The sequence below is a fragment of the Drosophila gunungcola genome, chromosome 3R (assembly GCF_025200985.1).
Source record: "Drosophila gunungcola strain Sukarami chromosome 3R, Dgunungcola_SK_2, whole genome shotgun sequence".
NCBI lineage: Eukaryota > Metazoa > Arthropoda > Insecta > Diptera > Drosophilidae > Drosophila > Drosophila gunungcola.
In genome coordinates this window covers 10,253,860-10,511,573 of record NC_069139.1, presented here as the reverse complement: position 1 = coordinate 10,511,573, position 257,714 = coordinate 10,253,860, and the positions used below count along the sequence as shown (strand labels likewise).

At 39.4% G+C, this 257,714-nt stretch overlaps 30 protein-coding genes and 3 long non-coding RNA genes across 47 annotated transcripts; 16 read left to right on the top strand and 17 right to left on the bottom strand.

The window, feature by feature from the left end:
- Positions 1-9,156: 9,156 nt before the first annotated feature.
- Positions 9,157-43,279, top strand: LOC128252960 (cell adhesion molecule Dscam2). 4 transcript variants are annotated; one of them, XM_052981204.1, is made up of 35 exons: positions 9,157-9,223; positions 10,738-10,881; positions 16,751-17,013; positions 17,680-17,899; positions 21,276-21,418; positions 23,227-23,388; positions 23,638-23,787; positions 24,020-24,140; positions 25,431-25,548; positions 25,960-26,183; positions 27,873-28,000; positions 28,091-28,191; positions 28,587-28,791; positions 30,997-31,128; positions 31,202-31,351; positions 31,450-31,595; positions 31,908-32,043; positions 32,396-32,515; positions 32,747-32,899; positions 32,955-33,477; positions 33,816-34,026; positions 34,578-34,833; positions 34,915-35,058; positions 35,856-36,164; positions 36,242-36,397; positions 36,707-36,886; positions 37,136-37,510; positions 37,829-37,954; positions 38,711-39,026; positions 39,612-39,775; positions 40,043-40,291; positions 40,663-40,890; positions 41,208-41,505; positions 41,818-42,075; positions 42,151-43,279. In XM_052981204.1, the coding sequence occupies exons 3-35, from the start codon at positions 16,974-16,976 to the stop codon at positions 42,170-42,172; spliced, it is 6,264 nt and encodes a 2,087-aa protein (XP_052837164.1). In that variant the 5' UTR covers positions 9,157-9,223; positions 10,738-10,881; positions 16,751-16,973; the 3' UTR covers positions 42,173-43,279. The 4 variants fall into 4 exon arrangements, 3 of the variants coding, with proteins under 3 accessions (XP_052837164.1, XP_052837163.1, XP_052837162.1); XM_052981203.1 differs by having other exon boundaries at positions 9,190-9,223; positions 10,702-10,881; positions 40,699-40,890; positions 42,228-43,279; XM_052981202.1 differs by lacking the exon at positions 9,157-9,223 and having other exon boundaries at positions 10,718-10,881; positions 42,228-43,279.
- Positions 43,280-48,129: 4,850 nt separating this feature from the next.
- LOC128252967 (uncharacterized) lies at positions 48,130-51,069 on the bottom strand. Its single transcript, XR_008267357.1, has 4 exons — positions 50,881-51,069; positions 50,675-50,825; positions 50,272-50,379; positions 48,130-48,377 (listed from the first exon to the last, which is right to left on the bottom strand). It is a non-coding gene; the product is annotated as an uncharacterized LOC128252967 (long non-coding RNA).
- A 9,728-nt stretch (positions 51,070-60,797) lies between these two features.
- LOC128252963 (uncharacterized) lies at positions 60,798-61,788 on the top strand. Its single transcript, XM_052981207.1, has 2 exons — positions 60,798-61,484; positions 61,558-61,788. The coding sequence occupies exon 1, from the start codon at positions 60,979-60,981 to the stop codon at positions 61,285-61,287; it is 309 nt and encodes a 102-aa protein (XP_052837167.1). The 5' UTR covers positions 60,798-60,978; the 3' UTR covers positions 61,288-61,484; positions 61,558-61,788.
- A 7,306-nt stretch (positions 61,789-69,094) lies between these two features.
- LOC128252964 (eclosion hormone) lies at positions 69,095-71,418 on the top strand. 2 transcript variants are annotated; one of them, XM_052981208.1, is made up of 4 exons: positions 69,095-69,163; positions 70,402-70,576; positions 70,652-70,680; positions 70,911-71,417. In XM_052981208.1, the coding sequence occupies exons 2-4, from the start codon at positions 70,468-70,470 to the stop codon at positions 71,064-71,066; spliced, it is 294 nt and encodes a 97-aa protein (XP_052837168.1). In that variant the 5' UTR covers positions 69,095-69,163; positions 70,402-70,467; the 3' UTR covers positions 71,067-71,417. The 2 variants fall into 2 exon arrangements, with proteins under 2 accessions (XP_052837168.1, XP_052837169.1); XM_052981209.1 differs by having other exon boundaries at positions 69,097-69,163; positions 70,406-70,576; positions 70,911-71,418.
- A 258-nt stretch (positions 71,419-71,676) lies between these two features.
- On the bottom strand, positions 71,677-94,561 carry LOC128252961 (peroxidase). Its single transcript, XM_052981205.1, is given in 11 exon segments — positions 71,677-72,093; positions 72,162-72,258; positions 72,330-72,608; positions 72,678-73,608; positions 73,829-74,002; positions 74,187-74,522; positions 74,525-74,574; positions 77,273-77,363; positions 77,723-77,805; positions 83,220-83,378; positions 93,978-94,561. Coding segments are annotated over 11 exon segments (2,259 nt in total). The 5' UTR covers positions 93,989-94,561; the 3' UTR covers positions 71,677-72,045.
- On the top strand, positions 77,816-80,194 carry LOC128252962 (uncharacterized). Its single transcript, XM_052981206.1, has 5 exons — positions 77,816-78,249; positions 78,336-78,527; positions 78,590-78,901; positions 79,455-79,584; positions 79,639-80,194. The coding sequence occupies exons 1-5, from the start codon at positions 78,031-78,033 to the stop codon at positions 79,722-79,724; spliced, it is 939 nt and encodes a 312-aa protein (XP_052837166.1). The 5' UTR covers positions 77,816-78,030; the 3' UTR covers positions 79,725-80,194.
- LOC128252966 (turripeptide Gsg9.2) lies at positions 85,247-85,679 on the top strand. Its single transcript, XM_052981210.1, has 2 exons — positions 85,247-85,483; positions 85,548-85,679. Exons 1-2 carry the CDS (start codon positions 85,276-85,278, stop codon positions 85,619-85,621), a joined length of 282 nt encoding a protein of 93 aa, XP_052837170.1. The 5' UTR covers positions 85,247-85,275; the 3' UTR covers positions 85,622-85,679.
- A 3,530-nt stretch (positions 94,562-98,091) lies between the features above and the next one.
- Positions 98,092-98,646, top strand: LOC128260550 (uncharacterized). The gene has a single exon (XM_052993661.1). The coding sequence runs from the start codon at positions 98,160-98,162 to the stop codon at positions 98,523-98,525; it is 366 nt and encodes a 121-aa protein (XP_052849621.1). The 5' UTR covers positions 98,092-98,159; the 3' UTR covers positions 98,526-98,646.
- Positions 98,647-99,379: 733 nt separating this feature from the next.
- LOC128261778 (uncharacterized) lies at positions 99,380-99,930 on the bottom strand. Its single transcript, XM_052995639.1, has one exon. It carries the CDS (start codon positions 99,841-99,843, stop codon positions 99,469-99,471), a length of 375 nt encoding a protein of 124 aa, XP_052851599.1. The 5' UTR covers positions 99,844-99,930; the 3' UTR covers positions 99,380-99,468.
- Positions 99,931-101,556: 1,626 nt separating this feature from the next.
- On the bottom strand, positions 101,557-102,009 carry LOC128252060 (uncharacterized). Its single transcript, XM_052979451.1, has one exon. It carries the CDS (start codon positions 102,007-102,009, stop codon positions 101,557-101,559), a length of 453 nt encoding a protein of 150 aa, XP_052835411.1.
- A 1,501-nt stretch (positions 102,010-103,510) lies between these two features.
- Positions 103,511-103,957, bottom strand: LOC128261529 (translation initiation factor IF-2-like). Its single transcript, XM_052995268.1, has one exon. The coding sequence runs from the start codon at positions 103,901-103,903 to the stop codon at positions 103,529-103,531; it is 375 nt and encodes a 124-aa protein (XP_052851228.1). The 5' UTR covers positions 103,904-103,957; the 3' UTR covers positions 103,511-103,528.
- Positions 103,958-104,965: 1,008 nt separating this feature from the next.
- LOC128259837 (uncharacterized) lies at positions 104,966-105,546 on the bottom strand. The gene has a single exon (XM_052992446.1). It carries the CDS (start codon positions 105,494-105,496, stop codon positions 105,092-105,094), a length of 405 nt encoding a protein of 134 aa, XP_052848406.1. The 5' UTR covers positions 105,497-105,546; the 3' UTR covers positions 104,966-105,091.
- A 1,224-nt stretch (positions 105,547-106,770) lies between these two features.
- Positions 106,771-107,654, bottom strand: LOC128260584 (histidine-rich glycoprotein). The gene is made up of 2 exons (XM_052993725.1): positions 107,015-107,654; positions 106,771-106,956 (listed from the first exon to the last, which is right to left on the bottom strand). The coding sequence occupies exons 1-2, from the start codon at positions 107,583-107,585 to the stop codon at positions 106,895-106,897; spliced, it is 633 nt and encodes a 210-aa protein (XP_052849685.1). The 5' UTR covers positions 107,586-107,654; the 3' UTR covers positions 106,771-106,894.
- A 976-nt stretch (positions 107,655-108,630) lies between these two features.
- Positions 108,631-109,502, bottom strand: LOC128258192 (uncharacterized). Its single transcript, XM_052989691.1, has 2 exons — positions 109,078-109,502; positions 108,631-109,012 (listed from the first exon to the last, which is right to left on the bottom strand). Exons 1-2 carry the CDS (start codon positions 109,238-109,240, stop codon positions 108,858-108,860), a joined length of 318 nt encoding a protein of 105 aa, XP_052845651.1. The 5' UTR covers positions 109,241-109,502; the 3' UTR covers positions 108,631-108,857.
- Positions 109,503-109,821: 319 nt separating this feature from the next.
- On the bottom strand, positions 109,822-110,482 carry LOC128258181 (U-Kazal-Dg21.2-like). The gene is made up of 3 exons (XM_052989680.1): positions 110,255-110,482; positions 110,042-110,194; positions 109,822-109,978 (listed from the first exon to the last, which is right to left on the bottom strand). The coding sequence occupies exons 1-3, from the start codon at positions 110,427-110,429 to the stop codon at positions 109,968-109,970; spliced, it is 339 nt and encodes a 112-aa protein (XP_052845640.1). The 5' UTR covers positions 110,430-110,482; the 3' UTR covers positions 109,822-109,967.
- A 426-nt stretch (positions 110,483-110,908) lies between these two features.
- Positions 110,909-112,283, bottom strand: LOC128256677 (lysosomal aspartic protease). Its single transcript, XM_052987199.1, has one exon. The coding sequence runs from the start codon at positions 112,281-112,283 to the stop codon at positions 111,099-111,101; it is 1,185 nt and encodes a 394-aa protein (XP_052843159.1). The 3' UTR covers positions 110,909-111,098.
- A 438-nt stretch (positions 112,284-112,721) lies between these two features.
- Positions 112,722-113,910, bottom strand: LOC128262441 (cathepsin D). Its single transcript, XM_052996710.1, has one exon. The coding sequence runs from the start codon at positions 113,907-113,909 to the stop codon at positions 112,776-112,778; it is 1,134 nt and encodes a 377-aa protein (XP_052852670.1). The 5' UTR covers position 113,910; the 3' UTR covers positions 112,722-112,775.
- An 894-nt stretch (positions 113,911-114,804) lies between these two features.
- Positions 114,805-115,521, bottom strand: LOC128266565 (uncharacterized). Its single transcript, XM_053003156.1, is given in 3 exon segments — positions 114,805-114,993; positions 115,059-115,214; positions 115,382-115,521. Coding segments are annotated over 3 exon segments (312 nt in total). The 5' UTR covers positions 115,419-115,521; the 3' UTR covers positions 114,805-114,874.
- An 8-nt stretch (positions 115,522-115,529) lies between these two features.
- LOC128266562 (uncharacterized) lies at positions 115,530-116,278 on the top strand. Its single transcript, XM_053003153.1, has one exon. It carries the CDS (start codon positions 115,679-115,681, stop codon positions 116,174-116,176), a length of 498 nt encoding a protein of 165 aa, XP_052859113.1. The 5' UTR covers positions 115,530-115,678; the 3' UTR covers positions 116,177-116,278.
- A 922-nt stretch (positions 116,279-117,200) lies between these two features.
- On the top strand, positions 117,201-118,253 carry LOC128266564 (salivary glue protein Sgs-5-like). Its single transcript, XM_053003155.1, has 4 exons — positions 117,201-117,317; positions 117,406-117,781; positions 117,848-118,027; positions 118,184-118,253. Exons 2-4 carry the CDS (start codon positions 117,559-117,561, stop codon positions 118,219-118,221), a joined length of 441 nt encoding a protein of 146 aa, XP_052859115.1. The 5' UTR covers positions 117,201-117,317; positions 117,406-117,558; the 3' UTR covers positions 118,222-118,253.
- A 55-nt stretch (positions 118,254-118,308) lies between these two features.
- Positions 118,309-119,143, top strand: LOC128266563 (salivary glue protein Sgs-5). The gene is made up of 3 exons (XM_053003154.1): positions 118,309-118,658; positions 118,721-118,900; positions 119,017-119,143. Exons 1-3 carry the CDS (start codon positions 118,433-118,435, stop codon positions 119,052-119,054), a joined length of 444 nt encoding a protein of 147 aa, XP_052859114.1. The 5' UTR covers positions 118,309-118,432; the 3' UTR covers positions 119,055-119,143.
- A 769-nt stretch (positions 119,144-119,912) lies between these two features.
- LOC128263433 (uncharacterized) lies at positions 119,913-120,360 on the top strand. The gene is made up of 2 exons (XM_052998481.1): positions 119,913-120,131; positions 120,199-120,360. Exons 1-2 carry the CDS (start codon positions 119,942-119,944, stop codon positions 120,255-120,257), a joined length of 249 nt encoding a protein of 82 aa, XP_052854441.1. The 5' UTR covers positions 119,913-119,941; the 3' UTR covers positions 120,258-120,360.
- A 7-nt stretch (positions 120,361-120,367) lies between these two features.
- LOC128263427 (uncharacterized) lies at positions 120,368-121,457 on the top strand. Its single transcript, XM_052998469.1, has 3 exons — positions 120,368-120,522; positions 120,581-120,712; positions 121,168-121,457. The coding sequence occupies exons 1-3, from the start codon at positions 120,426-120,428 to the stop codon at positions 121,236-121,238; spliced, it is 300 nt and encodes a 99-aa protein (XP_052854429.1). The 5' UTR covers positions 120,368-120,425; the 3' UTR covers positions 121,239-121,457.
- A 1,178-nt stretch (positions 121,458-122,635) lies between these two features.
- Positions 122,636-127,613, top strand: LOC128263419 (leucine-rich repeat protein soc-2 homolog). Its single transcript, XM_052998456.1, has 3 exons — positions 122,636-122,794; positions 124,651-125,227; positions 125,782-127,613. The coding sequence occupies exons 2-3, from the start codon at positions 124,753-124,755 to the stop codon at positions 127,224-127,226; spliced, it is 1,920 nt and encodes a 639-aa protein (XP_052854416.1). The 5' UTR covers positions 122,636-122,794; positions 124,651-124,752; the 3' UTR covers positions 127,227-127,613.
- A 2,681-nt stretch (positions 127,614-130,294) lies between these two features.
- On the top strand, positions 130,295-131,946 carry LOC128264530 (protein CREG1). 3 transcript variants are annotated; one of them, XM_053000053.1, is made up of 4 exons: positions 130,295-130,454; positions 130,715-131,165; positions 131,227-131,308; positions 131,533-131,946. In XM_053000053.1, the coding sequence occupies exons 2-4, from the start codon at positions 130,722-130,724 to the stop codon at positions 131,640-131,642; spliced, it is 636 nt and encodes a 211-aa protein (XP_052856013.1). In that variant the 5' UTR covers positions 130,295-130,454; positions 130,715-130,721; the 3' UTR covers positions 131,643-131,946. The 3 variants fall into 3 exon arrangements, with proteins under 3 accessions (XP_052856013.1, XP_052856023.1, XP_052856032.1); XM_053000063.1 differs by lacking the exon at positions 130,295-130,454 and having other exon boundaries at positions 130,588-131,165; XM_053000072.1 differs by lacking the exons at positions 130,295-130,454; positions 131,227-131,308 and having other exon boundaries at positions 130,625-131,165.
- Positions 131,947-132,537: 591 nt separating this feature from the next.
- LOC128264521 (protein phosphatase 1 regulatory subunit 7) lies at positions 132,538-133,849 on the bottom strand. The gene has a single exon (XM_053000043.1). It carries the CDS (start codon positions 133,609-133,611, stop codon positions 132,631-132,633), a length of 981 nt encoding a protein of 326 aa, XP_052856003.1. The 5' UTR covers positions 133,612-133,849; the 3' UTR covers positions 132,538-132,630.
- A 315-nt stretch (positions 133,850-134,164) lies between these two features.
- On the top strand, positions 134,165-153,211 carry LOC128252894 (transcription factor IIIB 90 kDa subunit). The gene is made up of 7 exons (XM_052981072.1): positions 134,165-134,442; positions 134,500-134,868; positions 134,928-135,032; positions 150,011-150,160; positions 150,224-150,450; positions 150,507-151,434; positions 151,498-153,211. Exons 1-7 carry the CDS (start codon positions 134,370-134,372, stop codon positions 151,644-151,646), a joined length of 2,001 nt encoding a protein of 666 aa, XP_052837032.1. The 5' UTR covers positions 134,165-134,369; the 3' UTR covers positions 151,647-153,211.
- Positions 135,671-146,997, bottom strand: LOC128252893 (BTB/POZ domain-containing protein 6-B). 3 transcript variants are annotated; one of them, XM_052981068.1, is made up of 6 exons: positions 146,795-146,997; positions 141,459-141,799; positions 138,515-139,042; positions 138,297-138,450; positions 137,570-138,244; positions 135,671-137,516 (listed from the first exon to the last, which is right to left on the bottom strand). In XM_052981068.1, exons 2-6 carry the CDS (start codon positions 141,751-141,753, stop codon positions 136,967-136,969), a joined length of 2,202 nt encoding a protein of 733 aa, XP_052837028.1. In that variant the 5' UTR covers positions 141,754-141,799; positions 146,795-146,997; the 3' UTR covers positions 135,671-136,966. The 3 variants fall into 3 exon arrangements, with proteins under 3 accessions (XP_052837028.1, XP_052837030.1, XP_052837031.1); XM_052981070.1 differs by having other exon boundaries at positions 141,459-141,795; XM_052981071.1 differs by lacking the exons at positions 141,459-141,799; positions 146,795-146,997 and adding an exon at positions 140,008-140,365.
- Positions 153,212-162,120: 8,909 nt separating the features above from the next.
- LOC128266216 (uncharacterized) lies at positions 162,121-209,168 on the top strand. Of its 4 annotated transcripts, none has more exons than XM_053002566.1 (7): positions 162,121-162,471; positions 181,758-182,470; positions 195,769-195,983; positions 197,928-198,063; positions 201,904-202,037; positions 208,380-208,668; positions 208,761-209,168. In XM_053002566.1, the coding sequence occupies exons 2-7, from the start codon at positions 182,296-182,298 to the stop codon at positions 209,075-209,077; spliced, it is 1,266 nt and encodes a 421-aa protein (XP_052858526.1). In that variant the 5' UTR covers positions 162,121-162,471; positions 181,758-182,295; the 3' UTR covers positions 209,078-209,168. The 4 variants fall into 4 exon arrangements, with proteins under 4 accessions (XP_052858526.1, XP_052858530.1, XP_052858528.1 ...); XM_053002568.1 differs by lacking the exon at positions 162,121-162,471 and adding an exon at positions 181,621-181,643; XM_053002570.1 differs by lacking the exon at positions 208,761-209,168 and having other exon boundaries at positions 201,906-202,037; positions 208,380-208,553.
- A 32,615-nt stretch (positions 209,169-241,783) lies between these two features.
- LOC128264630 (uncharacterized) lies at positions 241,784-243,158 on the bottom strand. 2 transcript variants are annotated; one of them, XR_008268756.1, is made up of 3 exons: positions 242,435-243,158; positions 242,187-242,353; positions 241,784-242,106 (listed from the first exon to the last, which is right to left on the bottom strand). It is a non-coding gene; the product is annotated as an uncharacterized LOC128264630 (long non-coding RNA). The 2 variants fall into 2 exon arrangements; XR_008268755.1 differs by lacking the exon at positions 241,784-242,106 and having other exon boundaries at positions 242,180-242,353.
- A 129-nt stretch (positions 243,159-243,287) lies between these two features.
- LOC128261516 (uncharacterized) lies at positions 243,288-244,271 on the top strand. 3 transcript variants are annotated; one of them, XR_008268264.1, is made up of 2 exons: positions 243,288-243,388; positions 243,779-244,271. It is a non-coding gene; the product is annotated as an uncharacterized LOC128261516 (long non-coding RNA). The 3 variants fall into 3 exon arrangements; XR_008268263.1 differs by having other exon boundaries at positions 243,370-243,419; XR_008268265.1 differs by lacking the exon at positions 243,288-243,388 and adding an exon at positions 243,672-243,720.
- Positions 244,272-244,827: 556 nt separating this feature from the next.
- Positions 244,828-246,383, bottom strand: LOC128260600 (uncharacterized). The gene has a single exon (XM_052993744.1). It carries the CDS (start codon positions 246,367-246,369, stop codon positions 245,587-245,589), a length of 783 nt encoding a protein of 260 aa, XP_052849704.1. The 5' UTR covers positions 246,370-246,383; the 3' UTR covers positions 244,828-245,586.
- A 349-nt stretch (positions 246,384-246,732) lies between these two features.
- On the bottom strand, positions 246,733-247,488 carry LOC128263822 (uncharacterized). The gene has a single exon (XM_052999078.1). The coding sequence runs from the start codon at positions 247,465-247,467 to the stop codon at positions 246,775-246,777; it is 693 nt and encodes a 230-aa protein (XP_052855038.1). The 5' UTR covers positions 247,468-247,488; the 3' UTR covers positions 246,733-246,774.
- Positions 247,489-257,714: the final 10,226 nt, after the last annotated feature.

Here is a 257,714-nt window from a genome sequence, read left to right as displayed (position 1 = left end):
AAAATAGACAGTAATTTTAATGAAACGTTTTTTAGATATCATTGACATTTAATTAGTTTTACTTATTATGTTGTTAAAATATGTATGATTAAATAGATAAAAATCTAAGTTTAAACTTTTATCTTATTATTTTATTAGTTTTTAAATCGCGTTAAAATGACCTTTTCAAAAATCAGAGAACATAAAAATAGGTATTGTCGATTTATGAACAGCAGTTAAACAATAATAAGTAAAATATATTTAATCCAGGGACCGAAAATAATAGTTACTTGAGAATTTTAAATATTCTATTATATTAATTCAAAATAATATTGATTTCGAACCCATAATAAAATAAATATGCGAATTGGTAGATTTTCCCTTGAATTTGGGAACATCGAATTGAAAGCCCTCGGTTTTCCCTTTTGAAAAGTAGTTGCAAATGGAAACCGAGCTGATAGTCTCAGGCTTTTAATGAATCAGCTCCTGTTCAGACGTCTCTGGGTCTCCGTTTATTTCCAACAATTAAACCCATCAATGGCAGCTTCAGCTGATGCGCTTAAGCCAGCCCCGAGACCATTAAGCCCAGTTTGAATGCCGCGCATGGTGTAGGGAAAACCTGGGAAAATCATGGGAAAAACCAGGAGCTGGAGTGCCTCAGCACACATGGCAGTGTACACTTGACATTTCAATTTCCGCATGCACCCCGAGAACTCACAACAAAGCGGAGAAACAGGAGCATCAGCAGCTCGAAACACAAAAAAAAAAAAAAGAAAACTGTAGCCAATTCCATGCGGGCAACGTCGCAAAGTTGCTTTCAATTACCCAGTCAGGACACGCTTGCTGCCTTTTGTTTTTTGCATGCCCGCCACCGCCCACCGCCCACCACCCACTTCTTACGCCCCCTCAACCACGCCCTCCGGCGACAGTTGTACAGTTCTTCAGTCTATTCACATTTTACGCTTTGTTGCTGGCCCGAAACCATCGTTGACTGTCTGCCACTGCTGCTGCACTTTATTAAACCCGCTGAACTTAAGGTGATATCGCAAATGAACACCTTTTCAGAGCAATAAGTCATTTAATAAATCTAAAAAAATGTCATGTAAATCTAAGGAACCGTCTTGGCGATAATCAATTTTGACCTACACCGATGTTAAAGATCATGGCTTATAGGTCTTAGAGGTAACTAATATTACACAATATAATACAATAATCTTTTCACCTGTATTAATATTAAATAAGTTTTTGCAACAACAAGTAATAACAGAAATAAATACAAATTTATTTTACATAATAATTATATAATATTTAAGCTTCCTATTTTTGTTTTAAAGGGTTAATATAGCCCAATCTATTTTGCCTTTCTTGAAACTATTTAGAAATATAATGTTTAAAAATACCTTTTTACGAATTAAACACTTTTGCCATTATTAAGTAAGATATGCAGATGTTCGATGGAAAGACGGCTTTAAAATGGCCAAAATGTCGGCTCTTCTGAGAAGTGTAATGCCACCTTTAACTCGAAAAAGTGCGAGGGTAAAAAATAGAGTATAGAGAATGAGTTGGGGGGGATATGCAGGTGACCTGGCTACTTCAGTTCCTTGAAGTGGACAGGGGGAAAAGCTGTCAAGTGGCATTAATAACAAAAGCCATCTCAGAGATACGGGATAAGCACCTGAAAGTATGCGCTTTCTGTCTGCACGGCTTTTACTTATTTTTTTACTTCGCTACGCTTTCGATTCGATTGGCCGGACGACTTTGAATTATGCTAATTTACTTTTATCGCTTCGCCGGCAAAGTCAATTTAATTGTAATTTTCCGACGCGCAACGCATTTTAGTTTTATTTCCGTCCGCGCTCTTTTCAATTTCTCCCCAGCGCGTCTTGCATTTTCATGAGAAATAATTTAATTTGCCTTTTCCACTTCGACGTCCACTTTTCAAACTTTGCGTTTGCTACTTCCTTTGCCAGCTTAGTTGTCCGCCTTCGCTCTTATATATATATATATTTGTCTGCGGCTTCTCTTCTCAGCCGTGTATCATTTGGAAATTCAAAGCTCGTCCTATTTTTCCTTCATTATTGAAAAGGCGGGAATAGAAAAAGTTGGGGCCAGCGCATAAAAGTGCCATGGAAAGTAGCTGCCAGGCGGGCTCTTTGCAATAATGCGATTGGGGGCGCGAACTGCCACGCTTTGCCGGATTCCGGTCCACTCTTTCCGGACTGGTCGGGTCTGTACCCGAGTCGCATCCGCCCCCACCGCCGCTGTCTAAGTGGAAAAAAGGTTTTGTCACGGCTAAGCACTTTTCAAATTCACAAGGGTCGCCGTCGCCCCCAACGCCAACGGCAGCTGCTGTCCTCTGTACACTGCCCGGTGTCCGTTGTCCGGTGTCCGTTGTCCGGAGTCTGTAGTCCAAAGACTAAGGCCACAGGCCACAAACCGCGAAGCGCCTTTCGTCTCGCCTACTTTTTAATACCTCTTACCCGCAGCATACGGGGGTATATCGTATGTGTAAAAATATATTTTTAGTGTTTGTGATTTTTTAGATACTGTAGGACTTTCAGTTATTAAGAAAAATATTTCAAAAATTGTTCTTTCTCTCGTTAACCCTTAAGAAGATTCACTATTAATTTAAATAAATAACAAAAAGATATTGTTTTAGTTTTTTTTTTTCGTAAAACGGGTTACTTGATTTTGAAAGTCACATGCCAAACTAAAAATTAAAATAATAATCGTCACTTCTTCTAATTAAAAGTAATTTTATGGTAATATGACAACCAAAGTCTTTCCTTTTATTAATTTGTATTTACAAACAGATTCAGGGATATTTTACAGTTCAGTCAGATAAGCGTTTTAATTTATTTCATTTAATTTCAATAGCCTGTACACAATTTTTATGGCTAAGAACGACACTGGCGGCTGAGCAGTAAAGTTTTATCATTATAATTGCAACAAACTGAGGACTCGAAGGCCATTGAAGCATCTTGACCAGATGCTAATAATAAAATATTCTTGTGCGATGAAGGAGATAGTCCTCAGCTCTTAAGTGTTTATGGCTTAACAATGATGTCGAATAGGCCAGGCCAAGGAAAATAGAAAAGAAGCTAACATTGTATAAACTAGTTGAATGCTGAATTTAAATTAAGTTAAAAAGATCCCCTTTAAAAACTTGATGGAAAAATGTGATTAACTCCGAAGCTCATTAATTCAGTGCGTAATGACCTTCCGACATTATTGTTTGACTAAGACGCGGCTCGAAATTTGCCACAAATGCCACTTGATCTGCCAGGGGCCATCATCAGCGTATCCCACGCCACTGTCATCGCCAAGGAGTTCCTGCCCTCCCCCCGTTAACCCCTTCTCGGCCCCGCCCTGGAGCATCCTTATCTGGCTCACAACTCGACAAATGAAAGGGTCGCAATGACAACTCAATGAAAAAGTTAGGCATGCAAACTAAGGGCCGGGATGTGGAAAGCAGTGAAAGCAGGAACATGAAGTTTGATATCATTAAAGGCCACTTATGTGTCAAATGCAACACAGCCGCAATGGCAGTGGCAGTGGCTGCGGCAGGATGCGAAGGAACACGGCACCAAGAAGTCGACGGCACACTTAAATGTCATTGAAATTGAAGCTCACTTGACAAGTAATGCTGGCGCAACACAGGCGGATCTCCAGCCCTCCCCACTTGCCTATATGTGCAGTGCACCCACGCCCCTGGCCAGGGGTTTAACTTAAGTCAACTACACAAAAGCCATGTCAGCAGACGTTGTCAGAGCCGCCCCCAGGCCTGTCTTGCCTTTACAAAACTCGCTTCTGTGTGCGGCAAAATTTGTTCTAGCTTTTTTACCGGCTAAGCCAGAAGAGATTGACATTATCTGTGGGCCTGAGTGATTTGCCGGCAAGTGAAAACGAAGCTTTTAATACCCTGATTAATCTTTGATGAGCTGAGCCAACATCTAATTCCCTGCTTTCAAATAACAGTTTTTATCGACATTGTGCTGCGTGTACGAAAAAGGATGACAAACACATATCCATCATTTACAACCCTTCTTTCATATAATTTTATTTTTATCGGCATATGTAGTACTGCGGATGCAAAATACAATGTCAACTTCATTCGGGCTGTCAAACATTTTAAAAGCACTTCCATTTTTGTATGAGTGCTTAAAATCGTTAGTCATCTTGAAGTTTAGTATGTCGATTTAAAAATAACATAATTTCACATTTACTTAATTGTTGAAAATGTCTTCTTAACTGAGTTTTTCCACTTTATGACAACGTTATTACTCCTCTTTAAAAGCAAAAAAATAGAGAATAGGCAGCGACGCAAAGTTGACTGTCGCATAATTCTCATAATTGCATTGCTACGCATCAACGGAAATTGCGTGGCGCCACCAAGTCGATGTCAATAATTGCCTGCCAGTCAATGTCGTCCTGCTGATTCCCCTGCTCTTCCAATCCCGACCAGCCGCCCTTTATCCTTTATCCATTCAGCATTCACCATCTCCAGCCAGCCAACGTGGCGTATGCGTAACCGCGCTGCATTCATGCTGCGGCCGAGCAATTTAAAAGCCACAAAAATGCATTAAAATCCGAGTGTGCGCATAATTTATTGCAGTTTCATTAACAAACACTTTGAGCAGCGTTCTATGCCCGGTAAATGGGCTTCACTCGCTTCTTGTAATTAATCCCATGCCCGACTACTCATATTAAATGTGGGCTTAACTGATTTATGGTTAAAACAATTTGCCACTTACAAATTCGCCCAGGTAAGTAAAATGACCAGTCACAATATTTTCAGTGCCTCAATAAAAGTCAATGGAGCGTGCCAAATAAAGTCAGACCGCCTCAATTTCATACCTCTTAGTTGTTTCCATAGTTTTTGGCGAATTTACCAGCCGAACGGGTCCAGAAAGTCTGTCGAAAAACGATTAATTACGCCAGCCCGTGGTGGGAGGTAAACTTTCGCCATCTAACCTACGCAGGGAAATTATCACAAACTATACCGCCCATTTGTGAGTTTTAAATCGGTAACCCTTTGAAACTTACACAATTAACACATTTGGCTTTCAAGCGTTGGCGGCAGCAACAAGTGCTGCTCCTTTGGTTTCGACAATGAACTTTACCCGCTGACTCACAGCTCGAATGCACTCAAAGAAATTATAGCTTAAAGTGCTAGTAATTGGTTAATAAAGACATGTTGTCATTAAAGATAATTTTTGCTTTTGATTGAATCTTGATTTTTAGAGTTTTTAAAAATACTTTAATTTTTATATGCAAACTTTATGTATGAAAATATAAAGCAATAGTGAATTATTTTAGTTTGGAATTGAAAAAATGTATTATAAAAAAAACCATAGTTAACTTATAAAATTAACTATTCATGGTTAACAATATACTTTTGGTAGTCTTTTAAATTGCTTAGATCAGGAAAATTCTAAAAATTAAAATGAAATAAATATAGAGTTTTATAGAAATTACCATTCTGTTCTTTGGAAACTAATAGCCTTAATTGCAGTGCAGTTCATAAACTATTAACTATTAGTGAGACTTCTCTGAGTGTGGATGACTTGGCAGGACTGTTGCTGCTGCTGGTGGTTGTTGCTACTGTTGTAATGTAATAAAACGCTTATTAAATTTTGCCGCTGTTATAACAAGCTGAGCAAGCACAGCCCACAAAATTGCTGCCCTGGGTCGCCGCAGCGCCACGCTTCCGAATCGTCCTCCATCTGGCAGTTGGCCCTCGGATACTGGCTGCTGGATCCTGCTCTATTTCTTGGCTTCATGATAATGATGCGGTTTTGTTATGGCTTTTTGTTGGCACGGGCTTGGGTACAGGCACCGGGAAACGGCACTGCCATCACCATCGGCACCACCGCCCCCCAGTTGCGGTCTGCAGCACTCAACAAGGAAAGCAGACTTTCTCACCCACATCCAGCCCACTGCAAAAACTTTTCGTGTACTGGCAAACACTTTTTCCTTACACAACCCCTGAATGCTGTTGTTATTCTTGTTGCATTTGTGGCGGCCAGAAAAAGTTCAGGGCATCCATTGCTGGCGCAATTTGTGGAGGGCCGTGAAAAGTCGTAAGGATAAGCATCCAAGTGGGAGTGGCCTGTATTAGCATTGTGCCAGCCAGCAATATCAACTTAAATAATTTACTTATTTTCGGGGTTTCTTTATTGTTGTGGCATAATTATGTTTTAATGACACTTTAAGCGCAAATTATGACAGCTCACAGGGGTGAAGTTTGTAGGTTGTAGTTTAAAGGTTGGATAAACTTGAAATTAGTTTGGAAACTTTTCAAAAGCAATTGCTGTGACAAATGCGTTTAGGGTAGTTGCTTGAGCCCTCATAGCTTTTGGTGTAAGAAGCCACAAAATCGACAAAATTATTGAAATTTTATCTACATAATAATGAAATATTAAAAATCTATTATAAGTTTTTGGTTTAAGGTAAGGTTTTAAATGTTATTTTACTTTGAATTCATTCTAAGCAACTTGTGTAGATATTTTTCGAATTTCATTACAAATTCAACCAGATTTCTGGGAAAATAAATTATTAGAAACTAAAATCTTCGGAAAATGTCCTCTATTTTAAGAACGTACTACTAATTTCCACTTAAACTTAATGTTATGCGTAACCCATTTATAAAACCGTCTGCCAACGGATGATAAAAAACACGCTTTCTAGACATAAAACTCCCGTATGCCAACTTGAGTTTTATTCATTAAAATGCAACAAGACCTCTACGCAATGGAGCCATTGAGCTCGTAAATCTAAAATTAAATGCCGAGATAAGCGGACTACGTAAATTATACCATTTGCTAAGAACCGAGTTCGCACCAAACAATTTCCGAGCCGTCAAGGCGCAAAAAGCAACACACCACGCCACATAACATTATATTAGAGCTTGGCAAAAAGCAACAGGACTGCGGCAAAAACAGCTCCAATGGCTCTATTGTGCGTCCGCATCTTTGGGGCTGTTTCCAATGTGCTGCGCGGCCAAATTATAACAATTTCGTAATTTATCTGAGTGCGGCTCATAAATGGCCAGAGTCATTTGTTCAAGCGAGCGCCCACATACATACATTCGTTTTAGGATAAGCAAACTTGGTGTCCTGGCTCTTGTTTATGGGTGTCAGCTAATAATTCACTTAAGCTTTGTTGCATGAAATGCTTTTAAATTTAATTACAAGGCATTTTACCCACACGGCACACTGGCGTATACTTAATATCCCTGCTAAGCAGTAAAGAACGTGTGAGAAACATAGACATGCAAGTACTTGGCAGAAATATTAATGACAAGGCCAATATGTTTGCCTGGCAATCAAGTTATGCAACTTCATTCCGAGCACGGCGATGATTTATCGTCCAAAATATGTACTGGGAAAAATAAAATATTTCTAGAGTATAAATCAGTTAGAACTTCATGTTGGTTCTGGAAGTTTAAAATTAGTAATTCACTTTCTGGTTAATAGTTAGAAATTTGATTTTGTTTTCAGTTGAAAGAAATATTGTATAATCCTGTATTCTTAATTTTCTCAGTGCGAATCTCGCCTGTGGCAATGATGAAAATTGAGTTGATCCATCGTTTCCAGCCCATCATTATAGCTTTCACCTTCCGTCTATTATGAGGTAGCGGGTAAAGCGGGAAAAGCGGAAAAACCTTTCCCATTCGGCATGATATATGAAAATCATAATGCGCTTTGACAGCCCCAGCCCTCGAGAGCCTCTCACTCGCACGCATTTGTGTCTAAATAAGTGGCATCCAATGCGCTGGGCTCGTTCGCTTTCCGTTTGCCCTAGGTCAAGTATTTTTTGAAAACTTTTCAAACTCTGCCAGTTGATTCCTCTGCCGCCGTTGGCGCTGAAAGAGCGCGCATGCGCACGCGTTTTGTTGACAGCAGAGAGAAACGCAGGAAAGCAACACGTGCTGGCCAATTTTTTGCGGGTGTTTGGCTGGGAAAAATGAAGGGTAAACAAATAAATAAACAACAACAGAATGTGTGAGCGAAAAGCTGAATGACAGTTTACGCTAAAAGTCGCGTAGTAAAATAAAAAGAAGATGAGGCATCGTGGTGTGGGTTTCGGTTGGCATGTGTATCATGCTTTATGTAGCATAACTTTTGGCGCCAAAGTGGCATTCGTGCAGCGGACAGTCGGCGTGATTTATGGTGTCACATGTCGCCGCAGAGGTGATGAAGTGCCCAATGCAGTAGGAATGCAGTAAAAGCGGATTTACCATTGAATGGGAAGGCCGAGAAATAAATACAAATTGAAAACCTGTGCATGATATAGAAGTTAGATTTTGTGTTTATTTCATCCTCACACAAATGACAGGCCAACAGTGCTAAATCACAGCTGTCAATCCTTATTTTGTTCGTGTAATATTTATGATTTTTTCATAAAGTAATAATTCAAAGCCACCATAGGGACACATGAAAATGGTATTGATTATGATGTGGTTGTTTAATAATAAATAGATTAACACCTTATAGCACGGAAACATTTACATTATTTTCTTAGCTAATATCTTGATAAAAGTGGATGTTAATTAAATTTTTTAAGACAATAAAAAGTATGATTTAATGTGTTGCTGAGTTCAGATAAATGTTTCTAAATGTTTTCCAGAATGGTGGTTTCAATTTTATTGGCATTAAACTTTTTTAATTATTTTCTTCTTTGTGTTAGCTTGATGAATATTTACAGATATTTATATAAATATTGTCAGCCATTCATAGGAACGTCAGTAACCGCTAGGCAACAACAAGTGAACACCACCCACTACGCCCCCTCGCTCTGTTCATTTTCTCTTTTGGTCTCCATTATTTTATTTTTCTCTTATTTTTCCCCCAAAGGAAATGGCCAGACAGATAGCGAAGAGAATCGGAATCCTGAGAGAGAAGAGAAACGCCAGAGGAGGCGCTGACGTCGGTTCAGCGTGGACTGCTCAGCTGGCGTCGCAGTCGGCGTCGTTCGATTGTGGGCCACGAGTGGCAACAGTTGCAGTAATGGCCTCAAAAGGGGGAGGCGGTGGGCGGGGTGGGCTGGGCTAGGCTAAGGAGTGGGAAGCGATTACGCTGACAGAGATAACCCCAAGCGACAGGACGAGGGCAGCGCTGCGACGCCGACAGCGACGTCGGCGGCGGAGGACGATTTCAGGATTCAGTCATTGCCGGCGTTTCGAACTGTTTGGACGTTTCAAGCGGAAAAAATCGAAAATCGGGATATCGCAAATACAGCTGTCAGTGGTAGTGCCTTAGTATTAGTTAAGCATCGACACACCCACAAGGATAAACTATCCAGCGTGTGAGCGTGTGTGTTAGGCACTATTTGGGGATTTAATGGAAAAACCATTAATGGATGCTGCCTCGGGGAGTGACTATAGTGCCAACGGTGATAGTGGCCAGTGCACGGATGTGTGTGGGCGAGTGTGTGTGGGCATAAAGGGATAAGTGCACAGAGAAAAAGCTGATTATTCATCAACATCTGTTAGGCTAAATAAAATGCCATTTATACTAAAAGAGGTTTATAAAAATCTACTTTGCCTTCAAATCACTTTAAATCCCTTTTTTTACAATATTTTTAGAGGTCGACAAATAAAGTTAAATTTTAAATCATTGTGAAACAGGATTTATTTTAAATATTCTAACAATTTTAGACTTTTGAATGTTGTTTTTACTTTTAATTTATTTGATAACCGAATTCGATGGCTAGGTTGTTATACAAATTTACACTAACCTGGTGTTAATTACCGAGTAATATTACAAATAAAAGAAAAATAATGGAAATAAGAAAACAACATATTTTATCTGAGAATTTAATAAGCCTTTTTTAATTATTTCACATTTTAATTACTTTCATATTTAACAATTTATAATGTGCTTCGATTGGTGTTTTTTAAGTTATCTTTTTCTCAGTGTATACATACATCAATGTTTCGGCGTCTGTGAGAATTTAATGTGTGTGTGTGGCGCTGCCTAAAACTATGCAGCGCAATTTTGGAGCTGACATTTTGTTTGTTCGCCCCTATATGTGCGTGTGTTTGCTTGTGAGTGGTGTTTGGTTTTATCGTGGATTTTACTGACTTCACGGGTTATTTGTCCGCACGAATGTGTTCATAAAAAATGTTACAAAAGTGGATTTTCGCTGGGCCTCATGAAACGCTTACGCTATGTGTGCACACGGCTCCCTAACATCCTAACGGAACCGGAAACGGAAGCTGCTGGTGCATACACAACACCCACACCCACATACACAAACACAAAAAGGACCCCTGGCAAGTGGATAAAGTAAATTGAATAAAAGTGTGAAAAAGGTTGGCCAAGTGAACCCTGTTTAAAAACGGCTAAAAAAAATGCCCGAAAAAAGTACCAACGAATATTTTCTTTGGGAAAAATGCAAATGTAGCGGTGACTTTTCGCGGGAATTTATGGAGCGGCAAATTGAATCGAATGGCCATCGAGCTGTCGGCGATGATGTGCCGTGAAACATGTGCCGAGCGATTATCAAAGTGCGATAAAAGTGCGGCAACAATGGCCAAAAGAAAGGCGGAGAAAGTCCCAAAAAGGAAAAAAGAGAATCCAGAATCGCTGCCCAGTCACAAGACCATAAAAAGTCACCGTCTATGTACTGCGTATAATTTATGGTCGCGATTCGTTCTCTTTTCTCCAACGCCTTACTTTTTTTTGCGGACCACCTTTTGGCAATTGTTGAATGCAGCCGCAAAATATGCCATGATTTTTGTTCACCATCTAGCATGTGTTAGCTGCCAGACATATGTGTTAGTGTTCCGGGCAAGCTGCCAAAAATAATAAAATCGCAATCCCATGCCAGACGACTCCATATAAGCGGTAGATCCTGCAGCGAGGACGAGGGATTTCGGAACTGCAAGATAACGAGGTAATTTTACTGAATGATTCGCAGTTTTCGGCGCTTGTTTGTTGCTTAGTCTAAGCAAATTGAGTTGCTTGCATGGCCACAAAAAATTGGTTTTCTCGGTTTTGTTTTCCTCCAATTTTGGTTTTTACTTCTGGAATCCGCAAGCTGTTGAATTATGCATTGCCCGGAGATAAGCTGGAAATGTTGCACAAGGCTGCCAATTTCAGTTCGGGTGGCCATCGGAGAGTTGGTCTGCGGGGTGTCAATTAAATTTTAATCTCAGAAAATAGTTGTGTGCAACGGGAGGGGCTGTGAAGCCAATCTTCAAGAGTAACCCCACACAGTGAGTGCACAAAGGAGAAGGAATGTGGTCAAGGGAAAAATTTACATTTTATTGGAAATTCTATTCGATTCGGTTGAGTTTCACAAAAAACCCCACCTTTATTCCATTTTCCTGAGTGCTACTGCATTCTGCTATTCCGTTTGATACCAGTTTGGCTTTGAACAGTTCTTAAAGCTAATAACCATTTTAAGTGGTACAACGTGTGCACATTTTTGTAATAATACGTTTAGCATTTCAATAGCAGAATCTGTCATTTGCCTTTTTTTGCAGTGTCTGGTCCAAAACATAAGGACCTTAAATTTAATAATTTCTTTAACTTTTTTTTGTTCACCCTAACAAATGAAACAATTTTCACTTTCCATCCAGTCCACTGAACTTCCTAGAAGACATAATTGCCGCTCTCATTAATGCTGTATTTAGCGGTCCCATTACGTCTTTATGTATTCCACATTCACGCTAAATTACTTCCTCATTTGACACCTCCAACTGCTATCAAACGGAAAATTTTAAAGAGTTGTGAGCGAGTTGGCTTGCAGCGGTTGTACCAATTAAATTTATTTGTTAGACGAGCCAGCGATGTAACCGCCATGGCCAACGTCCTCGCAATACACTCAAGTCAACTTTATTCATAATAGCAACAAGAACCCCACGCTGCACGACAGCAACATCAGTGCACAGAAAATAAACTTTTGGTTATAAAAAATTATTACAATTTGTAGAAGAATTTTTAAAATAATAATAACTTAATTGGCAAAACCGCACAAAAAAATGGAGATTGATCTCCCTCCTTATTTCCCACTTAAATGAATAAAGTTAAAATCAAAAAAAGGAACCAATTTTTTGCCGTGCATCAGCAGCGAATAAACAAAGGCACTCGAAAACGCCAGAGGGCCAGGAACAAAGATAGAGCGACAGCCCAGCAAGCTCGGAGGTTTGTCAATGTGACAATGCAGCATCGCTGAACCGTTGGCACTGGAACCCTCGCAGATATATGTATTTGTATCTGTAGTATCCCGATCCCAATGGGACGGTTGCAACGGCAGGCGACGAACAATAGAAAGTTGCCATGGCAGAAAAATATGCGCGCCCATTACATTTTGTTGCCGTGCCTCATTTTTCTTGTTTGCCCTTCTAGACAACCGCTGTTGTGCCCGAATTGATGTAATGCAAAAGGTGGCCAAACATTTGTAGGGACACGCGATATCGGGAACAAGGATGGGGGATGGGGGATGGGGGATGGGAGCACTATGAATGGGTCGGGCAGGGCAAAATGTTATTAGGTGGCTCGTCGCCTTTGCATTTCCGTCGGCCCATCCTCGAAACCCCTGCTTTAGTACAGTATAAAAATCGTTAGGGAAATACATACTTTAAAATTTTATTTTATTTTTGATTGGATCAAATTTATATTTGTCTGTCTTTTTTTCGAAAAGAACGTGCTGATTTGTAACTATAAATTTGTAGTCGGTTAAAAGTATTCCAATCTTGATAATTTATGATTTTTTAAATCTAATAAATGGATTAATTTTGTTGAAGGATAAAATCCTTTATTGAAATTTCAAGAGGTTATGTTTATATCAAGTGCTATAATAAGATAGGATTTTAAAAATCATTTCTAATTAGCTTACAAAACAATTTACAACTGACTCAGATTTATTTAAGCTGTAGTCTTAGCCTCATTTCAGTTCGGTTCATTCTAAACTAAAGTCCAGGTCGGGGTACATTGTTCCAGTGTCCGTTTTGTTTCGTAGCCATAGCTATAGCTCTGGCCATTTACGAGTACGCGGTGCGCTACGGATGCTCTTTGACTTGGGGACCAAACCTTTGTTGGCTATAACCAAAGAGTTGCACTTCAGTCTGGGCGAGTGCAAATGGATCCATTGTTCTGGGTATTTCGCATTAGGCCCAAGCGAAGGGACCCAGAAGTGGGTGCTGCCAACAGGAAATTGCTGGGTGGTGGGGTACGGGCCTAACTTAAAGTCGCCTTTAAACTGCCGGCTGACAGGATGTCGGGCATATAAATTGCCAAGCTGTCAACCAGCGCTAAACGCAAACACATCCGCCCCAAAGTGCTGCGAATATGTACTATACAGTTCGTGTATGCAACACCTTTTGCATGCAAGAACAAAAAGAAAACAAACATTGCAGGTGACGAGCATTAAAACGATTCAACAGCTCCGTCTCAAAGCAAGAAAAATTATATTGCTTAACGCCTGAACCACCGGCACCACCCATCATCGCGCACCCACTTCTCGCTCCACTCCTTTCACCGGATAAGGGCGTGGCAGCGGTGGATGCAGCAACGTTTAACCTCAGCCAGGACATAAGAGAGCCACTGAAAAAAATTACACAGCATCTCTGTGCAAACCCTGAATGAACCGATTTAAAATGCAATCTATTGCTGTCAGGAATTTAACCTAATTTTATCATATTTTAAAAACGACTTGTAGATATGTTCCAAAAAAATATTAACCGTACTATTTAAGTACATTTTTACGTTATAGTTTCTTTCAAAACTCAACGATGCAGGTATTTTAGAGTCAGCAATAGCAATATATAAAATTGCCTAAAATATTTTTATATTATTTATCGTACTATAAGAGAACTATATTTGCTGTTTTCTCTCAGTGTTTTTGGGATCAAGGGGTGATTTTCGCTCGACTGCCTCGGCTACACATGAAGGCATGACCATGTTGCCTTTGAATTGTTGCCGTAGCTATTGCTTTTGCTGTTTGTTGTGGCGTTCCGCACTTAAAGCCTTTCACGCCACACAAATCCTGGAGTGGGGCAAAAAAAAAAGGTGAGAAATAAAAAAAAATGAAAACATCCACTCGTGAGCTCAAGGTGCATGCTGAGCAAAGGACTCCGAAGGAGTATCCGTTGCATTGGATAGCTGCAGCAATGGGAAGTGGCCTGTTTTCGGAATTTCATTGTGCAAGATTGATTGCCCTGCTGCGAATTGTTTCCACGTTGGCGGAGATGAACCTAATGTACGTATTGTATAAAATCATTGGTCGAAGAATAAGGACCTTTTATCACCTAATTGGAGGGGGTAAAGAAATATTTCACCAGCTTTCGGATTACAATTTAACGATTTGGGAAGTCTACCGTTTTCAAAAGGGTTTTTTCAAATTCTTAAAATAAAATTGCTCCGTATTAATATAAAAATTTATCTCTACTTGTGAAAATTAAATTTGTTATTTATTTTATGTAAGCAATTTAAAACTGATGATACAAAATATCAAAGTACCAACACTATTGAGCCTAACAAGCCAGGTATACAATGTTTTATTTAATGCCAATATGGGAATGTTCGTAGCAGCCAGTTGGTCATAATATAACCACTGAATTCCCCCAACTGGATTATTAAAGCAAATAAACAGTTATTATAAACAACGGCAGACATCACACCAAAATAAATAAACAAGCGCTCAACAGCGCCAAACAGCAACAGCCAGATACAAACAGCTTATATAATCCAGAGTGACACAACTAAAGCGGCGTCCACATATTTAGTGTCAAATTTGCTGACAGTTAGCAGTTATGACACCCGACACACAAGCCCAAGTAATCGCTTTGCGAGAGCGCAGGACAAGGGGCGCAGGATGCGGCTTGTATCCTGTCAGCTGAAGCTGGCCCACCTCCCCCGGCAAAGGGATCCCGGAGTCAGACAGTTGGACGGGACAAAGGCGTGCAAAATAAAAACTCATTAAAAATGAAAGAGCTAGCACCCACACGCAACCTTTCCCCCTCCCGCTATGTGTGTTAGCTGGCAAGGACTAAGGACTGAGGACTCCGAGGACGATGCCGTCCAAGTGCTGAGCAAAGAAACGAATTGCTCGTGGCAAATCGCTCAACAAAAGACGCTGCCAGAATAAACAAATCATTTTAAATTCTCAATTAAATGCAAACAGAGATGCCTCCGCCCATATGTGCCGGCTGAAAAGGTGTCAAGTTGCAAACATTAAAAGAACTCTTCAGTGTGACCCTCACCGCCCACTTTTCTGTCCCTCTGTTCGTCCTTCGCACACAACAGCCCCGAAAATACAGACAGAAAATTTTAATTTATTATCCAGGCTTTTTTTTAAGCCTGACAACAAGAAATTTTCAAACATCACTGGTCTTTAAAATATCATTTGTTATTTTGGTTCCATTGTTATCTTGATCCACCCTAAAAATAATGAGAAATGTTAAAGGCGACTATATTTGTAGGTTTGATTTTTTCAAAAGTAAAAGCATATTTTATATAATTTGTAAGGCGATTTTCCTCCGGTTATATTCTCATTTTTGGATGCCTTTTTCACATCAACTCTTAATTTTGTATTTTAACGAATTTGCAATGTTAGTTCAATATTATTCACTACTCAGTAAGAGAATGAAAACAACGATTTCGTAAGCCAAAGGGTGTAAAATTCCAATTCCAATCACTTTCATTTTCTTCACTGTACCATCCAATGCCTGTCGATTGTATGTAATGGGTGTCATGATGATGTTTATTTAGTCGCTAAGCTAAGTGCCCGACTGACTAAGGAAACGAGAAAATCGAGATACACGGCAAAGGATTCTGTCGAGCTTTTTCACTCGGCTGTTGAACTCCTGCGTCTCGACCTCAAAACATGTTTATGTCTTCTTCATTGTAGTCGGCAGCTCGAGCGAGGGGAAAACTTGGCCGGGGCCATTCCAAATAAATTTAATGATGGCAAAAGTCATTCATTTCGTATGCTCGCTCATAAATACTCGTTAAATGTATTTGCCAAGAGCTCTACAGCAATGCAAACGCAGGATTGCTCTCGGTTTCTGTAAGTCCGGAATGTGCCAGTGTGTTCTGTTTGCGAAGGTTGTTTCTGTTGGGGGTATAACCAGAATAGGAGCCCCCAATTCGGAGAACTTATGTTGATTTCCCGCCTCTGTCGTCATGTGTTGTCGAGTTTCGGCATATTTATATAGCACTTTGTGTATTCTGTATATTGAATTGTTGTAATTGTTCCTTGGATTGTTTACGAAGCTCTGTCAGCAAATCTCTAAATGGTTGAACTGGGCATGCATGAATGGTATGAGATGGGAAATGTGAGAAGCATGCTTAAAATTTAATAATTTTCCAAAACAAAAAAAAAGTTACATAATATTGAAAACAATCGCATCCTAATCCGTAAGTTTGTGAAGTTAATTTAAATGATTACTTTGCAGAAAATATTCATTATTTTGAGTTGGTGCAAAAGATTTAGTTGTTTTTATTAACAACGCAATAACACAAATATTTGATTCTTTTTTGGACAAAAAGAACATTGAAATGAAAATCCTTTAAAGCTTAAACCACACACGTAACAAAGTTATGCATAAAGCATTTTGAACGTATTTATTTTAATTTGACTTTTCCCAATTTACTAGTCCGAGCGGATCTATGATGAATATAATTGCTAAACTACATAACTTATTTTGCTTTAAAAATGCAAAATGTTTATTTTTTGCCAGCTATACAATAGAAAGAAAAACATTTTCACAAAGCATATGTAAATTAAACTGTTCGCTTTCGTCTTCTATGCATTTCAGGTGGCTGAGCAACATCAGAAACGACTGAACATTTTCAAATATAAACAAAAATAACAACAGTAGCAAGGGGCTTAGCCAAACATAAGCAAAGCCACACAGAAAGAGCAGTACATGTTCATATTGGAAAAACAAACAAGCCAGATAGAAGAAGAAGCTGCTGGAAAAATAAACGAAGCTAAATTTAGTGTTCTACTGGCCACACATTGAATTTTCATGCAACGAAATGAGTTTATTAGAGCCTCCTTGTCTAGTCCTTGGAAAAGGTAAGTTTCAAAGTCTTGATACCTCATATATTTTGGATTCCATTATTTGAATTCCATTATGTTTTCGTTATGAAATATGCTTTACGTTTAATATTTTTCTTATTTTATACAATCCTTAAGAAATAAATTATCTTAGCTTTATAAAAATAAACATTTGGGATTACATTATTATCATCATAAGTAAATTTTGTTCAACAGCTTAAAATAATAAGTTATTATTGAAAATTACCTAGTGTAGAGGATTAGTTTTATTAAAAAGATCGGCACGTATCTTCCTTAATACCATTCTGATTATTGTTGATCCGACTGCTAAAAGAGCTGGCAGCCTATAGTCTTCAACCAGTCGCAAACAAACAGCAGAGACTGTATGAATATATCAAAAAAGTTGACTGCGGGTTGCAGCCGCAAAGCCGCATCCCAAGTGCCTGGGCTCAGCAGTCAAGTGCTGCCTAAATGTGAGTCTGAACCGCTGGCGGCGGGCGAATTGAAACCGCATCCAAATTAACCGCATTTATGAGTTGCACTCGAGTTGCACAAAAAATACACACATATTCAGGCTGTGCAAAATGCCGCCGGCTGCGGCGGCATTAAAGTTTTAAACAAACTATATGGCGACGACAATGTTGGTAATTAACCTGCAACATTTACTCTCATCCCCTTTCTTAGCGCTGCTTTTGGGAGCGTTGCTGCTGCTGGTCCTGGCCACTCCCCTTCTGGCCACAAGCGGCTTACGGGTGCCAACATTCCTGCTGGAGCCTGCTCCCCGGCTGCTCTTCGGCAACGACACGGGCGCCCAGGTGAGCTGCACCGCCCACGGCAGTCCGCCGCCCCTCGTCTCATGGGTCCTGCGCGACGGATCGCTCGCCACCCAGGTGCCGGGCCTCAGGTAAGTTCCAGCGGTGTCCGCAACAATCCTGCTGGGTAATAAGCGGATGTGCACCGCACACTGGGGGAAAAATGTCGCTTTGTGTGTACAAATTATGTTGAGGGTACAGAACTTGGCATGTAACCCATATTTTATAAAAAACTTAACTTTACAATTAATAAATATTTCCATTTTCGTGAAATATTATTATTAACTTGAATGTACACCCAGTTAACATAAGCCCATGGCTAATAGTAAATATATTTCACAAATACTTTACATTTTCTTTACAAGTGGTTGGGACAAAATAATCAAGCTCATAAAATACTTCTTTCAAAATGATGACTTAAATGGTTCGATTTAATAAACACAATAAATGGTTAAACATTTTTAGATTGGAATGAGAATTTATATGTTTATTGACAAATAATGTATTAATTAGTTGTGAGAGTTAATACCAAATATGGCTGGTCATAAATCTCTATAATTTGCTCCAAGTGTACCTGTTATTGTTGGGAGTTGGCGACCATAAGTATGTGTCGTGTGGCTTCCTGTCGGCGGTTTCGGAAGTCACATTGCTGCGGCTTCAGTTTTGCGGGTTGCATTAAAGTTATTTCCCGAATTGCTTCATTTTAATTGACATTGCGCAAAGACACCGTCGCGAAAAGCTGTGAAAATCAATGTTAACAGACGAAACCAGCTCCTTAAATCCTCTTACCCCCATTCCTCCGCTTTGTGGCCACAATTTCAATGGAAATGCTTGAAAGGCAGAAAGAGAAACGCCGCGGGGGAGGCAGACAAAAGACGCGCTTTTGGTTTTGTAGCTTGAAAAGGGCAAAGAAATTACACAAAAGTAATGCAACCAAGTTGCAGACATAGAACACATTTATACAGATGTGGCTAAACTAATAGCACTTCAAATCTTTTTGCTAATTATTACAACATTTTTTTGTTGAAGAGGTAAATAAAATACAGTTTTTTATGCTTATGTAACGAAAATTACTCATTAAATAGTAATGTGAACATTTGACTAGTTATAAATGTTATTTTATCAAAATAATAATGTAAATAAATTAAAGTTAATATTACATTTTAATATCAAGTTATATTGGATAAAACATTGACTTCTTAGTGCTGTTAATTTGTACCCAAGTGTATCCCTCACGTGGCTTTTTGTATCTATTTTGCCTGTGGATGACATGTGTGCCAGCATTTAAAATATTAAAATGCGCAGTCTTTGCCGGATGACAAGATGAATGCGAATGTACACACGCTTTTAAAAGTAATCAAAGCGAGTACATTTGTGGTTCACACAAGTAAGGCCATCATTTGCGGTTATTTTGTTGGAATCCATTAGTCAGGGGACTCAACAAAATTAACGCACTTTGCAAACATACTGCAGGTATTTGCATATATGCAAGCGTTTGTTTGGTTTAGAGCTCTGCTAACAAATTGCTTCTGATCCATTGTCTGTGTTGTAAACTGATTATTATATAACGAGAAAAAATAATAACAAATATATGAAAAAAACAGGTAGAATATAAAGCAGATAAATCGTAAAAATAGCGCACTTGTTATGGCATGACCCGAAAATAAATACGGAGATAAAAATGTATAAACTCACGGCGCCGTTCACATGAGGCAACAAATTTACTAAGAGAATTTTTATGTTTCGCAAAATGAAATGTCATTTCGAATACGTGATCTCGCACACATACCCACGGCCATAAGCCGGGGAATCCAAGCGACTATACGGGTGTATATATGTCGACGACTGTCAGTCTGGCTGTCCCGAAAAAAAAAACGTAGACAAAACTCAGTTGCGATGGCAGTGCATAGAAATGAAACAAAATTTATTTTAAGCTACTAAAGAGCATGGTTGAGTTCAAGTGACGAGTATATAGGACGTGTACTTATCTACTGCACCAACGGACGGATGGACACACTCCTTCAAATGGAAAACGGACAGGGAACACGGAGCTCGGAGCTCGGAACTCGGAACTCGGAGTCGGCAAGCTCTTTTTTCCCTGTTCTCCATGCGAACGCAACGCAATAGACGTAAACAAATTGCTGGCACTTAAACATTTTTGAAAACAGCGCTTGATGAAGTTTTCTCGTTTTCGGTTGATGTTGGCTCGCTCGTTGTCCTCGGCATCAGCATTCAGTATGCCACATCAGGCCAAGCCAAGCTAAAATCCTGTCTAGTTGCACAGAAAAAAATGTTGATATTTTATGATGACAGATTCTACATAGTTCAAAATGTTTCGAATCTTGCATTTAACATTTTTTTAGATTCATGTCAGTTTTGTTATTGGTGAGCTTACTACTTTTGTTTCTTTCATTTTTGAAAAAATTAAAAATAAACAGTTTTAGAATCCTTAACTTCTTTCAGTGCACTCATCTCTGTCATCATAGCTTGTTAACCTCGACTGAAACTGCAGTTGAAATGATTAGCGGAACTGAGACTGCATCTGCATTTGGAGTGTGGAGGAGGGCAGGAATGTGTAGATAGAGAATCTATCTACATGACTTATGTGATGGAAGGCTGATGGGTTTGGGCTGATCCAGACCCACAGAGCTAATCAAATGCATTAAAAACCCTGCGGGAGGCTTAAAGTTTCATTCGGCAACGCATGTTAGCTGCCATTGAGATGGAGAAACAAGTCAGAAAACATAGGAGACTGCCATCAGGCAGACTGAATGAGTAATTTTAGAAATTTCAGTCCGAATTTGATTTGAAGACAACTGAAACTGATTTGGGTAACAAGGATAGAAAACCCGTAAACTGAAAATGTACTGATTTCATTTTAATCTTTTATTGAAATTTCCCATAGCAATGAAATGACATATAAGACAGAATTTGATTTGAAAACGGCTGAAACTAATTTAGAAAACAAGAACGAAGTAACAAACAATAATTTTCTGATTCTAGTTTAAAATTTTATACATTATCCATACCGACCGCTGTGTATTTCCGTGAATAAAAACAATTTTAAGCGTTCTTGAACCAAAAAACACACATAATAATAATAAAATTTTTTTCCAAAGTTAAGAACATTTTATTGATTATGAAAGGATTATCCACACGTTCCAATTGAAAACGACGGTAGCTTAGGCTGTTCCACATCATTTGAGATCAACATGCATACACCCGGCATTAAGCTTATTGCATTTTTATGTAAATTCACACTTTGCGCCCCATGTACTTTCTGCTATAAAAATACTCGCCAGCAAATGGCAGCCACTTTGCTGACGCTTTTGTGGAGCAAATTTGTGCGCCACGTTCGCCATCCCCAAATGCAAATAAATAAATAAATATGCAGAAGAAACCCCGAAAGAATGTGCTCACTAAAATATTGCATTTTGCCGTTCGCCGGCGATGCTTTTGTACTTGCAGGAAAATATCAGGCAACGGCACACTGCACTTCCCACCGTTTCTGGCGCAATATTATCGCACGGATGTGCACGAGGCCACCTACAGATGTCGGGCGAGCAACGAGGCGGGCACCGTCCTGAGTCGCAATGTTCAGGTGCAGGCAGGTGAGTGTAACGTACTATGGGATAGTTAAGCCAGCTATGGCATAGGTTCTAGTACGGGCGAAACGCCAAAGTAGCTGGCCGCCCATTGGCGTGTAGAATGCGCAGCCACCACCAACATTACTTACAGTCTCGTGATGAGAGGAGCAGTGCTGCCAACTATGGATTACCAAAAAAAAAGTAGCCAAATCAAGCACAAAGATTAATGCAAGGCTAAAGCGCAAAGTGGGAGCTTACTGTTTTGTTACGAACTTTTATTTATTAAAAAATACAAAACCAAACTGATATATTTGGCAAGTAGCTAGTCTGTCCAAAATTGTTAATTGTTACTTTAATTTATTAGTTAACAAGTAACTTATTTAATTTGATTATCTTATTCTAGACATTTTTGATCTATGAAATTATTAACTAAAATAAATGATATATCGCACGTGTTAAAAATAAAACAATTAATTTAAATGATGGGTTTTCCAAGACCATGCCAACATTTTGTAGAATTATTTGATTTAGAACTTAGTTGAACTTGCTTTTTTCTTATTCATTAATTTCCAATAATTGATATAAATGATGTTTTAAATTTTAGTAGTTTTATTAAAAATATACACTTCTTTTAGAAAATGTTGTAAGGAATTTAAAACAAGTGCTTAAAGTACAGAGTACTCCAAGGGCCAACCGTCATAAATTGGTAAGAGAAGAGCCACCGAAATTGAAGTTGTTGTGGGTGTTTATTTAATTTTGTAAGTCCCGACTTGACTGGACTGCAGCCAAGTTGACAACACTGCGAAAGCTAAGAGATAGTGGGCAACATTATGTTGACAACATTTTCAAACTGCTCACGTTCGTTGTGCTGGCATTTTTTACGATTCTGCTTTCTGGCAGCCCCTGGGATGTCACCTGTGCACCAATTTTGTCTCCCAACAGTCTATTCCACTTCATGTAACATTAATATCTTGTGAATCTCCTGCCAAGTCTCGAGCGGTGATCGATGCGACAAACTTGGCCAGCTGAAAATTTCTAGGGGCACTGAAATTAACTTAATTATTTCATGCACTCGCCGTTTGCACTGCCTCTTAATGCCTGACCTCGAAAACGGGGCACGTTGGCCGTACTTGCACAGCCTGGCCTTAAGCAAACACAATCCCCATCCCCTCGATCCCCCGGCGACCGCCAGAAAGCACCAACGTTTCATGATAGTCGCTTAAAATCTCATTCAATATTTACACTTTGCATTTTCCATGTGTATCATCTGTGTCACTTCGTTTTGCAATCGCAGTGGTGCTCCTTCCTTCGAGTTTTTTGGCTGCTCTTCAACTTCCGCTTTGCATGTAATTTCAAGCAATTTCATTCATTTAAACGGCAGCCATTCTGCATTGTGCCCGTTTATTGGGCCCAGTTCCATCGGGGCTGCCAGCCACGGATTGTGCTGCCCGAAAGCGTTTTATGCGCTCATCTGTATGCGCAGTTTGCGCCGGCGAGCGGACAGCAGCGTTTGTTGACTTTTATTCCCCCAGTCCTCCACGAACAGCTGCGGTGACAGCAATAGCAGCGAAGTTTCGAATTTGGGATGGTATCACACATTTTACAAATCGATATCACCATGTATAAGCTCTTAATACCAGTAAGGGTTTTCTATCAATCGGTTTATTTTTTTATATTTATTTTTATTTCTGTTTTAACTAATTCTAAAATTTTAAAAAGAAAGTGCCGATGCTATTATCACGATGGCTACTGTTATCCCTGGCCGGTCTTTCTCTGATTTCTGTTGCTACTTTCGTAACCGCTTCGTTTTCTTTTTGCCCTCGCTCTTTTAGTGGTGCGTCGTCAATTCCATGTGCACGTGGAGAACACTGAAGTCTATTTGGGAAATTCGGCGTTGATTAAGTGCGCCATACCGGAATATGTGCGTCCCTATGTGCGAGTGGCCAGTTGGCATCGGGGCGAGGAGATACTGCTGCCGGATCTGTCGGATGTCGGTGAGTGTTGCCACATTTTAAGAGGCGAGGGAGTTTATCGGCAGCTGAAATTTATGTGCCAACGATTCCCTTTTTTTTTTGGGTTTGGGTTTCTCGCTGGTAATGGAACTGCAGTTTTTCTCTAGCGTTCAGGGGTTGGGCCAACGGGGCGGATGACATTTATTGGCGAATGTTGCGTATACGCAGCGTGCTTTGATTGTCCCATTGCAATTGTCAGTTGTGTGACCTGAGTTTATGATTTCCGAACAGCGGGTCGCTATGTGGTCCTGGCCGCCTCCGGGGATCTCTATGTGCGTTCCGTCCGCGCCGAAGACGGTCTGATGAAGTTCAGCTGCCTGGTGACAAATACTCTGAATGGCGAGCGGCAGCGCAGCGATGCGGTAATGCTGCAAGTTAAAGGTAAGATTAAGAAATTTCATTTTATAAGACTTTAAGCCTTTTTAACTTAACTTATTGTTTATTGTTTCCTTTTTATAAATAATATATCTGATTTAAATTTGTGCAACGCCGAACAAAATATAATCAAACCAAGCCAATTTATCGATTATGCATTGTATTCTCTATCACATTATTATTATTTATCTTAAAATTAAATGAAAAATAAAAATCTAATTATTTTTCATTTCCACAGAGCTCAGCAAAAATCTGGCGCCACGCACTACCCAAAAACCGGTGTTGGAGATTCACGTGGAGCGTGGCAACGATGTTCATCTGCCGTGCAACATCCAGGGCAATCCATTCCCCATATTTACGTGAGTTAACCGAGTTTCGGGCCTCACAGCCTCACAGTTTGGTTTTGTGTGGGATGGGAGTATCTGTATCTAAGTATCTACGCAGCTGGCAATAAAATAACAGCACAAGATTCCGGGTTAGAGGTAGTAGACAGCCCTTAAGTGCATTTGAATGTTTGCCTGGGGATGCTGGCTTTATTGCATATTAGGGAATGCTGTTTTAGTGCTAATTAGGTGACTTCACGGACGCAAAGAGGACATGTGCTAATAGCCCATAAAGAAAACAAACTAATAAAGGCACAGACTAAAAAGCCAATACACAGACACACATGGCATTCGAGTAACTTAATTATCTTGTTTATCTACTCACAAAGGATCGGCTTACAAAAGTCAACACTTCCCTGGCCAAACAATAAAAAGCAATTTCGGTCCAAGAAAGTTGGGCCAGTAAAACATATCAAGTAACCCCCTAGCTTCAGCCCTTCACAGATAATTAGCAAAATAAAACAGTTAGCTGGGCGCCCAATACGGTAGCATAGTTTAACAGTCCGTTTCACTTAGCATAGCTTATTAAAATTTCATGCCGCTCTAAACACTCGAAGCACCCGTCACGAATAAATGAACGTGTATGCATGAATGAAAACACACATTCGCGACAAGGACGCAGACAGCTTAAAAACAAACACAAGACAAACATGCAAAGCGCAAAGTTCTCGACGGAAAAACATAAACGCTGAGCCAGACGAGAAAAGTGCCAGAAATATTTCAGAACAGGAGGAAATTTCCCTACTGATTACTATAAACTTTGGAGCAGAGCGATAATTTGGTTTTTAGCATAAGGCAAAGCGTGGCTAGGTTACCAAAATAAGTTTCTTGGTTTTATTGATTTTGTGTGTGATTCTGTAACTGATTGAGATTCTAGCTTGTGTTTGCTGAATTTGAAATCAATAAACAGTTTGTGCCTTATACAGTAAGTTAAGCCAAATAACCCTTGTTATAGTAGTTATACCTAGGTTCACGGAATTACCTTTTAATTATTCAATAATCACATTTAATTGCGAATTTCAAAGAAAATATTTATTCTGTCTGAAACAAGAAAGAGAAAATATTAAATTTGCAGCATAAAATGTAGTGGGCTTAAAAATAAGATGAATTTTATTGATTTTAGTTTGCCAGCATGTGATAGAGATACTGATTGCAGTTTACGTTCAGCGAGGAGCAAACCTAAATTAAAATCAATAAAGAGCTTGTGCCTTTAACAGAAGGCTTTGCCATACAGCTTTACATATATATATGTTCTCTGATTTATAGCTGGTATCGCGTTTCCGACTCGGCAGCCCTCTATCCCATACCCTCGTCACAAAGAGTGATACTTTCGCGCACATTGCTGCTCATCAAAAATGCTGACGAACGCGATGCGGGCAAGTGGGTAAGTAACCGTCAAACTGTCAACCGCTGGAAATCTGTATATTTGGGTATATACAGTATACAGTCGAACTTTCCTGAGTCAAATTGTCACTAACTCGAAAAAGTTCTGTGGGGGTTATATAATACAATAATTCTTTTTTAACCCTAAATATATTTTGAACTTTGTATTATTACTTTGCTTAAAAGTAATTTATTTACATTTTCATTTGTATCATGCTAAAAAGTTGCTTCAGCACCAATTTTTTTAAAGAGAAAAATGTGTAAAAAGTTTTATTTTTATGTAAAATGTCAGCTGTATAACCGAAGTAACATGAGTACTGTTCGATTGTCAAAGCAACCTCTTTAGGGGATTTCCTCTGGCGAAAAAAACAAAATAACCAACTGGCACTAACTGCCCGCACTCTCGTTGCAGATTTGCCAGGCCTCGAATCAGTTTGGGGAGCAGCGCATAGAGATTCGACTCAGTGTCAATTCGTATGTGTCCGTGCATATATTGCCGCAAGTTCAAATTGTCAATTCGGGCGGAACGGCAAATTTCAATTGTACGACAACGGGTTCAGCGATCGATGCCATCGACTGGCTGCACAACGGCAAACCGCTGCAGGCAAATAATGCACTCACCACCGGCAGGGATAAGTAAGTATAGTCGGAGCCCAAAAATGTATCTGGTATTGGTATTGGACGGGCGAATGGGCAATGCGAACTCCCTTCGGGGATTGTGTGAAATAGGAACAACGGCAGACGGCAGAGACAGACAGGCATGCAACATTGTATGGCCGATTTCGATTTTTATCAGTTTCGCCAGTCGCCAGTCGTCAGTTGCGAAAAGCCTTCCGATTCCTACCCAACCGAAAACATGAAAAAATTGAAAACAAACAAGAGCGGGAAAAAATCCATGGATTATACTCCGCTGTTGTTAGGGCATTTCGGCTGGAGAAAATGTTTCATTGTTACTGTTATTAATATTACTATTGATGAACGTGGCTGGCAACGAGCGCGAAATGTTTGTATTTTTTTGCGCCCCCGCCCTCTAACCGACATTCATATTTCAGATTTCAGTTCAGTTCATTTCAGTTGATTGTTTAAAAGCTTTGCCCGGTTTGGTCAGAAAACCGAACAATAATCGGTATAAGGTCAGTGCTCAAAAGACTTTGATTGTTGGCATTGATAATGCAGCTGCATAAATATTTTTGTACGGTTTTGTGTCGATTGGTTCTGCAATTAGTTTATAGCATATCATACCTTGCAGCTGCCGAGGAAATGGCAGATATTATTATTTTTAATTAAGCCGCCCACTGTTTCGCCCCGCCTAATGTATGCAAATCCCAGACTCGCATTGCTTACCTAGGCCTCTGGGAAATCCTTTGCTTTGTGCATATTTTCGCCCGAATGGCCAGGACACATCTTGATAATTTAATGCAAATTACATGAAATCAGCATAATACATACGTTGGTCGCCACCCGGCCAAAGCAAAACCGAAGGCAAACTAAATTCACACGCAAAATTTGTACAGCAGCATCTGGCAAACAATCCGGCCTGCAAAAACAAACATCGCATGCTCTCCACGCTAATACATATATATTCTATGTATACCTATTGCTCCGTCTACATATGTAAATATATGGGCATGGCCAGCTGTTGGCCAAGGAAAATCGCCCAAAGGATAAGAATGCGAAATGTGAATGGGTAATGGGTAATGGGTAATGGGAGACCGAGCGAACCAGCATTACAAATCAAGCTGAAATTTTTATGCTTATGCTAATAAAATAAATAACAAATTTCGCATGAACGAGCTAAAGGCTACGACAAACACAAAAGCACACAAATGTCCTTTGCACTCAACAAAAAATTATTAAACTAGTCAAAGAAGATTTAGATATTTTACCTTGGGCAAAACAATTTTTTTTCGTTAAATTAAGTTGGCGAGAAGAATAAATTTATTTAATATTTTTAATAATGTAATTGATTTGTTATTATGAAGAACAAGTTAAGCGCATATTAAATGCAAAAATTAGAACAACAGGACTTTTTTATATTTCTTTTATATTCCTTACAATTAGTTAAATTTACTTGAGGGATAAGTAGTAACAATATTTAAAACTAAAAAAATATTAGCCGAGAGTGCTGAGTGCTAGTTTCTCTCAGTGCACACATGTGTCTGCTTTGGAGTGAGTTTATGGCAAATTGTGGGACCCGCTTCCCCATTTGTGCAACGTTGTCAGTTTTCAGCAGTTGAAGTTTACTTGCCAGGCTCGGCATTTTTAACACTTTTTCTTGTTTGCCCTTTCTTAACCCCTGCCTTAACCCCTGTTTTCCCCGGGCAGCATACGGTTCCTGTCGAAGAGCTCGCTGCTGGTGCAAAATGTCGGACGACGCGACCGCGGCGTCTATCAGTGTCTCGTGGAAAATCAACGCGCCAGTGCCCAAGCGATGGCTGAGTTGAAGTTGGGCGGTAAGTTGACATCGATGTGCATAGTTTATGAGGCGGAGTTTTGGCATTTATCAAGGGCTCTGCGTTTCCCATTTTTTCGTTATTGCGCAGACACTGTGCCGGAATTGATTTACACCTTCATTGAGCAGAACGTGCGTCCCGGGCCATTAATATCGCTCAAGTGCTCTGCCAGCGGCTCGCCGCCACCGCAAGTGAGTAGAACCCATTCTCAAATGCTTTATTGGCCTTATTAAAATAGCTCAAAAACACATACTGGTAAAAACATTTGCCTTTATAATTTTTAATATTTTATTTTACTTTATTGAAGTCTTTTCATTTAATAAATTGAATTAAAGTTTATAGCTAGAAAACAAAAGTTACATTTACTTTTACAAAAATAAATGAATATTTAAATTGGCAAAAACTATGAAAACTATTTAACTCTTTGTTAAATTCGAAATCAAAAAAGAGACACTCTTAATGATTTTCTCTAAGTGCAAGCACAGACACACACTGAGACCCCTATTAGGCCCTGAAATTATTGCCTTCTTCTAGGAGGCAGCTCCTCGTGTTGTTATTGATTTTTGTGGTGACCTTCTCATTGCAGTTCGCCTGGCAGCTGGACTCGCAGCCCATCATGGACGTATCGCTGCATCATCGGTTTGCGATCGGGCAATTTGTCGATATGTCCGGCGATGTGATAAGCCATTTAAATATCTCGCACGTGCGACCCGACGACGGGGGTCTCTACAAGTGCGTGGCCAGCAACTCGATGGGCAGCGTTCTGCACTCGGCCAGGTTGAATGTTTACGGTAAGTTGATAAATTGGCTCGGAAAATCAATTACCCACACCCGGGCGCCTTAATTGTGTCCCACAAATGGGTTTCTGCGTCCGTTTTGTTATCGCGCCGCCGAAAGCCGTCTTTTGTGTGCAGGCCAAACAATGCAAATCACAAAAGACGCTGACTGTGGCCCGCAAATCTCGCTACCAGAGAAGCTACAAAATCGGCAATCGAAACGGCAGCTGATTGGAAATAACGCCAAGGCAACAAAACAAAAACATTGAGGTGAAAGGAGTGCAGGATGTGGGGAAAAAACCCTCCGCTATTCAGCGGAAAAATACTTGGCTGCGCGTCAAAGAAAATCTCTTGAGGCAACGATATCGGAAAAAGCAACCAGAAAGCCGATGACTATGTTGCTTTTTTCCAATCATACCACACGATATGCAGCCCAAAGGAACACTGACGAACACTGGAAAATATTTAAAAATAATCGAAGAAATCACTATGGACGGCAGTACATGTAGTGAAGAAGCGCAAAAAGAGCGTGTGCATAGCCGCAGAATTGAAAATCTGCTATAATGGTCCGATCGTAACCAGTAATAAACCAATCGAAAGTTATTGCTAAAAGAATAGGGATTAGGAAAATTAATTGTTTCAGAAGAAGGGGCGGTGAAAGTGCATACTAAAATTTAATTAGCATTTGACTAAATAAATACACTTTTAATATGTTCCCATACGGCACTCTAAGATAATAATTGTCTGTGTAGGCAAAATACCTGGATTAAGCGGCCCGAGTTAAAGTTAAAGTAAATTTTAAAAATTAATGTTGGGTTGCGATTTTTTCTGAGTGTATTGAAGACGTTGCTAAAAAGATTGAGCGTGTGAATTGTCTGGTAAATGCTTGAGTATCTGGCAGGATAATCACTGTCACATCGGTGTATAAACTGTGCAAATATAAAAATGTCAACCAACGAGATTGCCCCCACTTTTCGTCCTTCGTCTCAAATATCCTCTTGACTGCTGAGCTTTTGAGTATTTTGAGCAGTTCCGAAAGCGTAATCTTAATGTGTTAATAATGCATAAGCGAATGGATGTGTGACAGATATAAATCATACGCCCTGTATGCCGAATGATTGATGATGCAGCAATGGCAGCTTGAGTCCTTGTGTGCGTATACTTGATATTTAAGTGGGCGTGCGTATTGATGATAAATGATGATGTTTAAAATGCTGGCCTGCAGCCAGAAGGTTTGAGCCGAATCAAATTGAAAATCAAATTAGGTACGGCCAGTCGTTGAAGATGTAGGGAAAATGTGTTTGAGTGAATGAAATCATCGAAGGGAATAAGGTAAATATCCAATTTAACTCTTCAATAGTCCTTTTGGCGCTCATCCTTCTTGGTGCATTTAGCCGGGATAATAATGACAAACCGATTTCGATTATGAACAGATCTAGCCAATACACCCATGCCACGCCCACAGCCCACAGCCCGCAACGCCCGACTCACACGCACACAAACAATCTACGGCCTATTGAGGACTGGCGAAGCCGCAGGCTTTGGTTCGCCTGTTTAATTATGAATATTGCAATTTATGCAACGCATTCACCCATGCAACGAGTTGCATTAGCAGCACTAAAAATGCACAGGCACACACACTCACACACAGTCTTGCGGCCGTATCTGCACTATATGCATTAACGTCGCATGTGTGCCAAACGAATATAATTGGAATTATTCAGCATTCGTACCGTTTTCCCGCCTAATTGCATTTTGTAACTAATTTAATAAATTTTACAATGCCCCTAAATAAGCACACACATGCAAAAACATTTGTGCAAATAATAATGTGGGGTCCCTAATCATTGGCAAGATGACTTCATATCTCTTTCTTCATTAGTAAAATATAGAGCAACTTAAAGTGCAATTAATTAGGGATAACTAATTCATTGGATTTATTTGCATATTTCTTGATTGTTGCTTTAAATATGGAGGCCAATTATTTGAGAATTATACCGAAAATTATTGACTTTCTAAATCTATAAATATTTAACATTAATATAATATGTATATAAGTAAACCAGTCGGCAAAAAAATCTTTGTGGTATTAAAATGTTCATGAGAAATAACAAAAATGTTTAATTCAATTAAAAATCTCAAGAATTATTAAAAGAATAGCTAGCGATTATGTTTGATGAGTTGAATATTTTATTTTTTCCTCTGCATTCTCTTTTTTAGGACCTCCGTATGTGAGAGCTATTGGACCGATTAAAGCCGTTGCCGGCGAGAATATAATTGTGCACTGTCCGTTCGCCGGTTATCCCATCGAGCAAATTAGATGGGAGAAGGCGCACCAGGAATTGACAACGAGTAAGACAAATTGCAGGAGGAAAAATCCCAAGTCCTGAGGGTCTAACACATTATTGTCCAACTACAAATCCAGGCAACCACTACGAACTGGCTTCGGTGGCCGACGGGGGCCATTTGGTCATCAAGAATGTGGAGCCGGGTCGGGATCAAGGAATATACACGTGCATCGTGAGGAGTCGAGCGGGCGAGGAGGCTCGCAGGGACATGCAGCTGAATGTGAACAGTAAGTAGAGGGGACGGACTTTGTCTTTGTCCCTTTTATTTTGCTTCTTTCGAGCGACACTAACGTCTGCCCGCTCCGCCGGCTAATCGCTCATCAAGGTCCGCCCGTCATCGAGCCCTTCAAGTTCCCCAAGAACCTGCAGGAGGGCGGACGGGCCCAAATCACCTGTGCGGTCTCCTCCGGCGACATGCCCATCTACTTCAGCTGGAAGAAGGACGACAGCTCCATCCCGAGCAGTTTGCAGGTAAGGCCGTCACTCCAAAGTGCAACGAAAAAGTTTTCTGTATCTTTTTGTCTTTGCCATTCTTGCGATACCTATTACTTTAGACACAAGGTGTATATCTGGGACGGAAAGTTTTTAGAGTTTTGAAAAGGGTTTAGGAACGCCTGTTGGATTGCGTTTTGATTGGACTTTATGATTTTATATTAGTAGTATTTATTTATTCTCATCAGTTTTTTTTAATGATTTTCCTAGTAAGACCTCAAATTACCGGGTAACTAAAAGTCGGTCAACTAAATAACGACCGTCTTACTTGTGTTTCTTTCAATTTACAAGATTACCGAGAAGAAGGAGGAGTTCTACTCGCTGCTGGTCTTCAAGGATATCAGTGCGAGGCACAGTGGCAAGTACACCTGCTATGCCAGCAACGCCGCTGCCAAGGTGAACTACACGGCTGAGCTGCAGGTGCGAGGTGAGTGGGCAGGGATTCCGAACTCCAGATGGGATGGAATGCGATGCTATGCAATGGGATTGGATGCTGTGCGTGTGTGTGTGTGTGTGTGTGTGTGTGTGTGTGTGTGTGTGTGTGTTTGTGTGTGTGTGCGAATGTGTCTATTGAAGCGAATCGCTGCTGTTTCAAAATAAATCACACAGGATTTGTGCGCCGTTGGCTGCTGCGAGAAGTTTGCCCTTTTTTTTTGGGACTAAAAAACAAAGATACACATGCACACAGGTCGAGAGTTGTTAATTTTGTTGCCGTTTTCGTTGTTCTCCATTCCATTGCCTTCGTTACGCATTCGCCCTGTGGCCCGGTCACGTTTCAGTGGCGCCCCGCTGGAGCTACGAGCCCATGGACACGGCCATTATGCTGGGCAACACAATATCGATAAATTGTGAGGCGGAAGGATATCCGATTCCAGCTATTACCTGGTTCAAAGGGCAGGGTAAGTTTGCCAATCCCAATACCAATCCCAGCCGGTTTGGAATTTCGATGCCCAGTTCATTAAAGTACCGGTGGGTTCAAGGGCTTAAGCAAATGTTTTCCTCTACTCACCGGCCCCTTGGACTTATCAGTTAACATTTGGAAAATATTGGTTAATAATATTTTTTTATTAAATATTAATTACCTGTAAAATGTCGACTCCTATTTTGTTAATTTATATTTCTATGTGTAGGCAAAGGTTCAAAGGACTTCAAGCCTCTCAGTATGCGTAATCACTCTCTGCTTTTAAATCTGGCAACGGACAATGATGAGGGCTATTACATGTGTCAGGCCACCAATGAAATCGGGACAGGGCTTAAAAAGACAATTCGAATCAATGTAAATGGTAATGGAATTCGATTCAACTCATAGGATAAATGTAATGAAATCCGTCTACTTAGAACCCGCGCGATTCGAGCAGTCCGCCCGGAATATCAGCTCTCGCCGTAACGATCTCGTGACCTTGGACTGTCATGCCAAGGGCGACGAACCCATCACCATTGGTTGGACTCAGAACAACGGGCGCATCGATCTGAATAACTTTCGGTTTAGCATAGCGGAGATGAAAACGGAGAAGGGTGTGGACTCGCAGCTCACTATTGGTCAGTCGGATCGCCACGATTCAGGGGTTTACCGATGCATAGCGGAGAATCCATATGGACGAGCGGAGCAGATCATTTTCTTGGCTGTTCAGGAGCGACCAGATACACCCTCCAATCTGGACCTCTTCGAAGTCGGTTCGCGTACAGTGAAGCTCAGCTGGCGGCGACCCTTCGACGGCAATTCACCGGTGCTCAGCTATCTGGTGCAGTATCAGGCACTGAAATACCTCCAATCCCATGGAACATCGGGTGCTGGAGGGGGGGACTGGAACGGACAGAATGTCATCAACGTCAGCCTGCCATCGACGAGCATTAGTCGCAGGTATGTGTTGACATTTATGTTTGTTTTTATGGAGATTTGTACACAGAACAGAATTCTAGGCTCCATATTATCATTGGTTAGTCTTTTCCATCTGTAAAGCAGAATTGCTTAGTAAAATAATATAGTTTTATTTACTATCCAGTAATTATTTTACCCTTTGTTGCCTTTAAAGGGATTCAAAGATATTTAAAAAGTCACTAACTAAAATAATAAATATTAACATGCTGAAATAAATCACGCAGATGTTATTGAATTTAATTGCACACAAAAGAGAAAGTGAAATATATTGACATTTATATCGATGCTTTTCTCCGTTATTTGTTGGCTCTTTCGGGCAGCTATGACAGCGACCTGCGGGAGAGCGCCATTGTGGCGGGTCTGACCCCAGCGACCACCTTCCTGATTCGCATGCAGGCCATCAACGAGATCGAGCGGAGCGCTTACACCGAGGCCATTGTGCTCAAGACCCAGGAGGAGGCGCCCACCGAGGCCCCGTCGAATGTGCAGGTGCAAACGGGCGGCGAAAGCGAACTGATTGTCACCTGGCAGGTGAGTGTCGTTCCAATTAATACACTAAGGAGTAAGGTAGTAGAAATTAGATATTTATTTGTATTACGTTTAAACAGATTATGAGCTTTACGACTTTCGCTCTCTATTAAGACAGGACTTTATTCGAAAAGTTCTCGGAACAGACTAACATTTTGGTGCATAGGTGAATAGGGATCATATCTTTGGATGAAAAGGGATAAAAAGTAGTTTGCTAATAATGCTCAGTCCTTGTGAAATCAAAACAGTGTATTCCCATACCAACATTAAATAGACTGCTGGTTATCCTCCCAAGTATCCCACATTTATAAAAATTCCAAAACAGCATATATATTATATTATTACACAGATACATTTTAAATGTTTTTTTCTTAGGACAAAGTGTTAAAGTTCATTCCGATTAATTTCAAGGTTTTATCCAACTTAACACTGGTTTCTTTCCAGATATTAAGATACAATCTAAACTGTGAGCGGGAATTTATGTTAACTAGAAATCTAAATCAAGTAATTAATATCTAATGACCTATTTTCTTATGTGCAACTATTAATTACAGATACCGCCACGCGAGTCGTGGAACGGGGAGCTCATCGGCTACACTGTAAACTGCAGCGAGGAAAAGCAGAACATAAACTTCATCAGCGTGGTGAACAGCTCGCTTAAATCCACAATTGTGAGCGGCTGGGCGACGACAAAGGCGACTTTGAGGGGCCTTCGGAAATACACCCGCTATGCGGTCACAATCCGGGCGATGAACAGCTTTGGTTCCGGACCTTGGAGTGCGGCCATCTTCGGAACGACGGCCGAGGGAGGTGGGTAGCGCAGCTAATAAGTGCAATTCGCAGACAGGATATCTCGCAATACGCGCCATGTGTATCTCAATCTTTTCGCAGTTCCCGAGGCAGCGCCGCAGAACGTCAACTGCACCGCCCTGTCGTCGCAGAGTCTGAAGATTTCGTGGATGGAGCCACCGCTTCAGTTCCACGGCGGCATCATACAGGGCTATAAAATTTTATATCGCCCGATTGTGCATCAAAGTGAGTATAGTATAGTATAGGTTGCACGCACAGATGGGGCCAAGACCATAGCATTATGCTGACTAAAATACTGACTTTTATAAAACAGTCCTCTTAAACTACATTTATTAGTTTTCAAAAAGCAATTTACTAAAACGACATTTTTAAATAATTGTAACAAAATACTATTTCGAATTGTGAGTGTTAATATTTTAGCCACCATAGTATACCGCGCCTTGCTCCAACTGCGTCAGTTTGCAGTTGGCACTTTATGACGCTGATTTTGTTGATATTGCCAGACCCTGAGAGCGCTGTGCAAACAGCTATAGATATGATACGATATCCAGGCAGCAGGATGTGCCAGGATGAAGTGGTCGGGGGTGAAGGGGCTGAGTGAGTTGCTCAACTTTATTGGTTTTGGCGTAGGGTTCAATGGGTTGGAGCTGTGGGCTATTGATGAGACTGCAAGTTGTTGATTTTGGCACTGATTTTTCAAATCTCATCAAATCAATAATACCAACTGACTCTGCATCGAAGCGGTGTGTTCGTATAAATTAGGAAAGTGTAAAAGACATTTATATTTCATTATAAGGCTCAAAAGCTTAAGCTTAAATTGGAATTTTGTTAGATAAAAGTCCAGAGGCTTTCATTAAAGTGATAATAGGGTTTATAAAGAAAAAGTACAACAGATTTCCACAATACATTAGGCCACTAAAATGTTTATTAAAGCTTTTCAACTTAAATTACATTTTTTAACATAACGGCTAAGAAGCGCTTCCTAATGTGGGTTTGCCTCTCAAATTGAACTATTTTTCCAGTTGATTTCCCCGCAAAACTGGAGATCAAGCGCACCTCGAACCTGGAGACGTATCTGCACACTTTACACAAGGCCACCAACTACTCCATCCGAGTGCTGGCCTACACGGCCACTGGAGATGGCCTGGCCAGTCATCCGCTTTTCTGCCAGACGGACGACGACGTGCCCGATGCACCGGCGTCCATTAAGGCAGCGGCCCTGACGGCAGATTCGATTTTGATTTCCTGGCTCAAACCGAAAAATCGCAACGGGATCATTTCGCACTACACGGTTTACATGAGGGAGGCGGGCCGCAAGGGCCAGGCCAAAAGTGAGTATCAAAGAAATGGCGCCCAACGGGGGGCATTGAAATGTATACGGTCATTTAATTTTTTTTCTCCGCTTCAGCTCACATGGTGCGTGTCGACGAGAACGGGTATCCGGTGATATTCGAGGCACGCAGCCTGGCCGAGAATCAAATGTACGAATTCTGGGTCTCGGCGTCCACGTCCGTTGGCGAAGGTGAGCCCACATCTGTGATCGCCCAGGCCACCAATACGCGAGGTAAGCGGCAGTCAGATAAATACAATATTTACACTGTATTTGTACGTAAGCACTCGAACAAGAGTCTTTTGGTTATAGTTAAGTATTGAAGAATAATTAAAAAAAAAATTCATTTCGAACTTCAACAAATTACAAAAATGTATCCAAATAAGCTGGTAAACTGTCGTTTTAATTAAAAATTTGACATTTATTCAGTGTGCTGGCGAAAGCCGCACAAGCCGCAACATTTTAATTTCGCTCACCCAACTAAATGTCCTGCCTTTTTGTTGTCCACTTTGTGTTTTTTGCTCGCCATTTTCCCTGCGCCAGCTCCTGCCCGAATCGCATCATTTGGTCAGGTTGTGCGCAAGGCTGTGAGCACTGGTTTGGTGCTGGAGTGCCTGGCTGTTGGAAATCCCACGCCCCGCGCCCGCTGGCTGACCCGCGATCGCCCCGTTACCTTCAGTCCCTTCTACGAGGTGACCAACGAGGGAAACCTGAAGATTCACCGTAAGTGAAGTACTAAATTGTAATGAAACATATATAGTTAAATATTTAATTTTAACTATTATCCATCAAAAATCAGAAAAGATTATTTTGTGATAATATCAAACTTTTTTGGGTTGTCATTGTAATTTTCTTTTTAAGCGAGATAAAAAGATTTTATGGGAAAAAGATAATATTGATTGGTTTATTTTTTCCTACATTAACATTGGCAAACGATTTTTTCATTTCCTCGGCACCCTTTTTTTTGCGCAGGAGTCGAAGGCAGTCTGTCCGGAAATTATACGTGCACGGCGAACAATCTGTTCGGCAGTGACGAGATCCAGTACCAGGTGATTGCGATGAAGCCACCGGCCGCACCGCAAATCATCGTGCAGTACGCTTCCGCCGACAGCATTCGCGTGAGCTGGGATGCCCCCGACGATGGTGGTGCTCCGCTGCAGGGGTATTCCATATCGTACCACACGGCCGACGAGAGTTGGTCCAACACCGAGCTGCTGCCCGAAAATAATGCCTTCACGATCTCGGGGTTGAAGTGCGGAAATCAGTATATTATAAAAATGTCTGCACACAATATGGTCGGCTCCGGGGTGGCCAGTGAGGAAATTAATGTCTGGACCAAGGGCAAAGGTAAGTTGAAACTGGGTTGCAATCCCCAGCAGTCCTGTGCTGAATTCAAATTTTACCTCTTGACCACAAATGTCACTCGATGAAGTGGTTTGCTGAAGTCTTACAGTCACATTCAAAAAGAAACCCAGGGACCCTAAAATATTTTAATTTTTTTCATTTAAATCTTAAATGTAAACAAAATATTTTGTTGTGATTGAGTTTGTATTTAAAGACCTAAATGTTTTTAGTAGGAGAACTCCTAATACTTTGACCGTGACTGTACGTTTTCCACGGCATTTTCCCCTTCATTTCGTTTACATTTTCGATTTCCATTCGCAGCCTCTCAGGCCCCAAATGGCAACGAACTAATTGCCACAAATGCGACGTGCGTGAATTTGAAGCTGTCATCGTGGCACAACGGCGGCTGCAGCATTCATCATTTCTCCATCGAGCATCGTCCACTGGGTGAGTGCAAATTAGCAATGAATGCATGGGTGAGCAAATCGAGTTGGGGGCTTCATTTACACACAGATAATTTAAAAGGCACTAATTCCTTGAAAAAAATGATTTACAAGCCGATTAAATTGTGTTGTGTCTGCTATTCAAGCAAAGTTTTTCAGCAACTTTAAATCCAAAAAATTGAAAAACAAGTTTGTAATGGTTGTCTAGTATTGAAAATACGTTGCCCTAAGTAAAGAAACCTAAAATAAATGTAATGAGTTTCATAATTTATTCATAGCCTTAATCTAAAAACATTATTTTATTCAGTTTTATTGGCTATCTAGCGTGGCTAACTCTATGAATTCGATAATTTGTTGATGTTAAATCGATTAAATTTATAAATCGCATTTATTTTTAGCATACATTTGGCTACTGTTATGCTAGAACACCTGTTTTGACCAATTAAACCTGCTAGATTTTAATTAAAATTTGTAATTGCTTAATTAAGAGTATACAGCCTTCAGCAAGGCGGAAACCTTGTGTCACCCAGTTGCTGACGCTTAATTTGCTTTAAATTAAATACAGTTAATATAATTATTTTTGTTTTCAATTAACTTGCCAATCTACAGCCATTTGTGTTTATAAATATTTATTAAATTTAATCCGTATTCCATGCCGGGTTTAACGTGGCGTGTGATGTATAATTTCCTTTTTTTCTCTGTTTTCCGGTCTGTGTTTGTGTGTCCTTTGCGTGTGCTTTCCATTGGCCATTGCCCCCAGGCGACATACGGTGGACAGTTGTCACATCGGATATTTCGAACGCCGAGGAAAACCGTGAAAATTTAATATTCTGCGACTTTCTGCCGGCCAAGTGGTATCAGCTGCGAATCTCTGCCACCAATGATGCGGGAAAAACGACGGAGCATTATCATTTCAGCACGACGAACATCGATGGCATCACCATTCCACCACCATCGGTTTTCCCCTCGGAAAACGATTTGATGAACAATCTGATAAACGCAACAAATCCGACCAGCGGTGATTGGTTCGCGACGCTAATTGTCGTCGTCATCATCACCGTTTCCATCATAACGATGTAAGTGCGTCCTGATTTTTGCGAAATGCGAATGGGGGTGAGTGGGTTTGTCTCTGGATTTTCCCGGGTAAACGGGGAATTGAATAGGGAATTGAGGCCCCTGCAGGACGAAGTCGTTTGTCGTAATGGCTTGCGAATGTTAATTAAGGATTTATTAACTCTCTTGCTGGCGAATGCAAAAGTAACGAACGGGAACTCGGCAGACAGGCCAATGAAAATCCCCTTAATCCCCAAATGGATTGAATCATGTATCTTAACAAAAAAAACTAATAAGAATTTCTTTTGACTTTTATTGGATTTAATGCTGCTTAAAAATTTTTAACTTCAAAATTATTCAATACAAACCTTAAATATTCTACAGATTAAAAAAGAATTTGGTCAAATAATTTGTAAAGCTTAATGTAAAAAATAGTCTTAATTGTTGGGCAACTTTAAATCCATAAATAAAGAAAAAAAGAGTATTACTTTAGTTAGTTTAACAAGTTATTCTGCCCCTGCAAGTGATTAACAGCTCAGTCGTACGAGGAAAACTTTTTTTCGAATTGCAATTACTATCATAAAAGTCTTTTTTGCTTTCCTTCCCAGAGCCCTGACCATCAAGCACAGACGCACTTTGTGCGGTCCCATCGCCGAGGGCTACGAGTCCAGGACTTTGCCAGGCGATTACAAGGAGGACCATGAAAATCGGCGCAATCAGCAGGTGTACAGCGCCTCCCCTGTGAAGACAGTGGACAAGGGCAACGAGTCGGGTAAGTAATTTGAGTCTATAAACGTGTAGATGCGATCCTTAAGGATGGCAATTAAGGAGCAGCATTCAAGCTAACAAGAATTCTTATAAAACAAAAGTTTTCCATATACAAATTGTTTTGGGTGTAAACAACAGCAAATTTTTATCCCTCGGATTATTATTTTATTACTTTCGATCATTTGTAGAACCTTATTCAAGGTGTTGTGTTTTTATTTTCTTATTGTTATGAGGTTTTATTTAAATTTTGTCGTTTGTGTGTCTTATTTAGAAATGTACGAGATTTCGCCTTATGCCACGTTCAGCGTAAATGGCGGACGGACAGGAGCTCCGGCCAAGACTCCCACACGTGCTGTGGCGGCCCAAACGCCTCTTGATTATACCATGCAGTTCAAGACATTCGGGCATCCGGAAGGAGAGAACCTGAACGCCACGGCATATCCCCTGCTGCCCAGTTCAGGATTCGGTCATGTAAAGAGCAAGTCCAGCTGGCATAAGCAGCGTTACTACAACACTGAGGGTGAGTTGCTGAAAAATATAATATTTAAATCGACAAACCAAGAAAGAAATCAGTTTAAAATGTATCATTTTATAATTTAAATTTAAGTTTTAGTTATATTTAATTGCCGTAGTTTTTGACAATAAAGAAGGACAAGAAACATATGATTTTTTTATTGTTTGGAATGGTATTTAGGGTATGTAAAAACAATTTTAGAACTATTAAAAACGTCGACTTTTTTGCAACGGAAAGAAAAGAACGAAACTTTCATGTTTTTATTTACGACGCACGCAATATATTTGTTTGAACGTTTGTTGACTTGAAAATTTAACCCTTAGACCTAAGTTAATATGTAGAGTAATTGATGCATGACATTTTGTTTTTGAGCTCAGATGAGTCCACGCTAAGCAAGTCGATGACCATTGTAGCCGGCTCGCAGGCGGGACACTCGAAGAAATCCAATGGAGGTCGGAGTGCCAAGAGCAGCGGCGCCTGCAGCGGAGTGGCGGCCGGTTCGGAATCCGATACGAGCATCAGTCCCAGCACCGAGTTCTCCAACATGCCCACCTACCGAGTGCCCTGCAAGTCATCGCGCAGCAGCGATGGTCGAGCGGTCGTAGGTGCGTGTACGTTATAATATTAACAGTTAATGGAATACATATAAAGCAATCATGTCCTAAAAATTATATTATAAATATAACTCTGCAGTCGAAATTCATCTTTAAAATGCAGGTAGGAACCAGGTAGTAGTTTCGATTAATACCAAACGGGCTGGATCGGAAGTCAATATCAAACAGCTTCGGAAAAATAAAATGGATGCCATTGAACCAAATCGACAAATTTTGCAGAAACTATACATGGTTTTTTTTTTTTTTTAAAGTCGTTTTGTTGTTGTTCTTAATTAATTAATAATTTGTATACTACTTCAATCTTTCAGATATGTTTCGACCCGATTCGAGCACCGAGTCCAATAATGACCAGGGCTCGCCGGGGCCCGAGCGTCGCCACAACACCCCCCGCCACGTCCTTGGAATGGGCATGGCCATGGGCTTGGGCGGTGGCGGAGGAGGGGGAGGAGGAGGAGGAAGTGGATGTGGAAGTGGGGGAGGTGGAGGTGGAGGAGGACCCGGCGAGAAGCGGAACGCCGGACAGCGCAGCCGGAAGCACGGAAGCGCGGCACAACAGCCCAGCAACCAAACGTTGGAGCGAAGAAAGTGCCCTGGTAGTAGCAACAGGTAGTTCAGGTACCTAAACCCTAACCAATCCAAATTAAATTAGCAAAAAAAGAAAAACAATCAAAGATAGTAAACAGCAAACTGATGGTATGACACTTGATAAATATTGAATCTGATTGATTATAAACAGTAATTTTTGGGATAAAAATTAAAATTAAAGCAATTAACTCTGTTTTTAAATTCAATTTCGTTAGTGTAACTCAGGTGAGTGTCATACCTTCTGAAGACTAGATAAGCTGGCAAAAAGCTGACTCAATCCTAGACTTATAAATGCAAATCTTTTGACAATTTCACCCACCCCCGAATCTTTAGTTTAGACAGTGAGGTCGATGCCGAGACGGCGGCCTCCCTGGCCGCCTCCATAGCCGCGATGGCGGGGGCGGGGCTTGACCTGTCCGGCGGATTCCGACCGCCGGCGGGATTCCACGACGGGCGCGAGCCGGGCGACCAGAGCGATTGCGAGCGGGAGCAGCGGGCACTGGACCTGGAGGTGCAGCGCGTGATGGAGAGTACCGGGGACGCTCAGCTGGCCAAGATGGATCGCGAGGAGTTGACCTCACTGTTGGCAAGGTAAGGTATACGACGCCTCGAATTCATAATGCCGCCAAAAAGTGCTTGACCGTAGCTTGTGTTGCATGCCTGTAGCGTCTACCTTCCCCGAACTTGAACTTGATCTTGCACTTGAACCAAAGCCAATACTAACCAGAACTGCGAACCTCTAGGTATCACGAGAAGAAGGAACAGGAGCGGCAAGAGTACACGATACACGTATAATAGTGATCACTGTACATGGCAGTGACACTCAAAGAAATACACACACGAACTCTGGCATTTAAATGCATTTAGCTTAGATCTTATGTGTTGTTCAATAAGTGTACACAATTACCACGTTTAGGGCTGCCACTTGCCAAATATAATTATGTAAATAATTAACTCACTGTTTTAAAGTTAAAATTAATGTTCGATTACATTTGCAAGGGTTGCACAATAATTATTTTTAAAAGCCAGTACACCTTTGCAGGTTTATACATTTTATAAGATTTATTGTAAATTTTGAGTTCTTTATAAGTAAAATTCTTTATGACAAATAAATAGAAAAATAGAAAATCATTCGAAATATTAATTAGTAAGAGCGCACATGAACGTGGTATATTAAAAAAAAATTAATTTCTAAAATAGCACCCAAAGTTCTCGCGCACTCGATGGAGCAAATTAAAGACTATATCTAGAGACTATATCTATAGAGATCCAACTGACTATTGATTACTGATGATTCCAACTGATGTTGCTAGCGATTTCTATTGATATTGAAAATGATAATCGTTAAAAAACGAGTTGAACTGTATTTACTAGCTAGTAATACTATCAATATATATACACGAATATATGTAATTCAATTTGTTGTGATAAATTAAACTTTTCTGAAGTACACGTTGATGCGAAAAACTTGTCAGGCTAATGAACTGCATAACTCGATTGACACTTTCGGAGCACTCATAATGCTGTTTATTTCATCGATGTCATTTGGTTTTTTCGAGAGACATTTTCATTTATTTGTAAAATTGATATAAATCTGTTACTGCATTTATTGGAAAAGTAATAATTATGGAATTTAATTAAAAGTAGATAATCAACAATTAAATTGTATTACTACCATAGGTAAAATATATACATACACAAATAAACCTAAATTAATATATGTGCGGAGATGAAATGCGGCAGAAACCGAATGCCAAATACGGCAAATTAATTAAATAAAAGGAGTGTAAAAATAAACAAAATCAAATCGTGGTAATTTCATTAAAACCAAATTTGCCCAATTCCAACCGGCTGTTGGGCTAAAAGTTCCACTTATCTGGTCAGTATTCTATTTCCTCCCCTTCTTCCAACGCCCCCCTTTCGATTTCCGTTTCCCCCGTTTCGGAGCTGTGTAAATATTTATGCAAGCAATGAGAGCCAACCAAATCAATCAAATACAGAGCAGTCCAACCACAAGCCAGCGGTCGCCATTCAGACAAACTCCGCCATTCGATCCCATTCCGTCCAAAACCCAAATGGGAGATAGAGTTTATGTGGGAGCTCACATCATCTAGGCAATCAGTGGAAGTTGGAGTTGGCGATGTTCGCCACAATGTGGCTTCAATTTCACTAGGTAAACTAAACCACAAGATGCCTTTGACACACAGGCACACCACCAGAAAACACAGATGCAGTGAACAAAAAAAATCATGATATCAGGGTCAATCACAGAGATTTTTATTTTTAAAACACACTGAAGAAACATTAAGATACCATAATAAAAGAAGGTTTTAAAACTGGTCCTTTTTCAGGAATACAGTAAGTATTTACATAAATATAAGCTAATCATAATTTTTATAATAATTCTTTTAGAGTTTTTATTTGTGTCATCTACATAGCTTTTTCTTTTCCAAGGAATATAAAATACAGGTTTATTAAAATATATTAAAATGTATTTTTTATTAATAATATTTCTCAAGAGTTTTTTTTTTATTTTAATTAAATTGTTATCGAACCCGAATTTATTGAGAACTGACATTCAGCTTGAATTATAACTGACAATCGGTCTGAGTTTTGATGAAATTTGTTTTTCAATGTACAAACAAACTTACTCAGAGAAACATTAAACATGCATGGCATGTTGCTGCACTGTTTACCAGCTGTTTGTTGCCGACTTGAAACTTTGTCAATTTTCACAAATGTTTCCAACTTTTTAGAAGTCATGTCAGTAAGGTAACATCCGAGTCCTGTTTGTGCGGGGCATTTGTGGCACAATGGCCAGTCAAATCTAATGGGATTACGAAAGAGCTGGGAGCCAAGAACATAAAGGTAAAACATACGCAACGATGGCCACTCAGCAATTAAAACGTGATTTTGAAGTGGACACCATTTAAATTTAATTAAGATGAATTTTGTGATAATATCTTTTGATTTAAAAATGCCAAAAGTTTTTATACAAAATTCAAATTGAAAAAAGAGGGAATAATTTTATAAAATATTGATAGAACGAAGTAGAACAAAACATGGTATACAATTAATAAATAAATCAGCTTATAAAAAAGTTAAATAAAATTATAAAATGTACTGATGCTAAGCTATTAACCTCAGCTCAAGAATATGGTTATGCTCATGCTACTGATACTAACACTTAACTGGATTTCAGGCTGTTGAATCAAAGCCCAGAGCTAAACTTTTGCTAATTAACATGAAGCCATTTGCAAAGTTTCCAATTCACGTATCGAACTGTTTATGGAGTCCACACATTTTGGAGGCGTGTGTATTTGAAGGGGAAAAGTTTTGGGAGTTTTCCCTATTTTACAAGGACTTGCGTAATCAAAACAGTAATTGGCTGCATGTTGTGCCATTGTGCAAGCCTACTTTTCTGCTCTGCTCTCTTGCTATTAATTATAACATGCCATGGACTTACTCTCTGTGGTTCCGATTGCCATCTAATTAAGCATGAAAACACAGACCGAAGCCCTAAAGAGTGCACTTAAAACTAAAACGTTTAAGAACTAAGGAAATTTAAATGTGAAAGAATTAAGTTTATCACTATTACTAAAGAAAAAATATTTTCTATTCATAAATTTTGTATCAATCAATAAAGTAAAAAATAAAACTGTTTTCATACGAAATGTTTTAAATTTGTTGTCAAAAATATGCCTATAATTACACTTCTCAAGAAGCTTTTGACACGCATATTCGATATTAAAAGTATATTTAAAAATGTAGTCTGAACTTGTTAAACGTGTATAAAGCTGGTTTTCCTGCCAGCTCAAAGTTGAAGTGCACTTAAGGCACATGCAAGTTTTATTAGGCTTTTGCTTCATTTGCAACCGAATGCGAAAATCACCAAAAATCGATTTGGCAACCGCACTCCTGACAGTCACTTTGCCGTATTTGGGCTTAACGCTGACATGATTTTCGATTCTCGTCGAGCGAACTCTGAGACCTTTTGGCCGTGTCCTTTTGCGTCGCTTGCTAAGGATTTGGCCAAAATCGATTTCAATTAGTTAAAGCTGCAAGGCTGGCAAGTCTACAACAAATAAGCACAAAATTGGACAATGGGATAAGTTTGGGCGGCAAACACAATCAGATTCTGGGGGCACCATCACCATCCACAACAACAACAACCAGACCAGATGCAAACCAACCAGCAACAACAAGGACAATAATGCAATTCAAGCAAATTCAAAACCCAAAATTGCAAAAGGTTAGTAGTACAAGCAGCTGCCTTGCTGCCGTGTAGTTGTAATGCACACAGGAAGCACATACTGCAACACAGGACTACTGGAGACGCATACACTAAGAAAAAAAGGGATTCTAAAGTTACCGATAAAATAATTTCATTCAAAATATTTCGTTTATTACATTCAAATTCTTTTTTCCTTTTAGTTGAACATTGTAGATATAAGTAACTGATTTTGAAAACATTTTTCAAGGTAGGCTTTTATTTTTTTGTAATTTTTTCAGTGTTCAGACTAATGCAGGACATACAAAAGCAGGACGCTAGGCAACCGCACTCCTGATGCACTTGCATTTAATAACGACCTCGATAGCCTGGCCTTCGCTCTGCCCAACACTCAGAGAAACAGCGTCAATCAATATTTGAGAAAAGGTTAAATGTATTTTCTCAATTAAAATCTCTCTGAAGACTTGGAAAATAAAAATACCACTTCTCATTGGCTTGAAATTTGGTAATAAATATCCGTACTGGATGTAGTAATTATTTGTTCGAGTGTATCTGCCCGAGATAGTCCAGTTCGGTTGTCCTCCTGGGCGCAGGACATTATCTACAAATGCCGGGCAAATGCAAATGCCTTTTGATGCATTTGCACATGGCACCCAACTGTGTGACCGCTTCCATGAGTCCTTTGAATCGCCAGCCCCCATTCACCAAGTATATATCGCCGTCCCATCGAGTGCGTAGATTGAAATGCAGCCTGCTGCTGCTGCTGTCCAGTGCCTTTAATTAAAATTCTCAAATTACTAAAGGTAAACCCTACGCATGTCTTGTCATAAATTTCGCAAACTGTTTTAGTACGAAATGACAGGACATTTCCTGGCCTTTGGCTTGCCGATGACGTTCTGTTGATTTATTCCCGAAAGAAATTGCAAAATACATTGCCGCATGCAATGCACTGTCTATGCATAAATATTATTCGAAATTTGAACATATTTGATGTGTCCTCAGGCTGTTGAAATGAATTCAACTAACCGTAATAAAGGTTAGTGCCTGAAGTCATTTTTATCCAAATATTTGTTGGAACAAAATAGATAGAAATAGATTTTCAAGAATTTAAAGGTAATTGATTGTAGCTTCTCGATAACTTAGTTAAATAGTTTCATTAAAAACTGTTGCACTTCTTGAGCAGAATAACAATAATAAAAAAATCCAAATCCAATCCAACCAATTCAGAAATAATAAAACAATTCTCCAAATAATTCATAAAACATATAGTTTCTTATTAACCCTACCAGCAGCTTAAAATCGTGGCTTTCAATTAATTTATTATCTAGGTCTTAAGTTTGCATCCCAAAAATAAATAAATAGAAATCCTAATCTAAACTCTTTTTTTTTTGGTTTTTCAATTTATTGAAAACTGTTTGATTTTTTGTGATTGGCTTAAAGTGATTATTGTTGATTGAAATGCATTGCTTTGTGCTGTAAAAGACTTTTAAAGTGAAAGCCTTGGCAAAGGCAAAGCTAACTTAACATAATGAGCAGACGTGGACCATGTTAGCGGGATACACAGCAGAATGAGAGCCAGAATCACAACCGCCACAACCGCCGCCACAGAAATGCCATACAGCTGCTGCCAAAGGCACTTGATGCTGCATTCTGGATGGTGGGCTTGTGGGGCTGTGTATCCACAGCGATGGATATGGAGTTGGAGATGGAGATCCACGAACCAAAGAGTTGACTGGCTGTGTGCATCCTTTATAAAGACAGGGCATAAAAAATGCAAAGAAGTGTTACAAATACAAACAGTCAGGGGAGCCAGACGGCCAGACAAACATACAGACAGTCGTCGGTTAGAGGGACGCACAGCCAAGTGCAATTCATGTGGGACTCACTTAAATAAAGTGCTTTTGCATTGCCTGGCTGACTGGCTGACTGGCTGCAGGGATGTGTATGCGAATGCCGGATGCTGCCGCTCCCTGATTATTTGAATTATCACAGGTTTATCCACCCACAGCTAGCAACATGTGCGGTGTTGGACTCATTATAATTCCTGGCACCGTTAAACTATTTAACACAAAAGCCTTTGTCGCACTTGCTTGGTCCTCGTTTAAGCATTGAATGGAATTAAACTGTTTCAAACGGCAAATAAAAAAGGGCGACGGGTTGCAGAGGCATTTGCAGGGTCGGTTTTCATTGGAGGCTTTAGTTAAAATACATTGGACTTTAAGCCCTTAACTCTTATAATTTTAAAAAATTTTATTTGGTTAATGTGCTTTAAAAATGTTTATTGGTGAGCACTGTTATAAAATACATTTATTAATTTTAAATATATTAAGCTCTTTATTAGCTATTCAAGAAATGGTCAAATAACAGTTTTTAACATAATATTAACTAAACTTTTTCTAGACCCCACTGCAAATTGTAGCACTTTAGCACCACTGTTCCGCCCCCAAACTTAGAATTGGTAATTTGTTCCAGCTTTTTTTGATGTCGCTCAACTTTTTCCTCTATGTCGTGCACTTTTCACTCCTCTTAGCCTTTGTTTTTGCTCATTCGAACGTTGATCGGTTTCCAGTTTCCTGTGGGTTCGTCTTGTGTGCTGTTGTCATCGATGATGCCGCATCTGGGAGTCGTCTCGATTGCCTGGGGTACATGGAAACCGATTCAACTGGAAATAAAGCCAATTGACTGTACAGCGACAAATTCAAATTGAAAACATTTATGCCAGCATCACGAATAGTGGGTTGGTTATTTTTATGAACAGCTGACAGTAATTACATTAGATTGAAGAATAAAATCAAAAGTATGTGTAAAATTACATATTTTAAACGTGAAGAATTAAAATTCCTGCATGTAACAAAAAATTAAGTAAACATTTATAAAAATTTAAGATTAAATAAAAATTTGGGGTTCTTTGTGGACATTTTCAAGAAATATCCCAAAAATAGAAAGCACTTCTTCTCGTACTCATATCCTTTTATCCAATCCATTGAATTAAATTTGTCAACGGGCTGGCAAACTATGCTTTTGCCTTGCCCTTTAAAATCCCTAATTAATTTCGGTTCGATAAACACGGTGAACAATGGGGGATATTTCGTAAACGACTACCCTTCCCACATCGACCTTACCCTGCGGCGCTTACGTAATTAATGTTATTATAATATTGCCCTCAAAACTTGTTAAGCAAAAAATAATGTCCTGTTTAATTAAAGCGGCGCTAAATTAATAGACGGTTGCAGTAGCACCAAAAAGTGAAGGGAAGGTGACTGATTCAGCAGGGTGCGGCTGTGTAATCAGGTCAACAACTGCCCGGTAATTTGAAATGTGCATTAAGTCGCACGCCGGGGAATAAAGAAGCGGAAACACAAAAAGTTGCTAAAGATACGGATACACACGCAGTATCAGATACGAAGCATATCCGCCAGATACAAAAAAAAACCTCATCAAGAGGGCAATTTTACAACCTTCTTGAAACTAATAAGAACATTGTTGTATTTCACCTTATATACGTTAAATAATAAATAAACACATGCAATCAAAACTAAAAAAAAACTTAAATGCAAACTAGAGCCGCATCTTACCCTAAACAAAAGAATTTGTATGCTAAAATGGCTTTTCGCTGTGAAGGAATTAAACAAGATGGGATAAAGTGATGGATGTATGTTCACGAGTATAAAAAATTCACGAACGGAAATGAAAATTCATGACAATAAAAATCTAATCAGAAAAACTACGAAACAAAGGGGACACTCACTCATTCCCAGGGAAAGAGATCCCAAAGGAACGACCATCGAAGGAAAATGGCGCAAGGGAAACAGGAAAATAAGTTGAAAGGCACTTTTTGCGCTTGAGTGTGCTGCTGCAAAGCGTGTCGCAGGCCACCGGAAACGGAAATTCACAGTCGGGCCCAGGACTCCGGCTACTTACTCCGCCGGACGAATGGACCCACGGACGGTCGGACGGACACAGTCCCATGTCAATAGACAGCGACTGCCAAAGAAATACAGCTGAGGGAAAAAATACAAAAAAAAAAGTGTTGTCAAAGGCAGAAATGCAAATTCTAAGAAATTGAGAACGAGTCGCAATATTTTAAAAGGCAAAGTGCATAAAGTCTTTGTATAAAATGTGCTTGAGAGGAAAGCCTCTCGCAGGTCCCGATTATCCCTAACGCTGTATAGAGCCCTCATTTCCCATGCATGCTAATAATATGCATAAAATATGTATGCAATTACTCAAGCATTATTTGTATGCCAAGATGGGCCGCCCAAAAACGCTTAAGTGGGATGCAAATGCCGGAGGACAATTATTGCGTTAATTGCCAAAGCTCTCCCCCAGAATTTCGCCTTCCAATTTGACAATTTTGTGCCTGCAACCGAAAGGCTCTGGCCCCAACCACATGCTGTCGTTCAAGTCCAGAGACGTTATCTTGATTTGCATAACCGACCTGGCTTCGGCGAACAGAGACTTGCAGGTCAGTATGACTCAGGTCAGTGCGGACTACAGGTTATTAATGCAGCTTCCCCTGTCGGGTTTTAATTAGTCTAATTAAACGTTCGACTCACCTGGTCGATGGCCAGTGGTCGGTTTGAGGTGCAAAGGTGTGCAGGATGCGCAGACAGCTGGAAAATATTGGGTGCTAGCCCTTAATTGAGAATGTAGCAGCATTTACACTAAAAGAACAACATTAAATTATTTCTGTAACTTGCTTAATAAGAATGTGTAAGAGATTTGTACAGAAGCCTACCAATTATCCTAAGTTTAATTATAAATAATACCAATTATGTTATAAAAACTTAATTGAAAGCAATTTAACATACAATCTCGAAATATATATAATTTTGCTCAGCTTGCATTTCTGCCAACATTTTACATAGGAAGCTTTCAAACTTGTTAAACTAATAACCATATAAATTTCATGCCAATCAAGGTGCAACTATGTACTATTTTCTGAAAAAGCTTGCATACCTGAAATTATATTTTATCGCAAACGGCTTCCTACTTATTTATTCTGTGAGATTTCCCCGGCAGGAAACAGGATGTCAGCGCGCACAAGCAAACTGTCAATTGGCCTCAATCAAATCGGAACATTAAAATCGCGTTAATGGTGCCAGCAAATCTGTGAAGATTGTCAGTCAGTCTGCCATAACGAAACTATTTTTCACGCGACTAACCCAATGGGGCCAAGTGGGTGCAGTGGGGCGTTAACGATAAAATGATTAGCTGCCACAGCACCCACCAGCCACCCCTTTCGCAGCCATCGATGTGGGTTGTTGGTGAAGACAAGTTGTTAAGTAGCTGGGCGTCTGCAGCAAAAAAACAAATGAAACTTAATGAACTTTAGCGGTAGTTGGGTGGTTCGGTTGTGGTTGCTGGCTAAACAACATTGACGCCAGCGAAATTCATCCGAACAAATGGCAGGCACTTTGCAGTGGCAGCACATAAGCTCTATCCAGTAAATTGATGCCAGCACTCGACCCCACCGCCGCCTTTGCAGAGTATAGAGCACGCGTACACTCAGAAAAAAATCTCCATAGTGCTCAAGTTGCCGCTAAACAAATATTCATATTTACAAAATAATTTATTCAACACAGCTTCTATTTAAATCCTTCATAATGTAAATCATATACTCGTACCTCGTTATTTTTAATGGCATTATTAAATCATAATAATTTAAATTTGTTGTAAATATAAATACAAATTCTTTACCAAGTCTTATTAAATTTATGTTGAAAATAGAAGCGATTGTATTATATGTAATAGCCTCCAATACGTAACGTTTTAATTTTACGGTAGTTTTGTTCCTGTGCAATTGAAGCAGTCGTAATGGCTGCAATAACCGCAACCGAATAAAATTCAATCTGTTTAATGCTCTGCGCTCTCGCATTTTCTGCTGACAATCTGCAAACATAAGTGCAGCAAAGCAAGCCAGTCGCTTCAGCCTCAGCCTTAGCATCAGCATCACCATCAGCATCAGCCGGGGCATCAAGTTAAAAAGCACTCAGCGCGGGCAGGAGCATCTCGTATGTAACTACTACGGAAATGGCTAAAGACATGGTCCCAGCATCCAGCATCCAGCATCGGCATCTGGGAAACTCCACCACGGAACTTCCAACCCTTAACTCCCATTCCGCAGACAGCATGGAGTTTCCAGCGCCATTTGCGCCATGCACTGCATCAGCATCAGCATCAGCGCATTATTGGATGATTTATTGACGTCGATATGCTTAGTTGAGCAGTGTGCAGCAGCCATTTTTAGAGTGTATGCGTGCGTATCACAGACACACTCAATAACACAAACACACGCACGACGAAGGAGGTGAAAATAGGGACTATCAGATGCCTAGTACCCGGTTTTAAGCCTTACTCAAAAACTGGAAGGCTTAAACTTTAAATTAAACAAAAAAAGGAAGCTTTTACAAAAATAAAATATGCTTACATGCTTAAAAACAATAAGCAATTAAAAATATAAACTTTAAAAGTGAATCATTATTTTAACTCGAAGTATATATGAATAAATTAAAAAAGTTATATTTAATTTTTCCGATTGGTTTTATGGGTGCTTTACGATATAGCCGTCCGATACGGCTCGTTCTGACTGTTTTACCAGTAATATAAAGAAGAAAAATATCCATTTTGATTTATCTTTACAACTGAGAGACTGATAGAGTTGCGGACATAGCTAGATCAAATCTGATGCTGAACAAGAATGTATATACTTTATAGGTTTGGAAATGTCTCCTTCATTGCATTACAATATTTTGACTGAATTTATAATACCTTCTGCAAGGGATCAAAATCAATTAAAGAACACTTAAAAAATCGCTATGTTATTTTTAAGATATGCTCTGTCCATTATTTAAAAATGCTAATATTTGAATATTCAGGGAAACAATAATGGCTGAGTATTTCCTATATTAAGATCAAGAATTTGGCTTATACCCAATGGTACCGTGTACTAAGGAACGCACAAACACGAATCTACATTAGCCTCATTAGGCGAATGCATCGGCGTCACCATCGCATAAAACTACAACGACACAATCTCTCACAGTAACGTCCCTTCTGCTCGTTTAGATCTTTTTGAATTTCATTTTGAATTTTTCGTTTTGTCAACCGGCGAGCATATGGGTTTAATGCTCGATTGGAATACGCCACATTAAAGATTGGGCACGCGCTGCCTCGCAAATTGCATTTCGTTGTGGATGGCAAAACCAGCCAACTGTGCATATGCGTGAATATATTTTTTGGCTACTGCCAGCGGGGATGATAACGCTAACTTGCATGTCCTTAGATATATTTATGTATTACTATCTATACATACATAGTGCATGATGCCGATGCATTTTGCTGGCAGCGCAAACTAATTGCATGTGAGGTTGGATAAATGGGTCTTGGCTGGCGATCAATAAGAGCCAAAGGGCTGGCAGCCGATTGCTTTATGCATGCGGAATGTTTGCGTCTTGTCGGGATAAATAAAATACATTTTCCAGATGCTCCTGGCCAAAGGAGGACGATCCAGCACGATACACATCCGCCTGCCAAATATTTGCTTCCGTCAAATCAACAAATTCATACATTTTTGATGGCATTGCAAATGGAGCTTTGTGCAGCTCCCTTTGCCTCAGTGCCAGTGCTGTCAGCAAATTTCATTTCTTATTGTCAATCGAGAAGTGATATGCTTTTAGCAATAAGCCACGAACGGAAATGCACACTTGCGTTTCTGCAGCGGAAACTGTCGCCGGAACAGAATAAGTGGAAGTGGCTGGGAGCCGTTGAAAATTCGTTGCCATTATTTATGCAACGCCAATTGTGCAGCGGAGTAATGGCCCCGTCTAAATCTGTTCCATTTACACTGGATATATTTTTATTTTAGATAGTTTGAGAAGAATTTCTGTTGTGTTTATAACATATATCATCATTCAACTCACTAGTATTTCTTTTGACTCGAACATTAAAAACACTTAACTTTAGTCTAAAATGTTAAACTTTATTTCTCTTATATTAAATTTACTACTGTAATATATTTTATATTTTCACTTCATTGCTCTAATGAACCAAATCGCATTAGCCGGCACAATGATGGAAATAAATTCTGTTTTAACTTATTATTACTATGGAACAAAAGCGATGTGCAGCGAAACAAATTGCAGGCCATTGTTCGCAGAATCCAGTTCGTGTAATTGCCAACCAAATTAAATAACTCAATTTGCTTTTAGCTGGTCAATGAATTGGATTTGTATTTTATGTAAATGCTTTGTTGGAAAGCAAGAGCGAGGACCCAATAAGGTAATGGCAACGACAGGCTCCTAGGAAAAATTGGAAAAAGCACTCACGTTGATTGCGTTACTTAAGTTGCCTAGAAGAAAATTTCAAGAAAGTCCGACTGCAAGGACATCTGATTTATCGCCGGGAAGAAACGTGAGATAGTTGCGAGTCAGCATTGACAGAATCTATATAAAAGTACGAATGTTTGCAGCAAAGACAATCAAAGTTAGCACGTGTCGTAAATACGTTTATATACCAAACAAATACGAACATTAGTATGTGCATATTTATGTGGGCCACAGCAGTTGAATCGGTTCAGTTTCCGGGCAAAGTTTAATTGAAAAATAGAGCAACTCCAAGTAAAAGACTGTACCTTTAAACGCATTTTCGACTCAGTGGTCCATTTATTTACTTTTATACCAACATAAAATTTTAAAACCGTACATTAAGTTCGTTAATTAATACTTAAAAAGAATAATTTGTTCTTGTTCTCCACATCACTATTGATTTTACTTGTATAATCCCATTTCTCCAACATTTTAGACTGCGCATCTATGCCCTAGAGGAATTTTTAAAAATAAAAATAATGTTTGTGACCCATCATTTCAGTTTCCATTTGGTTTTATTGAAGTTTCGTTCCCTGGGATATTTCGCAATGCCCAGCGGTGTATATCTTTTTAGCCTGCATGAAAACAGATGCTTATTCCCACATCGCACCGATTTGTAAAACCCGACACCTTCACACAAAGAGCGTGTCGTTTATGTTCGTGGTTGTTGTGATTGTTGTAGCTTTTCCTGGGAAGACAAATAACATTTTCCGCCTTTCAAGATTTCATAACGCTTCAATAAACTCGAATGCCCCGCCACCACCAAAGGTTTTCGTTGGGTTCTCGTTAGCAAATGTCGTGGGTTGCGTGAGTTTTCGGGTCTTGTTAGTTTAATGGCTTGATTCATGTGGCGTCTGTTTTGGGAACTCGCATCTCACTCGTTGTCAGTGCAAATAAAACTCCTCAAAGTTGGTCATAATGAGCCACTGAAGTCCCAACACTTCAAGCACAAAAACGCAATTAAACTTAGGGCCAACCGACGCAACCGAAGTAAACTTTCCAGCAAATTGACAGCTAATTAATTTGCCATTGAGCTAAAGGTTATGCCAGTGAGAAGCCAGGGCACCTGCCAAACCGACTGACTTATTTGCAAATTGGGCACTTAAGTGTCCCGGGAGGATGCGCTTTATGACAGCGACAATTGAAGCTAATTAAACGGGATTATGCAGCAAGCTTGTTGAAAACGCTTCGCTCGAAAATAAATGGAATTCGTGAGTTGTTTGTCGAGCATAAATTTCAGCATTAACATGCTCATTGCTCAGCGAATGGTAATCGGACACGAACCCGGAATTCGCTCATGGATTTTGGCAGCGGATGGCAATGTTGGAGGGGGAAGCATTCTCATCTGCACAATTTACGAGTCGTCTGGAGTAATAAATTAGCCAAACTTGTAACGCAAACTGAAAATGCCAATAAAAAATGCGTTGCGAAAAACAGAGGCTAATAAATTATTGACCTTCTCCTTGAATGGCCCCACTCAACTAGGGTTTTTTTGGAGGCAATTTAAGAAAAATTACACTTACCCAAGAAAAATATCAATAAATTGCAACTTAAAGGGCAGTATAACTTATTTTTATTTTTATTATTAACAAACGTCTTTAAAGATAAGATTCTTTCAATTTATAGAAATTAATTTCTACTCCAAATTGTGTTTTTAAAAATTAAAAAATAGAAAACATTTTTGATACTCTAATTATTTTTCACTTTAATTAAGAAAAACAAACGTTTTTTTGAACAAATCGTTGTGGAAAATGAAATAGAATTCCGGCCAGCACCACAACCGGGAATCAATCAGTTTAATTAAGGCCAGGATATCTCTGTAATTGCTGTGTAACCAGCCAACTTTTCAGGGCATACATTGCATTAGTTTTGTTTGCACTGCGCTTTAAAACGCACTGCACTCGAACGGCAAATCAATTGAATTGGAGCAATGTTGCCAAGCAACTTTGACTGCAAAATCAGGATAAAAGGTGCAGCAGCAAAAAAGAACCAATAGGAGCAAGGAGCAAGGAGCAAGGGAGCTGAAGCTGCAGCACTGGGATCTCATTGTTGCGCACAAACTTTAAAAAACTTTTCGAGTGCCCATCCGACTTTATCCAGTCACTCAGCTCGCCCAGGCCCTCCAGTTGACTTTGAGTGGCTTTTGGATGTCTTTAATCTACTTCAGTTCAGGCAGGGAGACATAATCATTCTGCATATTCAAGTGGCGGGAACTTATGAGCTTCGCTTCGGTTTACATTGAAACTCAAATCAAAGTTGCTCATTGTGCTACTATTTGCATTGGAAATGCATTTTGGCAGCTTTCATTTTGATTTAAAAATTAGATTTTTCTCTTTTTTGGCCAGCACTTAAGTTTCTTTAAGTCATAAAAGTTTGGCAGCCTTTTTGGCTCAAAAGAGTCTTGCCGAACGAATTTTTAATAGGCTTACCAGACTAAGTATTTATTGTCTCTTTATATAAGACATATAAACAAGCAAGTTTGAGTTTATTTAGTTAGGGTATAAGGGCAGATTATATTTATAGCATTGCCTGTTTGTAAAAAGCTTTAAAAACCCTCAAGACCAATTTATTATTTTACTAAGCTGCTCATAAAAGTATCATTTTTCTGTGCACAAGCAAAATCATACTCACCAGGAAAATGCAAACCTAACCATTCGCTTTTGCAGCTTAAGTCAGTACAGAAACTTAATACAAATTGAGTTTTATACTAAAAAGTGAGATGAACTTTAGCAGCTTTTGTCGAAATGAAAATAATTCCCTTTGGCCATCTGTCGATATTCATTAATCCGTTTGGCCTCGATATCACGCATATTATTCGATGCAGTTTTGAAATATATTGCGTATACGCATCGTTTCCCCTGCAGGGAGTCGTAATTAAGTGCCTTAATGCACAGTAAAATCTACTTTCAACACACACATCACACACAACACACACAAATGGAATTTTTATTCAGTTAGGTATTAAAGGGGCATAAACAATAAGTGAAACTGCAGCTGACAGCACGTAAATATTTATGAAATTTTCACAACAAACAAAATCTAACTAAGGCAAATAAATGCTTGCAGGCATAACCGTATTATGAACTGCAATCGAAGCCTTTACACACAGAAGAGGAATCTGTGATTCTGGGAAAATGCGAATCGTAGAGAGGGCACGACACGTGCCGCCCCGAGGACAATGTGACCGATATGCAAAAGTTCCGACCACAGCAATGGCAAAGTTGAACTAAAGGATGTGCTGACATTGTCCAGAGACAGTTACCTGTGATATTTTCTGAAATGCCAAAAGGAAAACACAGGACCGAACCAAGACAGCCCCAATATGCACTGGCGCTTGGGTGGGCGGGAATCATCGAGACACACAGGCACACTCGTATAAACAGGATTATGTGTCTCGGGGGGTTATGTAAGTAAGCTTCCGTTGTAAATTGATTTTGTAGCAAGCCGGACACACTGAGGGAAAATGAAAAGGATTTTATCCACTCATTGTTGTGAGGGGCCACCACCTGAAATAGAAACTACATAATTGCTTCGACCCATTCGTTTGCACAACTGCCGAATTTCATACGTACATTTGCGGTCAGCATAAAATTGTCAATTAATAGTAAACATTTTTGCAACCAGTTAACGTTCTTATATCTTATGTTTAGTCGTGCAATCAAATTAATTCAAATTTCTTAAAACATTTTAATAAATAAATTAAGGGCTCCAAACAAAACCTATGCATAACTAAACTAGTAAAAGGCAAAACTATTAAATTTAATTGGCGCAGTGCTATTATTTTGTCCTCTGCTTTATATATTTTACATTAGATATTTGGGCGAAGAAAGGCGGTCCGAAAGTGGCATGAATGAGTGATCTGCTGTGTGGAAATATTTTTAATTTTGGCATAGCTCTGATTTGATTGTGTCTGGTCGAGGCAAGTCCTGCTGGTCGCCCTTAGAATGTCCTGGCCTTTTTTTTTTGTACATTCTGCGGACTGGAGACAATTTTATGCTTTGTTCGGTTGACATTTGCCGGATGACTGAAGGACGGGTTGACTACAACTCTCCGCCGCTATCTTTCTTCTTCTTTCTGTCAACGTCCATGCTTTTGATATTGATGTCCTTTGAAGTGTTTTCAATTAGTTTGCATTTCGCTTGTCGTTTTTCCTTCACTCCTTAGTTCCTTACAAAGGTCTTCTTTTTATGCTCGGTACTTGAAGGATATATTAAATACGTTAAAGATGAGGAATCTACTCGATTAATTAGTCGGATATAGAATCTTAATTAATTGCAAGATATATTCTAGTTTTCTGGACACATATATAATTGTATATATTGTTTAAGTCAAAACATTATATATATGTCTATTATTGTTGGGTGCGGACATGATTTTTTCGTTAGGTTATTTACAGCAGGAGCCTAAAAGGTATCCCACAGTCGAATTACTCGCACTTTTTGGGCCAGCAGGTTCAGGACATATTAATAAAAGACAAACGGATAGCAGAATGCCCTGTGACCGTCTGCTAATTGAACGACGGACGTCGGACTATCCAATCCGTCCGGGACTTGTCAGCTTTGCGCCAAATGAGTTTCAAAGGTGAACGGGGAGCGGAAAGCCAGCAATAGCCAACTGCAGAAACTGTCTACATGTGTCCCAAATTGGCGCTCAGTCGGATTAGCTGCTTTTTGCTACAATGTGCACCTTTTTTCCACCTTTTGCTGCATTCCGTGGCTGACAACTGCGAACAGGTGGCTGGCAAACATTTACGTAAAGTGTTCGTCCCATTCTGCCTTTGGGATGGTCATAAATATTTGCGCTGGCTAATTCAGTGAGCATCTGTGTCGAGCTGATCTTTGACATGGTTTCAGCATAAATTTCGGTATGGGATGGGGAAGGTTTGCCAGTCCATCCCCCCGATAGCCTTTATTCCATTCCATTTCTCGTATTTCCGTTCTCCACCATCAGCATAATTTACTCGGACTTCCGCTCTGGCTCACTCAACCCCCAGCATGCATATTTTATGGCTTTTATCATAATTTATGCGTTGATACAGCAAATGCATAAAATTAAATTCAATTCACACACACACACACACACACTCCCATCCCATTTGAGTTTTCCGAATGCATTCTATTTTGATTTAATGTAATTCCCACTGTGACCACGCCCTTTCATTGCAGTGACCATTTTTAGCTTAGAGCTAGTGATGCCACGAATTAGCATAAATTGCTTTTAATACTTGCTGCATATCAATATGAATACTACACTGAGATCGGGTTATGCAAATGGAACTCGGACGTGACTCATTGGATAATTGCCGGTAATCACCAACAAGGCTCTTTTCTAACTAGCGTAATATTCTCATTTATGAAACATATAAATTAATAAAATCGAATATAAGCAAACAAGAACAACAATTATGTTAACTTTAACATTTAAATTCTATTAGGTCTGTCAAACTTAAATGTTGTCTAAGCTTTAATGCACTTTTCACAAAAATAACGATTTAAAGAAAAATAAAACATACATCTTGCATGAATAAATTAAAATCTATTATAAATATGATTTTGGTAAATTCATATAAAATTAAAAGCTCAAATACAGTTTCAATACAGTTTTTCTTCACCTCTGGCAAATAATAAATATCTTCATAGCTTTACAAGTGCAAAATTATTTAATTAAGAAACACAAAAGATTTTGCGACTTCATCTCTAGTTCTATTCTTCCTCCTTGGTTGATTTTATTGAATTCGTTCGTGCAATAAAAATTTATTACCAGCTTACCCAATCCTGCTCACTCCACGTAGACTTGACCGTAAAAAACTTCTGGAGTGAAAAAAGAATTCGGGGAGAGCCAGGATGGAAGCTGATGATTTTATCACAGCCAGCAGTTTTCAGCTTGAACTGTGGCAATGGCCTTTTATTCAATTTGCGCGCTTCATTCAAATTGTTCGCCGTGGAAAGGAAAGAAAGAATTGCAAAACTTTTTGCCGCCTTTTGAACTTTTTGGCATTCGCCACCGTTGTATTATTGAGTCTGAAAATCGCCCAGCTTGTAGCCAGTTAAGCCAAACTACAGCCGGCTGCTTTAATTTCAATTTAAGAGGAGCCAAAAAAAATGAGAGACGAAAAAAGTGAAGTCAGGGCGCCGCGGGGCGCATAAAATGCGGCATTAATTTGACAGGCAACGTCTGGGTGCAAAAGAATGTGTGGAAAAATGGGGAGCTTGTGAAGGCGGCAAGGGGTTAAGAGCCGTCGCTGATGGGGCAAAAAAAAAAACGTGAGCAACTTAACGCATCATGTGGCAAGATTGAGATATAGATTCCCTAAAGATGGCCAGCGGCAAGTCGTGAAGATGACTTTACTCACTAGGGAAAAAACCAATCATTAAATCATGTCTATAACGTATTGATTCGTATATCCTACCCGTCAAATTAAAATCACAAAAAATGTTAGTTATATTATACAAGTTTATTATCGAAAGTTTTTTCTTCTGATTTAACTTAATTTGTAAACAGTTGGTTAAATAAAATGTATTTTACTAAATATTAAATTTAAAAATACCAAGGCTAGTACTTTACATTACTTTTATTAAATATCTTACTAACCCAAAAGTGATAAGGTGATGGTATGTAAAATTGATTAAATTGATACAAAAAACAAATGCAATATAAAGCTTCGTATAAATTTCATAATAATTGTATTTTTATTGTAAGGTCTGATAGGCATTTGTTTAAAACTCATATGAGTTAACACAAAATAGTTAAACACAAAAATAAAAGGAAGTGCAAAAAGCTGGCCCGCTTCCTCTTAAAAAATCATTTTTTTTTGTAGTGTGTCAAGAAGCCAACGATCTGATACATATTTCATTCAGATGAGAGCACAAATTTGAGGTTTATTTAAATCACACCCACATGCCTCTCATACACTACGATCGCACGATTAACTCGCCCCTGGAGCTCATCCTGGCGGGACTGCGGGATGCAACCACAGGCTCCTCCCTGCGCGATCTGGCCACGTTTGTGACGCAAAAGACGGGCTTTCCCGGCGAAGTCTGCTTTAAGGTTATCATGGAGGCCCTCGAGGAGGGCATGGCCTGCAAGAGCATCCGACAAGAGCACGGGCTTTTCTACGACGTACCGCCAAAACCACCCCGTCTGCCCGCTCGGCGAAAATTGAAAGTACCGCAGCCAAAGCCGGCGAACGACTGCTGCGATAATTAATTCATAATGCCGAGAGTATCCGCTCGAGTGGCCGAGGAGAGCAGAGCAAACACTTTATTAAAATTAAAATTTATCTAAATTGCGACAGCAAGCCATGCTATTCTATCCGCAAAGTACTTGAACAACTTCGTCTGACAATGACGGAAGGGTTGCTGTTGATGCTGACGCTGACTCTGATGCCAGGCGTTCCCCGCAAAGTAAAGTGTCTGCACCCGCTCCAGATATTTTTCCTTTTTTTCCGTCCTTATTTCCTTTTTCTTTCTGCTAAAGGTGCACTTCTTGTTGCTGCAGCGTCTTGTGTCTGTCAAACGTCAGTCTTGGCGTTGTGGAGCGTTGAAATTGAAAGCTCCGCTCGCTTTGTCTTTTGGCCAGGTGGGGCAAAGCTGCAGAAGATGGCTGTGGTGGATGGTGGGGGCTGGGCCTTTGCATTCTCAATGTGTCACTTTGATTTATTATTTTCGACAGCCCTCCCCATGGAGCCATGCTTACGGACTCATGAGTCTAAGCGGCAGCAGTAGAGTACACTACGGTAAACAAAAATGTTGTCAGAGTCAACAAAATATAAGCTACATTAAAGTATATATTTATTTTGTATTTATATATTTGTATTTAACCTTAAAAATTGCTCAAGGCCGTTAAAGAAAAAGTTTGTACCTATTTAATCAAATCAAAATTATTTAAATAACGTAATTGACAACTCTTTTATCTTACTTACATTGTTAAGGGAAAAGGTGCAGACAACAGATATTCAAATAAATACAAAGACTTATTCCTTAATTATTTTTAAATATATAGCATTAAAGTAGTAAATTCGCCAATTTTTAACCATGCCTTACTTGATACACAAAATAAAAAAAAGCTTATAAACTCTTTCCCTATTCAGTATCGAATTTATTTTTCACATATATTTTATTTGCCTCAGTGTATCCGGTTCTTGGGGAGAACGCAACTCGAGCGCAATTTTTCATTTCCCTTTGCATTTTTTGAACGCCCCTGCCACTTTGCGTTTTTATCTCATTTATTTATTTTACAATTAGACAAAGTGAAGTGCACTTCCACACGGGCAACAGCTGCACTTGGGCTGGTGGTTAGGGATTGGGGGTGGCAATTGCAATTGCACTTGCAATTTCAAATGCAATGGCAAAGGCATCTGTTGTGCCATGTCCACGTCCATGTCTGGTGTGTACTTTGCGGCATGGCAGCACGCCAAGGAGTGCGGGCCTAAAATGGAACAAAAAAAGGGATTCAAGCCGCCCTTGTGGCTGCCCTAAATCAAAAGCTTATGGGCAAACTGCTTAAAATTAACATTAAGGCCTAAGTATGCCATAGGCGCACGGCGCACAGATACGAGATACTTTCTCGAGATGATACTTTCTCGCCAAGGTTGAGCTGGCAGGCAGGCAGGCAGGCAGGCAGGCTGGCAATAATCATAAAAGTAGCCCGCACACAAGTCTCTCGCAAACTTTTCACATCGACGAAAGAAATGGCAAATGGCCTGGTAGCAGAAACACTTAAGCGCCAGGTAAGTGAAAACTCAAATAAAAATGGCAGAGCACCCCGAAAAAAAGAGGAAACTTTTACAATGCGAACCCGAATCGAGGTTGGGCTATTTTTGGGCATCAGCAACTTCAAGCTCCCTAAGATTCAATAAACCAACTGCTGGCAACTGTTAAAAGCAACTTTATCGGAAGACTTTAATTCAGATTCCCTGATGCCGCAGAGCAAAGAATTTCGGGCAAAGTTTTCGTTGAACCTATTATTTTTAGAACTAGTGAGAACTATGTGTATAAGATACACATTATTAAATGTACGTTTGAATTAAAAAATATCAAATAAAAGTATTTTCTTTTTGCAACTTAAACAGATGCCTTTTCTACAATATACTTGTGCCTTTGAAGCATTACTTGCCTACAACGCCTTGAGCAATGCATCGCTTTATTTTTGCGGCATCAGCCCTTTGATGTCAACATAAATTTTAATTGCAAACGGCCAGCGGCTTGACACTTATTGCCGGACAGTTTGGTCGGTTTGCAGGACTTCAGATTGTCGAACTCCGATTATGAAACTGGAAGTCTAATTGCAACTTTGGCTTCATCCGGCATCTTTCGACTTTAAGATCCGGGGAAAAGCAGCAGACAGATATGAAAAAATTGCCAAAAACTAAGGCAGACTGTAAGTTTTCATTGCATTAGCCTGGTCGGGGCAAAGTTGAAATGTCAACGCAAAGTCACACAGAGACAATCACACAGCAAGACACACACTAGTATACAGATTCATCGAGCAATATGCAAGCTGTGCACTTTCCCGTCTTCCATGTATGGGTTGCCATTTTAGCTTTTTTTTATTTTTGGCTGCTTCTGGCCATTTTCATTTTTTTGAAAATATGTTTACCTATTTAGGTATGTTCTTACCTACGAATCTACGCAATGCCTTTGCATTTTGTTTTGTGTTTACAAATAAACTTTAAACACTAAAACACATTTAGAAACTTTAAATTTACTTTTAAAACTGTTAATTACATTTTAAGCGATTGTACGCTGATTGTGTTTTCTTTTTTAACGGATGAGGCTTTGATCGGCTATACCCAACATTGTAGTATTTTTAACAAGAGTTTCTGTGGATTTTTCCGATATTTTCTCACACCCTGTGTCAGCACTGTCGCCCCCGCATAACACTGGCCAGCAGGAGTCGAAAAATGTTTGATATGCGACCCAATTTTGTCGTATCGCAACATGGCAAAGTTCGACACATTTCCGCACCTAGACAAAGGGGGGGAAAAGGAAGCTCACTCGGCTGACATTCTGTCGTGCTGTGCATTTTGGCCATGTGCATGTCAGGGCTGGGAGCCACGCCCACCCTGTTGTCAGCCCACTTTTCACGGCCCAGTTGAGCCATCCGTCAGTTCGATTTATGTCATACAAACAACAACCAAACTCACGTGCGTATTTGCGTTTGCTAATTAACAAACGTTTGGTCTCATTTCCAGCCAGGGACATTTTTTGACGGCCAATTTTACAAATTACACCGCATCGTAATCAAGTGACATGGATATTTCACTTCATCACCAGCCGTAAAATGTCTATTTAAACAGTTTACCATTTGTTTGCAATAACAGTTTAAAACAAAAACTTTAAAAAGAGATTTCGTTTGATAATGCCAAAACTTGTTGATTTAATGGCTGTAAATGGTTTTTGTTTGTGCGCCCGCAGGTTATTTAAGTTATAGAAATGTGAGCTTTTTTAAATTTTGAAATTCATCAACAACCTTTGAACACACAATGAACGAAGTTCAATTAATTTCGAATAAATTGTATCGTTTTTGTGGTGAAAATGCTTTTTATACCAAGCGATTGGCAGACTCGTGAAACAAAAAATCCTAATAATTAAAGCGTTTAAAATGTCATCAATATAATTTATGCACATTTAGTGAAATTAATATTTTTTTGTAAGTTATCAGACTTTCTCTAACGTTTTCGTTTTTCTAGGAGTTGACAGTAAATAAATAAATAAAAGCGCATTGCTTTGTAAAAATAAGAGCTTAAGAATTTTCTAATATTTTTCACTTTTCTAGGCAAGTATACATTTTTTTTTAAATTATCAAAATATATGATTATTTATCTTATATACGTTATGTATGGGGAAATATCGCGAAAGAAAGCATGGTACAAAATTATAATATTATTTATTTATGAATAGTCTGATTTCAGAATTTCATGTTATTATTATTTTTGGAGTCTTTATTTTGTTTCATGTTTAGATAGGGGAGGATACCTTTATTAGCTTTAATTTCAGTAATTAATGAGAATTGGTTTTAATTAATCATCTGCTTGAATCTGTAATATCTAATACAAAAAGCCATACATCAATTTGGATTATGCTTCCAAACCGAATGCAAATTAGCAAATCCTGCGGAATCCTCTGAAAACCTAGAATAACAAATAAATAAAACAAATCAAGACAGAAATTCAATTATTTCAAATGTATTAAATTTACTTTTTATTTATTGTTATTTATTTTCAAACACTGTGATATATTTACTTGAATCTTTACCTGGTCACAAATTTTGTCAAAAACCTCAGAAAGCAATTATCAAATAAAGCAAAAACAGGCCCCGTTGGCACAGCATGGGATGAATTGAAGACAAACAAAACAATTCTGAGCAGAAACGAAAACGAAAACAACAGGAAATCAAAAAAACAAAAGCAGCTTCGAGTCAAACGCAAAATGAAAGGACATTAAACATGAACGAGCATTGTGGCACAAAGTAAATGGCAGGATTAAAACGGCTCATTCTGTCTCTGGCCGTGTGTGTGTGGTGTGGGTGTGTGGGTGAGGAGTTCCATGACCACTCGACACAAAGCGGAGGCGAACCACCCAACCACCCACCGAGGTCTCAGCCTCAATGCCGCCACTTAAGCAGCGCTACGTGAGCCAAGAGACACACACGCAAATAACTGCGGGGGTAGCTTTTAATTATCTCGTTATTTTTTAATTTCCACCATTTCACTGATTTCATTTTGAGCACATCGAGCGCGACGGGCGGTCTGCTCTTCCTGGCCAGAAAAAGGAGAAGGTGTGGAAAAAGTCACTCCGTAATCCGGACGCCATTCAAACCTGCTGAATATGCAAATAAGGAGGACCTTAAGAAGCAACTAATTCGCAGCTCGCTTAATTCTGCCTAGCTTGTTGTCTTAGCGATGCACTGAGAAAGTAACTTACTTACATTTAATAATAAAAATCGTATTTAAACGACATGTATATGTAAAAAAGTTACATTTTGTTTAACACCTCCTTCCGTAAATTAAAACAATGCTCAGTAATGTCAATGGTAATCACTAAGCCAACTATTAAGCCCACAATATTTAATTTTTTCTCTGTATAACAATAATTTGTTTACGCTCTAATGGCCCGGCCACTTGGCATGGCTCTTAAAGCCCCACAAAAGCGACGGAGGAGTGTAAAGTGAGCTGAAAAACAATTAAGTCAGCTGGGTAGCCCACCGACCCCAATCCCCTGACCTGTCGACCCATCAGCCCTCCACATTAACATCAAATTAGTTCGTGGATTAACACGTTTTTCACATGCCGGTGGCGAAAAGGAAAGGGGTGCCAGAACTTATGGAATCCAAGCTCCATTACGCATACGACACGGTGTCGGGCGGGAAGGCCTTTAGTTCTTTAGTTTACCCCCGTGTGCAGCGAGGCGTGTGGAAAGGCTTACTACACTAATTATACTCCAGGCTGGCCTTTATTTTCGGGGACATAGCTAAAAATACTTTAAAGTTTATTATTAACAAGTGAAACTTCATTAAGACTTGGTGTCCTTCCAATGCGGGTTTGAGGATTGCGCAGATTGGGAGTGGAGCAACCACCGTAACGTTATACAATGTTTTATTTAAAATAATACACTTAACAAATATTATATTTATTCTTTAATATTAAGAGATAATAAAAATACCTTCACACAAATTTTGATATTATTTCAGCTATGTATTTCAATAATAGTTTCAAGAAGAAATGCCGATTAAACTTTTGCAATGCTATAATTTTCACCCATACTGTAAGTATATTTAAATAAAGTTTTTTGTTCGACCTGACAAAGTTTGCAGCTACAAAATAGGCTTCATCGCTCTTTTGTCATGCCCGGCAGAAGCTGGATACATATATAGTAGTATATCTTGGAGCTAAAATCAGTGGCACAATGAGCATATTGTGTGGCTAAAAAATTTAATGCTTACGTGCCTGAAATATCTACCGAGGCACAAAGGATGCGATTGCAATGTATGAAAGGGATATGTGAGGCGCATCGACTCGTCGGGTAGAGTTCATAAATAAAGCGTCCGAAAACCTCGACTCTGGCTTGGCTTAAAATAAAAGTTACTTGCCGTCGCCGAAAAAAAGAGGAGGAATTGCTTCGAAAATGTAGCACTATAAAGAAAATCGTTTACTGATTTACTCGCTGTGGTGTTCTGGAGAAAAGGGAGGAACTGGAAAGGGGAAACGTTGCAACTAATAAAAGTTTTCGCTGTTCGACGGCGCGTACGGTTGTGTGCCACGCCCACCAACACACTCTCGCCTCCTGGTCATCGGTTGAAATGTTTGCTGTTGTGGCTTTTCAGCATTTTCAACGCACGTCCAGTGGGGGGCAATACAAAAAAGAGAACTTAATCCGGCCAGCACTTTAATAATGAGATTTATATTGAACAGAAATTGATTGCCTCCAAGGGAGCCAATAAATGGACCAATAAACATCTCAATGATCAGGTTCTAGGAGCAAACTATTTAAATATGGCCTCATAAAAATAGAAACTTACAAGGGTGAAAGTAATTTGAAAGCTCTAGAAACATTCACCTTATTAAATCTAAACACTCCAATTGACATTAAAGGCAATCTTTGAAAAAGAATGTATTTATTTATTTTACCCAAATGCCAACACTAAATTTTTGACTCGTTCGAATGGAAATAATCTTATTATTTTTATTACTCCACTTAATTACTTCTTAAGTTTAAAATAATGGTTTTTTAAGCAAAAAACCTGTTGCAAATCACAAATTTGGCCTATAAATAAAGATAAATTATCTAAAGTCATCATATAAGGCAAAAAAAACTAGATATTCGCCAATTTTTTGTAAAACCCGCTGACCGGTCCCAGACCTCTAAAAAGCTGCGCCCCGATCCAACTTCACCTTATAATATTAATTTACATACATCTACAATATCAACAAACAGAACATGCTTATTACACATGATTTTTACACAGTTTTTCTACAAGCGTCTGCTTGCGACATCTGGCGGAAAAAATTGTGAAGCACTGCTTAGCTTAAATATGCACTGCTTTATAGTAGGCCGTAGGAAGAAGCAGCAGACGGAGCAGTAGTAATGGACTATTTTATCAGAATTACGATTAAAATTTGATTAAAATCGGATGTCTTTATCATATAGCTCCCATGTGAAAAAAATATTAGCTTCTCTATTTTTTTTTTTTTTGTATTAAAAAATTATGCTTTTAATTTTATTAAATTAGGAAAAGATATCGAACAATTAAGCTGAAAGTATGAGAGCTGCTTATTTTTTTAAACGCATATAATTCGAAAGTAAGAAATTTTTAAAAATATTTCGCTTATGAAGTAGCTCAAAAGGTATATAAACTTTTTTGTACTGTTTATAACGTTAAACAGTAATTAATATAGGTACACAAAATAATACTTTTTAGATTCGGAAATATTGAACTATAACTAATGGGCTAAATTATTTAGGATGCAAAGACAGAATTTACCAATTTAAAAATTAATTTATAAGTTGTGTGTTCTGTTATTTTCAGAAACAAAATTTCAATAAATACATAAATCAAAATCTTGCCGCTTTCAATGCCTTACTCTGTATACTGTTCTCAAATCAGTAAAAGTAATTTTCCCTTTCTGTTCGTGCTTGATTTATTTTCTACGCAAGGGGGGTCAAACAAATTCAAGAACTCAATAAGACGATTGCTGGGAAAAATAACTCCTTTCAATAACATAATTTCCTGTTTGGATTACAATTAGCCAACCAATCCCAAACCAGTGCTAAAAGAAACGTAAATAAACTGGATAAGTAACATCCAGTAATCAGAATACTGCTGTGAAAACCACTCAAGAAAGTGTCCGACTACAGGCAGCGGAAGTGACATTTTGCCATTTTGCACATATTCAATTAGGTGGATTTGCTGGCAAGATAAGTTGATTAATTTGCTCGTGCAAATCAAACAATCGTACAGAATCCAACGTATAAATACAACAAGAACTCTGCAATCTAGAACCAGTTTCCAGCAAACAAACGTGTTGTCAACGTACATTTTGAGAAACTCAACACCCACGCCTTTGCTAAAAAATCAACTACCGGTAAGTGTCGAGTACCGCTCCTACGTCACTAGGCCCAAATCTTAAGCTTGGCTCTATAAGTGTCACGCCCACAAAACATTTGTGACGTATACGCTGCATTGGCTTTTACACATTACTCATATTCTGGCGCGTGTTGCCAATTAGTTGACAAACATACAATTTGAGCTGTATAAAATTAACATAACTAAAAAATTCCCACGATATAGTTGATTTTTAGTTTATTTTGCATATTTTGTTTTGTGATATTCGCTTGGAATAAATCGCTTTCGAAACCAGTTGGCAGCGTGTCCGGTTGGAGGCAGGACAAAAGAATTCTTACTTTATTTACACTTTACTGGGGCGTAACTTATTGTTGTGGCGGCATCTGGTCTTGTATCCGATCTACGCTTTACATTTTAACCATATTTTTACTGCATTTACAGCGCCATTAATTAATGGGCTCGCCAGTCGCATACGATTTGCATTCATTACGATTTTAGTTCGGTTCGGCTGTGTCCGTTTGCTCGACACTTCCTGCTACTATAGCAGTTTTTCGAAAAGAGCTTTTCGCTTTATCTACTTTCTTTTCCAAGTTCGGTGAATTTTTATATTGTGCTCTTGAAAATCGGGGAAATTTTTAAAGTCATGCGTTCAATGGAACCGCCTTTATAACTGCACAGGCAAAAATTAAAGTTATGTTACTATTTTAATCTTAAAATAATTTTTTAGTTTTTGTGTTTGTAAAAGTCGCAGAGCATGAAACAAATAATTATTTTATAAATTTAAATCATGTTAGTTTATTTATACTATTAACAAAATATTTTCGTGTGAATTAAGCTCATTGTTTGGAATTCCATAAATTCCACTTGTTAAATACCTGCTGCTTATCGATTATTCCCTTAATAAAAATGTCACAAAGATGTTGATAATTATGCAAAATTAAACTCTTTTCTATGGAAAAACCTTTTTGCGTGTCGCCAATTTGCATATGCTTAGCAACAATAATGGATATTTGATTGAGTTCGTATTGATTTGGATTGCCTCAAAGATCTGACGTATTTTAGCGCCAGTGGGGCTGGCTTGTCGGACAACTTGCCTCGCATCTGTGACCGGCTTCAATAGTTGCTTTTTTATTTTTTTGCCGCCGTCTCAGGCTTCTTTACTCTGTTAAGCTTTCGCATCTGCGTTTGGGCCGAGAGCATATGTATATAAAATAAGAAGACAAACGAGCGATAATAATTATTCCCACTCTGCTCTAGACAGAAAACGGTCGCAAGCCAGAGCAGCTCTCCAAACTCGACCTAACTCGCAATACCAAAACCATCATGAACTGCAAGCCCTTGATTTTGTGCACCTTTGTAGCAGTTGCACTTTGTCTGATGCATTTTGGAAATGCAGTGCCCGCATTCGGTCATTATACGCATAAGCGATTTGGTAAGTCCCTTAAAGACACTTATTTCGATAAACATTTGTACTGATCGACTATTTTTATTTAACATTTTCTTGCAGATTCCATGGGAGGCATTGATTTTATTCAGGTTAGTTTTCATGATAATTTTCTAAATCGATATTTATTTCTCTTGAAGTTCATTTAAGTAGACGTTTTGTTTTTAATTTTAGCTTTAAATATAGGTACCAATTAAAAAGTATTTTGATTTACACACACATTTAATAAATTATTGGCAATTATTTGAAATATTTTTTATTATTATTCTTTTTTTATTAATGAACTAGCAAATTAACGCTTTTAATTATATTTTCTAAACAGGTGTGCTTGAACAACTGTGTCCAGTGCAAAACCATGCTGGGGGATTACTTTCAGGGGCAAACGTGTGCCCTATCCTGCCTCAAGTTCAAGGGCAAAGCAATCCCCGATTGCGAGGATATTGCCTCTATAGCTCCGTTTCTAAATGCACTCGAATAAAATCGAGTAAGAAGCGCCTCTTGTGCGGTGTGCGATGTGCGGTGTGTGTGGTGATATGTGCTTTTATGGCCTGTGACTCAGGTGTGGATTTGGGTCAATGCGATGCTCAACACGATGCTCAAGTCTTGGCGATCTTGGCTGCTGATGTCGACCACAACGATGATGAAATGACTTTTGATAAATAACTGACTTCCCAGCGCGAATCCAAAGAGTTCCTATTAACTTGTAATTGTGTAGTGAATAAACAAATAACATAGAGAAACTTTGACTTCAGCATTAATTTTCTGTTTGGGTTAATTAGGAGGTTTTTGAACTGTAACTAAGTGTTACGGTTAAGTTAGTTTAATTTTTGAAAATTCATGCTAAAAATAAAGAATAATACACGAATTTATATAGATTTTGGTTAATTTTCATATGTATTATAAACAAAAACAAATAAACAAGTAACTTTGTAAAGATGATAAAATTAATATTAATACATACCAGTTAAATTAAATATTTCTGTTCCTTGTTGCTTGTCTAGTTTTAAACTTTGTTTTAATTGGGTATTGGTTTCTTGATAATTGCTTCCCATTGCAGTTTAAACACATTTAGTTTTTTAAATTTTATTTAAAAATTACTTGCATATACAAAAACTTACTTCGAGATACATTTTAAAAGTTATTTTTGTTTTCTTTATCGGTTTTCTGGTTGCTCCGATATGCTTTAACTTAATCGTTCTATTTCTGCTATTTAATAATAATATATACAGAGAATGTATGGGTTTGTGTTTATGCATGGAAATGCTGAAAAGAGTTTTCAAGAAAATGGCAGTGTCAAAACTACTGACTGGCTATAGAAATGCAGATGGTGAGCAAAGACTAGTTAAGAGACTAAGCAATAGGAAAAGGAGAGATATAGAACTATGGAAGGTAGAAGAAATGGGGTCCAAAAAATGAATCGAGATTATTAAACAAAACGTGGAAAACACAAATGGCATTTACTTCCTAAAGTTCAGCAGCGTGTCGGGTATTTCGTTTATGTAGTTCTAAAAAAAAGTATATAAAATTTATAAGTAGCTATTTTATAAGGTGAACGAATGAATGGTTAACTTACATAGAGAGAGGGATCTACGCCATGACCGCCAAAGTCCGCCCATTTAGTCAGATCAATGGATGGTATAATACCGCTCTTGCAGGGAACTCGTGGATTTCTAAAAATAAATAAATGATTATTATATTTAAAATACCAAAAGAATGTAGGTGAATTAATAGTAATACTAACATTTCATGATCAGGCAAAACCATTGGATAAATCTGCACAGTATCAATTAAATCGGTGTTGTCACAAATCAAGCGGGACAGCTTCGCCTTCCGAATCTCCTGCAGTTGCTCGGGAGTGAATGATGAGGGCTGGTTGGGCAGTTCATACCAAAAACGATCTCCGCGGCGCAAATAACTCATCTGGGTGGCGATGACGCAGGCAAAGGTCGGTCCCAACATTGAACCTGGAAGGGATTTCTCCGAGACGCCACCAGACCAAAGATCAATATCAGCAGGGTGCCTGAAAAATAACATATTTATGTTACTTTTCATAATCTTAAATCTCGGAAGAGCTCCTGGTGAAACCTACTCAAATATGCTGCCATATCGCAGAACCGTCTCATTGGGCATGGAGCCATACATCTCGTCCCAAGTATTTGAGGTGGGCAAGCCGCAGAATTTACGGAACTCCATGTAACCGGGAATACCAAACTCCCGACCGCGCTGCATATTAAACGACACCAGATCCATTCCAAACCTGGCGCCCTCTTTCTTGAAGAGATGATTGGTCACCTCCTGGGTAATCGAGTCATCCATAGCCTGGGCCACTTGGTTCATCAGACCCATGAAGTACTCATCCAAGACTCCAGCACGGTACAGATCATAGGGTCTCCTGATCAAATCCGACAGACGTTTCGAGGCAATAAACTTGTGGGCCTTGGACCAGCGTTCCACTGCAGTTGGCAGCAAGGAGTGGCCAAAACGGAAGGCAGCGCCGGCAAATGAGTCAATGATGCCTGGATTTACTGTATGATCGTAGCCATCCCAGTAGCCGTCTTTCTGAAGAACCAAACCGAACTTCTCCATCACTTCCTTGCCCAGCAAAATGGGTAGAAATTCGTTAAAGGTAACGTGTTGCACTATAGCGATATTGATGCGTCTCGACTCCTGGAACAATGTCTCATCGTCCCAGTGCTTATTTATTTGCGACAAGCCGGTGGCCAATCGATTGTGTTCCCGGGCCATCAAAGTGTGCATGCAGGTGAGCACCAGTTGCTCATTGACTCGAATCTCACCGCCCTCGAAACAGTACATGCTCTTGTTGGGTCGTGTGCAGCCCTCGTCGGGAATATCCAACTTCAGGGGCAGCAAATCCTTCAGTCCGTACTCCTGGAACACAGGATTCATGCGCATCAATCCTCCATAGCCAGTTCTCAGTTTGCGTGCGAAAGCTTCTTTTACTCCATAAACCGTGTTGGCGTCTATGACACCTGTCAAGGTGTTGAACTGTTGACGTGAACCTAGAAAATTATGAGAAAATATTTTTATTATAATTCCAGATTATCATTTCTATGGAAAACATAATTTTTATATAAATAAAACCGATGTTTATTTTATACAATAACTATGGACAATGGTACCCTATAATATTACAATTTTTCCGCATCAAACAAATAAATATTTCTGAAGGCAACTGTTTGACTTAATTTCTCTTTTTATCTTAACATTGGAAAAACTCACCCAATTTGCAACCTGGACGAGGCGAGGGGAATCCGCGTACAAAATCAATGCACTTGACATTAAACAGGCGGTAGAAGTAATCATCATCGGGAATGCGAATCTCGTTGCAATATGGGTGCTTAAGATGCAACGGTCGTTTGCAGCACTCCTCGGGGTCATTGCGGTTAATGGGATCTAAAATATAATATTAAAAAAATAAAATAATCAAATATTCCGTTAAATAAGCTTAAATGTAACATTAACTTGTCAAAATATTAAAGCGCTACTAAGCAGTGCTTTGTTTTTTCAAAAAAAAACTAAAACCTTCTTGAAATATGGAATTTGTTTTTATTAAAAATCCCTCGGTGCCCAAACTTACCCAATGGCGTTCCAGTAAGTGTGAAGTCGTGATCCATGAACTGGCCCCAGGCGATGACCATCACGGTGCCCGCATGATCGTGGAAACCATCGTCGGGATGCATGGTGCGTGAAACCACTCGCGAGAAAGGCAGATCTCGGCCAGTCACCGAAATCCGAGGAGCGTTAATTCCGTCCGAATATAGAGGGCCGATCAGGCGCTGGAACGGAGCATTAGCTGCCCCCCAAGTCGGATGCTCGATATTGTTGCAGAGACCATCGAACCGTCGGTATTTTCCCGGGCGGCACTCAACTCCAGCGAAAAAGGGTGGACACACCTCTCGAATCAGAGTTTTGAGGTATCAATTGTGGGCAATCCCTTCTCGATTTCTTCATACGATAAGCCATAGCTAAAAAAAAATTATTAAAAAAGGAATTAAGTCGTCAGTCAAGAGTAATTATCACTTCATCTAAACGCAACTACGGATGTCGCTTAACTTGGCCTTTTCCTGTCGCCAACTTTTAAATTCTCAACACACAAAAAAATGGAATACAGTTAATAAAATATAAATTTAAAAACATTATGTAATTTAAAACTTATAAACAACTAAATAAAATCAATATTTAAACTTTAAATAAAATTGGACCTTTTATCACTAGGTTATAAAATTGAGTTTATATTAATAAGCCAAACAAATAAATATAAAAAATTAAATAATAGTTTCTCAAGTCTTTGAATAATACATTAGGCTATTTTAAAACATTTTAATTGATCTCAAAGAGATGATTTGTTGGGTGCTTTTTTGCCTGTGTAGTCTTCAGATTTTTATTGAAAAATTGCAAAATTAACGTATTAGCCCAGTTAGCAAGCGGTCCGTAATTAACGCGCTTTTGGTCTGGCCGGAAAATAGCCGACAGATATTGATGTTGATGCCTGACGTTGACGGTGGCAAATTTTTATACTTTCAATTGGTTTTTTATTTGATTTATTTTTTCCAATTTTGGACTGAGATTTCAGTGCTGGACAAACTGGTATTTAGTTGGCGGAGGAAGTTGTGTGTGCCGGTACATAAATCGCCAAAGGGACCGGCCTTAACTTTTCCTCGAGTGCATGAGAAAGCGAGAAAAGGCAAAGGGAAACTGCGTCCGGCTGGCTATTGTGTGAAGATGGGAAGTGGAAAACTGTAAAACTTCACAGTCAATTGGGTCTGCAATTTACTAGCTAGGTTGCCAGGTCGCAGCCCGTGAAAGTGCCACAAAAGTACATAAGGGAGATCTTGAAATACGATATCTTTGAATCGTCGTTCATCATTGATTAACATGGGCCATTCCCAGTTAAAAGTCGTCTCATTGTTTTAATAGAATGCCATAATGCCGGGGAGCTTTTGCATTGGCCGTTTACAACATGTTATTAGCCATAATCAAGAGATTATACAACGGCAATTCAGACGTTGCAGGTGCAACAGATGAAGATGCTGCCCCCTGTGGCCGAATATCGTCTTAGAGCTCAGTGAAAGTCACACAAGGGGAGGTGATGATGACGAGCTCAGGCTCCACAAAACTCCCAAATTGTGGCCAACTGACTTGCCAACCCGCTTACCCAGATTCCACTCAACACACACAAACAAAATACTCCGAAATGATATTTGCTTATATAAAATACGTTTAAATTTGTACATTTCGTACGCTATATCATATAATAAGATACGTTTCATTTTTAAAAGCCCGGAAATTATTTGTTTTTTTTCATCGTACATTAATTTTTTTAAAGGTTTTTTATATTTACAGATTTGTGAAAATTGTTATATAAAAAGATACGATGTCAAAATATATTTTTCAGAAATATATAACACTACCTAGATTATTCCTTAAGATATGTCATTCATTTCTCATTTCTATCTGAAGATATTACTTAAAAGAGCAGAAGCAAACATAATAAAATCTTTAAAGGCTCTTTGACGACAAAAATTTCCTAAAAAGGATGTCGTAATAAAATGCCAACAATTATATTCAATTTGGTGATACACATTTTTCCCTGTGCAGAAGATGTTGCAGTGGCCAATCGTTGGCCAACATGGGAGAAAAAGGAAAAACCAAACTGGAAATGCTGTTAGGCATCTTCCGCAGCTTCTTTTCGAGGGGTGGTGGATGGTGGGTGGTGGATGGTGGGTGGTGGGGGGTGGTAAGTGGAGGGGGTTTCCAACGGAGGGGCAAGTCACGCGCACTCTCACTGGCTTACTGGCTCACTGCTCACTGGCTGTTTGCGAAGCGGTCCGTTGCATAATCCTCGTTTGTTTACATCTGCGCTGCGAGCTCCGCAAATAGCTGCAAATACTTTTGTGTGGCAAAAATGCGGTTGCGCCAGTTGGGAAGAAGGCTTCGACGAGCTCTCGAATGCACTTCTTCGGCTGTCAGCCACTGGCCATCAGTCAAAACCCCAGACAATTAGCATTTGCATGTGCCAAACTTTCAAAAAAGAACTGGCACACACAGAAAAAAATATGTTAATTTTAGCTCGATGAACTTAAAATCTATTTCATGTTTTTCATAAATTTATGTGTACTGTTTTCTATCATAAAGTGTTTCTCAGAAAACTATACATTCATATATTCTTTCCAATATTAAATTTTAATTTATTACTACTATTTCAAAAACCAAATAAATAATTGATAAAAATTTATTTAGAATTCAAATTAATCAAAACCCAATATAGGACATTTTTCTGTTTTAAATTAAAATATTTAAATGCATCCCCATTTTTTTTCTTTCTGAGTTGAAAACAAATAATTTTTAACAAATCCCTAAAACCTCAACTAAAAATGCAACTTTTTGCCTCTGTGCTGATGAATTCGAATTCGAGTTCCGATTTGTGGCGAGCGTAGAACCTTGGAGGCAAGAAAAGACTCATGCATATTTGATGACTGCAGGCGGTCTTGTCGGTGGTTCAGTGGTTCAGTGGCTCAGTGGTGCAGTGGTGCATTGGTGCTGTGCTGCACGACTTAACTGCCTTGTCATGCGTTATTTGGCAATCGTTATTAGCGCCGAGGGAGATGGAGATCGTGGGCGTGCCAGGGCAACTTTCAAATGCGTTTAGCGCTGATTACTTACGTTCGGGCCAATTGGATAGAAATGTCGAGCAGCAGTTCGCCCACGGTGGCCAGTTCCTCCGGCTTCCAGTCTGATTTCGGCTGAGCCACATCTGCAATAAACACATGTGTACATTGTAATCGGATATTCATGATTACAAAAATAATTCCATAAGTTAAATCTTACGTCATTTGCCTTTTAAAAAATCCGAAAAGATTTAAACCATACCTTATGTATCTTCCTGTCATAAGTACTAAAGACTTATTTATTTATTATTTTTTCTTTATCTGGCATTTAATGCCCAGTACATTAAAATGTTGTTTGTCAATAAAAATGAAGTTAACTACTGACATAAGCTACTGCCAAAGTCTTTTATCACTCGGCACTTTGGTTTTAATTTCACATTTAAGTTTATATTTTTTTTTTACTTTATATATTGGTCTGTCTGTATCAAATAGGAGATGAACTTACGTATACGCTTGCGTGCATCCAAGTAGGCGGCATTGATGGCATCGTAGGTGATGCAAGTGCCCGGTCCATTGTTGTACGGGTTCCTGCAAGTAAATTGAAATGAAAGTGATTTAAATTGACAATAAGAAGCAATTTGTCGCTTATCACATGCTAACCACACTCCAAACCCACGCATTCTGCGAAGCCTGCGCATTGGCAGATAATAAAATTATTGCCGGGCCAACGCGTCGAAAAAGGCAAGTTGAACGGACAAAGCCATGGTGTGGTTTCAGTCTAGAACTTAACTTGGCCGAAGTAGCAACGTCAAGATGAAACATGGAAGTATAGACCAAGCTCGCATTCGACTAGGGAAAATATTAGATACCCATAAACTAGATTATCTGGACAAGATTTTTCAGGACCTATTGAAAGAATTCTGCAATAGGTCTCAGTCGAGCAAAGAAATGGCCAAGTGGACTACAATAGTGCTGTTGACCATTTTTGTTTCATTCGGTGTAAAATACTATTATGAGGAAATGCAGGGAAAAGTACGTATATAAACAATCACAAATAAAATTTGACTTTAATTTCTTAATAAAGTAAATTCGGAAAAAAAAAATATTTTCTTTTTTAGAATTGTGCTCTTTCTCTGCCACGCCCCCTGCGTTACGCCCTTCGACCGCCCGAGAGTTGTGATTTTTGTGCGAATATTAAACAAGTGCCGCGCCTTCAAAATATAAGCCCCCAGGAGTTTGAGAAAAAGTTTGCTTACAATGCAGCCCCAGTTATTGTTAGTGATGCCACCAAAAATTGGACTGCTGTTTCGGTAATTATGCTTTATGGCTAAAGAAAATAACATTTAAAACTTACAAGATTTGTATATTTCAGTTATTTAACTATTGGTATTTCCGCGATGTTTATGCCAGGGCCAAGCAAAAGCAACATATAAAAGACTGCCAGTTTTTGCCATACAAAACAGGATTCTCGGATATCTATGATGCATTAAATATGCCAAAGGATCGGGTGGAGCTAAAGCTAGGAGAACAGCCCTGGTACTTCGGCTGGAGCAATTGTCATGCGGAAACGGCAGAGGAGTTTCGAAGGCACTACGGAAGACCATATTTTCTGCCCGAAGGTTCGGAAAATAATGCTGTCGATTGGTTTTTCATTGGCACCTCTGGCTTGGGTGCACAAATGCACGTAAGTTAAAAAAAAGTATTTGAATGGGCTTCACAAAAACTATATTGCTAAAAAATACCTGACAGTATTTTAAAAGTTAACTTTTCATTAGGATTTCAAAATAATATATTTTTTTTATTATTGCTAGTTTTCATATTTTTTTAATGACTGTTCGACACTAGAACAAGATTATTTATTAGTCCGTTTGTATTTAAAATTAAATAAAGGTTATTAGCCAATTATAGTTTTTATCTACATGTCAAGAGTCTAGATTTCAAAAAGGGTAATTAAAATTAGGTAATTCACAAGCTAAAGTAAAGGCTCACGGTCACTGAAATTGAATGTCCGTTTTGCAATCTTTTTAACTCATAAAACAAAAATAAAAAACAAAATAAGATTTAAAGTAGTAGATCTGTATGTAATAAGAAAATAATCAAACATCTTGATTCGTGTATGTGCAACAATATGTCAGTTAAAAAATTAATCTTCTCATTTATAGTCAATTTAAATACTATGAATAACTGTAAGAAATAATTTCTTAAACAAATGAGTGTTTATTTTTTCTGCCTTCCAGATAGACAATGTGAGGCTGCCATCGTGGCAGGCTCAGCTGGCGGGCAGTAAGCGGTGGCTACTGGTTCCACCTCCCGAGTGCTACCTACAGTGCCAGACTTTCGATGTGGTGGTCCAGCAGGGCGATATAAGTGAGAGACTCCTATAATACTTTAAGTCCACGTAACTAAAAGCTATCTCCCCAGTTGTATTGGACACGAACAAATGGTACCACCAAACCTTTGTGCAGCCGGGAGCCATCAGTCTGACCATTGGAGCTGAGTACGACTAAAGTTAACCGGCTGCAGGCGGTTTTTTCCCCGTGACAGGAAGCGGCTGCTCCAACATCTCCATTCAGTTCGGCCAACTAACAAATATGGCCAACTGTTACTGTAACAGTAACAAACTTAACTTTAACATTGCCATATTACTTCGCTTCTGCCAGCCGGTTTGTTAATTAAATGCCAAAAACACGCAAATTTCTTATGTCGGGCAGCTGCGGCTCCGAAGCCCGGGAAAATCTAACCAAAAATGGGGGCCAGAGCCACTTCCTCGAATGGTGCGACATGTAAAACGCGTGTCAGGCGCCAACGATACGTGTTAACAATGCGTAAGTATTAAGTAATTACAACAACAGCCGGAGCAACTGCAGCAGACTCCCAAAATATGCCCACAAAATGAGCAGCTACTAGCAGCGACATTGCAGGCACACGCAATGCAAAGTCATTTCGGCAAAAAGCTACATTTTTCACAAACTTGCAGGCATTTTACTCTATTAGTGGGTAATTTAATTTAAGCTTTACATTTTTTATTCGAAACCCTTTTTTAGTAATTTTCTAATGTCATTCTTCTCTCTGACAAAATAAGTGATTATAAATTCCCGTAAAATTCAGATTTTCTATTTCAATATACATTTATTTATGTGCTTAAGTTTTAAGCAAAATATCAAAATGTTTACATACTCGTTGAAGAAAGATTTGCAATTCAATCTGGATGTACCATAGAGTTTAGATTTTTTCTTACATTTTACATGCATTTATAGATTTATGTTGAAAGCAATATTTTAATTTAAAATCGTAACTTTTCGAAACAACGTAATTTTTGTTTGTTCTAAACACAATGTGTATGTAAACTCTAAATTGTTTCAATTTATGTATAAGTATAAGAATATATGATTTTAGAATTCTCGCCATTTTTGATCATTCAATTAATTCCTGTATTATCACTGACATTATTTATAGTTTATAGAGCTGTTACAGAGCATCTGGTTGTCGCCTTAAGTAAGCGGCCAATTTAGCACATATTTCTTGGGCAAATTTGTCAAATTGAAACCGAAAATGGCAATGTCTGGCACTTAACTGGTCTGCCTGTTAATTTTAACCAAAAATCCAGTCGAGAGCACTCTCGCACAAAATTTACGGGACTCGGGTAAGTTCAATGTGCGCATAGCCAGACTTTTGGGCCAACTAGAAAGTGGCTTGCATGCGGCACGCACTCCACTCCAACTCCAACTCGTCCCGCCCCAGACACGGACTTGTACTTGTTATCCTGATTGTAAAGTAAAAACTAATGTTATGAATCCCGGGCCGGCGATCGCAGGTGCGCAACTCCCAAACCTCAACACTTCCTGATCAGTATTGAGTTGCTGTGGTCTAGCGTACGCGGCGTATGCGTAATATTGTGAATAATTGCAAAAGCGTGTCGTAAACTCGATGTGCAAAATATTCAAATATCATTTATCTATGCGGCCTTTTACAATCTTTTTGCATTTTTTTTTTTGTTTTTGTTTTTTTTTTTTTTTTGTGAGTATCTGGGGAGCTACTTCGCTTACGCAGAGAGTGAAAACTGAGGTGCAGATACAGATGCAGTTGCAGATACAATTGCAGACTTTCAGCAGACGGAGCAGAGGCCGCAACGAAAGTGGCCCCTGCCAAAACCTGTATTTAACTTTTAAGTAGGTTGTTGCGGCAAATTTTCTGCATTTTTCCCAGCTGACTCTGGTCAGCCAGGTTCAATAGCCAGGCCAAAGTCAGCGATTACGACTTTGCCCGATTGGCAGGCTCACGTTTTCGGTGCCCGGCGACCCCAAAAATTAGCTTCAGCTCGCGGTGACCCCCAGCACTCAAAGACAATCGAGCAATTGAACAATTTGCAATCTCTATCTGGATCGTGTGACATTTAAAATATGTATATCTATCTGCTGCCATAAGTGCTGCACGGGTAAAAAATAAGAATCCATTTTGTATCTATCTTAGATTTTAATCTAGAAATTTGTTTCTAAATAAAATTCATCTTAAAATTATTTTACATGATTATCAAAGGTATTGTTGGGGGGAATTTATTTATCATCTTATTCCCTATTTTGGTGGCATTGTGTGTTGGCAGCATTTCAAAGTCACTTTTCAAAATCATCTCGAGACTAAAGTTTGCCATCAATGGCTGCTGCAGCCCCACGGCAGCTCAGGTGTTTTTATTTTATTTTGATGTTTTTCTTTTTATTTTCCTTTGGCATCTGCAAGTGTTGCAATGCCATTTGTTTTGGATTGCCGCTGTTGCCTTGCTATTTTTGTTTGCGGCTTTTTGTCGTGCGGTTTTTGTTTTTTTCGCTTACTAATAAATCGCGCCGGTCTGTCAGGTGACTTCATGATGCGTCCGTCTGCATCACATGACGCTGAGCCAAAGGCTGTCGTCGCCGATTCGAGGCCAAAAACCATTTGCTGATTGCTGTTAAAGAGCCGCCGTGACAGCGGGTGAAACGTTAGAAGCCATCATCACACCTGAGAACCCAGAACCCATCTTTTGGATGGCTATTTATATCTGTAAATTCTCTTTTATTTAAAAACCTGAGAACATTAATTTTAAGACGCCTTAAAAAAAAAACTAATTTTCTTTGGAAAATAATTTATTGATTGAATTATTTTAATATTAGTTGGTTAATATGAATACAAAGAGACAAAGATAACAAAAGAATTTGTTTTTCCAGTATGGAATATAGATAGCAATCAGCCCTGTTAGTGGCCCGTTGGAAGCTGCGAAGAAATTACTAACTTTTTCGGGAGAAATAAGCATCTGTTTGTACGCAAGGTAAAGAAAGTTGTAACAGGAAAACAAAAAAATTAAAGCTATTGAATAAAAATTAAATCTTATAAAATGCCGATAATGTACGTTTTTAGGCGCCAATGAAGACGTTGGCTGTCAAAGTAACCGCTATCTAAGCCCCTCGTGTTTAGCGACAGATGCAATAACTTCGCTTAGCGGACCCCCACTAAGAAATATATATATATAACTGGGTATATCTCTCCCTAGGCACTGCAACTTGGAAACATCAACGTCAACAGGCGGTTGCCGAATGATTGCCGCTGCTGTTTCTGCTGCTAATGATTGGCTCAAAGCTTGTGTGCTGTGTTGTCGTAGGTGTAGAGCCATGTTGCCACCGCGCAAACAAGCTAAAACAGCACAAACCAAGATTTATGGGTGTCAGTCGGGCAGTTGTACACTGGGAAAAGGTTTCTTTGAAATGTAAACATAGTAAATGCGGCCAAAATCAATACAATTCATAGCGATTCTTATAACTTAAAGTATTTAAAATGAAGCTTTTAGTTTTAAGAAAAAAAAAAAAACAATATCAGCACATCAAATGCTCAAGATTTTATTTTTTTTCTCTGCAACAGAAACGTTTCGGTGTCAACGTTCAAATATTTGAGCTCAAACATAACCCAGAATGCCACCGAGCCACTTTTTCTGCAACGGCAGAAACACAGAGTACACAGTTTCTATTTGTACTCACAAAGTGCCGCGGAATAGGTTCACGTTGTAGTCGTAGACAGAGGAGCGACCGGGTCCGGCCAACAGAAGTGCACAATCGGATCCGTGGGCCGTCTGGAGTTGCTCGCCAAACTGATGATATTGCGCACGCGCCACCGCCAGCAGAGACAGTAGAAGTATTCTGCAAAGAAATATGAGCAAAAGTAGGCAAATTAACACATTATGCAGGCAAACATGCAGTGGAGGCGTCACGCCCCTTTTCACAAATAGAAACACGCCTGCGGCCAAAGGCATTAATCAGTCAGTCTGTCAGCCAGCCAGTAGGTAAAATGAAACTTCAAAAGTATGAGACATGATTTATAAGCCAATTAAGGATTTGTCAAGATTTGAAGCTGAGAAAAACTGTTTTGAATAGTTTTAAAAGAACACATATTCTCAAACGTTAAATAACTTCTCCCCAAGGAAGTACTGTTAAATGCAGAGTCAATAAATTTGCTTGTAAGCTAAAAAAAAAAAATTAAGCAGCTTATTTTTGGAGAATTCACTTGAGTTTCTGAGACTACCACAACGAAGCTTTTTTCCTAGAACCTTTTTTATTTTATGACGACTAGGCACATATGCACATATGCAAATACGAGTTTTAGGCTTTCAACTGTGGGTTGCAACTGTCTGTAGATTGGCAGACCAAGAAACCCATGGGCCAAGCTGCATATTGTCTTTTGGACTCGCCATTGTTTCGGGCGTTTCTTTATCTGTCAGCAAAAGGGGCGAATGGGGAATTCGACATCTGACATCTGGCAGCCTTGCTTTTATTTTGCGGCTTTAATGCGCTTAGACTTATGACTTGCAGCGCGTGTTAATCGCTTGTTAGCTTTTGTCGCCTCACACAAAGCGAAAGCCAAAAACAAAAAACCCCATATTTTCGGGCAATTGTTCACGCCTTTTGATAAGTATTGATATTGATTGCTATTGTTTATTGCCGCCTCTGGCTAACAGTGAAAGTAAGGCAATGTATAGGTGTGCCCAGCCTCTGCTTCTTATATAACCGAAAACAAGGCTTGCCTCGAATACCCTTTAACATATCGAGATTGCTTAATTGTAATTTGGAAAACAATTAATTACTTTATTTATTGAGATCACCTTGAGTAACTGTACATTATAACTTGATTAACCACCTAGCTTAAAATTAATTTTATGGCTTTGATGGGGATTAGAAAATATATAATGTAAGTCCCAGCTTGTATTCTATATATTTAAATGTCACAAATGTCACTAGAAAAAATATTTTGTTTTAAATAATCTGAAGAATAATATATTTTTTAGGGACAGGTTTTAGAAATGGATTTCATGTGATTAAAAATTAAACCCAATGAATTCTCAATGCCACACATGTCAAACAAATATTTAACATGTGTTTGGATAATTAAATGTTTAGAATAAAATCCAGAGTTCAGTGGAAATTTCTCTAAAATACAATATATTCATGTTATCCAACATTATTTTGTTATTGAAAAATCGAATCCTAATTAGGAAGACTAAAATAAGATTGTAACTTTGTAAATGACAGCTTATAATATCAAGGAGCTTAATTCTATGATATATATTTTCAAGCGAAAGTTTTAAAGGGATAAACCATTTTTTTTGCAAATTTCTGAATATTGTCGATGATTGTTGATAAAAGCTACCTGTACACTAAGCAATAAATAGTGAAAGTATTTCGTTTTTCATTTACCATCTATTGAGAGTCTCGTTTTGACGAAGGGCACAGCTCCCTGGCTATCAATGTTGCTTATATAATCGCCAAGGGAAACAATAACGCACTTAAGTCCTTTCACTTTTCATTTGACAGTTTGGTCTTTCAGTTTCACTAACCAAGTAAAGTGAGATGCCTTTTATGTGTATCCCATTACCAGGGTTTAATGAACTCCGATCGCCCGATTAAAAGAGTGCACCTGCATGCATTTTTGTATAAGTGAATTAAACATCTGTCATTTAAAAGACTTGAAAAGATGAAATGATTCGATCTGGCTTATAAATAGCATTCTGGATGTTTTGAAGCTCATTCGAAAAAACAGAACATGAAGTGCGTGTCTATAATTTTGATCATTTCCCTGGGTCTGCTAGCTTTGGCTAAGGCTAATTCTTTGAAGTGCCCACGAGCTTGTACAAGGGATTATAGACCGCTTTGCGCCACTTGGCAAAGGGGTATTATACGTCCCATAAAAAGTGTTTGCACTTTCTCGAACAAATGCGTTTTGGACAATCAAATATGCAGAACAAATCAAAGTAAGTCCAGGTTTAGGTACATATATTTAAATGTATTTACTAATTATAAATATTTTTAAAATAGATTGGGTTGTGACCGATGATAAGCGCAAGTGCAAGCGTAACTCTCCAGACTGCAGTGATCTTTTAAAGGAGTGACCATTTAAATCTTTTTACGGCCTTTTTGCCTATAATAAACCTTATTTTCCCGCTCATATTACACTTGACTTTGATGAATCACAGGCCCAGCGAATAAACAGATGACTTGCTCACTCTTGACCAATGTGGGGCCATAATTTTTGGTTTACAGCTCACACGATTTGCAACTCTTTGCGCTGCTCGCGCTTTAACTGAGCTAAATGCTTATTAAATCTGGTTACCAGCGAGTTGCTTTCATTTCGGTTTTCGCACAACAGTGAATTTGGTTCAAGGCTGCCCTTAAAATATTTCGAATCCGTGGAACGTGTTTATGAGTGCTTTGGAGTGCCCAGTTCATTAGCCATCATGACAGGGCAATTAGAATGCAAACAAAACGCACTCGCCCACACAGATTGTGTTTTATTTGCCCGTCATGCCACGCCCAAACGCGTGCCACGAGGGGGCAGTGCAGATTTAATTGCCGAATCCGAATCCGAGCCCAAAACCAAACCCCAACCCCAACCGCAACCCAAACCCCAGATGCAGATCAGAGTTGCAGGCCACTGCGTAAAGTCAATTAATTGTTGCTCGCCTTTGGGGCGACAGCTTTTGTGAAAGGCCAGCACGCAACGTCCTTCTGGCCAACCTGCCACTGCAAAATCCATACTTTATGTATCTGCAATTTATGCACACTCGCAAGCATATGCAATCTTTACACCTGCCCGCAAGAGTCAATTAATTTCGGTTCGTCGATGGCCGGCCAAACGACTTTTACATAAATCGCAGCACTGGCTTATCTAAGGCACTTGGTCACAGCAGTCAGTTTCTTTTGGATGACACACATTAAGTGGAAAATCCTTTTTAGGGGGCTACAACTCCCCATCCGTGAAAAATAATACAAAATAAGTCAATTTATATAAAAAAACTATTATTTTGTATTTAAGTTGTTAGTTTTTAAATAGGTAGGTAATATTCTTTATATTACTTGCATGCATGTTGTAACAAAAAGTATGATACTTAAAAATCCTTTTAATTTGTATCTTTTTGTGGGACTTAAAGTTGATAGCTTTACCTTGACTAACATATTTGAACTTAATTTGTAGATTTAACAAGCTAAACAATAATAAAAATAAAATCTCATCAATAAATATTTTGGTATGCGTTAGCACTTTACAAAACAATAATAGTAGTTTTTTTGTGTGTAGACCGCGAACAAAGAACGGGCGCAGTTGCCCAATTATAGTCGCCATATAGGGCTCTCCTTGTCATATCTGTGCATTTTTTAAAACGCATCCAAAAGTTGACATTTGATAATAATATATTTCTTCCATTGGCAGCGCAAAGTTAATTGCCCGGTGCATTGTTAGTCGTTGTGTGTGGAGACCAGATGATTGCATCGCGGGGTTCGCTCTGGTGCTACTTATGTCATCTTGGCTGTGGCAGCCGAATACCTGGGAGCAGGCCCCATCTTTAGACCCCCCGAAAAGGGGCGTGCCAAGTGAATAGGACTTTTTGTTCGGATCTTTCTTTGTTTGCAGCTTGCCACATCGCTCATATTGTTGTGTCTTGGCTTGTATGTAAATTGCCCCGACTTGGCTACTTTTATATGTCATGTAAATGTGTGGAAATGACTTTTGTAATGCACAGAGAAATTCATAATTTATCTTCGCAGCATTTTCATTGATAGTGATTAAGTATGGAAAAATTGATAGATGACAGAAATCCTAAAATGCTTAAGATGTCTTACGTTTATCTTAAAGCTGTTTACAGGTTTTGATATGTGGCGACAGTCACTTTCGTTGATAGTGATTAAGTATGGTAAAGTGAAAATATTAGAGATATATTGAAATGAAACCTAACTAAAAATTAATAGTTTTTTTAAAGTTTGTTGGGTTTTGAAAATTCACAATCGAGGTTTCTGGGAAGGCCTCTATGATAACTTCACACCATTTAACTCACAAAATGTTTTTGATATTGTTATACCTGGGTGAAAATGAATAAGTTGTAGCTCAAGCAATCAATTCCCACATTTAATAATATAAACGGAATAACATTCATTGATTCTGAAATCAAAATCATCGTAATATTGTTATTGGAAATATGGTTAAAGTTCATGTAATCACAAATGTGCTTAAGGCAAATGACTAGATTTAAATATTAAATTTGGTAAAGTAAATAGATCTATAAAATACTGTCTTGTCTAAAAATAAAGCACCTATCTGCTGACCTCAGACATTGACTTTTATTATTTTTAAGAGCACAAGCCAGAAACCTTTCATTAGCGATCATTTATCATTTGACTTAAAATACCCAATGCAGCAACCACATTTAAATAGCCCCAAGTTAAAGCCACTCAATCGCCATCAAGACCGAGTGCCGGCAACCTGCGATGTGCAAATATTGCCATATGCTGTTGCATTTTTATCCAGTCGGTTAACCCATGCTGAGTGGATCTTGTTTCTGGGTCCGATTGCTAATGCCACAGCCAGGCTGATTTAATTGTTGTACTTAGATTTGCTCAACGCTCTGCTCTGGCCAATTGCTTAATTGATTCTGTCCAGACAGGTAGCGTTAATGTCCAATGTCTTCACATCCGCCTGACATTTCGCAGGCAGCTCGGCAAAAAACTGTGCGAAACATTTCAACTCGATGGGGCACACATGGCGCATACTTGATTAACGGCAGAGCAATTGCAACATGACGCACATTTATGTGGCATTAGTGTCGCCTTCGATATTTTATTGTGCCATAAATTGGCAATGCAGATTCGATGGCACACAGTACAAGGAACGATAAGCGGGACATAGCTGCCTTAATTCGCTTTCTGACCCACAAAACGTTCGCGATCCTATCGCTGCGAGAAAATCTAATAGAGCTCACCCAGCTACACACAGAAAAACGTATCCATTATTGCATATATTAGTGATTTTAATAAGTTTACTATTTTAAGGCAACAGGGAAAGAATTTAAAAATTAAATGTATAAACTTATGTACTTTTAAAATTTTTCAGTTTGTAGAGAGTCCTTATACACGTTAATAGTAAATAATAAAATTTTAAAGAAATATGGAATTAATGGGAACATAGCTGTTTTACTTTTAAAGATGTATCCAATTTAACTTCCATTTACTAACCTTTAGTTACCCACACTTCTAACCTATATAAATATTTTTTTCCTGTGCGAAATTCGCGGCATGTGAAGGGTTTTGATATATCACCCGACCGGCACGCAATCGCGATAGCATCGGACACGGCTAACGTGCGGTTTATGGACTGCGCGGTCTCAAATAGAATGTAACTGAACTGCAGCTGGCCAGCGAGTCGAAAATCAACTATATTTGGCTTTGATCTCAGCACAAACTGACTGATAACCGAAGCCGGCAATCTGACGCTTTTAACAGCTTATTAATTGGGCGGCCGCCCCTTGCAGATTTATACCTGGCAAACTCGCGGCTAATTGCATACAAATTGCAGCGGCTAAGCAAAATCAGTAAGTCGAAGCCAGAGACAAATTCAATGCCAGCTTATTGACCGAAAACGCTCAATGCAAAACTGGCTGCAGCCTGTCATTGATTGTGCATAAATCAAATGAAAACCACTTTTGCATCTGACGTTAATTCACGGGGAGAAAAAAGTGTCAAGGGTTTCTGTTCGTTCAACTAGATAAACGCGCCCTTATTTTTGAAGTAAAAATATATAAGTTAAAAAAATAAAAGTATACAAAAAAAAAATTTTTAATTGTCAAAATTATGGTATCCTGTTTTCCATAACAGTGGGAAAAAGGAAATTTCCCATTTGTTATTACTTGGCTAGTAGTACAATGTTATTTAACATTTTTTTCTGTGAACTCTGTTTTGTGCGTTGGATCTCGGCGCACAAGCCGACCGCCTTGACTTTCTTAGCCAAGTCTGAAGTGCACTTCTCTGCGGCGGCTGAGCATCCTCAGCAAATGACAGGGAGTTGCGAGTGGGCCACGTGAGCAGCAGACACCTTTCACCAGTCTGGGTCCAGGTCCGCCAGGTTCCCCAAAATAGCTGCAGCAATTACCAAACGTGTTGTTTATACTTTAGTTTGGGGCTGCCGGCTTGCTCAGGCATTCAATAGACGATGGCTGGCAATTGGCACATCGTCTTGATCATCGTCATCATCATCAATTTGAGTGCGAATGTTGCAAGCCCGAAAATATAAAAAATAAAAACACATGAATGAGCACTCCACTTGGCCTGCCTACAAATGAGCCAAGTGATTATTCGGGTTCGAATTGAGTGTTGCGTTGCCCAGCATACCGACATGCAGCATACTTGTGCTTTATTTAAATAGTTTTTCCGAAAACACACAAAAAACTATAAATATGTAACTGGCGGTTGCATCTGTTACTGCTTTTGTTACTGCTGTTCAATTTGCACCGCTGGCTCACAGTTTTGCCGTCAGTTGCCACATAATTTCTGACGAGTGCACATACAAATCAAAGCCAGCACGCCATTTGGGTTACCAGGGCTCTCACGATCCCATTCGAGAGATCTGCTGCGAATTGCGTCGACAGCCCCTGCATTTCAATTAGCAATCTCTGCGGTGGTTCTCTGATAAGCGGCCAGCGCCGCCTTGATCGCAGCTTTTCACTTTCGGTTCTCACGCTTGTGGGCGGGTTAATTAAAATTTACACTGCCAAAAATTGCATGCCTCTATTAACAATCATGTCTTTTATTTCAATCGATATTAAATTTAAAAGGCAACACAATAAAGTGCTTAATATATTAAAACGTTTGAAAAATAAATGGAATAGTAATAATTTAAAAAATATATCAATATTAGATTTGCAGTTTTTGTTAATAAACAATTTAAGCTAACGTTCATTTTGAATAGATAAGTATATGGAATTTACCCAGTTTGTCTAATTCACCTATATTATTTAGTGTAGAACTTCATTTTGTATTGGCACACATTAATTTAAAGACCTACATTTTCACAACTTTTTGTTCACCGTTTACATAGGTTTTCTCTCATTAAAAAGCAATAAGTTTCATTTGGTCATACTTATTCGCCACACTTTCTCAACCTAAGTCAGCAAATATACAAAAAATAAATAAATAAAATATTTTCACCCAAACAAAATACCCATGTAGAGCACCATTCAGTGGCCCAAACATCTCAGATGAGGCACGTAGTTGTATCATCAAACCAGTGTAAATAGGAGGCTCACCCCTGGCGTCCATTCATAAAGAGCAGCACGTTCGAGCACTCGTCCACTCAATCAAACCATCACCATCCTCTTTAGCCATGATCCCTGCTCGATCAACTTTCTTTTGTTATAACATCAATCAGCGTTGTTCGCGAAATCAAAGCAACATCGGTCAGGGCGCAAAAAAAATCAAATTTACCAAAATATACCGAAAATAGAAAACCCATTCAAGTGGTGGTTTGTGGGCAGGCATGAAGTGAATTTGGCTTTTGAAAGTGAAATGATTTTGAGTAATTTACGTTAATGTAGCGCATTAATGGCGCATCATCAGCAGCATCCGAAAAGAAGGCGATCTTCGAGTCAAAAGTGAATGTTGACCAGCATTCACTTTAAGAAATCGAGCAGTTGCAAAATATTATGTACCCGAGCATACACACTGTATATCCATCAATGTAAGGCCCCCAAAATGATTTGTTTCAATGCTTCCACCGCTCTTCTCTGGGGCAAGGGACTGCATGAGTTGTGCGAGTAATTGTGGCAAACACATCATACAGACATTTTGGCCCAAAAAGGGGAAAACAACGGCAATATGCTACCACAAGTCATGGCTTTTGCTGCCTCTTGTCTTGTGAACCTTGTAAGGCGGTTTATGTAACGAATCCAGCGCCAAAGATTTTGCCTGCGGCCGCCATTTGGCCACAAACAAAAACGCCAAATGCTGATCGATATAGGCACGGTCAAATTTTTATAACGTGAACTTCCCCCAAATTGCATTTTTGAAATTTTGAGCTCGTTATATAAAATTTAATGACTTTAAAGATAAGGTAACATTTTACTTTACTGTTGCTTCTTTGACTTATACTTTCTATATTATAAGTCTGATTGCTAAATCTCAAAGTTAAAAATATTTATTATATCAAAAAGAAAATTAAAAAAAAATATTTTTTAATGTTCTCCAAAAAATAAGTCAATATAACGGATTAAATTAAATGTATTTGCTTAGTTGACTAGTTTTATAAATATTTTTAATGCTGAAAAATAATTGTTTAATATGGCATTAAGCAGGTTTGGTTATGAAAGTTCCACTGTGGTAGAGTTTGGCTTTGGCACTCATTAATACGCAGCACAATGCGGCTCTTTATCGCTCGGTCCCGATCTCGACTTCGATTTGAGTTCGATTTCGATTGGGATCTTTGAATGCACTTCGCATGCCGCTTTCCAAATTGGCACTAACGCCCTGCCCCGATTGTCTGATTTTTATGCGGGCATGCAAATGGAGTGGCTGCATTTTGCGGTGCCAAAAGTGCTGGCAGCCTTGACACAAATTCAGCCAGGAGAGCGGCAATCAGCGCTGCCCGCCCCCTTTTTCCATTTCTCTCGCCTGCCCCGCAATTATGTCTTCATTTTATAACATTTTGCGCTGAGCTCGGGACCGGATTGGTGGCAAGTCACGAGGCAGATGTGGCCTGCAAGCCAGGAAATCAACAGGTTGCTCCGTTTCTGGTCTTCTACATTTAAGGAGAAAGTAAAACGCTGCCTGATCGATTTCAGCTGGCAACTGGTTGAACGTGAAGTTCAACATCCATCCACGGGCATTGTGCAACTCGCTTTGAACTTCGCATCAAATGTTAATGACCCCGTTTGGCTAACAACTAAATACTGGCCAAACAAAAGAGGCAAAGCCTCAGTTCAGTTCTCGGTCATAACTATGTTTTATGGGGACTCGGAAAAACAAATCAGCGAACGAGGCGACCCAGCAAACAGCGGACAATTAGCAGGCACTCGCCAAGTTCCACCCAGCCGGGTTTTTATGCTCATTGCAGCAGTCTGCCACGTTGGCCAGGTAAAAGAGGTGTGAGCTACCCGGCCAACTACCGTTAGGCGATAGAACTCGCCGGAAAGTTATGACCATGTCCCCAGGTACATGACAAATCGCCTGGACACGCCCCGACTAAGCCTGATTTAAACGAGGGCTAGCGACGACTTAGCCTTGGTTTTAAGCGGATAAACTACGGCTGGATTACCTTGCTTTAACAAAACAAAATGTTGATTTGATTCCATCATCGATTATAAGATTTTGTACTAAAAAACTTGCTCCTTCGTGTCACTTGCTAAAAAACTAATATTGCAAATCTATTAGCGATTATTATATATTATAGGAAAACCATTATATGCAATTGTGAAGCTTAAGTTTTCCTACTCCGTTATAATAAGTTATAAAAAAACAAAGCACAAAAATTGAATAAAAAATGTAACTTCAGCGGAAAAAATCCTATTATGATTTGCGGCAGTGAAATTTTCAACCTTACACAAAATCAATCTTATATATAAAAAAACTTAAAAAATATAGCCATTAATAAGTAGATTATTGACAATGTTTATTGTAAGTAATATAAGTATCAAAAAGAAATATTTATGATTACTAAATAAAGCAATTATACATATTAGAAAGGCAATTTGAAACTATTAATAATTATCTAAAAATAAACCAAAATTGAGTGCATTTAAAAACCCTGGGCTGGCGCTTAGAGTCTTATATTTTGCCTCAAACTAATTGCTATTTAAATTGAAACCAAAAACTCCCGCTGAGCTCTAATTTAAGCCCGCATTGGAGGTGTGATTTTGAGCTTTTCGTCGGAAGCTGAGATGGCCAAGAGCGTGACCTATACGCTCATTAATTTCGTTGCTGCAGGCGCTGATTTGTTCATCATTACGAGCTGGGAATGGCGCGTGGATGGCCAGATAGAAAGTGGCAGGAAGCCATTAGCATGGGAAGTTGTTAGACAGGCAAAAAGCCAACAAACGAAGAGGTTGGCCTGAATATAAATGAAATAATCAAAACACATATATGGCGCAATGCCGTTTAATCACCAGAATGCCGCATACCAAACGAAAACTTTCTGTGCCAACGATTCAGAACTTTCCAACTAAACACATACACAGAGAATAATACAAAAAAAAAACAAGAAAAACAGAACGAGAATGTCGGAGAAATGTTTACAGAAAGTTGTCAAAGTCAGCGACAGACACGTAAAAATTACATAAAAATAAGCAGGAATATGGCTAGAACCAGTCACCAACTTGGTCTAGACATTTTCGAGACGCCTAAGCGATCACTTGCCACACACAGGAAATTAACTAGAAAAATGTGTACCAAAACTAAGAGTACGGCTTATTATAAAATAGCCAGCGTACATACCTTAAGATCATTTTGTCGACGTTGCACGTTGCCACTTGGCCGTTGGCCGTCGTTGTTAATGACTTCTCTAAATGCGTTGGGTATACAGTCGCAAGCTCTGTTTATATTTGGTTGGCGAATACTTAAAGCCCAAGAGCTGTGAATTAATCCAATTATGGCAGACGATGGCCCACGCCAAGTTGGCCTTAATTAACAACGGACTGGCGTACAGTTCACCGAGTTCGTTGCCAGAGTCTTCCGATCGGTGCCAGAATTAAGCACTATTGAGCACTTGTCGCGGCTGCGGGTAACTTTTACTTGCGGGCTTCACCCTTTTGTCACTAATCTTTACTTCTCTTCCAATGCACTTCGTTTCCTGCACACTCACTCACTCACACGAAAAGAGCCCCGTCAGCGCCTCAAAGTCAATTTCGTCCGCCTGCACAACCGCCACCGAGTGTGTCCCACAATTAACTGAGCTCTGCCAGCCGATGCTGCCACAGAAAAGCCAAAAAAGAAGCCAACAAACGTTGCCGGCCCGCCGTCGACGTCGGCGTCTGTGGAGTGTGGAGTGTGGAGGAGCGATAGCAGTCAGCAGACTTCGGTTATCAGCTGCCAAGTGCCGGCGGCAGCAGCGGCAAAAAAAATATTTACAGACGCCCCAAGCCCGACTCGTTTTTGAGTGAAAGTTTGAGTGGAATCGAGTTGGGTTGCGTGCGAGGTGAATGGATTGATACTGTGGTGGGTTGTGTAGTGTGCAGTTCGTGTCTTAAGTCTTTCGATTTCGATATTAGATTTAGCTGTGTGTAAAGTTATTATAAAACAATATTTATAAGTGCTAAAATTATTATATTATTATTAAGTGCTGCTTTTGTAAAGTGCAGTTTTTGAGTTAAGTCATTTGTTTTTGTCCACATTCAATATAAAATATGTTTTAATTTGTAACAATGAAAGACTTTATACTGTTTTTGAGTCGACAGTATTGATAACCACACAGTTAGCAATGGGACTTCTGAATTGCTTTATGCCATAAAACCCTCGTTTCGCTGATTTTTTCAAGTGATTTCCAGTCTACTGAATGACATTTCAAAATCGCCATTGGTAAGCAAATAAATTATTTAAGTGATTTAAAATGCAATATAATATTCAAAATACAATTTATGGTCGATGGCAAGATTTAGAAAAAAGGTGTGAAAGTTCAAGGTTTGTATTGTATTACATTATAAATACAACTTATTTATGAGGCTTGACAGCTTTTAGAACTCAACTAATGATTTACAATCACAATTACTTATATGTTTTTATTATTACTCTGTAAATTTCTTAGGACTCAGATAGTGAAATCAAACGGTTCAGAACAACAAAGCTCTAAAATTATATGGCTAATGATAATATGACATCGTAATAACCCTGTTAAAAGTATTTAAATCGTTTATGAATACAGATTGTATTTTAAATAAACAAAAACCATTTAATTAACTACTGTGAAAAGCTCTTAATTTATGACTATCTTGATTTTAAACTATTAAGCCCAATGCAACCACTTACAGCTCCAGAGTAAAAACACATTTCACTTCCATTAGGCAAAGACTCAATAATTGTTTAGTGACGGCTGAGCCCCACAAAACAACTCCTACACCGCTATCTGTGATCTTCCATGCCCATGTAAAATAAAATCTCAATCTGCAGTCGTTTCTTTTTCTACACGTACTTATTCAATTTGCCAAACGGAGCTGCACCTTCGGCAGACCAATCTTTTACAGCTTTGGCATATCACTACTAGCCAATTAATTTAATTTGTCAAACCGCACACACAAATCAGGCAGGCCTTCAGCATAAGTCAAAATTGGGAGGGAGTATACAATAAAGTAATGCAAAGGAGTCTAATAGTAATAAACGTAAACCAGAAAACGTCAAAATGCGGGGCAGTTGATATTAATTTCGCCTAAGCACTGCGAATGGAGTTTTCTTGTGGTAAATTTGGCTTTGAGTCGAGTCCGTATCGATTTTTTGGCCTTTGGCTTTGGGCTTTGTTGCATTTGACAATTGCTTTGCATGAAAATGAAAACGCACGAATATTGTGCAACATTTTTGGACCGGAGCAGCAGCAAAAAACAAGATCAGTATTAACAATGTACCACGCATTTTTTGAAAAGTTGTCCGTGCCACGTTTTTGTTCTTTTATTTAACTCAATTTTTGTTCGGGGTTGACGTTGTCGCATGAGCATTAAATGCCGAAATTTTGTATTATCGACCCGGTTTGACTGCATCGAGTCTGGCTGACTCCTTTTTCTCTATTTAATCTCGCTTGTTAATTTTTTTTTTTTTGCTCGGCTTTTTGCTTTTTAAACATGCTATTAATTTTTAATGGCGTGTGACATTTTTGTTTACGCACAGCCTCAATGTAGAGCAAAACATTAGCATGTCTGCGGTATTAGTTTACCATTTTTCTTGCTGCCATTGAGCCATTTGACGGAGTTTTAATTGATATTTATCGCTGGACGATTGCCATGTTCATCATAATAGAGTCGTGTAGCCGACAAAAAGCTCATTACTTTGCCTGGCTGGCGGTTGAATGGTAAAACGCGCCTACAATTTGGCCATTTGATTAGCCTCACCTCGCCATGGTCGTCAGGCCACAAATGGCCGATCCAATCCGGCACATAAAATCCAATTTAATTAAGTTAGACTCTCGGATTGAGACGCAGTCGGAGGATCGGTTCTAAGACTGCGACTGAGACTGAGATTGAGGCCCACAACAGCAGCTGCCGTGGCAGACAACCTTGCCGGCATTCTTAACGTGTTCAAGATTTTTACCAACGCACTGCTTTTAGGTTTGTTGTTGTCGCGTTCACTTTTCAAATGCTTACGAAATGTCAATATTCGGCACAAAGTTATTTGTTATTTGATCGAATCGATTGAGCAATTGCTGATATACAATTTTTCTGTGTTTGTGTTCCTTTTTACGATTTGTTCTTTCTGTCTAACGGTTTCTCATTGATTTGTTAGCTAATTGTGTACGAAAAATGTAATTAAAATTAAAACGAGTAACTGGAAACCCGCAACGCTTGCATGTCAGCTTGACAAACGAAAAATAAGTAAATAAAAAGTGTTAACACCCAGATCGCACAGCTGGCGACACATTGCGAGTGTGAGTCACGATTGCATAGGAGTAGAGTTACTCTAAGAACTAATACAAATCGACTCAAAAAATAAATTTTTTAGATGATTATATATTTTTTATTGAAGAGCACTTGTTCACATATAAGTGATACACCCAAAATGGTTCACACACTTTACTTTCTAAATCGACAAATGAATTTTACATAATTTCATTAAATATTGCCACCATGACATTTCATTTTTACCATTTTTTTCAAAAATATTGCCCAAAGCTCAATTGGGCTTGCGATTTCCTAGACAAGCATAAGCCCAATTTGCTTTCATTGTTGTGGGTAATAAACAGACCCTGAGCTATATATGGCAAGGTTAACTATTATTTTTGATCGCTATCACTTGCAAAAGCCAATATTTCTAATCCCATTTTCGCAAACACCCGACTTCCTGGCAACACCAATGATGGGTGTCTCTTTTTGCCTAACTAATGGCTGCCTTAATCAAGTCTTCTATATGCCAATTAAATCGATCGCCGCAAGCAATGTTAGTTAAGCCATAACTTTTTGAAAACGGGGCTTCTGTGTTAGCCAGCCATTCATGTATTATGCATATATTGCTTTTAGGAGTTGGCCGAATAAGCACAAATAGTAAATCTATCAAAATATTTCTGTAAATGCATGAAAAATCCATGGTTTTTGCTTTGACTTGGTTAAATCAGGTAACTTTCAGAATGCGTATTACAATTTCGAAACTTAATTTTTTAATGTAACAAGTCGGTGAAAGGTTGATGAACGACTTAATTTGAATGGGTTCATAAAACTCTGATTCACTAACTGCTAAATTCCGAAATAACGCAATCTAAATCATTAGGAGTTACTTAAAATTAAAACTTTCTTAAGTTCATTCATGACATCACTGTCATATCAAGATAACCTGTTAAAAGTTTTAAATAATGCTACAATGCGTTTCTTATTTTTTTGAGAACTCCGAGTGTTTTGATATAAAAGAATTCATTTTTTTGAAGGAAGTTATCAGTTGTTTTCCATTCATCAATCGAGCACCTAACCAGAATATTCAGCAAATAAAATGGCATTCCGTTATGTTTTCGTGATCAGTGCCCTGATTGTCCTGGCTCAAGGATCGTATTTGTCATCTGTGGAGCACGAGTCGTTGGCTGGAGTCCATCACTCTGGAGTGGTTTCGTCTGGAGCTCCAGTGGTGGGCGTTCCACGTGGCCATTCGGCTGCTCCCCAATCCCAACGTCCCGCCTCCGGTCATGGATCAATCTCTGGTCCAGTTGGAGGATCACGTCGATTGAGCGGGGCTGGAGTTGCTGGATCCCGTCCTCATGGAGCTGTTCGACGTCCTTCTGCTGGAGCTCATGGTCGTCCACTTGGAGGTGCAGCTGGCCACGGAAACGTTCACCAGAATCGCAATCGCAAGCCCTATTAGGACTATCCATACACCTTCAGCAAATGACAAAATTTATTACGATCTTAGCCTTTTTTGTACTTTTTTTAAATGATTTTCACTTACCCATCTACTGCAAATTATAACAATTGTTATAGAAAAAATCATATAAAACGTGTAATACTTATTTTAGAATGGTGGGGATGGCATCAAACATTATGATTAAAATCAGCAACAAATTTAACGATGCACAGTTTATTGCCAGTAGATAATTCTTAACACCAATCGCACTTTTAATGAACTGGTTAATGCAGCAATTAAAGTATTAGCGACCAGCTAAGCACCCAAAATATGGTTTAAACATTTTTTGGTAGTTGTTGGCCCAAAGCGAATTGTTAAGTAAGTCTGTAAAATCTGAAAGTGAAGTGCCAAAGTCACCAGTCATTTTAAGTCTCGTTATCTAGTCTTGAAGTTTGTATTAAAAATTTGTTGTCGAAAACTAATTTCGCTTATATTTTATTAAAATATCTGATATTGACGATATTTTAATTATTATTTTACTTAAAAAAAAATAAATTTAAAAATCGTGGTGTAAAGAAATAAAACTACAATTTTCTCATATTGATATCTTGTATTGTCATTTTGTTAGGTTTCAAATTTGGAAGGTATGAAATTTTTTTCTTTATATAATTTTTATTTTACATAATTTGACGAATAAACAAAAAGTTAAATATTTTATAATTAAAATCTGTTTTCTCTAAAAGTCTTTAACATTATTTATTATTATGAAAAAAAGGTTTTAAAAGTTTAGATAAATGGTTTTTGATTAGCAGTTTAATCTTTTTTTTATAAATGAAATTCTCTTTTAAAACTATAAATGTTAAGTTATTGTTAAATACACGTTTGATTTGGCGAGTGCGTTTTATTGGATTAACAAATCTGACATGTCTCAGGAAATGTGCGGTGTCTCATTTTACTATTTCATTTAGTAAGGTTTCTGGATACGATTGCGACTCTGGGCATGGCCAACTCCTCCGCCAATGGGACGACCAACGTTGACAATGACAGCTGGTCGAGAATGAGATCCTGCCTGGCGACGAGCAGAAGCAGCAACGAGACGAGGAGCTGCCACAGGACGAGGGGCAATCACAGGACGAGGAGCAGACACGGGACGTGGAGCTGAAGGTTGCGCCTGCGATCCGGAGGCTGGACGCACTTCGGGAAAACTAATTGCAGCTCCCGACGAAACACCTCCGGCAGAATGGGCTTCAACGGGGGACTCCGGCTCCACTGGCGAAATGTGCGATCCCTGGGCAAGGACGACCAAGACACTGAGGACAACTACGAAACGGGATGTCATATTTATTCCTTTTTTTTTAGAGGGTAACTGAGATAAATTTTTAGATGTTTGTTAGACAACTGATGGAAACTTCGGAATATGCTTGCTTTTTTATAAGCCATAAAATTAATTTAAATAAAATAAAGATGGCAACCAATTTTCAATTAAATTTTTATATCTCGCATTTAATTACTTAAGGGTAATCGCTGACCTGAAAGCGTAATAAATAACATTTTTACTGGAGTTTCCACTCTGATCCAGTTTTCTTAAATTAAGTACTCCGAACTTCACTTACTTTAAAATGCAGTTCATTTCAATCATCAACATGCTATTATAATTTATGAATGTTAAGTTTAGACGATTTTTATTGCAAGCATTTGAATTATTTTTTAGTTTAACAAAACTATTTGTTTACATAAGATATCTAAAATTTATGTAACATTTAATTATTATTTAAGAAATGATAATCTTACACTTTTTGGAAGAAACTCTGGGCAGTAAAAAAAATGTGTTCAGAATTTATTTATTATGTCGAAATACTTATAGTAATAGGTTACATTTTTGTAGTCATTGTCCATGCATTTTTCCTGTCATTGCATCATTTTAGATTCACATCATATTTTGTCCATGTGCCTATTGGGACTATCAGATCAAGAAGATGATCTACAATTCATAAATACAACTTTATGATAAGTCGAAGTGGAACTGAAAACTAGTTGAACTATTAAAACTTTACCAAAAAAAATTTTTTCTATCAATACCTAGAAATAAATGGAACTAATGTGAACTACACCATTTCAAATCGTTAAATGTCTACTTTTCAGACTCCATATTCAAAATATGCAGAAAGCATAAAAAATATACAAAAAATTACATTTTGGACTTCGCCTTGCTTTTTCTTCGTGCAACTTATGCGTAACAAGTTTCACAATGACGTGAAAACTTTCGAGGAAAAGCCTGAGCACATTTTTTGTTTATTTATTGCATATACAGTTTTACTGCCTTCTCATCATGCATTAACAAATTTTACCGCTGTCGTGGTCCCGAAACTTTTATCCATTGCTGCGTATTAGGTTGGGCGTCGATTCCTACAAGTGTCACAAGAAGAAGAGCCAACGTTCCCAAACAGAGCTTCATGATGAATCGAGGTGGTGCTGGTTCCTATGAGAACTTCTCCAAAAAATGTTCCTTATAAACAGCTGCCAATTAACTGGAGCAAATGTCAATTACACCATTTCAAATCGCTAAACGTCTAATTTTAATATGCATAATAATCTGGTTTATATAATCTATATTGACAACAAAGCGGCGCTTTGGCTTTATTACCATGCAACGTGGCGTAAAATAAATTTCAAAAGCGTCTTGTTCCCGACCCGCGTGAAATAAAATTTATACATTGCTTTTTATATACTATCTATTGATAACGGCAGATTGACATTCCGTTTCGACTTGTTGTTATCCACTTCGTTAATCCACTAAAAATGTAATATTGTTGTTTATAACACTGTTATAGTTGCAGGATTTAATATTCGTTATTACATTAAAAAAGTAAATATATTTAATATTTGTTTTTTTATTACCACTACTCAAATGACAGAAACAATATGTTGGCATACAACTTTTCTTTCCATTTTTGGGTTAAGAGGGTTTACAAGATGGGGTTATAATAAGCTTGCATTTTTGTTATGATTTTGTTATCGTTACTAGAATTGAGTCTGTTTGGTGATTGGCATCTTAGTAGGGTTTCTGGCCGTGATGACGGATCTGATGGACATTGCCGTGTCCGGATCCAACAATAATTGGGGCAGCCACTCCATGGGGATGGCGGATGGGAACCGCAGGACCAACAACCACTCGGGGAGCAGGAATGACCACGGTAGCGGGACGAACGTAGGATACCGGTGCCGGACGAAGGGGAGCAGCAACATAGGAACGAGGTCCGGCCAATCCTGATCCGATCACACGATGAGGTCCTCCAAGCGGAACCGACACAGGGCCATGACTATAGATTGGACGCTGGGGCTGGTGAACAGACGGATGTCCTTGGGAAACGACGACAACCGGAGCTCCAGACGACACGACGCTATAGTGGACTGCCACCTCCGCTTCCTGCTCGATGGGCAAAACATTTGATCCTTGAGCCAGGACAATTATGGCACTGAAGAAAACAATGAAGCGGGATGCCATTTTGCTTGGGTTACTTGGAGTGAAACTGATACTTCTAATGTGGAAAATGAATGCTTTTATAGTCAACCTGGAAAATATACAAATCTGAACATAAAATACAAAAGCACTTAATAAATTATTATTAATGGGATGGAGACACGTGTGCCAGAGAACTTTTTAACTTGACCCAGCTGCTTAGGAACTTCGACCTCTGAACTTTTTAAAAAACAACCTAAGTTCACTGATCTTATTATCTCGTTCTAAGTAAATTGTTTACATTTCAGCGAACTCAAAAGTAACTGAATATTCGTGTATGCTTATTTTTAAGATATATATTATTTAATGCTTATTTTTAAGGTATTTTGTTTTACTTTGCCAAAATTCTGTGCAATATTTTAAAGATAATCCATGCAAAATATACTCGCTTAAGTAATAATAATTTAAAAATATATATTAATAAATGCAGGTAAATTGCTAAACAGTAAGCAGGCTTTTCACCTGTTTCATGCCTCTTATATTTTTAACTTGAGTTCTGGTTAATCAATAACGGTTATAAAGGTTATACAAAATCGAGTTACTATCTGTTAGCTTTGTTAGAGTTCTATTTTCAATTTAAAGCAGTGGTCGGCACACATACTATAACATATATATTTTTTATAGGGTCGGAAATGTCTACTTCACTGCGTTGAAAACTTCTGAGTGAGTATAAAAACAAACGTTTCCATACAACTTTAAAAATTTTACCTCCACAAAATAAAACAAACTCCAGTTTGTGTAGAGTTTTGTAAATCTAGTTTTGTAAATAACGTTAAAGCTTTTTGATTTGATTATAATTTTATTTTATATCATTTTGTATAACTCACTTGTTTTATAAAAAATGTGGTAAAAAAAATGTTTACTTAATATAGATTTAGTCAAATTAAATGTATAGTACCCAATGCTTTATAATATGAGCAGTAAGATCACATTACAAGAGCTTAATTACTCCGTATAATGAGCATTTTTGATACCTTTATTTTACTTATTCCGAATAAATACATTTTTTAAGATCTTTAGAATATTTTTTATTACGACCTGGTAAAGGTGAATTGGTTTCACAGAGAAGGATAAAAACAATATTTTTACAATTGTTTGGTATTGTATAATCTTTGCTGAAAGGCATAGTTCGGTATATCATTTAAAGCAAATACTATTTCAACTTAATTTAGTGATCTAGGGATATATTTGTATTTTGTCTCTTAACTTTGATATTCCTTTCATACCTCTATTAGGATAAAAGCTGCTGGGAACTTTTTCGAAAAAACTGTACCCTAGCCGAACAACATAATTTTTCATAACAAAACATTATGTTTTAAAAATATCATTTTCACCCCATAACAAAAAAGTAAAAACTCACTTTTTTTTTAGAACAATTTTTATTATTTGCAGAAGTTGTTAAGGTTAGTAAGGGGAAATAGTAGAAAGGACAAGTAGGTGAATATAAAATGTGGTCTCTAAAACAATTTCTCCAGATCAGTAGATGGTAGATTTAAGGAGTTTATTAATAAGGTTTCTGGTTGCGGTTGCGGTTCTGGTGAGCGTTTCCGTGGCCGGCTGCACCTCCAAGTGGACGACCATGAGCTCCAGCAGAAGGCCGACGAGGGGCACCACCATGAGAACGAGGTCCGGCCACTCCAGCTCCACTCAATCGACGGGATCCACCAACTGGACCAGCGAGGGGCCCATGACCGCTGGCAGGACGATGGGGCTGGGGAGCAGCTGAATGGCCACGTGGAACACCCGCCACTGGAGCTCCAGCTGAAACCACTCCAGAGTGATGGACTCCCACAAGACCCTCCTGTTCGACTGGAGAAATTATTGATCCTTGGGCCAGGACGATTGTGGCAATAAAGACAAAAATGAAACGGAATGCCATTTTAATTTGGTTATTTTGGATTATTGCTCGTGAGACAACTGATGATTTCTATTGAAAAGTCAAAACATTTATATAGCGTAAGCTCAAATACAATTCGAGCTACTAAAGCACATAATTTATTATTTTAAGCTAATTGTTGTCAAAAAAAACGGTATCTCGTGTGACTCACAAAACTTAAGCGACAAGCTGCAAAGTAATTGGCACTTTCAACTCTCGTGCAGGTCATGTAAACCTCTATGACCTTAAAATTCTCGATAATAATCTTTCAAAAAAAAATCGTTTTTTTTTTAATTGTATAATAAAATTGAACTTATAGAAGACGAAGATTTATATAAGAAAATTAGTTCCACAGCAAAATCACACAATAGTGAAAGTATACTTTTTCAATAGATTCTAGATCTAGACATGAACAGGTTGCTCCACGTTTTCAAACAATGTTTTTATTTTCAACAATGTGGTAAAGTGCATTTATTTGGCTTTTGATATTTTTTTCCAAAAAATTAATATTTTTTACCGTAGTTTTTAAAAAACGGTAAAACCCTTTCATTTTCCATTATTTTTGTAAAGAATTTTCAAGGAATTTCTGAACATTAAACCGCTTATTTGTTTTTGAGGTCCAAAAATAATCGAATTCGTAATGATGCATTGTGCTTATAAGATATTTAAAACAAACATTTAATTAGAAAGTTTAAGACTTAAAATCAATATATTTCTGTTAATTTATATTATATGCTGAAACTATTTTTAAAAAGAGGTAAAACAAAATTAATATAAGTTTTATGAAGCAATTGCGGTTTCATTAATCTAACCATCACAGGTAGTAAATCCATCACTGGTAGTATTTATTTATAAATTGCTAAAAATATTCGTTTAAGTATTGAAATGACAAGTTAGTATTTAGACTTGTCCCCTCACTTATTGATATATTAATTGGAACTGCTGATATGGATTGTCTTGTAGATTTTATACGAGCTATAAGCTCCAGTTAACCAGGCTTAAAACTTTACGGGTAAGCAAAGACTCCAAAGACCTATCGTAGATGCAATATTTTCCAAATGGATATAAAATGTAGTGGGTGTGTACTATTCATTTATTTTGTATTTTAGAAATTTGCTATTGTTTTAATTATGTATAAGAAATGGGCTGCAGGTTGTTCATTGTCTCGATTCGGGCGTCTTGGTTCTGTTTCTAGCCGTGATGGGGATTGCGGTGCACATTGCCATGAGCGGCTCCAACGATAACTGGGGCAGCCACTCCATGTGGTTGGCGAATGGGAGCCACTGGGGCAACGACTACGGCTGGGACGACTACGGCGGCAGGACGAGCATAGGATACAGGAACAGGGCGAAGAGGAGCAGCCGCATAGGGACGAGGACCTCCCAGTCCGATTCCGCGATGGGGTCCTACAACTGGAACAGGAAGAGGGCCGTGGGACACTGACGGATATCCTTGCGAGACGACGGCAACAGGAGCTCCAGACGCCACCACTCCCGAGTGGACTGCCACCTCCGCTTCCTGCTCGATGGGCAGTATGTTTGATCCTTGAGCCAGGACGATGATGGCGCTGAGGACAACAATGATGCGGGATGCCATTTTGCTTTGCTTGTTCGTGATGATTGTTTGTGAATCAACTGATGCTTTCTAGTGCGAACTGAAGGCTTTTATACTCGAGAACCTCAAACAAAGTCTGAATTTTCAAAGTATGTAATTCATCATTTTAAAGTAATTGCTGTAAGAGAGTGATGTCATTTATTGTTCACCAAATTTAAATTTGACCCAGTTTATTGCATTTGCAAGTTCTTTGTACTTTGCTAAAGTAAAGACATAATTCTTAACATTTTTTTTTTTTGGATCAAACATTATTAGAATATCTCTACTTTATTAATTTGCTTCCATATTATTTAATTTGGTATTAACATCGAAATAAATTAATAAATCAAATTGTAATAACAAATTAGAAAATTTAATTTGTAAAAAATAAAGGTACGAGAATTTTAAATAGGTTACTTTTAGCATTTTTTTTTATTAACCGTTTTTAAATTGCTTAAACCTAATAACTAGGTCTGTGATGACATAATATTAGGTAAAGTAACTGCTAAAGTAACTGTTATTTTAAACTTAAATTGTCAAAATAGTATTCTTATAGAAAGACTTTTAACTATTCTATAAACATCAAGTTAAAAATTATGCAGAGGCTTAAGTTATTTAGAAAAAGTCCTAAATGAAAGCATTTTTATAAAAAATTACCAATGAAAAAACATCAAACCAAAATTACAACAATCAACAATTTTTTGTGATGACAAATTGAATTGCCCTATATGTAGATATTAGTTTATTTAAAGTGCAGCTCCCATAGAAATAATTGTCACTTAAGCATACATCAGCTTTTATTAGCATTGGGAAATAAAACATTTTCTTTAAAGCAATTAAAACACATATTAATTCTAAATAACCTTTTCTGTTCATGGTTTGTAAAAACATAACCCAAAATATTATCGGTCACATGCAAATGTACTACATGCCATTGTGATACTTCAATATATAAAGACAAACAACGTACGTTTAATACTAAAGTTCTTTAAATGCTTTTATAGCACATTTATAAACATAATTTATTTTTATGGGCAATGGAATTTCCTTCTTTCTTGCTTTTGAAATAAATTTCTTAATTTTTTTTTTTAAATGCATAGAACACATTAATTTAAGTTTTTGATTTACCTTTATTGTGTATAAAAAACCAAATCATTTCTGTTTTAAATTTATCTTTATTTTTCTTTTTTACCATAACATTTTTATTATTTAGCCAAAGCCCAACAAATATATACCCCACTTATAGTTACATTTTCATTATTTAAAAGACAACAAGATATCATTTCGGTAGAGATTTATTTACATTGAGTTATTTAATCAAACAAAAATTTATTGATTGTATATTGTATATTGTCAGAGGATCAGCAATTTTCTGTTCAGGTTTAAAGTCTGGCAGATGGGTTAGTGTGATCTGTGAGCTCTTGACAGATGGTGGCATTCTTGCTGGCTGATGTGCCTCAAAACTGCAATAAAAGAATGAAATTAGACATCGTTCTTAATTTGTATGGAATCAAGTCCTACGTGGCTTCAGCTCATTGCGACGCAGGCAGTTTAAAATGGCCAATTCGCAGTGGTTTTCCACTTTATGGCAGAGGTGTCCATCGGTGGCATAGGTTGGGCTGTGGGTGCTGGGACAGTGGATGGCATGGCAGTTGCGATGATGGTGGACGTGATGAACTCCATGAGCTCCATGAATCCCGTGATGTGGAGCCACCAGATGATGATGGTGGTGATGTGGGGCTCCATGAACAAGATGGTGCGACTCAGACAAGTGATGATGATGGTGGGACTCAGAGAGGTGATGATGTGATTCCAGGCGATGATGGGGTCCGTGCTCATGATGATGGGACTGAGCCTGGTAGTGATGTCCATGTGCTCCGTGATGATGATGACCCTCTTCCGGAGACAAGGGCTCATGGTGGTGCGAGTGTGGCACCACAGCGTCCTCAGCAGGCAGATACCCTTCCTGGGGAGCCTCCGCTTCAGCACCAACAATGTCCGCCTGGTGGGCTTCATTCAGAGATCCGTGCAGAAATGAGCATTGGGCAACGACTAAGAAGACGCTGAACGCAACAACTAAACGCAAAGCCATATTTGCTTAGGTAAATTACAATTATTTGCTTCGTAACTCGAGAGGCAACTGATGCCAATTCACAGGAACCTTTACAGTTTTATACTCAAGAAGCAGTAGAAGCCGGGTCCAACGTTTTAATCTTAATAAGAACCCCATTTCAATTATAAATTAATTAAAAGATAAGCACTGCAATGGCATCTGTGGTAAGCATCTAATTAAAAAATCTAAATGCACTAAGGCAAGCAATAAATCTTAAGCTATATGGTATATGCAGGCTAGGAACGTTCAACTTAAGTGTTCCATTTATCCAGTTATTCACAGTACCTAGAGCTCCAAACTCTGAACCCTCCTGTATGTCAACCCGAGTTTACTGAACCAATACGCATGTTTACGAAAGCGAAACGTGTTTACTATTTATTTTATTTATTTATTTTGTAAGCATTATCGTTTAAGAAAAGAAAGCTATAAGCCGAAATGTGCACTTACACCTGTATTTAGAATTCAAAGCTGTTACAGGAAATTTTTTCCTTTTGCTTACTTAAATCACAACAATCATTCTTACTTGGCTTTTATTTCACTTTTTTCTCTCTTTATATTATATTTCTACACCTCTTATTTATAAGATTAAATGACCTTAAAGCCAGAACGAATGACAGGAAAATAATTTTAAAAACTTGTTTTTTTTCGGTGTTTATTTGTTATATAGTATTATCAAATAAAAAAAGAGAAAAATACAAAAGCGATGCTAATTTTGTTTTTTTAAAACAAAAGAGTGTTCAAAAATAATTTACACAAGTGCTTTAAATGTAATATTTATTTAGAGCTGAGAATAATGCATCAAAACAGAAAATCCGTCAAACTGGTCCGAACTACGCAGAGTTTTGCGCTTTAATAAATTTTATCTTAAGTCGCTTTATTTACTTTTAAAGAATTTAACCAGGCAAGTGCTTCAATTAAAGAAATGCTATTCAGAGGAAAAAACAAATATGTATATATATATATATATATATCGGATATATATATATATATATATATATATATATAACCAATTCGCTTCCTTAATTTCTCTTAACATATTTCTTTTGATAATTCAACAACAGATGATTTCACTTGGATTTTATTTCCCTCCAGTTCAATTGTGAACACAGGTGTGTAGATTGTATGCACAGCATATGGACACACACGCACTTTGAGTATTGCTTTTTTCGCGTGAGTTTTTCGCGTGAGTTTACAAAAAGCTGAAAGCAATTAAACAATTACTCTATGATTTTGTCCAAATTAATTAAATTATTAGCACTTACTCTCGCCAGTGCGACATGTGTGGACCCGTTTTAAGCAGCTATTGCCGAATTCCCGGACATGTCCATTGTAATTGCCAGTTGTTGGGCTATAAATGATTTGGGGGCATTGTTTTTGGCACTCCTCTTTGGTGGTAACTGTATAGCCTTTAAAAAGAATATATATAAATTTTTATAAATTTCACAAAGTTAAATAATTTAAAAATTCTTACCTGGCTTGCGCACCATGTTTGCCCTAATTAAGTAACATTCATTACGAAACACTTGGCAGCCGCCACCAAGAGCCCACACAACATTCTCCGTATCTGGACAATCGGCATTGACATAATTTATAGCTAAACTAAATATTAAACATAGCGCAATAAAAGATTTCATGGCTAACAGATATATTTTTTATTTTCGAGCATTAACAACGAAGTTTGTGGTGGCACTAACTTCTTGTCTCTAACAGGATGAGCTTATATAGGGTTCTAAAGTTGTCTTTGTCAATATTGGCAGCATGCCAGATGCCGTTGCTTATTTTATTGTTCGGTTGATTGTCTGTATTTAATTTTGGACTGAAAAATACCTATTAATCGGATAGTCTCCAATTTGAAATATCTAAATCGGACAATATATTAATAAGAGTGCAGTCAATTAATTAATTTATTTATTTACTTATTTGATAATACATTAAGCTTGTTATACTTTTAAAAACAAATATATGGTTTTTTCTATATATAGATAGCAATTGAGCAGTCAATGGGCTCACTGAACCTAACACGAGCTTTAAAAAGTTTGAAAATATCTGGTCGCTCATTAAGCAAACTTAACTTAACGGGGATTTAACGTTTAAATCAAATATGTGCAATTGAAAAAACCAAACAAAAACTACAGAAAAATTTTATTTCTTTTTTGTGTATAATTAAATTTATTAGCGGTAAGTGCTTTTACTTTTTAGGGAGTCTAGTAAAATTACGAATCAACTGTCAATCATAAAACTATTCTAACTTTTAAATTAATGGTACACCAGTTCTTTATGTAAATAACCAACTACTAGTTAAGTCATAGATTTTGTTTTCATTTGAGTTGTTCTTGGGTTGTTTGGCTGGATTGACTTGTTTTACAAAAACGCTGTTAAAAAAACAAACGATGCATTATTTCAAAATTAGTAAAACCAATTTGAATATAACTTACTTTCGCCTGTCCTACAAGTGTGAGCTTGCTTTTCGCACTCATTTCCAAAGGTTCGAAGCTGACCTTTGTACGATCCACTTGTCGGTTGGTAAATGGCTGGGCAAATATCGGCACATTGCTTCTGGCATTCCTCCTTAGTTGCGATGGTCAGTGCTGCATTATAAATTATTTATAATATATTAAGTTTGCATTAACTATTCAACAAAAATTCACCTGGCTTGCGATGGCAATTCTCCTTGTCGAAGTAGCATTTATTGCGGAAAACAATGCAACCGCCACCAAGAGCCCAAACAACATCCTCGGTATCGGGACAATCTCCAGAGCAGTTTGCACTGATATGACTTAAAGACAAACCCAGAATCAGGCAAATGAGGAGAATTGATTTCATATTGAAGAGCTTGCTGCCAACTGTTGACTTTGCGGATGAACTGAACAGGTGTTTTGTTTCATCCTCTTTTATATCAGTTGCCGAGGGGGCGTGTCACGAAAGATTTCTATAAAGCTGGAACGTCACATGCTCACCAGATGTGGGGCTTTTTCAGTGCTATCAATTTATCTTATTTGCACATTTTTCACCAAGCAGTGATCGACTTTAATTTACTCATTCGTTCTGTTTAATTAGCTGGACTTTTTTTAAGTTGTGTTTTATTGTTCTTACTTACAATAATAACTGTGAAGTATAAGTTGTAAGGCTTCTAACGATTATTTAAATATATAAAAAAATATATATAAAAAATATTGCTGAGGAATTCAAATTGAATTTTTTTATTTAATCTATATATTTTTACAGCTTATTGAGCATTTTAGTTTTGATTGACAATAACAACACCTTTCTTGCCAGAGAGTAGCTTAGGTTATTTAAATATTATCTATTCGACGGGCTCGTCGAACCTGAACGTGAGTCGGTCAGCTCTTTTTTCCACAAAACTGGTTTCAATCCCTCTCTGTTACCAACTCTCGTGATTTCTCTCCGGCCCCGTTTTAAGGCAAAGTTTTGCCATTAAATAGAACGGATGTGTGTTATCTATTGGAAACGCAACTAAGCGAAGCATGTTGTTTAGGCTGCTGGGGCGAATCCAATCCGCCTGTGGGCCACATCAAAGGCGGTGTAATATCGGCCGATGAAGACGTCTCCCAGAATCCAAAAATCCGCCTCCATCAAGGTGAAAGCGGACAGACATATTGTCGAACCATCGTCATTGGCTGCCCTCATTACATAATCCCTGGGCTGCAATCCAAATCGCTGGCCTCCAATAACAAACACTATTTCGGGCAATTTATCGATCTCAGAACAGTTGAGCAGATATTCATTATTCGATGTGGGTAAGCCGCCAAGCAGGCTATTAATAATCAGATATTCCCTTGGAGGAGCCGCCAATAGAGAAGTACCTGTATCGGCAATGGCCTGACGGTTCTGGCTGATTATTGTACCGCCCAGTTCTACACCATCTAATGGGAACTGCCAGTAGCCCGGAAGAGTTAAGGGTACGTAGGTTAGGGACCCCGAGAACTTGGACTTGTCCACACCACCAAAGAGTAGCTCACCACCCATTCGTTCACTGCCATTACGTTTCAGATAAAACGAGAATATACACTCATCCACTAAGCTTTGATCACACATGCTCTCGAACAATGGCTTTATCTTCTGTTCAGCTATGGCTCGAAAACCCAATCCCACGATCCCCGCAAAGTTGGTATCCACAAAAGTGGAGCCCGGCTCGTGCATGGCCATGCCGAAGGTTTGATTTCGCACCACCAGTTGGCCAATGGAAACCGTGTCCTGGGCCAACCTCCCCGACAAGCTGCCAGTACCGTAGGCCATGGCAAATCTCCGACCATCCGGAACATAACTGCTCGAGGCACTGGCGTTATAGCGATGATGGTGCTGACAGGCCAAGTTCTTGGCCGAACACTCGGCACTGGGCACCCACAGATTGGCCGATCCAGTGTCGAAGAGCATGTGGAACGGTTGACCCGGAGTGCCAATACTGATGTGTCCTGCGTACTCCAAGTTTAACCGGTTGTCCAGCGTTTCGGTGGCTCCACCATTCTGTGTCGTAACCTCCTGTCCACCAACCACATTGTACTTGGCCAGGAGAGACGATCTACCGGCACGATGTTGACGACGACTGGCCATAAAAGAGGCCTGAAATTGCATGGGAACGCGGATAAGTTGAGCCTGGGAGTTTGGCCCAAACAGGCACAGGATCCACACGGACAACAACCAAAAGAGGCAGTGCATCGTTGGGCAACTAAAATCAAATCGATCCGAACCGTTTGTAAATTCCCTTTTAACTAATTGGCAGAGATTCTGGCGGCGATTGTTTTATAGCACCTGCAAATGGAGCAATTTAATGGCCAAATTCGTCTGGCATTCAAATGGAATCGGCTAATGGTGGTGGTTGAACGCACTTCAATGTTTGCGTAAATAGTAGATAAATAGGGCGAGTACATGTAATTGAATAAACAAAGCAATGGGCAATTACCAAATTAACTTGTGCGAACAGTGGGCTAGACTTATACACTAGTACACATTCCGGTCCAGCGAATTTGTATTAATTTAAATTTTTAATTTGCACATATTTGGGTCTTGTCATTTTTAAGGTCTGAAAATTCAAACAAAAAGTTTCCACACAAAATTTATTAAGATCGTATCAGCGTAAGTTGATAGGATATGGAAATATGCTTACAGAAAAATAGGCTTAAATTACTTTCATCAGACCTGTGTATTATTTTATCCAGCACTTCGTACCGCCTTGGCCAATCCAATCCGCTTGTCTGTGGCATCATAAACCGTATAGTATCGCCTCAAGAAGACATCGCCCAGCACCCAAAAACTCATTTTAATGGGAGCAATGGCCAGCACACATATCTTTTTATGACGAAATGTTATCTCAATCAGATATTCGTTGGATGTTAGGGGAAATACCTTGCCTCCGATGGCAATATTAATATCAGGTAAGGATTCTTTCTTACAGGTAAGCACGTTATAGCCGTTTTCTAGCTTAGCTGATAGGGCCTTTAGCAGATTATCGTAGGTTCCTTGGGGTAACAGGACCAGCGAGGTACCCGTGTCCAAAATGGCATTGATCCTACCACCAATTTGTGTTTTTCCTACGATGGTATTGGTTATTTCCAGACTCCAAGTATTCGATCGGCTGATCGGCACGTAATGAAGTATTCCTTCAAATTTTGATTTGTCAAAGCCACCGAAGAGTAACTCCCCTCCTAGAAAATTACCCGAGTGTTGGCGAAGGTGAACCGAAAATATGCACTCTTCAACCAATCGTTTAGCACATAATAGTGGCAAAAAAGGTGTCGTGTTGGCCCAGGCTAAAACTCCCAGACCCAAGCCCACCAGTCCATCAAATCTCACTGAGTCAAAGGCGAAGTGTTGCAGGAATAGGCTTTCTCCAAAGATAATGCCGGGTAGATTAGCTCCAGCAAGTTGCAGAGTGTCCTTCGATAGGTAGCCAACCACTTTGCCAGATCCATATCGCAGGGTGAAGTTTCGACCATCCGGAATATAGCTACTTGATCGAGAGGAGTCGTACTGCTTGTGATTCTGGCAAGCTGAATTACTTTTCGGGCAATTACTAGACGGCAACCAAGTATTCGAGGACCCCGTGTCGAAGATCACACTAAAATTTTGCCTTGGGGTTCCCATGGAAATCGTCCCATAATATTCTAGGTTTTGGTGGGTCTGCAGCGCCAGGTTTAGTGTCTCAATTTCTTTAGTTAAATTTCTGGCAAAGAACCGCTCACTTCCATTAAACTTTTTCCTGACATAAAGCGGTACTTTCAACATGCTTCCACTGACAAAGATTATTTCCAAAACCGCGAGTAAAGCAAACCAAGTGCGAAGCATCTTCGATAAGTTTACTTGAAGAACTGAAAAAAAACTGTCCGATTTTTGGATTTTTATTAAAGTATTTGCTCATGTAACTTTACAGCTGTTTGGGCTAATTAACCAGCAAGTAGGTAGGTCGAAGCCGCTTGTTAAGAGTAACAAATTAAGCTTAGAAATAAAAATATTTAAAGAAAACTTGGCTATTACTTTTAATACTTTGGTTAGCTAAAAAGTTTTACATTTAAAAGTTCATAGTTTAATTATAAGCCCACAACAATGCTTAAGAGTTGTACAAGTCTAAACAAGTATGGAACATTTAGATTTCTAATGACCTTTTATTCGAGTTCGGTTATATTGTAGGTACATTTTGGAATACGAAGAGTAAGCCTAAGTGGACGAAGTGGTGGCAGCGAATCCGATGCGACTGTTGGTCAGGTCGAGCACCGTGCAGAAATGCCTAATGAAGGCATCGCCCAGGATCACTGGTTCGCCTTCCGCTTCGGACTAGGCCGATATGCAAATGGACTTGCCCCTGATCGTTCTCACCTTCATCTTCATCTTGTGTCCATAGATGACGAACTTCTTGCCCGCTATGACCAACGTGAGGTCGGCTATTCTCTTCGAGCACTTCATCCAACACTCCCAGCTAGAGGTCTCAGTACAGCCGATGATCTTGTTGATCCTGTTGTACAGTTTTGTGGGAGCTGTGAGCAGCGAGGTTCCGGGGTCCACAATCGCCGGTATGGAGCCACTCACTTTGGTGCCGGGTATTGGTACTTGGTTTTTGCTGAAAATAATACTCCGAAATCTATCAATGGCAAAAATGTAAACAAAAATATTTGTATAAAAACATATTTTAAAAGGAATATTGCAATTCAACAATCATGCGCCTTAAATAAATATGTCAGTACCATAGAAAACAGCAATAGCGATGAGTCATATTTTATTTGTCAAAAAGAGTAAATTTATTAAGTAAATTATCGTCATAACGGAGTTTGTGAAACACGGTTGTTTATTTGCAAAATTATATTTTTAGATTAGCGAAATTCACTACAAATGGGAGCTGTTTGTGCACATTCATTCAAAGGCTTTTCGCTAAAACCTGCAAGGTAACATAATTGGATTATTAAAGTAAAATTCATTAAGAGTAAATTATATGACACTTACGTATGTTATTTTGACACGAGCTGACACCCATTACACAGCCATTGCTGAATTCACATCGCACCAATTTTCCATTTACTAAAGCCTCTCCACAGACAGGTTGATAAACTGCAGGACAGATATCAGGACAACCTGTCCTGGATTGTGCCCCAATTCCAGCTGAGAAAAGAAACATACACAAAATCACAAAAAGCGACTTCATAATTCGAGAAAAGTGAGATTTATTATGACTGACTTGTGAGAATGAGTTGAGCTTTTATAGCCACTGAGATGCGCTGATTCTGAATAAATACAGCTGTTAAATGCTTATATTAAGTATTTATTACCTTTCGACGATAAAGTGTAGTCTTTTTGGAGAATCATCGCTCAATTGTCTATTCATTTCGAAAAAAATTCCACACCTACCGATCGAATTGCAAAACTGGTTAAGCGCTATAACCTTCACTCAGTCTGGGATCAATTTAAATGGCTATGAAGTCCGAACGGCAAACGTGCTGGTCAGGTTAACAATTATGTGTTTGAATTTCAATTTACAACGCTCATTTTCGGCCACAAATCGATTCGTTCCGACCACCACTTGAACTCCCTAAAGAGATCAGTGCAGGTCCAATTGAAAGTTGGTCATGCCTGCTGTGTGGATGTGGGTGTGGATGCTCTTGGCGGTCATGAATCTGACACTCGGTCAATCCATTAGTGAGGAACCGCTTAATGATAACGAGGCATCCAATGGAAACACGGAAAATTACATTAAAGTCCAGCCAAAGTCGGCGAAATTCCGAAGTACTTTATGTACAAAATGCTACCCCTTTCTGTACCCAAAGGACAAGTATTATGTGCTGCCCAAAAGGACAGGAACAAAAAAGCGTCATAACGTTGTCTTTCTGATGGAAGATCGGAAAACGGGACGGACCATCAAAGTTGCCTTTAAGAATGGCCTTAAAAATGATAAAAATGTTCGTGTTTTGAAAGGCTTTAGGAGCTTGAATAGCCCATGCCGGGAAAAGCCGGGAAGATGCGTCTATCGGCTAGTCAACCGGAAAACTTTTCGCACTTACAAAGTGGACTTCAAGACGGGGTTCAAGAATAAAAAGAAGGTTAATATAATAAAGCTAATACCTTAAGGATAGTAACAGAGCCATAAACTGAAGACACTGAAATTAAATTATAATTATTTTAAACTATATTATGAAAAAAATACATTAAAGCAAAATGTTTTAAGTTAATGTTTAACACAAGTTAGGTATAAAGAAAAATACAAGTAAAACAAATCTTTCGATTTCAGAACTATTATTTAGAAGAGATTTTTAAGCATCTGGTGAATTTGGATCAAAAAAAGTAATATATTTAACACATGCAGTTTTACTGTTTAAATTTATTTCTTAGTAAGTATTGTTAATTCTCAGTTAATAAAGCTCATAACTTAAAAACTTATTTAAATTTCTCGGATTTGTAGTCTAAATATTAAGGAGTACAAAATCTGGTTACACTTTTGCGAACATATTAGGACTTGTTTCATTTAATATTATTACTTGTTGAACTTTCTTTCCATTTCTGAGTTTAAAAAAAATAGTTTTCGAGTGCAAAAGTGAAGTGAAAATAAAGCCAGCGCTCTGGGCTCCCAACACTCAGAGCTCCCATTCACTTGGCTGCGACCTGTCGACTGTCATGTATTTTCGGCCGGACCGGGCCAAAACGAGGCGGACCGACGGGTGGGCGTTGAAGTTGGCCAACGAGATACGCACGCGGTGTCGCCAAGCTGACAGAGCCAACGATTTATTACTTAAGGGGTTCAAATATTTGCTTGCTGCTTTTTTTTTGTCGAATTAATACCCCTTCAAAAGACAAAGTCAATCAAAAGCGAAAAATTGCGAGTGCGTAGATTTTACTTTCGAATTGAAAGCCAAAACCGGAAACTCGCAGAGGCAATGACTTTCAAAAACTCAAGAAGATTATAGCTATCAATGAAGATGAGCCTACCTGATAGCTTTTTTTTATTTTTTTATGCACCAGAAATGTGACCAATTGATGCCAAGCATGGATTTTGTTTTTAATCAAATTTGAGTCGGTGGAAAATATAGGAACTCTAAAATCAATACAATTTATTTATTTAATTGAAATCCGAAATGCAAGTCAGTTTTAAATTGCATTTTGTTATTTTATGCCTCATTTTAATAACAGTTACTCAAAGCAGCCTTTTTAGTATTCTTAAAAAATGTGGAAAAAGAAGAACTTTGACGGTACAAAACCGCTGCCGCCAGTTAAGTAATAACATTTTATTTATTTACGATAAATATTATAAACGATTTATTTTAATTGTTTGCTGAAATGTGTTTTTTGTATATTTTAACAGGTGGCATAAGAGGAGCCCTATTCAAGCTGTTCATACATGGATTTAATTGTTGAAGATCGAGTTCAAAACACTTGGCTGTGATGAGTTTAAAATTATAAATATATCAGAATCCAATGGGAAGCAATTCAGTCACCTGTATTCATTATTAGCAACATGTACGTGAAGCTCTTTTTATTATTCGTTTTATTGGGTGGATTTTTTCACCTGAATAAAGCCCAAACAACAGACTGCTCGAATACGTGTATCTCACGTGTAAGATGCAATCCTTACTATAAGGATCTAGTCTGGGCAGTAGTAGATCGCGTTTGTCGAGTTTTCCAGAACGGCTGTATTTTTGGTAATAAGAACTGCATGAGGGCCAACCAATGCTTGCCACGTAAGTTTATTTAATATTTATTTCTTAATTTCATTTTTAAGGGTGTATAATATGGATACCTTTTAGCAATGGTGGCCATTACAAAGGAAAAGTGTATGGAATCCTGTCCGAGAATGTGTTCTCGTGGCGCACCTCCGGTGTGTGGATGGTTTCCCTATACGGATAGCAATGGAACAACTGGAGGCCGGGACATGACCTTCCGAAGTCGCTGCCTGTTGGATCTTTACGCCTGCCGTCACGCCGAAGGTGAGCTTTTTCTATTTCAATACAATTTTTATTGCTCCCAATTTTATCAGTTCTTAAAAATAAAAACTAATAAATTGGAAGATTATCTGGTGAAAAGTTAATTACAAATAATCTTTAAAACATATATTTATTTTCTTCTGTTTTATGTATTTTTAGCCTATGTAAATGAACCTCGCATTGGACCCTGCGCCTAATCTATTAGTAATAAAATGATTGCTGTACAATATGTTTTCAATAACTTTTATTTTCGCAAAAACTACACATTCATTAATTTTTTGTGAGCAAAAAAAATCATTTCGTTTCACCTGCTTACACAGACAATTTGTTTGCTCAGCTTGAGGTTTAATATCGGAAGATCCCGGGCTATAAAATATGGCACATGTTGGATGAACACTCATTATCATAATGGATCTCTATAAACCATCACTTCTCGGGGCTCTGCTTTGCGGTTTTTTCCATATAAGTTTGGCTCGTATCAGAGATTGTTCCGGAGCTTGTACTTTACAGTTTCGATGCGATCCCTATGCCAAAAATCTTATCTGGGCAGTTTCAGGAGGTGATTGTCGCGTTTTTCAAAACTCGTGCTTATTTGGATCCCACAACTGTCTAAGGGAAAACGAGTGCTTGCAACGTGAGTCTGCAAAATGCGTAAATCAATCACTAGGATGATAAGAAATATTTTTTTTTGCACAGCTTTGGTTCCCATTAATAAGGATAAGTGCATGGCCCATTGCCCAGGTAGTTGCTCTCTTAGTGGTCTACAAGTATGTGCCTCCTTTTCCTACGTGGACATCAATGGAGTCAAAAGAGATCGCCAAATGGCCTTTCAGAGCCGCTGTCATTTGAATCAGTATGCGTGCGAAAACTCTAATGGCAAGTATATATTAATATAATATATATTAAAAAATGTTTAACGCAAGAGATTTTTTTATTTTTATAAATTTTTAATATTTAATAATATTAATGCTATTAATGTCTAACAATTCCAGCATATATAGGTGACCCCTCAATCGGCTCGTGCTCTTAAACAAGTTATTATATCAAACTCTTTTCAAAACAGAGACGACTATAGAGAGCACTACAAAGTTGAATAATATTTTTGATTCCTTACATGTATGTTATTTAGTACTTTAATTAAAATATACAAAAGAGTAAAATTATTATGAATTTTTATTTTGAACTTAGCTTACACAAATTATATAAAATCAAAAGTTTGATTTTAGCTATTCCTGTTTATTTAAACAGTAATTTTGTTTACATTCAGACTGACTATGTCAAAATAACACTAGATGACTGTCCTTATCATTGCCCAAAAGATTTAGTGCTACAAGAGAAATAAAGGATTCTTAAACTAAAAACGATCTCTCCAGGGGTGAATTCGTTAGGTTGGCTGCAGTTGGTGTCTTATGGTGTTTTAAGAACGATAATTTCCTCTACATTTTTTTGTTTTTCGGATGTACAAATAATAAATATATATAGATCATATATTAAATAATTTTTTTTTGCAACTGTCGAATGAAAAAATGTATTTTTTAATATTTGACAAGATAAAAAGCAAAACAATTTTGAAAAGGTTCAGTGTGTTTTTAAGTGTTTGCCAATATATTTTTTGTTTCAACGGATGTTTTCGCCCTTTAAATATGTGTTTTAAAACAATGCCTAAAAGTACACTTTTATTATTTCATCGTAGCATTATTTAATTTTGTAGCTCTGAGTTCTTATTTTTATACTTAATACTTCATAATGCGTAGTTACACGTGCAGAAGAATTTAGATCGGCATATGGGAGCAAAGCCTTTGTGTTATTCTGACAATATGGGAATCGAATCGAGTTCGTTGGCTGGCCTAAATCTGATCACGTATAAAGCTTAATTAAGTCAGCAGCTGGAGACATTTAACTTGCAATCGCCCCAAAATGCAGTTGATTATCTTTGCTGTCCTGTTGGCTTTTATAGGAATTGCACAGTCACAGGTCTGTAACTATGATTGTAGACGAATAGGTGTTGACTATCTTTGCGGAAAAACTGTGCGAAACGGCAGGGAAATTCGCTGCACCTACAGAAATCCCTGCGAAATGGATCGGCATGCCTGCCAAAAGCGTGAAGGTGAGTTAGGAAAACTGCAATAAAGTGTCATGATTATAGCCATTATTCGTTAAAATTATTTCACCAGAATGGAAAAAAGACTCGACGGGTCGATGCACACACGATTCGGATGAATGCAGACGGTAGGGGGGAAATTACCAGGCGCAGGAGAAGCAGCTGAATATTTTTAAGAATGTATAAATATTGACACAATTGACAACACGAAATATACAAAATAATATTTTTGACAGTCTCTAAAAACTTTTATGGCGTTACATTTTAATACCAAACATTAAGAACGGTTGGACAGTAAAAATGCCAATTGTCTGCAAGTTGGGCAACACAATTTTTCTCATTTGTGTGCTTCTAGGTATATTTATCGTAGTTGAGAGCCAGATGTTTACATTGACAGGTAAGTCAAAATTGAAAAATACATATGAAACACTGTTGAAAATACATGACCTCTCAAGGTGCCAAGAAATGCCACGATGTGTGTCCCATGGGCTATCGTGTAGTATGTGCCCTGGACGTCATAGATGGTTGCCTACGCACTTTTGCCAGCAGTTGTGTGATGCGAATGTACAACTGCAAGTATCAGAGGGGTATGTCTATTAGTCTAAGAGTTTTAAAGTAATAACTTAGACATTGTTGAAACCTGGGATTTTTTATTGAAATGTAATGGAAATAACTAAATTTAAAAAGCAATTGTGATCGAGGTACCCACAACTTTGGTTTTATATCTAAATCTAAAAATACTACTAACATTTTTTTCTTTAATTTTTGGAAATCCTGTGAATTTTTTTAATTTTTTTGAAATATGCTCGTAAAATTGGCATCCATACAAGAAGGAACTATTTAACTTGTTCACAGAAGGAAGCATGATATGGTAACTTTAAAAAATCAATTTATGACTACATTCAAACCAGCTTATTAATATTCACCATTTTAAATGGCTTATTTTGCATTTCAATTTTTTTTTTAACATATAAATTTGTAAGCATTGACCAAAGAAATCTGTTCTAAAAATTGCAATTAATTTGTTCTTTAATGTTCATAGATTATCGCATTATAGCAGAAAGGGCCTGTGAATTTATGACCAACGACGAGCTGCAAATGTTAAAAATCTAGCGGACGATTTCGTTAGCTGTGCAGTTCCGGAGTTCACCGCCAGAGAGCGCCAGCAGGACAATGCGCACGCGTCGTATACGCAATGTGGATGCGAGCGAAAATCGCCAATTGTCCTCCGTTGTTTTCCCAGCAAAGCCATCCTTTTTTACGACATTGTTAATGTTTTAAATAACGAGAATTAATAAAGAAAATAAATTAAGCTAAAGTGTAATAAAAATACGCAAACAGTGTACTGAGTGACAGTGATTAAATCAAAGAAAATTTAAAAAATAAGTGACGAAGAAGAAAAGTCGCAAGCGAAAAATTGTTTGGGCAGGCAGGAGCAGCACAAAGGATACAACACACATATACTCGCGTGTTTTTGTGGGCGCTGAAGGCTGAAAAGTTTTCTCGCTTTGCGACTTAAAAACAGGTTGGTGTTTGTTGCTCCCAAAATTGTTGCATATTTGCGGGAAAATGGGGGGAAATCCTTGACTGCATTGCAATGTCATCGAATTGCGTTTCATAAAATATGTATAACATCCCCATGTGTATTGCGTTCAGCTGTGTGCGCGATTGTATGTTGGTGTATGTGTGTGTTTGTCGTACACATTTTGTTGCATACGTGTTGGTGTTTTTTTTGTTTACGCGCGTGTCCTTAAAAAACGATTCGGTAAATACTTTTAAATCGGGTACTTTAAAAAAAAACCGTAATCGAAATACATATTATTTTATAATTTTAAAATAGCAGTTATAAAATGTACATTGCGCCCAAATTTGTATTTATTTTCCCTTGATTTGCGAAACGGTTCAACATTGTATATATTGAGGCAAGAAAATACAAAAGCTCAAGACCAAAAGCTTGATAATGAAGCTTCTTTACATATTTTTGTTACATATATAGTAACGGGATTTTACTTAACACATAATTGCTATTTTTACAACAAAAACATTTTAAACAAACATTTTAGACAAATAAGTTTTTCCTGTTGTTTTTCTATAAGAGAATAATAAAAATATATTAATTAAATCTTTCGTTAAGTGTTAGTCTACAATTTAGTAAGTTTTAACTAGCAAAAAAAAAGAAGTGTTTACATTTTACGCCACTTACGCCAATTACAACGCTAACAAAATCAAATGCAATATATTTTTATATGCAATTATTCAAAACTAAAATGAACAAGTATCTGATTTTGTTGTTGTGGGGAGGACATTGATACTTCTTCTTTTTTTGCATTTGTAATTGAACAAGATCATCTTTACTTCAACAGAAATGTTATCTTAACACTCCTGTTAGAAAGAGGGGTGACAAGAGAAAAAGAGTGAATGAATGTGACCGCGTCTTTGCCCAAGGCAGAATACCGCTAAACGCAAAGTGTGACTGCACAAGCAAAAATACCGCGATAACGCAATGGCACAAATTCCCTAACGCTAAAAGAACAACATCGATAGTATCGATCACAAATAGTCTTTTGCATATTGAATAATAACAATAATGCGTGCGGTGCTGTCCAGATCGGAGTAAATACACAATAGCGTCCTAGAAATAATATTTAATGGCATATTAAGTGAAACTAGTAAGTTAAACAATTCAAACTGTGTTATCAGTGCGTTTGGCTCCTGTGTGTGTCTGTTTGTGCGGATATGTATATATAGTATGTGTATCAGTGCCGATTTATGTTTGGTTCCCCGCCCACAAACAAGGCGAAAAAAGAACAATAACAACAATAGAGCTCGAACCGTGCAATAACAATAAAAAATGGAAATTTACCATGAATCAGAACTGTCAGATCCCCGGGTCGCCTCTCTATCTATCATTTACGGATCTTTATCGTAAGCTGCGTACAATACCCCGGGCATTAGCCGATCAGTAGAATCAAACACCCTACACACAGAAAAATAAATCGTTCGGCTAGGTAATTTTCTTGTATTCTTGTTCATTTGAATTTTAATTTGTTATCGTTTTTTCAACCAAATAACTTGGTTTGTTTTTACCATGATTTTGGCATGACCTATTATATTTTAAAATAGGCATTTTTCAAATAACCGAAATACCTTAAATATTTAGTATACTTTACAAATTTTAAAGATATTTTTTTTTACCAAGAACCAGGTTATTTTTCATAAAAACCCTAAATTCTTGCCGTGCACCTTCCACTTGAGCGACTATTTAATTGGCCTCGATGTGCATTGTTCGCATATGCTAAATCTGTGAAATCCGAGAAGCGTGTCCCCAAATTTTCGCTTTGAATAGCAATCCAGTTCGGGTTACGCTGCTTCCGGTACTCCAAGGGGACCTTCGTAACGGTGCACTTTCAACCTTTGACATTGGCATTGGCTCTGGCTTTTCCAGGAATCGTCTGACACCCGCTCTCACTGACCTTGACATTTGCCGTTAAAATACCAGGAGCATTCCGTGAGTGACGTGGTGGGCGGGAAAAAGGGGGTGGCAAGGCTGGTGGGTGGGCGGTGGAATGGGGGATGCGATTCCTGAACGTGGCCCGCGGCATTGACAACTTTTAAAGAATCCCATAGTCTTTGAGAAATCTAATTTAATTAATGACCGCAAAGCAGAAAATTTTTATCTAATCTTATCTATACACGCGTACATTTTGTTTTTAATGTATATTTAATTAAGCACTTTCCTGAACTGGAACTATATTATTATTATATCCCAACAACCAAATATATTTGGTTATATTTACATTTTTTAAAATTAAAGAATAAAAGTAAGTTTTTGTTTAAATATTCATAAAAAATGTTCAGCTTAGCATCCAAATTTAAACTTTCTTGATAATGACGTCATTTTGTCATATCTATTTTCTATATCTATAGTTATATATGACTAGTATTGAAATTATATTAAAAATAGTTCTACATTTTTAATGCGGGTTAGTAACTGCATTCATTTTCCTGTTCAATAAAGTAAAAATACATTAGACTTAGAATTTTGAATTTAAAAACAAATTTTTTTAAGTTTTGGAAACACTGGGTATGTTATAGTCGCAAACTTCACCCGATATCAGTCTTGTTTTGCCTTATTTTGACGTCACTGTTGGAATGCTTGATTATTGATTTGCGTGTGGAGGGTTTCTGAAAAGTTTATGGTCAACTGGTTAATAAGGAGCGACGGCGACTGACAAACAAAAGCAAAAGTAATAAGGCCGGGCTGAAAGGGGAGTGGATGGGTGGAAATGGGAGTGGGCAGGAGGATGGGTGGGGGAGCCATGACAATGACAATGACGCACTATGCGATTGCCGCCCGGCTGACGCACAATTGATAAAGTGCAGCCATAAACGAATGCGGGCGGCTATTTTATCCCGTCCTTTCCTTTTTCAGCGATTGCAGGCAGGAAAAAGTAAAGTCCAACGATTAATTCGGTCTTAAACAGAGATTATTTTGGTTAGTTTTGATTGTTATTTCTTATTGCAGGGTAGAGCAACGAGTTCCTCCGGCTGGGGCTGCTGCTGCTGTTGCTTGGGCACACTTCTGGGCAACGCATTGTCGCCGCCGACCGCAAAGCTGGGCAAAATTATGAACTTGTGTTCCTCGGGCGCAACGGCATCGACCACATCGTTATCGTCCACGGGACAGGCGGAGAGGAGCGGCGGAGTTCCGGGAGGCGGAGCAGAAGGCGGCGGCGGAGGAGGAGGCGGAGGAGGAGCAGGAGGCGAGATTTTGTCCGAGGGCACAAGCCTCTGCTTTGGCGGAGGACCGGGCACAGCGGTTGCCATCTCCGGGGCGGAGGAGCTGTCCAACGCCACTAGCCCGGCCAACGGAGCGGGAGGAGCGAGTGCGTCCACCGCCGGTGGACAACAGCCGACTGGCAGCAACGGTCACAGCCAGCCACACAACGAAAACAACGCAACCATGCCGCCCGAGACGCGTCCCAAGATGGTGACCGTCAAGCATCCGGAGTCCAACAAGCCCAAGCCCACCACCAAGAAGAGCAAGCCCATCCAGGCGGACCAGGACGTCATCAAGGCGTTGCAGCGGTGCCGCGATGAAGGCAAGTATATGCCATCATGTAATCATCATCTGAGCATTTTCGGTACTGTTTAATTAGTCGCACTTAACTCCTATTAGCTAGCTCTCTGTAAGTGGATTATGCACATGCATTTAATTTTTGTTAGTTTTTATTATTTAGGAATTGTGTCATAAAAATAAGACTTAGCTAATTATAATAAAAATAACTACATTTATACACACATTTTCAAGGAATTTAATTGAAACTTAGATAAAACATCATACTGACTTCTTTAAAAAAAAAAGTTTTTGCTAAACTTTATAAAAAAATTATTTTATTAAGAATTTATTCTTTTAAAGAATTTGCATCTCTCATTTTTAAGAATTTTTACTAATCTAAAAGAAAACATAATTACAAAATTCAACCCCTATTAATAGATCTTTTTCTAAAACATTGCATTATAAAATAACGGTTTTTTTGATTTAATGCAACTTTTAAGAGTAGACACTAAAAATGTTTATTTTTTTTTATTTTGACTCCCTGGAACATTTATTTACCAAACTTTTAACATAATAATGTCGTATGCTCCCCCGCAGGCATCAAGCGCTTGGATCTAAGCAAATCCTCGATCACGGTGATTCCCAGCACGGTGAAGGAGTGCGTGCACCTGACGGAGCTGTACCTGTACAGCAACAAGATTGGGCAGTTGCCGCCGGAGATCGGATGCCTGGTGAGCCTGCGCAACCTGGCGTTGAACGAGAACTCGCTCACCTCGCTGCCGGAGTCGCTGCAGAACTGCAGCCAGCTGAAAGTGCTGGATCTGCGGCACAACAAGCTGGCGGAGATTCCGCCGGTGATCTATAGGCTGCGCAGCCTGACCACGCTTTACCTGCGCTTTAATCGCATCACCACCGTGGCGGATGATCTCCGCCAGCTGGTCAACCTGACCATGCTGAGTCTGCGGGAGAACAAGATCCGGGAGCTGGGCAGCGCCATTGGGGCGCTGGTGAACCTCACCACCCTGGACGTGTCGCACAATCACCTGGAGCACCTGCCCGAGGACATTGGGAACTGTGTGAACCTCAGCGCCCTGGACCTGCAGCACAACGAACTGCTGGACATTCCGGACAGTATTGGCAACCTCAAGTCCCTGGTGCGCTTGGGCATGAGATACAATCGCTTGAGCAGCGTGCCGGCCACTCTGAAGAACTGCAAGAGCATGGACGAGTTCAATGTGGAGGGCAACGGCATAACCCAGCTGCCAGACGGAATGCTGGCCAGCTTGAGCGGCCTAACTACAATCACACTCTCGCGGAATCAGTTCACCAGCTATCCCACTGGTGGACCAGCGCAGTTCACCAATGTCTATAGCATCAACCTGGAGCACAATCGCATCGACAAGATCCCCTATGGGATTTTCTCGAGGGCCAAGGGGCTGACTAAGCTAAACATGAAGGAGAATATGCTAACGGCGTTGCCTTTGGATATTGGCACCTGGGTTAACATGGTGGAGCTGAACCTGGCCACGAATGCGCTGCAGAAGCTGCCCGACGATATCATGAACCTGCAAAACCTCGAGATACTCATCCTGTCCAACAACATGCTCAAGAAGATACCGAACACGATTGGGAATCTGCGGAGGTTGAGGATACTGGACTTGGAGGAGAACCGCATTGAGGTGTTGCCGCACGAGATTGGTCTGTTGCACGAGCTGCAGCGGTTGATCCTGCAGACCAACCAGATCACCATGCTGCCGCGCAGCATCGGCCATTTGGGCAACCTGACTCACCTGTCTGTTAGCGAGAATAACCTGCAGTTCCTGCCCGAGGAGATTGGTTCGCTGGAGAGCCTGGAGAATCTGTACATCAACCAGAATCCCGGCTTGGAGAAGCTGCCCTTTGAGCTAGCCCTCTGCCAGAATCTGAAATATCTGAACATCGACAAGTGTCCGCTGAGCACGATTCCACCGGAGATCCAGGCGGGCGGGCCGTCGCTGGTGCTGCAGTGGCTCAAGATGCACTCGCCGTACCGCCAGATGTGAGATGTGGACGGCGTTTGGCGCACCGTCTACGTGGGCAGCGACTGCTACTATCAGTATGAGCTGCAGACGGTGAACCAGGCGCCCGGTGGAAGTGTTGGTGGTGGTGGTGGTGGTAGTGGTGGTAACGGAGGTGCAGCTGGAGGGGGATCTGCGTCCAGAAGCAGCGACCGTCGCTAACGGTGCGATCTCAGCTAACGAGCGAGATCTTGTACCCATCCTTAGTCCCAATCCTTAAGGGAAGAAACCACATTAAATGGTTGTTTTGCTCTAAACAAATCGATCTAATTAAAACCAATCCAAATAGGAAAAACGTGACGTATTCTTGATATACGTTTTATTTTTTAATCCTAAATGTATACATTTTTTTAATTTACTCTATATAAATTTAAATTGTTCTTCAATTGTTTTTTTTTTAATTTATAGAAAAAAAAATACATTATATATGATTTTTTTAATTCCCAACTAAAATCGGCAAAGGAATTTATAAATTAAAAATTAAAGAAATCCACAATCATAAGGAAATAATTTATTTTTACGTTAACTAAATTTACAATAATTATATCAACACTAATTTGTATGGACATATTTTACCCTTGAGTCAACGTTCATAAAATAATTTTAGTTTAAAAATATATTTTTAATGTTTCCAAAAATCGATTATGATCTTCAAACCTTTTTTGTGGCTTACTCCCTTAACCCGACTGGAGTGCGTTGGCTGACAAAACGATAGCTTTAACACGTTATACCAATGTCCCGCGTATTGTAAACTGCCCCGATTTGCTTCTTCTTTCTGTGTTCGAGTCCAGTTCAGAGTCCACACTTTAGGTTCTAATTTAACTCATGCTTCCAAGCTAGTCAAAAATGTAATACGCGAAACGAAACGAAAGTGAATTGAAAGCTTTAAACCTTCTGTTCGATCTTTGGTCATAGAGAAAGCAAAATCTAACGTTCAAAACTACACAAAAAATACGCAAGCGCCAAGGAATTGTTTGAAAACAAAAAAAAATAAGGAAACTAAATACAAAAAGTGGTTAAGAAATTATTAATCTGTATACACTTATATCGTAGTCGTATTTTGTATAAGCAAGCGCAAAAAATTTAAGCAACAAGTATTAAACTTTGTGTAATTTGTTAAAATGAAAAGTTTGCCAGTGTGTTTTTTTGTGGCGCCTCCAGGCAAGTTTACATTTGTAAACATAAATATGTATATGTCTGTGGACTATAGGATCGGCATGATTGTGGCGCATCTAACATAGAATTTTGTATATCAGACTAAGCATAAAATAACCAAGAATTGTACTACAGCCATTTGCATATTTGGCTTTATGGCATAAAACTAGCGAAAGGTAATGTTGTAACTTCATTTTTATGTGGGTGTGTCTGTAATTGATTTGTATGAATATTATAGATGATTTAAATGCATTTAGTTATCTAAACCATAATCAACGATATTTGTATGACAAGTAAAACAGAGTTAAAAGTAAAAAATATTGTAAAATGCCACATAACTGATAAGCGCAAAAGATACATAGAAATAACATGGATTCAGAGTTGCTGTTCTAGCGAAGTTGGATTTAAATAACTATATATAGTAGATTGGAGAAGAGTGTTTTGACAAGTTTTAGTTAAAGAACATATTTTTAATTTATGCTAAAAAATAGGATCGGATAAAATAAAGTTTAATTATCAAGAAATTAATTATATATTTACATTTGTATTTGATAACGTTTTCCTTTATTATTAACACCACAATAATATTTAAACTATGTCGAAACACTTTTGTTCAACAACTTTAAACACCGATTTGCCATTATGGTACTACTCCATTGAATCAGCTCAAAGTCAAGTTAAAAAAATGATTTATTTATTTTTATATCGTAAGCTTCATGTCATGAAAAGCAAAGCAAAAAAAAAAATAAATAGAATTTTTAGCTACTCTCCGCTGCAATGCAACGCAAATGGGCTTTAACTTTAAAAAAATCTTTAACAAAATCAATAAATCAACGAAGCTAACTTTAAATGTTTTACATCCAAACATATTTACACTATACACTTACGATCAACTTTTACACAACCAATTTTTGAGACTAACACTCAAAATCTATACGTACATATTTATTTGAGGACTCCATGAGACATGCATAGTATGTACATATATTTTTCAAACAAACTGTATGCGGCAGGGTAAACTAATCTGGCAAAAGTAATTTAATTACAATAAAAAAATCTAATAATATGAGAACAAAAGTATATTTCCAACGGTACAAAAATGAAAACGTAAATGTAACAGAAATACAAATAAATGTTAAACTAATAATCGCACACTAGAATAATAAACACAAACAAACACACGATAGATTCAAAAACCAGAAAATGGCGAAATTTCGAGCCAATCGCAAATAGAAACAATAAATGTTAATTGAGGTCAAGTTAAATGAAAGTGAAATGTACAAGTTAAATGGTAAACATGATCAAGTCAAAATATAATGATACTCCTAAAGAAAAAACATATTTAAGCATACCTACATATTTGCGAAATAAAAAGAATGAAAATGTTAAAAAAAACAATAAATTCGTTCTGTCTATCTATCCAAGTCTAGTTTCGCAGCCGTTGGCTTTATTTTGATCTGGCAATGCCGTGTTGCTACCGTTTTTGGCAGCTCGATTAGCTAATACCCTTGGTTAATTTCCAATTGGCGGACTAGTTTTTGTTGTGGCTGTTCTCCGAAACCTGTTTTTACATGAACGTATTCATCCAGTTCTTATTATTGAAGTAAGATTTATGGAATAAATTGTTGAGCTTATTAAAGATTTTATTTCTTTTAATTTTAAAGTAATAATTGAAATTTTTTCAATTATGAAGAAAGGCTTGCTACATTTTTTGAATGATGTTTAGGAACCATTTTAACCAGTTAATCAACAATCGGGCTTTCGGTTGAATATACGAGTGTGACAAAAAATAAGACTAAGTTGCTAAGATAAAAATTGCCATTAAAATAAAATTCACTTTAAGAGCGGGGGTTCCAAATATAGCGGCATTTAATGTGTCATATACACCCTCACCAGCTGACTCAAATCCGAGGTAGCTGCTTAAAACAGCTGTTCGTGGCTCTTTGTACTCGAGACAGGTGATAATAAAGGCGCAAATGTTGCCCAGTCAGTTTACAAACAAATCTCAAAGCAGAAGTACCGATAAGGGGAGTAGTACCAGCACTCTAGATCGTCCAGGTAGGCAGATATATATGCGAATTACGTGCAGACTAAGGCGTACGGAAGAGGGAGAACGGCGTAAGAGGTCAATGCTATCTGTTAGTGCGCTTTGTTTTCGCTTAGCATGAATCACAGAGAACATTAAGTGTGAGGAGTGTATGCCATTACGATGACCTGAACGATAAGGCCAGTCTATACGCATTCGTGCCCATAAATGCCTCATTCCCGATCTTTCAGCCGTCCAGTGATCTTTCAAAACCGAATCGTTATACTTGCAGTGCAGCCATGAAATCCTGCCCTTCCATACTGGTGGCCTTGATATTGGCCTTCGTAAGCCCGAATCCCAGTTTTGGGTACTCCCCCCGAGAAGATGCCCGGCTCATAAGGGAATTTAAGCGGGCAGAAGAACTAAATCACGCCAAGATCGCCAGGGACCTTGTCCATCGAGCCAATTGGGCGGCCTTGGGAAGTCTCTCCACCAATAAACTAGTGGAAGGATATCCCATGGTCAACATTATCTCCATAGATGACAGCGATGCTAATGGTAACTCCACGGGAAGGATTCGCTTTTTGCTGACCGATCTGGATTTCACTGGTCCCGATTGGCAAAAAGACAACAAGGTCACATTCCTGTTCACCGATGAGCAGACTCTGAGGTGCAAGGATGGCGGAAAGGATCCCATGGAGCCCACATGTGCCCGCTCCATGATCAGCGGACAGGTCAAAAAAGTATGTGGAATATAATAAATACTATTCATATTTTTTAAAAATATTCCACTCCGATCATCAGTTGGATCCCCACGGAACCAGCTATCAACCTTCGTTGGATGCCTATGTTAGCCGTCACCCAGCTGCCAAAAATTGGCTAAAAGGTACTTTATTAAATTTTTAATTCTGCTATAATGTCAAGGAAATCATACAACAAATATTAATCAAAGTGAAAGTGAAACACAGAATACGATTTATTGCTGTTCTGATAACTTATAAGAAAAAAATAAATTGATTGCTATATGCATAAATGTATGCAATACAAATGCAATCCATTTTCCATTTCTTTAAAATCGATCTTGTTAATATTTCATTGTTTATCACACAGCCCACACTTTCTACCTTTGCGAGCTGGACATTACCAATATATTTGTGCTGGACTTTTATGGTGGTCCTCATGAAGTCAGCGCTTCCGACTATTACGCTGCATATATTTGAGGATCTCGATAAAGAAACCACCTGACGCCTCATATATGTACTTTGTTTACTGTGTACTTTGCGATCAACAAAATAATTGATAAGCTATTTTGCACAAAAAGAAGTATAGCAGACAAAAGACAATTTCAAAAGACACTTATCAGATAAGCCCTGTGATTTTACTCAACAGAACAACACAAAAAAAGAACAATTTATACAAATTAAAATATGTATATTTCATTAAATTAAACCGGTGTGGTACAATGTAATTATTTAATTAAAATGAAATGCCAAATTATTTTATACAAAGCGAAAGAGTATTAAATGTAGTTTTCACTGTAGGAGGCTTGTCTTTTCATGAAAACTAAAAATATATTTTCATTTAAGAGACAAGAAGTACTTATACAACTAGGTGGATGTTTAATTATCTCGTGCACATACCACTTTTGGAGATATTTATTCTCAAGTATTCTTACCTTCAATGACAAATAGACACAGGATCGCAATAATATAAGTAAGGATCGAGCGATATCAATTGAGGTCGAAAAAGGTAAGCTCTTAACCGTTTGATTGTGGAGTAAATGATGACTGATAGATCAGTATTCAGTGATCAAGTTTTTTCTGCATAACGCTTTTAATAAATTACGCATTAAATAATTAATTTTTGCTTGTTTTTTTTTGTTTTGTTTAAATTCAGATTTTTCTGTTTATTCTTATTGATATTTACACCATCCATATAGGCTAGCAGATATGTAGCATGTATCAAGAAAAGGTAGCGTACTATTTTTACGCACCTTTTTTTGCTGATCATGATGGAAAAATTTTTTTAATACACGTTCAGCAGAACTTTCGTAAAAAATCCATCAGTGATCAGTGATCATGTTGTTCTGCTTAATACGACCAATATCAGCCTGGGTAGTGATTAATTTCAAATATATTTTAAACGCAGTTTCTCAAAGTATATCAATAAAAATGGGTTAGTCTTGTAAGAGGGTTACAGCCAACGAATCTAGGATCCTGGAGCCTTGCACAGGGTGGCGTCGATCTTCTGCAACTGGGGCAGAATGTCGCGTAGCTTGGAGCGGTAGCGGACGTCCTTGGCCACCGGATTGTGTTCCAGGTAGATGGTCTGCAGGGCCTTGTTCATTTTAAGCAGCTCGATGTTCTTCCAGTCGTCCACTCCGTTGTGGTTTAGCCAGAGTTCCTCTAGGAGTTCCAGGCTCTCAAGGTTACCAATGGCCTTTATTCGGTTTTTGGCCAGGTCTAGGGTCTCCAGATTTTTGTTTTCTGAGAGATTTTCAATGGTTTCCACTCCGTTCTCCGATATGTAGAGCTCACGAAGGCTGGCCAACTTCTCGAGATTTTCGATTTTTATAATACGATTGGCCTGAAGGCTGAGAATCTCCAGGTTGACCAGTGTGTCGAGATTCTCAATCTTGGCTATCTTGTTTTTGCCCAGAAAGAGCTGTCGCAGATTCACCAGCATTTCAATATTTTCGATCTTCTTCAGTTTGTTATCCCCCAGCTCCAGCATGGTGAGACTGGTGAGCATTTGTAGGTTCTCGATTTGGGTAATGCGATTGGACACGAAGTACACCTTCTCCAACTTAACCAGCTTGTCCAGGTTTTCAATCTGCGTGAGTCGATTGAAGCTGATGTCCAGCACCTCCAGATTGGTCAAGTCATCAAGGTTCTCAATTTTGGTGATCTGATTATCGTAGAGCTCCAGTTCGATCAGGGTCTTCAGAGTGGACAAGTTCTCGATCTTCTTGATCAGATTCCAGCGCAGGAACAGGCGTTCGATCCGCGTGAGCTGCTCGAAGTTCTCCATTTTCTCGATCCGGTGATGATTCAGATCCAGCTCGTAGCACTCCGGATCGATGGTGATTACCTCCTCAATGGAGGCCACGTCTTCGGCGGGAATCACCTGGATTCCAGCCACAGTTTTGGCCTTTTCCGGATTGTTCATTGCTCTGTCAGCATCGCCCATGTCGGTGGTAAGTTATCCGGTATTTTTATTTAAAAGACTTCTTAAATTTTATTCTTGTTTGTTTCGCCAGGGCAGGGTGTTGAATAAGATGGGGTGGTTTTAGTTCTGAACGTTTGGACGTCACAAAGCCTGTTACGTTTTGTAAACAAAACTTAAATACTAAATTTAAATTAAAGTTTAAGCAATATGTATATCTTTAGTTTATATTTGACTTCATATTAGTTATGTTAAAATGTAATAAGCATTCTTGTGCAGTATTAAAAAAGCGCGTTAATTTGGCGTCACCTTAAAAGCATACCGGCTTTATATGCTGAAAGTGCTAGAGATGAGCACATTTCACCCAATAATATCAATCAATATATATAATATATGTAAATTTAACAACTTTGCCACAGAACTTCAAAATACTTTTCACAGTAATTTATAATAAATATATTTGTTATAAATAATTTCTCCAGCCCACAAGTTTTGTTAGCAAATACATTTATTAAAAATTCGTGAGTCATTCATTACCATCTCTTGCTAATTCTCTTTTATCGGCAGTGTTGGAAAACTCCAGACAGTCAGCTGTTCCCCAAGCGTGTTGATTTCAATTGGCAACAAATTGCATATTGTTTAAACAAAACGAGAAAAATGCTCTTAATTGACTGTCAACAAGTGGTTTAACCGTTTCTTCCACTAGTTTAAAAACGAAGCCTGACTGCTGGTATTGTAAAAGTAAAGGAAAGCGAATTAAAGTATAGCAAAAGCCAACGATCATGTCGACGGGTCTAAAATGTCGCAATTGCGGATCCAACGAGATCGAGGAAGACAATGCTCGCGGAGATCGGGGTAAGTGGTGAGGCTGTCAATGTCCCCCATTTATTTACCATATTCCATTCACTATAGTCTGCATGAACTGCGGTTCCGTGCTGGAGGATTCCCTCATTGTTTCCGAAGTTCAGTTCGAGGAAGTGGGCCATGGAGCAGCTGCAATTGGCCAGTTTGTGTCCGCCGAATCCTCGGGTGGAGCCACAAATTATGGCTACGGCAAGTTCCAGGTGGGATCCGGCACCGAGTCCCGGGAGGTAACCATCAAGAAAGCCAAAAAGGACATCACCCTGCTCTGCCAGCAGCTGCAACTATCCCAGCACTACGCGGATACGGCCCTCAATTTCTTCAAGATGGCATTGAGCAGGCATCTGACCCGCGGCAGGAAGAGCACCCACATTTACGCCGCCTGCGTGTACATGACCTGCAGGACGGAGGGCACTTCTCGTAAGTACAAAAATAGTTTTGCCTTAATGTAGCTAAATCCCTGGCTCAATCCTCCCCAGATCTCCTCATCGACATTAGCGACGTTCAGCAAATATGCTCCTATGAGCTGGGCCGCACCTACTTGAAGTTATCGCACGCCCTTTGTATCAACATACCGTCTGTGGGTGAGTGAACGTCATGAATATTAAGTCGCGTTTAGATAATTTCTATCAGTATCTACCAGAACAAGTGTTTAACTTATACGACAATGAGGTGAAGTCTTTAATAATTGAAAAAACAATAGAATCAGTCTGTTTTTTAGTCTTAAAAGATATGGTTATTTTAAAGAGAATAATATTCTTAAGGAAAAGGAGACCTTAAAATTACTATTTGCATTACGCAGTTTTAAAAGAACACTGAAAAATACCTTTCTACTACAAATTTTAAAAGAAGATTTCTTAAGAGAATATGGTCTTAATCCCTTGATTAACTTTTTGTTAATGGCAATAGAAAACAGAATTCTTGTTGACAAAGTAGAAGGTTTTTGTGCTGCCTGCTTGAAACAAATCACTTGCTGAAACATTTATAATAAATTATAGCCGTAAGCCATTTAAGTTAACAATAACTGTCGAGAGTTTAATTTAGAAAAGTTTTTCCATAATCTGGGGCTTATCTTGTATTTGAGATACATACATACAAAGATTCATTAGATATTGAAGATTTCTTCGTTTTTAGGTATCTTTCTCAAATCTATTTTCTACTTACCGCTTTTGACATTCAGAGCAATACTCTATCCAACTCCATAAACGATAATTCTTCAAACTTAAATTCGCAAAATTCTAATCATGTATTTCGTTTGATTAAAGTACATAATGGTAATAGATTCATAATCAATATAGGATAACATTTTCATTTACGTAGATATATATGGATATAAAAAAACGGTAATGGTCTTCTTATCAAAAGCAAAATATCAGTACAATTTCCAAAGAAATTCAAAAGTCGAACGTTAAACTGATTGTTGCGCAAAGCAGCCTTGAATAATGCATAGGAGAAAAATACGGGGCTTATATCAATTGAAAGGCATATGTGTATATATGAGAGATAATGGAACAACTACGAAATATAGATAATGCATTCTACAAGATTAATATTCGAATATTTTAATAGTGAAGATTTTGTGCGCATACTGGTACAAGATCCCTTGATTTCTATTTTGTTTCAAATCTCGTAAACTGGTTAACTTGGCTTTCAAATTCGTCGTATGCAATAACATGGCTTATTATCCCTTTAAGTGTATAGGTCTATAGTTTATCTATATGCGTATATATATATCAGTATTAGATCAGATGTGTGTATATGTAAGGTATATGCTGGCAAAAATATGTTTGGTATATATCGTATTAGTTTTTTCCACTCTATCTTCAAATCTCCTTTAGAATATTGGTTAACGCTAGCTTGACTGATTGCCCGATTTTCACTTATTGCATTTATATATACGTCTTTATTTCGCGCTTCTTTACTCTATCCCACCATCTTAAATCGTGGAACGTTTTAAGTTTTCGAGTCAACTACTAATCTTTATCTATATGTTATGGGTGTATATGTTCAACTTGTTTCGATTTTGAAAATATTTTTATATGCATTACCAACAACTATGTACAGTGCGTTTTAAAACTGCAAAACCGTCAAAGTTAACTTGCTTAACATAATTGGGAAGGATCTCTTTTTCGACTATCGAAAACTCCTTATATCGAATGACTTGCTTCGGATGACTTTCCTGTTGAGATGATCTCGTTCTGACAACTGTCTTAGAGCTTTAAAACGCACTGCCGTGGTGTATATATATGTGTCTATGTTTTTACGTGTATATATGACTATATATAGGACTATTACGAAAACTATAGCACTCTACTATCGTGATATATATGTATATATGCGCCTAAAACTCCAATTTGCTTTGTTGTGTTGCACTGAAAACCCATGAGTTTCGATTTTGTATCTGTAGCTGTTGCGATTGCTGTGTTTTGTATTGTTGTGTTGGTCTCCTCTGTTGCTGCTGCTGCTGTTGGCGGTAGTAACACGCTCCCTGCCATTCGGCACAGTAGAGCTGTGCGCATCAGGTGCTTCCATCGCCGGCCAGATCTTCTCCAGAGCCGTTGGCGTTGTTGCCCGATCCACTGCTGCCACTTAAGATAACAGTTCCGGCTGCTGTGACTGTTGGTCCTCCCCCGGTTGCTGACCCACCACCACCACCAATGGGTGTGGCACACACCGAGTTTGTGGGCGAACTCATGGCAGTCACCGTGGTGGGGCCGTAGAAGATCAGCTCCGGGATCTGACCACCCTGCACCCCCGTGCCGTTGGTGCTCTCCGACGAGCACTGGAACTGGAATGTTACATTGCCCATGAGCACCTCCGACATGCCCTCCTGACCAAAGAAGCTCAGTTCGTTGCCGTCGAGGATCACAGAGGCGGTGTAGTAGCACTCGGGCTCGATCTGGATGGGGTTCTCGAAGAACACGTGGAAAGTGTTGCTCGATCCGTCCGAGAAGAACTTGGTATCGTTCTCGGCGAGCGTGCGACCCAGGCGCTTCAGCTCGATCTTTACGTTGTAGTTGGCGGCGCCAGTCGACGAGCCGTACAGTCCAAAGCCCACAATGAAGATTCTGCAGGAAAAGTTTTTAATAAGCCAAATCCTTCAATTGAGTGTCCAGTTTACCTTCGATCCACCGAGAACTGAATGGAGTCACAGCGTCCGCGGTAGCGCCACTGATTCGAGCGGTAGGCGCACGACTGGAAGCGGTGGCACACCTGTGTCTTCAATCCCGCCCTGGATCGTGTGGGAAAGCCCAGCGAGGGCTTCATCTTGGCGGTGAAGTGCAGGAACATGTCGATCGTCTCCTGCGAGGAGAGAATGCCCGTCTGGGCCACGCCGTTGGCGAACTCTTCCAGCGACATGGTGGGAATGCGGATGAGATGCAGCGCCTGTCCCAGCAGCCTGCGCTTGTTTTGCGGCGTATCATCGATGCTCATCTTCTCGCAGGCGTTCAGGGCCCAGTTAAGAGCCGCCTCGAACAGGTGGATCTCCTTGCAGTTGAGGGTCTCCCGCGAGAGGATCGACTCAAACGTCTTGAGGTCAATGTCCACAAAGTCCTCGGACTTAACCGCCATCTCGGCCTGTGCGTCGATCACTTCCCAGCAACGTTGCATCAGCTCGGGCTCCTCGAACAGACGCGATTGACTGAGAAGTAGGCAGGCGTTTTTTGCCGTCAACTTCACCTCCAGGTAGTTGACGCAGGCCCTGGCCAAATGCGGGACGATGTACTTCTTGGCTGCGTATAACGTGGCCAGGATGTGTTCAGGTTCCAGTTTGATTTCATCACAATAGAGGTACCTAATGAGAGAACTTGAATCGCTTGTATCAGCAGCTCTAGTTAGTATCTCACCTCAGCAACGTTAGGAAGGCAGTGGGTTCCACGTCAGGCACTTTGATTTCCTGCTTGTTCTCCGCCAGTCCGCCATAGAACATGGCATAGAACACGGAGCTGCCCGTGGCGAGAATGTATTTGTGGGCGGGAATGGTCTGAATGGGATCGATGTCTGTCGAAAAGAGATAGGTTCACAGGTTAGAATTTGGCTGGCTACTGGAGGAAACGAGAATTACCGAACTCCCCACCCACAATGAACTTGACATCGGACATCAGTTCGTTGTTGAACATGGCCGCATTCCTCTCGAGAACCGTCGCCTTGCTGGCCTGCCAGTTGGGGTCCGCCGTATCGATGGCATTGGAGGCAGCTACGGCCGCGAAATGCCAGTTGGTGCCGGCGGAGCAGACATACGATCCACTGCCGCTGGTGGGCGTGGCGGAGATGGCAGCCACCGCAGCCGCTGCCGCAGAACTGGAGGGCAGACAGAAGGCCGTGGGGCTGCCGGAGATGCCACCGCCACTGCCCCCGCTGCCTCCACTCCCGCTGCTGTTGCTGTTCAGGGCGCCCGGCGAGGCCAGCGGCGAGGATGGGGCACTGATGGGCTGCGTTATCTGGATGTTGTGATCCGCTCCTGCAGAGGCACCTCCTCCTCCTCCTCCTCCAGCTGGCGATGCTCCTCCTCCGCCTCGCTGTTGTTGCTGCTGCTGCTGGTGATTGTGGGGCGGCGAGTGGAGCAGCCCGTTGCCATTGTTGAGGGTTTCCACTGTGGATGGGATTAGATAAACGGATTAATATTTGGGTTACCCAAGCTATACATATCTAGGCTGATGATCCCACCCAGTTCGCTTAAAACCAGCAGCACGCGTGGCCACATTTGTGCAACTTCCGCTGCGTGTGCATCGTAAATAACAAATGCCAGGGTCTCCCCTTTTTTCCACAGTTATTATGCCCCAAATACGGTGAAGCTTCTGTGAAAGCGAACAGCTTGCACCTGGTGAAACTTGGTTTATTACATTTTTGTAAAGAAATTATCGATATACTAAGTTTTAAAATGTATTGCCAAGAAAGAAGTGAATAATACTTTACATTAATTTGGGTTAATAGCTTTCTTCAACCAAAACTACATTTTGCAAAATTGTTGACTTTTTTTTCTTAGAAAGATAAATAATCAGACTTTAATGTGGTAAGAACTATTATATTATTGATTTAATGGATTTTTTCTACATTACATTAGTAAATTAATATTTTTTTTTACTTTTTAAAGATTAAATTAACGATAACTTATTCGTTTATTTTTCCTTTTATTATCAACTTGTTCTTGACACTTTAACCTTTCTACCTGTTTAAGTATAGGAAAATTTTGTAAACAAAGGTCGACCTTGAAAAATATGAATATCTTTTGTATCTATAGCTTGGAACTTCCAGTGATGTGGAGGGCAATCTCCTGAGAAGTTTGAACGGGAAAAGGTCTCGGTAGGGAGGTTTTGCTGTACTCTAAAAGTGGAGCGTCTCAAAATAGCAACGCAGTCGGCTGTTGTTTTTGTTGTTTGTGTTGCCAGACAGCGCCCCTCTTTGTAACGCCCCCCATGTTCCCCCTGCCACCGGTGACACTGTTTAAGTTGTGTGAAAAATCAATAACTCACAGACACAGGGCACCTGCGTGCCCCACCCCCTGCCCCTCCGCACCGCTTTTCCGCCACGGTTTTCCCCTAGATTTTTCCGCCTTACCATTTATCCATCCGCCATTTGGCTGCGAATGTGACATGCTCTCCTGATTTCGCTTTCCGGCGGATTTCAGCGACAATCGGTTGAGCGGATTGTGGCCTCCGTGATTGTTGGTCGAGGAATTGTTACTACTACTACTGGCCATCGCAGGGGGAAAGTGCGATTCGTAACGCTCCGGAATGAAAAAAACCAAAAAACCTTGTCGGGTTTTACTCAAGTACTCGCTGTTCAAACATTTGCCATCACTTAGGCCAGTCGTACGACTTTTTTACAGCGACTTTTTCATTTTTCCGAAGAATAGAATATAGAAGTACGTGAGTTTTTAACTTTTCACTAAATGTAAACACTAAATGTACTTAAAATACCAAAAATTATATTCTCCAACTGGTCACATTAGTGGAGACATGGTCACCCTAAATGCCAGTGCTGCCCAACACTTGAGTGACAGTGTTGGTTAGCGCTGCACTTAGGCGCCTGTTTTGAATTTCAATCAGCTAAAGTACGTCTGCTGACGATTTCGCAACCCATTTTGATTATATCACGGCCACTCGATGCTAATATGTATTTCCGTCATGGCGCGCCATAAAAAGGCGTACGTGTGGGAGCTAATAGGGCTGATCAAGAGGTTTTTTACACAAAAAAAAAAAAAAAACCTTAAAAAAAAAAATTTAAGCTTGAGCAGTTTTTAGGTAAAAACCAAATAACGAAAATTATTTTTAATCATGTTTTTTAGATCAAATTTTTCTTTTCCTTGACAGCAAATTTATTAAAGATCTCACCTAGAGTTATTTGGCTACCAATATTTTTCTGAGTGTAACTACCTCTATGTTTATATCTTTTATATTACAAGTCTCTGTCTCTTTTTCGGGACAGCCTTGCTGGGGCTTTACCTGGTATTTGCATGTCCGAATCGTATTTGGTCTATTATTTATTGCCTGGCCTGCGAATATTTGTTATGAAGAAACATATAGCTGAACTTGAAATCGATTTTGATGTGTTTGCTTGGTCAGCGAGCTTACTTGTCAAGGTTTGTTTATCTCTTAGCACATTCATGTACAATAAAACCTGTTTCTGCAGAAGCTACAGCAGCACCCGGCAGCCGAAGATCGAAGATGTGTGCCGAAAAATAAAAAAAACATGTTGTTGACCTTTGCTTAAGCTAATTTTTGAATCATACCCCTGCTAACTCCCTTTCTGGTAAATTGGTTACAAGTTAGGCTCATCTTAAACATATCTTTAATTAAATATTTGGGTCATTCTTTTTTATAATTTAGTAAGAGTTAAACTTTAAAATTAAAGTTCCTTTTATTTTTTACTTAGTGTCTATAAAAAATTTCGGATCCCCAACTGGGTTCTATATATAAATTTGTTCATTTAAGAACACAATGAGGTATCTCATAAGGTAATCGACGGTTCCGTGTTATTTTTAAGAGAGGATAGCCCTTCTTACTCACTGTGTTCTGGCGGTGGCAGCTCCTCGTTCTCCGGCACTCGAGCGGCGTACTCCGGCTCATAGTTGTGCGCGTAGGCGCTGCCCCAGTGGCCGGCGAAGTCTTCCTCCTCGAGGGTCAGCAGGTGGTCCAGCACCTGAACTCCCCGCTCGAGGGGGCCGTGGAACTTGTTGATCAGCTCGGAGAGCCGCAGGTTGAGGCCGTAGTTTCCCGAAGTAGCGCTGCTCGATTCGATGGCCCAGTAGAATAGGTGGCGTCCCAGGTGGCTGCTCAGGTGATTCGCAAAGGCCTCGATCATATTTCGGCCATCTGCGGGTTCATCTTCACATTATTTCAGCTCCTGGCTGTCAATGGGATATAATTAAAAACACATTAGAAAACCATAATCAAACAATCTTGTGGAAGGTATTTATTATTTATTTAATAAAATATCACAAGATTTAAAGCAATGCCTTATATTAAAAAAATGTATGTGCTTAAAACCCCCAAAAGGTTTCCATAGCTCTGCATATTTCTATTGATTAACACTTAATTAGAAACTGTTGAGAGTTTGCAGAAGCTTGGCATCTAGAATCGAAATTTTAATATTCAACAGTTTTTGGGAAATTATTAATTAGTCCCTTTTTTACATAAGAGTAGAATTTTATCTCGCTCTTTAGAGATTTATAAGCTCTACAAAAACTGTTAGTTCATAGTTTATGCAGAACATCAATTTGAAAGGGGAAAAATATTTTCCATATACCGTGAAATATTTTTCTAATTAGGTTAGACTAAACCCCTGCTCTCTTTTTACCAACAATAGTTAACTGAAGGAAACAAAACTGCCGAATTCACTTATGGTTTTGAAAAAGAGCCACCGCAAGTTACCGCAAAATACCACTCCTAATAGCGTGAACGCAATAGTAATTTTGATATGTAACATAATATGATTTTTATGGCTATAAATGATACAATTTCGAATCGATTTTGGCTCAGTCTTCAGGCTCGGCTCTCAAATGAAAAATTGCCAATTGCGGGCTGCACTTTCACTTCTCCATTTCCATTTTCAACTTAAACTCCGGCTCGCACGCATTTGTCGCATTTTATTAGCTGCAGGAAGTGAATTAAGTCGAGCCCCTCTCTTTTTGACCCCCCACCATTTTGGCTTAAATCTTTTTGGGTCAACTGGAGAACTCTTTTTGTGCCTTAACTCCGTCGCACTTGCACCTGACTCTCTGCCAGCGGAAATTATGCAAGCGGCTATTTTTAATTGGCAGCATGGCGAACTCCGTAACCAAAACAAAACGGCGACAGACATGAACATAATTTTTGTTTCTCTCTCTTTATTTTTGACTCGTCACGGCTGTCTTTGCCACAATCAACAAGTCTGTGTAGAGGGCGATATATGAATAAAGGTATCTCTCTCCACCTGACAAAATGATGTATTACAAGCTCCCCAAGCCGCTTCCCCCGCTGCCACGCCCCCAATAAACAAAGCAATTTGCTGTCGGCGCCTAATGAAGTTCTTCATGCTTCGATTCGTCTTTGGATTTGAACTGAGTTAGATCTTTGACTTGAATTAGTGTTGGTTAGCTGTAGATGATTAACTTTTGACGAAATTTTTGGTGTTTAACTAAAAAGTAATAAATATAACGAAACAAAGCTATTAATTAATAGGACCTAATAAACTTTGGGAAATCTGTTGATTTAAGTAATGATATTAATCGTGGAGGAACAATTGGTGTTGGGTAACAAGAGTTCATTACTAGGTAAGTGTTGCATAGCCAACAAATATTTAGGTAACTAAGTTTGTGAGCCTGCTGAGTAATTCGTCTGTCATATATCAGAATTCAAATACAATAAAAAATATTAATTAAACGCTAGGTATATATGTATTTGTAAACATTTTAAATCTTCACAATGAATAAAAGTAATTGAAATATTTTTCAGTCCATGATCCATTGCATTAAGCTTATTAATTTGATTCATTCTTTAAAAGGCTATAATTTTTTTTTTACTAACTATGAAGCTTTTTGAAACACAAAAAATTAAATCTAAAACACATGCTTGACTTGAGCCCAAATACATTTTTACGGAAAACCAACCAACAAGGTGGCGACTATTTCTAAATTTGAAATAAATTTAATATAAATTAATTGACTCTAAATCGCAATGATTGAAATGCAAAAAAATCTAGACAGCTGTCGTACTTCTCTTTCAAACACCCTCCGATTCTGCTTAACCCCTCGACCCTACTAGTTGCTATGCAAAACACACATACAATTTATGCTAAATTAATTTCATGGCTTAACAATCGAGTCACGTTTATTATTCATCAGCTGTGGGCTTTTGTTATTTTCCAGCCACATTTCAATTTCGGCTTGTTTTTTTTAATTTCTTTCTCGCGTGTGTTAGCGTTGATTTTCGTATTAAATGCGTATTTCCCGCTCTGCCATTGCACTCGGCATAAAAGTGCACTTCGAGTATGCCGCTTGCATTAACTTTGGACGCCCTTTTCTTAATTGTGTTCGTTGTTTTTCTCAGCGTTGGGTTTATTTCATTTTTCATTGCCTCTTTAATTGCAAATGGTGCGACCCACTTTTTGGCCAAGTCTCGGGTCAGAGACGCACACACACAATGACCGAAAAAGAGGTGGTAAAGGGGAGACCCCAAAGCAACGCCCGCGTAACACTTTCGATTTTTATTTCCTCATTACATGCTCGCCAAAAAAAAAAAGACCAACCACATCCACAAGATCACAGCAAAGCAGAAAATACAAAATCAAAAAAAAAAGTGAAGAGTGTGTGTTCGGTCTTTTGTTTTCTCATTATTTCGCGGCCCTTTTTTAACGAGCTCGAGCTCCTTTTGTTGCATTTTCCCCCGTCCAGGGCATTTGGCAATCGCCACGCATTTTGCTGATTAACCGAAAGTGTCATAAAGCCTTCAACGCCCCAACTCTCTGGTTTTCTGGATAAAATCTATGGCTCGAAAGCAATCGACCTCTGGAGCCCCTCACATCGCAGTTGCAAACATTCGCTCACGTGGCCAACGATATAACCTGCCGAACTCTTGGCCAAGCACTCGAACTGTCGATTAGGCGATCACTCGGTCAAGTGGTCAGCAAAAGAGCTCGCTGATTTGCCGATTTTGCACTTTAATTGTGCGCGCTTGTCTGATTTTGTTTTTCAGTTTTTCTTAGCCAATTTGCAAATTTTGTATATTTTTTGTTGCCTTTTTATGGCGACTTGCAAGCCAACTCTGTAATCTGATAAGGGCTTCAAGGAACGAATTAAAAGGTTTCGACTTTAAAAGAAATCGAATTGGGGTCAAAACCGCATACTTTTAGACGGGTTCAAGTGTTAAAGGTGCGAGAATAAAAATAAAATAAAACAAATTTAATTATTATGACCTATTCATGTGTCTTTGCAATTTTCGATCTTCTTAATTTATTTGTGTAATATTCTCAAGACCAAAAATGAGATCAATTTTAAGGTAACCAAATGTACAGCTGATAAATTCTGTAAAATATTTGAATTGGATTTACTAAAAACAATTTATATAACAACGCGGCATTGGTTTTCTGCATTCCAAATCTATTAAAATCAATTCTTTTAATGGTTTAACCAAACCACAAAGTTTAAAATTTTTGGTACCGAATAGGTTTATTGAAACTGTTTCAATATCAAAGCCTTTTTGCCAAGGAACTTCCAAGACAAAAAATTATTTTATTGAGTAACTATTTCGCTGGTACGAAGGTTCTGCGGCGACTTATGAATATATTTGCATTCGCTACGCTTAGTGCAACATTTCTGGACCAGAGTATCTAATTCTCGTCAAGCTTCACAGTCGGCGTTCCATTTGGTGGGACTCTCGACTTTTGTTTAAGGTGTTTCCATGTAAGTTTGGACCTCGCTTCGAGTGCCCTTAGGTTGTTTCGCAATTATTCAAACCGTCAGCTGTCGGCTAATGCCTCTGTCTTTCGGTTTTGAAGTCTATCAGCTTTTCAGCCAGCGTCTTTGGCTTTAGACGCTTTAATTTGCAGATAATTTTATAGACATTAACATGCAGTTTTCCTCACTCACTTTTCATATCTCATAGCATTATTTGGTAAGTCATGTTGCATTTTGTCTAATGACTCGACGAATTAACACTTTTTTACAATTCGTTATTTTTGCTGCTTGAATTCGATTCTTTCTGGCCCAGAAAAATCCCCATTTGAATGCTCTTTCGACTCGCAATGATTTGCTGAATTCTAATTCTGTCTCTGTGGTTATTGTGACATGTTCTTTGTCAAATATTTATTGGTGTGTTTCGATTTCTGGCGAAACCCGTTTTCGTTTCCTTTTCTGCGTGTATATTAGTTAAAGTTTATAAATTGTCATCAAGTTACTTAATACTTAAGTATTCATGCCTCCAGTTTGAACGTTTCTTGAGTGGAATTCTAAATGCGAGTTCGATGTCTGGATTGAAAAGATGTGTTTTATTTGTTTCGCCAGCTTTTTCTCTTATTTCTGGGTGGGGCCGATTTTTTAGTTTTAACTTTAGTGTACCTTGTTTTGAAATACAAACACGAAACGCTGTGAGACTTTGGCTGACCGGGAAATTCGAGTATTTTGAAAAACTTAAACCTCGGGGAGTACAAACACTGGGAGGGCTGTCATTAAAAGCAGCGCCTCTAAACACAAATCATGGTTATGAGCAGTAAATTACAGCCAAATGCTCGGCAATTAACCGAGAGTGCAGCTAACGGATAATTATACGGCGTGATTACTTATCCCATGGTGATAAGAGAGTTCAGCCTTGATTGAGATCTCAGTTTGTTTATTTTTCAACTGGAGGCGTCGATCATTAGACATCCATTAATTCAGTAGGTTTAATGAAGCAACGGCAGTTAAAGTTGAATTCCTCAACTTGCTGATTATTTTTAGCATGGCAAAGCACTTTCCGGGTGACACTTAGTGGGTTAAATATTGGAACAATTAATTATCTTCAGCCACTGATAGTCCGCAGCTTAAATCGATTTATTCTAGGTAGTAAACACGTGACGAAATCCGAAATGAGGGAATATTCGAGACAGGTGGATAAACAGTGTTTGGAGGCATTAGAAACAATTATCTGTGCGGAATTTTTGGGGATTTTTTTCGCTTGTATTTGCACTTCACTCAAAGCAATTTTCTTTAGGTGTTTTTTTTTTTTTTCACGCTCAACCGGCATCGCAAAGCTGTCAGCTGAGTGTTGAGAAAATGAAAAAAACAAAACTGCACATAAATTAAAACGTCAACAGAAGAACAAACAAACGAGGTACGCGCACTTTGTCAACGATTATTATTATTTTAACAAGCAATCAGACAAATACACACTTTTGTAATTTGTTGGGATGGACGGCAAACCGCAGACAACTGATGAATTGGGCTTTTTATGTGTGGAGGGATTTTTTCTGGGGATCTTCTTCTTTTATTTGGCTTGCGCATGCGCGACGACCGGCCACGTTTTTGAATTTAGTTTTATTTTTCGACTTGCGGCTGCGACTGCGCGAGTCAACGAACGAATTCGTAGTGAGATACTAATTTTTCAAGTGAGATCCAAAACCGGCAACTGGAGACTCGCCAGCCGATCGACTACGATCGACCAAATGGATTTAGCTTCGGTTTTTTTTCGCGGTCGCCTTGAGACGGGCGTTTGTTGCATGCGATAAAAAGGCACGATTTGATTTTTATTTTTATTAAGTGCTAACCAATTTTAATGATTTAGCTTTTGCTTGCACGACTCTTGTACGCGACATTTCCTCAGATTGCATTTCCTCATTAATCTCGCGTTCTTGGTCAATTACAAAACAATTTAAGCAGCAAAACGCAGTTAATTGCTGGTGTTAAGGGGAACTCGAACCGCAATTGCTGGTAATTTTTTTACAAAATGCAGAGTAATCAGAGAAGCAGGGTGCAGGGGTGCACCCAAAATGATAATTGCTGTCATGACAAACGCAAAAATAAAGTTTAAATAATAATAATTTCACTAGCTGCAGTTGCAGAATGCGCAAAATTGGATGAAGTGGTTGCGAGGAGGAGGCGGCCAACATTAAGAAACCATTAGCCGCAGCCGTGCTGCTGGCAACTATCAAGAAGTAGCAGTACACTAAAAAAATAGGAATAATATAGGCTTAAATTCAAATTTGAACAGTCAATATAAACTTAACTTTAAAAAATTGTGATATATTGAATTAATTTTACTAATAACATGACAAAGCCACTAAAATGTCAAATGGTATAAAAAGCTTTTAAGAAAATATTTTCTTTTCTTTTAAGAATTAATATTTTTACAATTTTGAACATGAAATAAAATAGGTGGAATTTATATTAAAACTTATACATTTTATTCTTTGACATATATTATATTTAAAGTCGATTGAGTGGACTTTCAATGCACTTACCCAAGTAACATTAAACAATGACTTAAAGCTTTAAGAAATCTTAAATGCTGATGCTAATTAAGCGAATTAAAAAAACATATTTCTCTGAGTGTAGCAGTTAGGCAGCAGTTCGGGTAACAGCTGTGGCAGATGAGTGGGCGCTGTGCTGAAGGGTCAATGCAGTCACAGTTTCCAATCGCAGTTCGCAGTTCGCCGTCACCGCATCAGCGGCATCATTTTTCAAGTGGAGCACTTAACGGCAGTAGCAACAAAAAGGCAGGGGCGGTGACAAAGGGACATTTTCAGGGGGCGCCGGAGTTTGATGGCGGCTGCTGCTGGGCCTCCGCAAATGTGCCCATTCATTAGGGTTTAATAAATAATTTTTTCCTACTTTGCGGAGTTAATTTTTTGTTCTGTTTGTGGAGTGCAGTTGGCGAGACTTTGACAAGCATCCCCTCCCCGTGTCCGCCCGTTTGTTCGGTCAGCGGGGGTTGACGTTAAACAGCTTTTGCCTTTGTGTGTCAAGTGGCGCTGCACAAGCAACCAGCTCGGGGGATGGAAGCCAAAGGATTAGCAGTAAGTTCCGGGATAATGTGCTAAACTCTGGATAGGGTTGATGGATAAATATTAAAAAAGTCATAAAAACAATTTGTAAGTTACTTGACGTACGCTTTTTTTTGCATAATTCGTAACATAAATATGCTTAGCGAAATCGATCATTGAACGCTTAAACTAAAATCGGGAAACTTAAAAGCGAATGAAAGGCGGGGATTTAACAATAATTTTTGTGAAATATCTTCAAAAGCGTGTGAAGAATACATTTAATGGTAAACTCTTTGAAGCTATTAAAACCTGAAATAAAATTATTGTTTCGCCACATCTTTTTTATTGAGTATAAATTATGTAAGACTTACATCTCATTTAAAAAATATGTTTTCTCGTAATTATTTAAATAATTAAAACCAATATGGTCTACCATTTATTTAGTCATTAACTTAAACAATTATACGGACAATTATGTAAAGTGTAATGGTATAATTCAAGTGACCATCCACTCAAACCACTATAAAGCTCTTAGAAAATCGGATTTACTATCTTCAGTTTCCCAGACCAATTTGCGGTCAAATTGTAGAAAATATAAAAAACCTATTGGCAAATAACTTTGGCAAGGTCGTGTCGCTGTTGGCTTTGATTTTCCAATGCGTTTCGCACTGTTTTCTTAGACGTATTTGTTGTGCCTTAATTGCTGTTTGCTTTTTCGTTTTGGCTTTGGTTTTGGTTTTTGCCCTGTGCGAAAGACTGGGCCAAGTGTTAATTGCACATGTTGTCTTGTGGGTTTCCTTGGCTGGGCCTGTCTTCAATCTAGTTCAAATATGCCTAATTATCGGTTTAATAGGCCAATGAATAGCCCAAAACCTTTGGCGGGACTACGTGACGGATGCGTGATGTTCGTGCGCAGCCCATACAACTTATCGCATGCTAGAAAACCTCAGTCGCCGACTCTTCGGCTTTCAAACTCTTTTGTTTGCTGTTTGCTCACTCTCCGGATCTGACTCTCTGTACCTCTCATTGCCATGTAAAAGTTGAATGAATTGAATAATATCGGACCTGAAGTTCGGGTTCAAGATTGTTTATTTCGGCAGCTGTCCATGAAGACGTGGGCCGGTTATTGAATGTTTTCGGTTTCATTGGCTAGACCGACCCGGCTTCAAGGTCGGCGAACAAGTTCTTCGGCTGATGCTCTTGCAGTTTGTTAATTTTATTGAAATCTTTTGATTTTATGAAGATACTATGACTGAGGTTTAAGGCACAAATTTATAAAGATTGATGCAGGTTCTTAATCAAACCATAAGTATATAAGTGCGAATTTTTTTAGTATTTGTCAACTTAAAGCGAAAAGTATAACTAAGAACCAAATTAAATTGTACCAACATTTAAATCTTTAGGGGCATTTCAATAAAACCACATTTATTAGTAAGCTATTAAAATGAACTGCTCAATACTCGCTAATATGTTTCTAAACCTTTCGGCTTAATTAAGTTAATACCTGAATGTTAATTAGTCGTTAATATGGCGCAAACGTCAATTCCGATGAATCGTCAAGGGTATTTCCTCAAATTTCTTTCGGTATCTGCCTGTATATTTACTTTTTTGTTGCCGTTGCCCACAGACCCGTGTTTGTACATCATGCGTTTTGCCAATCGCCTGCAGTTGGGCGCCAAAACGCATGAGGTTTCGATGACGGCCCTGAGGATTGTGCAGCGCATGAAGAAGGATTGCATGCACTCGGGACGACGACCCACCGGCCTCTGTGGAGCAGGTGAGTGAACCGCAATGTCGAAGTCAATAACCACTGCTGAAAGGGACTACTTTCGACCTTAAGCTCTGCTGATTGCGGCCCGCATGCACGATTTCAGTCGCACAATGCTAGACGTGATCGGTGTGGTCAAGATCCACGAGTCAACGCTCCGCAAGCGTCTCTCCGAGTTCGCCGAGACGCCCTCGGGTGGACTGACTTTGGAGGAGTTCATGACGGTCGATTTGGAGCGCGAACAGGATCCACCTTCGTTTAAGGCAGCGCGCAAAAAGGATCGCGAGAGGATCAAAGATGTGAGTGTTTGTCTATGGAATAATTTCCGTTTGAAAACGACTTTCTCTATTGTTAGATGGGCGAACATGAGCTTACGGAGCTGCAGAAGGAGATTGACGCTCATCTGGAAAAGGACCTGGGCAAGTACTCCAGCTCCGTGTTCCGCCAGCTGGCGAAGGGAAAGTGCGCCACCTCGGGCAGCTCCCCAAGCACTCCCACGAGCACCTCTGAAAAGGATCTCGAACTGGAGGAGTCACGCCAGTTTATCGAACAATCCAATGCACAGGTCATCAAGGAGCTGATAGCCAAGAACGAGGATGTGAAGAAGGCCGAACCCGGTGGCTTGGTGGCTGGCATCGAAGGCCTCCGTCCGGACATCGAGGCCATGTGTAGGGTGACCCAGAGCGATCTGGAGGACGTGGAGAAGGCCAAACAGCCCCAGGAGCAGGAACTCATCACCGACGATCTGAACGACGACGAGCTGGACCAGTATGTGCTGACCGAAGAGGAAGCGGTGGCCAAGCTGGAAATGTGGAAGAACCTCAACGCCGAGTATCTGCGGGAGCAGAAGGAGCGCGACGAGCGGCTGGCCAAGGAGCGTGAGGAGGGCAAGCCGGAGCGAAAGAAGCGCAAGCCGCGCAAAAAGGTCATCGGCCCCTCGTCCACCGCCGGCGAAGCCATCGAGAAGATGCTGCAGGAGAAGAAGATCTCCAGCAAGATCAACTACGAGATACTCAAGACCCTGACCGAGGGCATTGGCGGGCTGACGGACGACTCGGCTGGAACCAGTGCGGACACCAAACCGAGCACTCTGGAGGAGTTGAAGCAGCAGCCCGTGATTGTGGAGGAAGGACCCATTGCTCCCAAGAGCAGGGGCTCCAGGCCAGCCTACGACCTGCCCGGGCCAAGTAGGAAGCGCCCCAAGCTGGAGGTGGGTCTGCCTGTCAGCCAGGCAGCGGATGAGGAGCAGCCAGATACCAAGCCCGCTGTGCTGGTAGAAGCAGGTGCGTTAAACCGACCAACTAAGGTTTCTTGCCTACAAACTAATCCTGAAATCTCCTCCTCAGATGACGTGGACGAAGACGTGGAGGCGGAAGCCGAAGAGGCTGATGCCGAGCCCGAGGCAGAACCGGAGGCCACTCTGCAGGACATGCTCAACACGGGCGGGGACGACGATGAGTTCGGCTATGGCTTCGACGAGGAGGAGGAATACTAGGCCTAGACTCGCATTTAGCGTTTAAAACATTTTAGTATATATAGTACACACCGACTTTATAGTACCCAACCTACTCGTAATACAATTAAACTAAGCATTAAGGCCCGTGCACGTGTTGCCGCCCAGCGCGTTAGCAGGGAAGGTCATTAAATCATGGCCTCCTCCTCGCAGCCATTTACATGTTTAAGCCATGTCGGCGCGAGCACTCCCGTACACTCCGGAGTCCGGACTGGTACTTGTAGCTATGTAGCTTCTAATTGTTGGCTCTGCCGTGGCGCGCCTCCAAGTGCTGCAAATAAATATTTCACTCTTAATCATGTTTTGCACTCTGTTTTGCTTGCCTTTCTCCGGCACTGCAGGCGGCCACCAGCTCAGTTCAGCTTCTGCTTCTGCTTCTGCTTCGGCTTCGGCTTCAATTCAGTTGTTGGCCCGGCCAGGAACTTGGCCCGGCTCCACGGCCGTTGCGTTGAGTGGCAAGTGCCCGGCAATGAGCTGTTGAGTCTGCCGAGCACTTGTCTCTGCGATTTTATAGTTATTATGTTGTAATTAGTGTTAATTTACTTGCCTCCGGTTCAGCAAGTCAGCTTCAGCGCTCCCATAAACTATGCTACACCTTGGGGCAGCTAACGATATTCGAATTGTTAGTAATTTCTATTCCGAACAAATTAGCTAATTGGCTAGGCTCTATGATTAAGTTGTCGTCTAATAACTATAAGCTAATTAATTGCTTAATAAATATTTTAAACTTATCAGTAAAAACTTAAACTTTTGGATTAATTGCCACATCCCTATATAACATAGTGTGTCTAATAGCCCTTAAGAACCATAAAGTATTTAATTGGCAGTTCTCAGATCCCGGCATTTTTATTCACCGAACTAATAATGAAACAGAAAAAATCAGACAATTATCGAATACATTTCCTTCATTAAGCATAGTTAACTTTCGATTTAAACTTTTCTCACACTCCAACTAAATGATTGCAACTTTTCTGTTCGTGGAACCTGTAATTCGTTTCACTTTTCAACAAATTTATGTCGGAAGCAAAGTTGAGAGCAAGCCGGCTTTCCCCGTTCGCCAAATGGCTGCCGAACCAAGCTGAAGTTAACTGCACTTAATGCCCATTCGCTAATTTGCATAAGCCCACAGTGAGGGCCCCAAGGATAATTATTAATAAAATGCACACGAACCGCTCGAGAATCCAGGGCGTGGCCCTGGCCATTTCCCGGGGCAGGCTTTGCTGGCCAAGTTGCAACGATAATGTGAACTGTAGGCACATGTAAATCCCCAAGCAAATGTGACAGTAAAATGGCAATTAGTAGACATCTTGACTTGACCAGCCACTTGGAAGTTTCCTGGTCAGTGCGACTAATTTATGCGCAGCCAGCTGGGAACTGTTCGGAGCAAGGTGGAGGTGCTCCTAGTCCATCCATGGCACGCCTCTTGATGTGGATAATCGCCCGATTAAGCACATTAATCCCCAATGACCGACCTTTAATGCTGCTTAACACGCATTCTCCTATAGGTTTTTAGTGGTGCTCACTTTTTTTGCCAGGTATTACGAAAGTGTTTTGGTTTTAAATTAAATTATGATCAAATATGATAACGCTTAAAAAACAAGTTTTAAAAATTACATGGTTATTATTGTTCTTTTTTTTATTAGTTTAATGTTGTATTTTTCTTAAACTTGCTTTTGGGCAGCTTAATCTAAAAATACATTGGGTAAAAAAAAATTATTTACAGAGAGGCACATTATATATTATTTATACATTATGTACTTATTATACACATTTTAATACACTATATTTATTGTAAATTATATATTTATTTAAAGATTTTAGCAGAAAGATCCGTTGGGCTAATAAAAAACTATATGGTTATAAGAGGTTCCATAGAACAAAATAAAATATATTAATATATTCGTTTACTGTAAATTATATTTTTAAAGGTATTTTATGTGTTCGAACTTGCATTAATTTGTTTTTTGCTGATGCGACTGTCACTTGGGGGATATTAATAAAAAATCCTTTCTTTGCCGCTAAAATTCAATAAAACATTCCAGTATATATTGAATACACGATTAACATATATTTTAATTCAGTTTAATTAAAAATGTGCCAAGCTGAGGCCATTTCACAGTTCCGGGGATTTTGTTGGCTTTTCATTTTTTTTTTATCTGTTTAATTTTTTTTTTCGCTGCTTTTACTCGCCTTTTCTCTCAATAAAAATTGTATCATTTACACTTTATTTGCGGATTTGGCTGCTTTATTATTAAATACAGCCGCCACAGGCTGCCATGGTTGGTGGACTTTCTGGCGACGTCGGAGATCATTTTGAAAAGTATTTAATAAGTGGAAACAAATAAAGCGGCAACAGCAAATACCGAAAATGCGAAAATAAGCGTTTAATTAAAATAAGTTGTGTGGGTGCTGGCCTGGCGAAGTGGACATAAACGAGTAAATGGGAGCGTGAAGCGTTTAATACGCTTAAAGTGCGGCGCGTTAAGTATACGCAGTGTATGATTCTTGGCAACAGACCTATTTTCTGCTACGCACACTATTTAAATGTACATTAAGAACTGGAAACCTATTTAATTAGAAGCAACGACTCCGCAAAACTAGTTGCAATAAGTGCAGTTTTGCGCGCATTAAACGATCCGATCCAAAAGTATGCTACAATTTAAAGCCACCCTTCGATTTTAAATTTGATTTGCGATTTAAAAGCAAGTGGGGTAACTAATTTATGCGCTAATTATGTTGTGTTTTGGCTATCGAGTGTTGTTTCGGCTCGATGAATAATTAAAACGAGTTATCCCTGCGTGTCTATTAATTATGCCGCTAAATGCTATGTTTAGTAATTTGTTCTGGTCTATTAAAGTGGGCTACAGTGAGAGTTTTAATAGCTTTTATATATAGTTCGGTTGACCTTCAGTAGTTGGGTGCAATTGCAATGTTTAATTTAATGAGTTCCATTTTTCATGTTTTAATTTGGATTATTGCAGTGATATTTATCATTCTCTTACAAATATTTGATGATCTTTATTGATTCCAATTAAATGTGAGATGCTCATGTAATTATTTTTTAATGCAAATAAGTATCAGAAATTAAATCCGTAACCATAAGTTAAAACAGGCTCACACGTTTGCAGTCCATCGGAATATTAGTCGATGGCGCAGTGGAACCGTAAATGGCGTTGGTAATGCCCAATCAGCGGATCGCCGGCGAATGTTTGCTCACTGTTTTAGCCGCAAGATGGCCACCGGTCAAGGGGTCAATGGGTCAGGGGGCTATGAGGTAAAGGGGTGGCAGGCCAGCTTTTGAGGGCTGCTGGTTATGGCCTGGCATTAGCAGCAGCAGGTTAAAACCAAAACGCAAGCTGCAGTCAAGATTCTGCGGATGCATGCCCCAATGGGCACACATCCTTACACACTGGAAAACCACTGCGATGCATTGGCAGTTAACAGACAATTTCCAATCGCCTCGCCCCACGTACACACTCTCATAAGCCACGCACATTTGGACCCGCATGCAAATATGCAATAATGAAGTAAATAAACGCTTGCCAGCTGCCATTAAGCTGATAGATGCAAAAGCAGCACGAAATTACAGGGGAGATGTAATAAATGAAAAACTTGAAATTGACTTGAATTTATATTTTAAGCTGGTTCAATTGAAATGTGTGCATCATTTTCTTATCACGAAATGGATTTTTATTTAGATTACAATGAAACTCCTAAACACTCTAATCTAACAAATAATTAAGTCAAACTGTGCTGTTCTGTTTTATCGGGCACCTACTGTTCGCATGCATCTATGACCTGTAGGGTATTGAACATAGAGTGCCTAGCAAACTAGGCAAGGCTGTGATTGCAAAACACAAGTGCAATTACCTGGCCTGCAGGCTCAGCACATACACACAAATGCACGCGGATAGCTACAACCACAACAGCATCAACTTAAGCAGCTGAGGTCAACAAATTAGTGTTGGCTTTGTTTTTTTATTTCAAGATTAAAACATATTTTAACACTTATTCAGTTCTTAAAAGAGAGTTGAATGGATTGCTATTTATAGTATCTATGGTCTTAAAAATACTAGGAATTATTTACTAATGCCAGACAATTTGTAAATTTTAAATAAATAACATATTAGGAAATATTTTTATTACTCAGCTTATAATATAATCTTATTGTTATTATAATTTGAAATTTTTAAATGCCTTTGCAAAGAACGCTTTTGTTTTCACCTCAACTGTAAACATGCATGCATGATTGTACGTTAGTTGGGCGCCGCAAAGTAGGCAACGATAATGTCATAAATTCAATGAATAAACATAAACGGAAAAAGCACATACGCACACACACGTGCATAGAGGGGCGCACACTTATAGCACACATAAACAACAGCTGCGTGAGTTGGGTGTTTGCCGCGAAATAGGCAGCAACAACAATGGCAACAACGGTCCCCGAAACAACAACGCAACATGAACATCAACGGTGGCAAAATATGTATTAGCCCCCGAAGTTTACTAACAAAATTAATTATGCGAATTAAGCGCAGTAAAAGCACTTTAAGCAATCCCCCCTTGCGCCCCTCGAACACTCCGGCGCTCCAGACACCGCCGACCGCACCACTAACGCCACAGCATCACCTCTCGCTCAGAGAACCCCCTCTAGATTCTTCGGGGCCATAATATGTGGCGCATTCTGTGCCGAGTCATGAAACTACACTGTCAAGTCCTTGCTAGTTTTTATATGTGTCTAACAAATAGCTTTATATAGCATAGACGTGTTTTAAATTTTCCGTTTTGTATTATATTACTTGTATAATTTACTAAAGCTGTGTTTTTCAAAAACTGCTACAATTGTTTGTACTTATAACTGAAAATAAAACATTCCCTAGCAAAAATCTATAATCTATAAATCACATATTTAAGTTTTAATTCCGTTTGTATTTGGATCTTGGCTTGTTGCTAGCCTTCTCCATGTAGGCTTTATTTTTAGGTATTTTTTTAATTAGTCTAGCTCTAAGAGGATTAAAACATGGCTGGAAATAAAACAAAATCTTTAATATAAATAGGTTTTTCAAGACTTAAAAATATTAAATAAATCTTAGATGCGATTGTTAATTTTCTCAGTGCAGGGATGAGGATACAGGGGATGGGGAGGGTGAGAGGCCAGGACTCAGGGCAGGGTATTGTTCAATTTATGCGTGTTTGTGTGCGTGTTCCACTCAGGAGTTATTCCTGCTGCCGTCGAGCTCCCTCGGCTCGTTGGGCTTTTCGCCAGTTAGCAGTTTGTGGGCTCCCAAGTAGGCCAAGCACCCGGACCTGGCCAAGTGCAGGCCCCAACAGTCAACAGCCAACATCCAACAGCATACAGCCAACGAGCAGCAGCAATAACCGACGGCAGCAGCCTGGAAGTTGTTTATTTAAGTGTGAAATTTAAGTGCAACACTGCGTAATGTGTAAAGACCCAGCATATTTAGCATTATGGTGGGAGCAGATAAGCGACATCGACTTTAATAACCCCCAGGCAGCGGGGCTGCCGTAATCATAAATTGACCTGCTAATAGATAATAAAACAAAACACCAGCGAGCAAACATCAGCCAGCAGACAAGGGGAAAAAAAACTGGGAAAAAAGTGTTATTGCAGCGGAAAATTGTGGAGTGCACTACAAGCAGATTTTTGGCGCCGCCGCTGACCAAACGAAATAAATAAAACAATTTGTCTCCGATTTTTGGGGTCAGGCAGACGCCAAGCCAAATTAGCTAAAAGTTCGGACAGGCACTTAGTTAATTGCCTCAAATTAAATACATAAATATGTTTTCATTTCACACATAAATTCTGTTGAAAAAAATGCAATGACAATTTACACCACCCTCTAGCATAAAATATGTTCAATTAGTTTTATTTACGAGGACACAGTTCAGCTAACAAGAGAAATGCAATCACAACCCTCTTGTAACATATTTGAATATATTTTCGTGTTATTACTTTTGAATAATTAAGCAAATGAAAAAAATTTAATTTAATTTAAAATTATTTTCTTAATAATTGTATTTTATTTAGTTGTATAAAGATTTGTATTTAAGCGTTTGCCCTAACTCCTTTTTAAGGGCTAAATATATTGTATATGTGCATTTGTATTTGGTTCAGAAATTAATTTTAATGTTTTACAAATTGTAAACTCGAATGTAATTTTCAAATTGTTATTTCCATTTAACTTAACAAGTTGAAATAGAAACAAAAATAAAATTTGCTATGAATATTGATAGGCACTGGGTGTACAACTGGAAAGATATACTTTAACAACATTTGAATGCTTTTAAATAGTGATTCACTAATCATTATAAATTTGAGACCTTCTCCTTTTTTATGCATTTATGATTAATCAAATATGGTAGTCAATTTTAAAAAAACGTTGTTTCGGTATTTCTAAAAAAATTGTAAATGGATTGGATTAAATTTATTCAATATTCACTGTACTCCGATATTAGCTTTTTTATATTTTACTATCGGGCAATTGAGTGAACGAGTATAATAGAACTAAAAGAGCTTTGCTCAAGTATTTGAAATTCAATTTTAGTTGTACTCTTATTTGGATTTAGATATGTGAACAGACGGGATTTGCAAATGGCTAATCTAATTTAAACAAAACATGCTTCATAAATTTTTAAATAAAGAAAGAAATGGAAAACACCTTGTTTTGTTTGCAATTAACACCATTGGCGATTTCACATTTTGCGAATTTTGTGATGACGTTGAACACTAACTGTCAATCAAGAAATGCTGAATAAAAGCAAATATTACTCAACTTGAATAAAGTTCGGAGCAAACTTTATTTTCGCCTTCTCAAACTGAAGAGAGCCACAGAAAAACTTCAGACTAAGTTGAGCCAACTGCGGGGCCATGACAGACAGTTCCTGGCCATATCCTTGGGCAGCCAAAACCCCAAAAACGGAAGCCATCAGAATGGACGCTAATTAGCGTGCAAAGTTAAATAAAAATCAGCAAAAATGGCGCTTTCAATGCACCATGGCATATGGTAAGATAATTAATTAATACTCACTTGCCTGATTGGTGAAAAACGATAGTCGGGGCCGAGGCAATTAGCCAAGTTCTGGGCCCAGGCCAAAGGCAAACAGTGATGAACCCTTTCCTCCGTATCTTTTTCCTTCGCTGTCGCCGACTCTGTCCCTCATTCTAGCCCACTCTCTCTCCCTCTCGTTCTCTTCAATGATGGGAACCGAGCTGTCCGCTCTGCAAAATGGTTGTGGGTGGTGACTTCATGTTTTATTATTTACTTTACTAGGGGAAAGTGCATTCGAAAAATATCTTAAACAAAAGTTAGAATTAATTAAGAAGATAAATGAAAATCTTATGTATTAAATTCACTTAATTTTTGTTTTTACTATAAAATTTTGAGAAACAAATTATTTTTACAGAACAGCTTACTCTTAAAAATATTTAATAATGTTTGTAATTTGTATGAATTTTTTTGCAGGTTAAAATTGTATATAAAATAATTTTTAACAGAAAAATATTTGTAGTGTTTTTTCCTCTTTAAACGTAAAACGTTTTTGCATTTGGTTTTTTATTGCTCTGCTGCCTTTTCCCTTTGCACTATGCTCCCACGTTCCTAATGTTTTGTTGTTGTTTTTCCGCTGGCTTGCGACTGAGCTTGTTTCTCGAAAAATAATGACTGCACATTAAGTGTCTACACACACATGCTGGGACAAGGCAAGTAAAATGTCAACAAATGACAACAGAAATATGATGCAAATGGCTCATGTAAGTGGTTCTTGCCGCCAACATTTATAAAACAGGACAACTTACAATGCAACAACAGCAAAGCAGAAGGATGGATAGAGAAAGTGGGAGTTTGGGTGGTGGGCGTGGTGGGCGTGGCGGGGTCCGTCCGCTGTAGGCACTTGGTTTCTTCATTCTTCTTGGCAATTTTTCATTTCCATTTAGAGGGGCGAGAGGCGACATTTGCTTAATGCTGAAATTAGCTTTTATTCGAGAAACGCGCATCCGCCGCGTTGGCCGGAGTCATTGCCATTGAAATGCCTTTCGAGACTCTCGACTGCAATTAAAAGCGCATTTAATAGAAATTGTTTGAGTGCAATCGCATGCCAAGGACACCCCAAGTACAGAAGTCCTTGACTGCGGCCCATACCTTGCCTTTCCGATTGCCTTGCATATTTGGTTGAAGGGATAAATTGCTGTCCTGCACTTTGAAAAAAATATTAAGAATTGTGATCGGAAAAGAATAATGACAGATATGTTTTAAAGTTTAATACTTCAAATATTCTTAATTTAGTCTTAATTTGCAAAACAATAATAATACGAAGTGTATAATATAAATTCGATTTTATTTGCACTATTTTGGTGGCAACAGGAATTAATCTGTCAACATAGCAAGGTTTATTTCACCGTGTGCATTCAATTAAGTCTCAGATCATTTTGAGAATGCGATTGCTTCTCCGGCTATGTGGCTAATCAGCGTTATGTGCGTTAAGTCAACAGCCGCATCAACATTATCATCATTATTTGTACAAAATGAAACCGGCCAAAGCCGGACACTCACACAATTTGGCAATTTGTGGCGGACAGCGGTCAACAAAAAGCAGTTCGGCCAAAGGACCATCCAGGACTCGACTGACATTCGGTCAGTCAGTCAGTCAGTTGGTTGGATTTGGATGGCCCTGCTTTTGGTTCTGGTTCTGTTCCTGGTCCTTGCCAGTCGACCACTCGACCACATTGATATTCCACGCTCGATGCGCGCCGCTGTTGCCATTGGTCATTGAGGCTCACTCATCCCTCGTCTCCACTCCTGGCCACTAACGATAGATGTCCTTAAGCCAACACACACTCGCCCATATTGCTATAAAAAAATATTTATCTATATGGCGATATATGGCCGGACTGCCACTGCTGCTATCCGGCTATCTGGCTATCTGGCTATCTGGGCGACTTTGTCCAAAAAATGTTGCCAGGGCCGAGCGCTGCTTTGTTAACTTTTTCAGTTTAATGAAATCAATTCACAAGTCACGTTGTTGCTGGACAATAAATACATCAGAGTCCATTTAATAAAATCATGATGTGCACTTTGGGATGATATCCGCACGCCACACATACATCATCTATGGGTGGCCGTAGCGCATGGTATCGCATGGTATCGTATCGTACCGTATCGCTTCGTATATTGCAAATAACTTTCGGCTCTCATTGGAATGCCGCATATGGCCCGTATATACTCGTATATCCTTTGCCCCCGAAGCTGCTCCTCAATTGCTCGATAAGTGCGCGGCAGTGCTAAAACTTAAATCAAAATCCACATTGAGCCACTGCAGCGTTGGACTCCGACTCACTGGCAATTTGTTGCGGCTTCTGGCTTACTTTTCGGTTCATTATATTGATCTGTGACTCGGCTGTTTGCTTTACGTCTTTCGCACACTCATTTTTATTTGAGTGCCCCCAGAAGGGCGAACTGATTATTGGGGAAAGGTGGGTGGGTTGCTGTTTCAAAAGGAACTATGAGTGCATCAATTATGGGGAGGGGATATTGGATATTGAGTATATGATGAAACCACACATTTTTTTATTTAGCCTTTAATATTTACTAATAACCTCATGCAAAAAAGCAAGCCCTTAATTCAAATTTAATAAACTAAAACCATAAATATTTTTTTGAAAGGTTTAAAAAGAAAACAAATATCTCTGCCAGAAATTAAAAGGCTCTTTATTACAAAAAACTTCTTAATTTTCTTTTTTGTGCACTTAGTTTTATACATTTAAAATAATATACATTTAAAAACTGTGCATTGTTTGAGTCATCCTTTTAAAAAGCTAATGTTTTGTTCTAAAACAATACAAGAGGGTAAATTGTGTTTGGTTTCGTAAAATAATTTCCTGTAAATGGGATTTACTTAAGTTTTAACAGGGGAATCTGTTTTTGAATCTCTTGTGTTTTGAATTCGTTAAAAATAACCTGGAATTGGTTCTAATATCTATACGGCTATTAAGAATAGGTTTTGCTCCCAAGCTGTTACCACTATTTAGGACTATTTTCTTGGATAACTTGCTTCTGCGCACTCCAACAGAAACAGCTGTTAAGCTCAAAATCGTGTTCCCATTATTATCCGTACAAAAACAAGCAGAGGATGGAAGATGAACTGTTCTAAGCCCAGCTGATTTCGAAATGCTCCTTTTGGTGACAGATTCTCTTAGCCCTGACCATAGATAACCGAGAAAGGCTTGCCACCGAACACGGCGAATTCGAGGTCCTTTCTCTCTTAGCCGCCAGGCCAAATTCGTGGCCCGGTGTTATACACTCCGTCCGTGGACGAGAGCCGGAGACCACGAAGCGGCACGAATCGAGGCGAGGACTCCGCTCGGGCGACGAACCACACCGATTCCGATTTCTGAGTGCGTGTGCACAGACTCCATGCATATCTGATGGCCAGCGAGCAATTCAGTCAGATGCGTGGCGAACGTTGAATTTAACGGTCGGTTTGGCAGTGAAAGTGGAAAGTGGAAGCCATCGCCTCGCTCCACGAGCCAGCGAATTGTTCGGTGCGGAAAATAGAAAACAGGAGGGCATAAAAAAATAGTAAAAAATATACAGATAACAAAGGAATATGAAAGTGAAATAACCGAAGGGAATAAATACATTAAAGTGTATGCCTTGTCAAAATAAAAAAGTGTGCAAACAGTCCCAATTGTGTTCAAACTGTCAAATGGAGAAGTGTTCAAACATAGCCATAAATTAAACTTATAAAATAAACTAAAGTGCCACCATTGTACTTGGAGTTGGAGTTGCTGGTAAATTATTCAAGCAAGTTTATTTTTTCGGGGGTTTGGCTGGCGTCCTGAGATCCTGGATCCTGCGCCGCCATAAAGTTATACAAATTATTGCCTTTCAGACTGCCATTTCGGTTGGCTTTAAACTTTCGGTTCACGCAGCGTTCGCATTAAATTTCCTATTTTGTTGTTTTCCTGCCTTTTATTTCCTTTCCGCTATTCGCGTGGCACATGCGGCGTATACGCAATGTATCTGCTTCTATTGTACTTGTGTGTGTGTCTGTGTATAACCTAGATAGTCGTGGTCCTTTCTGTTTTTCCACTGACAGACTGACAGTCAGACGGCACCAAAAACCGGATTTTGAGATGGAACCCTGTAACTGGGACTTTACTTTGCCAGCTGAGAGTTACTTTTACGGATTTACGCCCCTTGTTTGCCTGGCTTAAATACTGAATGATCCACAAGTTGGCGGTGCCATATATTAATTTTTGTATTATGACCAAATAGTTTTTCCCGAACTTGGGCTTCATTTTGTATGGCTCGCGTTTGTCTTCATCAACTTGGGCTAACTTTTACCAAGTGATTGTTGATTTTGTTTGATTTGCTGTTTTTGTTTTGGTTGTAGCTGTTGGCTTTATTTGATTTTAGTACTTTGGCAAAGTCAACATTCGTTAGCAAAAATTTCGCTCACGTTCTATTCGAGCGAGTTCTCGATTTCATGAGTTTTGGATGCTGCTGGTCCGTGTCTCGTGTTTGCTTTGCTCTTCCGCCGCTCAGCCAAAGCCTCTGTCTCTCTTACTCTCACTCCCTTCATATATATAAATATATATTTTCCTATTCCAAATCCTGTTTTTGTCTCCGACTGTCTGTCTCCCCTAGTTGGTTTTTACCGCCTCATGCACTGTGCATACTGGGCGGAGTACACAAATAAATACATATATAAATCGCACTGGTCCGCTGTAGTTGCGATGGTGAGTGAAGCTTAGCTGGGCTGTCCCTAAGATTATTTATGCGGTGATTAGCCGCGCTGAATTATTGCTGAAATTATCAAGTGTGCTATAAAATTTCACTGCCATTTATTTGCGCAACTTTTGGCGGGGCTCACGTACTAACCGAGCACCCGCATGTCCCCGACCCATTTCCATGTACCGCACTCCACTTTATTTCACTTCACTCCGCTTCAAGCGGTGCCGTCTCATGTGTATCGTTGGCTCGTTTTGGCTCCGGCTCTGGTTTTGAAGTCCTGGCTCAGATTCGGGTGCTCGGGTGCGTGCGAGTGAGTGTAACAAATTGCCAGAGTTTGATTTTTAAGTGTGAAATATCGCACAACGAAATTGGATTAATTAAGCTGGGGCCCGCTTAGATTGCGTTGGCTTTAAAGCCAAAAACGATGGGAAGCGCAACTTATAAGGTTATAAGGGTATACTGTAACCTAAAAAAAATATAATTATTCTTTATACCAAACATTATTAATTATCAAAAATATTAGAAACTTTTATACTCTATATTTGTCATACACAAAAATTATATATTCTCGTTTCCCTTTCCCCTTCAACTTCAGAGCTGATTTTTTAGTTGTTTATATTATTTATGAACCTGCCACAGTTTCCTCTGGCGATAAAGATACTTGTCTGCAACTAAACATAAATAGCTTTTAGAGCCAAATACGGATTATTCAGCTGGGCTGAGATTTTCTTGGAGCTGCGGACTCCGCCCACTTTCGACAGCTACCACTTAGCCGGCATCTAATTGTCTAAGCTCTAAGCTCTAACCTGAATCCAAATGAAAAGCTGGTTCAAAATAAGAGCTGTGCAGAGATTAATTACATTTAAATAAACACGAATGCCTGAAAACAAGGCCAAGACCGCAACAGTTACATGAACAATTCAACCGAACAGACAACAATTGACAGTCGACCACTTACTCAACTTACTCAACGTCTCGGTTCGATTTAATTTAATTTTGCTACTTTAAGCTGATTACTTTGGGTTTAGTTAAAGATTTGGGACAAACTAAATCATTAGGTATTGTTGCAAAACCAGCAAATTCCACTCATCAGACATTTGATGAGGGTTATCAGACAGGAAAAATATAGACAGTCATGCTCAAAATAATAGAAGTAGTTAAAGTAAACTGAATGACCATTTAAATACAGAACACTGATTTTGTTTTTCTCTGAACAAAGCACCAAATGCTTTATCTCTAGAAATTTTATAATATAAAAGTAATGAAAGTTTTATTATATCTCTAGAAATTTAATAATAAAGAAGTTCCTTAAGCTGTATATTATTATTATTATTTTATATGCTAAAACCCAAACAATTTTTAAATAGACTTCTAAGAGTTAGAATCAGATTTATTAAAGGTGTTTTATAGTTCTGTTTTTATTTGCAACAGTAGTAAGTCCTTTGTATCCAGCAATTTTTATAGCCAGCCACACTAATATTATTTTGACCGCAGCTGTATCTGGTTTATCTTTGGTAAATGAAAGTCAAAGCCGAGCTTAATGCCGGACTTAGTGATAGCAAAAGCGAGCCTCTTGCATATGGCAAATGCCCAATGATTTATGAATGGAACGGGCCGACGCAGTCAGCAGAGTTTTGTCCCGCTCACCATCACAATTGGTGGTGAAAAGCGTGAAAAACTGTCGGCCACATGGAAAATCTCAGTGTGAGTGGGGTAATGTGGGAATGCGGCAGAGTAAATTCAATTTTACGTTTCACAACTCAGCATGATTTCTATCAAGGCAGGGAAATCCCCTTTTCCACAATGTGTACCGCAAACTGATTGCTTTTGGTGGTCCCTCGACTGTCTGTGTGTTACAAAGCCTCTGTGTGTGGGTGTGCGGGTGTATGTGGCCCCCAAAAGCGGGCTACATAAAAAAATCACTAAAAACTTGTAAAAGCATCAAAGCGCACTTTCTGAGCTCTCTACTCGAAAAAGTTGGGCTTGTTCGGCCCTTTGTTGTTGTATCCTTAGTGTTTCCTTTACTGCTGATTGCTGCTGCTACTGTTGTTGTTGTTGCTGCTGCTGCTGATGTTGTCGGCGGAAAGTTCACAAGTTTTCAAGTGAGTTTTGAGGGCGGTTTTCGGGGCTAGGTATTGGGAAAATTGCTTTCTGATAGCTTGGCTGATGTATTTATGCAGTTTTAATGAGAGCTGCTTGTGAAGAGGTTGTTGTTAATACAGGAAATTAATAAGTTAAGTAGCCATTAGGTGGCTGAGTGCAAAGTTCAATCGCCGAAGTTTGAGTCTTAATAGGTTTCAACAGCACATAGAACAAATTTATGTAATCTTACATTTTTGGTAATCGTAGTACTTAAATAAGTTTTGGAAAAGTTTTAAATCAAAATCTTTTTATAGGCTATCTAGGATTTAGTCTTCATTTTTTTTAGTGCAGTCTGAGACGAAACACAAGCTTCTATAGTCTGTGTTTTCTCTGAATCTTTGTTTTTTTTTGTGACTGCTGCTTAAGCCGCGCTTTATTTTCACTTGAGGCAAGTGCAGTCATCTGTGAAAATATTGGCAAAACTCAAACAGCGCCAGCATTTGACATAAATCCTTATTATCCCTTTGTGCACAAATTGACATTGCACTTGTAAGGCGATTGCCGAGACTCTGCTTGACAGCCCCTCGAATCCCCTCTGCCTTAGCCCCTGGATGCCTCCCAACTTTTATCTGTGGCTTTGTTTTCACTGCCAATGCAGTGGGAGTGGCATTAGCAGCAGATGACAAGTGCAGGAAGCCCTGGCAGTCCTGAAAGTCCTGAAAGTCAGCTTCGACCTCGGCACGTCTTCGCACTTAATTGAGGTTGACTCACCGCTGCAGAGAACAAAATATAGAAAACGTATCAAATTTAGTTTTTGACAAGTGAAAATTGTACGTTTATAGTTAGAGTTAAAGAGCATAGAATATGCCAATGTGTTTTGTAGGACAGTTTTTAATATTTTTAAATTTCTAGACAAATATATTGTCTGTTGATGAATATTTCAATATGTTGCGTCATATAGTGAGCTGTTCGTTGGAAAGGCCTAGATCAAAAATGTAAGCTAATTTATTAATATATTTAAAAGCTGGACATTAAACGTGGTGCGCCTGAACATGGCAAGAAATTTGGCTCAGTGTACCCTCTCTCGCATAAAGTGCACGAAATTAAAATTCATAATGTTGACTTTAATGGGACTAATGCTGAAATATCAAAGCTGCTGGCTTAGGTGCCAGCCAGCACATCGCATAGATTAGCCGGGCTGCCATGTAAGCGGAGCCAAGAAAATCCTGGCCAAAAAGGCGTCTTCTTCCTGTCAGCCTGCCTGGCATTTTATTATGCGACACGCAGCCCAACCACCTTAGCCGAAAAAGCAATGGAGCACCCAACTTTGACGTTATTAAATTATGCGGAGATTTGCGCACTTTTTTTTCTTTTTGGATTTTTTGAAAGCTTCTTGACGTTGTTAATGATGAGCCAGCTACTCGGCCTTCGACTAGGCCGAAATTAAATTATTTTATTGCCGGAAATTCATTAAATCATGCCTTTATGCAATTTCCAGACTACATTGCTGGCATACCCAAGTGGGGAATCTGTCAATTTGTCGGCATTTTTTCGGGCATTTTTTCGCCCCTTCCTCCGCGGAAGCGCCTTTGATTAGTACGTGCCGTTGTTAACATTTCCATTATGCTTGTTATAACATTTATTTTATTGTTTACCCTGCCGCGGAAAATCGATTGAGTTGTGATCTATTCCCAGACACATGCTCAAATCCCAAAATCCCTAGCAACGCGGCGAGACAATGCAAAACTGACACCGCCAGCAGAGTGGAATGTTATTTATGTTTTCACTGGACGACGGCAAAAACGGAACGAAATACGAGCCAAAAGCTTAGTCCCGGCAAAACCGAACAACCAAAACAATCATCAAAATAGAATCATAAAAACAGTTAGCAACGATCATAAATTTTGCACGAGGCATAAAAACTGTGCCACGTGGGGTGCGACATAAAACCACCGATCCCCCCTGCGCAACGTGGGCTTCCGAATATATATATATATATATGTATTGGGCAGATATATGTCCTCGACATTTGCTGGTCGAATAATCCCTGCAAATCAGCAGTTTCCCAAGTTTTTGGGACACATACATTTCGTCTAATAAATCTCGGAACAATAAAACGAAATTTACATTTTTATAGGAGCGATTTCGGCCAGAAGAAATTGCTAGTCAATACAATTTAATATTCGATCCAATCGAACTTACCTTACGAATGTGTTATGCCCACCAAATTGCATTGTATATAATTTCATCTGTCTACCCACCGAAATAACTTATTAAAATGCTAATCGACTTTAGTCAGACATTTTATGTGTCCGAAATGGGCAACGTACTTAAAGTTTGTCTTGAAGCGGCAGAGTGGATTTATGTTTGTAGAAAAATAAGAAAAGAAGGCCCAATAAATCATGAAAAGACCAGACAGAAATAAATCCGTATCTGAATAAAAGCCAGTCTCGCCCTACCACCCGCTAATTCTCGTAATTTGCCAGGAAACCACTCCCCTCGCATTAGCTGAATAAAATATGAAAAAATTGCGTTAATTTTTTAGCATGTCGCATGGCTAACGCAATTTGTCGTCTCGCTTCTGTTTTGCTGTAAACTGAGAGAAAACATTGAAGAAAATTATGCTTTTGTTTGGAAAGACACAAAACTAAATTATATTAGGTAGTCTCGAATAGCACCGTTATAAAAAAAATGTTTCCATTTTTCCATTCTTGAAAAAAAAATATAAAAATAAGAGACTAAAAAAACTTTGACTTAAAATGTTATTGAAATTTTCTACTTTCTTTAAAAATACCATTTTGTTTAAGTTTATTTGTTTTACTTTATATTTTTTCTCCGTGCACAGAAACGACTCCCCGATGATTTAGTCAGCAACAATTTTAAGTACTTGACATGAAAATTGTTTAACAAACCACAAGCCAGGCCCATCTGAAAAATTAAAGGCACGCAAAGAGGGCCCACTCCGAATTTGCAATTTCAGCTTCTGGTTCTGGACCAGAAAACCCCCCTCGCAGTCTGATGCTGCACTGATGTTTATCATAACCGCCTACAACAGCCACAATGACAGGGACCACAGCAACAATATGGTTGCCCATTGCCGCACCCAGCCAAATAATTTGCTGGCGGGCGTAGCTAATGACCAACTCGTGTAAGTGCGATGGGCGGTCGGTTGCTGGGATAGAGGATGAAAAATCAGGACACAGTACCCACCAAAAAATAAAAAGAAACAACACACACAGCCCCGAAATAACAGCAACAATCACAAGTTTTGTTACAAGCAAAGTGATGGCATGAATTCATCATAGGAGTGCTGGAGTGAAGAGTCACCGACTCGGACTTCGCCACTGTCTCTGTCCCCAATCCTTGTTTTCCACTTCCCTGCCCATCTCCTCCTGTGTTTTGTTTGGAGGAAATTTAAAATTAAGTGCACTGGAGGAAAATTCTAACAAGATGAACATAATTTAAATGTGAAAACCCTATGGACAAATTACAACTTGAAAGGGTTTTTGGTATTCCTAACAGTCCTCCCCAAATAAATTGAATATTTGAGAATAATGTTATAAATTCTCTATTAAAGTTAAAAGTATTCTAAGAGCTTATGTAAGCGGTGGTTTGAGTAAATAAAGTTAAAACAATATTATGCACCTATTCTTAAACCTTATTTTGATCTATTTTGATTTTATATATTTATATTTTTATTTATTTATATTTAATTATTTTTAAAAGCGGATTTTCGTCCTAAGAGCAATTCTTCTTTGCTGACTCTTGGCTGTTGATTTTAGATGCGTTTTTTTTTTTTTCGCTGTGCAAGGACAGAAAGTCCTGCTCGCTTCAGGGGGATAAACAGGGAACAGGGGCGGGACGGGCAGGGCGGCGACAGCGCTCGCTAATTTTATGCTCTTTTGTGTTTCTTGTGCCGGACACACCCGGTGGGCATGTTTAGTGTCCTTTCACTTTCCACGCAAATGCAAACTTTGCGCGCTTTTGTCATTAGCGTTGATAGCTGTAACGTGAACAGGAAACCGGCGAGATACTGAGTGGGTGGAGTGGAGTGGAGTGGAGATGGAGATGAAGATAGCTCCTTGCTGGCTGCCTTTTTGGCCGCTTTTCACGTGCTGTTGGCCCTGTTTTGTTGTTGTCGTCATCTGGCTTGCGGTCCCCAACAGTTTGGTTACTTTTAATGAGCGGGGCGTGGCACACGACATGAAACACTGGCGGTGGGCGATGGGCGGCGGAAAAGTGGGTGGTGCTCTCATTAAGTTGCGGTCGTACAGTTTTATTTCACTCCTCGCTAATGAAAGTGAATTATTAAATGAAAGCCAAGCAGCTGAATGGCAGCAGTTGATTCTTTCGTCGAGTGTTGAACTTGTGACCCATCTACCAGTGGTATTTAGTACTTGAAAAAGTCCCCTCCCTCTTCGAAAGCTCAGCCCCCAACGCATCTCCACGTGTATCCCAAAAAATAAAAGACATTCCATCAGGAGACAAGTGGGTAGCCCACTTGGAAAAACCGAATGGAATCAAATAAGGCTGTTCTGCGGGGGTGATGCTTATTAAAGGGCCATCGTCTAGACACATGCACATGCTTTTGCATATTAAATATGTATGCTAATGTCAGCATTTTTAAGAAGTTCAGCGAAAAGCTAAAAGTTCAGAATACCCTTGCTGGGCGCAGTAATTTACTGTTGCTAAGATAATATTTATTAAGAGCCCCAGGGATTCACAAGACATTTTGTAGTCCATGACAGCTGTAATAAAACCCTGTTATATAAAATTAGTAAAATTTGCGAGGAATTTTTGGAGAAGGCTTTAAAGGGTTGGGTTGAGATTCTTTAACATATTTTTTGTATATTTCAAACCCTATTTATTATTTAGGATATACTTATATGTTACGGGATATTATAAAAATAGGTTATATATCTAAGTATGGCCACACAAAAAAATAAACTTTCATAAAAACAGGCTTAATTACATAGTGTTGGTATTCACTTGTATATATTCATTAAATTTTTACTCCATCTGGCCCTCAGAGACTCAGACAGAGGCAAACTAAATGCCAGCAATGTATGAATAATGAATAGGACATGTGGACTGCCTGTTCCCAATCTTGTTTGGGTTTGCTTCGTTTTGTTTTAGTTTTCTGTCAGTTTTTTTTTTAATCTACTATGCAAATATTTCAGCAAGCCGCAAGACAAAACAGATTACTTTTGGTTATATTCGTAGCAACAATTTATGTCTTTGAAGTATTCTTGAGGTGGATTGCGTATACGAAACGTTGCCGTTTTGCGTCCTCCTATGTATTTTCCTTAATTAGTGCAACGAACCACGAAGAGAAACGGTGAGGTGGGGTGCGAATGCGTCCCACTGTTTTTGGAGTGTATGTGAAGGTGTAATGCTATTTGGTACATAATTGCAACGGCAGTCGGGTCTCACTAGAAAGTTTTGGCAGTGTTAACCGCATCAAAGCAAAAACACCCACAGCCACGCCACATCAGCAGCAGCAACTCAACACGGGAAAGCACTGAGCGAAATATAAATTTAAATATTTATTTAAATTGGAGCCGAAACCTTTAAAATTTACAATTCAATTTTGTTAGTAAGAAATACCTATAAAAATTAGAAATGAAAAAGATTTAAGTTCAACTTGAAAATAATTTGTTTATTACAAAAATTTAGACATTGGTAAAGTTATCGTTTGGTTGTTTACTTAATTTTAATATTTTGTTTACTTAATCGTTCTCTAGTAAAGTATCGTGGTACTTTCACTCCAAAGCAGTACCCTTGGCCTCAATGATTTCTCCGGTGTATATTAATGTGTCTTGCCTGTGGGTGCATGGCCCATGTTTGACGGACACACACACGCCGACGAGCATGTGTCTGCAACAACTTGGCGGCTTGCTTTTGCAAATGTGCAAATATTTCACTTGCAACGCCTGGAGTTGTGCAACACTAATTTGCGAACCGTTGTTTTTGTAGCTGCGACTAATTAGCGTCTAATGCAGGAACGGCAGCAATAATAATGTGGCTTTCCTTCGAGGACCCCCTCTGAAACAATTGCGCTTTCTATGAGCCCTAAGGACGCCATTTCCATTTCGTGATTCCTGATCAACACGCTTACGCGCAGGGAGGCAATAAAAATCGCATGAAAGCTGAGCAAAGACATCAAAATAAAATCTCACCAAATGGCCGTGCATAAAACTTGACAATTTGTTGGTCAAAACTTCTCACTCCCTGGTCAAGTATTTTGCAAAACAATACGCCATTTAACTGCTTCAATTTGAGTTTGGTTGTTAAACTTTCCCACTGTCACCGTTTTTTTTTTTTTCCTTTGCCCCATTTTACGTATCTATATAAATCAGGGTGAGGGTGAGGGTGAGGGTGTGTGTGTGTGTGTGCGTAACCTTTGAACCAGCGTAACAAAATGGTTGAAAGAAAAAATGCTTGCCAAGTTTATTAAAAGTTGCGGAAAGTTGCAGACACAGTGGGGCTCTCACACCCCTTGATGGACAATAAGGAGGGGGCTAAGGGGGCGTGGCAGGAAGTAAGCGCTGACAGCTAGCAACTGACAAATGCCAACGCTAACTCACTCAACTCCACGCAAAATGAAATAAAAAATTCTCAAAACGGCCAAGAAGAAAGATTTCCAGTTTCTCCTTTCGGACTTTCTTGTGTGTTTTTTTTTTGATTTTAGGTTATTGCTGTTGTTGTTTGACTTTTCATTCCCTTTTTTTTGGCAACATGTTTGAGCGGTTTTTTATTATTATTATCTTTAACCTGACCTGGGACCTTCCCTCCATTCAAACAATTTTCTTTTGCCCAGCTTCCCATCCTTTGGCGTGTTTCTCAATTTTTATTTATGCACAAAGTTTTTGGCGCTTTCTTATGCATTTCGCGTGTATGTGCGTATGTGTGTTTTTGGGTCAATGGGTTGTGCACATATTTTGAAGTGATATACTAATGCTAGTTTGACCATAATGTGGCCATGAATGCAATTCGTTTTTAGCCAAAGAAAAATGAAGACTATGTTTATTCGTTCTTCTAAAAACTAAATGTGATTTGCCGAACATTTTTCTTTGTTGAGTTGCTGAACAGATAAGTTTATGTTTAATACAAACATTTTAAAGTAAAATTCAGTTTTTAATATTGAATTTTAATGTTATATTGAAAAAAAATTTCAAATGGTTTTGTAATATAACATCTCAATCCTTTTTCTAAAAAGTATTTCTATTTTTAAAATCATTTTACTACAAAGTATTTTTGTTTGCCTTTAAAGTCAAACTTGTTTTGATTAATGTGCTTTTCCTTTTTGGGTACAATTTTTTTGAAACAGACTTTTATTTTAGAAAACTTTTCAAAGCCGCCTCTTTGATCGTTTTTTGGATGTGAACTGTGAACCACAAGAGCGCTACCGACACAGATTCCAATAAACATCAAACATGCCCCACGATTGCCTGGCAAACAGACCAAAAGTCCGACAATCTGAACTTCGGACATCAACTGCCGGACTCGCAGGTCAACAAGCTTTTGCTCAAGCATCGATATCGTGACCCCTTCTCCCGTCTGCGTCTCACTTTCACCGAGCATTTCTCCCCGTATCTCCGGAGATGTTGATGACGACGATTCGATCCGATGGTAGTGGAAGTGGGGGTGCTGACTGAGTCCTTGGCAAAACGGCTCTGATTGAACACAACAATTTTGAAATTGCTAAGGACACACGCACACTCGCAGGCAGAGTGGGCGGAAAATGGGAAAGTGGAGTGGGCGGGGGCGGTGGCTCTACACGTTCGCATTACGTGCTGGTGACATTAGTGCCGACAACGGGAAAGTGAAAAATTCAAGCAGACCTGTGTTCTCAGCTCAATCAATTGACAGAAATTCGCATCTGCTAGCCGGCACTGCGGGAAAAACTTATCTAAAACTAGGAGTAGTAATGGTCATAATTTTATATTTGTTTAAGATTTGAGCATAACATATTATAAAACTTGCAAATTTTAATGCTTGCCAGTTAAATGTAATGTAAAGTTTTAATATATTTGATATTTTAAAAATTAACTTTAATATATAAAAAAATTAAAATAAATTGTTCATAAAGTCATTTAGATGAATAGACTTTAAATGTTGAGCTTATAGTCTACTCTGAAATACCTTACCGATTTAGTAAGCAAATATGTAAATAGAGAATGTATTTGTTCGGAAATATCTTCTTACTTAAATACAGTTAAATTTCTCCGATCAAAATCAAATTATTGACTTTAAAAGGTTCTTTGGGGCGGTGCGGAACTCCGAGGTGTTTGGCAGTGTTTTTGGGGGGATGTGTCGCATTTCCGGCACATAGCCGTTAAATGATTTTTAGCAAAAATCGTGCGGACATGACACACTCAAGTGGCTACCGATTGCTATTCTGATCCCAGTCCCCATCCAGATTGCTCATCCTCAGTCCGGTGATTCCGCCTATCGATGGATGTACTGAGCCGTGTCGAGTGGCGGGGAGGGTTCTCAAGTAATTTCCATTAAGTAAGTGTTTTGGCACTTAAAGCCCAACTGCAGTGGCATTGGCTGCTGTGATTGCATTAGGCGGAAAGTGGATGCCTGAGTGTCAAGATCTGAGTGTTCGGCTTTGAGATCAGAGGTCAGCATGACGAGTGGACCGGCTTCTTAAAGCCGCTTAATCGCAAAGTTTACTTCATTTCCTGTCCAAGTCTTAAAGCTCCCACCTATTAGGTTTCTTTCTGTTTTTGCACAGTGATGTCTTTAATATATTAATTCAACTAGGTCTATTAGTATTGTTATTTTTGTGTGGATTCTGGTTACTGTTGTTTTGCTATACCTGAGCCCAAAGTTATACAAACAACAGTTGGCTGGGCAACCAGGAGTTGGCCTAGGCAACCGACCATCCCAGCTCCCGCTTGTCATCATCATCATCATCATCTGTGTCGTTATAACAATGTATGGCTCTGGACGGTCGGTGGGATGGTTAACAAAATCTTCGTTTTGAAAATGCCATTTCCGACAGTTTCCCGGAAACGTAGCATCCGCCCGTGGGATAAGGCGGGGAGTTGGGAAAACAGGGTGAAAGTGGCGACTGACGACGATGCTAATGGCGCCATTGTTGTTGTGTGTATACAGTGTTCGGTTGGCGGCAATGCGCAGATGAGAGTGGGCCCATAAAGTCATAAAATTGGCGGCCTGACACTCATTAGGCTTCTCCATGACAAGGCCACCCGAAATCGAAGACTAACTTCGTTTGCCTAAGGGTAAGAGGTAGAAAAACTAAGAAGGATTCGGTCAAGTTTTTCGACAATGGTACCTAAATTATTATTATATATATGAAAGTAATTAACAAGAGTCAAATTTCTTAAGTTAAAACTTTAGATCACGGTTTTCTAAAACGTTAACGGAAATGTACATTTACGACAAGTTTTTCTTTTGCTGTTAAATAAATAAAGTCTTGTCTACTAATAAGGTCAATATATTACAGGGACTAGATGACTTTTAGGTGCCCAATTCCCACAGCCAGTGATTAAGTTTGCTCTGAATCGAGAGGTTCCTGGGAAATCCGTTGAGAGAGCTGATCAAGTGCGCATTGGCTTTTCTCCGAATTTGCGATACGTTTAAATTGATTTGACTTCCTCCATGGATATGTAAATATTCGTCTCGTAATTATTTACATATTCATTGGGGCTGTGCATCCTGATTAGATTGATTGGAACTCATTTGCATGATATTTCTGGCTGCCATGTGCAGGTGGTGAAGGTATTCGCCGTGGCACGTTGGCTTTTGATTGCCGTGCCTTTGCTCATGAAGTGGCTGGCCTTTAAACTGGTTTTCTGCCTACTTTTCCGTACTCTCTGCTTACTCTCCGCTTGTTGCAAACAGGATCCGCCCCGGGCTTAGTGGGTCAAGCTGCCTGGCCACAGAAATGTGTAGCGAGCTACAACAATTGTTTTACAATCGCCCCCCTGTCGGGTCATCATCAACTGCTCCTTCGGCCTTCAGCGAGTAACAATGGGTGTACTGAGAATAAATTGCATGAAAATTGGTCTATCGCCAATTAAATTTGATGGCTAGAGGCATTTACATGAGCCCAGACATGTTACATTTCAAAATTTCGTATTTAATTTAATTAATTAACACATATATCATTACGTATTTTAAAGGTTATTATTGGTTATCATTATTATAAAACAATATGTCTAATCGGGGTTACTTGCTTTTCTCTCCGTGATGTTGACGTAGACTTTTTCCAGTGGAAAATCAAGTTCATTTCTGTGCAGTCTGCCGTGAGACCGAGCCGAGTTCTTGTGGCCCAGAGTCTCGGGCTCGCACTGTGTCAACAGCGGCCACAATAGGTACTCATTTGTAGTGAAATTTTGGTCAACAAGGCGTGACCTTGCCCCGCTTTTCGCCCACCACCACCCAACTTTCTTTTCCCAGAGTGTATAGTATGAGTGTGTTAGGAAAAATTGCTTTTATATTACTTGGAGCTCAGTTGGGTTTTTGCTTGGCTTTTCCTTTTCCCTTTTGGTCCATGTGTCATTATGTGGCGTACACATTGTTGCAGCGCCTGCTGTGTCTTACACTTCCGCAGTGGCAGCTGCAGACACGCCCATTCCTTCAAAGCCCCCACCCACTGACTGGCCCCCTTTTCCCCATTTCCCTAACCTTTCGGGGTCAGTTTTCCTCGTCTTCGCACGCAGTTTCCCGGCCGAGTTCTTGTCTTGTCATTGTTTGTTTAATTTTGTATGCCGGATATCCCAGCGTGTTCTTGCTATTGTCCTGCTGTCACCGAAATGCCAGCAACAATAACAGTAACATAAAGAGTGGGCGTGGCCACTGTTCCCCCTTTCCCATTTCGACCCACCTCTCCATCGCACTTCCATCAATGTTTATGCCGCTGACAACAAAAGAAATTAAATTGCCAACACTGAAATTCAATTGTATCTTCCCCCCTGGGCCTCACTCAAAATTCCTCAAAAGCTGGTGTAGTTGAGGAAGGCGGAAAAGTGCGGGGAATGACGACATCTTGAATGGTTATTGCCGCTGACTTATTTGAACATTGATTTTCCCTTTGTTGGGCCCTCAATTGTAGGAAGTAAACATTTTCGGCGCTTTCAATTTATTAAAAGGCGCGTGAGGCAGCCATAAAAAGGTCAATGATTATTATGCCTCCCATGCAAATTGGCAGACAGTGTCCAAAAATAGTCGGTGCCCGGGTAAACAAGCCCAAAGTACACAGAGAAAAATATGGTTAAAGGTCAGAGGTTACGTTAGTACTTTGTGTTGTTCATATAATATTTTTATTTTCACTGCGTTGAATATTTTTATATTGAAATAATCACTGTTGAATCTTCTATATTACATATTCTAATTAATGATTTTATAATTTATGTATTGGCATGAGACCACTAGAGCTGGTATTTTGCTAAGTAAATATACAATTTTATTTATTTGTTTGCTAAATATTAGTATTTTTCTCGACTGTGTAACTTTTCTTATTTTTTTTTCCGTGTCCCAATTTGTTTTATTCGGTTTTGAGAAGATTCTAAAGTGGGGGAGACTTTGGGCTGATGGAATTCTTGCGGTGCTTCATGCAGATGAAAAGAAACCACGGCAAAATAGACTGTCCCTTCTTGATAGTTAAGTTCGCTAAAGTATGAAGCAGCATTAATATGGAAATTAAATTCGCAGTCAGGCATTGTGCGCTGCTCTTCCTGGCCATAAATCAACATTTAACACAACCTGAACATCCGCCGCTGTTTGCCCAACGTTTTCAATTTTTTAACCAGTTTGTTAACCATTTCCATTTCCAGCTTTTCCAGCCCGTTTTCCATTATCCATTAAAGCCTACTTTGTAGCGCTTTAACTGCAATTAAAACCATAAAAAAACTGTGCATAATTAAAAAATGTTGGCCTCCTTATGACACATTAACATATTTGCGTGGGGCCATTATTGCCATAACTCCCGCTGTCCTTCTTTGATCCCTGATGGTTAATTTATTTATTGAGGCAAACAACAAAGGCGGATGGAAGATATGTGTGTACATGTTTGGCGAACATTCGCACATTTGCATTGCCAAAATGCGGACTGATGGACGGAACATGTTACATTTGCATTCCGCCTGCGAGTGTTCCATTGTCCAACTGCCGCCTAATTCGGATGCAGATTTGGTTTCGCAAACAAGCGATGCAGCTACGGTTGCATTCGATTACGGTCATCGTATAATTGTGCAACGCTAATCAAAGTGAAATCGCTCTTTCGCCCGCCAGGCGAATCGATTAACATGCCAAGGATATATGTCCAGATACATTTGTGGCTGCGGGGAGCAATCTGAACTACATGTTACGGCCATTACTATAACATCTACGACTGCACGGGCATTTGCATTTGCATGGGCATGGGCATGGGCTATTGGGTATTCACAAAAAGCGACTTCTGCTTCGAGCAAATTAAACAGTATGGGAAGCGCCTTTAATTGACACCAAGGTAACGCATAAATTTCAATTGGTAGCCTCCGTGTGTGACAAAGATACTAAACATCTGCACAGAGGCTGAATGCATTCGGCAGCAACCGGAAATTGTCAGGCTTGCACGGTGGAAAAAAGCGGAAAAACACTGAAATAAAATATATAAATATCTTAAAAAACTCTTTGTTTTTAATTGGGAGATTTTTGGAATTCTTTCTTTAATTCTTTGTGTATATTCTGAAATCGGAGCTAAAAAATGTATTTTATTTGATAATTTATCAAAATTAAAAACAATTTAATTAGGTGCCTTATTTATTTTAATATCATTTAAAATCATAAATAACAGCTGCTAAAAATGTAGAAAATTTATTACTTGTTCTTTGTGTTTAACATAAAAATATTTTATGAGACAATTTAAGCTTTGAGAACTTATGGCTACATTCTATCTTAGTTATATTCACGTACTTAAACGTTTTTTTTTCAAAGTGCAACTCGAAAGTTGGCATGTGTGAGAGAATTATTATCTTGTACTTGCCCATGTCAAAGAAAATTTGCATTTTTCGGTCTGACAAAGGGCGGCGCTGGGAAGGACGACGTGTAGACAGGACTCTCTCTGGTGCGGTGTCATCGTGTGCTAGCACTGGAAAAACCTATACCAAATTGTCTGCCACAATAGACTGACAAGGTGCTAGATTGCATGTGTGGGACTGTTTTAAATAGAGCAACAATGTGCAATGACAATGAGATGAGAGCTGCCAGCAAATGTGACACAGATACGAGCTGAAACTTTCAAATGTACAGACAAAACCATCGAGGGCTCATGTGTGGGGTGCTTGTGGCCTTCGCCAAGGATCCAATACCGTGCGATCTCTCTGCCTTTTTAATTAAACCAGTTCCCTTTGAACTCGAAATGTGTTGTGAAATGTTGTTTGTTGGCAAATACTTTCAAAAACCAGAAATTTTATCGGTTTTAAGTCTTGACCTGACTTACAAATTATTGGAGTTTGAAATTTACGTTTGAAAAAGAAAGACTTTTCTTTTCTTTAAAACTTCTAAGTCCACAAAAATTAAGTAATATTTATTTGAAGATGCAAACAAGATTTTTATTGTTAAATATTTTTATACGGTAAGGTGGGAACGTAAATTTAACTTTTTCAAAACTTGTACTTAGTAACCTATGACGAAATCTTTTTCTTGGGCTATTTAATACCAATAGCTTTAACGTTTTTTAACGTTTTGTAATCCCAAGCTACACCTTTCCCTGAAAGTTAATTAGATGAATACCTTAATCGCTTGTCCCAGTGGACAATTTAGGAAGTGTTGTTGAGTACACGGCCTTGAGTACGGCATGAATGCGGAGTGCTCGAACCGTTTATAGCCCTCTGCAGACGCAACATGACAATATAATACACACCCATATGGTCGAGGGGACTTTACTCCCTTCACCGCCCCAATATCCTGCCCATCTGCCAATCCGCCCATATAATTGTGCGGTTTCTCAGCCATTTTTATGTGTTTTAATTTTCATTGGAGCACTAAAAACTTGTCAGCGTCGTCACTGTCAGCGTGTTCCCATTTCACGGGGGAGAAAGTGAAGCCGAGGGGCGCAACGCAGGCAACACGATCTTGAGGAGTTGAGGAGGCCAATAAACACTTTTATAAAATTCTCAAATCGCACGTGTTGCTTTTGTCAAGGGGTTGCCGTGGAAGTGTTAGTGGAAGTGGAAGTCGCCCCAACATGGAGACATACAATACAATAAAACTGCTAAGTGCATGGGCATGTTGTTGTGGCATATAGCCCCATATAGTTCTATTCGGCCCCCACTCCACCATATATATGCATTAATCGAGGTGTGCTGCATGTCGGCCGTAAAAACCAAGTGGCGAATGGGAGCACACTTAAAGAATAATTGCATTTACCTGAGGGAAAAAATTCCCTTAACTGTTGAATAACTTGAAAATCAAATTCCTTAAAATAATTAAATATAAAAACAATTTATAAAATTGAATTTACTTATATGTGCAACTTTTATTTAATAAATTAAATTTAAAACTATTGTTTGTTGTTTTATTAATGGTTGTTTGTTTGTTTGGTTTTTAAGCCTTAGCAAATTACTGATTAAAAACTTCAAACACACTTATATAGTTAATCTTAAAGTGATCTTAGATGTTTTTTCTCTTTTGAATGCAATAAATTAAATTCTTAATAATGTTAAAAAAGTTAAAATTTTGTAATGTTATAAGGGCTAATTTTTTTTTTTGTAAATGCATTGGCGATATTAGCTCAATTTTTTTAAGTGGCAGTGCGAATGAAGGCTGCATCGATAAGCTGCCAGAAACTGTGCAGCGCGTGTGGCACATAAAAATGGCATTTTGACATGGCCACCGGGTGGTTGTGGATGATGGCGGGGGCAAAAGGGGCTGGCTAATGAGCATTATGAATGCTTGCCATGATGTCATTGCACTTGAGTGGATCTAGTTGTGTTCTCCTTTATGTAGGGGCAACCTTCACACCCCACCCATGACCAACTCCCCCCAAAGTCTTACAAAACACTGAGCAATGAAAGCCGGAAAATTTGTTGCATGGGGGGGGTGGCGAAAAGTAATTGCAACTTAAACAAACAAAACGCCGGAGCAGTGACCGCAGGGCGGAGGGCAAACAGTAGCAGTAACGGGTTAAGTGGCCGCATCCTTTAGTCGCCCTGAAAGGGTTAAGCTCGCATGCATTGTGCACATGCGGCTGAAGAGCCTGCCACTTGTGCACAGCCTCATTAGCAGGAACAAAAATACAACTCACAAGGAACTCACTTTGTTCTCGTTAAATTAAACTCCGCTTTTTGATTTGTTTGCATTTCGGGTTTTGTTTCAGATGATTTGTTATTGTTTATCATATTTATATTGGTTTTGGCAGTGCACGGAAAGAAACGTCGATCTTATTTATTATTTAAAGTGTTTCTTAAGAGTATGTTAAAATGATGGATGTGGTTAAATTTTGTGATTGGGTTGCTCTAAAACCAATTTAAAGTTCGACACATTTACATAAATAAATTAATTAAATCGATCGTTGAGAATTGTGTAATTGTATAATTTGATATTAAGCAAGCCTGACTGTTAAATATAATACATTTTTTTAAAGATTATTTTAAGAAGTTAAGACAAATCAACATTTACACAAAATAACAAAAGATTTTTCTAAGACCTACAAAAAATGGACAGAGTTGATCAAAAAAACTATGACGTTTTTTTGTGTTTATGTATATTTATTTTTTATTCGCCAATGGATAAATTTTTATCTGGCTATCTTAACTTTAAAACTAAATTTTAATTAAAAAATATTTTTTTAGCAATTGCCAAAGCACATCCTTCTTGAATCCCCAAACCAATCGAATACTAAGTGGCAAAAAGTTAAAAAGTCTTAAAGTTCATAGGATTTATGTTTTATATCATTTTTTTTTTAAGATTTGCAACATGTTGCTGCGGTTCCAGCAACATGCTGCCGCCGGGCCTTCCAGCTTATTTTGGAAATGTTAACGCTGCGCCGCAGCCGGCTTCGTCAGACCATGTCTTCATGTCTTTTGGGGTGTGTTCTGGGGGACCGTCCTGAGAACTCCGCAGTCGACTGTCAACTTGTCGTAGGCGCGGATTGTCGCTCCCGGGAAAATTCGGGATTCGGGATTCGGTTCGGTGTTCGCTTTGTTTACATGCCAAATACTTGCGGTCGGGGGACTGCGACGGCTGTTCTATTTAATTACACAATAACTAAAGTTTGTTTGTTGTTCATTCCGCCTTGCAGAGCACTTCCGGGGCATAAAACAGCTGGACACAAGGGCCTTTTATGAGTGCGCGAAGTGAAGTGGCCAGCAGATACCAAATGGATGCCGTCTAAAATCAAAGAAACACAAATCAAGACCAGAGGAAAAACATCGGGGACGAGCAACAATTAACGGGCGGAAACCAAAATGTATAAACAATCAGCAAAATGTGCAAATTCGTGGAGTGCCAATCGAAAGCCAGCTTGAGTGAAAGTGAAAAACTGCGGCGCGCGCATATAATTAATTATCCAGCTGCTTATTAGCGCAATTTTGCCAAGGCAGCGCAGACATTCTGTTTATGGGCAATTTTTCCAAACGCAAATAAAACCGAACTGCTGCCAGTCGTGCATTAATAATTTGCATATTCCGTCCCATCCTTATCTCCCCACCTCCCCCCAAAAAACAATCACACAGAACAGACAGTGCGGCGTGTGGCGTTGAAGTGTTTATTAAATTGTCTTCGCCGCAAATGCAAGACGTTTGCCCGACAAGCGGAGTAATAGCACTTGCCCCCTCGAAATGCTGGAGTTACAAGTTTGCGGAGATTTGTCAGCCGGCGACTTGAGCGAAATCCACAAAATGGGACACCAAAGGGCCACGGATATGGCACATCGGCAGACCCGGAGAAAATCAGTTTGCCGGACTCTCCCCACCAGATTCCTTCTGCTGCTCCTCGCCGTTCTACTGAGCATGGGTGAGTTCAAAATTTGTTTAGCCAAATTTTAATGCCAATGATAATGTTTACCAATCGGAAAAACTTCAAAGATGCCAGTTTTAAAGTCATCAAACAAGTACTCCTACAACATGTAAAAATCTCTTGAAATTGTGTCAGCGGTATTATTAAATTTGTAGTGCATTTGTGTGTATTTAAATAGTACTTTCATATAATAGGTATACAAAATGTTGCTAAATAGAAAAGGTTAAATCAATAAAATAGATGATATTTGTATATAAGGTGGTCAATGAACATAAAAGAACATTTTGTTAAAAAATTTAAGAGACAAATATCCTTTTAATGTTTCCAATAAATCTTGAGGCAGCATTTTAACTATTTTTCGAACCGACAAATTCAAAGCCATTGAAACGCACTTTAGGAGATTCATTTGTTCAATTTAATGAAGTACTTGTCGGGCTTCCCCAGTCCGCGTCTCCTTTCCGGGCTGTCATCCCTTTTCAAGTGGTATTTCGGCAAATGGGAGGCAGGAACAGTGTCAACACAGTGCCACATTCGAACCCTAACTCAATTGGCTGCTCCACTTTTTGTTTTGCGCCAAGTCCGACGCTGCGGCTGCTCAATTAAGTGCTTCGATTGCTACTCTAACTCCAAATATGTGCCCCAATCCCACAGAAGTTCGTACATAAAAGAGTACCAAAAATATGTACTCAAGCAGATCTATACACAGAACAAATTCTAGTATGAATTTTATTATTTAATTATGGATCAAAGTGTGAGCTAGCACTTTTGTTTATTAATTTTTTTTAATATATGATTACAGTTTATTAATAAGACTACAAGCTTTAAAGTTAGTTAGTTAAGCACGGCTTAGCTTCAACTATTTGTTTTCGCAAGAACTATTTCTTCCTGAATGCATGTTTTCTCAGTGGAGATACAAACAATCGATACTTGAAATGACATTCGAAACAACACTTTGGCACAATAAAATACAAATAAAAGGGACAGCGATACACAGCCGGCAATTGATTGACGAAGTGGCAAAGATGTGGCCATTGGGAAGTGGGAAGTGGAGAGTGCTGGGCAATAAAAGGGATTGACAGTCAGTTCGAGTCGCGTTCTTAGCGGTGGCGAGGTGTCGCACTGGCAGACAGAAAGGGGTTTGGTTCGATTCGGGTTGAGGTGGCCAGGGATCCACTCGAATGGCTGTCAATGACAATCAGCGGAGGAATCAGACCCCGCACACACACTCCACTTTCGAGCAGCGCTAATGCTGATGCTGAAGGCTTGTAAAAAGTTTTTAATGACCCCGGCTGCCGTGTCGCCATGGAGTCTAAACGAGTCGAATCGAAACGAATGGAGGGGCAATCCGCAGCACTTGCCAAAGCAAATCTGTGTCAGGCTGTTGCTCCATTACTCCGCTGCTAATGAACAGCTTAAGCAGCGCATTTCAATGGGGACATTCCCTCGATTGCAGCCAGTGCAAACGATTTAGATATTTTGCGCCCTTTTCTAGTCACTTTCAAAAGTCAAAAAAGTCTGAAAATACTTTTGGTTTCAAAGAAAACCGTTGGATGTCGTTGCTGTGCGTATAAAAATAATTGAAATTCAAATGACCTTCAAAATAATATTATTTGTATAAAGCCTTTACCATAGCCAATATATTATTTTCATTATTTGACATAAAATATTATACAATTAGTTTCTTCAGTCATATTTTCAAATATGTACTAAACAAAAAGAAAATGATATAAGGTAATCACTAAATAATTTGAAATTTAAACGTTTCTTTTAAATTATAGTGATATTTTAGAGCAAAATGTTAGAGAAACAAAAATTTGTTGTTTATTTGTAAATTTGTTTTCCTTTTTTTAAAGAAATGAACTATTTCGAAACAGTGTCTGATGCTCACTCATCTCCGATCTCCGATTTCAGAGCATATTTCGGCAGCCGCTAAGGGGTGAGAATTTTATGGGAGTCGGGGCTGGGATTTTAGCGCCGTGAGTCGTGACTCTTTGAAGTGCCTTGTTGTAGGTATTTTTCACTCCAAAATCCAGTGCACTCCAGTTCAGGGCATTGTGAGGGTTGGCGGGGAAGTGCTTCGGCATCAGCATCAGCATCAGCAGAACGAAAATCTGAGGCATCAGCCCTCTATTAAATGGAGGCCGCGGCGCTAATGGATAGGGTTAATGGGTTGGGGTTGGCGGCAAAGTGGTGTATTAGTGAAAGTGAATTAGAACCCAAAACGGGCATCTATTGTTCTGATGTACGACGAACTGCAGGCCATAACCATTCACCAAAGAAGTGCGGCTATAAATCAGTGCATTGAAAGCTGTGCGGATTAGTAATAAATTTCATTTGATTTTCCAGGGGATCGGAATCGAGACTGGGATTGGGGTGTTCACGGTCCGCTGACTGTGTAAGCTCGTTTCCATCAATTTATGCTCCACCGAAAGTGCATAATAATCAGGGACATATAAATACCATAAATCCCATGAGCACACTGCTGGCATAATAACGATGGACATTCGTAATCAATTTCGCCATTTGCTCACTAAAAACTAAATGCAATGCAACTATAATTTCAGCTCACTTGAATGCATCAAATAAAAACATAACCTTTTTCTCACTGGTCAATTTTATTCGGTGGAAATTAAAATTATTTTGGACTATAAAATACTTAGTAAGACATCGTTTTCATTGTAATACAGAAATATATAAGGAATACATTTTGAAAATAATGCAAAACACCTTTTCAAAATAGAAACAACTAATTATGTTTTTTGTTTTGAAAAGGTAGACTGTAGTTCCCTTACAGTCATATAATTCTTTGTAATTTTAGCAGTACAACAAGAAGGTCTTTAACTCTTTTTTTTTTTCATAAATTATTTGGAATTACTTTGCGACTGATTGGTTTTTAGCCATATATATCTTTGAATATAGAGATAGTTGTTTTAGTGTTCAAATTGATTGCGAACTACAGTAACCCCACGGCGAGAACTCCCCACAAATGCATCAATTTTATCATTGAAATATTAATTGCAAAATAATATTGACAGGCAGCAAACAAATTACAAATAAAATATGTAAATTTCCTTGGTTTTGTGTTTGGGGAAATGTCAGTGGACCACGAGTGGGCGTGTCGGGACCAACATTTTTGGGCACTGATTATGCTAGTCGCGCAAAAATTGCCAAAAGGTAAATCGAATAGGGGTTTTTTGGTTTCGCAGGGTAGGCTTAGGGCCCGCGTCTGTATTTGTTTATTATTAATGCAATTTGTAGTTATTTGTTTCGGTGGAGTGCCGGCCACGATGGGAGCACAGTATGCATATCCCATTCCCATTCCGATCTCGTCTGTTTGCCGGCTTGTTCTGTTGTTTGCTTGCTACATCCATAAAACGCAATTATCGCGCACAAAGACCAAAGCAGAGTGCAGGAAAAGTGCACCTCTAACTATGTCCCCAACAATCCCCATACCTAAAAAATGTAGCCCGAAAAACCGAGCTGCAAAAGTTGTCGCCAGCATCAGAGAATTTCGCATTTGCGTTTCCATAATTAACTTATTTTGTACATTAGCAACAGATTTTGTTTATTAACGCATGTGCGCTTGCCTTCGGTAATGCGATACCATTCACCCAGCCCCCGAGGCTTTAATGCGTTAAGGGCTGGATCCAGGGACCACGGGGCGTATACTTATATTTTGGCATTGCGAAGTGAGTTTATTTGTTTTCTGCTTGTGGTTCTTGGGGCGGTGGGGCGGTGGGTCGGTGGCTTGGCATTCTCTGCGGCTGCTGTCGCATAATTTATTTATCATTAGCAAAATTTGGCAAGCATTGAAATGCTTTCCCCGATCCGTACCGCTAGACTTGGCTGTTGTGTCTGTGTATTTGGCTAAATAGTTAAAATAATTAGGCTCATTAGAAGTTTTGTAGGTCTGTGGCTGCGCAGTGCTGCCTTGATCGACAAGTGCAAATTGGTATTAATGCAGAAGTTTGGGAAACTTCAAAAGCCACTGGCAAATTGGGAGCGGTATGAAAAGAGACTGATTATAACGAATTAATTTGGAGTATTGCAGTTTTAATTGAGAAACTTCAAAAGGAAAAATTTGTTTTCCAATTAAAAGAAAAAACTCATCCAATATTCACCAGTGACGGGTGCTCAGATATTTATGTTTACGTTTTTCCAGTCCACTTTAAAATAAATGCTAATACTTTTGTTCAAATTTTACTGCGACATTTGTGCCAAGTGAGGCAAGTGTTTTTTGGAAAATGAAATTTGCCGATATTTAAACTCCATCTGGCAATAGTTCACGTTTAATTAAGCAACGTTGCCAAAAAAATAAATGGGACAAATCACGACGACAGAATCGCAACTGGCGTTCCCAAAAATACCACAGTTTTTTTTGTTTGTTCTATTTGCCTTCGGTTTTCTAGGTATTTCTGCTAGTGCCACTCCCCCAAATAACAAAAACTTGTTGTTTGCAGGGTCCAAGTGGAAACTGTGTGTGCGAAATGCAACAGCCGCAACAAAAACGGCATAAACTTTTAACAATTGCAAAACCAAATAAACAAAACGTAGGGTGAAACAAAGGGAAAACACTAAAAACTGCTGCAGGCTATAAATCTGCAATGGGCGGTGAGGAGGTGGGCGTGGTCCTCGTGGGGCGGTGGGTGGTGGGTGGTGGGTGGTTTTTGGCCGCCAGGTCCTTTGCACAGACCCATTCACACATAAAAAGCAAACACTCACACATTACGGAGAATGCGCCTGCTGCGTAAATAACTAATAAGGCTCGGGGATAAATTTCAAGTGCAATTTTGTGAGCATCGTAACCAAATACAACTCGAAACAAAACAAAAACCCACGGCCGCCGGCTGGCGGGAAAACTCGCACACAAAAGTTAAGCGTACTGGCTGCGTACACTAAAAGAAAAGCCACATAAAGGACTGTAAGCTTGAAACATCAAGGAGGAGACTTCAAAATACATAAATTACTGGATAAGTAGAAATTGCTTAAAAGTGTTAAATTGCTAATAATACTTATGTTATTTAAAATCTGTTTTGCTATTGCACCGGTGAAGTGTTTTCAAACTAAGCTGACTTTTCCGAAATCAAACAAGCTACTTTTCCTTACAGTGCAATACATTTGCGTTTTGTGTGCAGCACGTTTCTATGACTTAATTAAAATTATGAATGTTTTTGCCACTGAATCTCTGGCATGACCAAAAACCAGACAGAGATGGTGGATGAAAATAGGAAATGGGAAAATTGCGAGTCGGGGAAGCGGGAAAAACGGACAGGATGTCAATGGCAAATGCGCTTTTTGCCAGCAAGCCAAACAAACAAGCAAACAAACAACTAGTAACATCAATTTTTGCATAAATCAGAAGGCACAAAAACCATGCCAAATTGTAAACATAAAACGAAATGGATACACCACACGCCCGAGTTTCCCACATAACCCATTGACACCACATTTGTGTGACTGCGCCGGGAGATCTAGTTACCAAAAATGAAATTTCCGAAAACCATTGTCGCTTATCGCGTACTGTCCCGCTTTTCCGATTTTTCCCACACTCACCACATGGCAAATGCATATTGCATTTAATCAAACCGAACGTTGACTCCCAAATTTTGGTTGGGGTAAAATTCATTATTACTTTTATTCGTGTGTAAAGTGTGGAGTTGGCACAAAAACGAAATTTCGATTGACTAATATTGAGCTGTAACTACTAATTAGCGGACTTTTGAATTTAATTATGATATCGATGGATATCCAACCAAAAACAAACATTCTTGGCCGCTAGATATGGCAGGATATTCCTTTTTTTTCAATGCTGTAGGATACTCCCCATTTTCACACAAAAAAGTGTCAACAAACGACTTGTTGAAAGACTCGACAAACTGTTGGCTCGCAAAATTGATACCAGCAGCGAAATAGGCAAAACATCAAGAAAAACAGAAATATGAAAGAAAAAACTTTGGAAAAACAAAACGAAGTTGCGTGAATTCACGTTACCATCAAACAGAAGAAAAATAATTTTTATTTCTAACCGTTTTTATGAGAAACTATCGAACGTGCAATACCTTTAAGTTAGGAATGCTGAAAAAGGAGTAATACTCCTTAATAAAATATTGTTAAATATAAACTCCAAAAAACACAATGCGAATTAAATATTAGAAGAAATATATATATTTGATATTTCTTAAATAATTTGGCTGGTTAACTAACTAAGGAAAGACAAATAATAATTTTTGTTGGGGGGTTTAATTCTAGCAAAGCTGTAGCTTGAAATAGTTTTTCAATAAAGAGTAATTTCAACGAATACAATTAATATGCTAACTAGGTAGGAGTCACAAAATTTGTTTGAATAAGATGCTAAACATATTGATTTGTGGGAAAGGGTTGGGTCTGTCTCTTTTCCAACTCGTATACCCGAAAGCAGAATTTAGGGTACCAGAAAGTGCTTCGAGCAAAGCGATTCATAGCGGAGTCGATGAATGGCATCCAAGTTGTGTCCCTGCAGCGGACATGGGGCCAGTGGGCAATTGGAATGGAATGGCCCGGGTGGCGGCAGTGGGTATGGAGGGTGGGATGGGGAACAGGGAACGGGGAGTGGGGAGTCGAAATGGGCAGCGGATAGCACAAACGGTCAAAAGTTCCATTAGTGTCAGGCCATGAATGCTATTTACAAGCAGTTCGCGATGCGGCATGCGAGATAAGCGCTCTGACGCTACGACTGGGCCAAATGGAAAAACTGAATGAACAAGAAAAGCGCTAGAAAAAAATATACTCGTAGGGGGAAGGAAAACCAGTCGGCGTGCACACACAAAACGCAGTAGGGGAGGCGCAAAAAAAAGAGCGAAAAAAAATTTGCTGAACTAAAAATCCATTCGGCATCGATGCTGGTGCCGAGATAACAAAATGTTTGCTGCCCAGCCTCAATTGAGTCGTATTCGTAGTCTTCGGCGTTCCAACGTTGCGTATACGCCAAGTGAGCAGGGCCAAAGAAGCTGAAAACAAACTAAATAAATACGATCCAGCAGATGTGGATGGATGCACTGACGAAAATTTTAATTAAATAGCGGCATTGTTAATAGTTAAATTATTATTAAATATTTAAAAAAAGATGTTCAAAGAATTTCTTTAAATTAATTTATAAATTTAAAAAATTAGAATTTTATACATTATATAGTGCAAATACCTTGTGAGCCTTACCTTTTTGTATTTTTGAAAGCCTTTTGAAAAGTATTTAAAACGTTAGATATTATTAATTAAGTTTAATTTAATACTTTCCGTTGTCATCATTAAGATGTTAAAGCTCCGTTGGAAAGACCTCATCCTACATAGTAAAGAATTATCGCAAATTTTTAATTACATTTTTTAAATTTAAATAATGTTATACAATTTAAACAGCCATCAAATAAACTATACATTTTTTTTTAAGTACCCTGAATAATCTCAGTGTAATTTTATGAGCTTAAGGAGTAGAGCAAATGAAAATTTGCAAATTGCAGGGCGGGGAAGTACGATATCCAACTAAGCAAGTGTGCGACTTCAGTGCACTGCAATGTCACCAGCTTGAAAATAAAAACACAAAGTCCCTCACATGCATATTTATGTTTTTAGCAGCAACTGTTTGCCCAAGCCCTCCTCCCCACAAAGCCGTCTGCGCAGTATTTGCACAGTTATCCTTTTTGTTTTATTTGCTTAGCGCTTCTGTGCAAAGCGGAGGATAACGAAGACTATCTCGAGACAAGGAGTGCCAGTGCTCGGGCTGCGCAAGGATAACCCCGACACCGGGGTTAAAGGACGGCGTTTCGGCACATCATCATCGCCATCGTCATCATCCACTCGAGCTGGCAACACTTGGATTAATGTTTGTTATTATTTTTTCATTTATCGCATATATTCCTATTGTTTACCCTGTCCAATTTCTGTTTGCAGAAAGCAGAAGGGAGTGTTTTTTCTTCGTTTTATTTTTCTTTTGGTACCCTTGGGGGTAGTGCGAGTTTGTCTGGATTTTGTTTTTTATAAACCACTGCCAAGTGGCAAAGAATGTCCTTAAAAATGTACAGCAGTGCAAGAAAATAAAAAAAGAGTAAAGTGAAATCAATGATAATTAAAGCTTATAAAATTGTTGGGTTTGAGAGTAAAAACTTATGCGAATGTAAATGTAACTAAAACTAGTGTTTAGTGGATGTTTTGGAATTAATGGCAATTAATTTATATTTTCGAGAAATAGTAAAAAAAAAAATAAACTTACTAAGTGAACAAAAGAACAAGCGTATTAGTAATCAATAAAAAACTTGTGATGTTAATTAAGCCCTTTAAACTCATTTTACCATGCGATTAAATACTACGTAATTTGAATTATTGAAGTTTTTTCTATAACCATTTGATTGGATATTTGATTAACCGACACATAATTAAATTGTAATTCGTAATTGAATTTAATCATCAAGCAATTAGTAAATGAAAATTGTGAAATCCAAATCAAATCCACGCCCCCAAAGACCCAACGGCTCATTTATCGGCCATAACACACAACAAATTATGGTTTGCGTTTTCATAATCAGCATTTTTCATTTCCTTTGGCGAGGTGTGCCACGTCCATGGACAAAGGGAATTTTAACTAAATTATGTTGGCCTTTTTGTTTGGCTAAGGCTGATGCCCTCTGGACACGTCACGAACGGGTTGGTTTGGGTTATGATTACGATTTGAATGTAGCTCTGGGTTGGGCCCCCAACCCGGATGTTTTTCCTTGGGGTTGTGACACACACAGCACAGCGGAAAAACAAATGCTTCTCCAAGTCCAACTTCATTTCCAGAACTTCCATAAGAGACCGGGCATCGTAAGCCATAACTAGCATTTTCGGTTTCATTAGAAGCGCTTTTCCTAGTTTTTTCCTCCCTTTTCCTACCCCTTTTTCTGGCCGATTGCATTTTTTGCCCGACATTTTTCCAGTCTGGGTCTGGTATTAGTTTTTTCAAGGCATTAGTTTAGTGTTGGGCGTGTGCGGGCTTTTGATTTATGGTTTCGAATTGTGCGAGTTGCGTTTTTTATGTTAATTAAATTGCTTTTCCTCGGATTGGGTTGGATTGGATTGGATGGGATGGGGTTGTGCTGCCTTTTCTGGTCTGGCTGCTGAAGTGCATGTTCGCCGATGCCTGACTAAGTGCACTTGACCAGCCAGCCAGCCAGCCAGCCAGCCAGCCAGCCATTTCAATCCTGGCTCCTGGTCAAAACCCAACCGTCGCACGAACCGCTCTTTGACCCGCCTGAGCAAATGAACTGCAGCACGCTTATTGTCACTAAATGCTGTTGACCCAGCAGGAAGGCTTGGCAGCCGGCTGTTCTGGCCTGTTCTGGTCCTTCTGATGCTCGATTCGAGTAGAGTCGAGTGGGACCGAGTCGAGGAGCTGTGGCAGTTATTAGAAAATCCATTATGCATGTGTATGGGCTGCCCATGTGGGCTGTGTCAACACTGACGGTCGGGACTCAGGACCCCAGACAGGTGGCTTGTCATCAGCGATACACTGCGATACAGATCAGACTCAAAAGTATTCAGCATTATGTATAAATATATATATATATAACCTTTTCAATTTATGGTTATATGATTTTTATAGGTTGTGCCTTAAACAATCAAATCAATTCACAAATGATGTTGCCTTCTATTTTAAAATTGGCTTGAACATATCGGCATTTGTACAAAAGAAAACGTATCAATGCTTTATATTTAAGCAAGTACAATTATACTGAGAATAAAAACCTTGACAAATGTGAAGACTTGAGGAGAAATTTTCCATCTCGTAACCACCATTTCTTCCCAGTGCCCCTAGGGTAAGTCACCCACTCCTTTCCAAGAACTTGCTATTTCTGGTGAATGATAAATCTTTCAATGAGCTGGCAGTCAGGCAATGAGGGCGCTGATGGGAAACCGAAACAGAAACAGAAACAGGAGCTACGGAAACTCCTGGTAAACATGCCAAAGAGCAAAGCGGGGCCCATTTCAATGGAAAGCTGCAACAAAAGCGTATTAAATACAAAGGCAATGCCACCCACACGTACACATGAGTGCACATAGATATTATACGCCAGCTGGACCGATATCTGTTTGTTTTTCCCTTCCCTTCATAAGGAAAGCGACTCCTCAAATTATTATGCTGTGATATTCAAGTGTGGAGAGGGCCCTCCATTTCGGCAGCTTGTTTGTCCTGGGTGCCTGCCACGTTTTCTGGATTGCAATATTTATCCAGCAATTTCAAACTCGCAACAAATTGAACACAGTTTAGGACAAGCCCTCAAAAGCAATCAATCAGTTTGAAACTAAAACTAATAAGCTTTCAGATTCCCGAAACTAAATTTAGTTACTTTTCACAGGTATCCTGCGGCAACACAGAAAGAAAATGCTATGTTGAAAGAATTAACTGAAATATGAATTAATAATTTATTTGTCGAGCTCATATTCAAACACACATTATAAATTTCTTTTTGTAAATAAAATATTTAATTTAAAATTTTTGTTACTAAAAATGTATAGTATATACTTGCATAAAATACATCTTTCGAACAATCTTTATTTAAAATGTTTGTATCTCGGTGGAATACTAAACTTTTGCCAGGCGACCTGTGGTTAGTGTAAAAATTCAGCTTCCAGCCCCTGGGAAGGTCGGCAAAAAATGGCATCTAACTTTTCAATTTGGTATCTCTTGCGGCTTCGACGAATGACGCACTCTGACCAGATTGGAAAACAATAAAACAGGGTAGAAGGAGAAGTGCTGTGAAAAGAGCGTGAAAAGTGTGGATCGGAAGGTGGAAGGGCATCCAAGCATCCTGGGAGCAGGACAAAGCGAATGGAAACAAAGAAGAAGGGTCGGGTGCATTGATATTTAGCAGGCAGCCAAATCCCCACTCCAGAAAGGTGGCTCTTGTTTTTGGCTCTTCACTTTGGCTGCCATGTAAACAAATCGCAAAAGGATAAGGACAAGGCACTTGTAAGCTGGCACTTAGCAGAATCGAACAAATATGTGACTTTTGCACAAACTTTTTACCTTTCCAACTATATCTCGAGTGTGCGTGTGGATTTATAGACATTGTTTGGCTGTCCTGCCGTTGCTTTTCCCCAGAACGCTGTGCACCCGGCTGTGTGCTATGATTTCTAGCTGCACCTTCCACCTAAACACTAACAAGCAAAGTTTTCCCAGCAATAAGCAAGTATTTGCGGTTGCATTTCGTTGCTCCTGCTACTGCTTTTGCCTTGGTTCCGGATCCTGCTGGGAAAACTCTCAGCAGGCGGGACCCGGCAACTACACTTTCCAATTTTCAATTGGCAAACAAGCGGAATTTTCGATTTCAGTGTGCAAATATTTATGCGGCTAGCAAGGACTTTAAAGTACTGCTTAATTTAAAGCAGGTGTTTTCCTACCTGGTACTCGCAGAGATTACCGGCTTTTATTATTCCTTAGCGTTTATTTTAACAGATTTTTTCCATGTAGTACTAAAAAAATAGCGGAAAGTAAAACATAAAAGAAATTTATAAAAAAAAATCATTTATCAATTGCAGCCAATGAAAATCGAAAAAGTATGGTTACATGTGGCACTAATAAGTTCAGAACATAAAGTCAAAAGAAGAAGGCAACTTAATGAAGGAAGCAGGGGGTAGCTTAAAGTCTTCACTGTTGGCTATAGTTTTCCAATCCACTTTTTTTGTAATTTCTTGTTGCTTGGACTACCGGTGTCCCTGGCCAGAACGCAAAGGCAGCTGGCCAATTATGCTGGCAGGCTCCGCTGGTCATTAAGGTCAATGTGCAAGAATTCATTTTACAGCCTGCAAATGGAGTAAATGTTAAAGGGCAGCTCGACAGTGGGATTGGCATAATGAAAATCATGCTGATTTCCTCTGGAATTTTCCATGGAGTCGCAGAAAATATCGCCCGATATGCAAACAACTCCCGAAGGTAATGAATTACGCACAGCTGGCATGTAGAAAAAGAATGAAAACAATTTTATTTTATTCGCCTCGCGAGAGATTTACAAGGGACCGAATCCTTGCCTCGCATTCCATTGACTTTTCTTCGGCTTTTCCTCCCCCTTTCCCCCACCCCACGTAAGGACTGTTGGCAAAGCCGCAAATTATGTGCCATTATTCTTAAGGGCACAGCCGCATGAAATGTGACCCAAATAAGATATAAAAAATTTTTGAGTGCCTTGTTAGGCTATGTTGGAAAGCCTGGCAAACGCTTGTAAAACACCAGTTCCAGAGAGGGACAGGACCATTGGCGTGGCTGCGTGTGGGAGCGAGAGTGATGCGCTGCCTTGGCGCCTTGAATTATGCTACGCATTTGTTGACAAACGACTCTGAAATGGGCGGTCATAAAGTTGCCGGAAATTGGCGTTGATTGTTTGGTAATTAATATAAGTTGGCGAGCAAACAAGAAAATTTCTAAAGAAAGTGAAGGTCGCAGAAAATTATATATCTAGGAAAACGTTTGTATTAAATGTGTTAGAGCCGGAACAAATGATTTATAATAAACCATTTTAGATTCATCCATTCATTGGCATTTTTGTTTTGACTGGCTTACCATTGAAATTCAGTTATATACAGTCTTAGTGTGGGCTTACAAATGGCCAACCGTTTTTATGATAATATTTCCAATTTAGTAATATTCGTTTGCATAACTGCCCCACCGAAATCCGACTATAATCTATCAAGCTTTCGATGGTTGAAAAAACATTTATAAATCATTTAAGCGCCAAATATGACAATCAGTTGACGAGCAATATGAACAAAAACAAGGTGCATCAGTGTGATTTGGTTTACAGACATTTCCTATACCCTTGAATTGTATTTTGTTTTATTTATTTATTTATTTGTACGATTTATAAAAATAAATATACAAAAGAAAAAGGGGTTGCCCTTAAAACTGAATTTTTAAACTAGTATTAACAAAACTGATTCACTTATATTGCCTACATAGTAGGTGGCAGACTTGCGGTCAAAATGACCCTACGTGATTATGAAGTATCCAAAAAAGACTACATGCCAAATGGAGTTTCCAGCATATTTGCATATTTGGGCGAACGCAACACCGCGAAAACCAATGCCAAAAACAAACGCCTGCGACTGAAATGCAAGCAATTGCGGTGCAGTTAAGCGCCGGATTATGTGTTATCAGTGTCGCCGACGAGTCCGCTTTTGGACAATATTTCAATAATTTATTAAAATAAATACACTAAATTGGAATCCCCTGGCTTTCCATTTTCACGTAATTTCATCAGCGTTTTTTCAACACCGACCCCATTCCTCTTTTGCAGAGCTCGTCGAATGTGCGCTGCGCAATGTCAATTTAATAATCGAACCACCGGCTGTGCGAAGGGGCCAACATGTGGTGCTGCGGTGCATGTACGACCTGGACGGAGCTCCACTGTACTCGGCCAAGTTCTATCGCGGCCAGCTAGAGTTCTACCGCTACACGCCCGGCGAGTTTCCCAACACGAAAGTATTTCCATTCCCCGGCATTCATGTGGATGTAAGTATTTAATTGAAAAATATTTCAGTTTTGGGTTTCGTTCGTTTTCATTAATGGATTTATTGTAGGGCAAAAAAATCTACCTATCTTTATTTGAAAAATACAAGTGCTAGTGTTTAGTGAAGTACAGAATTAGGTAGCGGTTATATTTCTCTCGTTGTCATTGTTATTTGTATTGTTTAGAATTTTTTAATTCTAGTTTAATAAAATCGTTGTTTAATTTTTATGTTTTGGTGTTCTCGATACAAAAATTAAATATTTATAGCGCCATTATGGTTTCTTGTGGAGTAGTTAAATGTATGTATTTGTTTCTGAATTAAATCAAGAAGATATAAATAAACTTTTATTGGGGAGCATCACACAGATTTCAGCAGATTTACAGTCCTTAGAAAATTATTGTGACTTAGTAAATAAATGTACAAGCTTAGCTAAAAACTATACAATTTTTCGTATATTTATGGGCAAATTGAACAACTTAATCTCCGCGAATATACAAATGAGAATGGGCTGTGGACAGTGTCAAAACTGAACTTACCCAGCGTTAAAGCATTTCGAGTCCACAGACAGCACTTTTTGCTGGTCACTGGATTTCAGTCAGTCGATGGCAGCCTGAAAGGAGCAAACAACCGGACCGGACCGAACCGAACCAAACCAAACCGAAACGAACCGAAGCTCCACTTTGATGTCCTTAATTGCGCGCACACTGCATTTATTTATATTGTATATTTAAAACTTTCCGCTCATGCATATTCAGTTTGGCAGTTTTATTGTTATTGGCGGTTATTCAAAAAATGCCAGGGGACACCTGGCCGACCGGGTGCCATGATGCCGGAATGCCGGCTTTTGTGGACGCTATCAACGCGCGGCTATCTGCGGCAAAAATTTCATTTAAATTTTTGCATGCTGCGTCTGAGTTTTGTCGCCCACCTGCAAAAACTGCAATCTGCAATCTGCCAAGCGAAAGGAGGCGTGGCCGGGGCTGAGCTGAGGTCGGTCGGAGAATTGAGTCTCGGCTGGGGTAATTCTACTTTGGCTAGATTATTGAAAAAGTTTATCCAGCCGGCGGTGTTGTGGGTGGCAGGCAGGTCCTTGCAATTTCGTTGCTTCGATAAAGTTGCTCCGAATCTGGCTAAATATTTCATCAGGCTATTGAGTTTGTGCCAGCGAGTTTATCTTTAGTTTTTGTACTCTCCTTTTTATTTTATTTGGCCTTTTATTTTTGTTGTTTTGTCGTCAAAAACTTTTACTTTACCTAGCCGAAGGCAATTTTTTCAGTCCTTTTGTTCTGCTGGCTGGTGGCTCTGTTTGTATTTGTTTGTTTTTTAAGCTGTTTTAATAAATTTGAGTGCATTTCTTTGTTGGAATCGATGTCAGATTGCGTACAGCTACTAAGGGCAGGTTGAGTGTCGATTTATACTTTTTAAAGTGCAGCATAACATTACCGCTTATTAAAAAAACGTAGTACTTTATAAATGTGGGTACTAAAAGACCTTTTTTATTCTTGAGAGCATTATCAATTTTATTTTAAAGTGATTGGACCCCAAATACTGATTTTAAGCTTTTTTGAACTGTAACTTGGCAATTATACGACCCACAGTCAAATGAAGCTCTGTTTTTGAAAGCTTGTGACTAACCCGTAATCCTCTTCTAGTTTGAGTAATTTCTCAACACAGTCAACAAAAATATCTATGGTTTGCCTGAAAATCGTATTATGAAATATCATTTATTTTTTGTGGGAAACCTAAGAAGGGGTTCATATAATGTTAAATTAATTTTCGCTTTAGGTAGCTTATGTTATAAAGTATAATTTGTACTATTAAAGATAAAATTGATATGAAAGCAATAAGGTTGAGTTCTTTGTAACTGTTTTTTGTTATTTTTTGTGTGGTTTCTGCGACTTAGTCTTTATCCTATGCTTAAATACCTCTGCTCTTTGCTCAACAGGTAAGCAGCTCGAACGCCACCCAGGTGCTGCTGCGCAACGTGGGATTCGCACTCTCTGGCAACTTTTCATGCGAAGTGACCGCCGATGCCCCACTCTTTTCGACCGCCACCGCAATGGACACCATGCAAGTTGTGGGTAAGTCTGACTCTAAGCTGATTCAGGCAAATTGGCCTAAAGTGCGCTTAAAAGCTCTCAAAGAAGCGCAGAGCGAGCGAGTGGCCATATCGGCCATATCGGGCAGCCATTGACATTAGTCGCCTTTGATCGCCGAGCAGCGTTCCGTGGCTAAGCCCTCAGCCCTGAGTCCTGAGTCCTCAATCCTGTGGCTGCTTTTCGGCTGCCAGGGAAAGTTTCTCGCTTCCCCGGCAATTTGTTTTTGTCCGGGGCCAAGGTCGCAGCAGCTGTTTCTGCTGGATGCCAAAGTTTTGCGCTGAAAATTGCGTCATTAACAGGCCATTTTGTCTTTGCCAGATAAGCGGGTTTGCCGGCAATGTGGCGGTGGTTCGGTGGTTCGGGGGTTCGGTGCCTCGTTGCCTCGGTGGCTCGGTGGTTCTGGGTGGGGCTCCTGCTCCTGCTCCTGCCTGGGGTCATTTGGTAGTCTTACCTGTGCGCCACGCATTTCACGGCTTTATGCGCTTTAAATGAGCGTGGAGCGGCGCGCTCTGAATTACGAATTTAATCAGCGCGGCAGGGTCATGAAATCCAATGAGCGCTAGTCCGTTTCGGCTTAACAATTATTTGCCTCCTTGCGCATCCAGCAGCTGGCAAAACTGATACACTTAAGGAATTTCATTTTTCCACAAAAATGGTTCTCAATAGTAGCTTAAAAATAGTGTATTTTTCTTTTTTTATTTAAATCGTTTTAAATATGATTTAGACTTGCATTAAAATAGCGATTGAGTTAAGCAACTCGACTTTTTGTAGCTGAAGAGTTCAGTTATTAAATGTATTTTTTGAACAAGAGTTTGTATTATGTCTTTTTTTTTCAAAATCAGATTTTTTCAACAAATAATTAACGTTAAAGGTTTTAAATACATTTCCTTAAAAATTTTACGGACGTGTATTTTTAAAATTTACCATTTTATACAAAATTAAGTAAAATGTGTTAAAATTAACTCCTTTTGGAGTTTTGTGAGCTTACCACTCTATTTTATCCCTAGTGCATGGGATTAAAGGCACAACAGTGGGGCATCCACTTGAGCGTGCTTTTGTGTGGGTGTGTGCAGCCATATGGGGCGTATGCGTAATGCGACCTGAATCGATGGCCCAGCTTCCGCGCTCGTCAGAGTTAATCTTTCTATCCGCCTGGCCTCAAGCATTCGAGAAATGCGCTCCGACAGCTAAATTGTGCTTTAGCCGCTGATTTTTATGCCACTTGCTGGGCAGGCTTCATCCGGCATTGCTCCGCGTTGTCCTGAACCCCTTCGAGGGTCCTTCGAGCCAAGGGGAAGAAGGCCCGCTGTGTGTGCGTGTGTTTGATTGAGAGCTCGTCTGGGTTAATGGCTCACTGGCTGCTTGTTGCCCAGCATTAAGCATTCAGATGTCTGCCGTTCTGGCCTGGTCTTTATTAGATTGCCATTGCCTTCGCAGTTGCCTTTGCTTTTGCCCCCCGCCAGCTGGCTGCCTTATATTTAACGCCGCATTTAGCCCATTTAATTGGCCGCTTTCGCTTAACTAGCAACTGGGGATTAAAGCCTTTGATCGTGTATTTGTGTATTTGCTTTAAATTCATGAGGCAGCGCTCAAGGACGCCTCGCAACTGATTAAAGTTTCATTACCAGCTGCGGCATTTAATTGGTTGCTCTCCGGCCTTCGGCCCTCGGCCCTCGGTCCTTGGGACCCACATACATCAATGCTGGATAAGCCAGTTGGGAGCTGACACACTGACAGCCCTTGCCAACCAGCCAACCAGCCAGCCTCAAATCTCGGGCTTTGGCGGTTATGCCCTGGCTCTGTATCTATATCTTGCGGGCTGTAAGTTCGTTTGGCTGTGTTTTCGGCTGTAGGCTTCTGCGGCTTTGGCCTAATGTCGTCGACACTAAAACCCCAATAACTTGCCGGCTAAACAATAAATTACTGTAGGCAACAGCAGGCAGAAACAGCCACGGACACCATATTGTTTGCACACAGGGAAAAATTCAAGACAATTTACTTAAAGACAAAACAAATACAAAACATTCGAACAGAATGTAGCATACATACAATCATTTAAAGCATGTATCATATTTCAATAATTACTATTAATTAATTTCTTTGTTTTCATTAAACTGACTAAAAACAAAGTAAATTCGTATTTACTTTGTTTATTTTTTGTGATTTTTTTGTATCAAGATGTTTTTCTCTGTGCCACGTTGTGTTTTCGTTGGGTAAATCAAATGTTCTTGGCTTTAACGACTGCCAACTCATCTCATCTGCGTAAACTTGCGCTTTAATTTCATCGATTCAGCGCATAGTTTTCCCGATGGCCGCCTGATGTTTTATGCATCGGGTCAGAGTCAGTCGGTCGCTTTCAGCCAGGTTTAGTTGTGCGCACTCATTCGCTTATGCAGCCGCGTCGTTCTCGGTGTAAATAACTCTGAGGTTTAATCGTGTGTTAATGAGCTCAAGTGGCAATCAGATTGCGGCCCAAGGATCCAGCGAGGAGCCCGCTGAAAACCTCCTTTCAGACGCAGGCCTGCGTCTCGGCGTCGGCGTGGCTCATAAAATAAACACTTTGTCCTTGGGGGCGGTACGGGAAATTCAAGGCGTTCCGACGGCCTCAAGGACATCAGGGGGCAGGCAGGCATAAAGTGGGTGGCTGGGCCCAAAAGTTATGCTAATTCGGGCTTTCATTAAGTCACATCTCCGCCGCCCATCTCCTTCGGCTGGCACGAGTCAAAAGTTTATAGTTGGCAAACATTTGGGCAGCCTTAAGTTTAATAACTTAATGACACGAGTCGAGGCTGAAAACAAGTGCAAAGTAGGCTGGTCAGCTGCTAAATTAAACTCGAAAGGCCCCAAACACACTGTTCGAGATTTTTATGAAATTTTAGAAAAAATTGTAGGGATATTTTAGAAGGTATATAGACAAATTAGCCCGGTCAGAGGAAAAATAGTCCTTAGCTGACTTTCTCTATTTTCTAATTCATGCAATCAAATATGGATTTATATTGAGCAGTATTTTTCAAAACACATTTCGAACAGTGTGCACTTGCAGACTGACCCTCATTAGGGGAAATTTGACGGCGGACTCTCAAAGGCAAAGCCAGAGCAAAGGCCCGTCCAAGAGGCATTCGATGCTGGGCCGCAAAAAGGTCAAAATCTGCAAGGCAAAAAGCAGAGGCGGCCAAAAGGACGGGAATTAGGAAGCGAGCCACACAGAGTCCCAGAAAGTATCCTCGAGGCGGTATTAAAAAGCAAAGTTGCCGGGGCCTTTGTCATGGAAATTACTTTCTTCATTAGTTACTTTGTTGCTCTCTTAGACTTGTGGTAGTTGCTGCTTGGCTATTCCCATCCAAGCTCCGTCTTGGTTGACTTAATTAAAAAGTTAAGCGTGGCGAGAGCCAGGATCTTAGTCTTGCGGTTGTGATTGAACGGTTCTCTGGGCTTCCGCCTCCACTTATGCGCCTATTAATGTGTTTTGTGTCGGTCGGGTCAGCTAATTGAATTGTCGCATTTTCCAGTGAAAACAAGCCAAATTCGAAATGTCATTGCATTTTTTCCAACTGCTAAAAAACCTTACTGATTGACTCTAACACTTATGGTTCTTCGATTATACTCTACAGAATATATTTAGATTTAATTTCGCAAAATTTATTTTAACAATGTAACAATGTTTATCATATACATTGGCGGTTACACTGATTTTATATATTCATTTTAAAAAATTTACGTTTGCAAAAGCATTTTTCAAGTAAAATGTATATTCCTATGTAATGAAATAAGTACTCAATAAAATTGATTAACCCTTGCGGTGATATTTTTCCTATTTTGCAGAGCTTCCCGAGAAGCGTCCGCAACTCTTCACGGAGCACACGCGCTACGAGCCCGGCGATGTCCTGCGGGCCAACTGCAGCACCCCGCCGTCGCGTCCGCGGGCGGAGCTCACATTTACCATCAACAACATGGTGGTGAGTACTTCAACTGCGCTCCGCAATCACTCCAATGAAATATTACCGACCTGGCCGGACGGTCTGCTTCAATTTATTTCATGTTTCTGGGAAGAGTGGAAAACAAATCTGACAGCGGGTCAGCGGCTATTTTGTGTTCAAAGCCGAGCGAATCCTTTGAAGTGCTTGTCTATTCTGCTGAGAAATGAACATAAAAATGGGCTAGGACAAGACTTTAATCAAAAGGGTTGTGCTCCGGGTTTCTTTCTTTTTTGTTTTCCAAGCCTTTGCCTTGGGGGCTCGTCCATCCGTCAACGTGGCGTATGCGCAATTTCACAGCCTGCCAGCGAGCGTGAGGATTGTCATGTGTATTAACAATGCATATGAGGAGGCAAAATGGGGGAAAAGCTGCCGCATCTGCGGCTCGAATGCCCGTTTTGTCATTTTGTTACTGTGAAATACAGATTTCTATGCGGCCGCAAACACAACCCCAGATTTTTTGTCGAGTGCCAGTGCTGCCGCAATTTTATAGCTAAGATTACGATTGTAAAAAGGTAAACAAAAAGTTAAAAGTTACTTTATTAGTTGGAGCAGACAGATAAAATATCGTAATAATAACCAATAGATTTGGCTTGTCAAAATCTAAAAATTTAAAAATAGCTAAAATGAATATTTTTTTTAAAATCGGTTCTGTCGTTTAATATATCACTATTTTAAAAAGTTCAGCTCTTAAATAAATCCGAAGCCAAAAATGTTGCCAACTATCTGAACTCAAACTAGACTAACACTTTTGAGCAAGCAAGATTTTATTATGAGCAAAGACAAGGCTACTAAAAAAAAACATATTTTTTCTTTAAAAGATTTTCATCTTTTGAACAGATATTATATGCTTTTAGGAATAGTCATTAATAAGCTTATATGTCAACGCTGAGGATCGAGAGCAGCAGAAGCTTATGTTTGCTAGTTCCTTTTAGAACTCTCGTGGCTGTCATTCCGTGTGGATTTTCACTTTTGGTTGCTGTCGTGTTGCCATTGTTGTCCTGCGAGCTCTTCCCTTGCAATGTTATGAATATGCATGCCACATGCTCGCTCTTCTTTACTTTCCTGCTTATAATTTCGACCCAGGCCCCGATGTCAAGAGCAGTTCAGGTTCAGAATCGGTCAAGGCAAGGCTTCTGTTTTCGCTCTATTTGTGGTTGAAAGGGGTTGTGTCTGAGCCAGAGACACTCGAAACTAAGGAGTCTGTGGATCCTGCATCCACGTGCTTAACAGGTTGCCCACGTTTTTTTCATTCTTTTACCATTCAACAGCAAGTGCAACTACACTTAGATCCCTTTTGATTTTCGAGCTGCTTGCTATTCCAAAGATGAGTCCTTCAGAGCGGTTGGCAAAATTTTTTATGGTACGGATTTCGTTTAGGTTGAATGCATAATTTTCTATCACAAAAGCTTCCAATTGGTTTGCGGTTGGGAAAATATTATGCGGGATGAAAAACCAACCCAAACAGTGCGTGTGTGGACTGCACAGAATTTAAGTTTAATATTCTTCTCTCTTAAAAATAAATTCACTCACCAAAGGAATTTAGAAAATGTTGAGAAACATTTCGAGAATAAGTTTAAATGAGAAAATTCATGATGCTAACTTAATTAGTCAAAGTGCTTTAGAGTAAACTCTCTGCTATATTTCTACGAAATATATGGTCTGGAGGCTGGGCTAGAACTTGAAGAGATACATCATCCCGTTTCTGGTTCCTGATTTTATTAGCACAAATCCCCTTTAAGGAACCCCTCTATATTAGTCTTCAAGAGGCTGTAGTGTTGTCAATGCCGCTGAAAAATGGTTGCCACATTCCAGAAGCGCACTTGGCAAGCTCGCATTAAACATGATAAATGAATTCAAATCATTTGCACCGCAATAACTCGCTGCCGGAACGTAGGGGAATTTTCGAGAGAATATTCAAACGGGTTGTGTTGCCTGGAAATGAAATGATAGCTTATCGGCAATGCCTCTCCAAATGCCAATGATGCTGTGCGGTGGGACTGCTGCGGGTTAAGGGGCGCGTCACGGGGTGTTAAGGGGCATGGGCATGAAAGGGGCACAAGGGGCTGCAAGGACATCGACAACTTTTGGCAATGGCAGCCAATGGCAGAGAGACAACAAACAGTAAGCAAACGTGGCAGACATTGACTAAAATTGAGTAGAAAACGATACCGCAGGAGGAAGATATATTACAATTGCCGATCACAGGAAACAAATGAATATTTCATGCTGTGCAAATCAACATGACGGAGGGGGCAAAGGGGCGAAGGGGTTGTGTGGCCGGAAAACACACCCAAGCACACACTCAGGCACTTCCTACATTTCCTGCAAAGTTTAAGTTAAAAGGTGCGCCGGCAAGGAGCCTCAACTTTCTGTTGACAAAAGTTTTTGCGGTGAAATGCCACAGGAGTAATTTGCAAGAGGTCCGGACCCAAAACTCTCTCACTTCCAACGCTCGAAAAATCATTTCAACAAACGAACAGCAGCGGTCAGCATAATAAAACGGAACCAATTTTCTAAGAGCAAATACATACTGAGGGGAATTTCAACAAATTGTCACCTAAAATTAATAACAGTCAATTAAAAAATTGCAATTAAGAAAAAAATAAATTGTTCCTTTATGCAAAATAGGACATTTGGAATTGCACTAATAAAAGAAATGTTATATTTTGAATATCCTTCAATTTATGAAAACATAGAAAACAAATATTTAAAATAAGTAACACAACTGAAGGTATTCTATAAACTTTCAACTTTTTTTTTTTAGACTTTAATGTTTTGTTTTATTGTTTCGTCCGTTACAAACTATATAACAATTTAAATGAATTTATATCATGTCATTACCAATATAGTAATTTTTAGTATAGAGATTTTAGTAACAGTAATGTTGCTATGAAATAGTTACGTTAGCGTAAGAATAAAATTGACTTTAGCAAAGAGCAATTCAAATAATTTTTTATTTGTCTGTGTTACAACAATCAATATGTGTTCCCCCTCATATTCAGCTACTATTTTGGCCGCATGTGTACCTTTTAACATCCACCCCGGACGCGGTGACATATGTGCCTTCGGTTTAAGACTGCTGCTGTGGCTCCATTTCGGGCTCCTGGCGTTTCCGCCCTGGGGCCCAGGCATTAATCATTCGGCATGTAAATTGCCAATTAATAACTGCTGCATGTCATTTGGCGTCGGCTTAAAAATGCCACGCAGAATTTGCCATCATCAGGGTTGAACGAACGGACGGAAGAACGTCGGAATCTTTGGCAAGCGAAACTTCTAGGCGCATTCGCATTAATGAAGACAAATAGCACTTGAGCCCTGCCAAATTTAGCGGAAAATTGAAAAAAGCTTCGCAGCCAGCAGTTGGCAGCTCCTTTGTGCCATAGTTTTTGCTGTTCTACTATGTATGCCATACCTCCGAGCACTCTTGGCAGCCAGTAAACCAGCTACCAGTTACCAGTAACCATTCGCAGAGATATTGCAGTGCTATCCACAATTTATATGTTATTGATACGCCGGCAATGCATTGGACACACAAACGCATGCATATATGGCTGAGGGACAAATTGTGCACTATATTGGATAAATATAAAATATATTTATTGTATTTTTGGATCGTCTGGGAGGGTGGAGCCAGTCGGGTTTCGGTTGAACGAACGCATGGAAATTTATGCCTGCAGACAAAGTGTCACTGGGGAATGAAATTGGTAAAAACCTAAAATTTCAGATATTATTCAGTTCTGTTACCAAATAAATAAGTTCAATCGAAAAATCTCTTTCTGGTGGAATATTTTAAATGCACATAATACATTTGGGAAAAATACATTATAGAGCGAGCTTATAGAAAAAGAAACTAAATTTTATTTGATTGTGTGGAGAAAATTAGTTAATGCAAAATATGAGTTGGTATAAATTGGGGTATTTATTCCAACCACGTAAAATAAATAAAAAAGGTAAAACACTACAGCAATAAATTAAGGTTAGGTGTTAAGAAACAGTTGCAGTAATCCAAAGATTTTCTTATTTCAATCTCTCTTTGAACTTCTAGTAGAGGCAAAAGTTTTAAAATAATAAATACCTGTGAAACTTAACTTAGCCTAAAATGTCAAAAATGTGCTGGTATTTAAGCAATAAATAAAATAAAGCAAAAGGCAGATTACTTGTATGGGTTTCACAACAAAACAGGCGATTCAGAGTGTCTGTGTCCCATAAAGTGGCTTTATTCCGGGCTTATCTGGGACCAATTCTCCATTAGTTTTGACATTTTCCAAAACTGCTGCTAAGCTGCAAAACGAAATGCAACCGTTTCCGAAATTCACACATAAGTTTTGGTCCTGAATTCTTCAGAGACAACTATTAAGAATATATAATTTCCATGTATGCCGAGAGATCCAAGGAAAAAAAAATAAAGAAAACTGGCAAGAAAAATACGCAAATGGAAGAAGAACTTTTGTTGTGTTGTTTAAACATCTGCTCTTTGGCATGCACATGCGTATGGGGAAAAATTATTTATCAAAGCGCAAATCCTTTCGCACACACAGAGGAAAGAGACTTGGCGATGGCGAGTGGCAGATTCTCCTATGGCAACAATTTTACAGTGAATTGCACTAAATAACTGCCATTAAGCATAAAAGCTGTTCTCGCATGAAGGAGCTGCTGGCAGCATTTAAGCCAAATGCAAGTTTAAGCATCTTAGAGCTGGCGCAAATAAAGTGGACTTTCGCAGCAAGGACATGGACATGGCCTGGGATGCAGAAAAAGATTCGGATGCGGATGCGAATGCGGATGACGACCAATACGAATGCAGGCCAAATGAAAGGCAGAAATGGCGCATAAGAAATACAGTTCCAAACAGAAGTTGCAAACGGAAGCACCGAACTAAAGGCTCAGAAAAGCCGCCAAAGCCGGCACACAACTGGCTAACAATTTCGTCAAATGTGTCGCAATTTTGGTCCTCTTAGTTTTTTAGCCTTGCTGTGCTGGCCATGTCCCATGTTCAATGTCCCAAGCTCCATATCCTGGCGGCAGTCCTTGCAGCTACTAATGTGTGCAATTGTGTGGAGCTTCCGGCTTCTTTTTTCATCACTATGCTTTTGAAGGGGGTGGGGTATATTGTTTTCAAACTTATTAAGTACACTTTGAAAAAAAAAAATGTTTGTAACAATATAAACTCTTGACCTATGTCCATAAATGGACTTGGGAAAGCCAGCATCATATAAAAAAAACAAGAGCAACAAATAAAGTTTAAAATGTGGCTTTAAGTCATCGAAAAATCTTAAGGGTTTAGCTACTTTAACATACCTGATTAGCTTTCAAAGCGTTTACAATCTACATTATTATATAACATAACTTCTCATTTACTTTAAATTGTTATAGCATTAAAAAAAACATTTTTACTAACGTTCGGTTTTTTTGAAGGGCATATTTCTGGTGGGTTAAGTTTCTAACTCATTTTTTCTTTCCATTTTGTGTTTGTGTTGTGCTCAGACGCCGCTGCTTTTTGCTGCATTGCATTAACACAGATAAAGTTCCTTGATACATAATTTCCATGCATACAGAAGTGTCTCCCAGCACATGTGGCAAATCCCCCGACTGCCCTGATGCTCCGCCTCCTAAAAATCCCCTCCCGCGCCGCCACTGCTCTTTGGCAAACTGTGCCAACTTGCAAATGGCGACAAGATGCTGGCTGGCAAAAGTTTTTTCCTTCTGCTCGGTCCGTCCAAACGGCCAAAAGGAGAAGTACAAACAAAAGTATTACGAGCGTGAGGGCTAAACGTTGCCAAATGCTGGAGCCTTTGCCCGCCACAAGCCCCTCGGGCGCCTTAAAATATGCAAATGCATTTGCGAGCGTAAAATAAACAGGCGCAGTCTAAAATTATAATCCTCTTGTACGCTTCCCTAAGCACTGAAAAAAACGGCACTTTAAATCAGGATAAGGCTTTGAAGGACAAATCTCTAAGGGATTGTCTCTCAATGCCTGGTCATAATATTCTAAAAATCATATCAGGTTAATTTAAACGAAGTTTTAGCTAAGATTCTGCAAGGTATTTGGAGTTTAGTTTAGTAAGTTTAGTTTTAATATATTTATTTAATATTATTGAAATTTATATTTTAAAATTGACTTACATGTGAATGTGTATGTACCGCTTTGAATAAATTTAAACTTTTAAGTGTTATATATTTTTGTTGTAATCCGTAAAAACAGTTCAAGTAGATCACATTTACATGTCTTTTACCAAAAATAACAATATCGAAAATATTCTTTATGATTTAAATACGAATAAACTAAACCTTTGAACCATTTTTTCACACTTTTTTTTCTAGATAACCAATGTGGAGACCCAGTACATACGCACCATCGATAATCTGATTGCCTCACGGATCTCGCTGAAGCTGCAGCTACAAGGTGTTCACTTTTCCAGTGTGAATCCGGCCATCTACAATAGCGCCTACGGTCTGAACTCGGTGTACGGGCACGGCGGACCGGTTTATGCCCCGAACCCGAATCCGGGAGGATTACTCCTGCGCTGCTCGGCGCAAATCGGGGATCTGTACCAGGAGTACAAGGAGATTGAGTTGGGCACACCCCAGAAGGATCCGGTACCGGCACGTGGTAAGTTTCCGATGGCCTTCAGTCAATTACGAAAGAACCAACTGACTTCCGTTTCCGGTTTTTCTCCGGCACTTCCGGTTTTCCGCTTGCAGTTACGCTCTCATCCGACTCGAGCCTGAAGAACTTTTTCAGCTCGTATTTCTCGACTTCGGCATCGACGGCATCGCGACTTCTGCCCGGCGTCTATATGGCGCCGTTCATAATGGCCATGCTGGCTGGATTATTCCGGCTAATTGAGGTTGCATTTGAGACCTGCAATGCCAGCCAGCAGTCGTCAGTCGGGCATTCGATGGTACATTCCAAGGAGCGAGGGGAGCGGCGTCCATCTCTTCTGTCCTGCTGTAGCGCCTCCAAGGCGTCAAGACAGCAACTGGCCTGGCCAAAATCACTGACAGAAAACCTGGCCTAGGCGTGTGCTACCACTTAGTTAAAGCCCTAAGTAATTCAAAATATATTATGGGAATTTACTGGACCTGGAAAATTAATAAGTACTTAAGTGATCAATATTACAACTCAAAACACAAAATAAATACTTAAAGTCATTCTAGTAGTTATAAACCATTTCAGATGGCAGTTGAAGTTTTCAGATACAAATTTATTGCCTATCAGTTCAACATTTATTATTTAAACAGGTCTAGTAAATACCCTAACTTTGTTGATTTCAAGGTTCTTCTTTTGATGACTGCTTTTCATGTTGATTTATATTTTACACCAAAAAACCAAACATTGAGGTATGGTGTCTACTAGCGAGCTAAAGAGAAAAAACAAATTAAGTTTAAGCAAACATTTATAAACTAGCCTAGTCGTAAACAAACAAAACTGGAGGTTGGACAGCAGAACAGAAGAGTTAAAAACTTATAAAGCAGGACGTACACAATTCAAATATAAATGTTTACACAAAAACGATGAAGCAAAATGAGAATATGATAAGTACATGAGATTACCGATTCTACTTTTAATGTGCAAAAAAACAGAATAATAAACCAAACCCAAAAAAACAAAGCAAAGCCAAAAATCAAAGGAGTGTGTTCGAAAGACGAGGAAAATGTGTGTAAAATATATTTAAAGAAACATATTAAATTAATTTAATTTAAAATAAATAAATCAAAGCCTTGTATGGGCATATTGTAAATGGTGGTGAAATTAAATAAAATGTGTGTTAATTTTAAATATGCCCCTGCTTTTTATTGGCAGGATAGTTTTTTTTTGTTACAGTAAACTATTTGATTATTTTGAGGTAAGTTTAAATAAAATTTGTGTTAGCTTTTAAGCCCTGTCCCGTTTTCCTCTGTTTTAGGTAGGATTTCTGACCGGTGACCCAAGGGATTTTCCGTTTCAACAAATTTTCACTGTTGATTTTTGGCGTTAAGAATTCTTACTCAACATTTTTGCAACAAAGGATGGTTTTTTTTTAAAGCCCACCCTTTCTGTCTATTGTCTGCATTTAGTTTGCCTGCCAAAGTGTGAAAAAACTTGCCGTTACGCAGCGGAAGATCTGAAAGAAATATAGAAGTAGAATCTAACACAATGCAATGCACACTCCCGCTTCGCTTTTCCCGCAATTTTCCTTCGTTTTTTGCCATTTCCGTACTGCATGCGCATTTTGTATTATATTTTGTGCTTCCTAGTTTTTCCCGACGCTTTTCCGAAATTATTGAAGCGAGCTTTGTTATTTCTTTTCAATTGCGGCTGAGAGAAGTCCTTTTCCAAGAGGTTCGTTTTTCTTTGCCTGTTATCACAAATAATTGTAGCTATGTACATATACATAAGGATCCTGTTTCGTGTTTTGCCTCTCACATAAAGCATACGCATACTTGTTTTTAAAATTGCATAGCGAAAGAATCATTTGAATTGTGCTTGATTTGCACAAAAAACATAAAACATTTTAACAAATACAAACGAGCAAATATAAAAATACATCTAAATTCCAATTCGTTTGACCAGCGTCTGGAAAGTTCAGTGCTTGTGTATTTAAATTAAATTGCAAACAAACAAGCACCAAAATAATGGCAACCACTCTGAAAATAATGGCAGCCAAATATATCAAAATTCTTTCTACAGTAATGCGATTCTGTGTCGGTTGCAAATTCAGAAAATCCTTGACTTCAACAAGGATTGTTGACAAAACAACCGGAATATTCTTGAAGGCATAAGTGTATAGTTGGTATAGACTATTCAATAGCAGTTACATAATTTTTAAAACGGAAACATTTGATCTCTGAAGTTTTACAAGATAGTTTTTTATTTCGGTGAGTGAGCAGCTAATGTTAACTGTTTCTAAATGTATGAATATACATCCATCAATTAGCAGGCATGCTCATGTACCGCAACAAGATCCTTCAATTATTCGATCAACATTTTCCATGCATGTTTCGTTCCTGGAACAGCAGGCTTTTCCAGACCCAATTTGATACTTTACTTCATTGGCCGGAGAGGGCCTAGTAGTTCCGATAGCAAAACAGTGCGAAACAGTAGCTGAATTGCAACGAAATGATGCAGTGCCTGCTAATTGAAGTCAACTAATTTGCATTGCAGATGACAGCAACATGGAAAAGGCATGCACATGTCCCGTGCTCGGTGTTCCCGGATCGGAACTGGATACTGGATACTGGACCGCGGCTATTTACGTGCCATTAGACGGCAGCGAGTACGTGTCCTGGAAAAGGTCCTGCATAAAATCCACAAAAGCGGGGCAGAGGGTGAACCAAATTGAGTTTGACAGACCGCAGAGCACAATTAAAATCAATTAGCTACGCGCATCGAATTACAAATTGATTTATTTATGATGTTTCCAACCCCGCCACAATCGTCGGTGGTTGTTGGCTATCCTGAATCCTGATTTCTGACTACTATATACGTATGGCGGGAGGTGGTGGCGCGGTCTCTGTTTGCCTTTCTCACGATATCCTGCGATATCCTTCTGACCTGCGTGTCGCAGGTTGTCAAGTGTGCATTTCAAATGGCCAACTAGCGCTGTTGTCGCGTCATCGCTTCCCCATCATCGGAATCCCAGTCCCAGTCCCCATTTCAAGCTGCAGCATAAAGCAGACATCGTGCTGGCCAGCAGCGTAAATTGATTCCATTGATTCCCGCTCAAATTTATAGTTAGTTAGTTGGCCGGGGGACTGGCACTTGACTTTCGGTTCAACATCATAGAGCAGAGTTTTGAGGGCAGAGTGTAGAGTGCAGGATGCACCGTGGAACCATATGAATCTCATAACATTAGGACTTTCTTGTCTCAAATGTTGGAAATGAAATTATAAATACATAATTGTGTGTACCTAGTATTTTAAGGAATAAAATATGAATTTAATAATATTATTTTTTAAAGTTTAGAAACTATATTTCAGGTGTACACGAAATGAACGCAGGTAGCAGCACCGCTGATTTCCCTATTCAATAGCCCGTGCATTGTTATTATAAATGATTGAGGGACACCCAAAGAGTTTTCTAGAAAATCTCTATATACGTGATGCACACACGGCGGATGCGTGATATTTATCGCCGCTTAACGGTAAAATTTGTGCTGACGAGAAGCGTTCTATGTGCATGGAGCGTGATTAACGAAAATGTGCATTAAGTGTGCATGAGTGCCCTGATTAATAGAGCAAGGACTCGACTGGGACCGCGTTAAAGTTGCCGCCGAGCAAATTTGCAATCACTTAAAGCAAAACGCAAATGAGGCAGCACGAGTGCACAATAAATACGAACAATGACAATATATCCGCGATAAGCGATGTGGCCCAATCGCATCTTGGTTTCCCTGGGCACATTTGACGCGCCTCGAACTCATTTAAATTGACAGCGAAACTACTTGGCCCGTTGGCCTGCCTTTCATTGCAACATATTCTCGTTGCAGTTGCAGTAAAGGGCGCAGGCAAATAAATAAATGCGTAGCTGAGCTCCCACATCTGGCTCCGCCAGCGCCAGATGTGACACTTTTCACATAACTGCAAATGGGCAAAATGCGGGACCTCAATGCCAGATGGACATTTTCATTCCGAATTGTTTGCACCGATGGCCATCGCGGCCTGGACACTGAGCACTGGACAATTTACAATGGACGGGAGACATGAAGACATGATTAAGAAAAGTGTTGCTGCCTCATGAATAAACAGTGCAATGAGATGTGATGCCTCCGAACGGACTGCAAGCCAGTTGTCAGTTGGCAATTCCTTGAGTGCCAGTCACAATGGGCCGAAAAGGAATCGGAGCATTATATATATTATATATACACGCAAGGAGAGGAAGTGCAGCAGCTGACAAAATGGAGATGACGTCAATCTCTTAAGAATCTCAGACTCAGAGCACTTATCGAACCTCTACGAAACTTAAGATCGTATGAGTACGACATTTTTCCTTCAGTGTGTGTAAGCCCATTTGCATTCCTTGGCATGTAAAGGTAAGCTATTCGAACTCCCCCTAACTTAATTTCACCCTCGGGCCTCGGAGAAAGGGGTTTATTAAATTAACATTTAACATTTTAGATTTTCGGGGCGAGCTGAAAACTTTTGCTGAACCTGCCTCGTTTAAGCAAAATGTCGCCTTCTTGAATTTGCACTGGACAACTTTTGTCAGCGCCGGACAAGTGCTCCAAATGAGTGTCGCAAAGTTTGACCAACGTCCAGGACTCCGGAGCGTGGCTGGTCAACGATCTTTAAGCACCGGGAACACACATGATACAGAATGAGATTCGGATTTGGATTTGGAGTAGGAGTATGAGTATGAGTAGGAGTAGTAGCTGCCATTATATATGTACATATATCTGGGCGGGAGACACTTGGACACGCGCACGCTTTCGTGTAATAAACTTCAAAAAATAATTTCGGCAACGTCTACGACAACTGAAACTTGACACTTTGCAAAGAAAGTTTCTGTGGCCTGAGAGTTGTGAGGAAAATGGAAAAGTGTGCAGGAAAGCAAGGGGTGGGGGAAGGGTGAAAAGCGGGAAAGACCCGTGGTGTGTGGCCTGGACAGTGACAGCTTAATTTAATTTGCGCACAATTTCCCAAACTTGTGAGTTATCGAAATTTGCACATAGTTGTAATGCATTATGCAGCAGAAGCTTCCATATAATCTAATTTGCCGGCATAGAAATCCGGATGAGGAATTCGACTGCTTAAAAATCCAATTAATGGTGACAGTGGTCTCGCATGCCAATGCCAATCATCATAAAGCCGAGCCGGGGCTATTCTCAAGTCCCCATGCCCATCAAATCAGATCGAATTAAGCCGTGGAGAGACAGATACTCACTCGGGGGAGTTCGACATTGAGTTCGAGTGCGAGTTCAAGCTCGCACGATTCGCCCTGACAACAAGAAAACTTTTAATCCATATTAAATGAACTTTTCTGCACAATTTTCATCAAATTTATTTTGTATTTATTTACACTTTTGTTTGGTTTTTCATTCGCCGCCTCGCACACTGCAAGAACAACGAGGACGAAACTTTTGTCATAAAATTTGTTTTTATGTGTCCTGCATGGGGGAGGACTACTTTATATGCCAACTAAACCAGAACTGGCAAATGCCTCACGTTCTTCATTATTTCCATCGAATAGCTCCGAAGTTGTTTGCTTTTTTATTAGTTTTCGCTCCAGTTTGAGAGAATTAAGGGATTGTTTTTCCATTTCGGAAAAAGCTCACAATTTAATAACTTGTTTCACTTTGACTATCCACAATCCACTTGCTTTGTCAACTATTTGCGCACTAATTTAATTTTAATGATTTCTGTGCTTGGCCCACAAAACAAACAAATTACGGCAAACAACTTTGGAAACAAACTTTCGGCTTAATTCGGTGAATGCAGAGCGTACAACAAATTCGCGTTCTCGTAAAAATGCAACAAACTAAAGTCGTTGAACTTGTGCAAAATGCCCAACAAGTTGCTGTTGCCGTTAAGGTTGCTGCTGCAGCTGCAATTTCTGTTGCTCTTGCTGTTGCAGTTGCTGTTGCAGTTGCCAAAGTCTAAGTTAAAGTTAATTGTATGAAACTTAAGTGGACACTTAACGCAATTTCCGGTTGAAAGTACGGCAGAAAGAAACAAACAACTTTTCGCCCAAAGGTTTTGATGCAAACTTTTGCGAGGCAGCCATTTACCTATATTTCGCATACTCTTATATATATATGTGTGTACATCATGTATATACTCGTATACTCGTAAGCCATCTGGTCACTTTAGGTCCAATAAATTCGCATCTCTTGCAGAAACATTTTGCACTTGAAGCGTTAAATAAAATAAATAGCTCCAGCTAGTAGTACAAATGCTTAAATGCTTTGGGTCCTGGGTTCGGGGGTATCTGTAATGTGCAACACCGACAATGCCCAAACACCCAGATATATGTGTATATAGACAAACACATGTTACAAGCAGCTGCAATGGCCAGTTGTTTATGGCTGCGGCTTTCGGGGAAGGGGGTAAGGAGGGGGAGGGTTAGGGTGACCAGGTCATAGGCCCATTGACAAGGTTTTGTTTGGCCTGCCTTGGCTTTTGTTTTATGGCCTATGCGCCTGCCAGGCAATAAATTTATAGAATATTTAATATGCATATTTGCAAATAAATGATTTATGCCTGCTAGGTGTGTGAGTTGGCTTAAGTGCGTCTACATATGTTTGCCAGCCCACATTTGCTGCCGTTGCCTGCTTCTGTTTCAATTTAGTTGCAAATTTTGTGACTACACTCGAGAAATAAATCTGTTAAAGGGAGTAATATGCAAGCCAGTTTTTGGTTTGAATTTGCATAATTTGGAGAGAGCATTTTTAAAAGAGCCGGACTTTGTTAAGTTTGTATTTAATGTTAAATACCAACTCCTGTTTATTTAGAGTTGGAAAAATGTATACTTAAAAATTTAAACATATACTTGATTATTGTGTTTGCATAATTTTAAATTTTTTAAGTTGTGTGTCATTTAAAATAAATGTTCAGCAAATGTCTTTCATTTTCTGCAACTATAAAACTAGGTAAATTAAAAAAAAGTCCCTATGCGTTTAATAACATTTTCTGCTATTTCATTCAATATATAGACTGTTTTCTCTGCTAAACTGACGTTTTTCTACACGAGTGTTCGCAAATAAATTTATGAACTTGATTTGCCGAACCCTCAGCCACATGTTGCTAGGACATTCGCGAGTCCTGGATCCCATCCCGACTCCTTGCGTTTTCTCATCTCCAGAGCAAGCACAAGTAGATGCACAAGCAAGTTGTACAAAGTTTACACAAAGTAATTTGTATGCACTGCAATTGAAATTCTTTTGTACTACAAAATGAATTCTTTTTGTTTGCGTTTTGGCCCCGACCGAGACATGGTGAGGGGGTGTGGGAGGGGTCGATTGGGGAAATCGCGCTGCACAAAAAACCTCGGCAAACTAGTTGAAAAATTTGCTTTTGAGCAGAACTTCAAACTAATGAAGTGGAAGTCGACTAGCCAACTGGGTCTGTGTCTTGCATCCGACCGACTGACTGCTGCTGAAACTAAAACGAATACAAATTAAATAAGATAGAATTTCTGTTTTTGCCCTTTTGCTAATTTGCATGCAAATTTTTTTGGTTCGGCCCCAGTTTGTATCTTTCCACACGGGAAATGCATTTCACTTTGATTTGCTTTCGACACCACCGCCCGCCGCCCACACAGCAGGAATTTTATTTCACAAAGGGGCAAATCAATTGTTCTGGGACTGCACGTACTCGTTTTTCATCAATTGACTCACTTAGTTTCCTTAATCTGGTTCAATAAGTCTCCGGCCGGACCGAGCTCAATTTGTATGATTAAAATGCAAATTGCTGTATGGCCCCGGCAGTTGTTGAGGGGTGCGGCTCAAATTAAATTTATGAAAATCATCGTCAAGAGGTCTCTGCAGTCCTGTGGTTACGGCTCATTAAAGTCCAGAGCGTCCTGGCGCTCTGACAATGTTTTCGTCGCCTTTGACATTTGCTTCCGCCGCACAGTGGCTAGATTGGTTAAATTTTTTATTTATTTTTGTATATAAATAATAATTTAATCACACTAAAAATAATACATAATATAATGATACAAAGTATTAATCCAATATTTTAATTTCAAGAAAGTTTTTTCGTCGTGTATATATGTATATAATCATATTCAAATTTCTTTTTAAGAAGCACGTATTTGTATGCAATGCTTATAGTTCATCTTATAAATAATTTGTTTAGCTTTATTATGCGTTTAATGGTTTCTTTTGTTTTATTTTTGTGGCACATTTTAAGTCATTAAATTTATTTATATAAAAAACCGTAGACCGTGATAATTTTAACTTCCGCCCATTGTGCGCTTTTTGGCGCGACTCCGTTTGTCGCGTGTTTTTATTTAATTTAGTATAATATGCTCCGCTTTTTTGTTTGGTTAGCTGCTCGGCGGTCGGTGTATGCTGCTGCCACGCCCCCTTTCTCTTTGGCGATGGCGTACACTTCGCTAATTTTTGGCGTGGCTCAGCCGAAAGCTTTTAACATAATTAGTTTCAACTTTTCTGACCACGTTTCGTTTTTGTCCGTTGACCTGGTTAGTGTTGCGTTGCACACCCAATTGTTGTGATATGTTTGCCCAGCCAGGCACCCAGCTGCGGTGATTAAACAGCGGCCATTTCCATAAACCAGCAACAGTTTCAATTAAAGAGAGAGCCGCAGTTCGCAAGCGGAAGCGGAAGTCGAATCTGCGCTCACAGAATTCACAAACAGCCCAAGGGATAATCATCAAATAACACATTCGTTATCGGGGCCATATATTGGTTTTGATCCAAATTACTGCGATTTTGCAGGCGTGCTGTTTTTAATGTCGGTCAGTCTCGTAAATTCGCTTTATAAATTAAATGGCAAACAAATATCAAAGGGATAATATCCGTATTGGCAAGGGTTCGGAAATACACTCAAAAATTTTTTTTGATTGACAAAACTACCAAAACTATCTAGACCAGTCAAATAATAATATTTTATTTCTACGTTATCGCTTTTTTTGAGAAAGTTATTAGACATTTAATTCCACTTTCTTAAATTTAAGTACAAGTTAGTGTAAAAGAAATACCTAATTATTTTGCTTTTAACGCTTTAATTTTATTTCCTATTCTAGAAGATAATATAAAGTTTTTTTAAAAAATGTAGTGTTGCTTTAAATTTGCCAAGTGTGGCATTAGTCAGCTTACGGCGTATTTGTGTGCGAGGTCCGAGGTCTTTATCGCTTTTCAATCCTTTCCTCGGGGGTCCGGGCACATAAAGATTTTATTAGTTGGCACGTGTTAACACGACCGGGAACCCATAGATTCTGGGGGTAAGTCCGGCCATTGATTGAGTTGATTTGGCCCCAGCCTCCGAACAGGACCCGTCGTGTATAGTATATTAATAAAGTTAGACAAGTGGGGAGTGGCTTTGCGGGAGGAGCTCTTGACTTTGTCTGGCAACTGAAACGTTGGAGACGCCACAAGCCAAGTGACAAGACCCCTGTCAGCCCAGCCAAGGAATGCAATCTTGGCAGATATTAATACTCGGCAATAAACACTTTGACTTGGATTTGTTTACTTGCCTCACCTTCGGCGTGCCACGCCCACTTTTGCCAGCCAAAACTTTGCTGGGGACGAATATGCTAATAAACTCGAGCTGATGCGGTTTCATTTCGGTTTCCATGGCTGCTTCAAATGAGCAAACAGATGCAAATCTGTTGCAACTTGCAACCGAGCTGCATTTGCATAGGCAAATGAAAAGTGCAGTGTGGCAAATTTAAAACTCGCATGCGACCTTAAATATTTTCCTTAACCACTTTCCTCTTCTATTATTTTTTTTGGGGGCGGCAACAAATGCCACAAGCACTTAGCCTTAGCCCCGTTTGGAGAAGAGGGAAACCGGAGGGAAAAGGGGAAAATGTGGAAAAAGAGAGGGCGGACTGCCGGACCCACAGGCAGCTTCACTCAAGTTGACAAGCGCCCGGCAGCCGAGCTTCCCAGCTTCACAGCATCGTTGTGCCCTGCTTTCACCATCTTTTCCTCCGCTTTTCCTCATCCAGCACCTGCACTTCCACCTGCAACACGGCATCGTTTGCCCTGATAGTTGCTCGTTGACTAAGTGACCTTTGTGAGCGCTAGAATGCACCAACCTGGTCCAACTTTGCCTCGTTCGTCTGCCTGCCTGCCTGCCTGCTGCCTGCTACTGGCAGGTGGAAAGCGAAAAGCGGGCTGGCAGGGGCAGCGGGCCTTCACTGGGGAAAACGGCTGGGACAACATGAAACCAGAATTATACATCAGGTTTCACAATAAATTGAAAGGCTCCCATCAATCCCGTTAGACATATTCCCAACAATCTTTTCAGTTTAATGGGCAGAGTACAGAACTTTTTTAAAAAAATATTAAAAATATAATCGAAGTTGAAAGTGTTATTTAAGCTAAGGCCTAACTCGTTTATGACTGTCTCAGAAATAGATCATTTTGTGTGCAACTTAATGTCCACGTAAATTTCTTTTAAAGACCCATCAAATCTCCAATCCAATTGGGAAGCTTGTTTTTTTTTTCTCAGCGCACGTCTGTTTTGGCCTAGCAAAACATAGTGGCACACTGCCTGAGATTCTCTTCGCTGGGATCTCGTGTCGCCTGTCACCTTTAAATAATGTCCCACGACGCCTTTCAACACAAATCGCATGTGAAAAGTGCTTCACACATGAAGTGTTTTTGGAATTTTTACTACGCTTTTTGGATTATGATCGCATGCCCGTACAAACCACTCGTCAGCTGCACACCATCGCAAAATAAGCGGCATCCTCTGCATTTTGGCCCACTGTTTTGTTGTGTGTTGTGCTGTTGTGTTGTTGTGCGGCGAGTTATGTACTCTATTGCGCTGACAGTGGACTGTGTGGCTGGCCTGAAGTCCTTTGGCCTTGGAAACCGCTGCCTGCTGGCAGGCGTGAAATTCGGAATGACACTTCTGGTCGAGATAATTTTTGTGTGGCTCAGACGACTAGTCGAGATTGGGGAAAATATTGATTTTAGCTAATTTTCGTTAATGCAGAAAGTTATAAGGCTACAAAGCGACTGCCGGATAATGTATCATATAAAATTCAATATTACATTTGTGATTTTTAATCAGTTGCCAAAGGTAATGCGCCGGATAAATGTAAATGTATGTATTATAAAAAGATTATTAAACTATTGTTGGATATGGATATGAGATGTGGGCATGACAAATAATCATTTGCCAGCGGTATCGCTAGTTAGTTAATTTCAATCATTATTAAACAAAATATTTGTACGGCTTAATCCCAGTTCGGAGCCCCTTCTTTCACACTGACCAGAGACCCCGCAATCCATGAGGAATTCGATTAACATGTAATAATTTATCTTGGACCGCTGCCTTTGTGTTGGCATTTCGATTTGCATGTCCCTTTGAGATTTTAGTTGCTATTTTTCTCATTTTCATTTTCATTTTCATTCTCGTTTTCGTTTTCATTTTCCCAACTGCCAGTATATCCCGTCATCAGCTGCAGCTCAAGTTCCATTCATAAATATTTGTGCCATGGAAAGTGGATTGGGGATACGGAGAAGGACGGGGATAGATACAGTGATAGAGACGGGGATAGAGGGATCAGCCGCAAACATCTGTGGGAGCGACATGTGTCTAGGGAACAACAAGCTGACATTTTGTAATAAATATTTGATGACTTTGATATGCAAAATCACAAGCCGCTCAAAAATTGGTTTAGCTCTAACTGATCTGGGATTTCGTTGCATCCCCAAATTCGAAATCTTTCCAACGCTTTCTTTTCGTTGCCTTTTATGGACATATCAGTTCGCACTTCATAGCAATTCATTTGCGGGAAAATATCAGGGAGGCGGTGCGCATATAATGTCCTTGCTAATCCCTTGCCAGCATTCCGGTCTGCGATTCTCTGGACCAATATATATATACACATATTTTGCTTGTTTTGGCAACTGTTGGCCATTTTGTGTGCTTAGTTTTATGGCTGCCGCAGCGAGAAACTAGAGACTTAATTCCACTGCATGCATTGTTGCGCTTTACCACCTCGCCAAATGTTTCCGTTAATTTGTTGGCAGTCGCCACACATGGCGTATACGTAATTCCACTACAAGACACCTTTTCGAGTGAGAGGTCCTTTTCGAGTGAGAGAACTGAGCAAAGGCATTCCGACAGATGGAAGTTAGCGTCGCGGAATATCCTTTGCGTTCTTTGGGCACACTTGAAACCTCGCTAGTCTTCTTTGCCATTTTGGACATCTTTCTCTTTGTGCCTTCTGCCTTTGGCTGTCTAAAATGCACTTTGCAAACAGTAATCTGTAGTTTTGTACATATATAGTCAAGTCAAAGCTGCCGAAGGCTGCCGAAAGCCAAAGCAGCAAGGCCGGTGTTTATAACTTTAAGATTACAGCTTGTAAATAAAAAAGATTCAAACATATTATAATTTCATAACCATTAGTTCAATAATGCCAAATAAACTGGTGCAATAATATGTGAAAGGGTAATCAATGCACTGTTAATGCAATGTTTGGTTAAACAGAAAATAGCTGAAGATTGTATTTAAGGCCGGTTAATGACATCTTGCCTTCAAAACCTAATACGGATAGTCGGACGATTTAATTTTGAGCTTCACGAAAATCGTCATCACTTTGCGGTGGCTAATACTATATGTTACCATCTATTCAGACGATTGACACACAATTTGAGGCCAAGAAAGCGGATGTCAGATTTTTGTTTGCGACGGTTCATTGGCATCTGGGTCTCGAGATATTGATGCATCGGATGCAGATAAAGCACGACATGGGCTAAACATGGGTATTAAATTATGTTGAATCAGCTGCAGTGCAAAATACAACACAACATGTATTCCGCTAAATAACAGCTCATATTAAGATTTGCTCGATTCGTGCTTTGCATATCAATGCAGAAACATCTCAGGATCTATCCGCTAACCACGCCCCCGAAGACCTGGCTCATAATGTGCATTGATTTGCATGAAAAGCGGAACTCGTTATACGCACATTTTGCGCCATTTTCCGCGCTGGCCACGTCCTCAAGGAACTCTCCTCTTTTGCTTTATTGCAAGCACTTTCATTATTGAAATACTCCTGAATTATTGAATATTTGCATAATGCGATAAGGAAGCTGAGAACTGAAATTCAAAATAAAGAAAATACAAATTCTTTCATTAGTTGTAAAAGAGCTTTACAAAAAGGCTTCATTTGGAAAAGAAAATGCTTAACATTTACTGCCAGTTAGTTTCAGTACTAAAGTTCTTTTGCAGAATATATCAAAAATGAAGCAAATTAATTGAAGAAATATAGATATTAGATATATACATTTACAGAATAAAATAAACGCCCTAAGATGTATTAAGACTAAAGATACAATTGTATAAATTATTAACGACGCCAAACTTATTTAATTGGTAGCTTATACAAATAAGAATCATTCGTACACCGACCAGCTGGCAGTTAATGAATGCGACACACACGGCGTATGCGTAATAATTGCGACAACAGTTTATTAAATGCTCGTATTTACAAGCTCCCCAGTCTGCGAATGATGAGCGATTTATCTGCAAGTCACGTTTCGGGTACTTAATAAATGGCCGGGGCAAATGTGTGAAACAGCATAAATTTTCCTCTTTACATAAATTACTCCCGGAGTTCTATTGTTTGCAGGCTCATTTTAAGCCCTTAACAGTTAACCGGTATCCTTTCGCATACAATCCTCTGGGCAGCTGCAGGTGGCACACTGATAGGCTTGAACTTGCATAATATGCTTAAGAAAACCAAGTTGAAAGCAAAGGCCATATCATACAAAGCGATTCAAATCTGCCCGTGTTGTTTACCTTAACTTATATATCACGCAGCCTAAAACAAATTGATTTACCCTTATTATTTCAATTTCTAAAGGCCTTGGCCTCGACATTCGATAACTCAATGACTCCGGAAGATGTATGAATAACCATTTAATTTTATTTGACTTTTGTTGGCGACCAACCACCACGGCTTAAGTGGCTCGGCCACTTATTTATGGCCTAAATGAGCACTTGGCCTGCAGTAATTGTTGGCCACGTCTGCGATTGCTGCTGGCCCTCATCTGAGCGCAATTTATGCTCCATTATAATTTCCCGGCCATTCCACCTAAGCAAAAATAACATGAAATATGGCGGAGTGGCGCTGAAAAATGAAGAAAAAGAGGCAAAAAATAAAAGAGGCAAGAGCGAAAGGCGATGTACAAATAAGGAAGCAGGAACTATGTAATATTGCGCATACGCCCGGCTGGCTGGTGGCTGCGATTTGTTTGCCCTGGCGGCGTGTCGTTAATTTAAAATTATGTTTACGATGCCCGACCCCGTTGTTGATAATAAAATAAATGAGTTTAATGCGGCCCACCCGCCGTATAAATCACGTTTTTATTGAAACCGCTGTTGTTGCATTTAACCGAGCGCGAGAATGAGAGACAAGTATGGGTGGTGGTGTCAGGACCTCCAGGCAAATGAAGTTTTTTTTAATTGAATGCAGTGGCAGTTGGAATTGCAGCTGCTGTCAATTTGACTGCGAATGGTCGTGTATCTGTACTTTTTTTTTGGCAATCCCCCCGTATCGGAATGCATATTTAAGTGGCTTTTAAAAGCGCTCAGAAAGCGTCTCAGCTTGCAGTGACCCCGCAATTGATTGTCACCCGCCGCAGCAATTAAAATGTCAGTCGGTCCAGAGCCTGGCATTCCTTGCATTCAATCCTTTTTTATTTGCGGCTGAATGGGTGTCGCTTACCAGCGAGTTTCGGTATAAATTGAAAATTAACTGTGCATATTTCATGTCAAAACAAATTGCGTTTATTTGGCGGGCAAAAAAAAATGAGCGCACACACAGACTCCAGCTTTCAACTGTGAATGTCGCTTAGCGCTGGTGACCGCAGATGACTGCATCGCAGCAGGGGTGGCCCGAAAGGGGGCCCCAGAGTGGAAAAGGGCGCACTGAGGTTGCCCTGATGGTCACTTGAAACAAGTGCCCAACAACAAGGCCAACTGGCAATGGCAACAGCAACGGCAACGGCAATAGCAATAGCAAAGTAAATGCTATTACCATTTAAATTTCTCTAGTTAACCAGGCGCAAAAAAGGACACTCGACTGTACGTTAGAAGCCACCTTTTAGAAGCAATCATTTACCATCGGTCACGGCAAGGCGTTTGCGTTAGCTTGGGCATTTCAATGGGTTTCGGGGTGACGGGCAAAGATTAAGGGTTATTTTATTCGTGCAAATATTTTCAGTAGGCTGAAAAGGTACTTAGTTGAGTATCAGAGCCACCGAACTGGTTTTACGTTTAGGAATTCATAGATGAAAACACGTTTTCAAGTTTTTTTATATTTATAAAAAATAAATATATATTTTTCGTAATGTATAGACTAGTTAGGGGTTTATTATTTTATATTTTATTGTAATTGCAATAAAATAAGATAAATTAAGATTCGCGTAGTGTCTTACAAAATATTTTATTCTTGTGTGTGGACATTTTTAGAGAATTATAAATATATGCGGCTTTTAAATATTTTTGGTTTGCTCTTAGGTGGCAATATCCCCCACAAAAATGAATGATTCAGACGTGTTAGCCCAGTCCAACCGCTCAAAACGCTTCGCATTATGCCAGTTAAACGAACATTGTCAGTGGCGGCAGTGGGCCGCTTCAACTCGGTTATTTTTGTTTCTGTTGGAATTGTTTAAAAGTTAGTTTTAAGTAGCATCGGACAAAGCGCGGCAAGGGGATTGAAGGGGGCTTGAGCCAGGGATTTGGAGCTTTGGCTTTTGGGAGCGAGAACATTGTTATTTTTGCAACTGCTGCGCTGCGCTGCCCTGCTCATTTACTTTGTGCCTTTTGTGTGTGGCCTGGCATGTAAATTGAATTCAAAGTGGGTATTATTGCATTTGTGTCCTTTTTTAGTCGCTTTGTATTTGAGTTTTGCTTTGTTTGCCGCCTGCCAAATGGCAAAGGGCGGCTTAACCCATTAAATACCGGACCGAAAGTGATGGTCGAAACTCAGCGAAGTTGATTTGCCTTATGATTAATAACGTTTGAGCTATATCAAAACTGTATATAAGCGAGATGGTAAAAACTTTAAAAATTTGGCTAAGATTGACAAAAATAAGTTAGAATGTGCTTATTAAAGTAGATCGATCAATTAAGAACATTCGATAAAAATAATGCTTTCTATTCACATTTACATGTTTATATCAATATCTGTACATTGTGAGATTGTTTGCATACAAAAACTTGCTTTTAGTTTCCTCCTTAAGCAAAAAAAAACCGAGAAATTACAATTCAAAATGATAGAATGAGTGATATCTTATTTTTCTAGCCCCAGATCATCTTACGGGTTAAACCAACCCGTTCACGCTCAGCGACCCTAGCAGCTGGAGATACATGCAGTTGAAAGCCGGACAAGTTGTTGCTGCTCCGGCGGATAGCTCGCAGTCTCCAGTTTCCAGCGCCACTGGCTGCCTGCCACAAAGTGTTGGATCATTCATCAAAGCCAGGACCTAGCACTGGCGAATGCCATCAAACATAATAATCAAACATCAGCTACATAACAAACGACCAGGGCGACCCGAAATGCGGCGGCTGCTTCTTTGGCTGTTGGCTGTTGCCTCTTGCCTTTTGCCAGCTGCCTTTTGGCCAATTCCACACACATTCAGCTGCTGTCGTATACACTAAAAAAAATCCACCTAAATGGTTCAGCTATTGGAATTTATCCCAATAAAAAAGGGGTTTAAATGTGGCTTACAGCGAACACATTTAAATGATACTTATTTTTAATTAAATTAAAAAACATTTAAAGGCACACAATTGCTTGGTGAAATTAGCTATGTTGTTAGTCTATTTATTCTCTTCTAGATATATTTTAAGATTTATTGAAAGCGATTAATATTTAACGTCTGTTGCTAACTAGTTTACCTTAAGTGTACTTCTCTAAGAATTGCCATATTTCTCAGCAGGACCGTTGACCTGCCCACGCCCGCCAACCAGCACCGCCAAGAAAATGTTTTCACTCAAAAGCAAATGCAATAAAAAAGGCAATTTATCAGCATAAAATATTATATGGCATGCCATTGAGTTGGTTCATTTTTTCAAGCCCCGAAACCCAACCACTATTCCACTCTGAAATGTGAACCATTTACGCCCTTCGCTCGAACCGCCAGCTTTTTAAATTTAAGCCACCGAATGGGATTGCATGTATATGTTTGCGGTTATTCTTTCTTTGGCTTCGAGACGAGAATTTTGCGGATGCTGCCGAGTGGCTGGCAATTGTGGCTGTCACTCAAATTAGCGCCATTTACAAAGGCATTTGCATGCTTTTAGGCATGCCACGCACCACCCAACCACCCAGTCCACCCACAAGGCCACCCACCCCATCGCAACGACGCATTTGTTGGCCTGTGTTGTGATTTACAAGTATTTGCCAATGCCTGAAGGCACTTGAGCCTCTGCCGGTATTCGCAAACACTGCGAGAAAAATTAATTTTAAATTATGTCGATTATGTTTTCATAAATTTCGATAATACCTTTATAAAGCATAAGAAATATTCAAGTATCTTACCCCAAATAATTTTGAAAATTGAATTTAAATTTTTGTTCTACATGTTGATTTGTTTAAGTGAATTCTTATTGCTGATGTGCCCCTCTCCGGCGTGTTGTGTGGCATGCAACCTCTCGTTGACATCATTTGCCAGTCAGTTGCTGCTTGTAGAGCTCACGCATAAAAAGCTGCTCACTCGTTAGGCCCACTTGTTCGGATTCTTCGTATTATGCTCCTCTGTTGTGTTCCGCACTGTACTGTTTTGTGCTGCTGTTGCTGTTACTTCTGCTGCTGCTGCCTGTGCGAAAGTCAAGGGTTATCATTATGCGTCCTAAGTGCGCCTGCAACTTAAATTCTGACCCACAACAAGGGGCACCAGCTGTAGTTTCTCCAGTTTCTGTCATTTTCCAAGCAGTTGCAGCCAAATTGTGCCAACGCCCAGGGGAATGTGCCAAGGGGACAGGCACTAGGCATCAGGCAGAAGGCACATCCAGAGCCACATCTATGGCCAAGTCAAGATGCCAAGGCCGAACCACAGCGAACCCCACACACAAAGCCCGGTGACAACAGAATGTTGTTGGGTGCAGGCATTGAGATAAGATCATACCACAAAACAGGACACTTTTGGCTTGGCCCATGGCCAAAAAGCTAAAAAGCCAAAAAGCAGCCGGCCGCCGCTGACAAGTTGGGTAAAGGACTTTCAGAGGAGAGCCAGAAGCAGAAAAATGAACGAAACGAGGGCGAGCCATCTGCTTAAAGTCCATTCCGAACTGCCGGCTTACATAATCAATTAGCTATTCAATTTGGGCCAAAGTTTTGCTTTTCAAACGCTGCCGATAATTCGAAGCCCAGGCTCTCTTGTCATTGCAACTTTTGCGTGTGTCCGAAATCGTGTGTTAAACTTTTCAGCATACCCACACACAACCACCAATGATTGCAGCCTTCAAGGAGGTAGGGAAAATTTCCCAAAAACCCCCAAATTTCGTACATTTTTTTTGGCCCCTTTTTTCCTTGCCTTCCTGTGGTGGTGAGTTCGTTTCTTTTGAAAAAGTAGCTAATTTAATAAGAAATTCTTGGAAAACTACACGAAAAAGGCTTAAGTTCTACATGAGTAAAGTTATAGAAAAGTTTAAGTTGCCAAATCTAATTTGCTCAGAAATGCTGCCAAAAAACAACACAAACATCAACTAGAGTTGGGTCGAGTGTGTGAGCCTGGCCAGAAGGAGGAGCGTTTTCAGGATTTGCTTTGCCTTTTGCATTTTGCCGCCAGCGGACTTTGCGGCTCTCAGCCAGTTAAAGTTGAATATGGTCGTTAAAAGCACTCGAAAAAAATAGTTTCATATTCATTCCTTTCCATTAATTTAGAGGTTCATAAAAAGACTGCAAAATAAATAAAAGAATCATAAGTAACACAATGCACACCAAAGTATACTATCTTATTTAACTTTATAGTGCAAGAATAATATTTGCGGACTGTAAAAAAAGGTTTTGTTTTTTGAGTGCATTTAAGGAAAGGTGCTTGGGGCGTTCAGTAAGTGGCTGCAAATTCTGTGTGTGTGGAAATCTATTAAAACAAATAATGGAAGAAAGTTAGGTAACTGTTAGATGTTTGTTTATGCAAGTCCATGACCTAACATAATCAAGTTTTTAACGAATCGAAACTCGGACTAACTAATCATAAGTTTATGCAAACTTAATTTGCCTGGAATGAAAAGTTCACCAAATGACTTAAAGTTGTTCACTTTGAAAAGGGGAAAAGCATTTCCAAACCCACGCTTTCGCGATAATGCGAGAAAATCCTTTGCCAGACACTCGCCAGTTTCCTCACTTCCGATGCGCTGTCATGTCACACCAAGTCGTGATTTATTTGCGCGGGAATGTCAATAAATTTAATACGCGAATATAATATATTTTACAGGCAATCAATCACACGGACTTAAGCGCCCACTCCCGCACAGAAACTCAAACTCAAACTCGAACTCACACTCACACTCGGAAATAAGTACACACAGCTAAGCTTATATAATCGCGGCACTTAAAGAAATGGCATCCTATAAATATATTGAATCGCCAGTGGCATTGTAGGATGTCACTTTAAAAATTTCCTGCATTTGTTTGGCTGCAATAAATAAATCCTCTAATGATCAAAAAAACCTGAATGAGTTTAATAAAGGGACTAAGTTTAAAACTGGTAATTACAGCAATTTACAAATGTTTGATTATTTATTATCACCGAGTATTTATTTTGCAATTAGCATTCCAAAACAAGTTAATTCAGCTAAAACAATTTTTATTTGTTTTCGTAATTTGGAATAATTATTTATTTGGGCACAGTTATTTTTGTTGCAAAAACAACTGGTTTATTAGATTAAAATGCTGCATCAAACTTTAATTATCTTGTTGAGAGAAATAAAAGGCTTAAAAAATGTTTAAGCTTTTATAGGTTTTATTATTGACCTTTGGCCAAATAACATTACTAATTTAAGGATAATGATAAGTGCAATGAAACCGTTAACTAGGCCATTTTCCGCCGAATGGCAAACGCATTTCGTTTAGAATCCGCGGTGCTGCGGTTCAAAAACTCGACCACTCGCTTGAAAATCTCAAAAAAAGTGTGCCGCGTTGAAAGATGAAAAGTGCACTATATGTGCTTGCGTACGAGTGCCAAATTCAATTTGGCCAACTCCCTGGAAAGCCGCAGGCCATCTCTCAAGCTCAAGGCCCACTCAATGAGTTTCAACTAATTGGCAGGTGAGGAGAGGCGAAATAAATCAGAGTGAAAATATTTCCATTTCGAGGCTGCTGCTGCTGTTGTTGCCGTGGGTTCTCACTCGTCTGGAGGCAACGGAGCACATTCTGGACCGACTCTATCCAAGTCCGACTTTTCCGGGCATAACAATGCAATTTTTACTGTTTTAGCGAGAATTCCACTTTAGTCCGGGCCTGCGAAAGGGGTGGGCAATCCGCCGGACAGCCGGTTGGCCATAATGAAGTCCAGTCCCCGGATCTCTGTTCTCGCTGCCACTCTCTGTTCTAGTCAGTTCGGTCCGTTTGGGCTTGGCAACACGGCAACACGGCAGCGTTAAATGAAAACGGAAGGAAAAGGCCAACGGTGATCGAATAAAGAGGTACCTTTATTTTGCTCAATAACTTCGGTTTTTTTTTTTGCAACATCAAAAATTAGAAAATAAAGTTTATTTTGCAAAAATGGTTAATTTTGATACAGCTAGTTTTTAAATTGTAAAGAATATTTAAATTTCTACAATTAAAACCACAACAAGAAAATACCTTTGGTTTTTGTTTTAATTTCTTAAAGTAAACTTGTATGCTTTCATTTTTATACCTTTTTTTAAACCAGTTGTTCATAAACCTGTAATGCTTGACGTTGTTGAACAAGTTCATTAATCATTTTTTCAGCAAGTCCAACCAATAACCGAATTAATATATTCATTATACACCCTGCGAGGGTATTAAATTGTGAAAAGAGAAATGCACAAAGTCAAGTCAAAAGCGCGAGCGTGCGAAAAAAAATTCGTGAAATTGAGTTTGAAAATAAATTAAATTATCGCGTCGTTGCATGTAAGTAGTTTGGGATGGCGGGGCACCCAGCACCATCAGCATCACCAGCACCACCAGCAGCGGGCTTGCCGTTGTCCAAATGAATCAATTTCAACTTAAGCGCCAATTTAAAAGGCCAGCCAGCCAACTTTCGACACGCAAATCTAGCCGTCTGTTCCGACTTTGGGTGCTCCTGTCCGACCGCCTGGCTCCTCCTGGCAGTTTTTCCATCTATCGAGCTGTCTGCCAGTTTTGCATATTGCCGTGGCCCCCCTTATCCGAAGTGGAACCCCTGGGAGTCGGCTGTCCCAGGAATAAAAACAAAAGGAGATGCAAGAGAAACTATCTGGCGAAATACTTGCAAATTCTATTCGACTTTTAAATTAGTTTGTCGGGGGACATCTGACAAAAAGTTTATCCCCAGGCCTCGAATGCAATTAATGATTGAGCCGCCGCAATGCAATTGGCCAATTCTGGCGCAAGCTCATTCTCCAAATGCAAATTGCTCATTACAGGGCCTATTTCCGGCACCTAGCTCAATGACACACACATGCCGCCGGGCGGTAATTAAAGGCCGAAATCAATGAAATATCACATCGTTTTATTAGGTAAGCACTTGTGCCATTTTGCAGCGGTCAATTTAATCGCTTGACAAACAGACTGTGGCACGGTAAACATAAACACTGGGAATGGCCCACTTGCGCTGCCTTATTTATTGTTCAGCGGGCAATGACAACAACGTGACTCGCAGAATGAAATGCTGGAAAAATGATAACGTAAATATGGCCATGACACTCGGGAAATGGTAAGGTGAATTCATTGTGGCACAGTGCAAGAAAAATTTATATCGTTTGTCCTGGAAAAGCTGAGTGGATAAAATCTTATAGATTACACATTTTTTAAAAAGATTTAAAAATCTATCATGTTTTATATTAGGGTATTCTGCTGTTTGCTTAAAAAAAAGTAGGTAATACAATTGTACCAAATACAAATAAAATTTATGTTTATTAAAATAGAGAATTTGGGTCTGCATATATTATATTCAATAATGTCATTAGTGATTTTGTAAATGTTTTCAATGGATTTATGAGCAGTACGTGATGGATCCTTCAGATCCTTTGAGCTGTTACCTTCACTGGCAATCCCCAGCACAGGCCTTACATCATGTCCTCGTACACTTTGCAGAGCATTGTGCGAATGTCTTTGCACAAGTCGTGCGAAATAAATTTGCCTGCTTAAAGTGCAACTCATGCTCCCGGTGTGCTTTATGCTCCGACTGCCTGGATGGCGATGGCTAACCTTGAACGCTTCGTTAACTGCATTTAAGGCAGCCTTTTCCGACTTTCGCCCGCTTTCACTTCCCTGCAAAATTCTTATATATAATATATGGTACGTTTTTGTACTTTGAGCGCTTTTCAAAGCGCAAAATCAGCGCTGCAAATGGCAATAAAAGTTTCTGTGCGCCAAAGCCAAATATGAAATGGCTCATACGTGTAGCGTAAATAGTTAAAATTCATTAAAACTTTTGCAATTACTGTGCGCGGTAAAGTCGTTAATTATTTTCCGTTTCGAACGGTTTGAAAATGGCTACGGAAAACGCTTGATATTAGGGCGAAAAACCCAGACCATCAATAAGCAGGTCGCCGTGTTGCCATTAATATGCGCAATTAGCGACTGCCGATTGGCCTTGTCGAGAGACATTCGATTATCATAATTATTGGCCCCAAGCCCATTACAGGGCCTCAACCGAACGACTTGATCCCCGAAAACCCTGCTCCCACATAAATATGCAATGCAATTTATGCCCATCTTCGACTCTCCAACGAACTCGTACTCAATTTGCTGTCATTAAATTAATGAAGTTTGCTGCCCTTCTTGTCGGACACTACTAATCTTAAAATTTGTCAATGTCGTCGACGTGTCATTGTGTGACCGATAAATTGCCATGTGAGTTCCCCTTCTTCTTCAGCATCTAATTTATACACGGAGAAATCAATCATTATCTTTACGGCCAATTGAATGCTTTGACATACTTTTATTACTGTAGTAACAGTTTGGAAGTATGGTGATTTAAATGACAATGATTTACTAATAAGCTATGTTTTATCTATAATTTTATTTTTAAAAATAGCTATACAATAACCATTCTGCTAGTTTTTTTTCGTAGTGCAGCTACAAAACACACTGCCAGCTCAGCAGCATCTGGCCGGAGAATCACAAATTAGTTTGGCCAATTATGTTTACCTACATCCAATTAGCTTAATTGAAGCAGGACAAAAGGTCCGGTTGCAGGGCCATCTTGGTAGTTCTCTGGCTGTCGACTTGGCGACTCCAATGAGCAGCAGTGCTTGTGCTGATTGCCCCGGTATCCAATCCAAAGCAGCTCGGAACCCTCGGCTTCCCGTGTCCCGTCGTTGCGTATGCCACTCAGACGCGGCCAAAACGAACCGAGCTGGCCAATTGATCGATCATCGCGTTGAGCTGCGCGTAGTGGCAGCGCTCTAAGTGCCTGGGCCACCGCACTTTCGGTTCGCCTCAGCCAAAACCAGCAGCTTCAGGTGTACCAGGTGTTGCAGGCACCAGTCCCAAGGCACTTTAAGACTTGCGGCTGCGGTTGGGCGGCCGAAATGCGGAAAAGCGGGGAAACCCCGGGAAAAGCAGGCGAAAGCAGTCGAGAGCAGGAGAAAGCAACTGCCAGAAGCGCAAAAATGGCGGAAAATGCTGCCGGAGTACCGAAATCGGGCGCGGCAACTGAAGCGTTATTCTGCAACCGCGACACTTGGCACTGACGCGCCGCATTAAGCACAGGCAAACGGGTTTTGAAGCGAAGCGTTTGGCTTCGTGCTGGGGTTTCCCTGCGTCCCCAACAGCGACACAGACACACGGGGACAGCTGCGGTCAGAATAGTGGCAGTGTCACTATTTATTAAGAAAGATAGAAAAAGATTTACTTGCCATTCAAAAACCTTAAAAACATACAAAAAATACTATTTAATAAACTTCCAGGTGCCCCCAAACATTGAAATCTGTTGGCTAATGAAAATTTAGATGTATACAATTTATCGAATTTATCGAACTTTTTTTTTATATTCTATCATAGTATTATACATTTAGCTTAAATATACAGTTATACCTTGCCAATGCCAACATAAATGTTTTACATTTTATAAAACAAAGTCTCTGGTAAAGAATCAGCAAGCAAAGCGACCCACTTTTAATGGTATTTCAGATATTTCCTGAGAGCTATTTGCCTGACCGCAACTGTATACAGTCGAGTGGTGCGCATTAGTTGCTGCTGCTAATTTCTGCAGCCGCTGTCGACGGGCGGCGACTTGCAGCGCATCATCAACGCAAAACTAATGCGAAAACTTTTGTAGTATTTTTACTTTTAATTGTTTGAGTGTTTGCTGTCGGCACACAGACGCACACTAACATGCGCGGGGATTAAAAGGGGGCGTGGCAGTCGGGTGGCAACTGGCCGCAAACACCGCAATTTAGTTAAAGCATAACGGCAGGCAGACCACAGCAGCAACAGCAGCCAAAGCAGCAACAAAAACCAGAATCAGAGAAACACTAACTTCAGTTGCATCTGCAACTATCTCGACTCGAAATCCCAAATCCTCTTTTCTTTCTGCGAATTAAATGCTCCCTCCCTTTTTCACAACATATTTGCACTCCTTTGAATCTGATTTTTGCTATGGTTTCATTCCGTTTCATGGAATGTTTCACTCTTTATCGTTGATTTAACAATTAATTCAACGGACTGCATTCCGTTTTTAACCGAATGTTGGCCAGCACTTAAATTATTTGTTTGCAGTTTCGAGCTTTTCCCGCGGCAACTTGTTGAGCTTCTCACAGCTGCCTTTATTTCGTTACTGAATTTTGCGGTGAAAAATTGCCAACGGGCTAGTTTTCGTTGAGCCTCTTAAATTTCTGTAATTAGTTTTTCAGAAAATTTTTGCTCGTTTTTATTTCAAAGAAAAGTTTTTCGCCTGGCCATTAACTTATCCCACACAAGGGCAATTGGTACGTGTTATTGCCCGTGACATTTAATTAATTGAACGCCACCGGGTCAAAGCCTTTGGCAAAGTGCATCGGTTCTTTACAAAGACCCGGATTTCAGAGCCGTTTTCCGGGTACTGCATATATGAATCATACGCCATGTACGCCGCTGCTTTAATACATCAAGTACGCAGCTTGTCGGCAGGCAGTAAAGCTTAAGGGCTAAGGCAGCTCAGGTTGCGCATTGTCAGAGCCTTAAAAATGTACACTGAGAAAACGCTAAATGAAATGCGATAAGAACTGGCAACTTACACTTTTCTATCTTATTTGTGGAATTATTGTATTCGGGAAAAAAATGTAAGATTTCAAATCTTGAATAAAACAAGAAAGGGGGGAAATAATGATTTCCGCTTAATTATACGATCGTTCCTGTGCCGTAGTTCTTTAAAATAAATTTTATATCAAAGTATATTTCAGGATATATACAATTTTAAAAACCTTTGGTGGGAAATTTATCATACACAAAAAGAAATAAAAAACATTGGTATAAATATAATTTAAACTCGGAATTCATGATATATTTAGCTTTTGCTCAATGAATTTTTATCTGTGCAGAACATCCTGGGCTCTTTAGATTCCATTTCTGTGCCAGGACTGACCTGCTCTAACCTGAAAAAGAGCTGCAGGCGGGGATCTGGAGGTTTAGCAGTGCGGGAACAGCACAATTGCTTATTTGCTGGGAAATTCATTTGCCAAATGGCATGCGTGCCTGAGCCACCAGAAACACCCGGAATGGAGGGTGTTTCACAAGGCTGTTTATGCTTGGCTCTGGCTTTGGGCACTCCCGAAATTGTACTGCACTCGGTCCTCTCATGTTTATCTACATTTTCCAGAGCTTTGCCGCTGCTGCTGATGCAACTATAAAATCGTTTTTAATTCATTTTGGAGCCGAATGCAAAACTTTGCCATCAGGCTTTGATGGCAGTCTGAGTCCGCTGAAAAGGGGCAGCGGAGTGGGTTGGGATTTACGAGCGAACAGCGTTTTGCGTTAATGCGACGAGATAATTTCCGGACACAGTTTAATGGAAAAGTTTGTGGCCCAAAGTCCGCAACTCCACTTACTTAAAATATCAAAGTTACAGCTGAATCAGCGGTGTACAGAACAAAAAAGACTTACTGTTCAAATAATCTAGGTCAAAGGATCAAGGGAACCAGAATATATTCAAAATTTTAGTTTAGAATATTATAGCTGCTTACTGTTAAAATAGTTTCGATTTTTTACTCAACTGTTTAAAGACTTATAGCTTAAATAAAAACATACAAATTAATAAACTAAAGTTGCAGGAACATCAGTCGAGATTTATGTTTTCGCTGGCACTTGCAGGCGGCTCGGGTCGAACGCAGTTGCTTAGCGCGCAATCAAATATTAATTGCACTTGGCAGAATGTCAACTTTGTTCGCCCGCCTTGCCGGAAAGCTGGTGAAAGCCGGGAAAGCTGGGAAAACTGGTCGCCTGGGTCAAATTGTGAAATGACAACAACTGCCACTGCGACGGCAGCTGCGGCAGCAGCATCAACTGTCATTGCTGACATTACAAACAAAGTAAAATGCACTAAATTGTGGCCGCAAAATGAAAAAGATTAAAAGGGAAAAATGGCAGAGAGCGGACGGGGTGCAAGGTTTTTTCTGCAATCAAATCAAATACGAATTGGGAAATCGAAAACATGACAAAGATTGCATGTCACAAAAAGCGAGCGAGTAGTGGGCTCTCATCCTGATTACGAATCGATATCGGTTCGGAGCTGGGGCCATATAAAGTAATTAACCCAGAGTTCAACTCATTACGGCTATTCGCGCAAGACCAACCAATAAATCAGGCGGTCTTTGATGGACTTGCAACCCAAAGTACGAGTAATTGCAATGACTGTGTGGCCATTAAAATCAGCACATTGAAGATTTCAATTATGGGGCAGTCTCGCTATCCGGCTGCACGTCATAGCCATCGACATTTCACCGTCATCGTCGTCATTGTCGTCATCATAATCATCATCATCGTTATTATCATCATCGATGGCCATCATATAATTTAATTTGATTTTTATTTAATTGAAATTTATAACAACAATGGGCGGGTGGTAAAAACAACGTTACGAGCTGCTGTGAGCCGCGTGCGAAAGGCGAGATTCAGTCGGTTCGATTCGATTCGATTCGACTCGACTCGATATTCTCGACTCTCAAGAGCCTGCGAATGTAAAATCAAATGAAGAATAATGAGATTTACTCTTATTGTTATTGTTCCTTGCTGCATTGCTCCCGATTCTTATGACTGATTTCATTTTGTCAATTTCCCATCATTCGAATCGAAATCGCTCCTTCGTTTCTGATTGACAGACGAATGGAGTCCCAGGTCGCAAACAAAACCCACAATCGCCTTTCCTGAGCTGTCGGTTGCTTTAACGTCTAGAACGGGCTAATTAAAGTAATTTGATTAGCTCAAGTTAAACCAAGTGAGACACACAGTGAGACCAGTAGCAAATACTGTTTAATATTATATTTTGTCAACTCGAAATTAATTGAAATAATTTGTACTGCCTCTGAAATACTAATACTATTATCGTACAATCAGAAACAAATTATGATATATACGACACTGTAACTATACATTTTTTAAGTTTATTTTTTTCCGGTGCAAAATAAGAAATCCGTGCAAGATTCAGGGGAAACCCCAAGCAAGGTAAATGGAAAATCCCCTTTTGTCATTATGGGCTGCGGTTTTCTTGTGGTCAGCTTTTGCTCTCCTACGACCCCAGACATTTAAAGATTACAGCATTTTGAGTTCTCAAAGTGGATTAACAATGCTCTCGGGGTTTTCCCCCTTTGAGGCTCCCTGCTTGCCAGTTAATTAAACAAAAACTATGAGAGGACCGCCTGCTCCAGACCACTAATGGCAGGCATTTGGGATTTGAGTTATTGTGGGGCAGATCGTCGGCATTTTGCGGATCTCTGTCGAAAATGAAAATTTTGCGTAACGAATACTTCAGGTTGGAATAGCCCCAAAGCTATTCAGCATAAATTTAACAATAGCTGGCTTTGCCCAAGGCTTTTGTAAATATTTGGACGTACTTCTCGTACAGAGAAAGCACAAAACTCAATTTTCAGAACGAAATTTATTTCAAGCTTTTAAAGGTTTTCCATGTTACTCAAATTTTTTTATGAGCGGTAAAATAATATTTGTCACGCTAATAAAACATTGGATTGCATAGTAGATTTGAAATAAGATTTAAATTAAGTCATGTTTGCTTAACCTTAACATTAATTGTATATTAATGTTGTTTCTGTAAGTGGTTAAACTCAGAGTAAGCAGTCCAATAGGTTAATGCAATGCCATTTCAAAAATTAAATTCCAAATACATTTACGTAATAAAATTTTTTAGTAAATGTGTCTTGAGGTGATTGGCGATTTTTCAATTTTTAAATTTTGCCTTTGCCTTTCGTTGGTAATTTTTTCTGGTCTAGCCAGAAAAAGTGGGACGAAAAACGCACCCGAAGTCAAATAAGTCAGATGGCGTGGCCATTTGGCTAATTGCACGAACGTGCGGCCGTTGCTCTTGGCTTCGTGGAAAGTATCCAGGGACTTGGAAGCCCAGACTTCGACTCAGACCGGGAAAAATCCCTGAGGATGGGCGTACTCCAGATGCTCAGGCATACACTTGGCAGCCTATCCCGGCGCGATCCCACGACGCAGTCACGTTGAGTTAACAAAACTGATATAAATTATGAGCCCGGCGTATATTTTACACAACTGTCAGCACAGTTGCGCCACTAAAACATATTCAGCTTCTAATTTTTTGCGTTCCTCGGACGCAGAACTTCTTGGAGTGCCCGTTTGCCAACTTTGTTCCCTGCTTCGACAACTTTGCGACATGTTGCAGCCCCAGCGAAGGCGGTGGGATCCTCGGAAGACGTCGCGCCAAGATATGCTTCCCTGGGCAATAAATTCGCCACTCGTCCTGGCTACACGGCGCACCTACATCTTCGAGCCCAGCCGAACCCACGCCCACAGGACATCACTTTCCAAATTTTCTGGCACGGCAGCCACATCCTCATCCACATTTACGGGTGCTTCGCTTTCGCATTCCGCTACTCCACTGAAACGGTTCCATTTTGCACTGAAAAATAAGTAACTAAAAAGGTATTTTAAAATCTTAAAAGGTTTTACAATATTTATTTAAATAAAACTGTCTGTCTGTCTTTTGCCTGCTTAAATATAAAAAGTTTTCCCCAATCAATGCATCAATTTCTCATCAAAATTCAAAGCCTTTATAGAAAATTAACTTTAAGATATTATATGGTATGGCAATTTCAACTCCTGTTTACTTATCTGTGTAGATTTAAGACATTTTCCCATAGTTTATGAAACTTAGCTTGCAGTGTTATTGTTTTCTTCTTCGCCTATTTCTTCAGCTAGTTCGTTTTACTGCTTTTCCGGCTGCTCCTTCAGCTCGCAGAAAAGTTTGTTGCCAAAAATTTGCCGCGATTGGGTGTGAAGTTGGCGACCCATGCCAAAGTGTCTTGCCGCCCCCTATTGCCAGTTCTCCAGCTCAACACCACTCTCTTTGCTGCTGGTCCTAGCAACTCGCATATTTTGCTGGTGCGGAATACCTTAAGGCTTTTGGCGTGAATTTTATTTCAGTCGCCTTTGCTGCTGTTCTGGCCGTAAACAAGTATGCACACACGACACGACTACTCTCCGCTCCTCTCCGTCCTATAAATACGGTTTACAAACTGGGTGTTGGTTACACTTGACAAAAATTAGCTATGTCCAACAATTGAACTTGATATTTTAAATATAAGATATCCATAACCTACAGTAATACTTAATTTGAACAGATTAAAGCCTGAAACCACTAAACATATCTATAAAAATCATAACTGAATACATAAAAATTCTTTAATAGAATGTTATTTATGGCGCGAATTGTTTTCTTTTATTTTTTTCAAATAATGACCTTAACTTTTTGTTCAAATACAAATTTCGATGAAAATTGTTTCTGTGTAAATGGGTGGCTTGGTAGACATCAGCTTGTGAGCGTTTTGGGCGTGGCACCGGCAGTGTGCACTCGAAACACCTTTCACTGCACGAGGCAGTCAACTTTGCGGAAAATCGTTTGAAGCGCTTTGCACTTCGTCGACATCTTCTGCTTCCCGAACTTCCTCAGCAGCAGCTCTGAGTGGGATGAGGATGTGTTGTGCTGCATGTGTGTTGCATTGTTCCGCCGCCAAGCCAAGAACTTCAGCCTGAAGTTGACTGTTTATGGCTTTTTATTTGCGGTATGCCGCCTGCGGCTCGCGATGATCGTTTCGCTCGGCTGCATTTCTGCCCAACTTTAATCCGTGATCCATTGGCCATTATCCACGGCGGGCCATAACTCATTTCGACCGCTGCACGCGTCAACAAACTGAGTGTGACAAGCGGGGCAGAAGCCGCCGGTTCGCACTGGCGTCTGGTGGCCGGCGGTGCACCTTCCGGTACCGGTTTTCCACATCCTCTTCGCTGCCTTTTCCAGCTTCTCCCAGCTCAACCGAAATCCGCCCAGCGGAAAACACATCCGCCACGCACGCAAAATCAACCACCCACCCAACAAACAAACGCAGGCCGACAGCCGCAAACAAACGAACAAAGCACATGCTCAACCCAAAACATCTCTAGACGGGATTCTAGTCTACACTCGACAAATATTTGTTTATTAGTGAATACGAGTACATACATCTTACTCTTTAAGATGAGGAATTAAGTCGCGAAATTTATGGTTTTATTTAAAACAGCTTGTAATACTTTTGTTTTGTTATTAAAATTTTTTGTGCTTTTATTTGTTTTTTATTTAAAATGTATTCAATGCTCAAATTTGGAATATTTGCTTACACAAGTTTGAAGTGCAACAAATGGCATACAAAGCTTGCTATTCATTTTCATTTAACATGGCTTACTATATATCAAAACATTAATTGTATTCTATAAAATACTATCGCTAGCAATCGAATCTTTTATTTTTATATTAGTCGGCAGTTAAACAATACTTTTTTTATCCGTTTGTGGAAATTCTTTTAGGTTCTTTGTTATCCCTTTTCCGCTAATTATAGTGATAAGCTTTTATCCCATCATCAAAGCTTTGATGATAGGGTAACATATTTTTGGCGAGTGTGACATGGGTTGGCTCGTGTGCCGACCCAGCAATCAATCCAAATGATATACACATTTCAGACTTGGTTCAGTTCTCGGCTCAGCTCTGCTCAGCTCCGCTTGAACTGGCATGTTTGCTCAGGGCGGCGAAGGGTGAAAGATTTGATGTATTTGACAGATAGACTCCATCCGTCGGTGATTTTTTACGGCCGGAGAGGTGGAAGTGTGTGGCCTGCTAACAATATGTCTCAGTCCTGAACAGAAATGGCGTGAGCAATGGCTCTACGGTCATCGGGCCTAGGGATTATTGATATTTAAATGGCAGCTTAGCCATTAGCTGCTAGAATGTTTGCCCCAAAAAATATGCTGCCAATATGTGTGAATTGTGCTTATAAATTATGCTAATGCCGCACAGTGGATAGAAAAGTGAAATGTTTTAAGGGATAAAGTTTAAGTTACGCTATATCCGTATCAGAGTATATTGGTTATGGATTTAATGCCAAGTTATTAATATAAAAATGTTAACTATTATTTTCTTATACATTATTATACAACAAATAAATAAATCCAAGCTTATAGCTCATATGTAAAATTCGTAATTTAGCTAAATTAACAATGCATTATACTCCCGGCACACGGCGGTTGACAGAGGACTTGGCATAATTTAATTAAATAATGTGGAGCAGCTGTCCTGCGATCCTTTTGACGCAGCACCATCATTCGACCGAGCACTCTCGCATCTAATTAAAATAATGATTCCCCGACCACCGGCATTTTTTCCTGCGGAAATATTTGCGGGGCGTGGCGATTGCCTTGGACCCGGACCCGGAGTCGTCGGAGCCGGAGTTTCCGGCCAAGAAAGAGCGGCGGCGGCATCAGGGCGTAACGAAATGCACATAAAACAGAGAGAATTTACAACCAGAGTCCTTCTTAATGTGCCATGGCGAACCGCAGGACACTGCCTGCCAAAAATCAGACACCAGTCGGTCTGGGGCTGCTTTTTTGGGCGGCTTTTGGCCTCGTTTGGAGCGCTTATTCATTGTGCCTTTTAAGAGCTTCCGTTTCGTCACGCATAACGCTTTCGAACGACAATGACACGAACATCAAAATCATCAGCATTATCTGCACAGCCACTCGGAACACGGAGTACGGAGTACGGAGCACGGCGGAAGGTGGAAGGCGGAAGGCGGAAGGCGGAAGGAACAGGAACAAGGATCGGGGACAGTCCACGTATCGGGGTTTCAGTTCGAGTGAGTGTCCATGGAGAGACGAGCTCTTAAACGCCCGCAATCCAACTACAAAATGGAACCAGTGCCAGAGGGTAAGAATCCATCAGAGATGACAGTTTTGACATTTTCCTGGACAAATTTCAATAGTTTCCTTCTCTAGGAAATAAATAAAAATGGTTCAAAAGCTTTTCTTAACATTTTCCTCTAGAAAAATATTTTAAGAACATTTCGGTTTAAAGTAGAATTTAACAAAGCATACAATACTTCGTTCTGCATATATACTTTAATTTGTATCTTAGCTCAAAAACTGGTTTTATATACAACATGATTTAAAATAAATGAATCATCGAATAAAAATATCTATTTTTATATCCTAACCTTTTATTTTATTATTTACTTTTATCACTGAAAGTTTATTCAAGCTAACAAAAATATTCAATTTTATTAACAAAAGTTATCGTAAAGAGCCCGGTTTATTTAATTTTTGATTAAAAATTGATTTTAAATATTTTGAAAGTTAAAAAGTAAAAAACTCAATAGATATTTTTTTACTTAACTTAACAAACTTCCAAAGATTTATCGGCTTTAGGAGATATATAGCTGTCACCACTGGTGTGAGGTGTTCTGCTTCCCCTGCTCCCAGCCACTAGTTTTGGCCAATGAGTGAGGTGTTTCTGCCCGTCGCTCCTTGTCTGGCCATGTTTGACAACATCTAGGCAAAATGGCGACGTCGTCGTTGTCGTTTGTCGTTTGTCGTTGAGGTCTCTGCATGACAGGGCGTATGCGTAACATAGCTTTTACGAGCGTGCCTTTATCGCAATCAACAGACATCAACCGAGGCGCTTGTTAACATTGGTGCATATTTTAATTTAATGCTTAGCACCACTATAAGCTCATAAAATTTCATTGCACTCGCACACTCGAACTGAGCGAATAAATAAATAAACAAACATACGAAAACAAAAGGGAGTTTCGTTGGAATAAGCAAACAATTCATATAATTACCCGCACAGTTGCTGCGCTTAACTGATTGCTTTATTATTTTTTCGAGTGTCATGTTTGCCGATTTAATTCCGACAACAATACTGCAACAGCATAAATATAACCGAGTGCTATAGCCCCAAGTCCAGCATCCTACGAATCTCGGCCATGGTAATAACAACAATGGTCAGCTACAAAAAAATAAAATACTCGGCTTAAACACATGCAAATATTATGTCAAATAAATTTGTTCATATCATCAACACACTTACTGGGCTGGTAACTTAATTACACATGTAAACAGTTGCATCAATAAGGCAATAAAAGCGGCTGCATCTGCTGCTGATCTGAGTTGGCCAAGAGATATGCCCAACGACTGAGGCCAAAAATCTTCAAACGCATGCCGAGGCCATGTTCAATGAGCAGAAATCAAAGCGAACCAATTATTGGGGAATATAATTTGGAATTTAGGGGAACACAATCGAATTAATCTGTACAACTGATTCCCAAGAGTTGTCGAGGCAAATGTGAATAAAAATGGCAACATTTTAATGCCACTCCACGTGCAGAGAAATGAGAATTACTGCCGGCGGATTTTTGTAATTGCCACTTGTCGTGTAAATAAAACGAGTGCCACTGCCATGTGCAGTGTGCCTTTTGCATATATTACTACTCGCACTTTTTTCGCCACTTCAAGTGCGACATGTTCGACTTTTTTCGTCAGGTGCATTGACGCATAAATTCCGGCAATACAGCAATACAGCAACACAGAAGAGCGTCCCAATAAATGCGATTGGAAGCGGCAATGTTGCTAGCTGAATGATTCGGTGCTCGTCTATAAATAAACTATTTACGGAAGCATTTATAAATAAAAGAGAACCGGACCACTAATCACTGCACTGATTTACTCAAATTGGCTGTAGAATTTATGACAAGATTTGGCAAACCACTTCTAAATCCAAGTCTAATTTTAAATGGAAATTTATATTGCTTCTGCCCCCCTGGCCGCAAGCAAATCAACTGAAGTGTATCGAAATGAGATTTGGCTGATTTTCCCCATCATTCCAAATTTATATACATATATCTCCCTCTAGAATTCAGTCTGCCAAAGGCTGTGACATTTCATTTGCCGGCAATTAGAAGCCAATTTCACGCGATGCTTTCGCAGCGAGACCATAAATTTTGTGCGACATTTGTCCGGCTGGACGCGACTTAAATGGTTTAAGGTATTACGACCAAGTCTATATTTTATTGAAAGTAAGAAAGCAAATTATAATATTCGCGCAAACAATGGTTCTTCATTATAAGTGAATAATAAGTATTTGAAACCCTTGACGCAGTCAAAGCTAGAATTATTTTGTTTTTTTTTTTATATAAATCAAAAAATTTTAAATTGTTATTTATTTTGAATACAACTCGTTGTTGAATAAATATCAGAAATCCTACTAAAGCAATAATACAGCAAGTTTTACAAAGATTCGATTTAAAGTTAATTTTTTGTGTTTAAGAGAAGGCCATATTTTATAAGTCAATTCAAAAAACTCTGAAAAAAACCTAAGTAAATTGAATATTTCTGTCTGAAAGAAAATTCATCTAAATATAAACTTTCAATCCAGTTCAATTGACTTTCTTGCACAATATGGCTTCAAGTACTATGTACCCAACCTTTGCCGACTCTTTGGCTATGGTGAGGGAACATCTTGAGTATGTGCGACATGAGTCTGAAATCTTTCATTTGTCTTTGGAAATGAGGAAGCGAAAAAGAACTTTTGAACAGGATGTCGGCATTTCTCGCATCCACATAAGAAAAAATCCTGATGTACTGGCAGACTTCAAAAAGGACGAGATTACTCTAGCGCATTTTAATGCCTTAGTTCCAAAAATGTTTTATGGTGTATCGTTAGACCCTCAATTACCAACTAATTTGAAAGCCTACCTGGTGATTCCAGACGAAGAAGACTACAAACAAGAGTGATTTTGCTAAATGTAAACAAGTTACTTCAATAATATAAACTTATACATAGATATACGTATTACACACAACTGAAGCTAAGAAATAAATCCGATTGCATTGGCCGCAATTAAGGCAGTCATCAATAAAGCCATCAATCAAGTTAACTTTAAGTTCGTGACAAGATGCAACTGCCAGCTTTATACATTTCTATGTGTCATATATGCTAAAGACGAGTCATTAAGCTGGCAAAAGCTCAAAAGCAAATCACCAAAAGGGCCAAAAGTCAACTGGAATAAAACGGAAGTTGCATTCGATAGCAAGAGACATTTAATGGCCACCGGATCATTTTTCACTTCATTCATAAGCCAGGAAACGTAATTTATGATGGGAAATTCCTAAGACGAAGCAGTAGGCGATAAATTTACAGTTTTGCAAAACGTTATTAATTGCTAATTGCCGCCGAACATGATTAATGCCGTCGGAGCAGCCGCGTTCATCTCCACATCAGTATGCCCATTGAGCTGGCACTTGCACACAGTGGCAGAATATCAAATTTAGATTCAATCATGAGGAACTTACAAATATTTTGAACAAAAATAAAATATAAATAAAATATAAATATCTTGTGGATAAAGTTTTTACATCTATATCTGTATTCATAAATAAGTATATATACATGAAAGTTTTAAAGGGCCTTACATATTAGAAAATGATGAAAATTGTCTCTGTGTAGACGGAAGTCACCAGAGTTTCCACTCGAACCAAGCGTCAGCCACGTGTGACTTTCTTTCGGGCGGGCCGAGCGTGAAACTGCCGTGTAATGTAATTATTGCAAAACTATTCATCATGTTTTGGGCGCCGCCCGCAGCAAACAGCAGCCACTTAGCTGTCGCGCCGAGGGTCTGTAAAACGCTGCGTATGAGCAATGTGGGCCAAAACGCACGAGCACACAGGCGTGCGAGGTTAACTAATTAGTATGTCAAAGCCTTCCATATTGCTACGCCGAAGCCATTTCAAAGTGTTGCCTCCATTGAAAAGAAGAGCCAACCCGAAAGGCGCAAATCCTATTTAATGAAGCTTTTATATTCATAATCCCCTTCCATGTTTTCAACATATTGTGAGCCTTAAAGGACACATCTATCTGTTTTGATTAATCCTTTGTCATTGGCTCGGACTTAAGGCGAGCAACTTATTTGCTCTCAATGGGCCCCAAGAAAGAGGTTGCTCGTTCGTCGTAAAACAAAACGACCCAGCACATACAATATAAAATTAAATTAAATTTGTCAGAGGCTTGATGGCAAAGGACCATTTAATGTGCTGCCACATTTGAGGGTTATTCGTAATGGATAGTAATTTGGAGCTTGGAAGATTTGGAGTATTAAGAACTTTTAAGACCAAAATGTTGAGCATTTTTATTATTAAAAGGTGGCCAAAAGTTTTTGTTTTATTCGCTACTAGACTAACACAAACCTATTCGGTAGTCACCTCAATCTGTCTGGTTTCCCTTTGTGCTTCATGGCGGTGTCTCTTTTGAAGTCCATATACGTGATCCTTGTGTTTGTAATTTCCGTTTTTGCCCTTTTTTCGATGGCATTGACCGTCTTTTCCGAGTGTCTCATAAGGTCGACATTTACGAAAAGTTCGAAGCAAGCGGCCCGGCAGGATGTAGTTCTTTCGGGGACGATTATGCGCGGAAAAGGGAGGTCCCGAGTAAGGTGCTTTCTTTTCCATGCCATTTTCGTGGCGAACACTGCGTGCATTCGAACCGGAATAGAAGATCACCACTTGGTCGTGATCCACTCTGCTGTGATGCACTCCCACCCGATTACTTTCCCTGTGCGGTGGTAACGATCGCCTCGAACAGCCAAAGGGAGTCCTGACCTCGTTACCCTTGCACTGCATATTGTCCACCAGGCCGGCCCTGGCCTTTGCCTTCTCGAAGCCATCGTCTTTCCAGGATCGCATGATGATCCGGTTCAGGAAGAACTCGCGATCCACGCAGCCAGTCTCGGATAGAACTTCGGTGGACTTGCACTTTGATGCGGTAGGTGTATTTGAAGACTCCTGCTTACTGACCTCAGAAGGTTCCTTGGCTGCTGCAGGTGGTGCAGGTGGTGCAGGTGGTGCAAGTGGCGCTGGTGTTGCTGGTAGTGCACTTGCCGAAGGCGGTTCAGTTTTGGCTTCATCTTGAACAGTTAGCGCAAAAAAACTAAAAATGATAAACAGGCCGCACAAGCTACGATGACTCTGCATCTTGGAGTGCAAGACTAAACAGACTGAAATACTGAAATAAAGTGGAACGCATTACGTTCCCATCTTAACAATTCATTTGTTATGCTCCACCGTCACAGAAACCTTTAACATGCTATAATTTAAAGTTAATATAAGATATCTCGGACTTGAGAAAAAGTTGTACTAAATCTTCTCTAGGGAAGGGTATACAATCTTCAGTTCTATAATTTATTAAATAAAATTTAAGATGAAAAGGTTTAAAAAGTTACTGGGTTCATTCAAAGTTCCTAATATCAGTAGCTTAATGCATAAATCAAATTTATAAAATATTTAATAAGTAATTATCTAAAATAAAATATAAGCTGTACCCAGGAAATTATTTTTTATTTTAACCAACAAATTAGCCTACTTTTTTTTGGTGAGTTCTCATGAGTGAGTTCGCATTGATTTCGTTTTTACATGTCGCCTTCTATGGATGCAGCGACTCCCTCTTCCAGTCACCTCATTAGTTCGGCACATGAGTCCATCTCTTAGAGTTCTGCCAGGCAAGAATACGTACGTCCGTGGCCGATTGGTACCAGTTATTGGAGGTCCCAATTTTCTAGGTCTTTTAATAAATTTGTGCTCTCCGTCATTCCCTGAGTGCCTTAAGTTATAATCATAGCCGCCGTGTCGCACCTTGTCGCGCTCTAGTCTACTGTGGAGCACTTTAACTCGATTAAATTCCCTGTGCGGTGCTAACCGAGGCTTTTCACATCCAAAAGGAGTCCTGATCTCGCCTTCCCTGCACTGCATATTGTCCACCAGGCCGGCCCTGGCCTTTGCCCTCTCGAAGCCTTCGTCCTTCCAGGATCGCATGATGATCCGGCTCAGGAAGAACTCGCGATCCACGCAGCCATTCTCGGATAGAACTTCGGTTGATTTGCACTTGGATGCGGGCGATTTGTTTAAAGACTTTGGCTGATTGATCTTAGGAGGTTCCTCGGCAGCTGCAGGTGGTGCAGTTGGTTCAGGTGTTGCAGCTGATTCTGGAGTTGAAACTTTCGGCTCATCTTCAAGTGTCTGTCCGACTAAGCTCAGTATTAGGCTTAGTACGATTGATACCCTTTTTTTCTTCATCTTGCGACTAACTTGTCGCTGATCTCAATCCCAACTAAAATAATATTTTAAAATTAGTTCATGTAGAAATAATTGTATCATGTTCTTGTGCATACAAAGATTTGTTTTACCCAAGCGTGAAATGTACTATTATTTTTTCATTTTATTTTTATAGCTGGTAGTAACATTCATACAAAGCGCGTAACGTAGAGAGTAAAGTTTTTTTCTTACCTTATAAAGTTTAAAAATTCTTAGTTATGTAGTATTCAGGTGTGAGAAAAAATCCGAAATGCATTATAAGATAATTATGGTCAATTTTGACTGCTTATTTGTGAGTTAGTTCGTCAAAATGTTAGGTTTTACATATTGAAACACGCATATAAGGATAAACGTCATGTAAAGTTCTTCAAATATTATCGATATTTAGTAGTTGGTTAGAATATCCACCGAAATCAATTTGAGGACAACTGAAACTTTCAAGGTGTCGCCCCAGCAAGTTGTTTCTCTTTCGGGCTTGTTGTTTCGTTGTGCAATCTCAATTTCCCCCACAATAAAATTAATGTTTAACGTAGCCAATTCCGAATCGTTTATTTCACATAAAAATGCGATAAATAAGCGGCGCATCCTGTGCGACAACGTCGAAGACTCCAAGGATAAGCAGTTGTTGTTATTGTGCGTGGGCGGCTGTGGTTGTTGCTTATATTGTTGGCATGGAGTGTTGTTGTGCTCCTGTTGTTGGTATTTCATTCGCTGCGCACCTCCAGTATCGTGTATTTATAGCGCAAACAATGCAAAGGATGTTGTGCAAGGACATACGCGCCGGATTAAGGCGGGGTGCAAACGTGCGGCGCGGGAACTATGAGAATGGGGGCTTACCAACAAATCGCCGCCACGCCCCTCGTTTTCTCTCTCTTTCTTTCTCCGCCTTTCTCCATTCTCTTTGACGATGGGCTAAAAATAAAGGGGAGAACCACATCGAAACCAGGAGACAAAAGCTGCGAAGCTGCTTACTTCATGGGTCTCTTATTCAACGAAAACTACAGGGAAGTCAGGGACCTGATCGAAGTTTCTATTTAAACAATTTATTTTGAACATTTCTAAACTTATCTCAAAAAAAATCTCGACTTACAAACATAAAAATTTAATGAATTATTTATTAATGGTTTTCATTTAACTTAGCAGTATTCTGTCCTTTAACAAATGTCAAATATTTTGAATACAACCAAAGTATACCCAAAACGGATATTAAAATATGTAAGACCACGTGCAGGATCAGGAGAAGTAGTTTGAGATGGAGTAATAAGTAGAGTGCGGTAACAATGGCGGGCCACGCGACCCCTCCGAAATCCTGGCAACCCTGGCTCCCGCTTTGCGGCTCCCGTTAAAAATTTCATGTTAATGGCCACACGAAGATTCGCTCTTAACCCTTTTGCCCCGTGGGTGTCTGTATGTGGGGGTGAGTGTGAGCGTGAGTGTGTGTATCTGTGGCAGCCTGTAAGTGTGCGTAACAGGTCATTGTGCCAGCGTTTTTCGGTCGCACCTTTATGGCGAGGACACGGCAGCTTATTTCCTTTGGCTATCCCTTCTGCAAATTTCATTCCAGCCGGTGCACACGCAACCGTCTTGCCGTTGGACGTCCTTTCGTCCTTTTCCACCAAAAGGGAAATTGCTTTAATTAAGGATATCTTGTGAAATGTTTGCTCATATTTATAACCCCGTCGGTACGGTACAGTGGAAGGGTGGAAAGGTGGAGGGGTGGAAGGGTAAAAACCGAATGGTAAAACTAGAAAAAGGTGCGCAATCAAAGGCGGAAAATCGTTAGAGAATAAAATCGAAATAACAAAGCGGCCACAGGAGAGAGATAGCGAATGAAAGAGGAAAAAGTATAGGGACGCAAGACAAGGACATAATGCGCTTTTCTCGCTGTGGAGCGGTTTGTTTTCCTTTTCTTTTTTCCGCTGAAGGACCTGCGGACATTTTTGGTTGCCTTCTGTTTTTCCAGCGGTCCTTTGACTATTTGCCATCTTGCTGGCTTCATTTGTTTGTGTTTGCTTGTCAGGGTTCTCCGTTCAGCGCTTTGGGTATTTCGACGGGATAATAAGATAAAAGCTTTAGTGCCATTCGGGCCGAGTTAGTTAATTGCGTAAATGGCAGTTGCGCCCTCATTTTATTCCATTTTATACTGCTCTTATTCCGATTGAATCGTGCAACCAAATTGGGTGATTAGCAATTGCATTTCACCGGCGATAATCCTTCAGATTTCCCCCTTTTCCATTTCTTCAGCACGAAATTTCTCCAGGCGGTCAGGCTCTGTTGCTGCTCATCTTTTATTCAGCACGCAACAATGACAAGTAAAATTTCACCAATGGAGCACATGAAATTCATGCAAGACACTTTGATATTCATATAGTTGTAAGTACACTAAAAAATTAAGACGTTAATGTTCGCGCTCCAACGTGCTTAATAATTTTTTAAAATAATACTAAAGTTTGGAGCTACGATCAGAACTATTTACGTTACGCAATATTGGTTCGAAAAAAAATATTTAATTTTTATTCAAAGTGGTCTTTTTCTCAATTTGTATTTAAATAAAGATTTTTTGAAATGATTCTCTCTGTGTATATCTACTATATGTTTGTATGTGTGGCCTGCCTAGAGTGCTGGGCAAAACACAACAAATAAACATGCAGGCAGCAGCAACAAACAATGGCAACAACAACCGGCAATTGCTTCAGCCAAACTCACACCACACATACGCATGTATTCGACACTTGCAGTGCCGCCTAAATGCTCATGAATGCTCCATAAAATATTAAATGTTTATGAATTTCGAAGGGCCCCTTACTTCATTTGCATAATCCCACTGTTTTTTGTTCGTGCGTATCTGGGCAAGTGTCACATATCGTTAGTCTGACTTGTGGAAATGGCTGGAAATGTGTCACATCAGAATGGAGAATATGGCATATAGGAAAGGATCAGGGCAGTGTCAAGTGCTTAGACATCTCGGCTCAAGTGGCCCACTTCCAAGCGCCCCCTTGTGCCATCTAATTCCTGTTTTTCTTCACTCCCGCTGTAATCGCTTTTATTACAATCTGCTTTCATTTCCACACAGAAAAAAGTTTAAAATACGAAATCTGAATTAATTGACTATACGGTATCTTAAATATTAAGAAATTGCATTAAATAAATTGCACTTAAAAAAAAATAAATTGTTTAAAAATAAATGTATTTACCTCAATGACATATAAATGAATTTCTGTGTTTTATAAACTCGTAGAGCTAACTAGTGTAAAACAGATTATTATTGGTCTCTTAACGGGTTTAGTTTGATTGTCTTTTTAGTGTTATTTCTAAAACGTTGTTTTTCCCCCGGTGCAAACTTCCGCAATTGCAGGTCCTCGAGGGACTCTCAATAGGGGCATCACGTCTTAAGTCTCTTTTTTTATGGCTGCTGGTGCATTGTTTATTGCATCAGCTTCCTGTTGCCATCTCGCATCTCTGCATACTTTCTGGCTAATTCGTGTTAACATTTTTGCATCATTTTGCCATTGTTATGGCCCTTGCCCTCGCTTGCAGCTATTTTTTTTGCTGATTGCAACTCATTTGCATGGGAAAGCACTAAAATTGGGAGAGGAAAAAGCGACAACCTTCTTATCGAGCAGCGACTGTTTCCTTGACTTAATTGCCATTTGGGTGGATAATGGATTTTATTTATGATGCCAGCTTAGGCCTTGTTACGCCAGTGAAAATAATTACCAATGCAATTATAAATCAGTGGGTCACAGTGGCACCTACAAAAATATAGATACTCGTTGACTATATAAATATAAAAACGCTTAAGATATTTTAAAATGTATTTATTTATTTAGAAAGCAAATTTATAGATGTACTAAAAAACCTTAGCGTTCTAGACTAAGTATTGTATCTTGAAAATGCATCCGACTTTTTTTTAGTGTAGTTCGGCTGCCCGGTGGAGCGGTAAAAATTTATGACACAATGCCTCTTGCCAAACAAGAAATTAAAAGTTTGCGACCCGCACTCGCCAAACTTTTGCGCACACGCATGTGGCGCAGTGGGAAATTTATTAAACTAACTGCAAATTAGTGCACAATTGCGCACACTCACACATGTGAGCTTCAAAGTTTTGAGAGGGGCTACAAAAAAACGGAAAAGTCACAGAGTAAGGGAAAATAAAAGCTGCAGCATAAATCAAGGCGCCTGCAACGTGGACTACCCTTAAATTATGTTGCCAATTGGCTAAATATTTCCGCCAGATTGCTGCTCTAATTTTCACAATATTAAATAGAAATGGCGCCGCGCCCAAAAATAAAAGTATAAAAGTAACGCACAGCCAGACACACGACAATGCCTCTAAGTGATATTCCTTTGTCACTGGAAAATTGTAAAACAATTGTTATAAATTCTATGCGCTTTTTTGCTCTGCCTTGTTTGGCGCTTGATAAATGCAGACAATTAGCCAAATGGTTGACTGGCGCCAGCTTCAGTCATGGATAGACATAGACAGTCAGTAGCCGACTGTCCCGGCACTGAGAAAAAAGGGCTATAAATAAGATACTGGAAAAATTTTGGGAGCGAACAGCCTTAAATAAACAGTACGTTAAATAAACCTATTAGTTGGTTATACTCATTTTATTTTGTTTATGCGAGGTATATTTTTTTTTTCAGATTGGCTGATGTGCTGCAATATTGTTGCAAATTAAATACATAAATAAAAATAAATAAATACAATAGTATTATTTTGTGGTTTTGTGGTACATAATCTTTTAAAACTCGAATAATATTACTTTTCTTCTCATTGCTTAACAGATTCTCAAAACAGATTTCGTTTAACTAGTATTCTATTTTCTAACATATATATTGTAGATAATAAACTCCAAGTAAACATACTTAAAATGATAAAAGCTTAAAACTTGAATGTGGTAAAACTATTGCCAGATTTTAACCTATTTCCCTCGAGTAGCTTGAAATGGAAAGCCTATTGAAGCCTAAAATGTATTTTCGTTTTTGGGGGGAATCGTAAATAGAGTTCATTAAGGTTGGAGCTTACTTTCAACTCGAGTCTGTTATAATTATACTTTGTTGCAGTTCCCAATAACACACTAATTGGCAACAAAGATCCCACACACTCGGGTTCTATCGAGATGCCATCGCCGCAGCCAGACGATTTTCGACAAATAAATCCCCCACAAGAGGCACACGGGGCCTTCTGTCGACGTGCAGGATTGGATGTCGAAGGAGGGCGTCGTTCGTGCTGCATTGTTATTTCCGTTCGCACACAACAGCAACCAGCGGAAATAGCTTAAAGAATATTGCAACTGTACTGGCTGGGTTAAGCATCGAGTATGCAAAACTATAAATTTTTACTCCATGTGGGTGCGCGTATGCAAAACCATTTTGCAGATGCATCAGAAGTTTTGCCGGGAAGCCAGAAACTGAGAACTAAGAATTAAGAACTGATACGTACAACCGAGACAAGGCAACTATAATTAGAATCGAAAATGTAACCAAACGGATAGAGTCGGCATAAAGTTTTGCCGGCACTCCGTTGCTAACGCATTTTCGCACAGATCAGGGCATACTCTCTAATTATTGACTTTGCTAATTGGCAATTTATAGGAAATTGTCTTCAGCCAACAAAAGTTTGGATGGCAAAGCAATTTCCTATCGTTCTGCAAGGAGAGATAACTTACTTTGCTTGCTACGGCCAAAAAAAAATTCCAAAAAGTTTCCATCAAAGGCTTCTAATATGCGTAAACATCGTTCGAGTTGGGCCTTTGGCAGGACACACACTGAAGGACCCACAATGTCATGGCCTAAACGAAGACAAACATTCGAAACTTTCTTAGCTACCTAATTGAGAAGAAAATTGAAAATTTCTTTAATGAAATGCAAAAATGGTGTAATAAATTATCCATTTGGTGTGCGCGAAACTGGAGACTTCTTGGCATCTGTCGGGGTGGATTCGTAAAGGGCAAATTGCTGCAAAAGTCGCTTCTAGGTGTTGCAAAGGAAGACTGTAATTTAATGCTCTTTTGCACCTTCAAATCCTTTCAATTTCATAAGACTCGTAATCACACTCGAAATGCTGGCCGCCCCTCGTCCCTTTCGTAATCACCCAGCACTTGGTGAAATGTTGCAATTTATATAGACAAGCCCCGCCCTGCGCTCCACCTATGGCTTACTATGTAAGATTATTCTTGGAGTCCCAGGTTGCAGGTTGCAGGTTGCAGCTTTTCCCTGCTCCAGGTTTTACTGCAATTTTGACACACTTGATAGACTCCGTTCACTTAAGGGGAACCCAACCCAGTCGGATTTTCTTGACTGTCGTGCCCTATTTGTAAAAGGAGAACAGACTTCATATAAGTAATGCATTTCCTAAATTATTCGATTCCGATTTCGCAATGCCATTTGACTGAGCAGTTTGTCCGGGTTTGTTTGCCTTTCAATTCAAGCTTGCATTATTTTTGAGCTAAAAATGGAAAATCCAACAAATTTTTTAATTAAAAAAAAATGGTAAGGAACTGTTTTCTTAAAAATTAGATCTTTGCATAGCAAATTTTCAAGTAGTTTATTTGCTTCTTGAGGTATTATTTTTCGTTACAGTTCTTACTAGTAATTTACACGTTTGTTAAATTATTTTATTGATTTTTGATTTATTACCCAAAAAAAATTCGAGTCCCCTGAGAAGAAATTCACATTTCGATTGCACAATACTGAAAACTAAGCGCAGCTGCTGCAATTAAAAAATAGCCACAGGCTCGGGAAAGCGCTTGGCCACAGCCAATTAGCAGTTGAGCAGTTTTCAAATTTTTAACCAGCCGAGATTTTATGCACTGACAAAATAGTTCTCGAACAAACCGAAAATTTTTAATTTAATAAATATGAAGAATAATTATATAGAAGAATTATATAATTCTATCGAAACTACTTTAATTTGGCAACAAATTTAATGACTATAAGTTGTGGGATGAAAAGTTGAGACGTTTTAAAATTTTTAACAATTCCAAATTGTATGCACCATAACAACAAATATAAGTACTAGAATAATATAATTTTATGGTAAAAGATTAAAAGATTAAAGTGGATAAAAAATTGCAAGGAATTTAACGTAAGAAATTAATTGAACATAATTTTTTACTAGATTTAGATTTAAGAATAATAGATATTTTTAATAAATTTGTTTTATTTATTTTTAGTCTTAAGTTTTTTTAAGTGTGAAGTGGAGGTGGTAGGGACTTGCCCACGGGTAAAATCAAAAGCTAGGCCTCGCACAGACTTTGGCTGGTACCCAAACTAATTTAGGCTCAGTCGAGCGTGTGGTAAACTTTCCAGATTTCATACTCGTACCCCACTTTTTTCTATCCAATTTTTTGGCATACATATGTTGTGCATTATTTGCCGTAAAATTTAATGCCCCCAGCAGCAGCGGACCACCCGGAAATCGGGCAGTGTAGCAGCATAGCTCATTGTTGGTGGTGCTGGGTATCGGTGTTCTCGGCGCTTCTGGTTTTTTCGGGCGCCTCACGTGCACCGTGTGCGGTTGGCTGGCTAAACGGACCCTGGTGGAGGGGCCCTTAAGTTGTTTTGCCAAAAAGTTTTTGTCATGGCTGGGACTAATTATAAAATAGCTCAAAGGCAACTCAAGGGAGGCCCGCGGAGGGCAGAGCTGCGATAGGCAGATGGCGACATACAGCCAACTTTTAAGTTGTTGCGGAACGGGGCGGCAGACTAGTTGGCAACATGTTGCCACAAACTAAACATTTGCCTGCCAATTTGTTCTTATTTATTTTTATGTCCGCTTTCGTTTTCCTTTTCCATATCCCAGCCCAATCCAGCCCACGTGGCTTGTAATGTTTGGCCATTAAAAATAATAGTGCGGTTGTTTGTTGTTGTCCTTGTTGTTGGGCGTTTCGCATAGACTGTTCGGTTACGTAAAATTTTACCTTGATATTTTTCCATACTTTTTTTTGTGTTGAACAACCTGCCGAATATATGTATAATAGTACTGGAAGAATATTCCGGAACCCACTACTGCTCAAAGAATTTAAGCAAGCTTACGATATTATTTAAAAAAATTATACTCTAAAAATAAATGATTATGAATATTTATAGCCTATAAAAAATGTTGTAAAACTTAAAATTCAAATTAAATCGGATTTAGTTTTTTTGTAAAAGTATAAGGAAAAATATTTAAAATATGATTATAATTTAATCTGTGAGGCATTAACTTAAATATATTTTAAGCTTTTCTTCGTTCAATTCAAGAACTACCACTAAATCTGCGAATAAAATTTTCATTTTATAATTTTTTCAGTGAATGCATAGCAAAAAAAGATGTCCTTGTTATTAGCAAGCCGGAGACAACAACTTAGCCCAAGGCACCCTGTATTCGTTGTCTGTCTGAAAATTCCACACACACAAAACCGAGTTACACAAAAACCCTTTGGCAAAATAAATAACGGCGGTGAGAAAAAAGCAAAAATCAGACACAATTTAATGTTTGCTAAATTTGTGTCATTTAGCAAAACGATTTCGATTTTTTTTCTGTTCATTTGGGCGGCCCAATTCTTAGCAATTAATTTCCTGGAAGCGGGTGGTTTTTGGGGGGTGGGTTGGGTGGTGTCTCGCGGACACAAGTGCTTCGGCTATAACTCAGTAGCTTTATCAAAAAACCACTTACACACACAATAAAGTTAATGAAGCCATAATTATTTGGGTTAACAGCTTGCGGCTGAATGGCCCAAGTCCTGGGTTTTTGGTCCAAGTGATTGTGGCCAATCCGGCTCGGTAGCCAACAAATCAAAGTGAGCATTTGATAAGTAACCGAGCTGAACGAATACATTTGGGCAGCCGGCACATTTGCAAGCCTATTTAATAAATAGACCAGCATTCCTTTGGCCAAAACAAATGCGTTGGCAGCAGACAACTTGGATGGAGCGACTCGCACAACATCATCAATTCAATGGCCGGGATGTAGGCTCTGTAAACAGGGTTGAATTGAGCTATCAAATTACTTCATATTTGCATACCAAGTCAGTGCACCTTGGTCGGCCTTATGTGACCCAAATCTCAAATTAAGCAACAGATACCCTATCAAAGAGAAAGTCCATACTTCTCGAATATGTTTAATAATGTGGAGTTCATTCAATAAATAAATAAGTATTCAATGTATAAATAAAAGAACCCATGTTGAAATAATTGATTTCAGTCGAAAAAGTATTTAAAAAAGCAAGAGACCTACTTTACAATCAATAGGTATTAAATGTTCCTTACTATGACAATACTGTGAAATAAGTGTTCAACTAATTTTCAGCACAAAGGCATTGAAATTGGACCCAGTTGGCCTCATAACCAGGCCTCGCATCAGAATCCTTTACCAATCACGTCAGCCCTAATACCTTCACGTCTAGACGTCCTTTGAGCCAAAGTCTTGGCGTCGTCTGCGGTTATTTCCAATATCGAGTGCCACTGACATGAAACGGGTCCCAAAATATTTCGTTGTCATTACCCTACCGAATCAAAGGATTTCTGCCTGCTGTGAGGGTCGATGAACCCTGCTGATTCAGTGCTCCAATTAAATCACATCAATTGTTTTCCCAACTGATTCGACATAATTCTGGCAAACGCAGTGCGGTGTTAAACATCATATTGCAATTGATAAATACGCACGAGTGCTCCCAAATGACTTTTAGTATAATTACTCGAATTATGAGCACGCAATTTGTATAAACCATTAAAAATTGATGCGGCAACTAAAATCAAATGGCATGCAAGAGCCGCGCCCGAAAACTGCCAGCATCGCTTGTCATTAAACGCTATTAGCGGAACGTATTAAATTACACAAACTGGCGTTGGATTTATATTGTTTGTCCACCCTAAATGCACAGCCACGGAGTTGGTGAGCCCCCGAAATATAAATAATAAACCGCGGCATATAACCCACAGCCCGGGGAACCGGGATCAAAATCGGTTGGCTAAGGGTATTCAAGCAGGTAGCACGCGCGATTTATTTATTTGCCTTCCCATTTGGAAATCTGTTTGCATTTCCCATGGCAGTCCAGATATTTGCCCGGGTCCCAGCCTTTGTCAATAGTTGCGCAGATCAAAGTGGACCCAGGACTGGCTGGCTTACCAGTGGATGGGGATGCATATTTGCAACGGGATACGATGGCCGGATATATAGGTTTTCAAGACGTGCATAACCTGAGATAGAATTACAGTTCTTTGAAGTTGACAGTTTTTTGGTA

What these genes read in the sequence shown, in the direction of transcription:
- LOC128252960 (XM_052981202.1), top strand. Translation starts at nt 16,974, where the DNA reads ATGAGTTTATTAGAGCCTCCTTGTCTAGTCCTTGGAAAAG. An exon ending in AATCCATTCCCCATATTTAC is followed by an intron (nt 24,141 to 25,430) that starts GTGAGTTAACCG and finishes TCTGATTTATAG; the next exon opens with CTGGTATCGCGTTTCCGACT. An exon ending in GCGGCTCGCCGCCACCGCAA is followed by an intron (nt 28,192 to 28,586) that starts GTGAGTAGAACC and finishes TTCTCATTGCAG; the next exon opens with TTCGCCTGGCAGCTGGACTC.
- LOC128252963 (XM_052981207.1), top strand. Translation starts at nt 60,979, where the DNA reads ATGCCTCTCATACACTACGATCGCACGATTAACTCGCCCCTGGAGCTC.
- LOC128252964 (XM_052981209.1), top strand. Translation starts at nt 70,468, where the DNA reads ATGAACTGCAAGCCCTTGATTTTGTGCACCTTTGTAGCAGTTGCACTT. An exon ending in TTATACGCATAAGCGATTTG is followed by an intron (nt 70,577 to 70,651) that starts GTAAGTCCCTTA and finishes ATTTTCTTGCAG; the next exon opens with ATTCCATGGGAGGCATTGAT. An exon ending in GAGGCATTGATTTTATTCAG is followed by an intron (nt 70,681 to 70,910) that starts GTTAGTTTTCAT and finishes TTTTCTAAACAG; the next exon opens with GTGTGCTTGAACAACTGTGT.
- LOC128252962 (XM_052981206.1), top strand. Translation starts at nt 78,031, where the DNA reads ATGAAACATGGAAGTATAGACCAAGCTCGCATTCGACTAGGGAAAATA. An exon ending in ATGAGGAAATGCAGGGAAAA is followed by an intron (nt 78,250 to 78,335) that starts GTACGTATATAA and finishes TTTCTTTTTTAG; the next exon opens with AATTGTGCTCTTTCTCTGCC. An exon ending in GCTTGGGTGCACAAATGCAC is followed by an intron (nt 78,902 to 79,454) that starts GTAAGTTAAAAA and finishes TCTGCCTTCCAG; the next exon opens with ATAGACAATGTGAGGCTGCC.
- LOC128252966 (XM_052981210.1), top strand. Translation starts at nt 85,276, where the DNA reads ATGAAGTGCGTGTCTATAATTTTGATCATTTCCCTGGGTCTGCTAGCT. An exon ending in AATATGCAGAACAAATCAAA is followed by an intron (nt 85,484 to 85,547) that starts GTAAGTCCAGGT and finishes TTTTTAAAATAG; the next exon opens with ATTGGGTTGTGACCGATGAT.
- LOC128260550 (XM_052993661.1), top strand. Translation starts at nt 98,160, where the DNA reads ATGGCATTCCGTTATGTTTTCGTGATCAGTGCCCTGATTGTCCTGGCT.
- LOC128261778 (XM_052995639.1), bottom strand. Translation starts at nt 99,843, where the DNA reads ATGACATCCCGTTTCGTAGTTGTCCTCAGTGTCTTGGTCGTCCTTGCC.
- LOC128252060 (XM_052979451.1), bottom strand. Translation starts at nt 102,009, where the DNA reads ATGGCATCCCGCTTCATTGTTTTCTTCAGTGCCATAATTGTCCTGGCT.
- LOC128261529 (XM_052995268.1), bottom strand. Translation starts at nt 103,903, where the DNA reads ATGGCATTCCGTTTCATTTTTGTCTTTATTGCCACAATCGTCCTGGCC.
- LOC128259837 (XM_052992446.1), bottom strand. Translation starts at nt 105,496, where the DNA reads ATGGCATCCCGCATCATTGTTGTCCTCAGCGCCATCATCGTCCTGGCT.
- LOC128260584 (XM_052993725.1), bottom strand. Translation starts at nt 107,585, where the DNA reads ATGGCTTTGCGTTTAGTTGTTGCGTTCAGCGTCTTCTTAGTCGTTGCC. An exon ending in TCGCAATGAGCTGAAGCCAC is followed by an intron (nt 106,957 to 107,014) that starts GTAGGACTTGAT and finishes CTTTTATTGCAG; the next exon opens with TTTTGAGGCACATCAGCCAG.
- LOC128258192 (XM_052989691.1), bottom strand. Translation starts at nt 109,240, where the DNA reads ATGAAATCTTTTATTGCGCTATGTTTAATATTTAGTTTAGCTATAAAT. An exon ending in AAACATGGTGCGCAAGCCAG is followed by an intron (nt 109,013 to 109,077) that starts GTAAGAATTTTT and finishes TTCTTTTTAAAG; the next exon opens with GCTATACAGTTACCACCAAA.
- LOC128258181 (XM_052989680.1), bottom strand. Translation starts at nt 110,429, where the DNA reads ATGAAATCAATTCTCCTCATTTGCCTGATTCTGGGTTTGTCTTTAAGT. An exon ending in GAATTGCCATCGCAAGCCAG is followed by an intron (nt 110,195 to 110,254) that starts GTGAATTTTTGT and finishes TTTATAATGCAG; the next exon opens with CACTGACCATCGCAACTAAG.
- LOC128256677 (XM_052987199.1), bottom strand. Translation starts at nt 112,283, where the DNA reads ATGCACTGCCTCTTTTGGTTGTTGTCCGTGTGGATCCTGTGCCTGTTT.
- LOC128262441 (XM_052996710.1), bottom strand. Translation starts at nt 113,909, where the DNA reads ATGCTTCGCACTTGGTTTGCTTTACTCGCGGTTTTGGAAATAATCTTT.
- LOC128266562 (XM_053003153.1), top strand. Translation starts at nt 115,679, where the DNA reads ATGCCTGCTGTGTGGATGTGGGTGTGGATGCTCTTGGCGGTCATGAAT.
- LOC128266564 (XM_053003155.1), top strand. Translation starts at nt 117,559, where the DNA reads ATGTACGTGAAGCTCTTTTTATTATTCGTTTTATTGGGTGGATTTTTT. An exon ending in GGCCAACCAATGCTTGCCAC is followed by an intron (nt 117,782 to 117,847) that starts GTAAGTTTATTT and finishes GATACCTTTTAG; the next exon opens with CAATGGTGGCCATTACAAAG. An exon ending in CGCCTGCCGTCACGCCGAAG is followed by an intron (nt 118,028 to 118,183) that starts GTGAGCTTTTTC and finishes ATGTATTTTTAG; the next exon opens with CCTATGTAAATGAACCTCGC.
- LOC128266563 (XM_053003154.1), top strand. Translation starts at nt 118,433, where the DNA reads ATGGATCTCTATAAACCATCACTTCTCGGGGCTCTGCTTTGCGGTTTT. An exon ending in GGAAAACGAGTGCTTGCAAC is followed by an intron (nt 118,659 to 118,720) that starts GTGAGTCTGCAA and finishes TTTTTTGCACAG; the next exon opens with CTTTGGTTCCCATTAATAAG. An exon ending in TGCGTGCGAAAACTCTAATG is followed by an intron (nt 118,901 to 119,016) that starts GCAAGTATATAT and finishes TAACAATTCCAG; the next exon opens with CATATATAGGTGACCCCTCA.
- LOC128263433 (XM_052998481.1), top strand. Translation starts at nt 119,942, where the DNA reads ATGCAGTTGATTATCTTTGCTGTCCTGTTGGCTTTTATAGGAATTGCA. An exon ending in TGCCTGCCAAAAGCGTGAAG is followed by an intron (nt 120,132 to 120,198) that starts GTGAGTTAGGAA and finishes TTATTTCACCAG; the next exon opens with AATGGAAAAAAGACTCGACG.
- LOC128263427 (XM_052998469.1), top strand. Translation starts at nt 120,426, where the DNA reads ATGCCAATTGTCTGCAAGTTGGGCAACACAATTTTTCTCATTTGTGTG. An exon ending in CCAGATGTTTACATTGACAG is followed by an intron (nt 120,523 to 120,580) that starts GTAAGTCAAAAT and finishes TGACCTCTCAAG; the next exon opens with GTGCCAAGAAATGCCACGAT. An exon ending in CAACTGCAAGTATCAGAGGG is followed by an intron (nt 120,713 to 121,167) that starts GTATGTCTATTA and finishes TAATGTTCATAG; the next exon opens with ATTATCGCATTATAGCAGAA.
- LOC128263419 (XM_052998456.1), top strand. Translation starts at nt 124,753, where the DNA reads ATGAACTTGTGTTCCTCGGGCGCAACGGCATCGACCACATCGTTATCG. An exon ending in GCAGCGGTGCCGCGATGAAG is followed by an intron (nt 125,228 to 125,781) that starts GCAAGTATATGC and finishes GCTCCCCCGCAG; the next exon opens with GCATCAAGCGCTTGGATCTA.
- LOC128264530 (XM_053000053.1), top strand. Translation starts at nt 130,722, where the DNA reads ATGAAATCCTGCCCTTCCATACTGGTGGCCTTGATATTGGCCTTCGTA. An exon ending in TCAGCGGACAGGTCAAAAAA is followed by an intron (nt 131,166 to 131,226) that starts GTATGTGGAATA and finishes TCCGATCATCAG; the next exon opens with TTGGATCCCCACGGAACCAG. An exon ending in TGCCAAAAATTGGCTAAAAG is followed by an intron (nt 131,309 to 131,532) that starts GTACTTTATTAA and finishes TTTATCACACAG; the next exon opens with CCCACACTTTCTACCTTTGC.
- LOC128264521 (XM_053000043.1), bottom strand. Translation starts at nt 133,611, where the DNA reads ATGGGCGATGCTGACAGAGCAATGAACAATCCGGAAAAGGCCAAAACT.
- LOC128252894 (XM_052981072.1), top strand. Translation starts at nt 134,370, where the DNA reads ATGTCGACGGGTCTAAAATGTCGCAATTGCGGATCCAACGAGATCGAG. An exon ending in TATCAACATACCGTCTGTGG is followed by an intron (nt 135,033 to 150,010) that starts GTGAGTGAACGT and finishes CGTTGCCCACAG; the next exon opens with ACCCGTGTTTGTACATCATG. An exon ending in ATCGCGAGAGGATCAAAGAT is followed by an intron (nt 150,451 to 150,506) that starts GTGAGTGTTTGT and finishes CTCTATTGTTAG; the next exon opens with ATGGGCGAACATGAGCTTAC.
- LOC128252893 (XM_052981068.1), bottom strand. Translation starts at nt 141,753, where the DNA reads ATGATCGAGGCCTTTGCGAATCACCTGAGCAGCCACCTGGGACGCCAC. An exon ending in CATTGTGGGTGGGGAGTTCG is followed by an intron (nt 138,451 to 138,514) that starts GTAATTCTCGTT and finishes TCTTTTCGACAG; the next exon opens with ACATCGATCCCATTCAGACC. An exon ending in GCCTTCCTAACGTTGCTGAG is followed by an intron (nt 138,245 to 138,296) that starts GTGAGATACTAA and finishes TTCTCTCATTAG; the next exon opens with GTACCTCTATTGTGATGAAA.
- LOC128266216 (XM_053002566.1), top strand. Translation starts at nt 182,296, where the DNA reads ATGCTGGAGTTACAAGTTTGCGGAGATTTGTCAGCCGGCGACTTGAGC. An exon ending in TCCCCGGCATTCATGTGGAT is followed by an intron (nt 195,984 to 197,927) that starts GTAAGTATTTAA and finishes TTTGCTCAACAG; the next exon opens with GTAAGCAGCTCGAACGCCAC. An exon ending in TTACCATCAACAACATGGTG is followed by an intron (nt 202,038 to 208,379) that starts GTGAGTACTTCA and finishes TTTTTTTTCTAG; the next exon opens with ATAACCAATGTGGAGACCCA.
- LOC128260600 (XM_052993744.1), bottom strand. Translation starts at nt 246,369, where the DNA reads ATGCAGAGTCATCGTAGCTTGTGCGGCCTGTTTATCATTTTTAGTTTT.
- LOC128263822 (XM_052999078.1), bottom strand. Translation starts at nt 247,467, where the DNA reads ATGAAGAAAAAAAGGGTATCAATCGTACTAAGCCTAATACTGAGCTTA.